Raw genomic sequence first — 273,014 nt, forward strand, 5'->3', positions numbered from 1 at the left:
ATTTGCGACGGATTTTGCGACGGAAAATATTGCGACGGATTTATTTTCCGTCGCAAATTTGCAACGGATTTATTTTCCGTCGCAAATTTGCGACGGATTTATTTTCCGTCGTAAATTTGCGACGAATTTTTATTTCGTGGCAAATTCCGTCGCAAATTAGCGACGAAAAATTCCCCGTCGCAAATTTCCGTGACAAAATCCATGTTTTTTTGTAGTGTTAACGGTTTCTTTTTAGTTAGGGATATTTTACTTGCAATTATCTATATTTCGATATTTAATTTATTTTTTTCTTCTTTCATATTCAAGAAAATTCACTTGTTGGGATTTTAGGTTAGATGATTTAATTAATTCAGGTTTAATTTGGATTAGAGGATTTAATTGTGTCTTGTTCGCATTAGTGCAAAGAACGGCGGGCCCTCCCCTGAATTTGTCCCTAAATTTGAGCTTGCAAAAAAGGAAACATAGAAGTCAAAAACCAAAGAACAAAAACAAAAAACGAAAGGGAAACATAGAAGTCAAAAACCAAAGCACAAAAACATGAAACAAAAAAGAAACATGGAAGTCAAAACCGGTTCAAGAAGTATTCTAGTTTCCTCAGAAACCTCAAGCCTTCACTCTCCCTCTCTGTCTCTCTCACGCATACGTACACACAACTGCTGATGAGATTGCCGCCATATCCCGCTGTTCTTTGAGGAGAAACCAATGGACTTGGATTCATTATTCTTTCCTTCGTTGACCATGGAGAATTCCGAGGACTTTTTGCTTATAAAACGACTGAAAAAACCACAATGGTATACGCAGGACTCTCTCCTGTTCTCTGCTCTTCTCGACCGTCTTCTCTTCTTCGGGCAGAGACATTTTTGAGACTCTTCCGCCACCGATAATGCAAACGCCCATGCTCATCGACCAAGGCCTTCCGGAGGGGGCGGTCCCCAGGAAGTGGATGACGGGTCTCTGCGGTTGCTGCGAAGATCCCTCCAACTGTAAGTGCTTTCAACCTAATTTGACGGACATCTCGCAAATTAACGGAATGTATACATGAGTAGAAAGCCTTTGATATTTGTTGTCTGCTTTAAAAGTTTTGATGAACCAACAAGTAATATATCATCGTTCTGATAAAGTTTTCTAGTGTTATTAATTTCTGTATTCGTTTCCGTAGGCATCGTCACTTGCTGCTGTCCTTGCATCACCTTCGGCTAGAACGCAGAAATCATAGACCGAGGAGCCACTTGTAAGTTTAAGTTCGAAACACACTCCATATATACCAGATCTTCTCCATATAATCATGATTAACTGTACCTACATAGTTAGTTTAAGCCTAATGAGAACGTATGTGTGCGCAAAATTTACTTTTGCAGCTTGTTTCATGGGCGGGCTCACCTACTACTTGCTCACTTACATGGGCGTCGGGTGCCTGTATACGTGCAGCTACCGGAAAAAATTGAGGGATGTACACTCGTTGCAAGAAGATCCGTGCCGATTGCCTCGTGCACTGGTGTTGCACCTACTGTGCTCTTTGCCAAGAACATAGGGAGCTCAAAAACCGCGGATTTGACCCTTCCATTGGTAAAAGTTCTTTCGAGATAGAATCGCGATCACCTGTTTTTCTTCTATTTACCATATTTGCTTTATCAAGCTAATGCTGATGAAGAACATGTACCATTTGTTATTGCTACACGTCTCAAAATGCCGAAGAACATACTCAATATGAATTGATGGCAATTTCCGTCTTCTTGATGGTGAAAAATTACTTGTTGGTATATCCGAAACAGTATCAGAACAAACTAAGGTTATGTTCAAATCTTTTTGTCTTAGTTCAGGTACTTGATCAATGAACTGACTTAAGTTTTTCCTTTTCGCGATTCATGATGGATGGGCTTATATCCGAAACAGTATCAGAACAATCACACAGATAATAAAAAAATTGACACACAAGTTTACCCAGGTTGACCCCCGAATAGGGCTACGTCCTGCAAAGGGATTCCACTATGATATTTAGGGTTTACAACCACAACCACTCGTTACAATGATCTCTCATACGAGTACAATATATATAGAACTTAAAATGGGCCCAAAGTCCAAGCTTATCCGAATCCCTTTAATCCCACAACAAACGGGGCAGCAAACCCGATGTTGTTTCGAGTGCGCTGCCCCCGAGCCCCCGCCCGCTCACCCGCGAGTGGGGCCGCCGTCCGCTCACCGGGGAGCGGAACCCCCGCCTGCTGTCCGATCAGCGGGACCCCCGTTTTGGGGGCGCTGCCCCCGAACCCCCGCATTCCGTGCGCAGGGGTCACATGTCGTCGGATTATACTTCGATTTCCCTAAGCTCACGTGAGCGTGCCCGATATGAGAAACAAGAGTCCCCGAAGTATTCGCCAACTCTAACAATGATGTGATAAAGGTTGGGCGGCCAATGCTGAGAAGATGAACCAAGGTGCCGCGACAATGGCTTCGATGATACCGGGTATGGGTCGTTAACGTTACTGTTAGAGATCCATCCGATCCTATCCACAGATTGTTCGCATGCATTTGGCGCAAATATGAACCTCGAGAGAGTTTACGATAGTCAGCTTAAAAGTTGAAAGAGTCGCCTAGTTTGTGTGCTTTTCCTTTTTCTGCCAAAATAATGATTGAATGTCTCTAGTGATCACCCTTTCTGTTCTGATTTGTTGGATTGGATGTTGGAATTGGATATGTTTTAATTTGAAGAGGGACATACGTATGAAAACAAGTTAAGCTTATGATATGTGTTCTTTTTTTCTCGTAATTCTTCTTATATTATAGATAGAACATGGATAAGTATACCCTTCTAAGCTACAAAACAAAGAATGTCGTAGACAAATTCGAGTCAACTCCCCTGGTTATAATTCTTCTCTGGCCTCACTATTCACTTTCTCTGTTTTAAAATCGGTCACTTTATTTTCTGTAAGTTGATGGTAACGCAGCGACACTTTTATGAAATTATAACTCTTTCAGTATTTCACCAGTTGTCAACTTTTTTTGTCTTTTACTGGTTTTTATTGGTTTTTCTTACTATTGCATTAAATTTACCAACTCATATATAAATTTATTAATCCTTATTTGAATGACTTGCAAATTTTTTTATTTAATTAAATTACCAACTAGTTTTTGGATTACCAACTTTTATTTCATTACTTACCAACGCTAATCTAGTTTTTTTAATTTATCAACTTTTGTTATCACTTATCATTATTTATCTCTCTTGCAAAATGCTTTAAATTTATCAACTTTTGTATAAATTCACTGATATTTATTTATGTGACTTACTAGTTTAGGTTATCACTAAGTAGTGGTTTACTGAGTGTCATTTTAGTTTTTCATCGATGTTTATTTATTTATTATTCAATTTACCAATTTTTTTTATTGAGTTACCAACTTTTATTTGCCCTGTTACTAACCTGTTAAACTTACCAACTTTCTTTTTTTATAATACACCATCCTTAACTGGCATGATTATCAACTTTATCCAATTAGATAATAATATGTTCCATTAAACTTACCTTCTTCTTTATAATATATGATCCTTAATTGGCATGATTATCAACTTTTATCTCAAACTATTTGCCAATGGAATTTAGCTGCTAGCGAGCCAAATCGGCCCCTAGACAGCCTTGTCTGGGTCTCGCAACCTAGGCAATAGTCGCATGGGACCTAGGCAACAGGCGAGGTTGGCGGTGGCTCGTCAATGGCTCGTCGGCCGCTCACCAGTAGCTGAAGTTTTCGCTAGCAGGTTGGGGTTTTCGAGGACATTTTTTGAATTATGAAAGTTGAGCAAGGGCGAAGTTGGAAGAAAAATAAAATCTATTTGCATTCTGAGAATGCAACTTTCCAAGTACCTCTAGACTTGTCTTGGGCTAAAGGCCTTTAAAGACCTTTGAAAATGCAATTGCATTTCCCCAAAGTTCTCCAAAAAACGAATCAAGTGCCATTTGCATTTGGCCAAAGGACTTTAGAGCCTTAAAGCCCATTCCAAATGCTGAACCAAACAGGGTCAATATCATGTCACTAGGACTCGCCCCTAATTGGTGAACTCAAGATCTCCCTAATTTAAAGACGAATAAATGATTCTTTCAGTTAGCGGCTTGTACAGATCTCTCGACAAGAACCAGACTTATAACCTCTATTTTCCTCTAACACGCTATTAGCAAGAGCATCATTGGGGCAGCCCAAGTATATCAAACAAGCCTACTTCTTGATTAGACCTGTCAAACGGGTGGGTCGGGATGAAAACGGCTTGACCCAAATTGACTAATTTAACCCATTATGACCCATTTTTATGCAATATAAATCTAGTGACCTATACCTGACCTAATGATATCCATAATCATACCCGACTCGACTTATATTGCTAAAACACTTATATATTTAACTAAATCTTGGAAAAATCATCTCAAAACTAAGGTGAGAGCATGAAGTGAGCGAGCGCAAGATCGAGGTAGGGCGAGAGAAAGTCATAAAAGTGGGTTGAATATAAGTAAGTTGTAAACCCATTTAACACCCATGTTTTTTTGGATTTTACCATTCTAAACCCATTTATTGAATATAGCTAACTCATAACTTATCCCATTAAATATGGGTTAATAAATAAATTTGTGATCCATTTTGACAAGTCTATTCTCAATTCAAAAATGACATTTGCTCTGCGAATTCATTAAAATCTTGTGCCATAAATGATGTGGCGAACCGTCATCGAGTTTTTAAGCAAGCTAATCATAAACCCTAACCCATCTCTCTCTCTCTCTCTCTCTCTCTCTCTCTCTCTCTCACCAAGTCATCAAAACGACGCAGCCCACGTGTCGTTTGGGCTCCCTCGAGCCCAACCATCCGATGTATACATTTCGCGACAAAAGAAAAACATTTGGAAAACAAAAGAAAGGAAAAAAAGAAAAAAGAAATACAAAAACGAGAATTCATCGTGCCGATTCTGATCGACACGCACGGCGTCAGATCCCGCGCTGAATTGAAGCGGAAGCAACGAGAGAGAGAGAGAGATCTTCTTCTTCGACGGAACGCCCGCAGAGCTTCGCAGTTCAGATCCCAGATTCGATCATGGAGGCCTCCCAGGGCGGCGGCGGCGCCGCCGGCGAGAGGGACAAATCGTCGCCGATCACCGTCGTCTCGAGCTTCTGGAAAGGTTCGATTCAACTGTCCCCTTTCTTCCCCCCTTCGCGTTGAGTGCATACATTCGCGAATCTCTCGGACATCGAGCCGCATTTTTTAGGTCCTGCGACGTGATACGTCCCGTGATTGATGCGCGCGAGGAGCTTGCTGTGGTGCTGTTGATTGTGGAATCTTATGTTCCAGTTGTTAGTGTCGCGAATTGAGTCAACTGTTCGTCGTGTTGTGTGTGTTGTAGATTAGCGTAGCTTGTCCTGTGCGTTGTTTCCTTGTTTTGGTGTCGAATTTGAGCTTACCATGCTCGAGTTAGCAATCGGCAGCACTCTACTTGTGTCGGAGAGAATCGGGTAAAGTGGGTAGCTCAGTTCTTCAATGGTGGAATAAATGCTTCTATAGTTGTCAGTGGTGTGATGTTAAACTGAGTGAGTTTGATTGAATTACCAAATTAGTGTGCCAGTTACTGGAACAAATCGTCATGTAGTCTTCTTTATTGGGTACTTTCCCGCTTCCGCCTAATAACTTATGTGAAAATGTTATCACTGATTCTTGATGACATTGTTTTAAAGTTTCCTTTTTACGAGCTAAGCATTATGTAGCAATGATCGCATTTTGTTTTGTGTTATTGCTGTTTTTGTCCGAATCGAGTTACGGGGAGTAATATTGACTTCCCCCTTCTTTTCCTGTTCGTAGAGTTTGATCTTGAGAAGGAGAAGAGCGTATTGGATGAGCAAGGGCTGAGGATTGCTGAGAATCAAGAGAACAGTCAGAAGAATCGACGCAAGCTTGCAGAGAGCACTAGAGGTATGTCACTTGAACTTGTAAAGGTGCAAGAGCGAATGTTCTTTAGTTCTTCTAATTTAATTAAATGTAAGAGAAGTACATTCTTCTACTCTAGCAGTTTTTGTAAGAGAAGTAGATTCTGCATTTTTGGGTAAATCGCTAGTCCTGATGATGATAAAAGAAAAACTTGCTCTTATATATCTGTTTTTTTCCTGCTCCAGACTTCAAGAAAGCTTCTCCAGAGGAAAAGCTAAATTTGTTCAACTCCTTGCTCAAGGGATATCAAGAAGAAGTTGATAATCTTACCAAAAGAGCCAAATTTGGAGAAAATGCTTTTCTTAACATATACCAAAAACTATATGAGGCTCCAGATCCTTATCCTGCTCTTGCTTCAGTTACCGTAAGTACCGGCTTCATTATTTTGTCATCCGGTGCCTGTTGGATTGGTGGCTACCTTCATATGCATCTGTCACTTTGATAATGAATGAGTGGTATCTTTTCTCATTTAGCTGAGGTATCTATATAGGCATAACTGTCTCATCTAGGATCAATCATCCATAGTTACATTCCGTTATGCTAAAACTGTCCTCTTTTAGAAATTGGGGAAAGCATTTTCAGTGTTCGATATATTTACAAACCGCCAGATATGTTTATACCATTGCTGGAGTGGCATTGAGATTTATTCTGTGTAGTTCTTTCTGTTTTTGCACATTTGTCTTCTGAGGAGTTTTGCCCTGTCTGCATGCAGGAACAAGACTTGAAATTTTCGGAATTAGAAGCCGAGAATCGGAAGATGAAAGTTGAGCTTGAGGAGTTCCGGACAGAAGCTGCTCATTTAAAGAATCAACAAGCGACAATTAGAAGACTTGAAGAGCGTAATCGCCAGTTAGAGCTGCAGGTTTTAAAATTGTTAATTATTTTTTATATGTTTTTGTGATATGTGCTGTAATGTGCCTACTTAACTACTTAGGATGTTGAGGTCTGCTCCCTTTTAAGCTTTAGTTACCTTTACGCTTGGGACTGTCTAAGGGTGGAACTTACTTTCTTACAATTTAGTTATTGACTCAGACAAGCAAGTCTTATTTGTTGTTACTGATTGGTGCTGTGTCCAGATGGAGGAAAAAGTGAAGGAAATTGTGGAAATTAACAAACGCAACTTGGCTGAGGAGAATCAAAAAACCCTTGAAGTCTTAAAGGAAAGGTATTATATCTTCTCCTCAACATGACAAATACATCATTTAAATTAATTACTGATTAGAAGAGTGTCAAAGAACTGGGGTTAAGTTCCTCTTTTAGCTTCGGCATGTTCTTATAGCAAACTATCGTTCTTCTCTCCCAAACGCACGCAGCATACCTCAGTTTCTGATTTTTCTGCAGGGAGCAATTACTGCAAGATCAACTGAGACAAGCCAGAGAAAGTGCTTCCAATATACAAAAGTTGCATGATCTTGCACAGAGTCAATTGTTTGAACTTCGTGCTCAATCAGGTATTATGCTTGGCTAGAGAAATTAGATTTGGCATTCCTTATCTGATGATGAGATTATTTTATGCATAGAGATAGTAACATAAGACTAAACGTCCAATTATCCTGTTTTTACTGTTAATATTCTTCCCATTTTGTCTGGTAACATATACAATTTTTACAGATGAAGATCGAGCAGCAAAGCAGTCAGAGGTCACTCTTTTGATGGATGAAGTTGAAAGGGCCCAAACACGGCTTCTTAGTCTTGAAAGGGAAAAGGTGCTCTTCCATGCCTGTGGCCCAATCAGTTTCCTTAGCTATGGGCAATTTCCTGGATAAATCTCTGTGTTCTCTTGGCTAGTAGGATTTAATAAATTGAGGTCTTTTTGCCTTGTTAAATTTTACATTGACTCTTATGTTTCTCCACAACAATGTTTATTTGCCCCTTGTTCTCTTGGATAATTTTCTATACGTTTTTACTAGTTAGTCTACTTTCATAATTATCTTTTTCTGTCTCATTAAGAAAATTTATGAATTCACAATAGGATGTTTGTGAACTTTATGCACTCTTTTGGAAAGGAGGCGGGGGGGGTGGGGGTGGGCGGGCGAAATGAAAGTGGGTGTTGGAAACGGGGGGAATTTCGAAACTTTCCGATAGGGGGAATTTGAAATTTTCCATCCCCTCCTTCTCACAAAAATTTTAGATTTTCCTCCACTTTCTACACACTTTCAACCCTTCCCCCCACCCCCCCTCTCTTCCTTCCCCAAGCAGAAAGTCATCCGACCAGGCAAGGAAGACTGAAACCTAGCTTTCAGCTATAGTTGTCTGACAGTTAAGGTCATACCTCTAGCTGTTTATTTTCTTGTCAATCATTTAATTGCAATACACATATACGTGTTTGTTAGAATAGGAGCAAAATGAGGGTTATGATTTTGAAGTTTCCATAATGCGTTTTACATGGCATGTGCTCTTGTACAGTGGAAATGTTGGTATAAGATTTTGCAAGGTGATGTATGGTTTCTGCATTATGCTATATTTCTGTCGCACAGGTGAAGTCTTCAGTTATCGTTGTAGTGTTTCCTGTGAGAATATGCAATATACAAACTTTACACAGAGGAATGGAAAAAATTGCATATTGATTCTCTTGTGTACAACTTTGATCATTGCAGGAACTTCTGCGATCTCAAGTTCAATCAGCACATGATGAACCTGGATCTAAGAATAGGTGAGCTACAGTGGATGGAATTGAGAGGAAAATACTTCATCTGTGTGTTACAACGAACTTCATGCTAAAATAACTTTCAAAGAGGATTTGTTGGATGTGTTATTAATTTTTGGAAATCCAACCTTTTATCAAGTAACTGCACTTGGGTACTTTTAAACATGAATCTGTGTGAAAAAGTTCATAGAATTGTAGATAAATAAATATCTCTTGGTGATTCCTGTGGATATGTAAGGTCTTGAAGAATAGTAAGTAATATTGAGTACATTTGGTAGTATCAGTGATTTTAAAAAATATCTAGCCCTTTGTGTTTTCTCTCCTGCTCTCTCTCTCTTGTGATCTCTAAAACATAACATGGTCAGGCAATTCTTTGCTAGTGTTTGCCTAGTGGAGGACTTTACAGTTGAACTTTGAGGCTGCTGGACAAGGATATGGAATAAACTTTAATTATGAATTTTCACCTTAAAGAGTCTGTTGTACAATATGGATTCTCTTAAATTCAACCTCGTCAGATAATCTGTTCTTTTCCGTCAATAGTCATAAGTTCATCAATCAGAATGATTTCCTTTTGTGTGGCATCTTTCGAGTTTCATTATGTAATGGATTGTGAAATAATTTGCAGTGACAGTTTGGACTCAACCAGTATCCTTGAGAATTCTTTGAGTGCCAAAGAGAAGATTATTTCTGAGCTGAATATGGAACTTCACAATATCGAGACCACTTTGTCTGCCGAGCGTGAACAGTACATGGATGAGATTAAGAAATTGAATGCAGCTCTAATTGAAAAGGTATATCAGTCTGCTATTTTTTCTCCCTCATATAGAAGTTTCTGCAGATAGATATCCTTTACGGACCTGCGTAAAGGTATTCTTGAAAGCCATCCTTCAGGTTTAGATTAATTTAACTGTCATATCACGTGCTGCAAGACCATTGTCGTGTTACATGAGGATCTGAGCATTTTTTACCCCCTTTCATTTTATACCCTTTAAGAGAGAGAGAGAGAGAGAGAGAGAGAGAGAGAGAGAGAGAGAGAGAGAGAGAGATTAGCATTCTTGATTCGATAATATCATATCCTAAGATATTTTCTTTTGAGAGGGCCTCCATTGTTGACTAATTGCTACTTAAAAACAAATATTTTGTGCTAACAATGGCAAGCATTTCTCCAAATGCTTTTACACATTTGCAGTACTGATTGCTCTACTATCTATTTGTCCTCTAAATGCAATTAGGATCAAGCTCTTGAGGAGATGAAGAAAGAACTTAAAGCCAGGCCAACGGCAAAGTTGGTTGATGATTTGCGCAAAAAAGTGAAGATTTTACAGGTATATATGCATGTACATGATCTGATGACTGTTCATGTCAAAAGATAGCCTCATCTAATTGTCAGAATGAGGAGGGGATTAATATTGAAAATTTTATTGAGTATTGGCAAGTTATTGCAACTCCTAGGAGCATTTGCTGTTATTCAAAGGTCATAGCAAAAACGCATGATTTAGTCTTAAAACAATCCCATGAGTTTTTTCATGTGGATATTCAGATCATGTAGGGAATAAGCATCTGAATAGTTCTCCCTCCTCCAAAAACTTAACTGGATCAGTCTAAACCCAATCCCAGGAATATTGCATTTAAAAGTAGAAGGGACAATCCTTGTCTCTTGCTTAGCCAAAAAGGAAGACAATATCCTTCTATCTTGGTTATCACATAAGTTTTTAAGAAGTGTGTAACTTTTGTTTCAGTGTTTCAATTTATTGGTGAGATTAATTGAGCAAATCCATTTTGAGGTCATGCATCTTTTATAAGACTTTGTGTCGTGCTCCATTTTAGTCATCATGTCTTCAACATAACTTCTTGTGTATGTGGCTCGAGAACAACCTACTGTGGATTCATACCTCCGTCAGCTATTTGTGGTTATTTGCTGAGCCTTTATCGATCTTGAGGATTTTGATTACTTTGCATTGCTGATGGTGTCTTGGTTTCATTCTCCTTATTGCAATTTAGGCAGTGGGTTATAATTCAATTGAGGCTGAGGATTGGGAAGTAGCTACTAGTGGGGAAGAGATGAGCAAAATGGAGTCTCTTCTTCTTGACAAGAACAAGAGGATGGAACATCAACTTACCCAGTTAAAGGTAGTTTTACTCGTGTCTAGTTTCCACTATTTCCGTGAACTTTTCGCACGGAAGGTGATAAAACTTATTTGTTAGGACATACTCTAACTTGTTATCTACAGGTACTTGTTATTTTTTTTTCTAAGTTATTTTTGGAAAAGTAGCTAATTTTTTGTTCTCCCTTCTAATATTGTGTGGAACATTAGATGGTTGTGGAAGCCCAGTCTTTCAAAAATTGTTTTGCCTAATGGCAAATAGCTTGCTCATGACACTTTGATTAGGTCAAACTTTCGGAGAGAACGTCTTCGCTAGAAGCTGCTGTAGGCAAGGTCACAGAACTTGCAGCAAAGGTTAATGAGCAACAGAAATTAATCCAGAAGTTGGAGGATGATATTTTGAAGGTTGCATCAACAAATTTGTGAAACTTGAAACTGCTATGTGCCTTTCAATTTCATTAATGGAGATTTTTCTCCATGCAGGGTTATAGTTCCAGAGATCGTAAGGGCTCTTTATTTGATGAATGGGATCTTTCAGAGGCAGGTGCAAGTCAGCAATCTGAGGTACCTCTCATATTTGCCATTTTAAGTATTTCAATGAAATTCCATATGCTGTCAATTCTCAGGGTATACCCCGCATTTGAAATCCGCGTTGTTATTAAAATGTTTGTCCACCTCTGCTGCATATCAAATTGTGACACTGCTATTATGCATTGCATACTGAATAAATGATGTACAAATTTCCAAGTTTGATCTGAGTAGTTAATGTCTGTTATTTAACACTCTCCCTGACCTCTCCTCGCTAACACATACACATGACTTGATCAATAGGCCAGCTGGGCCAACTCTGGTTATATTGAAATGTAGATGACTGAGCCTGGGTTAGCCTGATCATGCTGTCTAGTGTCTATTTCCTGTAAAGCACGACATTGAAGAAATCTATCTAATGGACAACCATGGAGCCTGAGGACAATCACACTTAGTCTTTTGCCACTTCTGCTGCATGTTGATTGTAGTATCTTTGTGCAGATTCAAGCCCTTATTGACAAACCTTAGGTGCAGATTTGAACTGCAGTTCAAACAAACCTGTTCCAACATCTTTATCTGCAGAAATGCAGAGTCAAGCCAAATATTCTCACTGATAGTACTCTTATCAGATCATGGGGATCTCTAGTTCGTGACATTTTCTTGAAATCCTTTTTTTTTTCTCCAGCAGGGTGCCGAACGCATTTCGCCAGATCAGGAGCAAAGCTCAATGCTAAAGGTGATCATCAATCAGAGAGACCGATTTAGAGCGCGATTGCGAGAGACAGAAGAGGTACTTTCCCCTACATAGTTTTAGCCCTGTTCTGCCAATTCTGTGATATAATTTCCATCTTTTCTAGACCATTTATATGGGGATTGAGACTTAGTGGATGTCAAATTGTATCAGGAAACAAGGCAGTTGAAGGAGAAGATAAGCATGCTAACAGTGGAACTGGAGAAAACAAAAGCTGATAATGTCAAACTCTACGGGAAGATCCGATATGTCCAAGATTACAATCTCGAGAAAGTGGTTTCTAGAGGATCAAAGAAGGTGGGAGCCTGCAGCTCTGTATAGTTACCTTCATCTTACAGTTAATTGTTCTTTTCTAACTGAGAATTTCTTTTTAAAAAAACCCACAGCACTCTGAAGATCTTGAAAGTGGTTTCAGCTCAGATGTTGAATCCAAGTATAAGAAGATATATGAGGATGACATCAACCCATTTGCAGCATTTTCAAAAAAGGTTTTTCTCGAGCTGTTCTTATTAGTATTACTTGCATTCATCGGGCCTTCAGTAGGGCTCAATGTGATCTGGTTACATAATATTTTCCTTTAGCAATTAATGGTTGATTTATGGTTCTTGTTAAGTTCTTTGCTCGTAATTCTATCCATCATCATCTTCCAGCAATCTTGGTCCTGTTTTTTGAGAAAAGCATGAAACTAAAGAAAATAAAGGAATGAGTAAAAAGTTGAACTGGAGATAGAGAAATTATTTTTCTTGTAATCTTGATTGGATTGAGAGGAAATAGAAGGGACGGGAATGAAAGGAAAAATTCAAATTTGAAAGGGAAACCGCAGTTTTGTCCTTCAAGTAATTGTATGAATGTCATTTCGAAGGTTAAAAGTAAAATGACTCACCTTTCCACTCTTCTCTCCGATTTGAAGAGATCATGTTTTGTGGGCCCTAGTTAAGATTTCCTTTCCTTCTCTCATAATTTTCTTTCTTCTTCCAGACAATGGAAAATTCTACTTTATCTTTTTCTGTAGATCACCTTTACTTTCTCCCAAACAAGGGATAAAGACCATCTTGTACTGAGCACTCACCAACAGATGAATGTACAATAGTGATTCTGCATTGTAACTCTTCCTAAATGATGAATGAAGTCCATGCAGATAATCCAATTTTGATGATCAATTTGGATGATAAATTGGAAAATATGAGAGAGAGAGAGAGAACTCAAACAGACGCTCGTTCCGCAACATAAAATGACCATGAATGTTCTAGACCTGGGGAGCCATCGAGCCAGCATCCTATCAGGAAATTCTTTTCTGCTTCAATGTGTGATTTAGCTACAATCAGTTGTCTTATAAATGATACTTGAAATGGAGACTATCTAATGCAACAAAGTTTTGGTATGAGCAGGAAAGGGATCAAAGATACAAAGAATTGGGTTTCAGGGATAAAATTACCCTTAGCAGTGGACGGTTCCTTCTGGGAAACAAGTATGGTTCCGCGACTCTGTTTTCAGCATCCCTGGCATGGCATTGCTCTTTTGTCATTCCCTTTTCTGATATTGGCGAGGCTGTACTAAAGAAAAATTCGGTGTTGCAGGTACGCCCGAACTTTTGCGTTCTTCTACACTATTGGGTTGCATGCTCTGGTCTTCATCTGCCTCTACCGGATGTCCGCTTTGAGCCATCTCAGGTAACTATCATCCTACTGCTCTGTTCCGATGGTTTAATTTCGTCTTCCTGACTCAAGATATCGCCCGTGCAGCAATGGCCCCGAAGAAACTCTAATTGGAGACAAGATTCAGAACCTTCCCCATGCACTGTAGTCCCCGTTTACGTTCACTGTCACTAGGTTTTTACCTATTTCCTGTGGGCTCAAGAATGAACAGAAAATTTTTCCATACCTGGTGTATATAACAGGAAACACCTTCGATTTTTCTTTTCCCTTTAAAGTTCCATTGTTCTGCTTCACTTGGGTCACCTGGAGATGTAATTATATTCGAGTGATTAACATGAGGCATAGCAGATGTGGATAATTGCAGAGGAAAATGAATCGGAGGGAAAAAAGAGAAACGACTCAAAAATGATATGAAGGTGGAATATCAAAGTTGGAAGAGATTTGCTTGTTTTTTTTTATATTTAATACGAATCCGATATTGATCCCTTTACATTTTTACCGAATAAGATAAGATCGGATAGGAAAAGAATAAGCTAAGATTTGTAGTTTTCTTTGTATAATTTGAAGAATGTTTGCATATCATATAGTTATAGACATATGATATGTGGATGGACATTTGGTATATATCGACATCGATATTACTAGATTAATCATGACAAAAGAAAAACATGTTCTTACATGAAATTACCAAGATCACCTCTGGTGGTGCGACCGCCTCGGGGCGGTTGCCAGCCAACAACGGCCTCCTTGCGGTGGTTGTGACCGTCACTTGAGATTGATTTGGACTTTAGAAGACATCGAGAAGAAGAGACGCCAGACGCCAAAGTGATGACTTTATGGAAAACACGAAAGTTCTTATATGTCCAATGCAATTGACACAAATCAATGGCAAGAACTTGAGGGATGATTTATTATTGTGGTATTGTTTATGTAAATTTCCCAACTTAAGACAAAAAAATTGGTAAGAGAAGGGTGCAAAACTTAAGTGTCATACCATTACTTTTCTAATAAAGTTTAATCCAGCAGTCTGATTTCCTATCAACAAATGGAGTAATTCTATAGTCTCATTTGCATCATAATTCTAAAATGAGCATGAGCAAGCAAATTACTTTGTAAAGTAACAACGAAGGCTTCGTTCGTTTTAAGAAAAATAACTTTCGGAAAATTGTTTTCCAGCATTCGTTTCATGAAAAATAAACTAACCATGAAAAACATTTTCCCTCAATGGACAAAACACCTTCAAAAGTGTGGAAAATGTTTTCCTCTTTTCAATTTTTAATTATTTTTTCTTTTTCTTTTTCTCTTTTATTTTATTTTATTTTTTACCTTCTTCTATGGCGAAGGCCATAGGCTACGGCGAAGGCCAGCAACCGGCCATAGGTGAGCTTGAGTGTTGCCTGAGGGCGACAAGGTTCGAACGTGCCAGATCAGCACCGCTTGAGTGTCACCTAAGGGCAGCAAGGCTCGGGCCTTGCCAAATCGAGCGTCGCCGATCTGGCAAGGCTCGAGCCTTGTCGCCCTCAAGCAACGCTTGAGCTCACCTGTGGCCAGTCACCGGCATTCGCCATGGCTGACGACCAGTCGGAGAAGAAGATAAAAAAAAATAAAAAGAAAAGAAAAAAGTTAATTAAAAATAATTAGAAATCGATTTTTAAAATATAAAAAAATTATTAAAAGTAGTGTATGGAGGATTTGATTTCTGTACCAAACGGTAGAAAATATTTTCCAAGTCTTTTTTAGATTTAAGCCAAACAATAATCGTGTCATTTTCCTGGAAAATGACTTTTTGAAAAATGTTTTCCAGAAACGATATATTTTCCACGAAACAACCGGAGTGGTAGTATTATTTTGAGATAATGACACAAACGATCCATGAACTTTGGCCCAATGTGAATGCGGTCTTTGAACTTTAAATTCATTTAATGTGATCCTCGAACTTTTGTTACATACTCAACTTAGTCCCCGAATTATACTAAAATGTTCAATAATATCCTTCATTAATTCAATTTCATGGAAAATCTAACGATCACATTAAATAATTTAAAAATTTAGAAACTACATTATATATTATGCTAAAATTTAAAGATCATATCGAGCAAATCAAAAATTCATTAACTAAGTCCATATTTGGCCACAATTTAAGGAGCATTTGTGTCGTCTTCCTTATAATTTTCCCTCCTCCTCCTCTTCGTTCACCACCGTCACATCCCATCTGAGATTAGGGTTTTTTACCCCCCTTGCAAATCCTCCCGCGACAGCCTCGGAAGTTCCCGATTCGCGATCGCAACTATGAGAGTCGCGGCCATCGCTTCGTCCGTCGCCGCCCTTCGCTTCCCGACCCGCCACCGCCTCTTCCTCCCCTCCTCGTACCACTCCCACCTCGCCGGTTCGCCGTCCCTCCGCCACGCGCGTCGCCGAACCGGCCGGAGAACGATGTCGGAGCAGTTCTCGTCGCCGTCTTCTTCTTCGGCACCGATTGCGTCATTGGCCAGGCCCGTCGACGGCGACGTCGAAGCCGAGAAGCCGCCGCAGCGGCATCCCTGGCTCATCGTCGGTCTCGGGAACCCCGGCAAGAAGTACGGCGGGACTCGCCACAACGTGCGCCCTCTATCTCCCCTCTTGTGTGCGTGTGTGCGCGAGAGAAGATCTCTGCCGATGTGATCCGCGTGATGTGTGAAAGAAAACGAACTTCGTTTCAGGTGGGTTTCGAGTTTGTAGACGCGGTAGCCGAAGCCGGAGGGATACCCATCAGCAGCGTCTCGTTCAAAGCCCTCTTTGGAAAAGGTCTCGCTTGCTTGCCATACTCTCTTCTCGTGGGGAAACTCTACTAGAATGATACGATGAAAGATCGCGGTTTCTCGCGCCTATTTGAGTACGTTGCGTCCGATTGTGACACCATTTTCCGAGTTTTGAGGTTCATATGGAAATGGGGGATGCAGGACCAAGTTGTGGTTATACCAATCTACGTGGGTGACTGTTTATATTTGTTTAAGCAATGGTAGGTTTAGACCCGTTGTGGATCGACTCGACTTAGGTCAGGGTTCATAATCAGTAGGTAGTCGGTACGATAATGGGGACTCTGTTCAATTGAGAGTAGCGAAAATGAATGAGTTTTGCTGCCACCCCGAGTCAAATAAATGGAGATTGCGCGTCATTTTAATTGGATATATGAAATGGAATTAAGGGTGGCCGGATTCTAATCCTGGAGGTCCAGTGGTATAAGCATTGTGTAAGGCTGCTTCTAGTTACGAGTCTCTGTTATTGTCTCTGTCAAACGATAGGTCGATTTGTAATTCTTTGGTTTCGATGCATACATGGAAAAAGCCTTCTTTCCCCGTAGATTTGCTTCATCAATCATACTCCTGATGGAATTGATCTGGTTTGTAGGTTTCATAGGGAATGTCCCAGTCATTCTTGCCAAACCACAAACATTTATGAATGCTAGTGGCGAGTCTGTAAGCTACCCCTTAAGGACTTGTATTTTGTTGATAGTGCCAGTGTCTTTGTTTATCTGTATGGTTTTGGCTGATACATGGACCAACTTTTGTAGGTAGGACCGATCGTTTCATATTATAATATCCCATTGAAGCAAGTACTGGTGGTAAAATCTTGTTACTGATTTGAACTTTGCAGTGCTTGAAATTTCTGATGCTACGATGTTTATCTTCAATGTTTACTTCTGCAGGTTTTTGACGACTTAGATTTGCCCTTTGCAAAATTGCGCTTGTTGCCAAAGGGCGGACATGGTGGACATAACGGGTACCTGAACCTAGTTCTGCAATCCTTTTTCCTTTCACTTCTCCCATAATTCGTTGGACAAACATATTTTCAATACTTTGAGGAAGGCATCATTGACATTCATGGCTGATTGAATTATTTCCTTCTGTACATATTGCTGATTTTCAATGGGGTTTCACAGGATGAGAAGCGTGATTAGTCATCTAAAAGGGAGCCGTGATTTTCCTCGATTAAGAATAGGTGAGTTTTTGAAGCACTATAAGACAAGTACATGCCTGTTTTGTGTTTTAACGACCATGTGTCCAATAGGTATTGGGAGGCCACCTGGTAAAATGGACCCAGTGAACTTTGTCATGCGACCATTCAATAAACAGGAGCGTGAGGAGGTATGTAGAAATATTTTTCTGTGATGCTACAGTGAAGGTTACTGTGACGTGTTCTGATTGTTGACTTCCAAATCTTCCCAGTTGGATTTTACATTTCAACAAGGTATAGCGGCTTTGCGGATCCTTCTGCTGGAAGGATTTGACAAGAGTGCAACATTTGTCAACAGCAACAAACCATTGGAACAACTTAGTTGAAAAGACATTGAATTTCTTTTTCCAGTCAGAAGATACTCTGCTGTAGCTACCGTCGGAGACTTTGCTCTCTAACGACTATTTAGTCGGGCAGCCAGAAGAGGTTTCTCGGGCAAAAGCTGGTTCAGATGAATCGATGCAACGGAGAACATCTTCGTTTCTTCGTTGCTTTACTGATTATACGTGTCTTGGTTCATAATTAAACCAAAACTTACTTTGATTTTCTTCTTTTCCAAATCAGAAGTGAAATCCAAAAAGTTCCTATAGGCTTTTGCAAGTTTTGCTCGGCTTCCAGATCTTTCCTTCCTTTTCGGTTGTTGTTTTGGGTCAACCCCAAAGGCCCGAATCCCCGGCAGGGGCATATATTACAAGGGCAAACTTAGACTGACTTAGACAGTTGTATGTGGGTGAATTGATTCTTCCATGCTTGATGAGTTCTTGTTTTCCCTTATGATTGGGAAAAAAGGTGAGACAGGGCGACCGGTGTTGGCGATCCCCTCTTGAGCGTTACTAGCAGTTGAAATGTTCGGTTCGACATACTGTACATTTTGAGCGAGCCTGTTGCGACCGCATCTCCGAATGCAAGTTGGAATAAAGTTGGAGGTTTGCTAATTGGGGTGCACGGGTTGAATATATGCCACAGATAAATTAGGACTTCCTGAAATCTAGAAGCGGGTGGGGGATTTTTACTCGTGAATTAAGGGGGCTTCAAATCATATGGGAGTAAGCCTTGCTCAACTCGGCCTAACATTTGGGTGGTGTTGAATGAGTTTTTTTGACATAATTCTTTTTCAAGGGTCGCGCATTTTTCACTCTATTTTTGACTCCTGACATCCCTATCCTTTTAAATTCATCATTTTATTCCTTGCAGGTCTTAGTCTTCACTTAAGATTATTACCTTTTTTCTTTTTCTTTTTTTGTTTGGTTTCAATTTTACTAAAAGACAAAACTATCAATGCCCTTCTCAAATAACTTTTTTTCACCTTGACCGTTTCTTACACACTCATTATATTTTATTGTTCCTTCGTGTTTATCTTGTTCTGAACTAATTCTCCATTGTCCACATAAATGAGAGTTTAACCAATAGTTGTAATTTGAGCAAGCATTAATCATATACTAGAGTAAAGAAATGTTAGTTTTATTTTCACATTGTTTACTTATTATGTTGTGCGTGAATTTTTTTACTTTGATTTTCAGTACAACTTTACGATAATTTACTCAATGATTGATTATTGTTTATAATGTATGCATATATACAATTTACTCATTTTTTATTATATTATTTTTTGTAGTGCAGCTACTATGAAAGGTAATATTTCACAGGACCCAATCACTTGTTATTATTATAGTAGTGAAGATAATTTACCTTTTCTTTAATTGGTTCTCTGATGCTTTTAGAATTGACAAAAGATATGTATTTGCAATGGTTTGAATTTGTTACCTTATAATGCAATTACAATTACCATAGTTTTCTTGTCAATTGCTAATTATTCATGTAATCAAGACAAAGATAATATTCCATGTAATAATGTTTTAAGGAGCATTTTCTTTGAATTTGCATAATCATAATGGATTATTATCATTTTTAATGTACTTAACTTTGTCATTTTTTTTTATTTTCTTTGAAAATTTCTTTTGAAAAATTATGTAGTTGATGGCATGAAAAATAATTTTAAAAAATTAGAAAATAGATTCACCTAAAATGAAAGTTGAGTAGTTAAATATACATACTATAATGTAATGACAAATATTAAAGTTATAATAAAACCAAATGCATTCATTAAAACTAGTAGACAACTGTTTTCACTCTTCTTTGTGGGGAAAATTGTCCAAAAAATTCTAAACGTATTATATGAAAGCTAATTTAGTCTTAAATTTTCCAATTTAACCAATTTTTTTTGTCGGGCAATTTAGCAAATTTAAATCTAAACATTTGTACAATTTTCCAATGTATTTCATTTGATCAATTTAGGCAAAAAATCATTAACGTGGCGGTTCAGTCAGCGCCAGCCATCTTACATAGCACGATCGGTGATAATGTGGACCATGGTGGGCGTCCTTTTGAGAAATTTTATAATTATTTTGGTTTCTTTTCTTTTTTAATTTATTTTTTCCCCTTCTTTATTGTTTGTCTTCCCAGAAAGGCCAGCGGTGATGTCGCTAACCACAACGCCCTTGCCCAGACTAGATCTAGCCACGGGGATTTTTCATCTTCTCAGCGAGACTAGGGAAGTAAGAAACCCCTTTGACATCTCTTCATTTGCAAAGAATACTCAATGTGGTTTCCCTGGATCAGTCAATGGACAAAAGCATGCGAAAATGGTGAGAGCGCTGCAGAAGAGGCTAGTCTCCAACACCATCACGTTGGCCAGCAAGTCCCAATTCCGCCGCTTGAACGAGTACCGGGTTAGTTTTCTAATTAATCACCCACACACAAAGAATGAGAAAGGATTTGAATCAATCAACCAAGGAGAGGACCCTTGGGACCCTACTTCCACAATGAAAACCCTTAATTCTTTATATCACTTAGAGGATTTCATTATCTTTAAAAAAGATAAAATATATCTCTGAAGATTAACATGAATATTTGTTAGAAAGGCAAATACAGTTATTATTTCTTTTTTTATCGATTTAAGCCAAATCTCCTACTAAAGTAAGACTCTGTTGACTAGTCGTCCTTGTCTTTTCAACACTCCCCCTCCAAGAAACATGAATATCTGTGGGAAATGTAAATATGGTTGTTATTTCATTCTTTATCGATTTGAGCCAAATCTACTATTAAACTTGGACTCTACTGACTACTCGTCCCTATCTTTCCAACACTCCCCCTACAAGAAATATGAATATCTATTGGAAAAGCAAATACAGTTGTTATTTCCTTCTTTATCGATTTGAGCCATTTGTCTAATTAAATTTGGACTTGGCTGACTAGTCGTCCCTATCTTTCCAACACTCCCCGTCCAAAAAACATGAATATATGTATGAAAGATAAATACGGTTGTTATTTCCTTCTTTATTGATTTAAGCCAAATCTCCTACTAAATTTGGAAATCAAATCAATAAAGAAGGAAATAACAATTGTATTTCCCTTTCCAATAGATATTCATGTTTCTCGAATGGAGAGTGTTGGAAAGATAGAGACGACTAGTCATAAGAAAACATGAATATTTGTTAGAAAGGCAAATATAATTGTTGTTTCCTCCTTGGTATAGTGGATAGAGTGATAGGTTGAGATAGTGATTCGGGCATTGTAGGCAATGTAGGGACGGTAGGGACAGATTCAGTGAGCGTAAAGGATTTAGTGATTGTGTCTCAAGAATTGTCTTCCTCTATATTTACTGGTTTCTCCCCCTGAAGAGAATTCTTGAAAAAAGGTTGCTGTTCAAAAAAGGTAATATCCATAGAGATAATATATTTTTTATGTTGGGGAATAAAACACTTGTAACCTTTTTTTGTGGAGGAGTAACCGAGAGATATGCATGGAATGGCTCGAGGTTCAAGCTTTGAACGAGAAGGATCAGTGATATGAATGAAACACTTGCAGCCGAAAACTTTCAGTGGTAAGGAGGAGACAATTTGGTGATCTGGGAAAGTTTTGCAAAGAATGTTGATTGGTGTCTCATACTTGTGAACTCGTGAGGGTAACCGGTTAATTAGGTAACAAGCTGTAAGGATAGAATCCCCCCAAAGATATGTAGGTACATTAGTTGTAAACATGAGGGAACGGGCTACCTCTAACAAGTGTCTGTTTTTGCGTTCAGCAACACTGTTTTGGGGTACGGACACAAGAACTTTGGTGAATGATGCCGTTGGATTCCAAGTATTTCCCAAGAGTGGAGTTGAAGTATTCTGTACCATTATCAGTACGAAAGATTTTGATATTAGTACCGAACTGAGTTTTAACCATGGTATGGAATATTTGAAAGATATGAGAAACTTCACTCTTGTCTTTTAATAGATATACCCAAGTAAGACGGGTATGATCATCTATAAAAGTAATGAACCACCTTTTTCCCGTATTAGTTGTAACACGTGAAGGTCCCCATAAGTCACTGTGTATCAAAGAAAATGGTGAGGATGGGATATGTTCATGAGATGAGTAGGAAGAGCGCTTATGTTTAGCTAATTGGCATATATCACATTGAAAAACATCACTTGAAAGGAATAATGATGGAAATAATTGTTTCATATATCCAAAGCTTGGATGTCCAAGTCTGAAATGTAATAACATGAGATGTTTTTCACGAGTCATTGGAAAAGATTCACAACTAACATTGAAAACATTTTTATTAATGAAGAAATCTGAAACAAAATAATAAAGTCCACCGTGTTCCTTAGCACTGCCAATCCTCTTCCTCGAACTCAAGTCCTGAAATTCACAAATAGATGGTGAGAACCGAACCATACAATTCAAATCCCTTGAGAGCTTACTAATGGAAAGGAGATTGCAAGTCAACTTAGGGACATGGAGAACATTTACTAAGCAAATTGTCGGGCTCAAATGGACAGTACCCGACCCTGCAATAGTGGCAAGGGAACCATCTGCAATTTTCACTTTAATGTTACCCGGACTTGGTTGATATGTAGAAAAAATATTTTCTCGATCCAGTCATATGATCGAGTAGCTCGAATCTATTATCCATGGATCACAACCGGTAGATCCCCCAGGAGAGCAGATTAAAAAGTACCTTTCCGAGCAAGCGAGAGAAGTGCTTGCAGCAAGAGGATTTTGTGGAGTTGTCGGGGGAGTGAGCAATTTATATAATTGCTCTATCTGCTGCTTATTGAGGGGAAGCTGGATCGGAATATCTTCATGCTTCGGTGACACATCCGTAGAAGCTGAGTATCCTCTAGTGTTATGAGGTCTATTATTTTTCCAATCTCCAGGCTTGCCATGGAGTTTCCAGCATTTGTCCCTAGTATGATTAGTTCTTTGGCAATAATCACACCAGAGATTTCCTTGGTGTTTGTTTGACCTCAGTTCTCCTCTTTGATCAGCCTTGTTGTGATCATTACGATGAGAAACAAGGGCTGATGATTCTGGGGCTGTTATATCAGATTTGTTGCTGCTTAACATCACTCGCTTCCTTGATTCTTCACGCTTGACTTCAGAAAAAATCTCCCCTATACATGGTAATGGTTTGATTCCAAGAAGACGACCTCGAACCTCATCAAGATCTCTATTTAGACCTGCCAAGAAATCGTATGCCCTCTCTTTTGCCATTCGGTCCCGATATTTCTTGGTACATGTAGCATGAGCCATAGAACAGTCATCATGAAGATCTAATTTCCCGGATCTTTACCGTGAGGTGTAGTATTCTGTCACATCGGCTTCTCCCTGCAGTAGATTCCTTGCTGCATTCCGAAGTTCAAATACTTGAGATGAATTATCAAGGTCGGAATATGCCAAATTTAGATAGTTCCGAGTTCGCCGAGGAGTAGTAGAGACAGCTACTTTGGATTTTTTCGTCATGGAATTGATTAGCCATGACATAACAATGTTGTTGTTGGCATCCCATGTCTCGAAAGCGGGATCCTTTGAGTCCGGTTTTGATAGAGTACCTAAGAGAGATCCGAGCTTACCCCCTTCCTTTAACGACCATTAGGACCGACCGAGACCAAGAGAGGAAGTTTTTTCCATTTAATTTGAGTGAGGTAATTTGAGGAGAGGAGAGGGATTGATCAAGGAAAGAAGGAGTAGGAGCAATTGTAGAGGAGGACGAGATGATCGTAGAACCATCCGAGTCGCTCCTCTGCTTGCCCCTGTCATGGCGATCTTTACCATGGTTTTTCTCAACTTTACGGTCGTAACAACCATGCTCGATACCATGTTGAGTTGGTTGAAGGAGAAAAGACTAGCTAAACTGTGTTACTGATTGAATCGCTACTTACAAATTTATAAGCTGTAGAAGCTTATCTCTAGGAACAGAAAAACAATAAGATCCCAAAATACAAGGAATAAAAAATAAATAAGATATTTATCCCTAATGATAAGAAGAATTTTAAAAACAAATCCTAACTAAAATAGGTAAAAAACTAAATCCTAAAAATCTGCTAAGGATCCGCAACAGATCCCCTAAGGTGATATGAAGAATTGGAGGTTTCCCATCGTGGACATAGGCTTCCAAGGGTCCCTTCCTTGGTCGACTGAACTAGGTTAATCATTTTCTCCTTCTTCTTGTGTGCGTGCGATTACGAAGAAGGCAAAAACCAAATCTCATACTAAATTTGGACTCTGCTGTTTACTTATCTTTTTATCTTTCCAACTAGGTTCCTCTCTCTCGTTCTCTCCGTCTCCCCTTTCGTGATCTACTAAGGCTACGTTTGGTAGTCCGAATTTGAATTCGGATAGGATAACAAAATATCCCATCCAGTGTTTGGCAACGTCTTTCAGACCGGATAAACCCGGATACATCCCGATAAAATGCCGGATAAAAAATCCGGGCTAGGGAGTGGGATAAATCCGGATTCAATAAAAAAATTAAAAAATAACTTAACACTTATTTTCCAACGACAAAGTAAAGCATCTGGTTTTGCTGACTACCGCACAAGGACCACCTCCACGACAATCGATCGTCGTTGCTGCCTCCGTCCGTCGCCGATCGTCATCGTCGGCTGGCCGATCTTGTTCCGACAACTAAGGTGAAAAGGAGAAGTCATCGCCCATCGTCTTCCACAATGCATGTCCGCCCATAAAAAGTGACAAAAATAATATCGCCTCTATTAGATAGATTGGTCGCCACAGATTACAACAAGGAATCGTCGTTGCCATTGATTATCTTGCCATAGGTGCAATAATGGTGACTTTTTGTCTCCACCAAGGAATAACTATAATTGCATTATATCTAGACCCCAACTTGCCAAACAATCTCGTACCAGTCTGCAATCCCATCCATTAAAGCCAAATCTAAGACATTTAGAGCAGGTAAATTACAGATTAATAATCAAGAATTTTCGAGATTTTTGGTGCCCCTCACTACCCCCAGATCGGCTCTGACGTTAAGTTGTGTTCGAGCTTCGCGTGCGGCGTCCACCACCCCATTGCCACCCTTCACCTCTGCATTGTCCACTGCTACCTCGTCTACGAGATCGGTCGCACCTAGCACCTCCCTTGGTCGCTCTGTAACACCATCGGTGACTCGATTGGCTGGCGTCCGAATCGCCTCCGACAAAGTGAAGTTGAGTGATGAGTACGGCCTGTAGGTGGAGATGGTGGTGGATTTGAGGAAGCCGGCGGCAAAGGAGACAAATTAGAGGGAGTTGAAGAGAATGGGTTTGACGAGCTAGTGATGAAGCTCAAGAGGTAAAATCTGGATATCATGGGAGATTGCATTAGACAAATGAGATTTTCAAAGATTTTCAAATATTTTTACTCCTATCTTGGATTGCACCAAACATATAATAGGATTTTTTTATAATCCGGAAGATATTCAGAGGATTTCTAATCCTACCTTATCCTGTCTTATCCCAATTGGGATCCGGACGACCAAACGTAGCCTAAGTGTGATATCGTTCGTCAAGGGATTCTTAGGCCCATATTGCATCTGCGGTGTATGATTATGAGCTACCGGCATACATGCCCAAAATACCTGATGTTTTGCATTTCGTTTACAAAGGAATGACCGAAGATGCTCGTGTGCGATTGATTTTGATTGTCCTTGTCATAAGATGGTGATTTTTACTCCTTCAGGAAATGTCACGGTTTTAACCTGTTGCTTTTAATGACTCTGAGTTCGATGAATTGCGGTTGTGTCTGAATTTGATTTTTTTTAAGTGCTAGACAAGCTTATGGATCTGCTCATTGTTGTTTGAAATTCTGTGTTTTCGAGGTTAGAGAGGCTTGATTAAAGTTTGTAAATTGTGATTTTAGGGATAAGTGCACCGGAAGTCTTGTCGCAAAAGTATAATTGAGTCACAAGACTTTCAAAAAGTACAATCGAGTCCAAACTTGTCAATTGGTGAAATCAAGTCTTTCCGTTAACTCTATCCAATTTGACTAACGAAAAATGCCGGCTTGACACATTTTATTACTTTCTTACAACACACGGCACTGACATGATGCCACATGATGCAGAATCTATTAGTGAAGCATTTCTGGACCGGTTGGATAGGCAGAAATCCAAACGGAAGGCGAAATGGTGATGCGACTAGAACCGGCGGACCCGGTTGACGACATCGAATTGGGCTCAAATTCGGTCGTTTTAAGCGAAACGGCATTCTGAACAAAACTCACGCCTTTGGCCGTGACTAACGATGGATTTTAGCGATTCGGGATCGTTTACATGGGTTTTTCTATTTTTTATTAATTTTTTATGGGTTTTAATTTTAAGGGCAGTCTTGTAATTTTGATGTTTTATGTTTTCTAATCCTAGTAGGGTTTGGTTTAGAGATATATAAGCTAGTTTTAGGGTTCTTTTTTAAGAACAGAACATTATCATCAATATTGAATTTCGAGATTTCTTTCTCTAAGCAAGGTTTTGCTTGAATTATTTGCTGAACGCTGCGTCAAGTGGTATCAGAGCCAATGGCGACTGGCGGTGGTCTTCGTGACGATGCTCAGGAGACTGGAGCCCCAACCCTTGGGGACGAAGTGCTGCAACGTTTGAAGCAGCGTTTAATGGAACGCTTGAATCAACGACTCGATCAAAGTCTTCGTCGTTTCGAAGAACGATTTGACAAGTTAACAGATCGGTTCGAAGGTCTCGGCGTTGATGTGAACCGGAATCGATGGAACGACAGAAGGCCGGGTGCAGATCTTGCTCGCGACGATCCTGTTGATATGCATGTTCATGTTCGCAGGTTGAATAACCCTCTATTTTCAGAGAGTTCGGAAGAAGAAGAAAACGATTATTTTGATGCAGAACGTGCTGATTATGGCGGCAGACATCGTCATGGAGGATTTCAAAGAGGATATGATCGGAGAGATGGAAGACGACGTTACGACGATCGTGAAGGTAACGACTTTAAATTGAAAGTCGATATTCCTTATTTTAATGGAAGTCTGGGCATAGAAGAATTTCTGGATTGGATTGCTGATATAGATAGATTTTTCGATTATATGGAGACCCCTGGTGAGAAAAGGGTGCAATTAGTAGCCTGTAGATTAAAGAGGGGTGCGTCTGCACGGTGGGAGAGATTGCAGAATAAGAGGGAGCAAGAAGGGAAAGATAGAGTTCGAACTTGGACTAGAATGAAGAAGCTATTGAAGCAGGAATTCCTTCCACCCGACTATGAACAGATTATGTTCCAGCAGTACCAACATTGCCAGCACGGCAATTGGACTGTGCATGAGTATACGGCCGAATTTATGAGATTGGCGGAGCGGAATAATTTATCAGAGACGGAGGGACAGCAGGTGGCCAGATATCTTGATGGTTTGAAACCCTTTATTCGAAATAAAATTGGAGTGCAGTTTCTGCGAAATTTAACTGAAGCCAAAAATATGGCGATGAAGGCAGAATTGATACAGCAAGACAGGGGAAGAAGAGGCTATGAAAATTATCGAGGTAGCAGTTCGAACAGTTCGGTAGAGAAGGGCAGTTTCAATAATAGCTTTAACGCAGAGCGAAATTAGGAAGATAAGGCGATAGAAAAGCGCCCTATGAACGAGCTAAGGGATAAGGGAACACAAGCATAGAAAACTGCGAACCCTAACCCTTATGCTAAACCAGCCGCGATAAAGTGTTATAGGTGTAATCAGCCTAGGCACCGATCTAATGAATGCCCTCAGAGAAAGACCGTAAACGTAGCAGCGAGAGAAGAGGAGGAGGATGGATATTGCTGTGCGCCGGATGGTGAGGACGATGATTTTGAAGATGAAGAAGAGGAGCAAGTAAACTGTGTGGTGCGCAGAATGATGTTGGCCCCAAAACAGGAAGATAATTCGCAGCGCCATCAGTTATTCCGAACCAGGTGCATTATTCTGGGAAAGAACTTTGCTGTGGTTATTGATAGTGGAAGCATGGAGAATATCATTGAAAAGGAGGCAGTGAAGAAGTTGGAAATACCCGTGGAGAAGCATCCTAATCCCTATACGTTAGGATGGATTAAATCTGGAGCGGAAAGCATTCAGGTGACTGAACGATGCAAAATTCCATTCTCCATTGGTAAGTTTCATGATGAGCTGTATTGTGATGTAGTAGACATGGATGTATGTCATGTGTTATTTTGGAGGCCGTGTCAATTTGATGTAGATGCTCAGCATTCGGGAATGAGCAATCAGTATAACCTCCTGAAGGATGAAGTGAAGTATACGTTGCTGCCACTGAAGAACAAAGGAAAAAAATCTGCTGAAAATAATTTCCTTACCCTTACGAGGAAATTTGAAGCTGAGGTTAAGAAGACCCGACAGATTCACGTGCTGGTCGTGAAACAAGCAATTGAGACTGAGGCTGAATTACAAGTGGAGGAGCAGCCGGAAGCAATCAGGCCTTTATTGAAGGAATTTAGCGAACGGATGCCTAAAGAGATTCCAGATGGGTTGCCGCCTATGCGCGATATTCAGCACCATATAGACTTAATTCCTGGTGCTAGTCTGCCTAATTTACCGCACTACAGGATAAGTCATAAAGAGAGCGAGATTCTAAAAGAGAATGTGGAGGAGTTGTTGCGAAAGGGGCACATTCATAATAGCATAAGCCCATGTGCTGTTCCGACCTTGTTGACTCCTAAGAAAGATGGGAGTTGGCGGATGTGTGTAGATAGCAGGGCCATTAATAAGATAACCGTGGGTTACAAGTTTCCAATTCCGAGATTGGATGACATGCTGGATAGGTTGCACGGTGCTAAATGATTTTCGAAGCTGGATTTGAAGAATGGATACCATCAGATTCGGATTCGGCCCGAAGATGAGTGGAAGACAGCTTTCAAAAAAAAGGAGGGGTTGTACGAATGGTTGGTGATGCCTTTCGGACTTTCCAATGCTCCAAGTACTTTCATGAGGCTTATGAATCAGGTTCTGAAATCTTTTATTGGCAAATTTGTTGTAGTTTATTTTAATGATATCTTGATTTATAGTAAGACTAAGGAGGATCATCTGATGCACTTAAGGGAGGTATTGGCAACTTTGCAGATTAATAAGCTGTATATTAATCTTAAGAAGTGTAGTTTTTTAACTAATAAGCTATTATTCCTGGGGTTTATTATTACTGCTGAAGGAATAGAGGTAGATGAGGCAAAGGTAAGAGCAATCAGAGAGTGGCCGACACCTAAAACAGTTTCTGACGTTAGGAGTTTTCATGGGTTGACTACTTTCTATCGGCGATTTATTAAGAATTTCAGTACTATCGCAGCCCCGATGACTGAATGTACAAAGAAAGGCAAATTTCTATGGGGAGAGGAAGCAGAGAATAGTTTTGCTATTCTGAAGGAAAAGTTATGTACTGCACATATTCTTACCTTACCTGATTTTTATAAACTTTTTGAAGTGGATTGTGATGCTAGTGGAGTTGGTATAGGAGCTGTTTTATCTCAAGAGCGCAGACCAATTTGCTATTTCAGTGAGAAGCTTAGCGAGGCGAGACAGAAATGGAGCACTTATGACAAAGAATTCTATTCTGTCGTAAGGGCTTTGAAGACCTGGGAGCATTATCTTATTGGGAAAGAATTCGTCCTTTATTCTGATCATGAAGCTTTGAAGTATCTAAATAGTCAGAAAAGGATTAGCAAAGATATGCACGCGCGATGGTGTCAATTTTTGCAAAAATTTCCTTTCAGATTACAGCACAAGTCAGGTGTGCATAATGTCGTAGCAGATACATTGAATAGGAGAGCTGGTTTGTTGATTACATTAAGCTAAGATATCTTGGGGTTTGAGTAGTTGAAAGATTGTTATGCAGATGATGATGACTTTGAGCAAATTTGGAAGTCAAGTACTGCTAGTCAACCTGTGCAAGAATTTTATGTGCAGAATGGCTATTTGATGCGTAGCAACCAGCTTTGCCTTCCTCGAACATCATTACGAGAGAAGGTAATTCGTGATTTACATGATGGAGGATTAGCTGCACATCTAGGTCGTGATAAAACTGTTGCTGCAGTCCGGGAGCGATTTTACTGGCCCCAGTTGCATAGAGATGTCAGCAGCTACGTACAAAAGTGTTATGTTTGCCAGATTGCTAAGGGGAAATCTAATAATACAGGTTTATATATGCCATTACCTGTTCCTGACGATATATGGGAAGATCTGTTCATGGATTTTGTGCTTGGTTTACCACGGACACAAAGAGGCGTGGATTCTGTTTGCGTTGTGGTTGACAGATTTTCCAAGATGACGCACTTCATTCCTTGTAGGAAAACTTCTGATGCAGTAAGTGTGGCCAAATTATTCTTTAAGAAAGTGGTTCGTTTGCATGGTGTGCCCAAGTCTATTACCTCAGATAGGGATAGTAAATTTCTAGGGCATTTTTGGCGGACTTTATGGAAACTGTTTGATTCATCTTTGAATTTCAGTAGCACTGCTCACCCGCAGACTGATGGGCAAACAGAGGTGGTTAATAGAACTCTGGGAAACTTGATTCGAAGCATTTGTGGAGATAAGCCGAAGCAATGGGATGTTGCTTTATCACAAGCAGGGTTTGCTTATAATAATGCAGTTCATAGTTCTATTGGCAGGTTGCCTTTTTCTGTTGTTTATATAAAGGCACCTCAGCATACTCTGGATTTGGTACAGTTGCCTAAGCAAGCGGATAAAAGTGTAACAGCGAATCATATGGCTAAACAGATTGTGGAGGTGCATCATGAGGTCAAACAGAAGCTGGAGGAGGCTAATCTGAAGTATAAAGCTGCAACAGATAAGCACAGGCAGAAGCAGGTGTTTGCAGTAGGTGATCATGTCATGGTTTTTCTTCGTAAAGAGCGATTACCAGTTGGATCTTATAGCAAATTGCAGCAAAAGAAGTATGGACCTTACACTGTCAGCAAGAAGATCAACGATAATGCTTATGTTATAGACCTTCCACATAGTATGTGCGTATCTAACACTTTCAATATTGCTGATTTATTACCGTTTCATGAGTCCACAGAGCCGTTATATCCAGATCCTGATTTTAACTCGAGGACGAGTTCTTTTCAAGTGGAGGAGAATGATGCAGAATCTATTAGTGAAGCGTTTCTGGACCGATTGGACAAGCAGAAGTCCAAACGGAAGGCGAAACAGTGATGCGATTAGAACCGGCGGACCCAGTTGATGACATCGAATTGGACTCAAATTCGGTCGTTTTAAGCGAAACGGCGTTCTGAACAAAACTCACGCCTTTGGCCGTGACTAACGATGGATTTTAGCGATTCGGAATCGTTTACATGGGTTTTTCTATTTTTTATTAATTTTTTATGGGTTTTAATTTTAAGGGCAGTCTTGTAATTTTGATGTTTTATGTTTTCTAATCCTAGTAGGGTTTGGTTTAGGGATATATAAGCTTGTTTTAGGGTTCTTTTTAAAGAACAGAACATTATCATCAATATTGAATTTCAAGATTTCTTTCTCTAAGCAAGGTTTTGCTTGAATTATTCGTTGAACGCTGCGTCACCACATCAGAAAAAAATTAATAATTAAAAAAATAAAAAACTAATAAAAAAGAACAACCGGCGAGTTCTTCATTTCTTCCTTTACTGTTCATTCTCTTCCTTCTTTCGTTGGCACTACTTTTCATCTTCTTCGTGCTCTATTTGGCTCATTAGCTAAGCCTTGGCAGCCGATCACCGCCTCTTCATCTTCTCTCCGTCGGGGTCTCTCCCCCCTCTTTGAGCTCGACGTGCGGCGGAGCTCGACCCCTAAATCTAAGTTTGAGCTCCCGCCACGAGCAGAGTCAACACCCAAATCTAAGGTTGACCTCGAAGCCCCAAGCAAAACTCAGCCCAAATGGCGTAGAGATAAGTGCACCGGAAGTCTTGTCGCAAAAGTATAATTGAGTTACGAGACTTTTAAAAAGTACAATCAAATTCAAACTTGCCCATTGGTGAAATTAAATCCTTCCGTTAATTCCGTCCAATTTGACTAACGAAAAATGCTGACTTGACATATTTTATTACTTTCTTATAACACCCGGCATTGACATGATGCCACATCAGAAAAAATTGATAATAGAAAAAATAAAAAACTAATAAAAAAGAACAACCGGCGAGTTCTTCACTTCTTCCTTTACAGTTCATTCTCTTCCTTCTTTCGTTGGCACATACTTTTCATCTTCTTTGTACTCTATTTGGCTCATCAGCTAAGCCTTGGCAATCGATCACCGCCTCTTCGTCTTCTCTCCGTCGGGGTCTCTCCCCCCTCTTTGAGCTCGACGTGCAGCGGAGCTTGACCCCTAAATCTAAGTTTGAGCTCCCGCCAAGCAGAGTCAACACCCAAATCTAAGGTTGACCTCAAAGCCCCAACCAAAGCTCAGCCCAAATGGCGTCGAGATCAAGCCGTGCGATTGAGGTTGCCCTTAGCGAGCTTGTAGTCACCGTGGCCAGATCCGGTTTCGAAGCTCGCGACCATGGCCGTTTTGAGCTAGGGGTGATTGGTTCTTACCTTGGAATAAAAAACCAGACTGGTCCCTAATTTGTGGAACCGGGAATCAGCCCACCCAACCTTGAAACTGGTCCGGTCTAGTTCCGGGTCGATCTTGGAACTAGTGATTTCTTCTTCTTTTTCTGGTTTCTTTTATTCCCTACAAGTGGGGTTTCCCAAGATTAAAAGAAAAAATAATTTACTAATTAGGGTTGCTTCAGAATAAAAAAAAATTAAAATATCTTAGCCAGTCCGTCGATCCAATTCCTTATGTGGAACCGGGAACCGAACCGGTCTCCCCAAGAACCATCCAGAACAGGATAGCTCGGTCCCAATCCAACATCCGGTCCAATTTCCGGATGTTGGATCGGGACCAATGCACACCCTCAGTTCAAGCTCGAAGTCAGATCTGGGCGACCTACAGTCACGGTGGACGCTAGTTCAATGCAAGTATTCTTGTGACCAAAATCAAATTTCGCACAAACATAATTATCAATCAATCAGATGTCAATTAAATTGCTTTGGTAATTTTCCCCCTTTATTATGAGAAATGCGCGATTTTATCCAATAAGGCAATACCATTTTTCTTAATTTACCTCTATTAAGAAAAATATCCGATTATAATTATAAAAAAAAAGGAAATACTATTTTTTTTATAGACTTATCGATTTTTTTTTGTTGGTGGGAGATTTATGGATTAATTGCTGAAGATATAAATAAGGGTTCTCTCTTTTTAAACTATTTTGCGTTAATTTCCAGGCATTTCTAGTTGCTCCCCAAGGCGTAACGGTCAAGGTTCGAAACTCTTCTTGCCTCCCCCCCTCTCTCTCTCTCTCTCTGCGACTGTGAGCTCCTCTAAAACCCTAACGAGCTTTCCCCCCCCGCGAAGAAGCTCGAGATCGTTTCCCGCTCTCTCCCTCCACCCTCGCCGGAGTTCGCCGCCCTCGAGCCCGCCGGCGATCATGTACGGCGGCGGTGAGTCCCTCGATCCCTTCGCCGCCGCCCGGAAACGGCGGCGCTCTGTTGGTTTTCTTGTGCGCTGCCGGCCTCGCGCGGCGCGCGCGCGCGTATCGGGACTAACGCGGTCTTTGCTCGCCGGAATTTGTTTCCTCCCTTGCAGATGAAGTGTCGGCGATAGTCATCGACCTGGGCTCGCACACCTGCAAGGCCGGTTACGCCGGCGAAGATGCTCCCAAGGCCGTTTTTCCCTCTGTGAGTTGCTCTTTTGTTAGGCGAATTGAATGTGCCGAGTTTAGGGGACGACAATGCAGCTGCTGCCGTGCCGGTGGTTCTTGGTTGCGTTGAAAAATTGTCCATATTTTAGCTCATTTATGCACCGATTGAGCTGTCAGCTGAACTGGGTTAGAGCCTGTGGAGTCTGCTTGTTTTGCCCCAGTGGGTTCTGCCCGAGTGCTTTATTCCATAATCTGTATTTTGTCTCTCTTGGGGGTTAAATACTGGGGGATGTCATTTATCTCCACTTGTATTAAGGCATTAAAGATTTGGGAGTTGTGAACATGGGTTGGTGTACCATTATGATTCATTTAACTTTTTTGTTGGTGAACGATGGTTGTGGTCAAGAGGATTTACAGAAATGTAATGCGTTTTCATTAGGTTGTGGGTTCAATTGATCAAATGGAAGTCGACGATGCTGCAAATACCGATACAAACTCTGGAGCAGCCATGGAGGCTAAGGGCAATGTCAAAACTCCTGATTCTGATAAAAATAAGGGAAAACGGAAATTGTATGTGGGATCTCAAGCTTTAGGATACCGCAGGGATCACATGGAGGTCAGCTACTGAGCATCTACTGTTATTCTGAATGTGGACGTGCGTGCCATCTAATTTCTTACCAAAGCAACAGCAATGTTGGTGATATGTGGTATCTTAATGCAGTTTCATTGTCCATTCCATTTTTGGTCAGGTCATATCGCCTTTCAAGGATGGAATTGTCGCGGATTGGGAAATTGTTGACAATATATGGGACCATGCTTTCAGGTAGTTTAAACTCGGCAGAGACACACTTTATTAGGGTTTATATGTGGCTTGCACCCTTGATCTAGACTTCGTGTTGAATAAACGAGTTAATCTTTTCCGGTAGTCTTAACCAGTTCCATTATCACAGTCATGACTTTGTTTCCGTAACTTTCATTTTTATCTTTCGGTCCTCTTTCGGCAAGAGCTGGAATTCCCCATCTGAGCCCTGATTACCTTTTAGGAAATGGTTAGTTTATGTGGGTATAGCATGTACACTATGAAAAACATAGTATGTCATGGGCATAACATGATCAGGAACCATGATATGTCAGGAGCATAACATGATCAGGGAGCTTAAGATCATGCCATGTATTGTCTACTGAGGTATTATTGAACTTGCGCTGTTTTCCTATGGGATTATATCCACTTTACGGGCTCTATATAAATGGATATCGGCTATCTGATCATGATCAGAAAATTCAGAGCTCAGCCAGGTGGGTATGATAGGGTCACGTTACAGGCATTCAGTAGTTTACCTCTAATGCCTTATCCTGCTATAAGTCCTCTGTTTCTTTTTCTTTTCAAGAAAGCTATTTCATTTTTCAGTCTAACACAGTTTTATTCTCTAGTATTTTAGATTTTTGACGTTTATTATGCCCGGTCCTTTTCTTTTGCAGGGAATGTCTTCTAATTGATCCGACAGAGCATCCAATGCTTCTTGCAGAACCATCTTCCAACCCTCAGCAACAACGAGAAAGGTAAGTCAATTGGTAGAGAATGTGAGGCTGATGCTACGTGCCAGACTGCCTTAACCAATATCTTGGTGCTCTTCATGACTTACCAAATGTATTGATGATTGAGTTCCATTTACATAATTGACAGGGCAGCTGAGCTTATGTTTGAAAAGTATAAAGTTCCTGCCTTGTTTTTGGCCAAGAATGCTGTATGCCCTTGCTCCTTCCTTTTCCTTTGCTGAACTTGTTATGAACATATTCTGTCCTTCAATTGTATGTCATGTCACATATGTGAGGTCCTCATTCAGTAAATGTTCATGCAGGTCCTCACTTCTTTTGCATCTGGGCGTGCCACTTCCTTAGTAGTTGATTGGTACAATGTTTGACCTTCAACTCTTGATCTTCTTCGGTTCTCTGTTGTTGCCTTATTCCTAATTGTTGGGTTCTCTTTTTTTTTTCTCCTCTAAATTGTGCAATTCGAACCTGTTGCCTATTGATTTGTGCTATTTTTGAAGTTTTTTGCATTACTCAATTTTACATGCAGAATTAGTGATATATCTATCTTGTCATTTTAGCCTGGATGGTCTGACTTACATCTTTTAGTGGCTTAGTCAGTTTTAGAGAACGTTTTCAGGGCTCTTTCTTTACAGAAAAATTTTCAAATTTTTATTTTCACTTGTATCATTTCTATCTAGTAATTTTAGCTTGGATGGTTTGACTTACATCTTTTAGTAGCTTAGTTGGTTTTAGAGAACATTTTCGGGGCTGTTTGTTTACAGAAATTTTTTGAAGTTTTACTTTCTCTTTCAGAGAAGGAAAATTATCATGGAAATGTGTTCCGGTGGGTTTTCGGTTTTCAACTGAACACAGAAGTGAATTTTTTCCTTGTTTTTTAACTAGAAGAGTGAAAACAGGTTTTAGTTGTTTTTACTTTTTCACCTCAAATCACAACGCAGCTTCTCTTCCATCCTTTTCTCTCATCTTCTTTTTTTCATCTTTTTCATCGACTATTCCACAGTTGTTTGTTTCAAGATAAAGCTTTAGTTGAAACTTTTACGGGAGCTTGAAGCTTCCATAAACCTGTAAAGCTTCAATCTATAAACCTGTAAGGCTTTCAAAAAATTTCAAGCTTCAAAAAGAAAAAAAAGAAAAGATGGTTAGGTTAGTTGAATCTGGAGTTGAAGCTGGAGCTTTCAAGATCCGAATGACGATGCCCAAGATCTTCTCTCTTCCCTTTTTGTCTGGTTCAATATTGAAGCTTTGCTTCAAAGAAGTTGTAGCTCTGTTGGAGCTTCAAGAATCTTCACCATGCTAAAATGGTGAAAGAAAATCCAAAGAAAAGTATTAAAAAATAGGAACTAGAAACCTGATTAGCAATAAATACTTCTATGAAATAAAAGAACGTTAAGAGTTTATTCATTATTATCTTTTATTTAATTGATCAAGAATATTTGCACATACTACAACTTTTTTTTTCGTGAAAATAACACCGCTAACTAAGTTTACACCAAACATGCTTTCAAGAAAGCAGAAAAATGAAAATGAAAACGAAAACTGAAAACTTTTTGGCATACCAAACAGGCCCTTCAGTTTTCATTTTCATTAAAAGTTTTTCTTTCTGCACAATTTGTACTTATTTTTTGTCTTTCATCTCAAAGTATGCTTTAAAATCAGTTAAGCGTTTTTCATAGAATTTGGATTCTAATTTCAGCTTGAAAACAAATACAAAAGCCATCTTGTTATTTTTTAGTTTTTACTAAACCCTTTTTCACCGCACAGAAGTACTGAAAGCGGGACAGGCTACTAAAACAATTTTTGACCAATTTTTTTGCTTATAGGAACTGTAACATTTTCAACCAAATGCACTCTACAAACAACTGCCATTTTGCTTTTTGTTCAAGTTCAATCCATTGAATTGCTAAATTGGTGGACTTGACTAAATATTAAACAAATAGAGTTGCTTGGTCTTAAAAATTGTTCTGGTCCTTTCTTTCCCATTTTATCATATGCTTCCAAGAAGTGTAAACATTCGTGGAGATCTTATTCAGTTTTCAACTCATCCAATGATGATAGGGAGCCTCACATAGGGATAGTGCGAGTGCGAAATATATCACCAATTGAAAGCTCACATGTCCTTAGATGGAAAAGCATGAGAAGGAAGTGTATATAATTGTACGTGATAACTTGCATTTTATAATTGTGACATAAAAAATTCATTATTGGAGAAATAGGGCTAATTTGACCTTTTGCTGGATTTTTAGATATTGTTAGTCCAACTTGTGTAGTTGAGAGTTTGAAGTAAAAAATGTCATGGACAAATGCACAATTCTCCAGTGCAACTAGCCTATAAAAGAAGTCACATGATATGCTCATATGTCGAGCCAAGCATGCGAAATGATGGGCCAGTCTATTGGGCGGTCGAGCTACTAGGAGTCTAGTCATAAGCCATGGTTTTGTGTGATGAAGAGATGCCTTTAGAGTAATCTGTAATTTTTTCTTCTATATATTGCATTGATGTACCTCTTCGTTACTAGATTAAATATTCCTTCTACTGCTTGCACTGATTCATGTCAATGTAAAACTGAAACTTTCAGTGGTGGAGGATCAACTACAGTAGCTCCAGTACATGATGGTTATGTTCTTCAAAAGGTGCTGTCCTTTTCTAGCCTTTTCAAATTGTCATTTGTCGAACGACTCAATATTGGATTTCTGTTCAACTCTTTCATGCCAAATTGCTAAAATTCCCTTTCTTCAGTTTTGGCTACTTCATTCCCTTCTTTGTGTAGCATAGAGGTATATGATTCTCGAGATTAGACCGGAGCATTTGCTCTTTCCCCTAATATTATCAACACAGACAAGTGTAAAATAAATGGTTGTTTCCCTGTGCAATAGTGTTTCTGTCGTGATAAGATGATATATGCTACCTTCGTGGAGGGTTTCGTCAATGTGCTGCACTACTCGAAGTTGTTTAGTTTATCTTTCTGAAAGCTTCCGCTGGGTTGTGTTTGGTACTTTTTGCTTATACAATATTCACGCAATGATAGGCTGTGGCGACTTCACCTATTGGAGGAGATTTTCTAACTGATTGCTTGCTGAAGAGCTTGGAAAGCAAAGGTGTCAAGGTAAATATTCTCTTCTGGAATTTCATGTTGTGCTTGCCCTCCACATTTGATTTCTTAGTTCCTAGTAGGTCAAGCATTTCATTTTGTGCTTTGCAGATAAAACCTAGATATTCGTTTAAAAGAAAGGAAGTACGTCCGGGAGAGTTTCAGGTTGTTTCTTGCTCATTGGCATTTTTCATCTACTTTGGGATTTAGTATTTTTGGTTGCATGTCTATTTCCTAATTTAGCCCTGTCTTGAAAAATGTTTTCTTAACTCCTTGGTGTTGGTTTAGTAGTTAAGGAGCGGACATTTGTGTGTAGAGGCACACAGCATAGTTCAATTCCTCGAACCACCCAAGTGCAAACGATCTCATGTTTGGTACATACCCAAGCTTCGGCTTGAGTCTTACCTGGTCCATGAGATTAATGAGATTTTTCATTAGCCTGGAATTCCAGATTTCCAAAAATATTAACAAAAAAATTTCTTCATGCGTTTACCTTTTCTTGCCCCCATAAGTATGTGTTTTGAGCCTTTGAGATCAATCCTCAAGGCTATGTATTTATCAAACTAAAGGCACAAGTGGAGTTGCTCATGTTATCATTTTCTTGTTTTGTTCATTCTGTAGCCATTTGATATTGATTTTCCAAGCACAACAGAAAGCTACAGACTATATTCCCAGGTCTGTCATATTCTATAAATAATTTCTAGTTCAGATGCCACATGCTCCATATGGCTGCTAATTTTTCTCCTATGACAGAGGGTAATTGCTAGTGATATCAAGGATTCTGTATGCCGTGCTCCAGATAGTCCCTATGATGGTACTCAATCTTTGGCTTTGGTTTTAGTAGTGGCACACCTTTTGTCTCTTTGTAATGGTTCTTTACCCTCAAAGTGAAGATTATCCTCTTTGTGTTCTCTTTACTCATCCAACTGATAATTCTCGGCGGTTCATATGTATATATACTGTTTGTATCCGATGCATGTGTACAGCAATTATTCCTCTGCGTGTTATTTAGTAAGCCCACTTTGATGACTGGCCATGCGCTGCTTTTTGTCCAAGCTGCGTTCTCTCAGCCCTATGAAGATTGTATTGATATAATCTGCAGCTTTAGGAATTCTCAAAAGCTAACTCAGATACATCTGCTAGTTATTTGATATGATTGATATAATAGTTTTTGTTGGCAGAAAGTGCGTATGGGAATATTGTTTTCATATGAAATCTCAAATCTTGACTGAGATACATCTGCTGGCAATTCGATATGTTTGATAAAATTGGTTTTCTTTTGGCAGAAAGTGCATATGCAAATATTCCAATGACCCCATATGAGCTACCTGATGGCCAGTGAGTCTCTTAAATTCTCTGCTCAACAAGTTATTGCTTATAAGGTCCTAATTTGGGCCATCTCTTAGAATTGGTTCTGTCTAGCGTATTTTAAATTCTCTCACCTTTTCAAGATCATTGTATGCTAAATAGAGCACTATAGCTCAGAAGTTCCTCGTAGCTGCGGCTTAATAGGAAAAGGCTTTATTGTGATGCTTTATTTGTGGTCATTTTTGGTGATGTTGTGGTGCTATAACTGTTCAGAATCACTCATTTCACTTCAGTCTTGCATTGTTCTTCTGCATAATGCAGGACAATTGAAATTGGGGCTGACAGATTTAAGATTCCTGATGTTCTGTTCAATCCATCCCTAGCTCAGGTAGGTAGCCACTAGCCAGTTGACTCGGATGCAAATTTTGCATGTTTCCTTTTTTTACCCTTCAAAATGCTTGCTTGAGTCTTGTTTGATAATTTATTATGACCGTAATATATACGATTCCTTAACAACGATTGACTGGGTTGCTGATGGTTCTACCTTATAAGAAAGGTGCACTATGCTTTACTTGGCAACAAGGAAAAAGTGTGGAAAGGAAAATAGGGAAAGAAAACATGTAGATTCTAGTGTTTGGGAGGCATAGGGAAAATTGAGGTAGAGATTTTTGTGGGCAAAAGAATTCTCCCAGGCCCACATTTCTAGGCCATTTTATTGGGTGGAGAAAACACTTGGAATTGGCCATTTAGTTTACCCAAACAAAAGAATTGTATTTCTCCTCATCTTCTGCACCTTTGCTTGTTATCCTTTCCGAACAAAATTATTCTCTTTGCCTCCATTTTCAATATAACGACTTTCTTCCCCTCTTAGAAAATTTTCTGTTCTACAATATTCCTGCTTTTGCCAATTGGAGAATTCTGTGTGGTTTTAGGTCTCTGTACTAATAATCTTTGTCAATTCATCTATGTCGTTAGTCATCTGCCCAGCTTTTTACCTTAGTGAGTTCTGTATGGAGGCAATTTCTTTGTTATGAGATTTTTTGGAACTTTTTATGAGAAATCTCATCTCTTGCCTCCTTTCATATATTTGCTGTCTGACTACCTCTTTAAACTATGGGTTTTCAGATTGTCATTACTTCCTGAAAGTAGACAACTCTTTGGGATTTAATTTCCCAAAGAGTATGTTCATTCAGCTTTGTTCTCTGTAGAAGATTGTAATAGTTAGCACAATTGTGAAGCCTCGGCTATTTGGATATGCTTTTGTATCATGGACCCCATGGTTGATTGAGTCTTTTAAGTTTCGTTTTAGGTAGAATTAGGCATTGTATACTCGTGAATGTCCATGCCATATTTACCTGATGATATCTTTGAAATTGTATTGTGCATCTGTATATCCGTGTCACTGATTGTTGAACCTTTATGGGTAGAAAATGGGTCGGTATTCTTCCGCATCAGTTTTTTCAGAAATGCTTTTTCTTTGGCATGCCTTTACGTATTTAGGATTTTAACTTTGTACGCGAAAAACAGACAATTCCCGGCATGGAGAGTTTCTCAGAGTTTGCTACTTCTGTTCGTGGATTATCCCAGATGGTGATTTCCTTTTCCTTCACCCTTTGTCTAGATTGCACTTTTTTAGTCTTCGAAACTTCTCTTGCTAAATCATCCTATTTTTGCAGGTTATTGAGAGTATTAACAAGTGTGACGTTGACATCCGAAGAGAACTTTTTAGTAGTATTCTGGTAAAATGTTAATCAACTCATGTTTACCGAAGCTCGAATCCTCTAATTTTAGTTTTGATATGCTAAGAATTCTTTATTGAGTCCCTCAACATGCTTAGGAGAGATGCCAGTCTATATAATGGAAGTATTCTTTGTGGTTGTATTTTGTAAAATGGGAGCAGTTTTGGCAGCTCTTTATTTTTAAAAATGTGTTGAAATAGGGACTCTGCCATGTGCATGCAAGGCGTGCAACAGTAATACTATGCAGAGCAATGTGATGGCCATTATATGTAGACCAATGTTCAACCGTTTATAAATTCTTGAAATGAGGTTGATTTTTTCATTTGTCTCTTTAAAGCTTGCGGGTGGCACTGCATCGATGCAGCAGTTGAAGGAACGTCTTGAGAAAGACTTGCTAGAGGTATATTTTGCTTAAGTAAATGCATACTAAAGTTCTTAATTTGTGTTGGGGGCACGGATCTCTATCATGTATTACTTATCTCTAGTATGAAATACAACTTTGGAGTTCTATGACTCCGTGTAGCTTTTATTTTTTCAGTGCATGTGTTTCTATTCTAATTCATTGTTTGTAGTAGTTGATAGATTTGTGAGCTCTCAATTCCCTAAGTTAATACTGGATTTGTCCTGTTGAATAAGATTATTGAGCTTTGTAATTCGATAGAGTTTCTCAATGTGCAGGAATCCCCTCAAGCTGCCAGAGTAAAAGTATTGGCCAGTGGGAATACAACTGAAAGAAGATTCAGGTAGTTTGGACTTTCCCTAAAATTCTTCTCTCAGACCTATTTCATATCACCCTTGCACAGTGCTACGATAGGAAGGATATAATATCTGAGCGAGAAAATAATATTTAAAAGGGATGGAACAATATAATCTTAGGAATCGAAAGCGCTCTAGAAAGAGTGGCTTTAGTTGTCACAGAAGCTAAAATGTCAACAATCTTCTTATAGGTCACATGCTGCAATTGAACTCCCATCGTCTCCTTGCAGTTGCCCAGTTCCCTAGACAATTATTTTATGGTGTTGTTGAATGATTTATGCCTATTGCTCTCTTAATGCCAAGTATGTGGTGTGCAGTGTTTGGATAGGAGGAAGTATATTGGCATCTCTTGGATCATTTCAGCAGATGTGGTTCTCAAAGACTGAGTAAGTTTTGGATTTAAGGTTTTAGTTTTCACCTATAGCAGTGAAGTTGCTATTTTTCGATTGATGTATTTTGGATAACAATCAGGGAAAATTTCCAGCTTTAGTGGCTCTTGTTTGAGTTTTCATGAAGCTAAAAACTCTTTGGCATTGCATATTTAGTTTGTTCTCTACAGAGCACTAAATTGTGTATTCAATTCCAGGTACGAGGAACACGGCGCTTCATATGTTCAGAGAAAATGCCCGTGATTTGACGCCACTCCTGGTGCTTCTACAATGTCTAGTGTCGATTATCAGTATGATCTCCTGAATTCCTCGTCGGAGTGGAACAAAGATGCTTGTCAGACTGAATCCAACTAGGGTTATGTTGGGGGTACTCAGATTGGAAGTCGCATTGTGGCCAATTTGATAGGTTTGGAATTAATCCGTCATAGCGTCTCGTCTATAGCTCGAAATGGCTAGGTTGTGGGGACTAATCTCATCTTTGCTCTTATGGCTCAATTGAGGGTACACTTGAGTATTGGAATCCCAAGTTGCAGTTGCTATGTACTTTGTAGGAAATTCAGCAGAGACTTCAACTAATTCACGCTCTCGGAGTCGTAAATGTCGTTCGTTACTTCAATGCTGCTACTCAAGAATGGACTAGCATGGCGTCATACTGATCCGTCTTCCAATTTCGATGGCATCCCGTTGTCTCAGCATGATCCAAAACGATGATGTAACGATCCGAGCCATCATATGCGGGCGCCGCAAGAACCAACCGCTTGATCGGCGATGGTTTAGGTGGTTGCAAGAATTTCGCAATCCCGGAAGTGCTGTTACGAAGGATCAGGATTCGAGTGAAGAAACTAAGACCAATTGACTCTTTGTCACGGCCATGAGAATCCGTCCAAACTCCGCAAAGATTTGAACCATCTTTCTTTATCGGTAAACGACATGAAGTGAAGAGGCTTCCACGCCTTACGCAACATCGCATGTTTAGAACGTGAGTGAGCGACATCTTAGCACGGCAAGCACGAGCGCCGCTTCCGTACTCGCTTTCTACGCGATTCATCGCCCCCTCTCACTTGAGTGGCTCCGCTCACGCGCAATCCACGTTCCCTTTCAATCGCCGCTGTCCGCCTAACCTCGCCCCCCACCTTGGCCCGCCGCGATTAGCCGTCTTCTTGGAAGTTATCTTATGTTGACGGGTGTATCACGTGCTAGTGCCGATGTGGTGTTATGAATCTCATTCAATTTCTGCTGTATATTATATGCTCTCCCCGTTGATATTTTATTAATCCGTTTCATCAATATATAAGTTTTTTGTATAAGGTGTCTTTGTTTCGGAAAAAAATATTATGATAAAAGAAAATACTTTTTTTTTATAAAAATCGTTTTCAAAAAAAAAAAGTTTGCCCCTTTTCAAATTAGGGAATTCATTTTCCCCATAAATAATTTTCAGCTGACTGGCCATTTTCAACAAGCCAAACCCATACAAAGTCCGGAAAATTAATCTGCAGAAATTTTTTTATTCAAACAAACAAACCACTTATTTTTGCTGAAATTAAATGATTTAAAAATTATTTTTCTTAAAAATGATCGTTTGTGTCGCTTAAAAAATAATAAACGGAAAATGTTTTTATTGTGCATAAAAATATTTATACATGAACTAGTATAGATAATTAACTCGAGACATCATTTCTAAAAACAATATTTTTCGCATTTTCATCAGCCTTCGCGCTTTCCACGCTTTTTATCATTTTATTTCATATCTAAAAGATCTGGGGCTTTGACCAACAAAAAAAGATCTGGGGCAAGTCGTGTCATCTTCTTGAGCCGAGTGGGGGTGGGGTCAGGAGCTCGGGACACGACCCAGACGAGGGTCCAATCACAGGCGCCCACGTGGGGGTCGAGCCCCCGAGGCGAGGCGAGGGAAGAGAAGCCGCACCGACTCGCGATCGTTCCGCGGCAGGAATCGACGTTGCAAAATCCTTCAAATATTATAGAGGAGAATCATCATCATCATCTGCTTCTCAGTTCCCCCCCGCGGCAAAGCCGTTCGGATTCTCGCCGGAATCTCCCGTCGGAACCCCAGAACCGAACCGAATCTCGCGCGGCTCCGTCCGTACGATGATGCCTCCTCGAGAGATCGTCCGGCCTTGATTTCCGCGATCGGTCGCTGAGGAGCCCGTCGCCTCGTTGGCTCCCGAAGATGCAGCGGTTCGTCGACGGCGTCCTCGCCGTGTCCAAAGAGTGAGTTGGCCCATTTGCGAGCTTGCCGACCTCCCTCTGTGGGTTTTCGTTTTCTTGATCGGAACGGTATGAAGTCTTGGGTGGGTGAGCGTATGTTCTCGTCGGAGAAGACCCTGCGCTTTTTGTTGGCGAATTGATCGCGGATTCGTATTCGTGGTCTGGGTTTTTAAAGAATCGTTTTCCCGTCGGATTCTTGGTTCTAGCTGAGTGTCTTGTTTAGCTGCATGTGTGTGGAGCGACGTTAGATATTGCCGTTTATATGTTGATGAGCTCGCTAATGAATTTGTTTCTTTGGAAGGGGGGGGTGGGGGGGTTGGTTCTGATGATTCTGATTGTCTGCTGAAGTTACCTTTGTGCCTTTCTTTTGAGCAATGCTACTGTCTGACGTGCATATTCCTTCTTCTTTTTGATTTGCCCGGGTGTTCGGAGTCCTCCTTTTGCGGCTGATGATTGATTTGGTTGAAAAATCTTGAATAATGCCATGTTCATTTAAAAGCTAGTTAGAGAAAGGGTTGATACTCCTTGTGATTAAAGTTTAAAAGAGAAAAAAAGAAACTGAAAAGAGAACGAATTAGATTTGGAAGAGTTGAGTATCCTTTGTTTGACTTTGGGCCTTTATTGTTTGTGACCTTGAGATGCTGCCATTTCGATTTTAGTGTCCATTAGCATCTTTTAGAATTGGCTAACTCCTCTTACTTTTAAGAACTCTGACATTAAGTTGATGACGAACTCTTTGGTATATGGAGCACTTGCTGAATCAATTGATGGGCACGTTTGTTGGTTGCACTGCAGGTCGGTTAAGACTATCACCTATGAATCCTTGAACAACATCGTGAGGCTCGTGAATGGAGTGTCAGCACTTCTGTTGACCTTTTTACCTGGAAAAGCTAACATCCTAGAAGGTATGAATGGATGGGAGCTCAGGCCAACTTTCAGTGGACCTCGATTGCCCCGGTGGATGGAACAGTGAGTTTTCTCCTTTGTGTACCATTAAATGATTCATTAATTCTGATAAAGCGAGAACTTTTTCCATAATAGATAGAAAATGGATGTAGAATTTACTTGTACACACGGCCTTGTGGAGCATTTTCCTCTATTATATCTTGAAAAGCAGTGGGAAGTTTGAACTATACTTCTGACAGTAGTACAGGGAAAGACAGCCAAATGAGTTGTATATAGAACTGAAGTGCTCTTATTATTTTCCCTTTTGAGAGTCTGAATCTTTGGCTGTTGGGCTTGCTCATTCATCCAGTTAATAATGACCGGGAACCTTTTGTGGTCACGAAGGTCGAAACAATACCGTTTACTTTTCCTTTTTCTCTGTGAAAAGAACACATGTGGTAATTGATATAGTTCTTGTAATAATTACATGAACGAACGAACAACTCTTGATACGCTTTCATCTTTGATGATTCACACATGAGATCCTTGTATTCTTTATTTGCAATTTTTAAAAATGCATATGGGTTTTTTTGACGGGTGTCCTCAAGGCACTTGTTAGACAAACAAATAGAAAGACTTCCAATTTTAGAAGACTAATTCTTCTGATGATGCATGTAATCAATACCTTGGAAATTGAAATTATCCTTGTATGTCATGCTTGAAAAATGCCCTAAAGGCACTCGTCGACAAAACTGTGTACATATGTATCTTGTTTGCTTTACTCCATCGCTGTCCTGTCTTTTTAGCTGTCATTCTACATGATTGTCATGATGCTTTAAATTAGTTCGCTGAAAATTTTACATGTTTCGTGAAAAGAGTGCAGGACAATGTTTTAATGGATTCAAGTTGTCAATAGAGATGTTGAAATAAACAAAACCATTCTTAATCGAACATCTATAACTGTATGCCATCTTTTCATGTTTGTGCTTCAGAGTTAGTTACTTGTACATTGGTTTGAGAAAGTGAGTTGACAAACTGGTTAGAATTAGGGTATTTGTCCTAGAAAAACTACTTTGTCATTGCAAATGTGATATTCATGTTTTTTGTCTGAAAGCCAAATGATTGAATCCTGTGAAAATTATTTTTATCACCCCCAATGGAGTACACTACATATATTTTGACAAACTTACTTTCTGTTGACAAACTGGTTACAATACATACACGTATACCTGCATGCTCGTTTATACTTAGTAAAGAAAAACGTCCTTCTCCAACTCCTGCGGCTTTGACATGCGGCGGGTTGGTTGCTTGCCAAGTGTCCTCGGTTTTCATCCACTTTTTCAACACATTTTGACCTTCATTTTCAACACATGTACCAACATAATCATGTAATTCTATGTGTATTGCATTTCGGTGATTTATGTTTGTTGTCTGCTACGGCCATCAAATATTTCGCACGTGTCTACAACTGATATCTGTTATGACCATAAATTATCAGAGTTTAAAAATAAAACATTGTAATAAGTGTAATTGTCACCGGATAGAGTAAAAAGACTTCAATTTAAAAAGATTTGTCTATGGTTGGATAAAAATGAATAATAATCGGTGTTTGGTCATATTGACAGACTGGTTAGAATTAGCTTAATTTGTCCCAGAGAAATTACTTTGCCATTGCAAGTGTAACATCTAAGATTCTGACCTGAAACTGCAAAAAAAAGAAAAAAACAAATGCAATGGGGTAGACCTCTGTATTACTATTTCTTTAACCCTAAGGAGATTACTATAGGGATTTGACTTCTTCACTTTGTATTGCAGTGGTGTGTCTTCTTTCAATCAGTTCGTCCACAATCTCTCGGTTGATCCGGACGCATTTTCAAGCTCAGACTACTCTTCTGGGGAAGAAGATATTAATGAATATTCATGTCCTTCGCCATTATCTCAAAGCTCCCGATTCTCCAGGGCAAGCTCCTTCTCCAGACACGAAAGACATGGAAAGGGTTGGATGAACAGCATATTTTCTCTGATTTTGTTCCCTGTCAAATTGTTGCTGGCAATACTAGCTCGTCTACTCTTCTTCCCCTTCTATAGGAAAGTGAGGGCATCCCCATCTGAAAGACAGAAGCCTTCAAGTTCTATTTCCTTAAAGAGGGTTCAAACTCTTAAAGATTATGTTTTTCAGCGTACTACTGATCGGAGACGTGGAGTAATTGAGGTAGAGCAACGGCTAGTAATTACCATATGTTGGCAGATGATCTTGGCTTAGGGACTCATCTTTTTTTCCCTTGCTTATTGGATTTATTGTTTTTATAGGATCTTCACCTAGCAATGGAGATCTTCATAGAAGCCATATTTGATATAGTTCACAAGGCTGCGCACTGCTTGCTTTCACCAGCTGAAGTTAGTAAAATGCTATATGGATGGATTTTCTCGCACAATACGGTCAATCATAACAATGATGTAGTTTCAGAATCCTCGGTGACCACTGCAACACTGGGAGAGAATGATCCTGCTCTGTCAGAAAGTAAAACTTCTTTTCATCATTCTCTTAATACAGACACTCGGACATGTCAGGATGTGATAACTGAGCTTGGGTAAGAGCTATGTACTCCATTGATCCCACATTGATTTTAGTTCTTAGAGACTCTTAACTTTTCTTACCTTTACCTTTAAACCTATTTCAGGTATCCATATGAAGCGATTAATGTCATCACCGCCGATGGCTATATTCTCCTTTTGGAGAGAATACCTCGGTATCTTTCAGTCTTGTTTTAAATTTTCTCTTAAGACTTATCCCTTTTCCATGTTGGCTTAGTGTCTAATTTTGTTGCAGACGAGATGCAAGAAAGGCCGTTTACTTGCAGCATGGCATTCTGGATTCATCAATGGGGTGAGTTTATATTCTTATACATTCTGTGCCGTCTCACTAGCTTCTTCCTTTTTCGAATAGTAAATGTAGTTGTTTGATGAGTTTGTTTGTCAAAATTCAGTGCTTCTCTTTTGTTTTTTTACCATTTCCCAATTTTTTAGAATTTTGGCAATTAGTGTATGGTGATATGCAAATTTATTACACTATGAGAGCGATAGAAAGATTAAGCTCTCTAGAGAAATATGCATGGCAATATCAGATGAAAATAAGTTAAACAAAAAAAAATATTCAAACAAGTATGAGTTGACATATCTTTTCTTTGAAATGGTAGTATTCGAGTTAACTATTCTAGAGGTATGCATTTAGTATTACCAGCAACAAGATAAACATAATATTTTATGAAGATGATTTCACCAAATAAATGGACTTATATGATTCAAGTTTTCTGCCTTATAAGTTTGCTGATGCTATATCTTAGTTGAGATGCATATGCATTAATTTCTTCTTCTTCTTCTTCTTCTTTTTTGTCCAGTTGGGTTTCAAATGGAGTGGTGGGTTCTCCAGCTTTTGCGGCATATGATCAAGGTCCGTTTTAACTGGAGAATGAGCAAGCGGCCATCAGTGCTGTTCCTGAAGCTGACTTTTTTTATCTTATTATTTTCTTCCAGGTTTTGATGTTTTCCTTGGGAATTTTCGAGGACTGGTATCTAGGGAACACGTGAACAAGAGCATCTCCTCTCGACAGTTAGTTGATTGTACATTTTATTCCACTTTTTGCATTTTGAGTACTGAATTTTGGGATTTTTAGCATGGAATTTACAATTCTACTTTCTTCAATTAATGCAGGTATTGGCAGTACTCCATTAATGAGCATGGGACTCACGATATTCCTGCAATGATAAACAAGATTCATGAGGTTAAAACATCGGAGTTGAAGCTTAGCCAACCTGATGGTGAGGAAGAATCAAATGAAGATCAGCCATATAAACTTTGTGCTATCTGTCATAGCTTGGGAGGAGCTGCTATGCTGATGTACCTTATTACCAGTCAAATTGAAGAGAAGCCCCGTAGGCTCTCAAGATTGATTTTACTGTCCCCTGGTGGCTTTCACGGCGACTCTAACTTAGCATTTACTCTAGTGGAGAATTTATTGCTCGTATTAGCTCCTATATTGGCCCCTTTGGTGCCTGCATTCTACATACCAACCAGATTCTTCCGATTGATGCTGAATAAGTTGGCGCGGGACTTCATTAACTACCCTGCTGTCGGAGGGCTTGTTCAAACACTAATGAGTTACGTCGTCGGTGGGGATAGCTCAAACTGGGTCGGGGTGTTGGGGTTACCACATTACAACATGAATGATATGCCCGGCTTGTCATTTCGTGTAGCTCTTCACCTGGCACAACTGAAGCGGAGCGGAAAGTTCAAGATGTATGATTACGGTAGTGCATCTGCCAACAAGGAGGCCTACGGATCTATGGAGCCATTGGATTTGGGCGAACACTATGGGCTTATCGATATACCCGTTGATCTGGTCGCGGGAAGGAAGGACAAGGTAATTCGGCCATCCATGGTCAGGAACCACTACAGAAAAATGAAGGAATCTCGCGTGGACGTGTCATACAGCGAATTTGAGTATGCTCACTTGGACTTTACTTTCTCACACCGTGAAGAGCTGTTGGCGTACGTCATGTCGCACTTGCTGCTCGTTGTGCCCGGGCAAAAGCATCAACTGAGCCAAAAGGCCATGAAGTTGAAGAGGAAAGGACAGGTCAGTTCTTAATGGTGGAGAAAACCCCGAGCCCTCAAAACCGGGATCGGGGACTTCACATGTTGTATCTTTAATGTGCCGGTTTTTTGTCGCACACAATTATAGTATAGCGATATGTCCCAGTTTGTACAGCTAGTGTAAGCTATAGAGGATATAGACAGTCCATGTCTTGACAAGCTTCCTATCAAATTTTTTTGTCGAGGGAGGTAGGATAAAGCTGTTATAGGTTGTATGCACACGCTGGAGTCGTTATTTATTGACGGTCTATTAGACTATACGGTTTGTTGTTTCTAAAATTTCTTCACAGTATGTCATTGAAAGCTTCATCTGAAGGCTCTATACCGTCTTAAATGTGGTGTTCTTATGAGGGAAAATGACAAATAGTCCCTGAACTTTGGCCCAATATGCATTTTGGTCCGTGAACTTTTAATTTGTTTAATGTAGTCCCTAAACTTTAATCTAATGTGCAATGTGGTCCATGAACTTTTAATTTGTTCAATGTCATCCCTGAACTTTTGGTACATGTTCAATTCAGTCCCTGAACTATATGAAAATGGTCAATGCAGTCCTTTCCATTAATTCAAGTTCAGGGACTACATTGAACATTTTCATATAGTTCGGGGACTAAATTGAACATGTACCAAAAGCTCAGGGATGACATTGAACAAATTAAAAGTTCAGGGACCACATTGAATATTAGCTTAAAGTTCAGGGACTACATTGAACAAATTAAAAGTTCAGGGATCAAATTGCTCATTGGGCCAAAGTTCAGGGACTGTTTGTGTCATTATCCCTTCTTATGAAAATCGAACGTGGTGTCCACAAGCACCCCGTGTCCGTGTGTAGCATGTGTTCTATATCGCTCAAGTTTTCTATTTCTAGGAACCCACTGCCTGTGTCAATTGGTTTGATTTGGTGATTGTTGATATTGTTTCCTTTTCTGTTCTTGTCCTATCCATGCATCTAAGTAAAATTGAGGTAGATTTCTGAAACTGATCACCAGGTGTGGTGGGTCAGTTTGTCGTCGGTTAATAACTCTGAAAAACAAGGTGAAGGGCACCTTTCTTTTCCTTTTAACATAAGGTTGTCAATAAGAAGGGCCATGGGTTATGTATATCTTTCAAAAATAGTCCTAAAAATGTGAATAAAAATGAATAAACCTTTGTTCTTAGGTTAAACATGTCAAGCAACATAATTATACCACCAAAGTGCAAGTCACTCGAGCCACTAGGTTCGTAACCTAGGGCAAGTAGTGGCAAATTTAGATTGAGGGTGGCGAGATAAAAAATTTGATAATCTTGGTTAGGGACCAAAATGAAAAATTCTGCATGAGATTGATGACATTATTACTGATAATTTGTATTTTCCAGGACTTGTTTTAAGGTGAAGAAGGATGAGTGTGTGGGTAAAAAGGTTCTAATTTGAAGAACCCCACTTCCAGTTTCATTTTGCAGAAACAATGCGCCTAGTTTGTTTTCTGTGCGAATGTAATTATTAATAAAATAGAATACATCTAGTAAAACAAAAGGATAATAAGTTACAATTTTCAAAGAGCAATCTGTGAGATTATAAGTGAATTATTAGAAATTATAATATAAAAGCTGCCTAACTTTCTCCTATAATTCGATAAAAAATAAATTGACTTCTTCCGATAGCACTGATTATCATTGTATCCTTCGCTGCTCGTAAAAGGACAATAGATAATAGATCGATCGAGGGTGTAAAGAAAGTGAACACTCAATTTCAAAATTGGCTCGAAAAAAAGGATGCATGGTGCATTAGTTATATGATTTCTCCATCCATGAATTCATCAGGCAGCTTAAATTTGTCTTATGAACTGGATCACAGAGCATGATTGACGCAATAGTCTTGTACTTAACTATCTTTCACGATATAATAAGTTCTTTTTTCTAGTGAACTTCAAAATTATTTCCGCTGTCGAACGCTATCACCTTATGTTGGAACAATTACGATCATATGCGATGGGACTGCGGGGAACAGTCCTGCCAAAGTTAGACCTTAAGGATCTCAAGCTATGTTAGTTATGGATTAAAACTTATGTACTCCATAGTGAATGTCTCTCATGCTGTTTCCTCTCCCTACTCAACGTCTAGAGGACATTACGGCTCGAGAACGACACTAACGTGTCATGGGGGTTGTTTGCTTGGTATGTGGCCACCAATTATCAGGCAAATCCTCGACCACTTGACGAGGCACCGAGCATACACGATGCAAAGACGTCCAAGGCTGGGGGATCACTTGAAGAATGATACTGCATAACGGAAACTCTATTCAAGTACAATATGGCGAGGAATCAGCGAGAGCTTGCATTTTATTATCTTGCTGTCGAGTAATCCTTTCGCTTTATCGAAGATCCCCGCTTCACGTACTACATGCAGATAGCTCTACAATCTCAGTCCAGGCCCGTTCCGCAAATAAATACCAGAAAGTGCAAGTTGATATACAATGAGAAAAGAGTGGTGTCGGTGCATTTACTATGCACGATAACTTTCGAGTCTCTTTAACTTTTAACTTGTGGCCAGGTCTACAAATGACGCCTATTGTAATGTCACCGGCTAATGCGTTGATAAGGAATGGGAATTGCTGTCACCAACCTTTTATATTTAAAAAGTAATATCTTCGCGTGTTTTTGAAGATGTGATGGTCGAAATGATGAGAGTTGTCAATGAGTTTTAGCATCTCCGATAATATCATAATATCTTCAACTTCATTTTTGATATGTCACACCCCAACTTCTACAAGTATATAGAAATAACACAACTGTTCTCTTACCCAAAGGGTGCAGCCTCAAACATAAACTAATCTAAACATGCTATCAAAATATATAAAAATCTATATATATATAATTAAACAGTAAATTGGTTACAAGATAAGAGTTCGAAAAATTACATATACATCTTATAACTCAGCGAAACCCAACTATTATCATCTTAGATATATGTACAATTATCTAAGCTCATATCCAAAATCTCACTATAAGAGTGTGACACCCCAGGCCTGCCCCTTTCAAGAGGAATCCTCTAGTTTTCAATAGTCATCAGATTTTTCGCAGGCGGAAGATGCTTCTTTCTAGGGTCAACATTTATAACATGAATATGACATAGAAAACATATAAATGCAAAGACACGCAAAAGATGGAATTTACCATTCATCTTATTTAATAACATGGGTGATACAAGGGGTGAGTTTGCACTCGAGGAGACTATCTAGAGGAGCTACTCCAACCCAAACTATCCACGTGGACCCACCAACCACATCAAAATCAAAAGCTATCATCCAAACACACGACTCTATCCCAAAAAGTAACAGTCGTGTCTTCCAAAAATGATTCTTTCCCACTCCTCGATACCGGCCTCACACGACCTCGCAACTAGCGTCATCATTCGCTCCATCCTGCCCCAAGTGTGGGAGAGGTCCCACCAACCGTCCTCCAGCACGAACATAGACGGCTACAAACCCCAAAAGTATGGGTCCCACCGGGGACCCAATATCTACTATCAGAATAGAGATATACTTCACGAAGACTATCCCTGCGAAATCAGGGTCCGTGAACTCAGATATATGGCTATCGAAATCGATGGCTGCTCCATAACTAATGGAGGTCGATGTGGGAAGTATCGGCATGGCTACAGATCTGTAAAAAGTTATCAACAATAAACAGTGAGCGAAAACTCAGCAAAGTAAACTCTATCACGCTATACTAAACAGATAATATCATGCATATCAACAAGATCAATCAGATAGACAACTAAACCAATCAACAAACCAGCCATAGCATGCATAGACTCCCCTTTCTCTCTCTGCTACTAATCACCAGGCATAAAAATCGTCAATCAATGAACAGATAATATCACGAGCACACATCGCATGCGTTATGTGTCATTAATCCTCTTTAATTTCAACTCCAAGACACATGTTTGGTGCGCTCGCCAGCCACGCAAGGAGGATCATCCCGTCTAGCAGTATCCGGTGCGCCCTCCGGTCTGCCTCAGTATATGCCGGTATTCTCATCGGCCCGCGCGGGCTTTGTAGTCCACTGACCACGGCATCCCGATCAAACTCTCGGGGCATCTAGGGCATGACACCTATTAGGCATCGTAGTCCACTGACCACAGCATCCCGTATTCCCTACGACTCCTCGGGGCATCATTGTATGTAGACCAACGGCATCAAACCATCTCTTAGTCACACATTCACACGCACAAATGATCATTTCATTTATCGCATGCATAGCTCATGATGAACTTACAACTCCCCAACGTGCTCATCGGATTCCAAACCAATTTATGGATATTGACTCCACGGATTCTTACCATTTCTAATACTCAACTTCCAAAATACCTAATACGGCTTTAGAAACTTACAATATTTTCGAAACACAAGACCCTCGGCCCATGACCGTGTCGGATGCCCAGTGATTCCACCATTCATGCGATCGGCTTCCCGGTCACGCCGATCTTCCTCGGCCAATGCCGCTGTCCACGCCGGGCACTCGCCCTACCTTGCCGACCAAGCCGGAGCATCCAGCCAATCATTCGGCTCCCCCATGACACCCAATTAAATTTCCATTCTTGCCTCGACATCCTAACAACTACCAATCTTGCCAACGTACTCGGGAAAAACACGCAATTCTACGAGTTCTTAACCATGGCTCAACCTTAGCCGAACGCCATCAACAACTCCCCTACCACGACCAGCATTCACATTCCCTAAACTGAGACCCCAACTCGACATGCACGCACTATATTGGTTAGTATAGGGTGAGAGAGTACACTTGCCTCGACGACGAGTGCGGTGACGCGGCGCGCGGTCATGGTCAGAGGCGGAGAGAGAGAGAGAGAGAGTACGGTGCTGCTTTTTCCAGGCTCGCGATGGCTACTACTGCCGACGCGAGGAGACAGGACGGCGGAGAGGACAAGGTGACTGGTCGGGGGCGGCGTCGTGCGGACGGACGGCCGCCGCGGGTGGGTCAAGCGGATGCTAGTCGGCTGGCGGTGTCAGAGAGGAGAGGAAGAGACGAGAGAGAGAGAGAGAGAGAGAGAGAGAGAGAGAGAGAGAGAGAGAGAGAGAGAGAGAGAGAGAGAGAGAGAGAGAGAGAGAGAGAGAGAGAGAGAGAGAGGGTGAGAGAAACCAACGGGAAAGGAGAGGAAATGAGGGGGAAAGGAAAGTGAAAAGGGGTTTTCCCCCTCTTGCATGAAAGGCCATTGGTCGAGTGGGTGGTGGAGCCACTCAGCCAAAGGCAGGCGCCACTTGGCGCTCCTCCTCCGCCAAGCGGCGGAGGGGAAGAAGAAAAGGGAAAAAGAAGAAAAAGAAAAGAAAGAAGGGGCGGTGGTGTTCCGGGTGAAATGGCGGAGGGGAAATGGAAGGAAAAAATGAACGGGAGGGTGGAGCGGCAAAAAGGTCGAGTTGCGTGGTGACATGGTGTCGAAAATAGTCGATGCGGTGGCGAATGATACCAAGAAACACTGCACATTCTCTCATAGACGACAATGGTGACGATTTCCAAATTTTCTGTCGTCGAACGCCCTAATCCTTTAGGATCCTTTCGTTCCTATGATCATATGAAAGTTCAGGATGTCACAAAGAGATTCTCACAAAGAGATTCCCGCTGAATGCAAAAGCTCTATTCCTACTTGTCATTAAGATGAATGGTATGAACAACCACAGCCTAATGAGTAATACGAATCTCTTTAAGCAGATCAAGCATCCACTTTGCATATGTATAAAATAGTAACAGAACTCATTTATCCCAAATCTAGCATTACTTTGAAAAATGAGTTATATCATTTCAACTAAACTTTATACATATCAGAAATATTTTTTCAATCAATGATATCAAAGCAAACATCAGTGGTCCAATTTATTAATCAATCTCATGCTTAATATCAAAATATGTTCGCGCTTAACGTGTCGTGACAAAGGCGACCAAAGTTCACCCATTGGCTAGGTCTTTACCTATATTGCTGGTGGCTCAGTCGACAAGTATATTTTGAGAATATTATTCATATTCACAAACCGCTCAATGGGTTCAGAACACAGTGATAATAAGCATCAAATACTAACCCATCTTCCAAAAACTCAGAAATCAAATCTAGAATCCTTCTTATAAATTAAATTACTTTTCACAAATCAAAACGTATATTATTCTGGCAATTCAATTCAACAAATAGAATTTATCTCATAAGGCAAGTATATTGATAAGTAGTTATAACCTTTTACAATACCTTTCACTAATTATTTATCGATCATTAATGAACAATCAACTCAAACTATTTCAAAGGATATTCATCGTCTCAATCCGAAAAAGGATACCAATTTTTATGCAACAAATATGCTTTAAACATTAATTTTTCCTTTTAACAAAGTCATACCTTGTACATAATATATCCAATCCTTATTACTTACTACTGGCGATATAAACTTGCCAAATCATGATAAGATTGAGGATTAAGGTCCAATGTGTAATAGTTGTATTTACCATAAAAATCATAATTAAGGAGAATGAATCTCCCCCAAGAAGCTAAGAAATATGGGGATTTCTACTGTGGATGTAGGCTTCCAAAACACGTACAACCTTAGTCATCTTCTCTTTTCTTTGCTTTTCCCGTCTTTGTATAAACTCTCCACATGGTATCAAAGCAAACAAGATCAACAGCAAGCTCCTGTGCTTCCTGCTCCTTCATTGGCTGTTGCACCTTATCTTTATAATCAGTCAAGTTCTCTCATTTTTTATCGTTTTGCACAATGAGCAGCACTTCTGTTACAACCGATTTAGGTCATTCTAGCTCGAATGAAATGAGCACTCGACTCACCTCTATCCTTTTTAATGGTCGTGATTACCACCCTTGGTCTCGGGCGGTTACAATCACTCTTAGTGGCATATCAAAGTTAGGGCATGTTAATGGCTTGATCAAAACCCTTCTTACCACTAATCCTAAATACACCATGTGGCAAGCTACTAACAATCTTGACATGTCGTGGATTTTTAACTCCATAGATTCTCACATCTATGAGATTTTTGCATATTCCAAGACTGCGAAGGCCCTATGAGACTCTCTTCGTGATATGTATGGACATCAACGATAATAACAAGATCACATATTTTTGAGTTGCTTGCTAGTATTTGACCTGAATATGAAAATGTTAAGAGACAGATTCTTAACATTTACTAATATCTATGCCATTATTCAATGAGAAGAAACTTGTCAAAGGGTGATGAATATTGAACCCAATCAAAGGGAGAACTAATAAAGATTTTGGCTAATGCAGCTAATGTTGGCGACCAAAATAGTGATGGCACTCGTTTTAATGGTGGCAAAGGGAAAGGCCGCAGCCGTAATACCAAGTTTCATTGTTCCCATTGCATCAAAGATCGGCATACATAGGATTGTTGTTGAAATCTGCACCCTCACTTACAATCCAATAAGGACAAGGTTATAGATAAGACTACAGATCATAAAGTTGTCAATCAGGTCACTACTACAAATCTTCAAACAGCTCTGGGACGAATAGCCTTGCAACTCCAACAACTAATGTCCTCCAGTGGTGTGTCTCAGCTGAGTCATGACTCAAGAAACATGGTTCAAACTTCTAATAATGTCTTTGCCCTATTTGTATCCTCTATGAACTATTTTATAATTGTTTCAGGAGCAAGTGATCACAGGTACGATAGTTCTCATTGGATAACTCATCTACGTGAGGTTCCTACTGATTCTTACTCTTCTATTACAGTTGTCAATGGTGAAAAGGTCCATGTTCAAAGGGTTGGGAAATTGGATTTATTTTCCAACTCTTCTGATGTGTTATTTATGCCCCCACTATCTGCTAACTTGTTATCTGTTAGCTAAATTACTAGGTATCTAAATTGCAATGTTACCTTTTCCCGTGATAAGGTTATCTTTCTGGACAGACCCACAAGCAGGAAAATTGGTGAAGGTCGCTTTCATAAGGGGCTATACACTCTTGATTTTTCGAGTACTGGTTTGGTTGCTAGTCAAGATAAAAGCTTAAAATCTCTACTATGGCATTGGCATATGGGGCACCCATCATATCGGGTGTTACGGTCCATTGATCCTACTTTTTCTCTAGATTCAAACTCTTGTGAAACTTGTCATTTTGCTAAACATCATAGATTTTCTTTTTCTGAAAGGATAAATAACGCATCTAAATTATTTGAGTTTATTCATTCTAATGTTTGGGGTAATGCACAAGTTGAATCTTGAGAAGGTTTTAAGTATTTTATTATGTTTATAGATGATAAATCTCGAACCACTTGGCTGTATTTGCTTATCTCTAAAACTGAAGTATTGACAGTCTTCAAGGAATTTACTCGAATGATCCATACGCTGTATAGTGGTCAAATTAAAATATTGCGTACTAACAATGAGAGTGAATACACCAATCACCCATTTGAGTTTTTTCTCAAAGGTCTAGGTATCGTACATCAGACTTCATGTGTTAAAACTCCCCAACAAAATGGGGTTGTGGAGAGGAAAAACCGTTACCTTCTTGAGGTAACATAATCTCTTCTATTTCATGGAATCTTACCTCGACATTTTTGGTCGGATGTTGTTCTAATAAGTTGCTATTTGATCAATCGTCTTCCTAGTAAGGTGTTGTAATACAAATCTCCAATGGAAGTGCTCCTTGGCCAGTCAATTAATCCCTCTCATCTCCATGTATTTGGTAGTGTGTGCTACGTTCACACTTGATCAAAGAGTAATTTAGATCCTCATGCACACAAACACATTTTTTTTGGAATATTCTAGTGTTAAAAAGGGTTATAAATGCTTTGATCCCTCCACCAAAAAATGTTTATTTCTTGGGATGTTATGTTTGATGAAACTCATATGTAGTTTTCTTTTAGGGAGAAAATAAAGATGGCAATAGTAACAAATATGATTATAGTGGATTTGATATGGAATTTGCTCTATTACCGATTGTTTCTTATGATTTGGTGATTCGTGAGAACCAGAGAGATGGGAGAGACACTACTATTCAAGACACAACTGCTTTAATTCCTAACCCTATCCAGGAAATAGCTCCAGTTCATCGATCAACCCAAGCATTTCAGCCCTCAACTCGTCTTTGGGACTTTGTCATGTAACAATCGTCTACAGCCTATCCCATACAGGCTTACATTTGTTATGATTACATCTTTCCAGAGTTTTGTACATTCTTATTAGCTATATATACAAACATTGAGCTTACAAACTTTCTTGAGGTGCAACAATCAAGTGTGTGGAGAAAGGCCATGGATGAGGAACTCTAAGCTCTTAACAAAAATTAGACTTGGAATATTATTCCATCACCTATTGAAAAATATTTTGTAGGTTGTCGATGGATTTACAAAATCAAGTACAAAAGTTATGGTTCAATTGAAAGGCCCAAAGTTAGATTGATGGCCAAGGGATTCACCCAACGTACGGAGTAGACTACAAAGATACGTTTGTTCGTGTAGTAAAGATGAATACCTTCAAAGTTCTCATGTCAGTTGCTGTCAATTATGGTTGGTCTCTGTTCCAAATGGACGTTAAAGATGCATTCCTTCTTGGAGAGTTTGGAGAAGAAGTGTACATGGACCTCTCTCCGGTCACCACTTAGAAAATCAAGGATTTGTTTGCAAACTCAAGAAGGCAATCTATAGTCTCAAGCAATCACCTCGAGCATGGTACTAAAAGTTGAGTACAACTCTTATGACATTTGGATTTAAAATGGGTAAGTTCTATTTGTTAAGAAAAAATTTAAAGGAATTGTGGTAATAATAATTTATGTTGATGACCTTGTTATTACCGATGATAATCAACAAGAAATTGAAACTCTAAAAAAAATATTTGCATAAGAATTTCGATATCAAGGATTTGGATCTGTTGCGATACTTCCTTGGAATTGAAGTTGCTAGTTCTAGTAAAAGCTTGTTTCTGTCATAGAGAAGATATGCCGTTAACTTTGTAAGTCAATTTATGCATTCTCCTACCGAAGGTCACATGGAGCTTCATCAACTATTTGCAGGCTCTTTCTAACGTGTTCACTGCCGGTGGTGTTCCCCCCATCGAGTGCCATTATGTCACGTCCCGGCCAAGACCGTGACCCGTGGGCTTATTTTGCGACGTCCCGTTCAATTTTATCTTATCGTTACGAACAAGCGGAAGCATAAACTCGGGACAATCACAATAAGATCAAACTAACAATGGGATTAAGACAAGCATCATAAGCAAACCTTATATTTACATGATAGCATATATTACAAGCCAAACATTTTTACATGCCCTTTCTTCTTCCGAGCCGATTCACATACGTGTATCTACTATAACATATACAGTCGGGTTACCCTATGACCGCTATTATGGTTCCCTCCAAAAAGGTTTTCCCCATAAAGCTTCTTCCCAAAAGCGCTCGGCTCCTCCAGAGTCGGATCCGCTGCCTATGCTCCGTTTGCAGCATTCCCGAGTGCCGGTCTGTTGGCACCACCAAAAGGACCATTGAACCCGCAGAGGGGTCCGAACATTCTGCCTTCCGTCCACATATACCAAGCTTCGTACCTATAAGGGACGGGGCGGTCAAGTCCCTCATCGACCATGACTTCATAAATCACTTTTCAATAGGCTCTACCCTCCTCCGCATCTATGACGTCCATGACGTCCATAACGTCCACAATAAGCTCCACAGGGGTATCGAAACGCACAAGCGAAGGTGCCATCCTACAAGCCTAAGGAAAAACACGAGGAGTGAGTCAAGGACTCAATAAGTAAATTCACTAATGTCAAGTTAGGAGGAAACAATCGTCATCGGATACGCGTCCAACCTTACCGCCCGGTGTCGATAGCAAATCAATAGCAGATCAATAGCAAAGATGCATCTCACCTTGCCTATGTGCTATTCATGGCACTCATATCAAACAAGAGAACATTAAGCATGGTACTTAGACAATACATGCAAGAACAAACACACGAGATTCATTTATTCTTAACCAAAATCCATCGGTTCTTCCGAAATCCATCGAGCAACGTCTCGAAATCCATCGTAGATGGCTTTAGTCCCTCGTGTGTCCATGTATCACAAACATCGAGCAAACCGATTTCTTATCTTTCTTTAGTAGTCCAAGCAAACAAGGTTGCCCGAAGGCGTGAGTGCACGTGATTTATGGACAATAAGCTTAAATCATCTAATATGTCGGTCGCGATCCAAGGCCCGTGACTTGGTCCGACAGCCAAGTATTGAACAAAACCATACTTCGCACAGATCCAATACGCCTCAATATCGGACCTTTGCCAAGCAAGTCTTGATCCAAACGCCATAACGTGCGTACAAGACATACGTTCCATCTTTCGCGATCGAGTCGTGCTTGATTCATGACTATGTCTTACAAAATAACAAAGCACACAAGCAACAACAAGCAAGTCCATGTCATGGCTCAGGTAAAGACACAAGTCAATAATGTATCGCAACATCTTATCCCGAGATTAGGGAATCTACTTACTCTACTAGACAAAAGCAAGATCTAGTGGGGACCAAGAAGGTGGAGTGAGGGAGAGATGGTGGTCGGCCAAGTGGGGTAGGTGTGTGTGTTTGTGTGTGTGTGTGTGTGTGTGAGAGAGAGAGAGAGAGAGAGAGAGAGAGAGAGAGAGGCGTGAGAGTTGGTAATGGTGCGAGGAAAAAGGGAGACTAAGGGCCTGTTTGGTTCGGCATTTGGGGAAAGCCTTTGGCCAAATGCAAAGACATTTAGCACAAAGGGCTTTGGGGAAATGCAGGACTGTTTGGCAAACATCCATTGAAAAGTGCTTTGGGGAAATGCAAGCTGTTTGGTAAACATATATTTGGAAAGTCCTTTGGTGTAACCAATTTATGTTTTTTTAAATTTAATTGTTTAAAATTGAAGTAAAAAAAATAATGACGGTAACTTTTATATTTTCGCGACGAGAATAACATAATAGAAATATATTCACAAATTTTAAAAAAAGGAGTCATTTCATTATAATACACATCACATGTCCCTAAGAATGAAATACATTATCCTTAAATATTACAAACATCTTTAACGACTTTGTAAACTCATGGCTATTTCATCACGTAAACGTACTATGTCAGAAGATACATTATCATTTAAATCTCTCATCCCCTCATTTACATCATCATGATCAACTGAATATCCATAATCGGGATCCAATTCTGCATTTTCAAAATCCGTATCGATCACGGCATTTCTTCGTATATAATTGTGCAAAGTCATTGTCGCTATGACAATTTGCACTTGCTTTTCATACGGATAACATGGCATATTTGTCAGAATCTTCCACTTATTTTTTAATACACCAAAGGCTCGCTCAATTACCGAGCGTAGAGAGGAATGGGCACGATTGAACACTTCTCGATACCCTGTTGGTGTAGGACATTGTCGAAACTCTGGCAAATGATATCTAACATCTTTATATGGCCCCAAATAACCCGTGAGATTTGGATATCCAGCATCTACTAAATAATATTTACCTACACAAATATAATGAAAATTTAATCAACATATGCCACATGGATACATATGGATGTACCTAAACAATTAATTAACGAACCTGGAGGAGGATGAGGAAATTGTGCATCATGTCTTCCAGTGGCTTCATAGAAGATACGGGTATCATGAGCTTGTCCCTCCCAACCGGCGCAAGCATAGATAAATTCCATATTAAAATTACATATGGCTAACACATTTTGAGTCGTCGTTCCTTTTCGACCAATAAAACGAATTTGATCGTATGTGGGTACCACCGCTGGGATATGCGTACCATCCATAGCTCCAATACAATCCTAAAAACAAAGAACGAAATATTACGTGATTTACATTTAGTTTTTCCTTTATATTATACAATAGTAACTTACCTTAAAATATGGATAAAATCGTCGATCTTTCTTGATCTTCTCTGGAACTTCCTTAAATTGCCGATCAGTTGGTTGGATCAAATCTTTTCCCATATCACATACTTTATCTAAAACTAAGCTAAAGTACCTACTTATGGTTTCGACAGAGTTCGCAAGCCTCGCAAAATCTAAATCCAACCCAAAAAAAAAAGTTATGCAAAGCGGCGCATCAACCCAAACAAATTCATGACTCTAACACGAATCTCGCAAACCCACAAACAAAACCGGGAGCTAAACAATCATCAACCACCGAAATGCCCACACAAGCGAGATCGGACAAAGACAACATTTCAACCCACACATCAGCACCAAACAAGGCTAGAAGCGGCTAAAAAAACCCTCAAAACACACACCAAAAGGGCGACCAAGAAACGGACTCAGCCTCATCACATTGACCCCCGACCATGCACACCCACTTCGCCAAACGAAGCAACGAACCGACCCACGACAAACCCGAAGGCAAACGACCCACCCCCACTTCACTACCACCAGTAAGCAAGCCAAATAAAGCGAGGAAACGACGCGCCGATCGGCTTCGCCGCGGTATTCCCGAGTAAAGGAACGATCTTTAGCTTCGATTTACCTGGAAAGAAGGCAGCGATTCGCGATTCCGAGCAACCTCACTGGCTCGCACGCAGCTGAGAAGCAAAAAGGAAGAACTGTTCCTGAGTCGCGGCAAGCCGAGCGAGGGAGGTCGACGAGCGAGGAGGCGACGCGAGGCCGGCGAGCAAGGCGACGCGAGGCCGGAGAGGAGACGACGCAAGGCCGGAGAGTGAGGCGAGGTCGGCGAGCGAGGCGTCGCGAGTCGAGTGAGGGTGAGCGGGGTGAGCAAGGTGAGGTGAGCGTGAAGACTGGGGCTTCTCTTTTTTAAATGGGCAAAAGTGGGTTTTTGGACAAATTTTGAGGGCAAAAAAGGCAACAAATATATTTTCATTAAATGGGGTACTAGCATTCCGAGAATGCTAAGCCTTGAGAAGGCCAGCATTTGGCCAATGAACTCCAAAAATGATTTGCCAAACACAAAATAATCCCCCCAAAGGGCTTTGGAGGCTCAAAGCTCCTTGGCAAAGCCCAACCAAACACCCCCTAAATGGGGACACTTCCATTTATTGGGTGGCCTACTAATGCCTTTTATGAAAAAAAAAAAAAAAAAGCCAAAGTCTAAGCTAATGACGAAGGGGTCTTGAAAGTTTTTGGCAATCATTAATCTTCTTCTTCAAGCCTTCAATTAAGGCCATTCATTTCCAAACTTGGCCTCCAAGTCTCTAATCTAGGGTCATTATACCCTACTGAGTTATTTAAGGTTATTCATTGCCTAACTTTGTCTCTAAGTTGTCAAGAAGGCCATTAAGTCTAAGATTCTTTTAATGACTTCAAGATATGTCTTTAATCCCTCTCTTTTCTTGAATTGGGCATGACCCTCTTTGTCTTGGTCTCTAAGACACAAATTATTGGTGTCTTCCTCAAGATACCTCAATTATTGGCTTTGTGTCCATTATTGGTGCATTTTATACAAAGTTCAATTATTGACAACTTACAAAGGAAGTTGTCAATTTATTTTCTAGCCCATGAAATCCCTTTGGGCGTGAATCATCCTTCTAGGCTCCACAATTATTGATTCTTGCAAGACAAGCTCCATTATTGGTCAATAGCTCTATTATTGGGAGTTGGTCTTCATTATTGGTTCTTGTAAGACAAGTTCCATATTATTGGCCAACTAGTCACGTCAACTTGTCTTTTTGTTCCAAGAAGCTCTCGGGCGTGAATCACATGTCCTATTTCAAGAACACTAATTTCAATGGCTTCTTTGGGCACCAAACTTCACCTAAAGCTTGACTTAATAAGCAACTAAGGCAATTAGAGGTTTCAAGTGTCTTAAACGATCGACCATCCCATTTGGAACCGAGGTTCGGTGTAAAAATATGTCCAAGTATGATTGGACACAACCGAGCTAAAGACCGGGTTGAACAGCGCAAGGCCAAGCCAGCTGGAATGTCCTGGCACATGGCCTGCTCGATCGGACCTAACTAGGCGCAGGGCCTGGCGCACGGCCTGGCCGCACGAGCGCAAGGCCGAGTGCACTGTCGAGCCGCACTGGTGCAGAGTCGAATGCACAGGCATGGTCTCGAGCTGCACGAACGGGTTGCCAAACGCACGACTGGACCACACGAGCGAGGAGCCGGGACATGGACCATACACAGGCATTGGCTCACGACCGGGAACAATGCATGGCCCGTGGCCAAGTCTGGTCGGCACTAAACTGGGTCTAGGCCAGAACTGACGTGCATAAGGCTTGGCACATGGGTCAGGTACAATGACTGACACACGGCCGGACGCAAGGTCGGCTTGTGGCCTGACCGATGGGCACACGACTAGTCCATGGCCAGGCACAAGGCCTGGCTTGCATGGCCGGCACAAAGCCTGGTTTGCGACCAAGCCATGATGCTCTTGTCCATGGCTTACCCAACTCAACGCAATGATCCATGACCGATTCGCGACTGATCCATGTTCGAGTATCAACGATCCATGATCGACCCTCGGTTGTCATGTCAAGACCCGAACCAAGACCGTGACACTCAGCCCCGTCCTTAGTCTAAATTCGTGATCATCCTTGCTCGGGTTATTGATGCGACGTCCCAGGAATGTCGCCGTCCCGTTCCTTTTTATCTTTTGATATCAACAAGCGGAAGTATTTGCACTTGACACCCAACAACAAACAACCGAAGTGGGATAGGAAACATATTTTACAAGCACACCTTTAATTTACATGATACGTGCATATTTTACGAACCCTTCCACATGGGCCTTATTCATTTACATTCGGATTGCATCCGATCTCCTACGTACTATTCACGCGATCAGGTAGTCCTAGCTCCTCTACCCCGGCTCCTTCCTCAAAAAATAAAAGTCAGTCTTCCTCGTGCTCGGTCAGCTACCTACGGCCCGCTCGTAGTCCCCTCGGGTGCGTCGTCATTTGCGGCCCCAGGCGGTTCGCCAAAGTTAGAAAGGGGTCCAAGCAAATCTCCATCAAACCAAATGAACCAAGCTACATAACGGTGGAGGACTAAGTTGTTGGCTTCCTCTTGCACCCAAACCGTGGAAGTACATTTGTGATACATGACTTTGGACTCTACATCAACTATGTCAATTACGGACACATGCATTTCTATCGGAAGTCCATGGCGAATTAAGGGTGACGTAGCCGTATCTACAAATCTGAAAATAATAAAGAGTAAGTCATAACTCAGTAAGTAAATTCACTAAATTTCGGTTAAGAGGAAGCCTCGCCATTGAACAAGAGATCAACCATTACCGTTTCACTTGTCGACGGTAGATTAATAGCAAAGATGCGTCTTACCATGCCTATGTGCTAATCATGTCATAAGCATCACCCAAGAGAATATCAAGCATGGTATTTAAACGTTGCATGCAATAATCAACACACGGGATTCATTTATTCTTAACCAAAATCCATCTGTTCTTCCGGAATTCACCGGGCATCCGAAATCCATTGAGCATCTGGAATCCATCAAGCATCCGGAATCCATCGGGCATCCGAACTCCATCGGGTAACGTCCCGAAATCCATCGGTAACGGCTTTAGTCCCTCGTGTGATTATGCAACAAGTATCAAACAATCTGGTTTCTTATCTTAATAATGTTAGTCCATGCATTCAATTCCCGAAGGCGTGCAGTGCTCGTGTACTTCATGACCTATAAAGCAAATGCCTAACATGCCGAGCGCGGTCTAGGGCTCGTAGCTCGGTCCACCATGCTTAACGCTGGCTTGGAGCCAAACTTGGCCCGGGTATATGTGCCTCAACATATACTCGCAACCTAGCCAACTCGGTCCGTCAGGCCAAAACATGGGTACAAGACCATACGATGCCCCTTTCCGTGGCCTGGTTGTGCCTTGACTCATGGCTATGATGCAAGAACAAACAGCACCCATACAAGCATGAATCACTATAAGTAAGGTCATCACTCAGGCCCAACTACGCAACACAGCATCCTAACCAAGGAATAGGGAATTCACTTATTAGTAATGTTAAGGAGTGATTCTAAAAGGGGTGTTCGGTGATGGTGAAGGGGCGGATTAGAGAGTGGCCGAGAAAGTGATAGGGAGAGAAAGGGCATGCAAGGTTGAAGGAAAGAAGAGAATGAAATGATGGCCCTTCTATTTATAGCCCAAGTCTTAATGATGATCTTGCCAAATAGACCAATTATTTGCATCAAGTTGGCGCCTAATGTCATGCCCAACTCGGAATCACGATCGATGCTTGTTGACCGATCACAACCCGTTCAAGCCCGTGACTGGCGAAAATAAATTAGTACGTCCCGTTCATTTAAATGAACAAACGGAAGCAATATTAAACGAGACATCACAAACATCGGGGGAAGAATAGCAGAAGTGCTAAAAGTTGTGTACGGAGCTCACTTTGGTGCCAAAAGTTCCATTTGGATCACTTAAGTGCCAAATCGGAGGAAAAATGATCACTTTGGTGCCAACGGCGAGAGATTCCGGCCAAATTAATACGTGGCATTTATATTAAAGAAAAATAAGTTGACGTGGCAAATATTTTAAATCGCAGTCCACGTGGAATGGCATAAACAACGTCGTTTTCCATCCTCCACAAGAAACGACGTCGCTTCATTTTCCTACGTGGACTGCGTTTAAAAAACGACGTCGCTGAAGAAGGGGGACTAAAATTAGGGCTCGGATCTTGAGTTCTCACGTCACTCCCTCGCTCGCCATAGCTCCCTCGATCGCCTTCCGTCGCTCGCCCACCGTCGCTCACCCGCCGTCGCTCTACTGTCGTCGTAGCTACGCCATTGTGTGCTGGCCTACCGTCGCTCACCCGCCGTCGGTCAACCATCGTCGTAGCTGCGCCATTGTTTGCTGGCCCACCGTCGCTCAGCCGCTTCACTCAGGTTTGTCATGTTCTCGCCGTGGGTCAATTGAGTGGAGAATTTAGGGTTCCGACAGGCAAATTGGGGCACGGAGGGCAAAATGAGGGCTCGGCTTGGACTGCTTTTATGGGGAGGGAAAAATGGTGGGGACCTCACTTTTGTTTAATCACTTTTGTGGGGAGGGCAAAATTGTGGGGACCGAATGTGACTGAATTGAAAAATAGGGCGTGGAGGGGAAAATGAGGGCTCAACGCAAAGGGAAACTGGTTGGAGTGCTGGGGACTGTGGTGGGGACCCGACTTTGTTTAGTTAGTTAGTGTTTCTGTGGGGACCGAATGGGGTCGAATTGAAAAATGGGTGTTGGGGACCTCACGTTGTTTAATCCATTGAATAAATCGGCTTCCTTTGTTTCTTTCGATAATTGTTTAATCAATTAAATGTAAAGTTGTTGATGATTCTGCTATGTGGTCCCAATGAATGACTTTTTATTTTTATTCTTTGGGTGCAACATCAAAATGGAGGGGAATCATGTAGGCGTCATTGTTTGCTATGGTGGAGAGTTTGTTATTAGCGCTGACGATTGGGAATATTGTGGTGGGAACCAAGGTACTATTTACGTCAATGTTGGGAAGCCATCATATATTGATTTTGTGAGGGATTTGGTGTATTTTTGTCGATGCAAAGTGCAAAAATTGCACTATTGTGTTCCTGGGAAGGAATTGAAGGATGGTTTGAGATTTTTTAGTGACGATAATGGTATTAATGATATCATTTACCATTATCTTCACGGCGATGAAGCTAAGGCCTATGTTGAATATTATAGTGATGATGAGGCTGATAAGGATGATGGAAATGATGATCATATTCAAGCGAGTAATCAGGTTGGGGATATTGTTCAAAAAAAAAATCAGGTTGGGGATGAGTCTACGTTAGATGGAGGGCAACATGAGAGTCAAGTGAGGGAGGAGAGGGAGACAGATTTTGATAGAAATGTGGGTGAAGTCTCAGTTGAAGATGTGGCTGATGAAGACTTAGTTGGATTAGAATGGGAAGTTGCTCAATATAGTGTGTCAGAAGATGAAGCTTTGCCAATTGTTAATTTCCTAAGTGATGAAGACGATGATGAACTCCAACAGTCAAGACAAAACCAAAGGGAATTTTTCAGAAAAAAACTCCCAGCTTTAGGAGAAAGGCTTGAGTTGGATGGAGTTCCAGCTGGAGGTAATGGAAGTGAAGATACAGAAAGTTGCGGCAATGAAACTGCTGGTTCGGAGAATGATAATGAAGAACCTGTTCGTCAAAGGAAAAGTAAGTACCCTTGCTATGATCCAAATGTCAATAAACCTGTTTTGTGTGTCGGCATGAAATTTGATGATGCAAAACAATTAAAAGAAGCTATTGTAGAGAGTTCTATTGTTGAACAGAGGAGCGTAGAATTCATTAAAAATAAGAAGGAATTTGTGAAAGCTAAGTGCTCACAACCCAATTGTCCTTGGAAGCTGTACGGCGCTGTGAGTAGGAAGGGGTCATTCCAGATTAGGTCCTTCCAGGAGGAACATACTTGTTCAATTCATTTTGATAACAAAAGGGTAACAGGTGTATGGTTGTGGAAATATTTTTTCAATACAATCAAAGCAATGCCCGAGATCAAATGCCCTCAGTTTTAAGCAGTTAGTGAAGGAGCAGGTAGGAGTTAATGTGTCGAGGAATTAGTACAAGAGAGCTAAGCAGAGGGTGATGCAAATTTTGATGGGTCGGTACAAGGAAGAATATGCTCAGGTATGGGATTATGCCCGCGAATGCGTGGTTCAAAACCCATCTAGTAGGGTATATGCTGAGGTTGTAGAGAGGCCACTGCCTGATTGTGGGCCTAGGTTTGATAGATTTTATGTTTGTTTTGATGCAGGCAAACGGGGCTTTTTGGCTGGTTGTAGAAGAGTTATAGGATTGGATGGATGTTTCCTTAAGGGTTTATGCAAGGGGGAGTTGTTGGCTGCTGTGGGGAGAGATGCCAACAATCAAATGTTTCCGATAGCTTGGGCAGTTGTCAAGATTGAGAACAAGGATACTTGGTCCTGGTTCCTCAAGAATTTAATGGTTGACCTTGACATAAACGATGGGGGAGGATGGGCATTCACGAGCGATCAACAGAAGGTAATACCATTGTCAATTAATTCCCTTTTAATATTAATTACTTGAGTATTTTCTGACTTGTATTTGTTGATTTGAATTTTTGTAGGGACTTGTTCCTGCATTGGCTGAGTTGATGCCATATGCTAAGCATAGAATGTGCGCGAGGCACATATATGTAAATTGGGCAAAGAACTACAAAGGAGATATCTTTGCGAAGCGGTTTTGGCGAGATAGCGAAGAGTACCAACATGGCGACTTGAGATTAGCCAAACGGGGTTGTTGCGGTGACAAAGGAAGGCTTTGATGCACTATTCCGGACGAAGCTAAGCACGGTGTCGGGCCTTCTTCGACGAAGAATTTAAATGTGATATAATTGACAACAACCTCAGTGAAGCTTTCAATGGCAGAATTTTAGAGGCCAGGTGCAAGCCAATCATCAGCATGCTTGATGATATTCGTGCTATGGTCATGACTAGACTGCACATGCAAAGAGATGAGGCTACCAAGTGGAGCAGAGAATGCGGTCCTAGAATTGTAAAGAAATTGGATGCGAACGTTGCTGCTAGTAGGTTCTGCCATCCGGTTTGGAATGGAGAAAATGGATATGAGATCATTCACAATAATGATAAGTATGTGGTCAACCTAGATAGAAGAAAGTGTTCATGCTGAGCCTGGGAACTAAGTGGAATTCCTTGTCCCCATGCTATTTGTGCCATTTTGATGAAGCAAGAAAGGCCAGAGGATTACCTACATGATTGGTACAAAAAAAGCTCATACCTTAATTCGTACCAATTCATGATGCAGCCTATCCGAAGTAGCAAATTTTGGGAGCCAATAAATCGTGAAGGCCCTCTACCTTTGCCACTAAAGAAGCAAATAGGAAGGCCAAAGAAAAAGCGAAGAATACAGGAGGGAGAGGCATCAAGTCAGAGGATGAGTAGGACCGGGGTGAAGATGAAATGCTCCTATTGCCACAAGGAAGGGCACAATAAGAAAGGTTGTCAATTGAAAAGGCAACGTGAACAAGAAGTTGTTGCAAGAGCTGATCGTGGGTCAGGAACAACACCTACTGAAGAGGTTGCTGTTGGGACTACTGAAGGGCCAACAAAAGGCCATATTCTAGGCCCAAGTGCGGGGACAAGTACGGGCGGGACAAGAATAAGAAAACCGAGTTCACTATTGAACAAACGAGGAAAAAATATCCAAGTAAGCTATACATTGTTGTGTTTGTCTTTTATGGGCTGAGTTTAATTTTGTTATGTGTTTCTCGGGTGAGAAGACGACCAACTGCACAAGTTGCACAAGGACAGGGAGCCCCACAGGTTGCTCCCCCACAAGTTGCACAAATTGCTTCCCCACAAGTTGCTCAAAGTGATGCACCACAGCGAACAAGAGGGGTTCTTGGAAAAAGAATAAGGCAATATGGTTATGGGATTTACACAGATGAACGTACTGGAATGACTATTTTCAATGTAAGATTTGTAGGACTCATGTATTTAATTTATGGTATTTCAATTCATTTGGTTAACAATATAATTATGTTCTTGTAGCCTGGAAGAAGTTCGGAGGTGCTTATCTCTCAAGGTGGGCCAACTCAAGAGTCAAGGGCGCAGCCAAAGAAGAGCACAAAGAAGAAGAAGAAGAAGAAGACAGCGAGTACAGCTTCAAAACAGCCACCAACAAATAAAGTTGCACCAGTTCCATCTCAACCAACAGAACCAATACTAGTTCCATCTCAACCGACTAATCATGGGACCAATGTTCCTACAGAGAGGTCCCCACACATGACACGTGCTACAAAAAAAAATGTTGATGCTAAGAAGAATGTGACAGAAATGCCAGTTAACGAACCTATGTGTCCAGTTCGAAAGAGTGCCCGAATTATGAATCAATTCAAAAGTGCAAAAGGAAAAGGAGCCGGGGTGGTTGTGCATATTGACTAATGGGAGGGTGCTGGACATGGTATCTTCACTGATGGGAATTGCTGCCATTGTTTTTATGTGTTCGCTTTGACATATTAGGTGGGAGGAGATCATTAACCGATTGGGGGACTGATGTTTTTTATGGACATGTTTATTTTTGTAAAGAACCAATCAATGTCAATGGCAACAATGTTTTTGTTATTTTCTTGTCTTGCACCTTGTTATGAGGCTGATGTTGTTTTTGGAAGTGGTTAGTTGATTATTGTTGCTTGGTTGAAGTTGTGGGTCTTTGGATGTACGTCTTTGGTTGAAGTTGTGGGTCTTTGCATCTTCTGCACTAGCAAATACAAGTACTGGTGTAAGAACAAGATGCATTAGCACAGCACTAGTGCAATTGTGGCTGTTGGTGCATCCTGTTGCACCAACACAGCTCTCGGTGCAACTCTGGGTGCTGGTGCATCTTCTTGCACCAACACTTGTATGAGCTGGTGCAAGAACAAGATGCACCAAGAACTCAAGCTGGTGCAACAACATGCACCACGACTCGCGCAAGCCAATGGAAACATAGTTGAAATTGACTTGTTCTTATTTTTAAACTCGTGCAACACGAGTGATCACTTTTTCATCGCGATTGACACTAAAATGATCACTTTCAGAAAAACTTGGCACTGAAACGATCACTATTTACAACTTATGGCACTGAAATAGTCACTCGTGAGTTGTTACCACCCCTTAATTTCTTCATGGTTTGCAGTAATGGTTGCAGCAAATCATTACATCTGATGCAAAAACCAAGCAAACCAATATATACAATACAGAACCAAGCAAAAAAAATTTGAAGTGCTCACAACCAATGAATTCCAACTCCAACCTTCCATTTCCACCATAGATTGGAACAAAACATTTTGTTCCATACAATTTGCAGCAAACCAGTAACACACTTTACTTACAAATAACCCAATACAAGTAAATATTCCACATCTTCGATTATGGTAGACATACAAACTTCTTCTCATTGCTCACTTCAAATTTGAATATACTACACAAGAGAACAACAACACAATCAATGCTCGATAAAAGTTTCTTTCAATTTTCAGCCTTGAAACTTCCCTCTTCAAATGGTCGACTAAAGATGTTAAACCCTTCATTTGAGCTTGCATTGAGTCGACATCATCTAACTCGTCCATTAATATAGGTGGAGGTTGATGTCGTCCTTCAAGTAGCTACAAGATCACTTCTGCGGCTCGACCGGAGAATTTGGCATCAACCCATTTGAAATATTTGCACTTTGAGCCTTCTCTATACCTGCCGCATCCATGGAATCTTCTCCTGGGATTTAACTGAGTCCAAGATGTTTTTCTCGGACTCGGTAACCCACAAAAATAGTAACACTCACCATCTAATTCGCTTTTTTTAATCGAATGTGAGCCGCTGCTGAAGCTTTCGCCCTCCATCTGCAAGCGCGAGCTGATAATTGGGGATTTAAGGTTCTGATTTTCGCGCGTTATGTATCCCAAATGTGAGCCGCTGCTGAGCTTCCGCCCTCCATCTTTCAATTTGGGGATTAGGGTTCTTATTTTGGGGAGAAGAAGCTAAATAAAACGGCACCGTGTAGGTATCGTGAATAAAACGGAGTCGTTTTATTGTTTGCACGCTGACTATACTCTCCGGCGAGCCACGTCGACTTCAAATACTAATAAAAAATTGCCACGTCAGATTTCCGACCAATCAGATCGAAGTTGGTACTTAAAAGATCGTTTTTCAAATTTTTTGGCACTTAAGTGATCCAAATGGAACTTTTGGCACCAAAGTGTTCTTTTAATGACTTCAAGATATGTCTTTAATCCCTCTCTTTTCTTGAATTGGGCATGACCCTCTTTGTCTTGGTCTCTAAGACACAAATTATTGGTGTCTTCCTCAAGATACCTCAATTATTGGCTTTGTGTCCATTATTGATGCCTTTTATACCAAGTTCAATTATTGATAACTTACAAAGGAAGTTGTCAATTTATTTTCTAGCCCATGAAATCCCTTTGGGCGTGAATCATCCCTCTAGGCTCCACAATTATTGGTTCTTGCAAGACAAGCTCCATTATTGGTCAATGGCACTATTATTGGGAGTTGGTCTTCATTATTGGTTCTTGTAAGACAAGTTCCATTATTGATGCCTTCCTTGCCAAGTTCTATTATTGGCCAACTAGTCAAGTCAACTTGTCTTTTTGTTCCAAGAAGCTCTTGGGCGTGAATCACATGTCCTATTTCAAGAACACTAATTTCAATGGCTTCTTTGGGCACCAAACTTCACCTAAAGCTTGACTTAATAAGCAACTAAGGCAATTAGAGGTTTCAAGTGTCATAAACGATCGACCATCCCATTTGGAACCGAGGTTTGGTGTAAAAATATGTCCAAGTATGATTGGACACAACCGAGCTAAAGACCGGGTTGAACAGCGCAAGGCCAAGCCAGCTGGAATGTCCTGGCACATGGCCTGCTCGATCGGACCTAACTAGGCGCAGGGCCTGGCGCACGGCCTGGCCGCACGAGCGCAAGGCCGAGTGCACTGTCGAGCCGCACTGGTGCAGGGTCGAATGCACAGGCATGGTCTCGAGCTGCACGAACGGGTTGCCAAACGCACGACTGGACCACACGAGCGAGGAGCCGGGACATGGACCATACACAGGCATTGGCTCACGACCGGGAACAATGCATGGCCCGTGGCCAAGTCTGGTCGGCACTAAACTGGGTCTAGTCCAGAACTGACGTGCATAAGGCTTGGCACATGGGTCAGGTACAATGACTGACACACGGCCGGACGCAAGGTCGGCTTGTGGCCTGACCGATGGGCACACGACTAGTCCATGGCCAGGCACAAGGCCTGGCTTGCATGGCCGGCACAAAGCCTGGTTTGCGACCAAGCCACGATGCTCTTGTCCATGGCTTACCCAACTCAACGCAATGATCCATGACCGATTCGCGACTGGTCCATGTTCGAGTATCAACGATCCATGGTCGACCCTCGGTTGTCATGTCAAGACCCGAACCAAGACCGTGACACTCAGCCCCGTCCTTGGTCTAAATTCGTGATCATCCTTGCTCGGGTTATTGATGTGACGTCCCAGGAATGTCGCCGTCCCGTTCCTCTTTATCTTTTGATATCAACAAGCAGAAGTATTTGCACTTGACACCCAACAACAAACAACCGAAGTGGGATAGGAAACATATTTTACAAGCACACCTTTAATTTACATGATACGTGCATATTTTACAAGCCCTTCCACATGGGCCTTATTCATTTACATTCGGATTGCATCCGATCTCCTACGTACTATTCATGCGATCAGGTAGTCCTAGCTCCTCTACCCCGGCTCCTTCCTCAAAAAATAAAAGTCAGTCTTCCTCGTGCTCGGTCAGCTACCTACGGCCCGCTCGTAGTCCCCTCGGGTGCGTCGTCATTTGCGGCCCCAGGTGGTTCGCCAAAGTTAGAAAGGGGTCCAAGCAAATCTCCGTCAAACCAAATGAACCAAGCTACATAACGGTGGAGGACTAAGTTGTTGGCTTCCTCTTGCACCCAAACCGTGGAAGTACATTTGTGATACATGACTTTGGACTCTACATCAACTATGTCAATTACGGACACATGCATTTCTATCGGAAGTCCATGGCGAATTAAGGGTGACGTAGCCGTATCTACAAATCTGAAAATAATAAAGAGTAAGTCATAACTCAGTAAGTAAATTCACTAAATTTCGGTTAAGAGGAAGCCTCGCCATTGAACAAGAGATCAACCATTACCGTTTCACTTGTCGACGGTAGATTAATAGCAAAGATGCGTCTTACCATGCCTATGTGCTAATCATGTCATAAGCATCACCCAAGAGAATATCAAGCATGGTATTTAAACGTTGCATGCAATAATCAACACACGGGATTCATTTATTCTTAACCAAAATCCATCTGTTCTTCCGGAATTCACCGGGCATCCGAAATCCATTGAGCATCTGGAATCCATCAAGCATCCGGAATCCATCGGGCATCCGAACTCCATCGGGTAACGTCCCGAAATCCATCGGTGACGGCTTTAGTCCCTCGTGTGATCATGCAACAAGTATCAAACAATCTGGTTTCTTATCTTGATAATGTTAGTCCATGCATTCAATTCCCGAAGGCGTGCAGTGCTCGTCTACTTCATGACCTATAAAGCAAATGCCTAACATGCCGAGCGCAGTCTAGGGCTCGTGGCTCGGTCCACCATGCTAAACGCTGGCTTGGAGCCGAACTTGGCCCGGGTCTATGTGCCTCAACATATACTTGCAACCTAGCCAACTCGGTCCGTCGGGCCAAAACATGGGTACAAGACCATACGATGCCCCTTTTCGTGGCCTGGTTGTGCCTTGACTCATGGCTATGATGCAAGAACAAACAACACCCATACAAGCATGAATCACTATAAGTAAGATCATCACTCAAGCCCAATTACGCAACACAGCATCCTAACCAAGGAATAGGGAATTCACTTATTAGTAATGTTAAGGAGTGATTCTAAAAGGGGTGTTCGGTGATGGTGAAAGGGCGGATTAGAGAGTGGCCGAGAGAGTGATAGGGAGAGAAAGGGCATGCAAGGTTGAAGGAAAGAAGAGAATGGAATGATGGCCCTTCTATTTATAGCCCAAGTCTTAATGACGATCTTGCCAAATAGACCAATTATTTGCATCAAGTTGGCGCCTAATGTCACGCCCGACTCGGAATCACGATCGATGCTTGTTGACCGATCACAACCTATTCAAGCTTGTGACTGACGAAAATAAATTAGTACGTCCCGCTCATTTAAATGCACAAACGGAAGCAATATTAAACGAGACATCACAAACATCATAAGTAAACATCGCACGTTATATTTACATGATTCATGCTTCTTTTAACAAGGCCATCTTTCGAGCCTTTGCAAACCACACATATATTTCACACGCCTATTCCAAGGCATTTCCGAACAAAGGCCGACTATGAACAACAAAATTCGGCTTGGGGTGATCCTACTCCCACTACTTCGTCTCCTCACGTTCCTATTTATTCGTACTACTCCTCCCCACGACCCGTCCACCTGGCCGTCTCACACCTCACTCGCAGCATGCCCCGAAGCTGGCTCGCCCATACCGTCGAAGGGGCTGTTGAACCCACGCAGGGGTCCAATCCAGTCTCCGCTGGACAGGCGGTACCACGCCATATATGTGTAGGGAACCAATTCCTCGATGCCCTCATCCACCATTACATAAGTTGTAATTCGACGGTAGGCACGGCCTTCACGGGCATCGATCATAGTGAGCAATCCAGCTTGCATCTCTATAGGGTTGCCAAAACGGGTTGGGAGAGACGCCACCCTACGGACCTGAAAAGAGAAAAACAATGGGGAATGAGTCGGGGGACTCAATAAGTTAACTCACTAATGTCAAGCGATGATGAATCGATCACTGTTAAAGTGAGTTGGCTTTTACAGCACCGATATCGATGGCAAATCAATAGCAAAATTCATGCCAAGAAATAGCAAAAGATCATCAAGCATGGCTACCTCTCAAGAACATCATAGTCAAGCCCCGTTTTCTATATCGAGATGGTGAACATCAAACACGAAACATAAGCAAACCATGAAAAGAACCAACTATGATCAACCAAGTGACTGAGATATGATCCAAGCAACCACGTCACAACGCATCTCCACTTCCTTTCCCGATATTAGGAAATTCACTTACATAACACGATAAAACTAGAACAATAAAGTGAGAGGCATGTGATGAATACGGGAGTCTTGGGCAAGTTTTGGGCGTGCTCCCTAGTGGCCAAACAAGAGGGGACAAAGTGGATGGTGATTGGTGAAGCTATAGGCGTGGAATAAGGAAGCAAGGAAACAAGTGGAAGAGTTGTTGGCCGGTTGGTTTGTGCGTGAGTGTATGCGTGTGCGTATGTGGCTCCATTCAATTGGGGTCTCTACTATATATAGTGGTCCTCCCAAGTCTTTCTGAAGAAGATACAAAGCCATAATGATACGGCCCCTAAAGTCAAGTGCCATGATGAAATTGATCTAGAGAAATCTTGAGCATTAATGACATTAATGAAGGAAGGCCAAAATAAGATGATAACATGATCTAGCAAATCTAAGCCATTAGTGGCTCTATTTCTCTCTTTCTTCTCCCTCCCTCCCTCCCTCCCTCCTTGGCCGACTCTCTCTCTCTTGTCCTTAGCTAATTATTGATGACCATGAGTCACCATGCTTCCATTATGAGGGTGGACAACTCAGCTGGTCCCAATTATGAAGGGGGACACCTAAGTTAAGTTTCAATAATTGTGGCTTTTAGTGGAAAATTGAACTTGGTCAAATTTTGTCTCTTAGTTCCCCCTATTTTTTGAAGCGTGAGGCCTTTTTCTAATCCTCTACAAGTGCAGGTTTTACTCACAAATAGTTCAGATCAATCGGCTTACACGATACCGGCTAATCGATGACTAACTTGTAACCCCGCATCATAATCATCCCACTAATTTTTCGAGGATTTTTCCTGACAAAATACACTTATTATACCCGTTCGATCCGAGGTTTGGTGTAGAAAACCCTCCAAATATGACCAAGTATAACCATGCAAAAGTCTAAGTCAAACTATGCAAGCTTGGGCCGGTCGGGATGCCCAGGCGCGTAGCCTGTGCAATCGGACTTGGCCAGGTGCAAAGCCGGGCACACTGTCGGGCCACACAGGCACACTGCCGGGCACATGCCGAGCGTGTGGCCGAGCGCACGGGCGCGGTACCAAGCTGTACGAGTGGCATGCCGAGCACGACGCCGATCCGCACATGCAAGGGGCCGGATCGTTGGCCCAACACATGCATTGGCTCGTGAATGGGCACAATGCATGGCTCATGGCTAAGTCTTTTGGGCACGGAATTAGGTTAGAGCCGAATCTGACAGGCACATTGCCTGGCACAAGGGTTAGGCACAATAGTCAAGCACAATGACTGGCACACGATCGAGCACGTAACCGGTTCATGGCCTAGCTGACAAGCACAATGGCCGGTCATGTCCGGGCACGAGGCTTGGCCGGCGCAGCTGGCACATAGCCTAGTCCGTGGCCAAGCCATTAGGCTCGTGGCCTGGCACATAGCTCATCCATGGTCTACCGACTTGACGCAACGATCCGTGGCCAATTCACGACCGGTCCACGTTCGAGTGTCAACGACTCATGGTCGACCCTGGGTTGTCATGTAGCCTCGTGGAATTCAATACTCCGGAATCAATTCATGGTCATCCGTGACCGATGCATGACCGTACGATATCACCCGCGACCGACACATGCCGACACAATACTAATCCATAGCTATCTCGGACCATCCCACTAACGGCCCTTATGGTCAAAGGGTCAATCCATAGTCGTATCACTCTAATCGTCTTGCGTGATCAGGGAGTCATTCCACTGTCAATCCCTAGGCCAATTCATAGATAATCTTTTGATCGAACCATGACCAACCCTCAGTACACTCGTCCCGACCATATTATCCGTTCCATTACCAACCCTCGGCTCGGACTACTTGCCCAATCTATCACTATTTTTCTTTGGCCACCAAGGTCCAAATTCGGGGATGTCACACCTAATAATGGAGGGGAAATCTTGCAAAATTCTAGGCTTAATCATTGTTGACTCAATTGTCTAACAAGTGTCCTACTTGTTCTCAAAGTCTCTTATCAAGATCATTATGCCCTAAGTTTAGAGTATGTGAATCATCTCATGCATTAATTGCTAAGAGAACACCTAAGCTCTTAATGACGGCCCTCCAATAATTTCTATTGACTTGGTCTCCTCTTTGTCTTATTTTTCAAGTTCCTTGGGCGTGTGACTTGTCTTGTCCCTCTAGAATTCTCAAGAACACCTTAATAATTGGCTAGAGACAACTTAGAAGATAAGATTTTCACAAATGATTAGCCCCCAATTATTGACCTAAGGTTGACTTGGTCTACTTGGCTTCTTGTTTCCCAAGTTTGGGCGTGTGATACTTGTTCTTGCCCTTCAAGAACTATGACATCCCCGATTTTGGGCCAAGAAGCCAAGGGCAAGTGATCGATGAATGAGCGAGTAATTCAAGCCGAGGGTCGGTAATGGAACGGACAATTTAGTCGAAATAAGTGTACTGAGAGTTGGTCATGATTCGATCGAAAGATTGTCCATGAATTGGCCTAGGGATCGACAGTGGAATGACTTCCTGATTTCGCAAGATGGTTAGAGTAATATGACTGTGGATTAACTCTTTCACCATCAGGGCTGTTAGTGAAATGGTCCGAGATAGCTGTGGATCAGTCCGGTGTCGGCATTTATCGATCGCGGATGATACTGCACGGTCATGTACCGGTCATGGATGATCATGAGTTAATTCCGGGGTACTAGATTCCACGAGGTCACATGACAACCGAGGGTCAACCACGAGTCGTTGATACTCGAACGTGGACCGTTCGCGAATCGGCCACGAATCATTGTGCCAAGTCAGGAAAGCCATGGACGAGCCATGTGCCAGGCCACGAGCCCAATGGCTTGGCCGCGGACTAGGCCATGTGCCAGCCGCGCCGGCCAGGCCGTGTGCCCAAACGTGACCGGCCATCGTGCCCGTTAGCTAGGCCACGGACCGGCTGCGTGCCCGGTCGTGTGCCGGTCATTATGCCTAAACCCTGTGCCAGGCGTTGTGCCCGTAAGATCCGGTTCCGATCTAGTCCCGTATCCAAGAAATATAGCCATGAGCCGTACATCGTACCATTCATGAGCCATTGCGCATGCTTAGCCGTGAACCCATCCCTCGCTCGTGTGACCAGGCGTGGTGCTCGGCACATCGCTCTTGTGGCTGGCATGGTGCCCGGCATGTTGCACGTGCAGCCGGCATGGTGCTCGGCACGTCGCCCATGCAACCCGGCATAGCGCCCGTGCAACCCGACCATGTACCCGGCCCTATGCCCATGTAGCCTAGTTGCGTGCCCGTGTGGCCCGGTAGTGCGCCAGGCCCCGCATCCAGTCAGAGCTGGCCACGCGCCCAGCCATCCAGTTATCTTGGGTTTATTTCATTTTGCTTGGACCTTGGTTTGGTTGTGTTGGGTGATATTTGAGGACATTCTCGCACTGAACCTCAGATTGAACGGGTATACCAAGCATGGAAAACCCTCGAAAAATAAGGCAAACAAGTATGATGCGGGGTTATGAGTACAGTGTCGATTAGCTGGTTTTGTGCAAACTGATTGGCCCAAGTAGTTGGGAATGAACCAGCATGCTTCAAAGGTCCCTCACGGTTCAGAATTGAAGAGGACAAGAAGACAAATTTGTTGACTTGGTCAAAGGCTCCATTAAAGCCATTTAAGGCCTCCATAATTGCACCCCCCTTAGGTGTCCCCTTCAATTATGACTGACCAGCTGAGTTGTGCATGGCATTAAAGGAGTTTGATGACTCAATGACCACCAATTATGGGCACAAACCAAGGGACAATCGGCCAAGTGAAGAGGAAAACCGAGAAAGGCAATCGACCAAAGGAAAAGGGAAGAAACCGAGAGAGAGAGAGAGAGAGAGAGAGAGAGAGACCAAGGGATAAGATCACATTGAAAACACTTAATTGCCATGCTTCATTTCTTTTAGCCTTAGTGCATTAATGCATTTATTGCTTGGCTTCTTCTCCAAGCTTAGCTTGTCTTTAAAAAGGAGTAAGAAGCTCACGTGAGAAGCCCCCCCAAAAACCAGCCATCATCTTCTCTTTTTCCTTCTTGCTTCCTTGTTCACGTCTAAAGAAGCACCAGCTAACCTTCTTCCTTCTTGCTTGTTCGGCCAACTAGAAAGTCACACCTAAGAATCGCCCCAGGCCCTCTTTTTCCAGAACTCAAGCCTTTTCCGTGCTCAAGACCAAGTCGCCAGCAACTTGCTTTCTTTAGTATCTTGTGTTCTAGTGTTTCGTTGAGTAAGTAAATTCCCTAATATCGAGAAAGGAAGTTACGATACGTTGTAACGTGATTTGCTGGGCCCGTTTCTTGATTTCTTGATCGATTATAGCTTGTTCTTATTTGACAAGTGATGCTCACGTGTGACAATCATATTTGATGTTCTTTTGTTGTTTCGTAGCACGATTTGCCATCGATGCCAGTACGGTAGGAGCCGACTTATGTGAACAGCGATTGTCTCGACCTCGCTTGATATTAGTGTTTTCACTTATTGAGTCTCCCCGACTCACTTCCCGTTGTTTTTCCTCTTTTCAGGTCCGTAGCATGGCGTCTCCCCCGACCCGGTTCGGAAACCCCATCGAGATGAGAGCGAAGCAGCTCATGATCATCGATGCCCTCGAAGGCCGAGCCTATTGTAGGATCACCATGTATGTGATGGTAGATGAGGGTCAAGAGGAGTTAGTCCCTCATACGTACGTGGCTTGGTATCGTTTGGCTAACGGAGATTGGGTTGGATGCCTACGCGGGTTCAACGATCCATTCACCGGCATGGACGGGCCGGCTCCGAGGCAAGCCGGGGGTGGGGCGTGAGATGGCCGGACGAACGAGGAGCGGGAGGAGCGAGGAGCGAGAAGCAAGAAACCGTAATGAAGATAGGAACCTAAGCCAAAGTTTTATTTGTTCGATAGTTGGCTTGCTTGCGGAATCGCCCTTAAAATGGGCCTGTAAAATATAAGCGTTGCTTGTAAGGGCCCGAAAAAGGGCTTGACAAAATAAGCACGTATCATGTAAATATAACGTGCGATGTTTGCTTATCTTACTCATGTTGTCTCATTTATTTCTATTTGCTTCCGAATGCGCATTGATTAAAATGAACGGGACGCACTAATACATTTCCGCGAGTCACGGTTCCCTTCGGGTCATGTTCGGTTATTAAGCATCGATCGTGATTCCAGGTCGGGACGTGACAGTGGGTATCGAACACTCAATAATTCACTAAGGACAACTAACTTATGACTCACCTTTTTTATTAAACACATCCTCCAAAACTTATTATGATACTAACAAAGGTGAGCTAAGTAAATGGGAATTTTATGTGCCTAAAAACGATCGACCATTCTATTCGGACCGAGGTTCGGTGTAGAAATATGTCCAAGCATGACCGGACATAATCGAGCCACAGTCCGGATTGAACGGCGCAAGACCAGACCAGCCGTACTGACCAGGCGCATGGCCTATTCGATCAGGCCTGATCGGGGGCAAGGCCTAGCACACAGTCGGGCCACAAGGGCGTAGCGCCAGGCACAAAGCCAGGTCGCACGAGCGCTGGGTCGAACGGACGGTACAATGCCAATTGCATGGGCATAATGCCGAGCCGAACAGTCGGGGTGCCGAGCGCATGACTGAGCCACACGAGTGAGGGGCCGGTACACCGACTAATACTTGCGTTAGCACACAGCCGAGCACAATGCATGGTCCGTGGCTAAGTCTGATTGGCACAAGACTAGGTCTGGGTAGGAACTGACGGGCACATGGCCTGGCACAAGCGCTAGGCACGGTGACTGGCACACGGTCGGGCATAGGGCCGGCTCGTGGCCTAACTGACGGGCTCATGGCTGGTCCATGGCCAGGTACATGGCCTGGCTTGTACAGCCGGCACAAAGCCTGATCCGCGACCAAGCCACAAGGCTCTTAGCCTGGCACATGGCCTGTCCATGGCCTACCCAACTCAACGCAATGATCCACGGCCGATTCGCGACTGGTCAACATTCGAGCATCAACAATCCATGGTCGACCCTCAGTTGTCATGTAGTCGCGTGGAATTGACCATAATAGGATCGGTCCATGGTTGCCCGCAATCGGTGCATGGCCAAGCGGAATCACCCGCGACCGGCTCATGTTCGCGCGGCATCAATCCATGACCGTTCGAGATCATCCCACTACCGACCCTTATGGTCGAGTGATCGATCCATGGTCGAATCGCTCTAATCAACTTGCGTGATTGGGGAGTTGTTTCACGGCTAATCACTTGGCTAGTTCATGGACAATCCTTCGATCGAACCATGACCGACTCTTTGATTACCCGTTTCGACCATACCTACTAATCCATAACCGACCCTCGGTTCGGTCTGCACACTAATTCCTTGGCCATTTTCCCTTGGTTGAGTCAAGGTCCAAATTGTGGATGTCACATGTTATGTAGTCGCGTGGAATCAAATACCATGGAATCGATCTATGGTCGCCCGCAACCGGTGCATGGTCAAGCGGAATCACCCGCGACCAACACATGCTCGCGCAGAATCGATCCATGGCCGTCAGGGATCGTTCCACTACAAACCCTTTTGGTTGAAAGTCAATCCATAGTCAAGTCACTCTAATCGACTTGCGTGATTAGGAAGTCATTTCATTGTCGATCCCTTAGCCGATCCATGGATGATCGTTCAATCGAACTATGATCAATCATTTAGATACTCGTTCCGACCATACCAACCGATCCATGACCGACCCTCGGATCGATCCGTTCGCCAATTCCATGGCCACTTTCATTTGATCGACTTGGTCCAAATTGGGGATGTCACACATTATCTACAAGCTCTATTGAAAATCCATAACACCGGTGATCCTCCAATAATCTCAACAACCTCCTCTTGCCGTCAGTCGCCGTTTGAGTCAAGAAACCAGTTTAGGTAATTTCCTAAGCTATACTTAATGTGAATATTTAATCATCTAAATTGGAATTATTTGATTCTAACTTGATTTGGCATAATTTATTTAGGCATTGCCAAATAGGCTCCCTTGTTTGAGTCGTTTAATATATGTATTTGATAATTGAGAATACGAACTTTGGGACTAAAGATTGGACCCTTAATTAGATTAATCTAATACAATCATCAATCATGTAAGTGTTAGACTTTATACGTCATTAGATTAGACATATACATCATTAAAATAAATTTAAAAAAATTACATTGCATTTAGTTTAGATTGCATTCGTGCATGTTTCTTTATTTTGAAATTGCATATCTCAGGTGCATTAGGAATCATATAGTGACTTAGGAAATTACATTATTTAGATTAGTATTTGTTCAAAAAACCTCCAAAGGTTTTAATATCGACAAAACTATCCCTTACATATTGTGGTTTGATAGATGCCAGCGTTGTATCTGATCAGGTGATTATTTGATGACTCAATATCATTGAAACTATCCTAAGTAATAAGTGAAAGAACTTGAAAGATTGGAAGTACCTTAAGGATCAACAAGTCAAAGAGAACGGGAAGTTTTTGAGATCTTGGAGAAACCAATAGGTGAAGAGATTGTGGGAGTCTAATTCACATACGTGCTTGGGAAAAATCGATGGAGTTTGATAAACACAACAATTGTCAATTAAATCATTGGACAGAACCAAGGAAAGTTGATAGAAGCTACGACTTATATTAAACCGAGAAGCTCACTTCTAATCAAGTGAGGAAGACTCAGACATTCTTTGACCATTGTTATGCACTCAAAGGAATTTGATAGCCAATCACAAGCCGGTAATTATGGGAAGATCCAATTGTATGGGCACCCAACTCTCACATGATTTTATTGCAATCTGCAACAGCTACATTGATTATCTCAAAGATCATTCAATGATCAACTTGAAGATCGGAGACTATAAAAAGGGATTAGTGCAAGCCAATGTAGACAGAGACAAGCCACGAAAATTACAAGAATATGCTCACACACTTTATGATCAATTGATTTGCTCATTAAGAGTTATACACCGATTGCTAATCTTTTAAGAAAATGTACAAGTGTTATAATAGTGCGTGTATTCTTGGTAGTGCGATCTACTGACTTTGGGTAGAACATCACAAGCTACATATGTAACATCTCAAGAGCTATTAGTGAATTCCAGCTTTGTTGGTGGCTGTTTAGTTTGGAAGAGTGGTCGTAGGCTTATTCCAAGCGAAACCACTATAAATTCACATGCATCTACTCTATCACATTTACTTGTTATTCAATTTGTCTGATAGAAACACCGCCCACATAGTTCTTGTATACATGAAGTCTGTTGTGGCACATATAAACTTGTTTCTATTCAATTCCGCAAAAAGCTGTCAAATTTTGCTAAATAACCTATTCACCCCCGATTATTTCACTAACCACAATAGGGTTTGATATAAATTATTTCATAGTTTAATTTTGGTCATCATGTAAATTTAGGTTGTTCCTTATTATAGCTCCTAAAAAATATCATAAAAATATGAGTTAATACCACGAAAAACCCCAAACTGGTACACTTACGACAAATTTATCCCGAACTAATTTTTTGACCACCAAAAACCCCAAATCAATACATCCTTGACAAATTTATCCCAAACTAATTTTTTGACTACCAAAAACCCCAAATTAGTACACTTGTGATAAATTTACCTTCCGTTAAATTGGATTAATACCATGAAAAATTAATAGAGGGGTAAAACCCCAAACTGGTATACCCGTCAACTATCACATGTCATCAAACTCAGCAATTTGACGGTAAAATTTAACGGAAAGTAACAGAAGGTAAATTGTCACAGGTATACTCGTTTGGGGTTTTTCGTGGTATTAATTCTAAAATATTGCATACATATCTCATATAGAATTAGTTTGTTCTATAATATGCACGTCACATCTTACAATTCATTTAGGGAGTCATTTAATTTATTATTGCATACATGCATGATCGCACACTCATGTTAGTGGTTTAGGCTTAAAATTGACTCAGACTGCTTGCAAAATATATTTTGAAATAAAGAGAAAAGATACCGAGAGAACATTAGATTTATCTAGCGTAATCAAGTCCTAATATAATGAAATCTCTGATTCGCATAAGTAAAATATTCTCCTATATTTTACTTGGGTTATTAACCGACCCACTATAAATTGGTGACGACTCCTACATAAACTGAATTGCATGTTTGAATGATTTAATTAAAACTCCAAAATTGCGATTAATATGGGCTAGGAGAGTCGGCACTAAGTATTTGCTTAGTAATCCATTAACTTTTCCTTGGTAATTCACCTTTAGGAAGGCCGCAATAGAGATGTACTTAATAATGGACAACCCAAAATACATCGTAAGAGTTGGCGAAAACAATATCACCGTTCTAAAATGGTGCAAGAGCAGAGTTTTGCATTACTAGATTTATGACTCACTGATCCCATTGATGTCTATGGTACCATCAGACTCTATTTCAATATTAGCCAACGAAATATGAAATATAATAGATACACCTTAACTGCGAAAAAAATGTAGAAATGACTATATGAAGGATGATTAATTAAGAATTGACTTCAGCAAAATGTGTCCAAACATGAAGAAGAGAACAACGATATTACTTTATCATCCGAATCGTGGTGAGGGAAGATATCGAATTAATCATGCATTCTCTAGGATGCAATTTGCGTGTAATCGTTATTAGGACACTTATACATGTAATACATTTTTTTTCAAATTTGAAGATGTACTCCTACTTCATCCGTGTTTAATTGAATGAGTACTTTGCTTACATGAATTTAAAGTAGAAGAAGCTAATGATTAATGAAACACATTAGCTACTACATATGCAATAAAACAACTTTCCTAAGCTACGGTCCCTATACAAGGAAAAATAAGATGAGTTTGCCAACTTTGGAAACTCTTGCTACACTTGCCAAGAAATACAAGAATTACTTGACTGGTTTTGATCTGATCCAAAGTAATTTCCAAAAATTGCTTGGCTGTAAACAGATATTTTTCCCAATATTACAAAGAGTCTCTTTTATGCTAAAATATTATTATATTTCCATCTTTTCTCACAATTTTTATCGAACTCCGTAATTATTCAACTTTGTTTTTTATGTTTTTTAGTCCTAGGTTACTCTTCAGTCTAAAAACAAGGGAAAAATGCCGTGTGTGCTCATCAATTATGATGATGCGAGATCCAGTGATCGGCCGCCGTCCGTTTAGGTTTGATGACGAGACAGATATCTTCTTGTGGGATGAAAGTGTGCTTATCATGTGTTATCTTGAGAAGATATAAATGAAATATTTACTTTCGACAAAAAAAGAAAACATAAACAACTTCCGTTGTGGCATGAAAAACCTCGGCACTAAAGATAGATACTTTGGTCCTTAAGCCAGACCTCGAATCCTCGGGATGTTAAACTATTCCCTCATGCCCGGGGAAGATAAAGACTTGGGTAGGAATTGAGGGTAGAATGTGTGGGTACCGGCACCTTAAAACTCGAGCCGGGCCTTGGATCCCCGGGACGTTAAACTATTCTCTCATGCCCGGGACAGATAAAGACTCGAGTAGGAATTTGGGGTAGAATGTACCTTAAAACTCGAGCCGGACCTCGGCTCTCCAGGAAGTTAAACTATTCCCTCGTGCTCGGTGAAAATAAAGACTCGAGTAGGAATTAGAGGTAGAATGTATGGGTACAGACACCTTAAAATGAATTCCTTTCTTGAGGATGCCTCTTAACCGAGGGCTACTACTACTTAAAACCCACGGCCACAACATCGTCACCCGCTTCTCCGTCGCGACAGCCTCGTCTGGTGGGGTTGCGCGAACTCCCGAGTTCAAAGTGTCGCGGTCTCGCTGGACACGACGAGCCCTTCAACGACATCTCCCTCGTAAACCCACGAAGCCCAGAAACACTCCCTCCCTCTCTCTCTCTCTCTCTCTCTCTCTCTCTCTCTCTATCTCTCGCTGGCTTCTTCTTCTTCAGCGATCTCGGCATGTAAGGCTCTAACATCGATTCCCTCTGCTTCCTGTCCTGTTTAGGTTTTCGAGTGGTGGTGGTCGTCGTCCTCCTCCTCCTCCTCCTCGTTCATTTCCTGGTCATTTGCTGCGCCTCCCCTGTTTTGTTTTGTTTTTTTTTTTGGTTGAATTTCCTTGGGTCGAGATTGCTTGTTGCTCTGTCTGGACGTCGTTTTCTAGCAGCAGATGGTTTCGGCGGCACCTTTTTTTCCTTTTGTGTTTTTTGACTTTTATCCATCGTTTCCCGCGCGCGAGATCAAATTCTCTCTCTCTCTCGCTCGCTATTGGGTTTGCTTTCGCCGAGAAGGGCTTGCAATTCGGGTTCTTTTTCATCGTTCTGTTTTGGGGTCGTCCGGATCATTTTCTGTGTAGGCATGCATCGACCGCATTTCGTGAATTATCGACCGTATAGCTTTGCTTTGCTGTATGGCTGATTCGGGTTTTTGATATGGCTTGTTAGGGATTTTGCTTGAGATCGCATACTTGGTTTGGTTTGGTTTTGTTTTTTCTGGGTTTTTAAGTTTCATTTTATGATTAAATGGCGGGTTCCCTCTATCTCGATTTTGCGACTCGCGCTTATCTGCATCTTAATGTATGCGAATTTGTCGACATTGGAAATTACCTGATACATATGTGAAAAGCTAAACTGGCATCTGGTACAGCCTAGTCGTGCATTCGCATTCGCCGTAATCCTCGATATTATTTTTCGGCTACTCAGTTGACCACAAATTAGTCATTTGTTTTGTTCCCCTTCTCAAAGCGTCAATTTCGGCGTCTTTTGGCACAACTCATAACAGTTTCTCAATTAAGCGCGATTGGGTTCTGATCTTTGTAGCGTAGTTAATCTTAGTAGTCGTACTAATTGAATAATGTGTGTTTGTGCAAGAGTGTTACGTGTTAATTTGTTCAGTGCCGCTGGTTGGATTAATTTTTATGGAAGTTGTTGGAATTTATTTCAGGATGTACTAAAGGAATGACAGTGGCTGAAGATGTCCATTTAAACAACGGTTCTAAAATGGTTTCTCAGGCAACTCCAGAAAGTCGTCTGACAGGTGGAGAAGCTGATAACAGTCCGCACAATCAAAGTAACGAGCTCCTCTGTCAGGAATTACCGGAAAGGCATGTGATATTGGAGTTTGATGGCACCAGATCTAAGCCTTATTTTAGTGATCATCGCGGGGGAGAAAATAGTGCATTTGGTGCGAGAGCTGCAGAAGATGATTTGAATTCTGATGTGGTAAGTGAATTCCCTGTGTTGCCTTCATTTGAAATGCGCATGCTTTTGACAATGGTTTTATATCTGGTGGCGTCTTACATATGCGGTGCATTACTACAGGAGGCGGGAAAAAAGCAGAAAGAAATGACCTTAGAGGATATGTACAGGAATGATGGTGCTTTAGACGATGACGACGAGGATGACAGTGATTGGGAACCCTTGAAAAAGCAAGTGGAAATGGTGAGGTGGTTTTGCACCAACTGTACGATGCTCAACGTCGAAGATGTCTTTAACTGCGATGTACGTATATTCTTAATTGTGACTTGATGCTCATGAGAGAGAGAGACCTGCAAACTCTAATAATTTTCTCGATTTTCTTCTATCCAGATATGTGGGGAACATAGAGATTCAGGTATCTTGAGACATGGCTTTTATGCATCTCCATTCACGCAAGATATGGGTGCTCCTAGCATTGAAGCAGAAGTACAGGAATTATGTGAAGGTGGTTACATATTCTAGTCTAAAGCAGTGTTTACCTTTTGGCTGAAAGTTTATTTATTCTCTTTGTGACACCAAATTTCATTTTCTTTCGTGGAAAGGTCAAATGCTGGTTGTTTTCTACCTTTTTGTAAATGAATATGTATTTCCGAGGATCTTAAAAAGGTGATGACGTTGTAGCCGTAAGTTCATGAAAATTTCATTTGCTTATGATGGATTATATTGGTGTATAGGGGTTCAGGGTGCGTGCATATGGGAGAATGAAGTAACTTGTGGGGAGCCTCTTTGGATGGCAGTACTGAAATTCTAGGGACTAATTCAATGGATATTGTCATATTAACTTCATAAAAGTAGGGTGCAAAGTGCAATTTCTCCTATTATTAGATGCACATTGTTTCTAGATTAAAATGGGAGATGCTTTTAAAACTTCCTATTGAAGATTTACCCTGCATGGTGTTAACATCGCCTTGTCTTGTTGCACTGGTACGTTATGTGATGATAGACCTTACCTTCTTGGAGTCCTGTTTTGGCGTAATTATTTTCTCTTTGCATACGTAGATCATGCCAGAAGTTCTGCCCCAAGCAGTTCAACTGTTGTGGGTTTTGATGAGAGGATGTTGCTACACTCAGAGGTATGGTGCTATACCATTTATTGAGCTATTTCTTTTACAGATATCGATACAGCTGTGGGAGATTGCATACTGATGTCTCCTCTTGAAGATTGTTTAATGCTTTTGTAAGTGTCTGAGTGTGTATAAGCAGTGAAGTTTTTGGGATAGTGGGTCCTCAAAGCCAACTGCTCTGTGCGTGTAATCTTTTATGTTCTTTCTTGGAAGAGATGGAGGAAGTGATATCTTTTTGGGTGCACTGGGTGGTGGGGGTGTTAAGCAAGTCTACTAATCTTATTTTAATGTGGCGACAAGATCTTGAAACACTAGGGGTAGTTCCTTGTTATTAAATATATCTGCAACTACATTTGGCTTGCGTTTCTCATTGTTATGTCAGCTGCACTGACTTCATTCTGATAAAGACATAATCGTGATTTCTGATGCTATAAGTTTTCTAAGGTTTCACCTCTTTTTCTTCTATCTCTTGATGATCATCGGTTCTTTTTTTTTTCCATTGCTATGCTAGAGTAGGTTGAGATGAAGTCACATCCTCACCCTGAAAGGGCAGACCGTCTTCGAGCCATTGCTGCTAGCCTTGCTACTGCTGGTACTTCTTTTCTGTTTTGGGTGAATAACTAAATAAGTTGGTTCCTTTAACTACTTTGAGGTTGTTTATTTATGTAATCCTCGATAATTGTCTTCTCTACTTGTGCCTTTCTCTCTGTTTTCTTGCTGTGGTTTCATTGGCACATGCACACAAGACCTTGCACGCAGGTTTATCATTTTCTGCGGATAGCTGAGCATTTTGTGATTTTAAATTCTCAGGCATATTTCCTGGAAGATGCCGTTCGCTTCCCGTGAGAGAAATTACAAAAGAAGAGCTGCAGATGGTACGCAAGACTATTCTGGAGTTGTGTAGTGACATTCTTCTTTTCACATTCATGTTTCGTGCAGGCACATAGGCAGCAGAGATAGTACAAAATTAGTAATATGCATTATGATATTCCTGAAATCATTTATCTTTCTGTAGGTTTTTCTTTTCTTGTGATAGAGTAACAAAGATCCTGTTGGTTTTATGTAATTTTAACATTCTTTTGATTGGTGCTACAATCGTGTTTTTGATATTTCAAACGTTCAGGTCCATTCTTCAGAACATATTGATGCTGTTGAACTGACAAGCCATATGTTTTCTAGGTATCTCTCTCTCTCTCTCTCTCTCTCTCTCTCTCTCTCTCTCTCTCTCTCTCTCTCTCTCTCTCTCTCTCTCTTAATGCCTTAAAAAAAAATTGTTTGCGGAAGGCATTTAATTAGGGAGACTTGTTTTATTATTCATTTCACACAACAAAGGTGCTATATAAAAAGAGATTTTTAATTGTATTAGAATATATTTATTCATTTGGCAGGTGAAATATTCATGTGGCAGGAGAACAAATCAAAAGTTCTGTAGGATAGCTTTTTTTGGTTCTCGACTAATTGTTTTAGAAGTTTTTATCCCCTATGCACTGTTTGAAATTTTGGAAGTAGACATGTTTCTGTAGTTTTAACTTTGAAGAGAGGAATTCTTATCGTTCTGATGGAGTTTGAATTAGCCAGAGAACAAGTGGGAAAGAGTCGTCACCCCCTGCCTCTATTATTCTTGATGTTGAACATCTTTTGACCTAGTCTGGTGGAGCTCGTAATACTTGGTTGTTTATGATGGGCAGCTACTTTACTCCTGACACATATGCGAATGAACATTCAGCGCGTGCTGCTAGGATTGCAGCTGGTTTGTGTGCTGATCTCGCCTCAACAATTATTTCTGGACGTTCGAAGAATGGTTTTGCTCTGGTATGTTTGATAATCTATTTGTCAGCCACTGTCCAATCTATTTCTATGAGAATTTTACTCATTGTCTCCTTACAAAATACTTGTCATTAATGAGCCATTTAGGTTCGTCCTCCTGGTCATCATGCTGGTATCAAACATGCCATGGGGTTCTGCCTCCACAATAATGCAGCGGTTGCTGCACTAGCAGCACAAGCTGCCGGGGCAAAGAAAGTGCTTATAGTTGACTGGGTAATGCATCATATGTCTTCGTACTTGATTTGCTGCCGTCGATGCGAGGACGTGCTATAGTTTGGTGCTTGAGGGGCATACATGAGAAGCTTCTTTCAAATGTTTCAGGATGTTCACCATGGAAATGGCACACAAGAGATTTTTGACGGAAATAAATCGGTGAGCTTTGCATGAGTCAATACTATTTTCTCACGTTGATTATCACCTTCTTGATGTGTTTTTCCAGTTATTTTGCTAGAGGAAGTGATATGGGGTTGGCTGTCACTTCTGTAATCTGCATGGAGTTTAAGTCGCTTTCTGTTCTGAACATATTATGTTTTCTAACTTCAACATGAGTTGATGGAAGTCAGCCGGAATTTTCATTAAAAATATGTAGCCAAATTTAGTGTGGACTGTCATTTATTGCTGGATATCTTCTGGGGATGCTCTGAGTGATGATACAGTCAACATATTTCTTCTGTTACGGTGTTGAAATTGATTAGGTGCTGATGGTTTTGGCCCATTGATAGGTCTTATACATATCCCTACATCGACATGAAGGAGGAAACTTTTATCCCGGTACAGGTGCTGCCCATGAGGTAACTGATTTCTTTACGTCTATCAATTTTTTTGGTTACTTTCTTAACGCATTGTTTTTTATTTATGAATCGATTTTGCTTCTGGACGGCATTATAAACAAGGTGATGCTGTAAAAATGCTAATAGTTCAAGTACTATGCTTTCTTTTTTTCTGACAAATGGTCATGATAGTGAATTTTGTTTTATTAGGTTGGTACCATGGGTGCTGAAGGATACTGTGTGAATATTCCATGGAGCCGTCGAGGAGTTGGTGATAATGATTATGTTTTTGCATTTCATCATATAGTGCTTCCTATAGGTAACTGTCAGCTTATGGTGAACTTTTTGCCCTTTGACACATGAATAGCACAGTTATGTACCTTTTCTGCTAGTATTGGATAAAACAGTCAGTGTCGAGCTTTTTTACGGTCGTGACTGTTTTGCTGAAGTAGGGCTCTTGAATTTATTCTTTACCTTTGGTTATAGTGCATATTCAAATCATGTAAGAACATACTATACTTTTGAATTAAATTATTAGTTTTTCGCGTAATCAATCGAGAGAATTAACTTTTTTGCAGATTAGGTGATCAAATGATTAGAGAAACAACTTAACCAGCAATCCTCTCATAAGATAAAGTGAGAGGCATGTCAAAAATAAATGTAATGCAATTCTTATTCTTTTAAAAGAAAGATGATTTTAAAATCCAATTACCTGGAATGGACAAGAGGCGTGCAACTTTTTTCCCCAATGAGGAGAAGTGTGTGAGACAATTGAATATGTAAAAAGCCACTCCAGCGAAGCAAATTTCAGTTTTCATAATGTACAAACAGAACGTAGAGTAGTGATAACCTAAGAGACTCGAAACGTAACTACTTACTGTTGTATAGTTAGTAAATGATAGGGAAGACATCCGAGTAACTCTTTGGCTGTTTTGTACCAAAAAATTTTTCAAATTTTTAGCAAAATACCATTACTTGGTCAACTTACCCTAGTGTGAGAAAGCTAGGCCATGATATCGCCTCATTAAAATCAAAAGGAACTTATTAAAGATACATATGAATAGAACATTTTACTCTAATAGATTGCTAATGTAGTAAGCTTTTTGATATGTAGCGAAACACTTGGGTCCTTTTGTTTTTGGTGGACACGAAAAAATTTCCAATGGAAGGTGGCAGCAGATATTACTTAAAAATACTGGTGGAATGCTGACTCTCATTTTTATGATAGTTGAGAGGTGGCAGCAATTATTATGTAAATTCAGGTTGAATGCTGATTCTCGTTCTTAAAATAGTTGAGAGGTCCTCTAGTGAAATCAGCTAGTACTTCCTTTGCTCTCTAGAGACGTTCACATGCAGTATAGCTTTCCCAATCAAGTAGCCAGACACAACCAAACCAAAATATTTGTTGACAACATTCTTTCTTGCATGTCTGCCTCTGAATGGAGTGGAAAATGTGTATTGTTTATCAGTTATGTATAAGCAAATTACAATTGTTTTATTTAAATGGTTGATATAATTTATTGCACTTAATTGCTTATTTTGGATACATATCGGTATATTTTCTATTTAGGTGTGGTGATACGTATTCATGACTAAGACGATCACATTGATTTTATTCCAATGTAATGAGCTAGGGTTCCTTGTAGTAGATGGGTAAATAATAGAATGGGGTGAATCTGGATAATGAATCATGAAATTATGAAGATGCATGAATGGTTGCAAAAGCATTATGTATGAAGCGTTCCATAGGTAATGTCGCTCTCCTTTTGTTTATTTGTTTGATGAATGAAATTGGACATCTTTGCCAAGCAAGATAGTGTTTCTTTTAGAGAGAGAGAGAGAGAGAACAGCTCCGTTCGTGAAGCCTATGAAAATGAGGGATGGCTTATGAGAAATACCTGTGTCTCTAATTCTCTTATCATTTCCACACTTTTCCATTAGGTGTCTATGGAGATTTGTTAGTTTTCATGAAGGAAAAGGATCAGCGTCCAGGAACATTTTTCTACTATTTTGTGTATTGTCTCGGGAGAGAAGATGAGAGGTAGCCAGTTTAAATCTTTGAGATACGCTTGCACTTAGTGTGGAGAGTGGCTGAAGGTTTTGCCCCCAAGGAATCTTGACGCACTTAATGCACTGTGGTAGACTTAAGATTTTGCGTGCAGTAATATTGCGAATCAGTCTTCAGTAAAATTTCCGTTTGTTGGTGTACATGCGTTTGTTAAGATTAATTTCACCCTTAATTACCAATCGAGTGACTGAAGGTTTTTAATTTACTGTATATGGAGTAGATGAGATTTTATCACATTTGAACATACAGCTGTACTGCATATCCTAAATAAGATTATGGGTCATTAATTATACACATTTTAAAATCATTTATCTTGAGAACTCTCTGACGCATATAATAATCTGTTAGATTTGAGGGTAGGTAAGTATGCCATGGTAGTGACCGTGCACTTGTAAATTCTGAAAAGTGACCGGTTTGAGCAACTATTATAATGAAGAGTATTCTTAGTTTAATGCAATGGATGAATAAGCCATTTGAAGGGAATGAACGGATCACACGAATCCTTTTGCAGGCTGTATCCTGTCTTGTCCACTGATTGTTTGGTTGCTGGTTCTTGTGAAGCTTAATTCTGTGGTTTAACTTCTCAGCACAGCACTAAGTTTGAGCTCTTGTGAGTTTAGCAGTCAAATATTTGGCTTGAATTGTGATCATGTTCTCCACTTGCAGCTTCTGCATTTGCTCCTGATTTCACCATCATATCAGCTGGATTTGATGCTGCGAGGGGTGATCCCCTAGGGTGCTGTGATGTAAGTATTAATTCTGGTTAGATTTTTAGTTAATACTCTAAAATAGGTAAAGAAGTTACATGACTGCTCATACTAGCAGTATGGAAATATTTTTATTAGCTGACGCACCTTCAAAATGTTATAACTTCCATGAGAATATTTTTGCCTTCATTCTGTTCTCTATTATTTTGATGATCCAGATTTTTTCAATTCTACGGATGATCGCATTTTAGATGTCGTCTTGTGGAGGGTTTTGATCCTTTGGCTTTTTCTCCCACTCTTATTGGGTGAAAGGATCAAATTTCTTATTGTTTCGTGATTCATGTGACATGAATCAATGTTGTAGGTTACTCCAGCTGGCTATGCACAGATGACACACATGTTGAGTGCTCTTTCTGGTGGGAAGTTGCTTGTCATTCTAGAGGGAGGGTACGTGTTCTATTTTGTTCTTTAAATATGATCTTCTCCCTTTTGTATGGTTGATGTTCTGGTCTGGTAATCTCAGTTATACTCAATAATGATTTGCAGTTACAACCTTCGTTCGATCTCCTCTTCTGCTGTGGCGGTTATTAAGGTGAATGTGTTTTCCATCAGCCCAATGTGTACTTGCGTGTCAGTTTGTGATGTGGCTTGCATTTATGAAGTTGTGCTTGGGTTTTACATTCATATAATGTTAATTAGTCGATATTTTAAGCATAATCAGCTCATGGTTGCGTTACTCTAATATGTGATCTCCCCTCTAGCGGCAGGGAGTTATGATTACTGTAGCATATGCTGTTGTGTCTTTTGGTGTGAATCTATATTAATCTGAGTTGTCTCTGTTGGAAAAAAAGGTGTTACTGGGTGAATATCCTATATCTGAATTTGCGGACGTGGTGCCCTCGAAAGCTGGCTTGCGTACTGTTTTGGAAGTCCTGAAGATTCAAATGAGCTACTGGCCTAGTCTTGAATCCATTTTTTGGGAATTGCAGTCACAATGGGGAATGTTTCTTGTTGAAAACAGAAGTAATGAGCATCTCGCTTGCTCTCTCTCTCTCTCTCTCTCTCTCTCTCTCTCTCTCTCTCTCTCTCTCTCTCTCTCTCTCTCTCTCTCTCTCTCTCTCTCACACACACACACACACACCTGCACGCGCACGCGCGCGCACAGCTCATGCTTGCTTTGAGTTATATTTCACAATTTGATAGCTTCTTGGTGAGATGCTTATAATTCCTATAAAATCATTTAGATAATAGAGTGGGGAATTTCGGTCCTCAATTGATAGGTAACGGATTAAATCAATTTTGAATTTCTATGTTCCCCAGAAGTAAGTGAGATCATACTTTGGACTTGTGGCAGTCTGACAATCTGGACATGTAGGAAGAATCCCAATAGGAGTTATCAAACCTTCATTTTGTATATAATTTTACCATTTTGGAAGTAAAGGCTTTTGGACAACAAACTGTGCTGTTGTCAAGTTAAATGATTCTTTCTCAGTGGAGATCATGCTCAAAGCCCTGAACTGCTTTGGACATTATTAACTGCAGGAAAACAGATCAGAAAGAGACGACGGGTGTTGGCGCCAATATGGTGGAAATGGGGTCGGAAAAGTGTGTTGTATCATCTCCTAAACGGTCATCTTCATGTGAAAACGAAGCGGTGAATGTCTAGCCTCTGGTCTGTGTACTCTTCCTTTGTGCAACTTTTGTATACCATCAGCTGGCAGTCCTCTTTTATCCGTGGAAGAGACTCTCGTGGTGATTTTGACAACCATCACATTGTAAATCTAGGTTAACCTTTGTTAGAGTAGAGCTCCTTCTGATCAAGCATTTAAGAGAGAGGAATGGTCAACGGCCTTCGTTTTATGTTCAAATGCTCAAATGTTGATGATTTCAACTTTTTGGGGAGCTTGCTTTTTGCATGAAGCTCAGATTGGATCGAGAATCATACCGATTTTGTTGGGGCAGTCAGATGCATATGATTATGTGTGATAAGTAGATCAGGTCAGAAACAGTGGTCTTGACTCTTGAACTTTGTGGGCACTCTCTTCCCTGCTTCAGAGGGTAACTCCTCGAGGTCGGGGAAAATGTCAACGGATCTGCTTCTTTGAGTTCATTATTCTCTTTTCGGCCCTTGGGATTAGAAACTTTCCTGGTTTTTTTTTTTCTTCTGGTCTGGTACTGTCCTATTCGATTTTTATTTTACAAGCCACTGTGTGCGCGCTATGTGCTGTCTGCAGATTTTGAATTCGTGCTCCTTCACTCACACGTCCCCACCCCAGCTCTCCTTGAAAAGGTTAGGAATCGAACTCCTCACCTTTTCTTTCCCAAGTGGGAAGGATGGGCGCTAGGGCAACCCCCAATGGTTAGAAACTTTCCTGGTTGAGAAGATGTATCTTGTTGCCAAGTGCGATTGGTCTTTTCATTAACTACTTGTGGATGCAATTGTGTTGTAGGCTTCTCCTGCTCTCTCAAAATCTCATTTGCTAAGTAGTGTATTATAGGTAAAGGCTTATATTTGAATTAAGTAGATCTAATTGTGGACCTGGTTCAGCCTTTTTAGTGGCCGGGTAGATCTAATAATTTGGATAAACGAAAAGAGGACTTCCATCGCCAAGTTGAGACTTAGATAGGTTTTAGGTCTGGCTCGGGCATAATTCGATCATGCATTGGGCCTGGTTGGCCTCAATGGCCCGATGGGCCTCGTGGGCCTGAATGGGAGATTGTTGTTGATATTGGCGTGATGGCCATGTTGGGCCTGGTAACCTAAACTGGTCTGATTGATGACACTGGGCCTATTGGACCTAACAGGAATGGTGGGCCTGATTGGCCATGTTGGCCTCGATGAGCTTGAATAGCCATGTTGGGCCTAATTGGGCCACGTTGGGCATAATATGAGGTTTGGTTGACCTAAGTGGGCCGTGAGCCTACATGGCCTGATGGGCATTCTTTGACACAAATAAGTGGTGGGCCACGTTGGGCCTGGGACGGCCCAACTGGTTCTCTCAAGCCAATAATTGGGCCTTTTCTCCAGACCTAGCGGTTGCCCCAGGACCAACAATGTTAAAAAATTGCGAAATCCAGGGCGCACCTAGTTTTTTTAACTCGTTATAAAGTGTCAGGTTTTCACTTCAGTCTTTTAAGTAAAGGTTTTGCACCTCATGCTCATTGTGGTGACCACATGTCCCCAAGTTCCTCCGTAATCTGCAGTTTATGGTTATCAGAACACCAGAAAAAAGTGCCTCAACTTCATCCCTAGATGACGAGTAAACGTGCCCATAGTTCTGGCCTGATCCCAAGAAAATATCTTTCGATAAAAAGAACATACCAAAATGAAACAAAAAATCCCTGAATTTTGACCAATGTATAATGTGTCTATTAACTTTTAATTTATTTAATATGATCTTTAAACTATTTGTACATGTTTAATTTAATCCTTACACTACATAAAAATATTCAATATTATCCTTGAACTTAAATTAATAAAACGATAATATTAAACATTTTCATATATTTAAAAGATTAAATTGAACATGTTCCAAAATTTCAAAAACCACATTGAACAAATTAAAAATTCAAAAACCACATTGCATATTGAGATAAAATTCAAAAATTACACAGCACATTGAGCTAAAGTTCGAAAACCATTTGTCATTATCCCAAAAAATATCTCCCAACAACCGGAGTAGAAAGCATTTGCTTCTCTTAGCCCTAGTGAAGAAACAATCACATAATCTTGACCACCTTAATTACAAGTTCATATTCAAAACATGTCCATTAACTTCTCTTTTCGAGTGTCCTTGTGTTTATGGCTACACAGCACGTTAATGATCTACACCAACTCTACATGCACATGCAAGGGGCTTACATCTGCTATGTGGAGACTTTTCGCTAATACACCATCTTCGATGATTTCTCAGAGAACCAATCTTAAGAGCAAAAGGCACACAATGCTGAGACAGTAGTTTGGCCCAAAAAGAGAAGCTAATGAGACATTAGAATCGAAAGAGAAATTCCAAATTCATCCAATATGGACGCCATTCCAGAGTCGTATTGATATGACCAACCATCTTGAAGGATTTCCATCCGACAAGTTCTTAATTTTCCTTCGTCCTTTAGGTTCTGTCAAAAGGACGTTAAAAGATACCAAGAAAGCTTTCATGAAGCGATGATAGAGCAAAGCCATTCGGCACCTCCGCTATGCTACAGCGGAAAAGAGTCAAAAACAATCTGAGTCAGTTTCCAAAGCATATCGAAAAGAAAAAGTAACATAGTTTCAATTAGTCTCACCTCAATACAGACTTATTAAGCCATCCCAAATTCATTGAAAGAACAGGTATGAGATAACAGTGGAATTGTCCGTTCCTGGCATTGTCAAAACCTTCCTACAACACCGATTAACTTTGACCTGTACAAACAGGTGAGCAGGCAGATCTATCACTTAACCTAAGATACGAGAAGATGTGCGGTCTGTGGATTCATAAGTAGAAGTTCCTGCATATCCTTGGGGAGCACATTGAAGATCGCCAGCAAATCTCCCTTCAGTTTCTCACAAGTTGCTTCGGTGTCTGCACTTCCGTCCTGGACATATGACCAAGGAAAACAATTGTTACACTCAGTTCGCACCATCCTCAATTTTAAAGAAAACAGATTCCTCAACTTTACTGTCAGAAGAACCATCAGCATAAAAGTCCTACATTTGGCTTGTTTTTACTTGGGAAACAACCGAAGAAATCGCTATTCATTGATTAAGCTTATGACTAAAATAAAAGCATAATATGCATCTCAACGTTCTGGCTGTCATTAGAACTATATAGAGTGGCTTTTTTAGGTTGTGGCTGTTTTACTTGACAATTTATAGCTTTAAGGTATGACTATCGCTTTTACACAATTTTAGTAGTGTTGCGAACAACTTTAGAAATGGCTAAGTTGTACTTTCTGGCTTCCCACAAAAAAGGAAAAAGAAACAACACAAGACCTTAAATGCGATTGTCCCAATATATATTATTGTTGAAGTATTGTCCCACATTGCTTAAGAACAGATCCTAAATGCTCTTTATATTCATTTGGTCTCTCTCTACCCATCAACTTAAGCTTTTGGGTTGGATTTTCTAACATGATATCAGAGCCAGTGCTATCCCTCTTGAGAACGTGCGTGGTAAAAAATTCCACATGAATGTGTGTAGTCAAATATTCCTATTGTCCCATGGGTCATAAATGCTCTTTATACTCACGTATCTCTCTACCCCTATCAGCTTAAACTTTTGGATTAGACTTTCTAACAATTATCCTATACTTTTAATCACAACAACACAAAAGTAGATTTCCTATTATCTGATTTTGAACGTTAAACCGATGGTGGACCCATGGAGCTACTGCCCTCTCCAGCCACTAGATTCCTGTCAATTATCCTGTGAAAACTTTATGCGTACTTTCCCCTAAAAAATAGTAAGATTATTTTTCATCTCGCCTCCTCAACTTACCTCCGCGCCTCCCTAGACCTAAACCCACGTTAATTTGTAACTTCAACAGTTGCCTATTTATAAGTATCTCATGAGGATTGCAGATGAAAAAAAGAACTGTTCCCACCAATTTGAGTTCAATGTCCACTTTCTAATCCATCTGTAAACCTAAACCGACCAGCCACATGGGGCTTCCTAATCAATTTTATTTTTCCCACACACTTTGGCTTATTAATTGAAGAGATGAAGTTATGTTCTTTTTTCCACAAGAACATTAATCAATTTCCCAAATCAAATGTGGAGATTCTACAAGCTTCACTCTATCAAAAATCAGGACCGGGGAAGGGATCAACTTCAACTCCGTGTTTAGGGAGTCCTAAGTTCATCAGAATCCTGGTTGATGTTTTAGAAGCTTAAGTCAAATATCATTTAATTGCAAAGTTCGCCATCTTCTTAATTATTAATCCCCATAATTATTAATCCCCACATATGTATTAAATATTACGAATTTGTTTATTGAAAAGCTCAAGTATATTAATCCCCAGCAAGTTGCTAGGTTTAATTTATCTTCATTACTTATCCCCTTTTCCCACCATTATTTATGCTGCACTCTACTTAAATTACTTCCAACCCATATATACAGAATATATGGCTGGGCTTATTATGAAGTTGTAGCTAGGATGACGGGTTTCTAACCGATACAATTCCAACTGTTCTAGATGGCGTGCTATTTCATGAAGCTGTCTACTTTTCACTTGCTACATATCTACTTTCTAGAGTTGCTATGAATGGGGATTTGAATTAAAATTGGATTCAGAATATATCATGAAGATGAAATATCTAAAAGGTAGCTACGGAGTAGGGGTGAGCGGTTCCAGGTTCCTTACAGGATTCCTTACAGGTTCTACTTGGAACCTAGAACCTACCCTCGAGTACAGATTCCTCATTTTTTGGAACCTGGAACCTACCCGTCGGAACTTGGAACTTGGAACCTTGAACCTACCCTATCACAGGTTCCGAGGTAGGTTCAAGGATCTAACAAGTTCTTTTGAATTTTATTTCATTATGAAAATGAACGCAACAATACTGAACAAGCTTGTCATTCACCAAAAAAAATACCAAAGACTAGTTTTCCTAGCATTACGGTTCAAATAAATACAACTAAAATGAGAAGTCATTGTCTGAATCGATATTAGGGATGAACGGTTCTATATTCCGCATAGATTCCACCTAGAACCTATTCATGATAATAGATTCCTCATTTTTTAGAACTTGGAACATACCATATCACTGGTTCGAGGATCGGTTCCAAGGTCTACCCAGGTTCCACCTGTATCATTAATTGAACAATTGCAGTGAATCATCACCTTTAATGACCACCACTTACTGCTATGATCTACTGACCACAACTTATATTTAGACACACGAAGAATAGTAAACATTAACAAGTCATAAAACGAAAATTCAGACTAGTAGTTCTAGATTATACACTCATCATCTAACACTATGAAACACCGCGTGATCACGCAAAGACATAGATCAAGAAAAAACACAAAAAACTCGTTTAGGTTTCAGGTTCCAGGTTCCACCTACCTAAAACCTTAAACCTACCCGTCAAAACAGGTTATCCAATTTTTGGAACTTGAAACCTACCCTACATACCTTGGAACCTGGATCCTACAGGTTCCCACCGGTCAGGTTCTCCGGTTTCAGGTTCTACTCTGGAACCATGCTCACCCATATGTACTTCACCCAAAATATGGTCCATCAAGAGGAAAGTCACTTTTGACTTTGTAAAATACAGAGAAGAGGACCAAACATTTCCTGCTAATGTTTCATGATATCGATACGTAATAATCTACTTACACGTTGAATTCATTCATCATTCATTCTGTAAATATCTAATTTGACACATCCGTTTGTTTATAAGAATAGGCTATTTTAAGTATTTATCTATCGAGTTTAGTAAACCAAGAGCTTAAAAAAACCTTTTAATAATTTTTTAACAACTTCAAGAAAAGCAACCAAAGGCTATTTTTATTTAAAGGGAAAGCATCATGCTAAGAACTCAGTTGTATAGACTCAAAGCAAGTTCTCGGTAACCTAGCAAACATCACTTTTCATGTCCATATAATTAATTTCCAAGAGCCATTGGATGTCAAAATAAATCTACGCAGATAATCTACAATATGCTGACACCATTCCATCTCTTGAAGATTTCCCCTAGAAATTCTGAGACAATTGCCTGACCCTAAATGCTCGTCGTATTGGACCAAAACTAACCACGATTCATTATCTTTGATGGCTTGGTACTGCCAACACATCATATATATGTCTATGATGGCTAAAAAAGCAGTTTGTGAGTTACATTATAAGTTACTTGGGCCTCCAGCTTGTGGCCAACGAGGTGCATATGGAGGTACACCTGATGGAACTAATGCCTCTCTCATGATATTTCAAAGAAGCTCTGCGGTTAACTTTCACAAAATGCCTTTCAAAACTTCTACCATTTTCTTTCTTTGTCGGCACCAAAAGGTATATATATAGACACACTGAAGATCAAGGTATGTGATTAAATCCAATAGCAGCCCTATCCCTAGCTGCGGTATACAAGCATTGCTAGTGATCCACATTCACATGAGCCTATACCTAAGATCCTTTTAAACCTAAAGAAGTGCAATAAAAGAAAAGAGAGAAAATAAAACCACGCCTCTAAAAGCAGGAGATACCATTGGTTATGTGGATGATATGGGAGCATTTTCTCTATTCAATGACTCATTCTTGAAACTCCAAAATATAGCATGAGAAATTTAACAGGAACCTCCGCTTTTTAACACGAGCAAAGGGAAGAAAGAAATTGTTAATCATTGCATTATTAAAAGCACATATGGGCAAGAGAACTCGACCTGAATTTCACCACGAAGATGCCTTTCGATAGCATTAAAAGAATCGACAATTTCAATTTCAGTCATTTTAGAGATGAAATGTTGTATGTCAGTCTTCATTCTTGCCTGCCTCCACAGTCTCTGCTGTTCTTGCTCGGCCACAGCACGCCTTCGCTGAAACCACGGCAAAAAGTTGGGTCCTCTCAAAAAGCGCCTGTATCAAAAGCAATTTGAGCATGTTTCTATTTTTCTTTTTCCATTTTCGGTTAAGTGAAATTTGAGCATATATTTCCGCGCATTTAAAATACAGACCACTTAACCATGCTCTCGGAAAGAAATGCAAATTGACTTACCTGTACAGGTCGAGCCAATTAGATTTCATCCTCTTTGTTAAGAACTTCCCTGGTCCTCGAGTTGATAAAATTCCTAAAAACTCATCAGTGCTGAATGGGGGAAGAGGAGGAGGATCAACAAAAGGAGAAGTTCCTTCCGATGGTGTGGTAGCTTTGAAGTATGGGCCAAAAGGAGCTAAAAAATTAGTAGTGAGCTCCAAGAAATGCCTGCGCAATATCTCGTTGTTAACAACGGACATTGACTCCTCAACCCGGGGAGACATGCCCGCATCAATTAATCTATTCAAAATAGAAGTGTCGGGCTTGGTTATTGCGGAGTAAGTGCTCCAAACAGCTTCCTTGTGCTCTGTCATCAGACAAAGAGGACCATCTCTTCTCAATTTTACAGCATTTAACAAACTAGAAGGAGAAAACTTCTTCAGAGAGAGTTGCTGTAGACCAAATCCATCAGGTCTCCCAGGAATTCTGCCAGTAGACCTACTTGCTATGGGAAGGCGATTTGAATTAGGAGCTGGACTTCCCACCGACACAATATGTGGAATGTTCTGTAGAGCTTTCAGGAAAAACAGATTTGTCACACCCAATACCATCGGAGGGAAAGTGTCTCCTTCCTGAAGACTGTTCAAATGGGCAAACTCTGGGTCGTGGATGGTAAAATAAGGCCTGAAATCAACACTACAGAGGAGTGGCGCAACTAGACTAACAAGACAAGCAACAGCCTCACAACATTGAGGAGGAGTTGGTGCTATTATAAGAATGGGTTCCCCAATCAGTAGCAACTCCCACAGTACCCAAAGCTGCAGGAGGATTCCCCTAAATACTCCGAAAATATCTGAATCGTGAAAAAGACCCTGTGGCACAGACTGGTTCGTTGGCAGAAGAGGAGCCATCGAAGATGCAGACTCTTCAAATGCTGCCCCGCTTTCTGAAGGTAAACAATGAGCAGGTGGTAAGTTTACTTTTAGTGCAGCATTTCCTATAGGGAGCTCCATGAGTCTTCCTGGTGCTGGAGAAGGCCAAAGAGAAACAAAAGCAGCAATATGCTCAAGAGCTTTTGTTCCAATGTCGAAATACAGAGGACCCATAATTTGCAACAGAGGTCTAAATACACTAGAGAAGGGGTTCTGTGACAAAATCACAACAGATTTCTGTTCTCCACCTCTCTTTAGCCTCTCATCATGTCTCTGTCTATTAAAAACATAACCATACATGTAGGTATCATTCGAGCTGTTACGGTTCAGCACCTTGGGTAGTCCTTCCTTCCCGGACCGCACGGATGACTCCCTATCATCAGCTTCAGTTATCTCAGACGAAGATACATTACTCGATTTACGTCTCTTTTGCCTCCTGAACCGGAAGAAGAACATGCAGTCGTGAATGCTAGACCGGTTCTGGTGCTGAGATACGGAATCTGGGAACGACTTATACGCGATTTCAAGCTCCTCATCTTGCGAAAGACAACCGGGTGGGTAACACTCCTCGATGAGCTGGCCTTGCTCAAGATCGAACCTGATAATGCAGAAGGCGACTACCCATTGCCGCAGCGACTCCGGATCGAGCTTCGGACTGAGTTCGGACTTCACAGAAAACGAAGGCGACCGACTCATTTCCAGGTTACCTCAATGCTACTCACACGCAATAGCAGGCGAATCACCATCCTCCTCACCCGCCATTCCCACTACCAAGAGGAACCCACAGCTGCACAATAAAGATTCATGAGAAGGGCTCAAAAACCAAACACTACCACAGATTCCAGATTCTTGGGTCAGCCACACTATGACGAACGCTGCGAAGCACGCCCATAGAAGGAACGGGCGGTTCAACTAACCACCACGCTCGACGAAAAACAAGTACCCTGCTCTGTAAAACGACATTGGATCCGAAAACCTAGAAACAAGCAAACCAGAACGAACCGCACGAACACGCGATCCCAATCCGGCGGAACGACACGAACCGAGCAAGCGGGCGGCGACCCAGTTCGACGCGGATCGCGGCAACGACGGCCGGAATGAGCCGGAAAGCGGGAAACGGGTGTCGCCGGGGAAGAAGAAGAAGAAGCCGAAGCCGCCGCCGCCGCCACCCCGTCGCCGGAAACGGGACCGAATCGAGGCGGCGTTGAGGTGGTCGGAATCGGGATTCAGTGCGAGGTGAGATTCGACGGCGAGAGAGGATCGATGTTCGATGGGATGCGTCCGGTTTTCCGATTTTGGGGGACAAGAGAACAAACGGAAAGAAGGGAGGATTTGAACTTTGCTTCTTCACCCTCTCTCTCTCTCTATCTCTCTCTCTCTCTCTTCTTCCGTGCCTGCGCGGTAAGCAATAGGTATAAAACCGGTCGAATTATTCTTTCTTTCCTCACTTTTAATTTATTCATGGGTGTATATATTTCTTGAAAAAAAAATTATTTGAAATATACTTTTATCAGCGAAAATTACTTTTATCTTTCACGAAAATGTTTAGACAAATTATTGTCGATAATAAAAATATTTTTATATGACTAATCATTTTAAGCAATATGAACGATTATTTTTAGGAAAGTGTTATCCCAAATCATTCATTTTTCGAAAAATAGATGAGTCTTGAATTTTAGGATGGATGGATCGAAAGTCCCAAAAACTCGTCACAAGAGTGCAAATAGTCAGAAAATTTTTCAATTGGTAAAATTAAATCTTAAAACTTGTCAAATTGATACTTCCAAATTCGATTGGTAGCTCCATTTTTCTAGTGATTAATTCTAACAGAATTATTTGATATTCCTTTGTGCTAATGGCACTGACGTGGCTTCAAATCGGAAAAAAAATCCTAAAAACTTTTAACCAAAAGCAAAGCATGGAAAGAAAAAAGAAAAAACAACCCCAATCATGGGTTCATCAGGGGCCTTGAGAAGGTGAGGCCCCTCAGCTATTGCCATGAGCAAATGAGGGCTTGTTGGCCCTTGCCACATGAGCATCGGTCAGGCCACCTGACATTGTTGCCAAGGCGAGCCGATCCTCACCTGATGGTGGCGCCTCACCACCATTGTGGACGAGGGCCAACAAGCCTTGGCTTAGATCTAGGCAAGGGCCTGCACGCCCTTCATTATGGCCGACGACCCTCACCAGCCGATACTAGCAATGATGGGGCCGCCCCATCCGAACCCTTAACGGTTCCCAACAGTTTTGCTTTGGTTTCTATATTCCACTCTTTTTTCTTACATTCTGTAACAAGGTGTGTATATACACAAGGAAAAGAACCCAATGGATGAAGGGGACAACGGCCAATGGCCGCTGCTTGGTCGGCAGCTAAACCTGTTTTGTTTTTTTTTGGTCAGCAGCTAATTCGAGCCCACTAAAATATACCTATAAAACATTACCTGCCGTAAGACATCCTCAACATTACAAAATTATAATGACAGTGAACTTTATAAGAATTAGTATAGTGGGCCTGCAATGAAACCACATGGCCATGGTAAGGTTCAAGAAAAAGACAGCAAATATCGAGTCCCATTTAACACAACAATCCCGCGTGCAATTAAAGTCAGGAACGGCCGAAAGAGAACCAAAAAACTTCGCCTCTAATAACTATTCCATATAACATATTTGCAACAGGAAAACACAAATTGGAAAGGAGAATGCTGCTTCGAGGGAAGGAGAGAAACTGTATACCCGAGGTTGCTGGCAATCTTACCCTTCGGGTCCACATGACTCACCCATTAATATTCATCAGGAGCAACATACCAGCAGATATAATGGGGCTCGCCCATAGTTACACGTGCATATAAACACGTGTAAGTGATATAATCGACTAGAGGGATTCATCATTCAATCCCTCTTGTCGATTACTTACATGAGAGAGAGAGAGAGAGAGAGAGAGAGAGAACTACATACAGCAAAGAGGAAGTAACACGTGCATATAAACACACAGGAGAGGCCCGTGGAAGTACCACAGCCACCAAAAATGGTAGGGCATTACCTAAGTTTGAGATTTGCATTGCATCTATAATCTTCAGGCAGAAGCAATAACCCGGTACCTATGCTCTCACCCTGAGCTGGCTTGTTGCACGTCATTCAAAAAAACGAGCTTCGCGAAAGTGGATTGATAAGTTGTGACCCAGCGGAATGCTGCCTAAAAGAATTGCTGAAGCCAGCGACAGTCTTTTGTATCTTTCTCCAACTCATCCCTCAATTTGCCTACTTGTAGCAGAGCCTGCTTCAAGTCCATTGTCTCTACTGGAAGATCAGAGAATTCCTTCAAGAAGCGATGAGCTCGAGCAGCACCTTTAGACATGTCATCAAGATCAGAGTCTCTCTTTCGTTTCAGTCCCTCCTGTCAATCACAGAAAGCTTGAGGATTAACAATTTTGAACATTACGCTATTACTTCCTCACCAGTTACTCAAGCCCCATAAACACTCGCAGAAGAATCCTTTTAAGACAGTGTTAACTGCTAAGGAACTACAGATACTTGCTATCCAGAAATTAATGAAAACAATGAAAAAGATAATTACATCGATTTCTATAAGCAGATCTTAAGAGTAATGTATGACATATCTCATAACTAGTAGTCTACTGATTCACATGTCCCAGTTCTCTCTTCACAGCTACTTATATAATATATATTTTGCACCCTGAGGCTTTAAAGAACCTACACTTCATACCTTTCGGAGTCCTAGAAACTTTAGAACATGAAGGTTTGTAAGGTATAGATTTGTTTTTTGAAACCTCAGGGAGCTAAGTGAATTTTGAAAATAAAGGGTGCAAATATAAGTTTTAAAACTAGTATACAATTTACAAAGTGTAACAGGAGTGGAAAGTCTGAGGATAATTTTTGTAATTGAAATATTAATAGGAGACAGTATTAACCTTTACGTGAAAATGGATGAATCTAGACGTTCTTTCCAGATAAAGACTACTACATCTGCAATAAAAGACATAATTCTCTTCTCACAACTCCTGCAAGACTAGAAAGGGAATACCTTTTCTCCAGGGTCATTTAAAATGACTGCAGCAGGTGAGAAATCCTCTAATTCCGCGGCCTTTTCTCTTGCGAGTGCGACAACACTTTCAGGAAAATTTGCAAACTCAGCAACATGAATACCAAAACTTTGATCACAGGCCCCTGGCTCAACCTGGAATAAGTCATCAAATGAGGCATACTTGTGGAGATAATTCAGTTTAAAAAGTAAACAGAAGACTTTAAATCAACCATCCAAAGTGAAAAATGCCACAAGCTCAGGAAATTGATAAAATGGACATGCCAACATATTAACAGATATACATAATTCTTTATTGGGCGACTAGTACAAAACACTGCTCTGTAGGAATAACAACTAATTCATACAGCAAACAGAAAATTCACTAAAACGTGTCAACAGAAGGACACAGACAACATGATGAGCGTGACTGAACGTCTGAAAACCATATTAACAGCGGCAATACATAGTTGGGCTATTATCTGGAGCAACTCAATTTGTGAAAAAAAGAAATCTATCTACAATGCCCTACCTTGTAAAGCATGGTCAGCTTGCGATTTAACGAGTCAATGTGTGCACTGACATGATAATTTGCCACCCCAACAACTTGCTTCATATTAGTTTCATGAACATTGTTTTCATCGGCTAAGGCAGTCAGTTCATGGAAGTGAGTTGCAAACAAAGCCGGAGCTTTGATAACCTCAACAAGGTACTCACATATGGCCCACGCTAAACCTGAACAGGATGGAAGGAGATATAATAAGGATAACATATCATTCAGAGAGCAACATAGGAGCAGATACAGAAGTCACATGTACGTCTGGATCACTATGCACAAATAGAAGTATCACTCTAGACTCCTATCCACCAGACCTCCAGGGCGAAAAACTTACAATAGGAAGCTACCTGACACCTAGAGCATGTGTCCACCCACAATATGTAAGAGATATGGAGATTATAATATGTGATAGATATGCGGATTGTCAGTAGCTACCGTCCTATGTTATTCAGATCATCCATCAGATGTAGGCACGTAAAATCATTTAGATTCATTTCAATGCAATAATATGCTTCTTCCATCATGAATTTACTGCTACCAGAATGCAGACGAGTGCTATGGATGTATCCAACATCTGTTCTTTCAGTTGTGGACCTCCTGTTACACATTTCAATTCCACGATCTACTAATGAATTTGTTCTACCCTAATTTCATTAAATAATTCATGCAATTGTGATTAAATCAAACAACTAAATGTTCACTCATTATAACCTACATTCTAATAAGCATTTTTTTGGCATATCATATGCCTACGTGATAGCCTGCAGTAAAGTAATTTGTTGGTGGAATTAAACTTCTATGTGAAATTAGGAAAGTTTCCATAAAAATGACAAACTTTAACAAGAAAATATAATGTTTGCTCATTGTTTACTGCAAAGAAATAGAAGGAATCGATTCCACAACATTGAGCTGTGACGAGTTTGACAGGACATCTTGTATAATGAACTGAAATTGAACACAATTACCACCCCCATTTCCTCTTTCTGGGGGCACTGAATTTATCTTACGGTGACCCTAATGAAGAATCAAAAGCTTTTTTATGCCACAGCCACTCTTTAGGGCAGTTACGAATTTTTTGTTCTAACCAATGCTCAATGCAGGCTAGATTTATTGGTTCCAGAGAGATTCACTCTCTGACCAAAAGCAAAAAGACTTACAATCTTGTAGACTTGCTGAATAGATTCTCTCTCTTGTTTTATCACTATGTTTAAGGGGCACAACGGTTGCTGTGCAATCAGAGCAAAAGGCTCATATACAGTCAAGGATTCATATCTCATCATCCAAAATGAAAAGAGAAGAATCTCATACTTGATATGTGATATCTTAAAGATCCTAAGTCCTAACTGCAGTAATCTAGATCTTTACAGTTCACAATTACTGAATACACGAGTATGAACATAATTTGAGCGCACGCGCCCGCACGCACGCAGAGACACAGGCACAGGAGGGAGGGAGGGAGGAAGGGATTTATAGACAAGAACCAACCAAATCCGTCGTAAGTTGAAGTCCCACGACCCAACTCGTCAATGATTATCAGCGATCTATCGGTAGCTCCTTTCAGGATTGATGCTGTTTCAAGCATCTCTTGCATAAAGGTGGAAACTCCACGCAGCTAGAGAGATGGAGAAGATACAAAATTAAGAGTTGCAAGACAAAGTCAACCAAGGTAATTTATTTGAAAAAGATCAAAAGTTTTCAATCAAGAATAATAACAGAAAGATCATTGAAGCTGCAAAAACTACATAGTCAAGGAGCAAAGACAGACTACAGTCAGAAAGGCTTGGATACTTGAAATACAAACTAGACAGATTGTTTTTTGCAAGTTTAGGAGACTAGTTACACCTTGAGGCCGAAGTTAGTCACGGTTGACTAACTTCTCTATGTCTTACTTAACAAAGATAGAACCATTAACTCTAGCAAAAGCAACTTCAACACCGTGACTCACAATTTCATTCCCGATCACTCATCTAACTCAAGCAAACCATCCTTAAATTCTAACTCTTTCATTGATTCTACATAAGTGTACATGAAAAAAGAACAATAAGTAGACATATACGTAATTTATATCATGTATGAGCGAGAAAATGAGAGCCCTCTTTCTGTGAAGGATTTCATTATAGTTCAGGCAGGAAGACGAATTGATTTGATATTGCCAACATCAGTATGCAATTAATAATACAAAGAATATGAGCGCTGAAGATAATATGTCATGAATGAGACATTTTCCCCAATCTCAACTTTGAGTTGCAAGACATGACTATTATCCATTTGGCAAAACATTTTACTAAAAAATCTATGTATCCAGCATTAATTGGTACACGTACAAACTTAGAGAAAATATTCCTAAACTCACTTGGCAGTCACCAGCACCCACACGAGCAAAAATGCAGTCGCGAACAGATATGCTAGCCTTGTCACAGGGAACAAAACAACCAACTTGAGCCATCAGAATGTTCACACCAACCTGCAATTATACGAAATATATGACTGAAGAACCAATGGAAAATAATTAGCAAAACGCAATTCCTACGGTCATGCGACTGAGAAACCTAAAGGTGATTATTAGGCTTTTCAAGCATTATAGAATAAAATGTCCAAAGGGACTAACTAAAACAGCATTTTTCACTGATCGTTAATGTTTAAAATGAAAACAAAGGAAATAAAAGTAAGAGCAAAATTAAATCTCATGGAGACCAATATCCCGAATAACAAACAAAAGTAAACTGCTAAAAACAGGTGCATATACACCACCTGTCTAATAAATGTGGATTTTCCTCCCATGTTAGGTCCAGTGATAATCTGGAACCAACTCTTTTCTCTGACCTGAGTACAGAGTAGCCAAAAACTCAATAAGCCACTTCAGTTTCAAGATGACTAGAGAAAGCCAATTTTTCCATGTAATAAAAATACTCACTAGCTTACAATCATTGGGTATAAAGTTAACCCAGTCTTGAGCCTCCACACAGGGATGTCTACTTCCTATTAGGACGATATCTCCAGTATCCTATAGGAGCAAATCATATAAAACTTCAGCTGAGGATGATACCTGGAATCGAACCATAATATGAGTTTGGAAGCAAGAAATAAAAGCAGCAAATGATAAGTAATATTACAGATGGAGTGATATCTGGTCTTGTGTATGGAGTTGGGCAGCTAGAAGCCAGATCAGCAAAGCTAAGGAGAACGTCCATTTCAGAAAGCAATGCAGCCACAGATTCAAATACCTGCAGAATGATCCTTTAGTCCATACATGAACCAGAAAGATGAATCTCATAATAGTGGTTTTTCACATACCTCCGAGAAGGATGCAGTTGTGTTAACTACTTTGTCGACGATAAATTTCTGACGACTTTTGTACTCTTCAAGAATCTTCTGGAAGCGGTCTCCTAACTTTTTAAGCTTCGTGTTAGTAAACTTCACTCCATCCTTTCGCGTTTCTAGGACAATAAACTGGGCGGACAGCTTTTTCCTTATCTTTGGCTCCTCCTTCTTGGTAATTCTAAATACATGCCCAAACTGTGTGCCTTTATCTAACTTTAACGCTTTGTCAATTGGAAGATCGAGATCATTGGCAGTTTGTTTATGCAAATTTTGAATCTGTTGTTCAAGTGACGCTAGCTCATCCTTTAGCTCAGCTAATCCAGCATCATAACTAGGAGAGATCATGTATTCCCCATTTTCAAGTTGGTCAAGATCAACAGCAGTTTCGACGAGACTGATGAATTTGTTCAAGTGGTCATCATTAGTCAAAATTTGAAGTACTTCCACATACTTTTCCTTGATCAGTGAAGAAAATTGACCATCATAGTTCTGCAGGGTACTTTTGATATAGGGAACTCTTGCACTGGACTGCAATGTAAATTTTATTCAAATTAAATAAAGATCCCTATCGATTTATTGTCAAAAAATCAGGCACAAGAACTTGGAAATGGAAAGCATATGTACAGTCTGTAACGAGGATGATGATGCACCAAACAACACTATTACGAAGAATATTCGGACTACGTGACAATATACAGATGTCAAACTACCCAGTACAATACGGCTAAAGTCATCAGATTGTAACACATCATCTAGCAAAGTCAGTAGAAGATTATAGCAGAGTCGATTACAAGACAGGCATCTACAGATAATTTAAGTGGTTGCGAATGAGGAGGAATTACATTGCAAACGCAATTCACGGGAACAAAATGAGGCCCACTGAAAGAGTTAACTCGACAAATGTATCATATTCGTACCTGATAAAGCTTCACAATATGCTGCAAACCTGCTCGTCTCTTGTTAAGATTGTGAACCAATCTCTCAATATCCGAGATCCTCTTAAGATGCTGCCTCAGATCTTGTCGAAGTCCTGTATCATCCACAAATGCTTGCACCAAATCTAGTCTGGTGTTTATCTCGCCTACATCCAATAAAGGCTGTTTTAGCCACCCATGCAACAATCGTCTACCCATCCCAGCAGTGCATGTCCTATTCATGAGACCAAACAAACTAAAATTTTTGTTTGCGTCGGTTTTGCTTTCCAATACATTCAGAGCCCTCATAGCAGCAGAATCTAGCCTCATATAGCAGTCGAGGCTATACTTTCCGATACTGTAACTTCCATAGTTACTCCCATCTGCAAGTAATTCTGAATAGGACAATAATGCCCCTAAAGAACCAGGAGCATATTCAAAGTTGGCAATAAGATCTCGGACTGGTTGGACAGGACCTTTGACAAGCCTGCCGAGATCTTCCACTAAATCCCTTGTCTTAAACTCTGTTTTCTTTCTTTCAGTTAACATCACCCCACATCTAGCCAAAGCATCACGCAAAGCCTTATTTTCATTGCTTTTCTTACCCTCCACAGGCAGTAAGCATTCTTTGCAACCAAGGGCAACTAAAGCCGACTCCAAATTTGTGAAGTGGCTATCATCAATAAATTCTGCCAATCCAAGAATCCTGTTGGTCAAATCAACATAACCTAGTCCAACGGTATACCCAGCATCACGAAAGATCGGAACTATTGCCACCACAACTGGGGACTCTTGCATGTCACAGTTGGCAAACAAAACATCTTCAAAACTGCCAATATTTCCAGGACTTCCGGTCTTCACCAATCTCCAATTTGAGCCACTTCCTTCATAGACCTCCAAAGTATGGTCTGTTCTCTCCAGAAGTAGATCACGAGCAATCGTTTCAAACATGCTTTTACTGACGCTTACACTGGAAAGGCCATTGGGTCCATTACCCAATTGCCGCAAGGCTGTAGTAGTATGGTAATATGTCTTTGCAATGAAGATAGCATTATCACCATGAGCAGTATAGTAATCCTGCAAAATTATTTTCACCATGAAATGATAACCAAGACTTAAATCAGTAAGAACAATTTGTATGCTACAAGATGAAATCGGGTCTTTTTACTCGAACAAAACTCTCCAAAACTGGTGTACAGCATATTGAAAGAGCCTAGGTATTTAGAGAACAAGTTGGAAACATACACAGATTCTGTACTACTAATTCAGCAGCAAAGGATCAAGATAAGTCCATCTTCGTAAAGCTAGATTTCACCAGAACATCATAATCCTAGCTATGACTGCTTATCTAGTTGCATCAACAACAATCAACCGTTACCAAGAAAAGAGTTCAACAGTTATTACCATGGTCTCTCTTTTTTCTCGAAAACCAAAGTCATCACTTATTGCCTAGAGCCAATTAAAAGGATCTGGAACAACTTATCAAGGAAATGCGAATGGATGCAGATATAAAGTCTTTCAAAGAATACAAGCTTCTCCTTCAGTGAAGTTATATGCAACTTAGTTGTAAACTATTCACCGCATCGATTAACAAGGCAATTTTTTTCAAGTAAAGTGGTCATATGGCGTGATATCCCGCCTTATTAATATCCACAAAGAGGTAACCGGTTTCACACCAACACAAAACAAAGCTGCAGTCAATATCACCCTCTTGATAAACAACTAAGATATGGGACTAACCCGTCGATCAAAGAACCGGACAGCCCTTGTGTCCTGCAACAAAGTAAAAAAGAACGATTACGCGACAAAAGACAAAACTTTTCTCCGCTTCGAATTGCTTAAAACAGAGAACGAAACCAGGGATTCACTATTTTTGTAGCACTAAGCTTCCCCCACCCCTCAGCCTAAAGTGCTAGAAACTTCCCAAAAGTCCTAAAAAAATGCAGCTTTCACTGCAATGCTTCCCCTCATTTTCTCTCAATTTCCTCTCTCAATGCAATGCCTCCCCTTCCCTGGAAAAAGATGGGGAAAAGAACACTTACACTGGGCAGGGCTCTGAAGAAGGCGAGAAACCCTTGCGCTTGCTTGCCATCTATCAAAACAGACACAATCGAACGCCACACGGTCACACTTCCCCATCCTCGATCACCCGGACAAGAAAACCCGCGAAATCGAATCGCGGGAACTACGGCGAAAGCTAGGGTTCGCGATTTCCTTACCTAGTTTGAACTCGGGAAGCTTGTTCTGCTCCTCGAACGCCTCCTCCATTCTCGCGCGCTCCTCGGAGAAGAGAGAGAGAGAGAGATTCCTCTGCTGCTCGTCAGTCGCTTGGCGAAGAGATAGAGATAGAGAGAGAGAGAGAGAGAGAGAGAGAGAGAGAGAGTATATATCTGGGCGTCGATGGCGGGAAAAGGAGTGGCGGGCAATTTTGGCGGTGGCGCGTGCGCGACACGCGCTCTCCGTCGGCCTTTCTTTGCTCCTCGTCTCCGCCGCCTGGCCCGGTCGCCGGGAGATGGGCCGGGCCTTCGGGCCCAATGGGCCGGTCATCAAATGGGCTTGCGGTCTGTCGGGCCGTTGCGTAAGCATTGGTCTAGTGGGCCTTTTTTTGTGGAGATTGGCCCGTATGTCTATGTGTGAAAATTTTTATTCCAAATTTGGCTACGAAAAACAGAGGTAATAATACTAATGATGATGATAATAATCAGGAAACATTAAATGGTTGCTTTCGATTCTTACTTTCGGGCACCAAGTCTAGGTGGGGTCACTCGATGGAGTGATTCGATTCACTCGTAGTGGCGGATTTATGACTTCTGAAGCACTCGGCACTCAAGTTCGATTTAGACTCTCGAGATGGTGACGCGCCATGCCGACACTAAATAAGTGTTTGATGTGCATGTGAAATTACTTTTATGATTAGAATAGCGTTTTGAAAGAGAACGTAAATGAATTACTTATCGATTTCCCTCGGAAGTGGTGATGGCCAAGAAAACCTACGAATAGAAAATTACAAACAAAAATTAGATAACTCGATATGCGAGTGCTTGTATTTTTTGAAATGTTTCGAGCATTCGGCGTTTGATGGAAGTCAAACTTCACAAAGAAAATTGATAATGCAAGATAAGAGGTTCACCAAGAAATTTTCAATGCTTCAAATTACAGAATTATCGAAAGGGAATTAACTTCGAATTTTAACAAGAATTTAAAGACGAATTAGGATTTTGGCACTCGTCGGTCGATATGCAAATGCTATCACATATGCATCTCGGACAACCGGTTAAGGGGTTTGGATTTATGGGTTTATGATCAGTATGAACTCTCCGATGCTTGAGTCAAGCGAAAGTGGCATATGTAGAAGGCAACGAGACTTAGGAGTTAGAGAACGGAACTGGCTTATGCGTACCTCGGAATGGAGGGCTCTTATTTGTAGATAGACTTTACCTCTTAAATGTGGTCACCTCTCATTGGTGAAGCGACGGGTCACCTTCTTAACCCGAACATGCCGACTATCATCGGGTTTGGTCGGGTCGATCGGGTAGTTAGACTGTCAACACGGGCCATGGGGGGCTTCGTATTAGGGCCGTATTCGAACTGTTGACTCCTCCAATTAATTACCACGCGTTGGTTTGCTATTGGTCAGGCCAAACCCATTTTTTGTCATAACCACATAGTCTAATGCTATAATCTGGATATCAGTACAACATATGTATATGAGCATGCATGGGTTTGATAGTTGAACTACTACGAAGTCAAAGTCGAGGTAAGATGAATTCCATAAACATGAAATTCGATCAAAAAAAGAAAAAAACACACAAGCATCGCTTATTGCATCGCTACCTATCTTTTTTTATTTCAGTGGTAGAATTAGATTCATAGAATTTACGGGGTAAACTCCATCGGCAATGAACGTTCAACGAAATTAATGGATTTTCATTTTCACAATTGATGCGCTTCGACCAAAACCCAATTAATTCCTCAAAATGACATGCCGGGCGCGACCCAATTTTTTGCGCTCCGCATCCACGTCATTGCAGCGCAGCTATGACATCGTACTGGAATTCTGCTGCACGTTTTCCAGCCGAATCGGGCCAATGCATCTTTGTTTCGAGGAAGTGAACGTCACTTCATTATGGCCAGAAATGAAGTAAACATCCCCTCGATCGATATCGAAAGATTTTACAATCATCATCTCCACAGACAACTAATTAGCAGATGCACATATTGACACAGTACCTTTGTCGACAGATGTTGGTCTGGTGTGCAAAATGTTCTTGTAAGTAGCCCACGTACGTACGACCTTGTCCGAAGAAAAAGCGGGTCAGGAATCCTCATGATATACTCGCCCGTGGAAAGGGTAGAGGAGCAATTTCCTATTACACAAGATGGATTCTACGCGAACATCTTCCGGCCTTTCTTCTTTTCATACTCGGCTTAAAATCCAGGTGAATATCAGAAGATATGCTAGATGCACTAACCAAGGGGCCGGCAATTCACGCTGCTAGTTCATGGTGTTGCTCCCGCCATTCAGTCGTGCCGCATTCTTTTCGAGTTAATAGAACTCGTGTCAAGCAAAATCAGCTTCCTTTTCTTAGTAATTTTCTTCATATTGGTATCGATATTGTGCTCACATTGATCAGATTTGATAAATCAGACGTATCAATGACTTCTGTTCAATGTATTTGACTAGCTTTTACAGTTGACAATGCTGTAGCTTCAATTCGATTCCTTATAGAGTCCAGCATTTATGATCTAAATATGAATGATCAGCTGTTATGTGTTTTAGTTTCAAAAGTAAGGAAAGAATTCTAGAATTTTGCGAATGGGTCAGCTTTTAATCTGTTTATGAATCCATGCACAAACAAGAGACGATTTGGTAAACCGAAGTATCTGCACGGGTTTGGTAGATCATCAGGATCGATGACACGGTCAGCATGAAAGTTGTATGCATGGGGGTGCGTCCTTTGTTCACTCGACCTAGATCATTGTGGCAATGTACATAGCACGGTAGCACGAACAATTTCTCAAGTCTCTAAACTTTCGAATCATTCGCACCGCATGCCATAGCCAAAAACAATATCTCGCCAGACCCAAAACTCTTTCGCGATTGATCAATGAAAATCGTTTGAGATGCAGTATAACAGGAAATGCAACAGTGCACAGTGCAGGTACTTCTCCTTTTAGGCATGACTCAGCCCGGAGTTGGATGATATAGTTGTTACACTTCGAGTCTTTGACTTCGACCAATAGAAGCATTTCGGTTCATGCTTAAAACATCATAGTAGAAGACGTGCCATGTAGTGGTCCACATACTATTACTTGATGTTGATGAAAGACCAGGAATCTTGCCGCAATTTCTTTACTTTTTCAAGAGAAAAAAAAAGAAAAGAAAACGTCAATCTTGACTTAAGGGGTTTCTTCTCACATTTACTTTTAGCTGTACCCATCTTAGAACTTGTCCTCTTCTTGGCACCAGGCTACACCCACAAGAGAACAAAGGAAAGGACAAGGTAAGGTCATGAATTGTTGCATTCTTGAGGCTATCATAAATGATCAAATGGTTCTTGGCAGGCAACTGTACTCGTTTGATGTTTTGTTCTTCAGCAAAGTTTAGTGCGAGACCATTATGTGCCCTATCCGTTTGGGCTCTCCTGTCTATCCTCTTGCAGGAAAGAGACTTGCAATTATGCTGCGGTCGCTAGTAACTGTTCCAATGACCTTGACTCGCGCAGCTGCACCAGGGATGCATGTGCGCTTGGATCATCAACGTCAACCCTAGGATCTAATTGGGCGCGCTTGTGAGGTCCACGGAATAGCAGGATTCACATGAACGGAGTTCACACAGCTGCGTGGTTTACAATGAAGAAATTTGAAGAAACATTGATCGCAACTGTCTTGGGCATGAGACACCTCGTTACTAGCCTCATTTTGAAAATGGTCTAACCACACCAAGCATGTATAGGTTGAGCGAGGAATATCTCCTAGCTCGTCTGTCTCAAATGCGAAAAAGCAGCAGCCGTCTTTTTCTTTAGAGACCTAACACACAAGCAAGCGAGGAGCAATCTGGACGGATATGATTGATAACTATTGCATTTTCTGATACTTTGCTCCTTTTGACACTTTAGTTGTGCCTTTTTGAAGTTTCATCCATAGAAATCGACACTGCCATATGCTGAGTTTGTGCTATTATAGTGGCTAGGCAGTAAACTTGCATAAAGTGAGATGAGATAGTGTATTGGGGCAAAATATATCGAGTGTGGAAATCATTAAACTCTCATTTACCTCCTTAAAAGCCAACTTTTGCGCTATTGGCGTGAGCCGACGCATACTACTATGTCTAGCATGAGTAGGTATCGAAATACAGATACTTGACCATGCTTTAATCAATAAAATTTGAGATTTGAGACGATCTGATAACTTATTTTTTTCAGTCCAATTGCTTCTAGAAGGCGAGCGAGATTCTAAATTTTTTACCCGAAACACGATAAAATCGGAATACAGACATGGAGGCAAGGAAGCAACTTCCACCAACCCTTAGTCCATCAGTGTCTTCCACCGTCGAGAGGGATCCATCAGTGTCTTCCACACAGCCTTAATCCCTCTCAACAAATCCCAAACTCAGTTTCAGGTTCTGGATAAGATAATGTTGGTTTGATTTGAAGGTCTTTAGAACCCAACAAAGGCAAATTTGTTTCGCTAATCGATTGGTTTGTGAGTTATCCTCGTGGAAGCATCCACTTTTTGCAAAAATCATGTGGGTTTGAATCATCAAATCAAGGGGTCCCTTCTCAAATCATAGTCAACAGAGGTGAAATGGTGATATAATGGAAAAACTTTTGGAGCAATCTAATCAAATTGAAAACATGGGCTTATAATGCGATGAAACCACCCACCTATGTTTTTCTCTTTTCCTTTTTTCTTTTCTCCCACTGGGATAAGGAGACACACCATCTCTCTCTCCCTCAACACAGCCACGTTGGGGCTTTTTCAGATTCCATCAGAACCACTACTTCAATAATAGCAAACAACACATAGAAAGAATCATCCCTGCAAATGAACTGAACAAGGGTTACTTGGAAGCATCCAGAGTGCGAAATCTAAGCAAACTCGGGTCGTGTCATGCAGAGTGGGAAAATGTACATCGTGTTCTGTGCACAGCCATGGGGGCATCCAGAGTGAAGCAAACTCGGCAAACTCGGGTCATATCATGCAGAGTGGAAAATGTACATCATGTTCTATGCAGAGCCATGGGGGCATCCAGAGTGCGCAACCTAAGCAAACTCGGGTCATGTCATGCAGAGTGGAAAATGTACATCATGTTCTGTATTGAAAATGAAAAACGAGAAATAAAGATGAAAAGTTCCAGCTGCTGCTCAGCTTTAGGGCCATCTCACATACACTTAGCTCAGACCACTCGTCCCCTATACGGATGATGACAACCCACATGAATGCTTGGCTGAGATCACGATCCACAAGATATTTTCGTTGACAGCATCAGGAGATAAACGAACAATTTGAACTTTTTTTTTTTACCCCAACTGTCAAAATTCTATCTAGAAGTGTACTAGCTAGTTTTCTTTAATTATCTTGTTTAAGGCTTTAAAGAAAAAATCCACAGAGACCTAATCCTGTGACAGATAGGTACATGTCACCGAGAAAGAGCATGTTGCTGATATGAAGGAGAATGTGACGCAAATCAATCCCGGATGAGCCTTTTACAAGGTGTGATGACCGGGGACATCAGTTGAAGGGTATGATGAGGGAAACGTTCTGATGAGCTCAACCACCATTTTTTTTTTCTTTTGGGGGGAGGTACAGGGCAGCACCACATGGAAATGAAAGCACTTAATGGCAGGACATCTTTTAGGGTTCATATGCATTCACCATCATCAGTCCAATGGGGTACATTCAACCCATCTTTTTCATAGTTATCGTCTTCCCTTTGATAGCAACCTGAGAACCACCCCAGTTTTCCCCCATTTCATGTGGTCCTGGGTTATTATGCCAGCCTAAAAAGGTCTGTCTCAGCTAGAGAGAGAGAGAGAGAGTGTGTGTGTGTTTGTGTGAGGAGCTTCTTTTTGCTTAGTGGCAAGGACGGCACGTATAAATGGCAAGAAAGGAACACCTAAGAAAGGGATGGTCGTAGCCTGCAAAAGAGGGGCTTTGCTTCAATTGTGGGCAGGACTATTGCCATTTTCGAAGATGAGATGAGATGGGCAAATAGTTGTTAGGGCAACGTATTGATTGGCTAGGGTTTTCTAATGCCTCACCATAAGTACAAAGACCAGCAAGAATCCCTCTGGCGTTGGAAACTTACACAAGAATACTGATTTTTCCTTAGGGTACACCCTGGAGAGTACAAAACACACGATGTGAAAAGAGAGCAAAAAACATCAAACACCCATGATTAAGAACCTTGTACCTACATGAGATGCCATTAATTAAGTGCTCAAAAGTCTCAAATACCCTCTTCAGACCAAGTACAGTCTAGAGAGAGAGAGAGAGAGAGAGTAAAAGATAAGCACGCATGGAGATAAACCAACAGCATGCTCCATGAGAATTGATAGATGTGAGAGAGAGGAGAGAGGAGAGAGAAGAGAGAGGAAAGTTTCTCTTTTTAGTGAAAGCGACTTGCGTAGACTATAGTCAAAGAAGAAATGCGTCCCTCGGCAGGTTCAGCCCTTCAAATAATTGTCCTCGTCTTCGGCTAGATTTCGCCACGTGGAGGCTAGAATTGTGGACAGAAATTCGAGCGCACAAAAATTTATTCCGACACCAGTGTGAAAAGGCTTCACCAATTGCTCTGATAAGCCAATGGCCAAGGATTTCATTAACGAATATCTCCTCGTTAAGCATCTCAATAAATAAAATTTGTCATTTCTAAAACATTATCTTTCTCGTGCGCGTGACTAGTGCGTTTATTATGATAACTTTCTTATCAAGTAGCAGATGCCCGACAACACTCGATAATATCTATCGCAATATTCTATAGGGTCATGTTGCTCGAGGCATATATTATGAAATACGAATATCTCCTCGTTAAACATCTCAATAAACAAAGTTTGTCATTTCTAAAACATTATCTTTCTTGTTCTTATAGTGACTAGTGCGTGTATTATGATAATTTCCTTATCAAGTAACAGGTGCCCAAGAACACTCTCAATAACAACATATGTCACAATATTATATAGGGTCATGTTGCGTGAAGCACGTATTATAAGGATACTCTAATAAAAAGGATTATGTTAAAACACACTCTAGGGCACGTGTTTAGCTATTAGCTAAAGGCATTCTCTATCTTTTGGTGAAATAATTTGACTCGTATCATGTGTAGTCAATGTCATGATCGCTGAGCCGTGCCTTGTAAAAATTATGCTTATGAAGTGTTCTGAGATCACTCTTGAAAGTACTTTATAACAAATTGTGCAATATCGACAACGCATATCTTGATTTAAGTTAGTGATTGAAATTTGCAAACTCTCCTTATTTGATTGCTTAGCAAGTGTTACACTCTTTACTAAAATAGTTTCAGATAACATATGGTGTTTGTCTGAAAATGCACACGTACTTTAGGGGAAAAAACAATATATTCTACTTACAAAAATAGTTAAATTTTTTTTTATGAATAATTTACTAGACACAAAGCGTCGAGAATCAATAAGAGTAGCTCAAAGGTCCGAGCAATAGAGATGCAGAAGTCTTCAAAGCCATGGGAACTCCAAACGATGACCTGACTTTTTAAAATCGCGGAATTGTGTTATTCTACAACTCCGTTCGTATGAATGTCACTTAAATGAATTCATAAGAAAATTCGCCACGCATCATTTTATAAGGGAAAGTCTATTAAACCTCTTCATCGCTTGTTAAATTAGGATCGGATACAAAACCGGATCACTTAACGGTATCTACTCAAAGTTGTATTGCAAGAAATTAATCTTTGTATAAGGTCCTAGTCTTATTTTTTTTGGTCGGGATGTACAAGGTCCTAGTTTTTTTGTTTTTTTGGTCGGTATGTTTAAGGTCCTAGTTGAACTAAGCACTTGCGGCAAGGAAAGCAACCCTAGTGCACAAGAAGGAGAATGTCAAGTACAAATTGGGAGCACAAGGGCCATGATCATCTCTCCCTCTCATTCTTTCTCTGTCCATTGTGGATTCCATGCAACTCTCTTGTTGATTGAAGGGCCTTGAAAGCAGGGGGAACTGAGGGAGTTCAATGTCAATCTATCCCACCAGCAGCTATAACGCGTGAAGTGGCACAATACCAAGACTTTCCCATCCACTCACTTCCCCCACAATATGACTGCCTGTGTTTTCCCAGCTTTCCTTTTCATGCTCCAAAGCTCAAGTGCCAACTTTTGCTCCAGCGAAAAGATGACGCCTTGTCGCCAAGTATATTCTTAGAGTCTGAGTTCTTCATCTACTCACACTCCCCCATTTAAAAGTGTGCCCCTCTCTCCCTCTCTCTCTCTCTCTCTCTCTCTCTCTGTCATGGACACAATGGATATTGCCTCTCTTCTCCATCATCCGCTGTCTTTCTCAAGCTTTTAGTCCTTTTGCCTTCGAAGCTAAAATAGGCAAAAACACACCCTCAATCCAAGAAAATGTAGCTTGGAGCTCTATATCTACTAAGAAAATTCTTACTAGAGCTCTAGCTAAAAGCAAGCAAAGGCGGAAAAAAGAGAGAAAGAAGGAGCGGTAGTTTTTGGGTGTCTCTCTCAATTCATTGTTGCTTCGTGCAGATATTTGGATTGGTGAAAAGGATGGAGCTGTTCCTATAGATAGTACTTTCCTTTTTTTATGTCACTTTCCAACTGTAACCGAGAGCCAGCTGCCAAGTCTAGGGTTGTGTTTCGTGCAATCTCAGCTTGAGGCCCAAAAATGTTTCCCTCAAACAGCAATGGCATTGACCCCATCTCTATTTGGGATGGCCTAACAATTCACCACAAGCCCCTTTCAAGTGATGCCATCCCAAACTCCAAACAAGAAGACCATCTGGTTCCTCTCTTCAACATTCCCTCTCCTTTCCTTCACTACTATCAAGATGACAGCTCCTTTCTTGATGACCTTGACCTCTTACTTCCACGGTCACAACAGCCAGTAAGTAGTGATGATGCGGCAGTGGTAGCTAATAATACACTCACGAGCATGGTGGATCTGAACAGCAGCGTCAATGCAAATGAAGCATCAGCAGGAGGAGGCAATTCGAAGAAAAAACATTCCACTCCCGACCTGGGTCCTAGAAAGAGAACCTCAAAAAAGGATCGGCACAGCAAGATTTATACTGCTCGGGGTCCGAGGGATCGAAGAATGAGATTGTCCCTTGAGGTCGCCCGCGATTTTTTTGATCTCCAAGACATGCTGGGATTCGATAAAGCGAGTAAAACTGTCGAGTGGCTGCTGTTACACTCCAAGTCTGCGATCAAGGAGCTTTCGGGAGGCGTTGCAAAGATGAACAACAGTTGCACTGCCGGTAGCTCATCTTCTACATCAGAGTGCGACGTGGCGTCTGGAATTGATGAGGCAGCCGGTAATGGGGATCACTCGGCCAGTGTCACTCAAGAAAAGCCACCGATTAAGGAGAAAAAGACCAGGCAATCCCGCAGGAATTCGTTTTACCTGCTTGCAAGAGAATCAAGGAAAAAGGCGAGGGCAAGGGCGAGGGAGAGGACCGAGAAGCTGTGGATGCGAAGACTCGATGGACCGAAACCATGTGGTGAAGCAATGAAGACCAACTTGAACAAGAGAAGTAGTCTGTCTGAAACTTGTGAAGAATCTGGTAACCAAGGTAGCAACAACGTGAAAGCTGCCTCCGACTTTCTAGCTCAATCTGAAGAGCCACAGGAGGAGAAGAACCTAGGAACAACAGGACAGATTGTTGATGATTCTTTGGCAATCATGGGCAGGTGGAGCCCAACTTTCAGTTTCAACAATCTTGCAAGCACTGGAATCTCCCAAGAGGTAAGTTTTGAAAAATATTTATTTCATTCACAAAATACCAACTGAATACCGAATTATGTATAGCTCTAGCTTTTATGGTGTTGTAATAAGTGCACTTACATGTGATTCCAAACTATTTGATCTTACTGCCAATTGATCTTCTTTGCAGCTTGAGTTCAGAGAGCTTCATCTCTTTGTCAAAACGTGGGAGGCCTACAACAGTCCGTATCAGTGCTAACGGAATTATGGGTATATTCTCGAACATTTGATGGCAGCTGAATAAATACATGGTGGTAGAAATTGGTGAGGCTTTTTCCTTTGTGTTTGGCATGTATTATAGGCATGTGTGTCACAATTGTACAACTTATGTGTGGACTAGTGTGTTCCTTCAGTAAATTGTCTGCAATAATATGTGCTTCTATTATGTACTTCTCCTATGTCTGACCGGAAATGAAGAACTTAGAAGAATACAATTTGACCCAGAAAGGATAGATAAGGAAGGCTAATTCTCCAATCAAGAAATATTTTCCGCGATTTATCTAAAGCTTCACTCGTTGAAAACCCTTATTTTATCATTGTCTACTCCGTAGAATTTTGAAATAAAGTAATCTGGTGTATCCATTGCATGGAAGAACATAGCTTTTTAGAAGTGATTGACTAGACAAAGGGCACTTAAGTTGTCCACTATCCAATGAACTTGTGTTTCACCAGAGTCCACAGACGGAGAGAAATATCATGATTGTTTGAATACCATCACAGTTGCAGATGCAGATTGCCTAAACTTTTCAAGGAAAATCAAAGCACATACAATTGCAAACCACATGAAAGAGATGCAATATAAGAACATAAAATGGAGATGAAATTATGTACCTCGGTAAGTGCCTTAGATGCCTCTCCATGAAATTCATCCGATGGTCAATATAATTTGAGACCATTTAAAGATTATTATGCAACTCATAGAAATCTATTCATCTTCTTATTCTCAAAATGATGTCGCTGTGACAATCAAAAGAAAGTTTCAGTCTAGAAAAGCATATTGTAGTGAAAGGAATTCACATCATTTAATCTGTACATGTGATCTTACGATGAAACCAAGGAGAATAAAACAGAAACTAAGAAAATTAGAGTGATAAGGTGGCTGAGCCTGAGTTCCTTTGTTATCAGTTATTGCAAATTTCTGATAGTAAGACCTTCCAAAAACATGATTTCATTACATCCAGAAAAGTATGAGCTGTGTTACTTCATGTGATGGTTTGTTAACACAAGAAACACATGATTAATATACTCAGCTGCTGATGATCAAATGCATACGTATTTCAGAAAATGCAAAGCGAAGATGATATAGTGATTGCTTAAAGCGTTGTAATGGTTGACCAGAAAAGAATGGTTCCGTTCCTTGTTATCGATTCTGTTTTGAAAGAGAAGAGCTCCTACTGATCCTCAGCACCTTTATGCACCTCAGCAGTTAAGTGGTTAGGGATGGATCCTAGTAGCTAGTTTAATTGGCTAGAGTACGTAAAAAATGACATGATTTATAAGCTTGTTTTATGTTAAAAAAGTCTTTGAACTAAAGAGTGCACGATCAACTTGCTTTAGCCTCGATACTGATTGTTTGGCAAGGAATCAAGGAGTTACATTCAATCGTGCCACAATTAGATAAAATAAATATGACATCTTTTGGCTTTCTTTTCCAAATAGTAAATGTTGCAGACTCACTATCCAGAATTTTAACTAAGTTTGTTTCTCTTATAAGCTACTTGCCTTTAAATGTAGATGGGATAATGACACAAATGGTCCTTAAACTTTGGCCTAATGAGCAATGTGATTCCTGAACTTTCAATTTGTTCGATGCGATCCCTGAACTTTTGCCCAATGTGTAATGTGGTCGTTGGATTTTTGGTACATGTTCAACTTAATCATTGAACTATATGAAAATGTTCAATATTGTCCTTCCAGTAATTCAAGTTCAGGGACAACATTGAATATTTTCATATAGTTCAATGACTAAATTGAACATATAATAAAAGTCTAGAGACTACATTGAATAAATTAAAAGTTCTTGAATCACATTGCATATTGGGTAACAGTTCAGGGACCAAATTGCATATTGGGCCATAGTCCAGGGATCATTGTGTCATTTCCCCGATGTAGATATATGTGTGAACCATCGAGATACCAGCACATGATACCCCTACATAATATAAACCAAATATTTCCAACAAAGAAAAGATGTTCGTCACATTTTTAGAGATGAAAACTCTAATTAACAGGATTCCATGAGCATTTCAGACACTATTTGTTCTAAAGAGCACACGAGGGCACCAATTTAACTTGCAATTCGTAGCTACTGTTTTGAGGACAGTAATATCAAAACAAAGTAAAATAAGCGGGAGTTCAAAATGACAAAATTAGCATTGGTCATCTATTGGCAAACATCAGACAGTGAGCTTTTCACTAAAACATTTCCGTGAATAAAATTTTGGACGTGTTTTAGCATATACTTAAGCTGCATTCATCATAATTCTGAACACCTAATTAAGGGGAGCTTTGAGTAGAATCGGGGCTTTGTGACATAATAGCCAACCAATCAACACAGACAACCAGCCGAGAATATTCATCAACTTCATTCATAAGTGTGATCAGCAACTATATATACCTATTGCTTCATTCTGGAGACGTTTTTCCTGTCGTTGCGTTTATACCCTGACAAAATTGAGAAGCAATATGTTTAAATGCAAGGCATGGCAGAATAAACGAAACTTATGTCATAAAACGACCTACAAGATATATTAATATATAGGACTATACAATGCATTCTCTAATAAATTAATCATCTTAGCCATGACCTTATGAATCGTGTAGAACTAAGAAACATGATAAATATCAATTGCATAAAATTTGGATTGCTTTTCATCTATATTATGTTACTAATTTCAGGATATTGATTTTGTACAACCAACTCAATTTCTTAAATAAGGAGAATCAATGTACATAAGGTTTCTATTTTAATGGCATCATCCAAGAATCTGGGCGGATCGATCTCATGATGGTCAAATATATGGCATCTCCTGTAAGATGTCAATATTGTCTATACCACCAAGGAACAAAGCCACTTTGTCCATTCTTCATCCTTTTTAAGGATTCAAAGCAATTTCAATGTCTTCCTCAGGAATGGAAACAGTACGATCTTTTAAGATTCTAGAGTTGCTGATCTTAGGATAGGTGGAACATGTGGGGAGAGGGACTAGCTTTATACTGTGCTTGCTCACTGAAGCATCAGTGGACGACATTTAGCTCAAGCCATAAGAATACATAAAGATTTTGTCCTCCAACAATTATGATGAAAAACGAATTTCTGTAAGCTGAGGTCCACCATCTTTATGTTGTGCTCTGCATTTTGACATGTTTTGATGCTCTCATGATAACGTTGTTTGATGCTTTTTCAGCCACGCCCCTTGATTTTGCCTTTGAGCCTTATTTCTTATCTTATTTGCTTTTACTTATAAATGATATTCAACGGAAAAACATGAGCCGCATCTTCACCGTGTGCTTATAGGGCTTGTCATCACTTGCTTAAGTCCTTTGATACTATTTAAGGGCTTGCAAATAGCATAGTTGGTCTTTGGTACAATAGCTAAAGGTGTTAAAGACATAACAAATTAGAGGTTTATGGGTAGTATAGTAAAGGCTGACTCTGCTGTTTCAAGAAACTCTGTTGCATGATCCTTTCTCGGACTGGTCTTCTCCATAAAATCTGGATCCGTTGAAAATCATGTTCCATTAACGTTTCTAAGGAGATGCTTAGGGAGACTCGTTAATTTGACTCCTACTTCTTGTCCATATCTGTTGTTCTAATGCGACACTCACACCAAGTCACTCCAGATAATTCACGTTTACATGGGAGCACTCTTTTTCCAACATTTTACCCCTAGGGTCACTGGTACATGAGACATGAGCAATACTTTGCTTACCTCAACAAGAAAGTACTTTATACATGAACGATGTGACGCATTAACATAAAATATGTGAATACAGCCAATGTATTTACTAGTAATATCAGATTCGCATGTTATATGGTATCGACGATTAAAATAGTTACCCCCATTTCCAGACCGTATTTGATTGTGAATATGTCATACAAAGAATGAAAGGACAAAAGGAGCTGTAGGACTTGGGCAATGTGAGCATGGAGTTGATCAAGGTAATTTTAAGACAGCCAACACACAAGTGAAGCAAGGAAGATCAGAAAATCATATCAGTATTTCACTTCATATGGTCATGACCAAAAAAGTCTTGGCAGCTAACTAATTGGCAATAGGGTAGGATAATTCTCTTGGATATATGATCAGTAGAACTTTATGCGTCCAAAGGTGAACAATATCTGTAGTAAGAGGACGTGTACAGCGGGCAAGAATTTGCTATTAGCAGCAATTTATGGTTTCGAAGCCCATCAGCTCATCAGTACTATAGTTTTGCATCAAATTTATGAACAACCTCCCTTTACTCAATATGAATATTAGTCTAACAAGGAAATTGCTTGCTTCGACTTTTGTTACCTAAATCCCAAACCTAAGCACGTAGTTGAGCCAATTATTAAATGGGACTCACAAAATTTACCTTAGCGCTTCCCAATCTATTTTCATGAAAAACATCATTTTCACAAGCATCGGAGCATAGTACATTTTAGTACTAAATTCCATCCTCAACATAGATTTAGAAATTATTTGGTATAGCTTTGCTGCAATAGCTTTACATGTGAAAAGAAGTGTTGCGACTTTTATAAGATATTTCGCAAGTATCTCACGGCAGCTTTTAAGAAGCTGCCTCATTAAAGTCACGGTGCTTCACAGCATAGCTACAACACACTATAGTTCAGTTACAGCTATTCCAGACGGGCTCTCAATAAGGAAATAAAAGAGAATTTGGAACGTCGTTCATAGTAAATTACAACATAGCACAACTCGAGATTAGTTACAATTATACGAAATGAGACTTCATCGAGGAAATGAAAGAGAAATTGGCATGTGGGCCCTCATAGGATAGCACATCGCATGATTAAGTACCGAAGAAATTCTAAAAATAGAATTATGGTAAAGATATAAAAAACTATGACATGAAAAATGTAGACGGATAGTCAACAGAATTCAGGAGAGAAAAATTCGAATTGACGTCAAATACTTAAACAACATTGAAGACCATATGGAAAAAAAAAATGGAGTTCTGTCGACAGCTCCAGGAGAAAAGACAGAAAATGCAGAATAAAGTTTTTCGAACAGCAAATATCTAGGATGAACATCTAAATCTATCTTACTCTTCCATGCTGATCTTAGAAATTAAAGATCCGCATAGCAGCCGGAAGAAAAGAAAGCAGAACATCATGTGCATATCTAAATAGCAGGCTCTAGATGGTCATATTATGAAGCGAACCATGTTTGAGATCCACCGACTCTCCAGCACGATGTACTTGACGTTAGGTTTAGATTTTCCTTTTTCATCAAACCAGACAGATATTCGCCATGGCTCACTATTATTGGCATGAAGATCTAGAAATAGTTTACTAAAATAAAAAAAATCCTCAACCGATCTCAAGCATGTCCAGCCACCGAATTTTCCATTAGATCTCCTCAAGTTTATCGAGTTTATTCAGAAGAAAGAACCAAAGATCAGGCACACCAGAACCTCAGAAGAGAGAGAGAGAGAGAGAGAGAGAGAGAGAGAGAGAGAGAGATCTTCTCCAGCTCCTAAAGCGCAGATCTCACCAAAACCACTAAACGGTGCCCTAAAATGGTAGAAAGATCTTCTCCAGCTCCTCAAAGACAACTTTTTTTTCTAAGAAAACATTTTCAGACAAAATTAGCTACAAGCTGTGGGGTGGGCGTGAACACCCCCCCCAAAAGAACCAAAAGAAAATTGAGAAGACAGCAAAAATACTTTTTGGAACCCTAGAAATGGGGGATGCTGCTACCAACCAATTGGGCAAAAAAACAAAAGGGAAGAAGATGCCATAGCAGTCCTCCTCATGAGATGTGAGAATATTTCACCGTTGATGCCGACAAGAAAAGAGACAAGACCCACAAAGAATATAGTATAATACCCACCACCAAAGACAAAGGAAGCTGAAGCTGCCAACAAACCGTCCAAAGGGGGAGAATCATGATCACTTTCGAAAACCCTAAGGAAAGCCCTCGGAGAAGGAAGGTCGGAAGCAGAATAACAATTCAATTCCAGGGGAAAAAAGAACAGGAAAAGAAGGCGTTTCTTGCGCTTAGTACAGGCTCTGGAAAAGATGCGCGTCTCAGAACTGATCTCGACCGTCAAGAAGTAGATTTGGATGGAGAGAGAGAGAGCAGTGATCTTCCGAACAGTTCAAATTGTTCGCCAGAAACCCTAAGAGAGAGAAACAGCACGAGGAGAGAGAAAAACAGGGGGATGGAATCCATGTGAGACTCCAGAAAGGCTCCAAGAATGTGAGGATGTCGGACCAACTGGAAGGTGAACCGTGCAAGGCAGGAGAGCCAAAGGGAAGTGACCCATGAGAATAATCAAAGGGCACTCAATATAGTGGGGGTGAGCCTATGATCCCTCATAAATATCCCTCATATATATTGTCCACTCCGCGGATTTTCACCCTTAGATCGAAAAGCAGTACTACAATCATCACGTCAGATACATTGAACGGCTAAAATTAAAACCGACATGGAATCGACATCACTCTTACTTTTGTAAGCTTGGTGTCACTTTTTTTTTGGAGGAACTTTTGTCCTGTTCACACCTGCACCAGAACCCTTATCTGCCCTAAGTTCTAAGGGAATCTGGTGGACTGAGAAGAAAGGAAAAGGATCCCTTCAGATTAATTGGGGGCACTTCATTTTTCAATTTTCTCTTTTCACGAGTAAAATGGACAATGTAGTCATTCTTCATGAATCATCAACAGCTACGACAATTAGATTTCCTAATTTAGCACGACACAAAAGAAACCCTCGCGACCTTAATTAAATTTAAGAATGTTTTGAATCAATGTCGGGGGGCCATGAGGGTTGTTATTAGGATTAGTATAGAAGTAATATGACAAATTGTTTAATAAATGTTCATATTCAAGTTGTCAATCAGAGCTAGCCTCACCTCGCGAGTAATACTCTCTAATCTACTTATCCAGCACATGGTCTGTAAATCAAGAAGGGTATGCCGTATGGGCTTTCCTAAGGAAAAAAATTTCTTCTTTTCTAATGCCCTTAATAGACTAAAAGCCAAAAAGGACACATTACTAAAGAAAGAATCTTTGCATGATTAGTGTTATTTTGAGAAATACTTAAATTTGAATGTAGAATGTATGAGAGATGCATGGGACATTATAAGAAGCTGTGTAGACCATTTTAAGTTACCATTTTACCCATTATTAACTTAATATATTACAATCATCAATCTTATAAGGGCATGCGCTTTATTGAAATTTTGTGCAAAATTCGTTCCTCATATGGTTGCTCGGAAAGTATTTCGAAGGCAGTTGTTAACAAAATATAGAGATCACATTTATGACATGACAGTCCTTTCCTTCGGCGCTAATTTCGATTATAGTTGCTTAGTGTTGCAGTCCCATTACCTTACTCGGTATGGTAACTTGCACTTCTTCGAACGAGTACTCTACCATAGAATTTGCTCCGTCTATACCAGCGGCATTAAAGAACAAAAACAAACGAGACAGAGATGACAAGTTGAGAGTGGAATGATTGACTGTAAATCAAGCGAGGAGGATGTGCAGAAATGAGACGGCGGAAGAAATCCGAAAAGAAAAGAAAAGACTAACCATTAAAAATCTAATTATTGAGTTGACTAAAAAGTTCCTGATTACCATAACATTCTTCAAAAGATTTATACGTGTTTCTCAACAAAGCCGTTGGCTCATGAAATTCAATTGCCGTCATTAGTTCGTTTAATTGGCATATGGAGAAAAGATTTACAGGCTCAATTAATTGCACACGGCGACAAATCCTATGTCCAAATCTAGATTTTTCAAAATAATTCATAAATTCAATTCTTAACTTATATTTGATAAACTAATATGGATTAATTATATCTCGTAAATGGGTCAGAAATGAATTTAGAATGATAAAACCCAAAATAGTATGTGTTAAATGGATTCACAGCTTATTTAGACTCAAATTATCTCTACGACTTTCTCTTCACTTTCTTGCTCTCACTCAATCTCACACTCCCTTGCTCACTCCACGCTCTCATGTTAGTTTATATATGATTTTTCCTAAATTTGGTTAAATATAGAAGTATTTTAGCAATGTGAATTAGGTTGTGTATGGGTCATTAAATTTGTATTACATGAAAATGGGTCAATTTGGATCGAACCATTTTCGACCCGATCCAAATCCACCTATTTGACTGGTTTTACCAAACCTAATATAGAAATCATAGATAAGAGGTCCAGGGTCAAAGGGACATGTGATTCAAATTCCCGTGATCTTATCAAACAAATTTGCATCCAGTGAGATCCATACGTTACAGGAGCTTCCTCTGGGTTATGAGTTTTATTGGGCTCTCAAGGAACTTCATGGAAGAAATTTTGCGAATAGCTGTGATTAAATTGGCTTGGAGCGGTTCATTGGATTATATTTGGCATGCTCGAAGTGATGCACTTAGGGAAGGCATCTTCACACGTTGGCAAGATTGTTAAGTTGGTGCTCTCAAGAGAATTTTATTCTTCCACGTGCAATTCGTAAATTTTCAATAAGTATTTAACCATGACTTTAATTTTTCAATCTTGTTGGTTAATTTCCCAACACTTTTTATGAAATCGCCAACTTCTTTTAATATCTTACGAACAAGTCGAATTTTGTTCTAATACTTACCAATTCTTATTTGCAGAATTTACCAACGTTTTGATTTCACAAACTTTTATATGAAAAATACCAACATAAATTAGAGTGATTATCAACTATTGTCATATTAAAAACCAACTAGTTTTAGCTTATCAACTATCATTTGAGTTAGCTACAAATGTTTAGTTATTCGTTTTTTTTAATTTATTGACTTTCAATTGAGTTGTAAATTTTTATTTGCCTTGTCAAGCAGCCCTACATCATTTACTAACGTTTTTTGAGTTTATTAATCTAAATTAGCATGACTCGCCAACTTTTCGGCCAATAAATTACCAACTATTATTGGGTTACCAACTCGACATTTTTTTATTTTTTTCTAATTTTGCTAATATTTCTTATCATTTACAAGTTTTTATTTGCATTTTTCTTAGTCATGTCTTAGAGTTACCAACTTTTTCTCTTTTTAAGTTACCAACTCTTTTGACCAAAAAAAAACTTACCCACTCGTTGTAGATTATCAAATCTCAATCGTTCTGTTTACCAAGTTTAGTTTTCTTTTAATTACCATTCTTAATTACTCCTTAATTTACCAACTCTTATACGAAAGTACCAACTTTAATTTAATTGATTTATTAATTATTTCATGGTTAAGTTATCAACTAGTTATTGGGTCACCCAATTTTATTTTAGCTAGTTATGAATGTTTGTTTAGTTCCTTTTCATTTATCTACTTTTCCATTCGTTGCTTAGTTGGGAATAAAGTTGGTAAATCACCAAATAAATGCTTGTAATTTCAGATGATAGTTGATAATTTAAGGTGTCAATGATAAAATTGAATACAAGTTTGGAATAATAAAAGAAGGTTTTCTTTTATAAAAAACAAGAGAAGTTGGCAATAAAAAAATCAAATAAATGTGGGCAAGTAACTCAAGTACGAGTTACTAATGCAAAATTAGCCAGCAATTCAATCGTAAAAATAGTCGGTAAATAGGGAAAATATAAATGATGACTCAACAGTAAGTTTGCTGAATTTAAATAAAATAAATAAATCTCGGTAAGTAACTCAAACGAGAGTTGGTATACCAAAGATTTAGTTGGTAACTTTATTGTAGAAAAGTTGGCAAGTCACCCAAAAAAAAAAATTGGCAATTTCATACTATGGTCAATCAACTGAAGGCGATGCTAAGAAAAGTATATGAAATAAAATTGGTAAAAGACAACAGAAAATTTATTTGATAGAAATAAGAGAAGTTGGCATTAAAAAATAAGGAGTCAAACAAACATTGGTAACTAACTCGAATAAGAGTTTGTATTTAAAAAAAAACAGATAAACATCAATAAATAACTCAAATAGGAGTTGGGAAGGAAAAACTAGTTTCCAACTTCATCGAATGAAAATTAGCAATTGCTCTAATTGGGGTTCGTAATTTCTAAAAAAAAGTTGGTGAATTTAAAACTGGCAAACAAGGTAAATAAAGATAGTATCTCAATAGAAACATTGGTGAATTAAAGAAAAAGCAAATAAACGTTGGTTATAAGCAACTCAAATGAGAGTTAAAAATCCAAAACTAGTTGATAACTTAATTGGAGAAAAATGACAAATCACTAAAATAAAAAGGCCGATGATCTCATATAATAGTTGGCAATTTTAAGGTGCTCAAACGAAAAGTAAATTAAGTTTGTAAATAATAAGATAACTTTAATTTTTATCATATGAAAGAGAGATTAGTAATTTTTCAAAAAAATCAAAATAAACGTTAGTGACAGGCTCAAATAGTAGTTGGCGACACAAAAGTTGTTCGTAACTTAATCAGATGAAAATTGGTACTCTCTCTAATTAAGGTTTGGTCATTTCTAAAAAGGGTTTGGTAAATTTTAACGGGTTGGCAACCACGGTAAATAAAAAAGCCGGCGACGTTATTGAAAAGTCGGTAAATTTAGAAAATAAAAAATCAAATAAACAAGGGTAAGCAACTCCGAGACTTGGTCGATCAGAATTAGCTGGTAACTCGATGGAAGAAAAGCAAAAAATAAAGATTGGTAAGTTTATATGACGAGTTACCTGAGAATGTGTTATGAGATGAGAGAAGAAGCAAAGAGAAGCGGGCTAGGAAAATGGACAGATAAGGCCCAATGAATTAGGCCTATATTCAGAATAGGTCTCCAGAAGCCCCACTCCATCAGCCTTTAAAATAGCGGTGGTGGGGGGGCCCCTTCCTGAATGAAAACGCGAGCGGGCCCCACCGCTGGCAAGCTGGACTTGGCCGATTTTCAGCCGTCCGTGGAACTTAGCCTAGGCTGTGTGTAGTAGTAGATCTGGTAGTCATAGATGAAAGGGCCTATAAGGCCGTGCAAGTAGTAGTGACCAGAAGACCTACTCAAGGCAAAGGGGGGTTCCATCACAATGACTGTACATGTTAGACATAGTATCGGGTAGGGGCCCGACAGCAACGATAAACATTAGACCCCAAATCTTTTTGAACAATGACCCCCAAAAAAAAAAAAAGCTCCTTATCCAGCCCCGTGTATGGTAAAAAAAAAATTAAAAATCAAATTCTACCGATATCATTTTTGTTTTCCCCGAACATGGTACAAATCTTGTCATCAACCGGCTCTAGGAACTTATCGAAAGTATTAATCAAGAAGATTTTGATTTTTCAAAGTATTGATTGCACATGATTTTAATTTTTACTTTAGAACATTTTTAGCGTTCAAGAAGTTTGCAATAACTTCATGAACGCTAAAAATGTTCTAAAGTAACCGACTTCTTGAATGCTAAAAATGTTCTAAAGTACTTGATTAACAAAAGAAAAATGAAAAAAAATGCCCCTACGTCACTTGTTGTGTCTTATTAAATATATCTTTGATAATGTTACACTTTTAATTTGAAGACAGACACTTGTTCTTTCAAAGCGTTCTTCTCTAAATTTTCAATGTCTGGGAAAAAAAATGTTATTGCTCCTTTTATTTGACGTAATCAGTACCCGAGGGTTACTTTTCAAGATCCCTTAATCAAAGTTTTTATTTTTATTGAAATTCATTAGGGCATTTTTTATTTTTAGGTCAAATTTTCACCTTCAATCTCTTTTCCAGAACTATGGGGCAATGACAGCCCCTCTTGAGTTTTTCTGATTTTATTGCATTATTTATTATTATTATTATTATTATTATTATCATTGTTATTTGACCATCCACCATGGACAAACAACAATGCACAACAATCTCTCCTTCTATATAAACTAAACAAGAGAGAGCTCAAACATTAAGACCTAGTCTATGAGGCTCTTCAAGCTATATAAACTTATTTGACCACAACAAACCCCTAATATTAAGAATTCAAGTTTCATATATTCACCAGTGTGTTTTGATATGACTGATACCGTGCAATGGTATGTTATGGTTAACAGCAACATATACAAACCCCGGGAAGATGCAAATATACAATACTTAAAGCATGAGTAACTAGCCTAACACATGAGAAGTTTAAAGTATGATCAATCAAAAAATCATAATCAAATTAAACTTGCTTTTACTCGCCGGTACCCTCTAGTTTCAATCTTGGAACGAATGGGAAGAGTAGAGAAGTATAACAAAATGGAAAATAGAGCATACGTCCCTCAGGTAAAGGAAATTGCAGATAAGCGAACTTATTTACTCTTGATTTAAGGATTATAACTACTCGCTCTCAAATTAATTGTCTGTAAAGCTATTTGTATAAAATCTTCTTTACACCGTGAGTACGCTATAATTACTCCAACAACATGTTCAATATTTGGGAAAGACAAAGTGATATGACGAGTAAAACAGAAAAGGCTTTAGAACGGCATTTCTTGTGCTTACCCCAGAATTGTGCAGCTCCATCTGGTGCCAGAGCTTCACACGTAGACAGGGACTGAAAATAAGATGATAGAGGAAAACCCATAAGTATATTGACAAAAACAAAATGAGATTAGACGCCAGTACCAAGAACTCAGATGAAACTCAGTTTTGCCATTACTAATTCATTACCGAAAACTTAATATACCCTGCAACGCTCGTAAAACAAAGTTTCATGACAAATCTGATTGATGAGATGTTATTGTGAAATTCATACGGAAATTGTAATAAGAGTGGTTGACTTCACTATCCATTTTGTCTACCATCCCCTTCAAGCTTTTAGAGATCTTTTAAGGTGCACAGGTGCGTATCGTCTCTTAGCTTTGGGTGGGATTTTTTTCTGACGCCAGTATTAGAATGGACGTAGTCGAATCTCAACCTTCAAATATATGAACCCTCTCGATTTGGTGTTTGAGACGACTAAAAATATGGTGTACTAAATCTAGATAAGATTTTCACTAATTGCAGTAAACCTCATGTGAGACTAACTTCTTGATTTAAGATATAATTGTACACGCATCCGTTGTGTAGCATTTGCAGAATTTGATCCTTCACCTCCATATTTTATCTCAATGTATATCCGCGTCTCCTCATAATATTCAGTAATAACGTCAAAACCTTTAACAAGTGACACGAAGCTTAAAAGAGATGAAAATATCTCCATGCTAGTCAGTGCACCAAGTAATAAGTCCCCTTTAACAACGACCAAAAGCCCATTTCCACTCTTTGAGCACGAGTATATTTGTGGGTGGGAGAGAGAGAGAGAGAGAGAGAGAGAGAGAGCACCTCTAGGCTTTCTAAACCTTCTTCTTTGTTGAATGCAGGGAATGGCTTCCATGGCGAAACTGTGCCAAGAACCACTCTCAAGAAAGTGGAGGAGCTCCATGCACCACCTTCAGGGCCAAGATTAGAGAGAATCAGAGCTAGCTAATTATGGAAGTAGACCAGACCGCGACCCATCTAGCGAAAAAAGCGAGGAAACACGAAGCATTACTCAAGGCGTGGATTTTTTCCTTGCGTGCGCGACCCGCCACTATAGTCGTGCAGAGACGAAGATTGTGTCCAAATGAGTTAAACAGTAACACCGACATGCACAGGATCCCTAGGGGCAGCCTTTTCCTTCATATGGTTGTTACCCCGGAAAGCGCAAAGCCCAGGCTTTCATGACCTATTTTGCAGAGTCAGGTTTTCATAGACAGGGCCGTACACAATGCCCCCCTGCAGTACTCACTCACCCGGGAGAGCCGCTCAGGTCTTGACTTGACTCTTTGTTGCCAATTCTTTTTCTTTTTCTTTTTTTTCTATTACATCTAATCAGCAAAATCTTGAGATGGAAAAGAAGTATCATAAAAAAGGAGAACAGGAGAGAACGACGGTTGCTGGAATTGACGTGGTGTTTTGGATGAACTTGAGATACGATGTCGACAAATCAGGCCAAGAGGAGCCGTCGCTCTCTTTCCTCTGATTTTGGCTTTTAATTCCGTGTTTGCTTGGTTGTCTTCAGCGCAGATAGAGATCCGGCGGAAAGGCTGTGCGTCTTCACCTTCAACGGACGATGGGTCATGTCAGCCTTGCCGATGCCGCCGATGCCATCGACGGAAGTGGATCGTGCCATCCTTGCCGCACATGCGTGAGGCCCCGACCCTTGACCCTCGACCCTCATGCCATACTCGTGCAACCGTTGCCGACGCTGCCATCGACTCTGACGGACGAAGTTTGTCGTTTCACTCTCCGCCTTTGCTTTCTTGTTTCTATTTATCTTTTTTGTTAAACGATATTTTCAGACTTTCAAAAGCTTTATAACCGGTATCGATACCAATCCAATAAAGTTATCACCACCACTGATCAATGGTCTTTTGAAGTGGCCAGTATCTATTAGAAGCGTGAGAGCAATTGTCCTGAGCATTGCCCTATCCCAGAAACTAGGAGCACTGAAACCGCTAGTTCAAAAAAAAAGAGAGTAAAGAAACAGTAGAGTAGGAAGCAAGAAAAAGTGTAAAAAACTATACTGTACTTGTATTCCAAATTAAGGTGATGATACAAAAGTTGCCCTCCTTAACATCTAAGCTTTCTGACCAAAAAAAAAAAACATCTAAGCTTTTAATTTTGACATAGGACTTACTAGGGAAAACATAGTTAAAGGGGGTATACAAACCATTTAGTTCCTAAGTTTTAGTGGTTGTACAATTTAATGCTTCAATTTTTACTTTATGCAATCAAGTCCTCCAATTTTTTGAATTTATCTAATTTGGTCTTCTAGATTGTATTTTGAACAACAAATTCTCTAACCATCTTTGATTAATACAATTTGAATTTTTTTTCTTATTATTACCATTTTGGTTTTTTTGCTCATTTGGTGGCAAATGAGTAGTAGGTGTCACTTTTTGTCACATGAGCAATGTCACGTCGCTATTTGATTTGACAATGAGTTAAATACATATTTATTGTTTTAAGTTTCAGCTTTGTACAATTTGGTCATTTAATTTTTGTTTTTCTTCAATCAAAGTTTTCTAACTTGTTGGATTTATGCAATTTCATATTTTAAGTTATATTTTATGCAGTCAAACCCTCTTTAACTTTTTTCAACTTAGAATTATGTACACGAGTGTAAGTGGAGCTACAGCATTTACGCACCTCGCAATCACGTGTCCTGGAAGCCTTCCGATGTACGAGAAAAGGACTGCCTCAGACTGTCGGGGGAAGTAGGGAGGAGCAGCTATTTTTGACTAACTGCATCCTCCTCCAAGAACACTTCCAGAAACAAATCTCCAAGCCCTCCTAGCAAAAATCCCCAGCAATTACTGCGGGAGACATATCTCGCTATATTTGGTAGATCTCCATGTGGGTTAGCCGTAAATCTGTCATTCGCATCCTAGCATGGTACACGAATACAGGAACATGATTAATAAAGAGTAGATAGCCGTCGTACAGGAACCTAAAGAAGACAAAAGGCAAGGAATTGTTCCTCGGTAAGAACTCAGAGCTCACCAAGAAGAGAATGGTGCACGTCAGGCTGCATGAGATCACGGGATACTAAGTAATCATATAAAACGCACAGGCTGACTATCAATAAAAACCCCCCAGGATATTATCTCCGCATTAGTTAAATTGATGTTTCTTCGGAAAGCATGGGGTTCCATATTCCAAATAACAGCATGCGCAAAGAACAATGGTAAAGCCTCCTTTATCGCACAGGCCATAGCAGCAGATTACAATAGTTCATTTGCTAGACCAACAAGACATCATCTAAGCTTGAAAACAGACAGACTAACAGCGGCATAATGAGTTACCCAAAATTTTCGACTAAAACAGGGGTATGATTGATTTCAAACAAGTCAAAAATTAAGAATGGTCAAAGGGATCACAGGGCTCAATGAGGAAACATGGTCATGATACTCGGAATAGAATGGAAGTGGGGTGGTCGCAAGGGCACTCGCATGCGTGTGTTTTTTCTTAAGTATCTTAGCTTCATGATCACCCCCTCAACTGACTAAGGATTGAATATCTTAGCCCGTAAACATGGGAGTTAGGACTGCTGCTCAGGTAGTCGTACAAATATTCAGATAGTCCAACTATTAAGAATGTTCACCAAGCCAAGCATTAACTAAAAAGGCAACTACACAAATAGGGTTGGCAAAGAAAATTTTTCTCGCTGGGAACCCGGAAACATGGTTATCTTCAGAAAATTGCAAGGCAATTCTTACGGAATGTCTTTTTTTCCCGCTAGAACAATTCTTACGGAATGTATAATATCAAGGAAGAAAGCTCTTGCTCAAAACTGGAGAAGATAGGATTCTAGAAGAACTCAGGATGCTTCTTAATTTAGTTATACATCCATCTAACTTTGAAAGAGAAGAATTGTTTGCTCAGAAAGTACATATGATGCATTGCAATTGCATCAGAAACGGAAGGTAACAAAAGGAAAAAGGTAAAAAAAAATTCGGTAACCAATTAAAAGCCTATATCAAAGGAATCAAGAAAACTCTGTTCCTATATCATTGACATCATCAGGCCATGTCAGTGTCATTCAATCCAAAAATTCAATCGTGACTCGACAGGCAACTTCATACTTCAAGACAATGATGCAAGCCACTTCAACTATGAGAAGAAAAATATCAATGCTTAATCAAAATTAAATTTGTACACTGATGCATAAAAAAAACAGTCCCTTATTACTCTACATTACAGGACAGTACCTTTACTTCACCTCACCTAAGCTGAGAGCGGCCAGCCCCTGGCAACAAGATACAGTCCGCTGACCAACCTCATGTAGTCTGCTTCAAGAATTGGGAGCAACGAAACTCAGGACTCAAAGCAAAAGGTGCCAGAAATGACCACATAGAGCAAGTTTCTATTCTGGAATCTAATACATCGTGCAAATTTGAAAGTATGGGGAGAAGATCTCGTGTCGCACAAGCTGCAAGCAAATTCTGCCCGTCTGATTGAAATCATTGAATCCTCTGATTTCAGCAGGTTGTCCTCGCAGTTAATGCCATCTCCATTTATGAAAGGCTGATGTTGAAATTTCTGCGGTGAATGGAAATATGGCCAAATGATCCACATGTTGCTGTCATTAATCTTGACATCTAACTTTCTGGCAAGTTACTCATGAGTGTACCTTATTCTGTCCTTGAACGTGCGTTACTCAAATAGCATGTAGCCAGCAGGAGCTACTGAAACATCGGTTCGCAACAGCTAAGTGAGTCAAGATGCCTGACTGTGCACCTTATTTTCGAGCACATTGTGCAAGGCATCTGATGGAGCCCCATCAAAGTTAGATGGCAAGAGCTGGAGAAAGATGATGCTGCAAAAATAGATAATCTGCACTGTCAAATTCCGAATACAAAGTCAATTGTTGAAATTGGCCTAAATGAAAGGCGACAATTAGCTAACTATATATGAGAAGAACACATCTATAAGATTGCAATTATACTAAAATGTGGTACAACTATGCTCAATGTTAATGCATAAACGAGACTACGCTATATAATCAATTGCCCTTGGGCCCCTCCAATTCCTTTTCAAGACTGAAATCCTGGAAGTTTGATCAAGAGGCTCTTCAATATATATATATATATATATATATATATATATATATATATATATACACACACACACACACTTCAAAAGGCTTGCAAAAGGCTTGCAGCATCTGCAGCAGAAGGTCCCTCTTTGAGCACGTGTCGATTGGAAATTCCAATTGCTTTTGTTCGAAGCAATTTCCAAACAAAGAGACAGAAATTAGGATGGGAATTTGTGGCCTAGTGGCAATTGGGTTGGAAGTGCAAGCATGAATTTCAACATCCTGAGGCTCATCAAGTTTACCAGGCGTAGGGATAAACTCTGTTCTAATTGTTTCTCTGAACCAGAATATTGATTCCTTAATAGGACGAAGAGTGGACCACTTCCAATCTATGAAGTACAGAAGAATCCATCAATATAAAAACTTAGACCTCCTTACAACTTTTGTTCTTTTGAGCCATCGTTACAAAAACAAAAACAAAAAAAAATAAAGCAAAATTTCACGGGGAGTTGCTTATGATCAGATTTAAAAGGATTCAGAAACAGCTAGTCAAACAATAAAAACTCGAGAAGAAAGATACACGCGGACAGAAAGCGAGCTAAAGTGTTCTGCTGATTCGCTAGTTGTCCTCACAAATACTAGAAGAAAACAGAGAACCGTAAATTCAAGAATCCGTATCGACGTAGCCGACGTAATCCACCGCTCTGCAGAATACTGGAAATCACACAGAGATTGGCAGCTTCATTGATAATCTACACCAAATTCCCAAGTCATAAAATCGGCGAAAACGCAAACCACGAAAGGAAATTGAATATAAAAACGCGAGCGCTGATGAGAGAAAGAGATTCAACATCTAAACAAAATTTTCAAGCAGTTAAAGTAGTTGAAGACCAAACTAGAAGATCAATGACTCGAGGCGCGAAGCAGCTCTCTAGATTTAAACAGCTAGAATTTCGTTCCGATTTGGAAATCGCGAACAGCCGGACGCAGACCTTTCCAGCAGAAATGCAGGCAAAGTAGCGACTCTCCGTTAAGTTTCTAGCAAGCAGTTAGACATGATTTCCATCTGTTCCTAGAAGACAATCCCCCTGAACTGATCAGTCGCTACTGAGATTCAAAAGGAGATCAAGCGAAAGCCGCATACATTCACAGATTAACAGATTGCACCAGAAAAAGCAGATGAATCAAAAGACATGGAGGAGGCAAAAGACAAGCGGTCACCGAGATGAACGGAACCGCAATGCGACGCGGCCTAAAATCCTTGATCCAAGCTACGAAGCCATCGGTCCAGATCAAACGGAAACTGTACGGGACTCATCCGCGGGAGAGCGCCGGAGAGCAAGATAAGATCGACACGCCGGCTCGAAAACAAGCGATCGTCCATTCATCGACAACAAAAAGCTGCCGTTGTTCAACACAGAGCCGTTCGTAATCCAGGGAGACGCGCGCGGAGAAACGCGCACCTTCGAGCCGCGCATCCGAGCTCCTCCGACGGGGCCGCGCCGAAAACGAACTCGGAAAGGCCGTCCGACATCCGAAGGTCGACGGCGGCGACGGCGCGTCCGGAGAGGGACGACGGGCGCGCCGCCGGCGCCCGAGAGACGGAGGAGAGCGTTCGAGAAGGCCGGAGGCGTTTCGAACGGGAGCAGACGTTGAGGGAAAGCGAGATAAGAAGGAACAGCACGCGCGAGGAGAGAGAGAGAGAGAGAGAGAGCGCGCGGGAGAGTGTCCAGGGGCAATGCACTGCACTGGCATAAGGATGCACGCTCACGATCGATTGACCTTTATAATTACCGAATCGTACGGATCAACTGTAAAAATGGATAAAATGATTGCACTCATTTCCATAATATCTTACCTGAAATTTCCTAAAAAAAAATCGCCTTTTTTTTCTCCTTTAATTCCATTTGTTTCGCGAAAAAATAATTATTTAAAAAATATTCTCATAAAAATAACTATTTGTTTCGCTTTCAAAAATCAATGAAACTGTTTAGACATAGAAGGTGTGTTCGTTTCGCGAAAAAAGAGTAATTTGAAAAATAGTTTCCAAAAAATAATTGTTTGTATTGTTTACAAAAATAAATAAATGAAAAAAAAATTTGCATTGCCCACAAAAATAATTAGATATGGATTGTTATCGATGATAAAAATATTTTCCGTTGATTAATTTTTCTAAACGATATAATCAATTAATTTTTGAAAAATAGTTTTCAAATTACTCATTTTTCGCGAAAGGAACACACCTAAATTGTTGTCGACAATAGAAAAAAATTTCATTGATTAATTATTTTAAGCAATATAGGAAATTATTTTTAGAAATTTTTGTTTTCAAATCCTCCATTTTCTACGAAATAAACGGAGCCTTAGCTTAACATGTTTACTCCATTCTCCTTCAAAATTATTTCCGATGACCAATTTAAGTGATGCTAACACATAAAGACATTAAGTCTCGAATTTTTGTTTTTAAATTAGGAAAAAACATTAAAATGACTCCGTCAAAAAGGTCATTGGCAAAGATTCCGAAACCATTGGAAAGAGTTCGGGAGAATTGATGTGTGTGATTTGAAAAATATTTTCCGATGACCAAATAAGGTGTGTTTGTTTTGTGGAAAATGAATGATTTGAAAATTATTTTCTTAAAATTGATCGCATGTGTCGCTTACAAAAAATGAATAAACAAAAATTATTTTCATCGTTCACAAAAAAATTTAGCAATAAATGGTTGTCAATAATGAAAATATTTTTCATGGGCTAATTATTTCAAATCATTTATTTTCCGCAAAGAGTGCAAGAAAATGTAAAAGTGGGGAAGATTTTTAAATGCTCATAAATATGAGGGAAAATTCCTAATAAGGACCTGAAGTACCCTCATTTTCTCAAATAAGGGCCGAAAGTAGACTTTGTGTCAAATAAATGTCTGAAGTGCCATCATTTTCTCAAGTAAGGGTCTAAAGTAGATTTTGTTTCAAATAAGGGTATGAAGTGGCTATGTTTGTTTCCAAGAATGACCTATCTTTCAATATGGTAAGGGCATTTTCGTCTTTTAACTTTTTTTTTGTCTTTTTTCTTTCTTTTTCTTTTTTCTTTCGAGATGGTAAGCACGGGAAGGGTTGGACGAGGGCCGCCCTCGCCAACAACAGGCGAGGTGACCCTCGCCAACCATGGGTGAAGTCGCCCTCGAAAGCCACAAGTGAGGGCTGGCCTCGCCTGGGCGAGGGTCGCCTTGCCGAGGTGAGACCGGCCTACCTCGATCTGGGCAAGATTCACCTCACCTGTTGCCAACAAGGGTTCCCCGCCCTTCCCGGGCTTCGCCGATAACAAAGAGAAAAACAGAAAAAGGAAAAAAATTAAAATTAAAATTAAAATTGTCTTTGGATGAAAATGCCCTTGCCAGGCCGGAATAAATTCGCTGGCCGGTGACCGACGAGGTCATGCCCTTATTTGAAACTCTCATGACCACTTCAGTCCCTTATTTGAGATTGACATACTACTTCAGGCCCTTATTTGATATAAAGTCCACTTCAGGCTCTTATTTGAGAAAATGATGGCACTTCAAGTTCTTATTTGAAATTTTCCTTAAATATGATAGTATTTTATATTATCATCGTTTGCATTTTCCCTTCCCTTTCTTTTCCTTTTCTATCCTTTCCCTACTAATTTAACGGATAAACATATTTCAGAAAAAAGCTTCATTGGTGCAAATAGATATTCGATATAATGTATTCAGCACAAACGTGCAACCAATTATAAAAATAAATAGTCATTGAAGAGACGAAATTATCTTCATTTTCAATTAAAAATAGTGAGTGAAGGACTCTAGTTGTTAGGTCTTAATGAACATTTTATAAAAAAGAAAAAGAAAAAGATTAATACCACAAAAAAACTCCAAACTGATATAGTTGTAACAAATTTATCCAAATTAATTTTTTAACCATAAAAAATTCTAAATTAGTATGTCTGTGACAACTTTACCCCAAACTAATTTTTTGATCACCAAAAACCAAAAACTGATATATTTATGATAAATTTTACCCTCCGTTAGTTTTTATTAAATTAGACTAATAACACGAAAAACCAGAGACTGGTACTCTCGTGATAAACGGAGAATAAAACCCCAAACTGGTATATCCATCAACAGCCACAGGTCATCTAACTCAGTAATTTGATGTTAAAATTTATCGAAAATTAACGGAAAGTAAATTTATCATAGGTGTATTAGTTTTGGGTTTTTCGTTGTAAGAAAATTAGTTTTGAGCAAATTCATCACAAGTGTATCAATTTAGGATTTTTCATAATATGAACCCTATAAGAAAACAATGTAAACTTAGCATAATTCTACAATCTACCGTTAACACTTGTCATAAAATGTGAAATTTTACTATTCATATATATATATATATATATGAAATTTTACTATTCATATATATATATTTCAACCTAACTGCCGTCAGTGAAATTTCTATAACATCAAGTTTTAGCCTCTTATCCAGTCAAATTATGTAAACTTTGCTTGCATAGAGTCCTTTTAAAAGTGTATAAATTTTAATCACCCCGGGATTTCATGTACTTTAATAATCGTTGGCGCAAAATTAACAAAGGATTTATCAATCAGGTTGCGCTATTTCCACCTTGTATATGACTGAATTCACCCAATTTTCACCAAAAAGACAAAATTGTCCTCAATTATTCAATTGCAATAAAAATGGTGGTCCCAAATTACTTTTCTTATTTTTTAGTTTTTCTATATCTATGTAAGATCTATTTATCATGATTAAGAATTTTACGTGTTTAAAATTTTTAAAATATCCCATGTATATTAAGGGCACTTTTTTTTTTCTATCGTTAGATATTACTTCCATAAAATGTCGTTTCATTGAAAAGAGGGATTTTCAAGAGATAGTTTCTCGATAGACCACAGAGAGAGAGAGAGAGAGAGAGAGAGAGAGAGAGAGAGTTTCTCGCAAATTTGTGATCTCAAATTAATTTACTTTATTTATTTTTTTGGTTTTTCTATATCCATGATCTACTTACATAATTAAGAATTTCACATGTTTAGTTTTTGTTTCTTGTAGATTTTCCATGTATATAAAAAATACTGTGTTTTTTTTTCTATTCTTAGATATTACTTCCAAAAAAATTCATTTCATTAAAAAGAGAAATTTTCAAGAAAACCAGTTCTTTTCTACATCATCGAGCAAATTATGGATAATTATCAAGTAGAGTATAGAACAAATTTGAAATAGACAACTTTTTAACACATTGACTTGTTTATATATTTTTCACTTTTGTTGCGTATATCTCCATCAAACCCCTTCGTATCGATTTTCTTTTACGTATGTGTACAAATAATGGGATGATCACATGAAGCAAAAAAAAAAGAAACCCTTTGAAGATTTTCCATAATAAAATCACAGTAAATACTCCTATGTGAAACTTTTGATGATAAAATTTAATTAAATCAAAACATTGCATAAGATAAGAAATTTTTTGAAAATGCCAGTGAAATATTATTATTTAGATTGACAAAAATTAATATTATCCACGAACTCTTTATGAAAAAATAACAAGATGCCTCATTGTACATAATGTTTTTAGTGTTTTCCTAAATACTATTCTTATGTGCAACATGCTCTGTGTAAAAGCATGTCGTCAATATAGTAAGGAAAAAAGATAACTTTGTTAATATGGTAAATAAAGAGACTTGATATATGTTTTAGACTCACGAAATTAAAAAATAAAAATTTCACCAAAAAATTAAGCTTTTGAGATAAAATAAAACAAATGATCAATAAGTTGTTATAAGATCAATAACGAGCAATAGACTTTTTTCGACCAAAAGAAGAACAATAGACTTTTCAATTGTTTACTGTACGAAAGAATGTCTTTTCTCTTTACTATTGGCGATATGATTTTATACGAAGCATGTAAAGTGTTATAGAAATATCTAAGAATGCACTTTTTTCTAATACACTAAAAACAATGGGTCACGCTTTTTCCATTCATTCTTTTGCCAAAACACTTCTCACCATAATAATCTGACTATATTGCCCTTTGTGAGTGTTGCTTTTTAGCATCCCTCTTCTGCCAATATTTTAAGAAGTGTTGTTACAACTTTTTATGATCTTGTCCTTTTTCTTTTCACTTTTCTTGTCTTCTTCCTTCTCTATGTTCTCTCATGTAATCATTTGCAGAATAGAAAGGTAGAGAAATAAAGACTTTCACACTTGTATAGGCGGAGGAAATTGAATTGGTCCTCAAGACCCCACCTTCTCAAGCCGCATGAGTGAAGGCTCTGTGCTACATGTTTTACGGCAGCAAGAAGATGGTATTTGTGGAGAGTGGCGCATATTGGCGGAGCATGAGGAGGTTGTGCATTTTGCATTTGATGAGCCCAAAAAAGTGGAGTAGTTCGCGCCGATGAGAAAGAAAGAGGAATTGGGAAGGGTAATGGGGAGGCTGAGCGCAGCAGTCATGAGGCATACTCTTCACAAACTGAAACACTTCATCGAAAAACCAGTCTATGCACAAGGAAACAATGCAATTCCCAAAAGCAGCATAATCTTTTTGGCATTTCATTCCCTCCCAAAAGCTGATAATCAATTTTCTCGCTTTCTCCCCAACTGTCGAAATTATCCACTGACCAATTTACTAAATTTCCTCGCAATACATTGAGGTTGAATGAGTCAGATCGATAGCCACAAAGACAGAGGTGGTCAAGGTGGAGGGCTTCGTTGACGTCTTGGTGGCGGCTTGGTGTGGCCCTGCATAGGATATGCAAGCACAATGACGTAACCTTCATGATTTTCCATTTCTGTGTCTCTTGAGATTGAATAGTGTTCGACCAAAAGAATGAGAGAGAATAGAGATTGAAGAAGATTAAGGAAAGTGGACGTGGGAATTACAAAAAGAGAAATAGGAAATCAATAAAAAAGAAAGACAAAAAGATGCTAAAAAGTGAGACTTATAAAAGGCAATATTGTCAGAATACTGTGTTTAGCCGTAGAGGGAGTGGAAAAAACGTATCCCAGAACAAAATATGTGAAATTCTTAATTATGATAACTTGATCCTATATAGAAAAAAAATAGAAAAAAGAAAGGATTGATGCCAATCACTTTAAATTGCAATTGAAAGATTGAAAGCAATAGTCTTTTTAGTGTAAATAGGTTGGATTTAGCCATTTAGGGTGGAAACGGCGCTTGCTCCACCGACCTTCCCGCAATATCCAAGAATTTCAGGGGCTTCCTTGCAATCTTCCCTTCTCTTTATAATGCTTCCCGGAACCATTCGCGTTCAGTCGCAGATCTCTTCCTCTCCAAGAGGAGAAAACGTCACGGAGCGCGAGCTGAACAGGGAACGACCCCGGCAGCCCGAACGAAAGTTAACGAATCATCCAGGATCAAACCCTCTGTTCTTTCGTAATCGATTCGACGAGCACGCTTCGCAGTTTCGCTCTGTGATTGCCTGCCGAAGAGATGAGCATCGAGCCATTCAACAGGTAAAATAATGGGCAAATCCATTGGAAAGCGACGGCGTTTGTCGGGTTTCGAATTCGAAATACTGGACCCCGCGATTCAGTGGGGAAGTTTTTCGGTTCATCGAATTGGGTCTCCTTTGATTGTTGATGGGTTTTGGTTTCTGGGTTGTTTCGCTCCTCACGGTGCTGTGGATGATTTAGGCTGGTGAAGCTCGTGGCTAGAGCGTTCTACGATGATTTTACCACAAAGGGGGAGAATCAGCCGAAGACGGGACGCAGCGACAACCGCGGCATCGTGGTCGTGGTGCTCGACGCCCTCACGAGGTGGGTTTGGCTTATTCATGTTTTGTTTCTTCGGTTCTAGCGAATGGTGAAGAAAGAACGTTGCGTTCGCTCTGGGGAAGTGAATGAATTGGGGAGGGTAGGGTGGGGTGTTTTGATCGATTACAGGAGAATTTGAGGTCAACTGAAGTCAAGTTAAGTCTGAGAGAGAGCAGGATTGAGTTGATTTTGGACATAATGACGGCGGAGCTCAGATTGAGTGCTATACTGTTTTGGCAATCTCAGCGCGCGTTACTTTATTGTTGTCTGGTCAATAATGTCTGTCAATAGTCTTCTTTCGCAAGGATTGAAAGTGTAGAGTGAAGTAGTGGTAAGGCTTTTAATGACCTGCTGTAGCATGGTGTTTATCTGTAAAATCAGTAAGTCGGATTCCGTAAACTGTCCGTCAGACTCTGGTAAAGCACAGATATCTTGTTGCGTGCGAAAGGGCTTACGGAAATTAAATGGTGTTTCTGATTCTGATTTGGTTGGATCTTGTCTCCGTCTTTGCCGAGTGGTGTAAAGTATGGTAGGGTCGGTCGGTGTTTTTCTTTTGCAAGCGTTGGTAATTATTATTCCTGTTTTTGTTATAGACGACAATGGGTTAGAGAGGAGGATTTGGCAAAGGCTTTAAGTTTGCATTCCAAGCAACTAAGACGGACACTTCGATTCTTGGAAGAAGAAAAACTAGTTACGCGAGATCATAGAAGAGAGGTATGAATTTTATTCAACTTTCCTTTTCTCAAGCCTCTAATCTTGGTATATGGTAATAGTCTTGTGAATCATTGTTGGTCCAATATGTTTTAGATATGCTTTACTTATCATTGAAGTTTGTAATCCATTGTGAAGGAAGCATTGAGGATAAGTAGTATTTACATGGATGATCCGTTCAATTGGCTTCGGGTGCATGATTGTTATCCTGTAGTCTATGACTTTTATACCTTATTTCGATAGTAGTTTTTGCAGCAGTTGATTTTCTCTCCGCTATCTTTCAGTTCAACAGGATGTGGCTGTTGCTACTGAACTGATAGAGTGAGGCCAGATAGCATTACTTTATCTGAAGTCATTTGCCTCTTATTACTGTCTTTCCTAGTTAGATAATATGCAAAACTGTAAAGAAAAAGAAAAAGAAAAAGAAAAAAAAGGAGATATCTAAAAGGATTATTTTCTTTCAATTTTGGTTCGCGTTGTTCTTTATAATATGCTTTTGTCTGGAAATAATTTTTTTTGTAGTTTGTTATTAAGTCTTCAAGATAACAGCTGACTGAATTACCGCACTAATATGTCTCCAAATGCTAATTTAATCATAGTTTCTCCTCCACATGAAATGTTTTACTATCTTTTTGATGAACAATGTAGTTTTGTCATATTTTCCTGTATATAGCATCTTTACTTTCCCCAACTATGCAGTCACTTGTCACTTAGTGGGATAGGGATTGGTGGTAGTTGTTGTTGTATGGTCGCTTTGCCAGTTGCTGTCATCTGTGGCATCTCGTATGAAAAACTACCAAATGCTAATCTGTGACAGTTTCTGAATCTAAAATCACTCTGCACTTATGAATAGTATATTCTTCATCTCACTTCAATTTTCAATTGGCTGTTTTTAACACATCTCTTGTATGCCTATTAGATGGATGGAGGTGTCTATTTTGTGTTCTGAAAAATCTATTGCATCCATTGGCAATTTTTTTTTTTTTTGCAGGGGAAGTTGCTTCTGGATTGAACAATCCGTGTTTGACTTATCCTGTGACGGGCATAGTCATAATTTTCTGAAGTTTTGCCTTTTGGAACTCTTTCTTATTTTATGCTATACCGTGCTATTGACAGCTATTTTCTAACACTAATCGAGCCAGTCTAGCTACCTCTGTATTGGTTACTGGAGCTTCGACAATTTTTTTTGGGTTTTCCTTTATGTAAAGGCTTCCTACGATACATAAGGCTACTCATCTCAGTACAGCGTTCATGCTGACATTTAACATTTGAAGTTTGATTCTTGAGTATTCTGGTTCTACTGCGTGTAATATCATTTTTTTTTATTAATATAGTTGTATGCGTGATCTACAAGTGATCTTATAGAACAAAAATCATTATCTTCAGGATTTATTATTGATTCTCATTGTTTCACAGACAGCTAAGGGTGCAAAGATATTTAGCGCTGCAATAGCCGCCACTGGCGATGGTATGGGTAAGGAGGGAGAGGAGAAGATTAAGCTTCACACACACTCATACTGCTGTCTAGATTATTCACAGGTTTGCTCATCAAACTTGATTCCAGTAACCTGAGTGCCAAAACAGGATGGGAGAAAAGAACAGATGTTTATTTACCCTGCTCGAAGGCTTTATTTATTTCCCTTAAGAGAGTTCTATATTCAATCGTCCTTTGCAATTGCCTAATGAAAAAAATGGTTTGCAGATTCATGACGTCGTCAGATACAGATTGCATCGATTGAAGAAGAAGTTAAAGGATGAGCTGGAGAACAAGAACACAGTTCAGGAGTATATATGCCCTAATTGTAGCCGAAGGTTCTCACTGCTGGATTTTTAATTTTTGAAGTTATAGGGGAGTTATCGTGAACATTCTGGATGGTAGCATTTTCGGAAGTCTCAACTTGCCATATTATCTGTCCAGATACACAGCATTGGATGCATTGCGTTTGGTATCTATGGAGGATGAATACTTCCATTGTGAAAGTTGCAATGGGGAGCTTGTGGCAGAGAGTGACAAGCTAGCTGCCCAAGAAGCTGGGGATGGGGATGATAATGCAAGAAGGCGTAGGCGTGAAAAATTAAAGGACACACTTCAGAAAATGGAGGTTGTTATCTTGATATTCTTGTTTAGAGTACTAGTGCCAGTGCTCTATTACTTTGAATGAATTGATTACCTGCAAGTTCTGAGGCACTTTTTATGACAAATAGTTTCCATTGAAAATTAGTGTCTGACTTTTTCATGTCTCGGCTGTAGAGATTAACTGGTTTGCAGTGCCTTCTATGAAGAATTACGGTTCGACTGCATTACTAGTTCTTTTTTCTATTTGTAAAATTTAGAGAAACACAGATCCTACTAAATTGAATTATCTTTGTCATGTGCTTGATGCACCTTCAGTTGTTGAACTTGGTGTATTAACTGTGATTATAGGGCTAATTCTGAATCTGGTATGCCCTTCCAATTGATTCGCATTTCGATATACTTCTAAGAACACTGTTTTTGTATATTTTTAAAACAGCTCTGAGAAATGGCATGTCTACACTGAGAGGGGGATAAGGACTAACATAAGCTAAATCAAAGTCGTAAGAGGTTAGGAGTTGAAGATATTTGCGTTATTATGAGTTTGGTATCTAATTATTCAATGCGAGTCCAATTAGTTTTATGCTTATCTAACCGGATCCTGTTTAGTCGGACACCTTGTTAGTGGAGTTGTAGTCAACAAAATATGTCTTTTAGAGGTGAAATATATGCCAAGATGGACCTATACACATTAACCATGAAATTATATTGGATGATAATTAATTGGAGTGAAGCTCTTCCTTATTGTGGCAAGTTTTCTCACACTTATCTGTAGCAGTGGCATGCGCCTTGAAACTTCTTATAGTGTTTTGTTTACATGATCTTGGTTAAATTTTGATGATTCAAGTTTGATTATTTCTATGGTCGAAGAGTGATGGTTAATGCTGATTGTTTCTTGTTTTTTGTACTTAAGTATAAATCCTCTAGAACCCTTCCTCATATTGAAGTCACTGAGGTGACTCCAGGTACAGTTGAAGCCACTGATGGATCAACTCAGCAGAGTCAAAGATCTGCAAGTTCCAGAATTTGGAAGTCTTCAAGCATGGGAAGCTCGTGTACATGCTGTTGGTCGTGCAGGAAATGGTGATGCTGGTGCTAATGATGGCTCTAAATCCTCCCAAGGATATGGTGGAACGCCAATGCCATTTCTTGGTGACACAAAGGTTGTTTACTTCTCGGTGCTTTTTCCTTTTTCGATATTGAAAATGGGCTCTTAGAGCATGTAGTTGTCCATTTTTTTTTAACTGCAGCTCTGAGCTATCTTCATCGTGTGTCTTTGGCCCGAAATTGTTACACCAGTCTGTCTATAACAGATAATTAATATTCGGTGCTTAGCCTCTTATTAATTCTTGTTAAATGCTATAAACTAACTAAATGAGAGATTTTTATGTAGAACCTCTTTTACCAACCTACTTGGGTAATTCAGAACTTGGCCTGCTTAAAAGTTTGACGGAGGATAGATCTATGCCATGCATGTATGAGTTAACTCATCACTTGAGCACCATTTTGCCTTTTCTTCGGCTATATCTCATTTGGAATCTAAGTTTTGGTCAATGTTTTGGGCGTAAGCTTCTGATTATGCCTTTGTGGGTCATCAAGTCGTTTTTCACTATTTATAAGCAATCTAGTTCTTACTTACTTGTGGAATTATTCTTATAATTTTGCCAGGCCAATCATTATTGCGTATTTTTTATCTAACTGGATCTGCATGCAACTGTATTCTGGTGATAATGTGGAAGATTAACCATATGCGTTTTTGTTTTTTTATACTTTACCAGCTCAATGCAATTATTCATATTATGACTTATGGACTGAACTTGGCAGGTTGAAGTTTCCTTTGCTGGTCTTGAGGGGAAGGAAGAGGATGTCAAATCTGAAGCAGCTGCCAGTACACCTCTGAAAGTTTTACCACCGTGGATGATTAAGCAAGGAATGAACCTTACCAAAGAACAGCGTGGAGAGGCTGGGGAGGAATCAAAGATGGAGAGTACTTCGACGTCCTCTCAGTTGTCAGATGACAAGAAATCGACTGTCCAGAGCGATGATAAGAAGAGCTTACAGGTTTGTGCGGTTTTAAATCACCCATTACATTTTACAGTATTATAGTTGTTGTCATTGTCTCAAGACTGTGTTGAACCTAACTATCTCTATCCAGGATGAGTATATAAAAGCATACTATGCTGCTCTCCTCAAGAAACAGCAGGAACTGGAAGAATCTGCAAAGAAGCAACAGCAGCTATCTGATTCAAATATCGCCAATGGTCATTCTGATACGCCTTCCTCCCGTCAAGTGGGCATGAAGGCTAAACGTGATCCTGAGGATGATGTTTGGGAAGAGGCTCAATATGCAGGTGAGTGGTTGGCCTATCATTCTTTCAATTTCTGTGCCTTCATAGGCTACTGCTGGGTTTAAGCATCTAAAGTAAGGGAAAAAGATAGCTGCTCAATTTGAGCCACATAAAAAGACTAATTTAGGTTAAACTGATATCAAATCGAGTTGATACCTTCCGAAAGCTAAGAAATTGTTCCTGTGCAAATCGTGCTGTATTTCCAACTCATAAATATGATTGGTAGATCTGCATGCTTTATGAATTCTAGCATCAGCATGGATATTAATCTATGTGATGATATTTCCCTTGTGATCGCTTCTCAGTGAAAGTGGTGCAGTTAAAGTCCTTTCTAGGGTTTTTGGTGGTGAACTTTGATTAAGGTCCCACCTTTATAACTGACTCAGGTTTCATTTGTTTCAACTATGGATGTGCTTCTGTTTCGTGTCAACACAGGAAATACAAGTGAGGGTTATAAGGTCGGCGACTTGAATGTTCAAGCAGATGAGTCGGGTGAGGACGACGACGATGTGGACTGGGAGGAAGGTTGAGAAGGCCATCCCTCCTTTTCTTGGCTAGTAAACTCAAGGTGGTGCGATCCCATGAAGTGTTGTACTCTTGTACCCACATTAGTTTTCTGAAGATCTGACAAGATTCGTTTGGTGGAGAGATGTTATACAGTCATTGCATTCATTATGCTGCTCAGGAGTCTTGAAATCTAGCTCGACTCGCGGCATGGACAATATATATTACATCCCCTCATTTTACCAAACAACAGGAGAAATGTATGATCTCGATTTTGATTCCCTTTTCTGATGTATCGAACTTCTCGATATACCCGGATTATGGAAGTGTCGACCATTTAAGACTAACCACAGAAAGAATGGAGTCCCAGTCCCGGTTCTTCCTGTTCAAATTAAGGCATGTTCGATCTGGCTTTTCATGTTTTGGTGCCAAATGCAAAGATGGGTGTGTGCTTGTGTAGTGGGCGGTTGACTTTTCTTTCCGAAGTTGGTCACGCAATGATTCCACACAATTTCTCTCGATGTGGCCAACCACTCCATTTGACATTTCATGTTAGAAGAAGCTCTTTCCATCGGTGGTGGTGGTGGTGGGGGTTGTCCCAATGCAAATCGCGCACTTTGCCGACCGAGTCAACTCGGTCTCCCACGTGCAGTTCATTGCCGACTCGCCATTAACAACTATTTCTACCCCATCAAGGACCTTCTCGATGCTTGATAATCTGCCTTTCGCATCCGCACGATACGGCCATCGAGGGAGAGATGAGTACCCGATTTCAACCGTGTTAGCTTAAACCGGGGGAAAAAAGTGTGTGCGAAAGAGGAAGAGTCTGAACGAAGCAAGTGATACCTCCCATGCAAAATAACGTGCCCCAACACATTCATAGGCGAACACCAAACACCCCTACATCTATTATAAAAATTGTGGTCAAGACCGCGTTGTGAAACCCTTTTATTTTTATAAGCCGATGCTCTTGTACTTCGGGACTCTCTCGTCGACTCCGATCTGGAATCCCGATTGGCAAAGTTGTACTGTGGTTTGAAACTTTCGAATCGCGTCGAGAGAGTACACGCTTCGGATCCGGAATCCCGATTGGCAAAGTTGTACTGTGGTTTGAAACTTTTGAATCGCGTCGAGAGAGTACACACTTCGTCTTCTACGGAGCTCGTGTGTAGGGTTGCTTCCTAGAGCGAAATAAGCTTTCGTGAAATTAAGGAGTTTTCTTGTGCATGCACATAGATACATACCTAAGATCAAAGACTTGGCTTTGATTCTCTGTTTTTCCAACTCGAGACGGCAAAAGTCTCGTATTAGGATCCTGTCTCCTTCCTTCAAAATCACTCTTCCCCTTGCTTCTAATGAGTTCACATCACCAAGCCTGTGCGCACGAAAACGCTCCGCATATGACAACTTCGCATCATGCCCTAATTTTTCAAAAGTTCACGAGAGATTTCTAAGTTTTGCCTTCCTAATTACATCCATGTCCCTCCTCAATTTTCGTTTCTTATTCTTCTTTTTCAAAATCAAATGTGGGGAAGAAAACTGACCAAATTGCCGAATTTTAGGTACTTTTGTTTCCAAAGTACAGCATTTTTATATGATAGGTCTCCATAGCTAGCTTTGGTACAGCAATGTCACCTACTTGACACTCAAACTATATCTGTATTCTTCCCTTATAATAAATCACATCATATATAAATAAAAATTATTATGTTCTCGGTCTTCCCAATATATAAATCAAGGTTTGACATTCTACCACCGATTAAATGCGCTCCACTGCAATTCCTTGAACGTAAAGCAAGATTCGTTGGAAGGATTGTCGACATTTCCTTGCTCCCTCTCCGCATCATTTGGACCTCATTACTCTCTCTCTCTCTCTCTTCTGAACAATTTTTAACACAAAGGGTGAGTTAAAACCTCAGAGTCTCATGGAAGCAAGCACACTCCCATGTCAACCCATCTCCACCATCTCGTAAGCTAGAGTCTAGCTCATTCAAGCTGTCAATTTTGAGCTTCCACATATAGCTCTCTCTCCCTCTCTCTCTCTCTCTCTATACACACAAGCTTCTTCTTCTTCTTGTTATTCTTCTTCTTCTTCTTCTTCATCTCTCTCTGGCTTCACCATTCCATATCTCTCCCCCAGCCCCATGCATGCTCTCTCCTGCCACCTCCCTTTCTCCCTCCCCCACCATGAAGCTCCCAAGACCCCCACACATACATAAAGCCATTCTTTGCCTCTCCCTCCTCTTCCTCTTCTTCTTCTTCTTCCATGGTTGGTGCAATTTTTTCTCCCGCTGTAGCGATAGCGCCCGACCCGACAACCAATTGAGCTGGAGCAACAGGAGAGCGCTGGCCAGCAAGTACGATTTCACGCCATACCTCCGCCACCGCCCCCATCAACGGCATCACCGCCATCGTCGTCATCAGAGAGGGCATGCGTCCGCGGTGCCCGGGCCGCCCGACCCGCTTTTCGGGTCGGACAAGCGCCTCGTCCCGTCTGGTCCAAACCCATTGCACCATTGAGAGAGGTTCTTCCATATGTACTATTCAAATGTTGTTGTAATCAATTCTAGTCATCTCTGTTCATTCTTGGCCAAAGAAATTCTATGAAAGAAAAGCATATGTGCAGCAAACCCTTATTTTTTTAGCTCTTTTTTTTTTTAATGTTTCTTTGCAAAAAAATTTCCCCTTCACGATGACTAGAAGGTGAGTATGGAGATGACCCTCGATTTTGATCCCTGGTGTTGTCAAAATATTAGAAATATCTGCTTCAATATCATAATAGCTATCATCATTTCTTGATGGCCATCATCTAGCACGTCTTGATTTTCTTTTACCTACTTATCAGCTTCGGTTCCTGCAACTCCTCACTGATTCATATGCGCACTACATGCATCTCCAAGATCATTCTGAGAATACTTTATTCAAATAATAACTCTATGCCAAAGAAGATGACAGATGTCTTGCATTAAAAAACAAAACGATGTACGTGGTTGAGAGGGCACGGCATTTCAAGAGATGCGGAAATATAGAAACGAAGCTGAATGGTGGTAATCTCACAGAAGCTCCTTCCCCATGTTGCCAAGCCTACAAAAAAAGGGTTGACTTTGCTTTTGTTGTGGCCAATCGGAGTGCTGTATTGCCGAGGAACTTCTGAAGGAAAACCACCCATTTGATAATATATTTTTTATACTTTTTGCTTCACCTTTCAGCTAGCATTGGATCCTACGATCCTCCCGAGGCGTTTTCAAAACCAAACCATGGAGAAAATATTGTGTACCCCTAGTGACATGGCGTTTGTTGTACTGATAATCCCCAGCTTTACATCATTTCAACATCAAATTTGGTGTTAGTGCTCTGATAATGTCAAACTATTGCTTTTCTTAAGCAGATTTTCATGTCGATTGTGAATCGAAGTGATGTCTTATTGGGGGTCTCTTTGGGGCAACGCTTGATCAGTCTTTCAAAGGGGAAGTTCATCTTCATGGTTGAAACTCAGATATCTGCACTGTTATGGTTCTTGACTTTCACTGCCTCATTATTGGTGCAACTGTGGGTTAGATTACCAGTTTGACTCACAAAACGTTAGTGGCGACACCACTTTGGACACCACTTTGGATCATTCCCTCCTTTAGATAGAATGATTGCCGGAAGATTCCATGAAGAAAATATAGAGATGGAAGAGATTCTAAAATTTTATTTGGCTCGATGTAACTTTTCCTGTTCAAGAAAGTATTCCATGTCGTTTAAGAATACTGCAAAATGCTACATCTTGTGTTTTTGGTACTATCTTGCATCAAGCTGCATTTTTCGATTTGGGTGAGATAGTTTTTCGAAAAAAATAGCTGTGAAATGCTAAAATAATAATAGACCCGATTATCGAGCGGGCATCTCGACGGTTTTCCTTCTTTTAAGCCGGATTGACCCAAAGGGCAAAATGAGCGGGTCAGGGCAAGCCATTCTCTTCTTAGACCGGTCTGTGTCCGAGTTTGTCCAAATCCGATGAACCTTATATACAAAACTTAAAGGGAAAATTTCATTTTACCCCCCTCAACTTTCGGGTTTGGTGCATGATGAACCTCGAGTTTTAAAAAAAAAAATCATTTTACTCCCTTAAACTTGCTTTTTTATACTCATTAAAAAAGGACATTTGATGCAATATCAAAGAAAAAAGTCGCACTTTACCCCTTGAAAAGCATACACATGCAAAATCTGTCACTGACCACGCTTGGGTAAGGATCTTTTTGGATCTAGTCAGGCCCCGATCCGCTCCTCGGCCGATCTACTATGCAGGTGATGCAATTCATCGAACGCTTCGAACAAGCGGTAGCTACCCATTTTGACAGGTATAGCCTAAGCACCCAGAAAGCACACTCGTTGTTATAACCCCCAGGCATTCAAAATACCAATGATGCACCATCAAAGCAGAGCTCAAACTGTATGTACAGAAGTCGAAATGTGAGACGTTTCAGCCAGTGAAGATCCCAACTGACAGTAGAGTCTAATCATTATTCACTGAATTAGCTGATCTCTTACCCAGATTAGCTTTACTGCAAGCAATTTCAGAGCAGAACATCCAGTTAATCACGAAGAAAGAGGACTGTTTTTGCATCTGCAAATCTTGAAGCATAGATCCAAAAACAAGTAGAAGTGGAAACAATACAGGCTTCACCGTTCTTCTGCGGGCGTGGGCCGGTAGTTCGACCTAGTTGGGCAGGCTTCTTACTTGGGCTTGTGGCCCAATACTAAACTTTTCGGGTCTGCTAATCTTTTAGGTTTTAGGTGGCGTCAAAATGTGTCATAAACCAATTTCTTAATTCATAAATAATAGGTTGAAAGAGAAAATGAAAAACATTTGTATCAGGAGCAGATAATGATTCGTGACGTAGTTTACCCCCCGAAGAGAGAATTCCCAGATAGAGAAGTTAATGAAAAGGCCACTTTCATTCATCACGCAGAAGTCATTATCCACGAGAGGAAGCAATGCGAATCTTGGCCCTTTTTGGCCTTTCGAACGTTCACGCAAAGGCCGCTTTCATGCATTGGTAATGAGTGAGCGAGAGAGCGAGCGTGCGATGGATGCGAGAATCAGTCCGACATAATTGCATACATCATCGTCCGTGATCATCTCATTTTAATAATAATGATAATAATTGGTTCATTGAGGTCCGAATGCTCTCCGGATCAAGAGCTGACTTCTCATGCATGTTGTAAAAATTTGAATGGCTTCGAATCAAGAGAGCAATCAAGTCGGACTTTGAGGCGTGATATCACTTTCCTTAAGGATTTATTTGCCCCACAATTGTTGCTAATGGTCACCGGCAAAAATCCTCCAGGGATACAACAAAAGTCTCAAAATGAGAATACTAGATAGCAATTCTAGTATTTCTCCAGGATCTCTCTAGGAAACAATTGAAAATGATGGCTGTAGTTTTTTCGAAAGAAGACTTGAATTTTCCTTCTTGCCAAAAACTGACATATATAGAAATCGGTCTTCATAGGCAACTCTTCACGAAAGGTTGCAAAGCTAACAAAGATATTCCTTCGGAAGAAGTTGCAAACTGAACAAATGCAACCCTTCGGAAAAGGTTGAAAACTGAACAAGTATAATCTCCAAAAGTTGTCTTGAAAAGACACATGTAAAATTCGGAATAAAATAAAATAAAAATATATATAAATAAAATTCCGAATTTTCATACTTTCGAAAATTATTTAATAAACAAAAAACAACCTTTCAACTAATAAAGATTAAGGAGATAACCTTACGAAATAAAATAAAAAATAAAGGGATTAGAGCTAATTAAACCGCGGCCGCGCAAGCGTGCAAAGTGCTAAGTGCGCCTAATAATCGCGCAATTATTCGCGCACCCGCACGCGAGTATTGTGTGGACTAGCACACACCCCATTGTCTTCACTCTAAGGAGTAAGAAGACACTCACAGTTATAAAATGGCCCACTTACCCAAAACTTTCCTATGTGGGATAAAGGAAAAAAGCATTGTTTTGTTTGTTTTACAAACAAACATCCAACAATACATTCCAAAGAAAACTTTTAAATAATCTTTGGCAAAGGGCAGGAAGCACGACTTGTATAAATCGACCTCCCTCGAAACCGAAAGGTTCTATAGGCGCCGTGAATAAACCCGTCAAAATACCCATAAATAATAGGCCGAGTTGTTATATGGGTTAGTTATATTCGGTAAATGGATCATAAATGGATTAAAACATAATATGAATGTTAAATGGATCATAAATGGGTTTACAACTTACTTAAATCTAACCGACCTTTCTTCATTTTCTCTCGTCTTCTCTCAATTTCGCGCTCACTCACTCCAACTCTCACCTCAGTTTGGATATGAGTTTTCCTAAATTATGTTAAATATAAAAATGTTTTAGCAATTTGAATGACGCGTGATGATTAATTTGAATGGACAGAAAAACAGTATCCAGGCTTAAAACGTGTTCAACCGATGTCAGAGAAGCTTCTCGTTCCAAAACAACCCTCGGTGCTCAAACTCAATCTGCAATCCTAATTCCACTCACCACGCGTGCGAACAACCAGGTTCATTATATTAATGTGATGATTTAAGTGCGATCGTATAGGTAAATCACCAACCACAAACCCAATGACGAAATTTTTTTGTTTTTATTTTAATTTTTTCCAACATTGAACTCGGAGCGGGAATGGAAAGGCAAAAAGAGTTCAATTTAACATCATTGCACCACTTTTGATGGCTTCGGGCTTAGTCCCTATGCCATTCATGCACAGCCGACTCCAATGACCCACTTATGGGCAGAAACTCCCATCATTATGCAAGTCAACTAATGCATGATTATTACAATTTCATTTTAAACGAGGAAACTCGCGTCGAGTCGATAAATCTCGATCTCGTGAAATATCTCACTAATTATGTGGACTGGTGTCATATTTCTCGAGGCCATAAGAGGAAAACTTATCCAAAAAATCATAAATCTATTGTACGGTGGCCAATTTAGTCATAAACAATTTAATGTAGTCTTTCCGGTCAATTTTGACCGGAAATCAATGACGTGGATGCCGGATGTCCTACTTGACATAGACGATTTTTGGAGTTTTTTTTTTTTGCTTTTCTTTTTTCATCTTTCTTTTCCTTTTTCTGGTCCTCGCCAACCACAGGCGAAAAGGAAAAAACAAGGGAAAAAGACAAGAAAAGAAAAGAAAGATTAAAAGGATAAATAAATTAGAAAAATTTTAAAAAAATTGTTCACGTAGAATGGACGGCATTCACATTAACGATTTCTGGCCAAAATTAATGGAAATGACTACATTGTCATATCATCGTGATGTATAGGATTAAAATGGCACAATTGAAAGGTTTAAGACTGAATTAGCTACCATATAATAGGTTTAGGATTTTTCAGACAATTATCCCGATCATACTATGTATGGAAAATCGAACACGTGTCATGCATCCTCATGTGGGCGCGTTTCTTAAACCGGTAGTCCTTTGTCTCGAGACAATAAATCGAGAAGGATCTAAGGTGTTATGTAATCACATTCAGAGTCCTCTCTTGTCTTGTGCAGCTATACATATACATTCAATCCACAATCGTGTGAGACAAGAACATATACTATAATCATATTACTTTACAAGAGAACTGATTATCAAGGTATATTTTAATTAGAGATTACTGACAATGGTAACCAAACAAGCCCCATTGATCATTTGATTAGGCCACGCATCATTAGAGAATTGGAAGGTGGCCTACCACTTGCGATTAGGGTTTAGAGAGATTGCAACGTATAGAGGGGTGATTGTCTTGGTACGACCCCACCAATTTCTTGATGACCGGTTTGCTCACCTCCAAATTTCTCTAAAAGTCAAATTTAACTTTGCTAAATCGGGCACGAAATGTATAATTATGGGTCGTAATGATACCGATTTCTCTTGATTAGGGTAGTTTAATTGTATAATCATGGATTGGTATTGCTCATATTGATTTGGAGTGCAACCCCTTATGAAGAAACAATCGGCCAACCACGCATGGAAAAAAGACTATGGAGTGTGAGACCCTCCACCATTGGAAAACCCACAGCAGTCTGGTTTGAACTTTGTCAAACCCTAATTGATTAGAAATGTGACTTCAAAGTTGAGTACTGCTGATTACCTTCATTAGAATAATTATGTACTTGGAAAATTTTTGGGAAAACTAGCTGGCTCCCACAGCTTCCTAAGAGAGAGGAGATTTGGTTTTTTCTTTTCTTTTCTTTTTACTTCGGGGGTATTGGCATTTAGACCCGGCAATTTGGAGACTTGCGAAAAAACATTCAAGTCCCCCGAATCGAGTAAGTCCGGACCTTTGACTTGTGTGGGTTGCTTCGGCTCGATACAGTTTGCACGCAATTTGTGTGAACTGAATAGGCGACCTCTAGTTCCTAAATCTGAAAATCCTCGGACACCGCCAACCAATTGCGTTAATCTTGGACCTCTTAAGGAAGTTTTTGTTTTCTTATCGCCCTTGACCAATAATTTAACGGTTATCCTGCGAAAATTGAATATAGTAATTATTCTACGCGTATAAAGATTATTATGCAAAGTAATTTGACAAATTTCAAAAGCGCACTTAAATAAATCGATCATAAGTTTCTCAACATTAATTTGTAAATCGATCTTTGTAAAATAGTTTTGACAGATCCATTGATAGTCAAATTGATAACGCGGAGGCCAAAAAAGGGCAGGCGACGCTACTGACCAATGCGAAGGGAAAATCTTATCCTAATCATCCTTTAACCATGTCATATTGACAATCAAATGATGTTTAAACTAATGCCAAAATTAACAAATGGGCCACTCCACCTCCTAATATAAGATGTAGTAGCCCCATCATATTGAACCTAATCATGAAATTACTAATTAAGTTATTAATCATGAATAGAACTTGGCATGAGACCAGGTCATCAGTCAAGTTAATCATATGTATTATTACCTAATCATAAATTATTTTAACCTTGTGAGAACAAGAAAAATTAGCTTCTTATCTATAAACAAGACTAAAGAGCAATTAGCTTCTTTTCTTTTCTTTCTTGTTTTACTTCGCTAGACCAAGTACCATACCATTTTATATTCTATGCACTATAATTTAAAGAGAATTTACTTAGAAAAAAATAACATTGTTAAGTTGCGCTAATTCCCTAAAAAAACCCCAACTTTGGGTCCAATCTCAATTCCCTCTCGAACTTCTTTTTTTATCTAAAAATATTCCCCAATTTTCACACTAATCCTAAATCTGTCCATCCGTTCAAAATGTGCCACCGGTTTCTTTAAGATCACCAACATTGGAAGATTGCTTTTTTTTTTTTCATATGAATGTGATGTTGTTGATGAAGACGCGGGTTCTGATAATGAACTTCTAACTGGCCTTAATGTTGATAATTTTGAAAAAACTTGTGGCAAATTTTGAATGCACAGGCGGATTGGGACTAGAGTGAAAGCTAAGGGTTTCGTTTAGACAAAAAATAAAGTTCCAGATAGAATTGGGATTTGACTTGAAATTTGAATCAAGTTAATTTGAATGCGCAGGCGGATTGGGACTAGAGTGAAAGCTAAGGGTTTCTTTTAGACCAAAAAAATAAATTTCTGGATAGAATTGGGATTTGACTTGAAATTTGAATCAAGTTAATCATAGTAAGTTGCCTTAGCCGCTTTTATTCGGGATGCAAAAAGGACGTACCGAGGGCTTTCGGGTAAGACAAGACCATCTTGACGAGCCTCAAGAATCGTTATTTTTTCGGGTAATAATAAAGTCATATGATGCGATCATCGTGATAAATCATAGAGTTTTCTGATCCTCAACAGAATGAGAACCACGTCGGCACATAACCGCAGCCTATTTTTCCTACTTCATACATTTTTATTACCTCGATTTGAAAGAAATTTTCTCTAGTTATTGATGATTCCAAGGGGCAAAGACTTGGTCGTGGAGTAGTGGACCCATTTGAAACGAGCAGCACACAAATTGTGGAGCTTGGGAAGTTGGGCAAATTTTGGTCCTCAAACATTAAAAGATGCAAGAAACGATCGGAACGCACCCACGCATGCCCACTACCTGGAAGGAAAGGCAAATGCTTCGAGGTTGACTTGTGATGTCGACCTCATCCATCCTCTCCGTTGACTCGACCACCACTCCCCTCCAAGTTCGTGCCTAAATATCGCCAACCTCAGTGCTGGGTCAAATTATACAATGCCCCCCCAGGTTTTTAGGGTTATTCGAAAATTGTCTCCCGGCATTTCGATTTCTGCAATTTGCTCCCCTCGAGCTTTAGAAATCGGTCGCAACGTGTCTCCCGGCGTTGACTCCGACCACGTGAAAGCAGTGATTGATTATGGATGGCAAATTCGTCATATATGTATATACGTATAAAAAAATAGAAGAATGATTCATGAAGAGATCGCACATGAAGTCGTGTGACTAAAATCCCAAGGAGAATTGACCGGAGTCAACACCAAATGCACATGGATATATAGTTTCGATCTATATATTTGTACAATCGATGTTGTGTCTTTTTTTTTTTTCTCACATACAGAGGATGTGTGATCGTTTTGCCTTTTGTATCTAATCATGTGGAGTCACATCGTTATATATGTGAGAAAAATTTGGCCGGAGGTCAATACTTGGGGGGCACATTGCCACCAACTTCAAAAAGCCGGGGGTCAAATTGCAAAAATAAATAATTCAGGGGGCAATTTGCCACAATCTTAAAAAAATTGTGTAATCCATATCTTTTTTTTTTTTTCTCTTACGTGCAGATGATATGTGACCATTTTGCCTTCTATAACTGATCGTGTGCAGTCACGTGATCATATATGCGAGAAAAAATTTGGCTGGAGCCAATACCATGGGGCAAATTGCCACCTGCTTCAAAAGGCCGGGGTAAAATTGCAAGAATACGAAAAGTCAAGGGGCAAGTTGCCACGATCTCAAAAGTCTCGGGCACAAAATGCAATTCTCCCCTCAGTAGTGCGATAGCGCGTGGAATTCCACTATTTATCTGGTGCTTCACTGCCGTGTGCTCTTGAACTTCGCCTATCCAATCAGACTCTGACACGTGGAGTCTAACTTGGCAATATTAAAGTGGGCTACCACGCCGACTCCCACCTTATATTTTAACGTTTAATCCTTAGTGTGATCGAAGTGGCACTGAAATTTTCCATTGGCTTCTGACTTAAGTGACCATTCTGAAAGCACTGATCAAGGTATAGAAAGACAGTTAGAACATTTATTGAGACAAACCTTGAAGGGAAAATGCACACGTTGCAGGTAAATTACTGAACCAAAAAATAAGAATGAAAGACTCCCACTTCCCAAATTTTTACTTTTCTGAACCTTAGTAAGTGCTGTAAGCAGGGAAGATCGGTTTCCGGGCGAGACCAGCATTTCGGTCCCGCCCAGAAATCAAGAACCGGACCGACCGATCCGGTCCGGTAATCGGGTGGGCCAATGAAACCGGTGTCATATTTAGTTTGTTTATTTATTTAGTTATTGTTGATATATAAGATGAAATTTAATTGATGCGTTTCTACAATCAATGAGATATGAGTAGCATAGTAGGTTTCACAGAGAATTTTTCGATTTGTGGTAGAATTTGATTGGAATGAGCGACTATTATTGTATTTTGATTCGTTCGTGTCATCTTGCTCACGTGCATAGCATAGTTGCTCCAGTCTTAAAGGACTTTCCTTTGTGAAATGATATATAGATTACAGTTTTTTCTACAGATTTTTAAGAAATAAAAAAAATAAAATAAAAATCTATCCGGTTCGAGTGGAACTAGATCGAAATTCACCGGTTCTAATTTTATGGAACTGGGAACCACCTAGACTTGGCCAGTCCAGTTCAGTCCGGGCGGTTTCTTTTGCTCACCCCTAGCTCCAAGAGAATTATTATATTTTTATTTATTTATTATTTTCGATTGGGAACGTTTTTAGTCGTGATGATTAATCGAAGAGTCGTAATTAATGCAAGGAATGGCCTAATTGTTAGCCTACGGACTGACGAGGTAAAAGAGCCAATTCTACCCTAAGTTCGTTCCGCTTATACGGCCCCCTACCAGTCAAATTTCACGGGCCGTTCCAAATTCGACTTGCATGTGAGGTGCAGCGTTCTAGCATTCCGCATCGCTTGTCTACTAAACCTTTATATTGAACTCTCTAAGCTTCAAAATAATTAATTATTAACTCGTCCCTTCATCTAACAACCTAAATTTTCATAACAGCCGACAGTAGTCCTACATAATCTCACAGCAAAGCTCTATTTATTTGACAAAAAATGATCGATTTGAAAAATATTTTTTTAAAAATGATCGCTTTTCAAACCGTTCTTATGAAGGAATTTTAATGCAAAAGTACACTTGAAGTAGGCAGTTGGGACCAAGATTTTAGAACTCTTCATCAGGTTCGGAGTCAACACGCACTGAGAAAAACCGCAGCTTATGGTCGTGTCGTTTTTCCATAGCGTTGTTCGGTATGCGTTCGGGCATTAACTAATTGCCCCAAGCACTAGGGATTTTGGAAAATCAAATTCATCTCATTTTTTTTTCCAGCCTTGTAATTATTCTATTTTTCTGCAATTAAATTATCCACGAAATCTCTACAAATTAGTCGAGAAAATCCCACGAGAAGACGTAGTCAAACGAAAGCCACCGGCTATCACCGGTCACCTGCACCCCTCTCTTTTACCTCACCTGTATATAACACTCCTTCGTTCGAAACCTGTACTAAGCTTTTCCAAGGCACACACACAAAGTCACGTCCACACCATTTCCTAGCTTCGATCGTCGTATCCTCCGGTCCCGGAAATGGTTCAAGCCCAGGAGGCGGTGCCGCCGCCGGAGACGGACTCCGGCGCCTCCCATCACAGGCGGCCCGCCCTCGGCCTCGCCGTCTCCGTCCCGGCCCTCGTGTCGTCGTGGGCGAAGAAGGCCGGCGAAGTCTCGAAGAAGCTCGTGCCCCACAAGCGCGACCGGTGCAAGTTCACGCCGAGATCATCATCGCCGGCGGCGGCGGCGGTGCCGAGCTCGCCGCTGATGCGCCCGAAGAAGCTCCTCTCGAGCATAAGCAACAAGGCGATCGCGTTCGTGCACAGGACCAGGAAGGGCTCGGCCCACGGGGAGGACTCCGAGGCGGACTCCGAGGAGTTCGGCTTCGGGGACGGCGGGGTGTGGCAGCGGAGCATCCTGATGGGGGACAAGTGCCAGCCGCTGGACTTCTCCGGGGTGATCTACTACGACGAGAGCGGGAAGAAGGTCGACCAGCTGCCCCTCCGGTCGCCCCGCGCCAGCCCCTTGCCCGGGTACCTCGCCCGCGCCCGCCCGGAGGAGGGCCGGGTCAGCAAATTCGACTTCGGCGGGCTAGGGAAGTAACCCAGAAGAAAACTCTACAGCAGCACCATATCAGCATGTGATCCCCTGTCAAGGGCTGTGTTCCAGTGTAACTTCTTCTTCTTCGTTTTTGTGTTTGGAGCGTGGTCGTCTGTGTTTTGCCCCTGTGATTAGACGAGAGGTTCTGAGGAATTTGTCTGTACAAAAACGTTTCAGACAGGAATTGGTTTTCGTTCCATGATGTTTTTTGGGGCCGTCCCTTCACCAAATGTTGTAAGTTTTAATCTCTGTCGTGAACTAGAATTCACCTATCATTTCAACGGGTTAAACCGTCTGATCTTTACTGCATCGTCGAAAGCTCGAGAGGGTTCAGAAAGGAACTTTGCTTCTGATTGGCAGAGGAAAAGACGACAGAAGTTGCTCGGCCTTTTGTTTGTTTTTTATTCGCCCAGATGCGAGAGAGAGACAGATGAAGGTCTGACGAGACTGATTCCAGGCGCCGCCAAGATTGAAATAGTCGTGTATCGTCAGGATTGTAGGCTTTTTAGCGTGCATCACTTGGTTCTATACCCACAATAATACACTATTCAGTAGTCGTTCACCTGCGACGGTTCGTGTCGTGTTAAGGCTGGATATCTCGAGACGGTCCTTCTGTTCACGAAATATAAAGAAAAGTTATAAACTTATTGTATTGATAGCAATTCAATCATGAATTTTTCAATTGGACTAATTTAGTTCTAAATCCTTTTCACGTTTTGCCAATTGAGTTCATCCGGTAAATTTATATCGGAAATTGATCAAATTGAAATGTTTATGATCAATTTGGTTCAATTGAAAGGTTTAGAACTAAATTGATCTAGTTGCAATAGGTTTATGACTTTTTCGGTATTTTTTTTGTTAACGAATTACAAAGAAGATTCGTGTCGTGTTAAGGTCGAATAACTAGAGATACCCTTATAGAAACGATTCCTATATGTTGACTCAAATTGATACGTTTTTCATTGTAAGTTTTATTAATTACGACATTTGATGCTGACACGAGTAGAGATACGAATTGCAAACACGATCATGATACAAAGAACACAAATTGCCAACTATTTTGTTAGATGTCCCAACAAAGTTGAGGCATCTCGGGTTTACATTCAAATTTAATCCTGCCATTAATGACGGCAATTTTTCAAAGGCGTCTGTAATTTCTAACGAGATGGTAATTTTTGAAATGCCATAGTAGATTATAGTAGGAAAGCAATAATTTTTCGATAACATATGATGATTCCCAAATGCATTTGCAACTTTTAACAATTGATGATAGCTTTATAATGTTGGTTACCTCCTAACAAGTGATGATAATGTTTTATATGCATGAGTGATTTCGTGTTTCGTAAAACAAATCAACAATTTTAAAAAAAAAAATCGGTGACGTGGCCGCCCCCACCAAACAAACGGTTCAGATTGCACGAGAGAAGATCAACGATGATGATTCATGTGAACGGTTCGAGTGACTTTTGACCTGTTATATTTTCAAAGGTCCACATCTTCCTTCCGCGATCCAACGGATGCCGCACCATGGACGATCTCGGCCGAAGAACAATAAAGGCTTATGGACCATTATTCGATAGATTTGACTTATTATACAAATTAATTATATTCAATAAATGAATCGTAAATAAATTTAAAATTATAAAAGCCCAAAATAACGCGAATATTAAATAAATTCATAATTTATTTAGACCCAACTCACACTCACATGTACGTCTTTCTCTCGCTGTCACTCAATTTCGCAATTGAGTTTTGATATGAATTTTTTAAAATTAAATTAAATATGGAAGTAATTTAGCAATATGTGTCGGATCGGATATAAATTTGGTGTATGGATTGGTGTATGGATTGGATATGATACATGTCACTAGATTTGTATTGTATAAAAATAAATAAAAAAACGAGCTAAATGGATTAATTTGGACGGGTGCATTTTCGACTTGACCTACCAATTTGACCGCTGCCGATTCTACATTCAATTAGTAAAAATGGCAAGTCTTAAGCAAGCAATTGATCTGCAGAACGAGAGAACACGTGGATATATCATCAGAGACTTCAAAATTTGCACGCCAAAATTAAGAACGACCCAGTTTTGCATTCTTCTACCCTCGCCTCGTCAAAAACGACAACGACCCAGAAACATTCTCGGCGATTTCTTTTCTTCCTGCCGAGCCACGCGTGCGTTTCACGTAATCGCCATGGAAATCGTTCGTTCAAGCTCGAACAGCGAGTAAACAGCGGTCGCAAAACGCTTCAACGTTCCGCGACTCCCACAAGAAGACCAGCTTTTCAGCTTCTAGAGCGGTAAAACTAAGAGGGCTCGTGGGCACTCGCCGACACTATGTCTGACCACAGGAAACCTCAGGATTCAAGTCAAAGTTCAAGAAAGAGGCCTGTTCTTTAATGTTGATCCTTGGCCCCTACATGGCCCCTGCTCGTCGGTTGACTTCGACTTTTTTGGAGTTGACTCGACGAAGCCCGTTGGAGCAGAGTCAACAAAAGGTGGTCGGAGTCCCACTCCGGGACACAGGAGAAGGAGTAGGCATCAGACGGAACAAAAAAGACTACTCTGTTCACATTCTCAATTGTCAAACACACTTGCTGTTTTTTTCTTACAAGAACAAGGACAGGTCGATGTGATGTCCTTTGTCTGCATGTCCTCCGCGTTTCTCCATTTTCCACAGGCGCAAACACAGCCGCGGGCAGAAAGAAACTCTTGAACAGCAGCGAAAGAGAAAGCAGCCCCAGGAACCGTGTGTGCGCGCGCACGACGAGATTAAGATGACGAGAAGCAAAAGCAAATGACTATAGGAACACCCCCCCAAATGGCTCACCTTTCGACCTTTACTTTGCAAAAGCCTCCCCGGCATAGTCCTTGACATGACCAGTCCTGGCATTGGCTCCCCGACCCACGCCCGACAGGTCGGACCCCGTGAAGTACTTGTACAGCCACGACACGCCGGCCAGCGCGATGACCCCGAACCCGCACGCGGACAGCACGGCGGCGACCGCCACGAACAGGACGGCGGCGATCGGGACCCACACGGGGCTCGAGACGATGACCAGCGGCGCCAGGAGGATCAGGCCCACGACGGCGGCGGTGATGGTGAGGCCGATCAGGAGGAGCAACACGGCGTCGGCGACGACGAGGGCGAGGAACCCGAGGAGGTGGGCCGAGCCGCCCGGCGCGTGCTCGTGCAGCTTGTGGAAGACGGAAGCGCCGTGAGCGGCGGAGGGCCTGGGAGGTACTACCTGGAGGTCGGCCATTGTTGAGGATCGGGAGAGCTTGGCTTCAAAGAAGGAGATGAGAGCAGGGGAGCGGAGAGAAGAGGCAGGGGAAACAGAGTGCTTTTTTTTTTTTTTTTTTTTTCTAAGTGTTAGGCGACTGTGGCGGACGCGGGCTGACACGTGTGAAGAAGGTGCTCCGCGGCGGAGGCATGCGAGTTGACACGTGTGGGAACCGTGGAGCACGTAGGGGGGCGATGCTGATGCCCGCCTGTAACGTGGGAACTTTACCTTTTTTTGACCACAAATTTAATTGAGGGGATTATAGAAGATTGTTTGTTATTCATGCATGATGAATTATTATTAATCTGCAATTAAATTTGCCTAAAGTACTAGTTGGAGGGTAAGTGATGATTAGCCATAAAAAGAGAGGTACTTATTAATCGTACAATTAATTTTGATGACTTCGAGAATTTTCCTGTAATTAGATAATTAATTTATCTAAGTATTTTGTCGAGCTTGTCATTATTTCGTGTAGACCAAAGATTTAGAAGTTTGGACAAATTACTCGAGCGCAACTTGGACATCATGAGAAAGAGGGAGAATTCCAAATAAAGGCTCGGTTGCCCTCATTTTCTCAAAAAAAGGGGTTGAAGTGACTTTTGTTTCGAATAAAGACATGAGATGGTTATGTGAGTTTTAAAGGAGAGCCTGATTTTCTGGCTAGTTAATGGCATTTTCGTCATTTACCCTTTTTTTTCTTTTTTCTTTTTTATGGTTTTTTCTTTCTTCTTCGTCAATAATCGATCTTAATTGATGGGTGGTCACTGGCGATGCTCGAAGAGGGTTGAGCGAGGATTGCCCTCACAAGCTGTAGGCAAGGGAATGTCTCACCTGGGCGAGGCCGCTCTCGAAAGCCATAGGTGAGGGTTGCCTTGTCTAGATCTGGCGAGGGTCTGAAAAGAAGAAAATAGAAATGAGAAAAAGAAAAAATAATTTAAAATTAAAATTATCTTTGGATGAAAATGCCTTGACTGGTTGGAATATTTAGCCGGTCAACGATCGGCGAGGTCAGGCCCTTATTTGAAACTGTTATAATCACTTCAGACTCTTATTTGAGATTGACGGTCACTTCAGCCCTTATTTGACAAAAGATCAACTTCAAGCTCTTATTTGAGAAAATAATGACATTTCATGTCCTTATTTGAAATTTTCCCTCAGAAAGAAGAGCTATATTGCATGGTGTACAAAAAGTAGAATAAAACCGTCAATGCAACAACATCGCCCTTGTAGAGTTTTTCGTGCCTTATTTTGCGACAAAGAGAAAACATTCCAATCCCTACCCTATGCAAAAAGATTCGCATTGCACGGACTTTTAAGAGTCGATCGCGATTAAACTTGTTGGATAAGTAAATTAGAGATAAATCGAGCAGCTCAATCCACATCTCAATTCACGCAAAAAAAAGAAAATCCACATCTCAATGCTAATTATCCATCGTTCCGTCTTTTGCGAGAACATAATCTCATATCAGATACGATAAATCAAGTATCTAATTCGGACAATTGCGAAGAGGATCGAAGGCGTTTAGAGAGAGAGAGAGAGAGAGTACCATATTGGAATTATGGAGCGAGAGCAACCAAGAAGGGCAATGCACAGCAGATGGGACAACGGGACGCTTCTGTCGAGAACCTCAATTCCCTCCGAAACCCGCGGCAGCAATCGGATCGCCGGGAGCAAGATGGAAAATATTCGCGCAACATGAAACGACGTCGTGAAGAAGCGCGGTTTGGATTATAAACAAGCGCATGGCCCGTGGGCCGTGGCTCAGTTCAAAGCGGCCCATTTCGGATCCCGTTTTGGACGGAGCGATACTAGAAGGCCCAATAGGGCCCAAACCATGTATATGGAACGCTTGGGTAGTGTTTTTTTTTTTCTCTTTTTTTAATAAATGGAATTAAGTGTTTATTTGGACTTAAAAATAAAAGCAACAAGTGCTTTTTTCCCATCAAAATTTAAAGGATTATTCAAATTTCAAAAAATTATGTATAATTCATATGTGCATTTACAAAAATATGTGAGCTATAAAATTTAGCTTAAGTAAAAAAATAAAAAGTAAAAGTAATTCCACACAGATGGTTATTATTAAACTATAATCAGCTCATATTGCAACATAATGGCTAGAAATTTTCATTGTCATGATCAGTTCAATGCGCTGTCAATCGAAATACAACCAAGAGCAAAATCTTGGTATGAGTAGCAGTATGAAGATGAAGATGATGAAGGCAGAAACATGGCAAGGCGAGCTAGCTTCGATCTGGTTCATCTGCCCGTGTTGCGCATCCGGTGATCGAGCTGGCCTGATCTTGCTGACCACTTGCTTGTTTGTCTCGTTTTTTTCTAATTCATTCGCGCTCTGATGACTTGAACCGGTCGCCTCCGATGCGGTCACATCCTGATGCTTTTGCACCTGTTCTTTTGCCGTAACCTTTACTGCATTGTCCCTCGATTCTGTAGTAAGCATCCGACTCGACCTCCTGTCATGTGTTTTGTGGCTACATGGTTCCATTTCGACAGGTGCTAATGTATCTTCGAACGCCGGTTCTAGATTCCTAACGCTAACAGAGTCATTGAAAGATACTCTCCTCAGGCAGGAGCGAATCTCCGGGCTCGGGGACTCTGCGAGATCCTTCTTGCTCTTCTTCCTAGAAGCGTCAATACTGTAATTCCAATAACTACTGGTCCTCGATTTCGAAAGTCCCTCGGTGACCATCGACATCGAAAATCCGCGGATTAATCCCGTCTTTCCCCAAAAACTCTTGCCAGGAGACATCTCTGGTGATGGATCCACCACTATAATGTCCCTCTTACTCTTGTTCCACCTCTTTATCTTAGTGATCAGGCTAGATCTCTCGCTTTTGCTTATGCTGCTTTGGCTACCTGCAGTGCTTTCAAGGGTTGAGCTTGTATCATCGATTTCGCGGCTCTCCGTGGAGGTCGGAGAAGAATCGGCGCTGTCAGATGTGGCGCGACTGGTGGATTTGGGAGTACGGGGCGGGGTTCGGTAATCTTGGATTTCGAATCTCAAGCAACTGTTGAGCCACTTTTGGTACACCAGCTCTTCCACCCTGCTGAATCTCTGCTTCTGTAGCGTCTCTATCTGCTTCAAGAGCCCTTTGTTCACATGTTTCAGGGCATTCACCTCCTCTTTGACCCCGGCAATCACTTCGCTCTGCGAGACGACACAGCAGAAACCCGAAATTACACCGAGAATGATGTCGGACACAAAAGATAAAAATCGACGAATGTCCGGCTTAAAATCCCAACAGAGTTCATAAAACACAAGTCATGGTTGACACACATCATGTATTATCATCAATCAGAAACATGTTGCTTGGATGTTTCCTTAAAACTAACAGACCTGAGAAAATACACGTATGTTTTGCTGTCTTTCGGATAGAAGGAGCCGGTTCGAAGACAGCATAGAAATGACAAGCTTTCCCATACCTCTGTCATGGTGGAGAGGGAAGTGGTTTTCGCCTGAGCAGAGTTCAACTTGAGCGCTAGCTCCCTCTTTTCGAGCTCGAGCTCCTTGTTCCTCCGATTCATCCCCAAGACCTCCAGCTTCACATTGTCCATAGTCTTCGTCTTCCTCTCGAACACGGGCTCTCGAGATACCTTTTCTTTACTGTGATAGCCGTAGACTTGCTCTTCAATCATGTTTAGTTGCGCCTTCATTTGGATTTCGCCGGCGTTCGTCTTTTCCTGCCACTGCTTCACCATCTTCTCCGCTGTCTCTAGCTGCTTCTCCGCCAGAAAGCTCTCTCTAATCTCCTTTTCAAGGTCGTTTTTCTCGGCCTCGAGCGTGCTAACGGCAGCCTTCAGCATGTCGACCTCGGATGATCTGACCCTTAATTGCCTCTTCAAATGTGTGACGAAGGAATGTTGTTCTCTCAGCCCATAGAGCTCCAACAGCTTATTCTCAACTGCTATTTCTCTTCTTCTCAGGTCGTTAAGCAGATGCTTCATCTGTTCGGCTTCTTCGACACCATTCGGATTCTTGTCCTGCCGGGCAATCGCCCGTTGCCTGCTCGCATCTGCAGTCTCGATTTCCTCCTTTTCCTCAGCATGGCCACTTTGCCGGTTCGCATCTTCGTCTCCTGAAACCATGCAAGCAGTAGCACCATCATTTAGAATCAAATGAAACCATCTTTGCCAAATTCCGGATTAACTCGGGAAGGAAATCTTTAACAGAAAAAAGGGAATGACCTGATGATTCGAGATGTGGTTTTCGTTTCCTCCTCGAAGCCTTGACGACGCCATTACTAGAAACTGCAAGAGCTGCAACAGTAGCGAGAATCAGCAAGCTTGCTCTGATTATCATGTAATGGTTCCACTGGTACAGCCCAACAGCTTTTCGCCTCCAGCAGGGCCTTGGAAACCTCTGAATTCAGCTCCAATCCGTAGTTTCACCATCAAAATGACACTACCGTTCTTTGATTCGATCTGCTGTGTAGCTGATGCAGACAAATCTCATCACCCACCAGCGGTCAAAATGCTTTTTGGAACAACTTGTTGTCGAAGGACCAGGGCACGGAAAAGAAACACATAACATCCACACAAGCTCGAGATATACTTCGTTCTCATGCTTTTTGTCCCTCCCTTGCTTCAATCCTAGAAGATCTTTTGCTGCTGAGCCCCACTAGATTTTTGTGCAGATGATGGGAAATCAACTGCCAAGAATGGTAGTTACAAGTCTTGCACGTCGAATCGACGGGCCATAGCGGGCGACGCGCCGATGACTAAGGTCGATCCTCAAGTCGTGAACAAGGTGGCCAGGGCCCGAGAGGCGGTTTGAGTTACACCATAAGTTCCGGTGTCACACTTCTCGTGCCAGAATATATGTTATAATAAGGCTTTCGGAGTGTATTTGGTATAAGATCGGTCAATACTATCGATTTATTAAGGCTCTCTTTGTTTCACGGCAAATGAATGATCGGGAAAGCATTTTCCGAACAATGCTTGTATTGCTTGACATGATTAGTTGATAAAAAATGTTTTCATTATCGATAACAATCTATATTTATACACTTTTGTGAACGATGAAAATATCGATAATCATTTTAAGGAAAATATTTTTCATATTATTCATTTTAAGCAAAACAAATGGAACATAAATAATCTAATAAATTCTTACTGAGCGCTACGAATTGTACAGTAATTTTAAGCTGATTTTATAAGTTAATTTATATTAAATCTGTCAAAATGGGATATAAACCAATTTTTTAATCCATATTTGATGAACTGAGTTGTTATATGGATTAATTATATTTATTAAATAGATCAAAGATGAGTTTGGAATGGTAAGGCTTAAAATAATATGAGTGTTAAATTGGTCACAACTTACTTAGACTCAATCCATCTCTATAACTCTTTCTCTCTCTCACCCTATTTCGTGCTCACATATTAATTTGTGTATAAGTTTTTATATAGAAGTGTTTTAGCAATATGGGTTGGGTCGAATATGCGTTGGGTATTGTTGGGTATGGGTCGGATCGGGTATGCATTGTGTATTGTTGGGTCGGGCATGAATCATTAGATTTGTGTTGAATATAACCAGGAAACCAGTTATAATGTGGATATGAGCAGCGTATTCCGTGGAAATCGGCAAATCTTACAAGAGGTTTCCTTTTATGAGAATGTTACGACTTGGTTGCATTGAAGCCAAGGGACTTTACTAGAGTCAAAGTTGCCAATACTTAGTTCGAGTCCGGCCACTATATCATGTACGTACCCTGCTCCTTGGTGGAATAATCGGTACCTATTAATGAGTCAAAACGGGTTAAATGGATCAATTTAGATCGAACTAATTTCGACCCGACCCATACCCGATCCGTTCAACTGGTCTAATCTCGGTATATCTAAATTTTTTTTTTGGTCACATATATCTAAAATTACTGTAGCGTTTTTATGCACGGAAAGGTTCGTTATTTATAGTAAACAATATTCCTCAATTTGAATAATCTATATGGTATATGATTATGTTTGACCCGCAAAAGATCATAGGTCAATTCACGTCTCTGAACTCTTCAAAACCCTATTTTCTATCTCCCTCCTTGGTCCCCAATTCTCCCTCTCCCTCTCTCGCCCGCACCGATCGTCCGTACGCCGGCCAGAGGGTGATTCCGGCGATGGACCCGCGGCGGATCTCCCACGCCGCCGCCATCAAGCCCAAGGTCCGGCAGGTCGGCTTCGTGCCCCGCAACGCCCCGCCGGAGCCGCCCGCCCGGTCCCAGTCCTACCCGGCGGAGCCCAGCTCCTCGCCCCCGCTCTCCAACTCCCCCGCCGGCAACTCCCTCTCCCCGGTCATGATCCCGCCGCCCCGGCACCTCTCCGACAACCTCCCCGCCTTCCGCACGCCGGCCGTTCCCGTGCCGGAGCCGGCGCGCCGGCGCGCGGGCCACTCGCCGGTCGTCGGGAGCTACGACCCGGCGGAGTCCCTCCTCGGCACCTCGTCGCCGGCCCCGTCGCCGCCGTCGAGCGGGAGGCTGATCGGCGACGGGGAGTTCTCGGAGGAGTCGTGGCTGCGGCGGAGCAACTCGGCCAAGTTCGCGTCGAGCTTCCCCGGCGGGGGCTTCGATTTGACCGCCGTGAATGCGGTCTCCGCCGCTGATCTCGCGTCCAATGCGAATGCGAAGAAGGCTGTTGCATCCGATGTGAATGCGAAGAAGACGACCGGTGAGTTTTGGTTTCCTGTCTTCCAGTTGATGCGTTATCTTGTCTTTAATATTTGTGTCCTTGAATCAATAGCTTGTTGAGGATGGTTCTGTGCGAGAAGATTGCTTTTTGCCGACAACATTTGCAAATTCGTGCATGTCAGCGTTTGAATGAGCTTTATAAGCAGTAAGGACAAGTCCAGTTTGTCTGTCGCGTGCTTCTATCTTTGGCTCGTTTACCAATTCTTTGGTCCCTGATGGGTCATCGGCGATGCGGCAGCGTGATGCCATAACGTATGCTAGTTTCTGCAGATTCCAATTCCATTTGATCTGTTGGGTGCCGAGTTGGTATGGTGTCATGGGAAGTGATGTGGGAGGCAGGTTGGTCTGGAGGTCATGTTTTAGAACTATGCAGTTAGCTGGGGGAATTGGGAAAATAATTATATACAAATGATATCGACTTGTTGTGATGTAAAAAGACCTTCCAAGGTGTCTCTGCCCATTTATATATCGCTAATCTTCATCTCTGATGCACCTCTGTTTATTCATGGCTTTTTGCAGAGAAGAGTGAGGGGAGTGCTCTGGAAGTGAAAAATGAAGCAATCCCTAGTTCAAAGTCGCTGAAGGCGAAAACTACAAAATCTGAAAGGCGTGCCTTGCAGGAGTCTCAGCGAGCTGCAAAAGCTGCTGCAAAAGGTTATTTCTATGACCTTTACTTTGTGGACCATTAGAATTGCAGATGTCAAACTCCTCTTTATTTTGGACCACTTGGAATCAAGTTTTCACATTGGTTAGCTTTGCGTGATTAATGCATAATGCACCCATAACATGCATGGGAATACTGCTCAGATCTGATTTTGAGCTGGAGCATAATCTATTAGGAGGCATCTTTCAGGTTAAGGCTGCTTTTATCTTTTTTAACAATTTTGAAGACACTTGGTATGCTTCTCCTCAATGGAAAAAGGCCTTTTGAGTTGTAAGGAGAAATAGAAAGAGTATAACATCTACTCAAGTTCGAAGCTCCAAGCATCAGTCTTGCTTCCTGGCTACAATTTATCGTTGGTGATAACTTATAAGCAGCCTATTCATTTCAAACGAAATTCTTTGTTGCAGGTGAGGGAAATAAGCCCACTGCTGCTGCATCTGGCGGAGTCGCTTCTGTTAGGGCATCAAAGCAGCCCACACAAAAGAAAGATGCTGCTTCAGCTGCACTCTCTGTAGCAGCTTCTGAGAAGAAAGGAAGTGACCGTGCACCGGAGAAGGACAGGAAGAAAGATGCCCCTGCTCCACGCATGCAATTTGATGACAAGAGTCGGGTGGAAAAGGCTAAAAGGAGAGCTGTTGTCAATCAAACCGAAGCTAGAAATAGAGTTGAATTGTTTAGACATTTGCCTCAATATGAACAGGGAACACAGCTTCCTGATCTCGAGTCAAAGTTTTTTCAACTCGAGCCTATGCATCCTGCTGTTTACAAGGTACTACTTCTAAGAACACAGTGCTTTTTGTATTTCCTGAACTTCTTGGAGGTGGATCTTGGTATATCGTCGAGATCTCAGCAAAACCCTTAATATTGTTAGACGAGATGTGCAGCATGTAATGAAAATCAGTTCTGCTATGCAACTCCTAAGCACCAATATTGGGGACCTATGTGTCTTAAGAGGTGATTATGTCCTCTTGTTTAAAATGGATGTCACCACTTGGTTCTATTTTGATGTGACCTCTATGCAACAAAGTTGTACTGAGTAGTTATCTACAGAAACAAGTGAATGCCCAATGTCCTGCTAAGTCTTGTTCATGTAATTTACAGGTTGGGTTACAGTATTTAGCAGGAGATATTTCAGGGGGCAATGCTCGTTGTATTTCAATGCTGCAAGCTTTTCAAGAGGCCATCAAAGACTATGTAACGCCACCTGAAAAAAGTCTCAACAGAGATTTGACAGCAAAAATTAGCAGCTATGTTTCGTTTTTTACTGAGTGCAGACCACTTTCAATCAGCATGGGAAATGCAATTAGATTCATAAAGAATCGAATTGCCAAGTTACCATTATCTATTTCTGAATCAGAAGCGAAGGCTTCCCTTTGCTCCGATATAGATCGCTTTATAAATGAGAAGATTATAGTGGCTGACCAGGTAATAGTCAGACACGCCACGACTAAGATCAGAGATGGGGATGTTCTTCTTACATATGGTGCATCATGTGTTGTTGAGATGATTTTGTTGTACGCCCATGAAATTGGGAAACAGTTCCGTGTAGTGGTAATTGATTCGCGCCCCAAACTCGAGGGCCAATCATTACTACGTAGGCTGATAGCCAAAGGGCTGAGTTGTACATATACACATATAAATGCAGTTTCTTATATAATGCATGAAGTGACTGGAGTTTTCTTGGGGGCTTCCTCTGTATTGTCTAATGGTACTGTATATTCGAGGGTTGGAACTGCAAGTGTGGCAATGGTTGCTAATGCTTTCCGTGTTCCCGTTATAATATGCTGCGAAGCATATAAATTTCACGAAAGAGTGCAGCTGGATTCAATTTGCTTCAATGAATTGGGTACGTTTTGGCCTCTTTTATGATTGTTTTACCCTCCTATAATTTCCTCATAATATCACCTTGTGAATACTCTTGAGTTGCTTTCAGGTGATCCGGATGCTGTTTTAGAGGTTCCTGGAAGAATGGACGTGAATTATTTGGGTAACTTGCGGAATAAGGAAAATCTTCAATCGCTGAATCTCATGTAAGCTTTCAGTGTTTTTGGAATGAGGAAGTCTAATGACGTCATCCGTTATAGGTTGATTTGATTTTTGGCTTTTTGATGTGATGCTCAAATAGGTATGATGCTACTCCTTCAGAATATGTGTCCATGATTGTCACAGATTATGGCATGGTAAGTTGTATGTAGTCCTTGAACTGTTCAAATTCAAATCGTAGTAGAATCTTTCAATGATGCTATCCAAATCATAATCCCCAGCTCATAGTTACGGTGCTATGGAAAGTTTCTCTGTTTACATTATCTTTATGGTCGCAGATTCCTCCAACAAGCGTGCCTGTGATTGTCCGAGAATATCGGAGGGAGCAGTTATGGATATAGACTTGTCATTGGAGCAGTAATTCCACAATTTTGGCGCCCGATAGGCTGGCTAATGGGGAGATCTCTTGCTTCCGTTTGGACACTCAAGCCGTGCACCAACAGAAATAAGCGTGGCATGTTTTGCTGACTCTAGTTTTTCGTTGTAGCTCTTAGTTTCTAAATGATGTTCCCTTTCTAGCTCATCTTTTCTTTGTTTGGTAAAAGCTGAGCTGCACATATTTTACTTGTGCTTATATATTGGAAGTAACGATAATGTCTTGTAATTAATTAGTCCATTCTTTGTAAATACTGATGATTTTGTTAAGCTTGTCAAAGATCCATCGGTTGGTCGATTTTTGATATCATTATTTATTTATGGTAAGGTGAGTGGAACTTGCAGGGAATACATTGTCGAATTCTGTTTCGGTTACTTGGTTATGAACTCGATGAGTAAATCTTGGTGGTCTTAAAGAGATGGTGTCGTTTACTCTTTAGCTCTCCCATTTGGCAAATGAACTTGAGACGGGGCGGCGAGCGTTTCACAGGATACGCGCTTTGAACAATAAACACAGGATGCGCGCTTTGAATAATAAGCGATTCGGGTAAAAGCAGAGCTTGTACCATCAGGAGCACGAGAAATATTCAGTATTCCTTGGGGGTTAGCATTCACATAACATCAACACTTTACATCAATCGGTAGTTCTCCTTCGTATGAGTACACCATTTTCTCCTTTGATACAACAGAGACCTAAGTTAAAGGGGGAAAAAAAGTTAGATTAAGGGTTTTCCCTGCTTAAGGATGCGAAAGTATCATGTCACTTTCAGGAACGCGTTTTCGGGCATTATCTTAAGTATTCTCTCTCCTACATTGTTGCGTTACTTGTGATCATTTGGGTTTCTTGTCGATACTGGGGCCGCTGTTTTCTGCGGCGGCGGCGGCCATCTCCATCAACCTCTCATAATCTATTTCGGTCGACTTGTACTTCAACTTGATCCCACACTGAGACCATGACCTTATACACAGTAGAGCCTGGGTACTATCGTGCGGCATCGTATACCTCTGCCTATCTATCTCGTCGCCCTTACCGCAGAATATATCTTCAGCCGAAACCGAGGTCGCCTGGACGGCCAAGAAATCGCGGGCCATGAGACAGAGACGGGGATACCGTGTACTATTGACCTTCCACCATTCCAAGACATCGGTTGATAATGGCGCGGGAGGTTCCGATAGATACTGAGTGAGCTCATCGGTCGTGGCGTTCATGCTCGCCCTCCGTTTCTTTCGAGCGATTTCCTCCGCAAAAGAAACGCTTCCTCCGTCTTCAACTTCGTGAGGACCATATGTGCTAGCCAGAGACGCGAAATGGCTAGCTGAGTAATTTCTCATGAAGTAGGCTCTTGCTTCTTCTAGATAATTATCCAAGTTGAGACTCTCGGGAATTAGTTCGCTCTTGATTCGGGGATCCAGAATCGCCGTCATGTAAGTGAAGATGTTGCAGACTTGGCCGCTGTAACTCCTCGACTTCTTCGCCATCTCCTCTGCCATGCTCTTTAGCCAGTCTGGGTTGTGCCGCGACTCTCGGCAGGAGGTGATCATCTCAGATATGTGCTCCATGAAGAAGAGAACCAGCCCGACAGTGGGGACTTTGTTCGTGCATATGTTGTTCGTGGTCTTGTAGAAAGGCTCGAGATAAGCATGGACGACGCTCACAGCATTCTTCTCCGCGGAGCTCAGCAGCACTTTACCACCTAGAGTTTCGTCGTACTTTCTGATTACAGCATCCATAGCCTTACTAGCCTGTGTTTTGCAAGCACCGGCAAAAAGAAGACAATGTGAATACAGGACTTTTGCAGGAGAAAAATAGGATGAAAAGAAATTTGGACCGTAATGTGACCTCACTGCACAATTTTGCCAAATTCCTAAACTAATATAAGCCAGAGAGAAACGTGATGAGCTCTATCTGATTGTTCCATTTTGTTAACCAGAGAGAAATATACCTTCTCTAATGATGCTGAGTGATGGTAATTGTTCAAAAAGACGAAAATATAATGCGATTTTTACTCTAGCAATGAAAGGGGTCCATCTTATGGGCAAAATTTTCTTTTTTCAGCTGTACTTCTATCCAATGCTTCCATCTTCAACTATGGTTTAGTGTTTAGATGCCTAGACAGACAAGGATAGACATTGCCATGTGCCTAAAAGCAATCATAGGCAAGACCAAGGCCTGATATTGTTGCAATCCATACTCATTGGATTATACGTTAACAGCCCCTTTCACATTTTTCTCACACTGCACAGGAAATCACGGAATAGTACCTTGCGGACCATATCAAGCATCTGGTAACTGCCACTCCAGCGTGGTGATGCATCGAGTGGCAATTTCCAACTTCCTTCTTGATAAGCAGCAGTCAGTTGAATGAAATCGTCTGAGATGTCCGGAGAAGCGTTCAGCTCGAGAACAAACTCCCGGACCTTGAATAGTATCGGCTTGGTCGTTTTCAATCCGTCATCAATGATCGAGTTCAAAGTACGAGCAGCACAGGGAATATAACAGAAGGGCCCCATTTTCCTACCATCCAAGTCTTCTGTCAGTGTATGACAAGCATGCAAGGCATTTGGACTGTTATCGTGGGTGCAGGAGAGGGCTCTTCCTTCGATCTCGTACTTTTGGAGAACCTTCGCCAGGGAGTGGTAGATCTCAGTGCTCCCACAAGGATGAGGTACGTGACAAATATCAAGAAGCATCCTCTGGAAGGACCAAGTCTCATCAATCCACTGGCTAGTGACACTCATATAGAGGATTTTTTGATAAGAAGTCCAGAAGTCGAGGGTGATTGAAATCTTAGAAGAAACCTGCTCCAAAGCCCCCTTAACATCTTCCTGCATGCTCCTAAAAACTTCGCGAAGTACCACTTTGTACTTGTCTCCAGGCCAGAGATGTATGGAGGGGTTTAAGAATTTGTAGGAATTTACAAGCCACTTCTCTTCCAAGGTTGAGGGAGGTAGAGAAGTTAGAATGAGCCACTTGATGATCAACCAGTTTAAGTGATCATAATCCACCTGCATGGATGTTTTCCCTTGGGGCAAAGGTTTTTTAGCAATAGTGACTACTGGCTGAGAGGCTGAATTAATGAGACCATCCCCTGCCTTGTCATAACCCGGATGGCGATTACTAAGATGCCTCCCCAAATTTCCTTCACCAATAAAAGGATAGATGGTTGAGATAGTTTGACTAATACGCCACTATATTATGGCCTCTACTATTGCTGTGCTTGTCACATAAAAAGAAGCGACTAAAATCAATGTCTACACCACACAGATAACTGGAGAATAGCTTGATCATGTTCCCTCAATAAAATGGACCACATGTTAGCAAGAAACTGTCTTGATGATGCTAAAGAGGAATAAGGAAATGATGGCTTTAAACATCACACATTAGAGCCCTAAACTACGTGATTTTGCTGCATCACTATCAGCCAATTATAGAGAAGAATTTGAAATACAGGAACTACCAGTGGCTGTCGCAATGGAGTAGTTCTGCCTGCAGAATTTGCAACTTCTACTTTTCCCATCAGCAGCAGTCTCAAAGTACTTGAGATAGACCGATGTCATTGTCTTCTTTCTCGGTTTCGCTGAAGAAATAGCATTTCCCTTTTCTGAAGAACCCAGCCCAATATCTATTGGATCAATCGTCGGCAGAAGTGCTATGTCCATCACGGATTTCGGTTCCATATCTATTCCAGGAAACAAGAATAAGAAAATCATAAACCTAGTCAAAAACAAAAGTGATGCCTTTCCGGAACAGAAAAATTCATCGTCCAAAATTATTTGAGTTCAAAGAATCACAGGTAGGAGGATAGGACCAAAATGATTTAAATTGCTTCAGCAGAAACAAGAAGGAGGAAAGGGACTTAGGTAAAGAAGATGGATCTTCGATGTAGAAGTGCCGTGAACTGCATAAAGTAATAGACAAAGACCTTCCGCAAAAATTTTTCTGCGTGGCCATTGACATGTCATTGAGCCAAAAACACCCTCATCAGGTCCCTCATAATGCAAGCAAAATTCGAGTCCATTGCTCCGACTTAGAATGCGGTCGACAAGTCCACCGATAGTGATTCAGTCTTTGGGGACATAAGTGGTGAAATTTTGATACCAACGAAAATGAATATCACGACACGGACATTGCGCCGAGCTATCGAGCACTGTGAAAACTTCAAGGGGAAGTCATGCTCCCACATAAAAGCACAGGGAAACCACGATCCGTACTCACGCAAAGCGGTATCTAAAATGCACAAGATCAAATTGTAATTTGTCCGCTCCGAAACTTTTCGGGTCTACACGCAAACCCAAAAAGGCACCCGAGATTTTAAAGTCTGGGTTTCGAAAGATTGAGTCAGAGACGGCACGCATCAAAGTCAAACTAGACCACCACCATAAGCGCACGAAAGAACAACCACCGCCGGAACACTGCCCAGAGATCTTTACCTTTGTAAGTCTTGTACGCATTATTGACATTCCAGTCCATTGGATTCGCCGTCGTCTTCCCACCAAGAGCTCCTGTCTACAAGAGTTGCAGCGCAATTTCAGAATCAACACATAAAGAGAAAAAGAAAAACCGAAGCGGTCAATTGGGCAACACGTTTCTTGAACCAGCATCGCTCTTGAAACTCACTCCGCAAAACAAGCTCTAAACTTTACAGCAAGAACATTTCCGGTCGTGCAGAAGACCCAAGGACGAGGGTGCAGCAGGAGCCCCTTACCGAGAAATTCACGCGAAACCGAACCGTAGGGGAGGAGCGCCGGCGACAGCCCAGCTCATAGCCCGGCGCAACGAATGCCAAAAACAAGAACAGTCAAGAGCGAAATCGGAAGGGTGAAAATTAGGGCTTCGATTCGCGATCCCGCCGGAGCGCAGTCACCTCGACTGACGCAACCGAGAGCGCTCCCCCGTCCATGGCGACTGACTCTCACTCACTCACTCACTCACTCACTAACTCCAGGAGCGGGGCGATGTTCACGCGAGCAAGGAAGCGGAAGAGATAGGTTCAGGAGAGACCCCAATCCGCCAAGCTTCAGGAGAGATAGGGGTTCGAGGGATCGGGGGGGCTTTCGATTTTCCGGGAAAATTTGCAGAGCGGAGGGAAAACAGGAGGGAGGGAAAGGAAGGAAGGAAGGAAGGACGGGGGAGATTGAAGCTGAGAACGACCGAGCCGAATCGAAGCCGCGAAGAGAGAGAGGGATCAGCTCGAGGGAGCCGCGGCGATCTTGGCGGGCGGCGGCGGGGGTGGTTCTCGCGGCGGTGCGCTCGACGTCGATGGCGGCGGCGGCGGCGGCTTCGGTCGAGTTGAGTTGAGTTGAGGTTGAAGTTGAGTTGGAGTGCCGCTGCGACGCCGAGTGAAGCCGTGAACTACGAGGGAGGAAGGAGGAGAAGACGAGGAGGAAAACCAATAATAAGATGTGAGAGAGAGGAATTGATCGGCGGCTGAGTTGACTCGGAGCGCGGGGGGGATAAGGGTTTGTGGGACTGGGAGCTGAGCTGAGTCGAGTCGAGTCGAGTGTGGCTTTGCTTCGTTTTCAGTTTTGCTGGTGAGCCCCTTCCACCCAAGGCCCAGCTCGTGCGCTTGGCTCTGAGCTTCAGCTCCACTCAGCTCTTTTCAACTCCGATTTTAACAAATTCAAATAAAACGGTCGAGGCCATTTTTTGGATTTTTTTTTTATTTCCATTTTTTGTTTTTGCCTATAGGAAAATCATTTTTGCTCAATTTGTCTCTTCGCGCCTTTTTTCTTTTTTTTTTTTCTCCTTTTTCTGTTTCTTTACTTTTAAGAGGCTGGAGATACCCGGATTCCAATCGCCGGATGTATGAAATTTTGATCGAGAGTCCTGCGGAGTACATTTTGCACGGATTACCGAGCAAAGAAAGCTACCGAAAGATGTTCAGGATTCAATACTCATTTCATCGATTTCAATTGCTTATATCATTTGCTTGTTCCTAACAATGGCAATTTTTCTTGTTCTCGTATTCGTTGTAAGATTTATGTGGCAATAAAATGTCGCGATACATCAATTTAGGGTAACGATGGCATAAGTATCCGAACTTTTATCCGTCTTACAATCGGCTATCTAAATTTTTGTCTCATTTAATTAAGTACCTCGACTTTTCAAATTTGCTCAATGCGAGGCCTCCATCGAAATAAAAAATAAAAATTCCATGTACTATGATTTTGCCCGACATGATTGGCTTACTCAGCAAAATTCGAGCATAATTAGGGCCCGTTTGACAACTTGTCAAATAGTGAAAAAAAAAATTTTGGTAAAGATTGTCAAATAGTGAAAATTTATGTTCTTTTGTTCCAATAATCAGTTTTGGAACATAAATCCGTTTGGTAAACTTTTTGTTTCCGGGCACAAATTTGTAAAATATTGTTCTCAGAACCAGTTTTCGAACAGAATCAATAAGCAAAAAAAAGTAACTTCTAAATTCTGGGAACAAGAATTAGAATTGGAAAAGAAATTATTTTTTTTCTTCTTCTTCTTTCCCGTTCTTCTTCTTCTTCATTCTTCGGCCACCGGCGACACAGGCGAGGGCCGGCGTGGCCCTTGCCTGTCTTTTCCAACCCTTGCCCAAGCCGGCAAGGGTCGCCCTCGAGGCTTGCGGCCTGGGCGAGGGTGGCGGCGAAAATCCAGCTCTTGCCATATCCGGCGAGGGCGGCCCTCGCCCGGGCCGCGAGCCTCGAGGGTGGCCCGGGCGGCGAGCCTCGAGGGTGGCCCTCGCCGGCTCGGGCGAGGGTTGGAAAAGGCCGATGAGCGTCCAGCCCTCGCTAGCCCTGGCCTGTGGCCGGTCGCCGGCCATGGCCGAGAAGGAGGAGAAGAAAAAAAGAAAAAAGAAAGAAAGAAAGAAATATTAAAATAATTAAAAATATTATTTATAAAAAGAAATTTTATGCCGTTACCAAACACATTTCTGTTCTTTTTCTATTATAGGAATGGAAATTTTGAACCGTTACCAAACGCCTTCAAATGCTCAGAACAGTTCTCGGGCACAGAATTAAAAAGAATCATTTCTGAGCAGAATCAATTTTCGGGCACAAAATCGGTGCCATGCACACCCTTAGTGATGCGGGTCACTTACCTAAACGAAAGTGAGAAAGAAAGTGCCGACTTGGATGATTTTAGCCATGCAACAGGTCTATACTGATGGGGTATCATCTTGAGTAGTCAAATCGGATGCCAATGTAGATAGTCAATGACTATTTATTGCGTTAATATCCATGTTAGTATTTTGCATCTGCGATTTTAACAGAGTTTTCATGTTGACCCACATTTGAAAGCCGATTTACTTGATCGAGCAAACAAAAATTTTAAGTACTCGGTTGTAATAGGTACGGAAATTCATGTTCTTGCGATGTCATTACTACTCAATTTTACAAAGAACTGCATTACACTAAATTTCGCATACTTAGTAAATGATACATTAAACTCATGGATCAAAAGGAGGAAAGCTGTAACACAAGCAAATCCCGAACACAATGTATTCATACTTCACACGACCGGGGAATCGAGCGTGTATCGTGCGCGTAAATCCGTCTTTCTTGAATCATTAAGCCAACAGGCAAGAGTTTACAAGAGTTGTTCTTCTTTCTTGGCCAAGAGTTTGAGAAGACTCTCATTTGGTCATGACATCCTTCCCGTTATTCTTGCCTTTGAGAGAGAACAGGATTGAACTCTCTATCCGATAGCAGAATCTAACAAAACTCAACTTTCTCCAAGGCATCGTCGAACGGCAATGCTTTCACTGACGTGTATATTCGTTGTTTAGCACATTCCGACGTATGTGCATGCAGGTTAATGTAAGCGTTCGCTGCTTGCCATGCGATTACACCATTTTACCGGTGCACACTTCAGGAGTCGGTCGCGAAACAGAGAGGTCAGTTGCTTAGCAAATGTCAGAGTACCGACCCTCAAGCTATGAACCATGAAGATGAACTGTGAGACAGATTAGAAGAGTCTAAATGGCTATGTACAGAGAAAGAAGGAAAGTGAGATGAGCTCATCGATCGAAAAGCTTGTTCTTGTTGAACTCAAAACAGCAGGGTTTAGTGTCAAATTTTCATCTATTTTCAGTCTTCTATAATCTGAGGGTATTGTGTCATCTGTGAGAGTGAGTTGAGAGGAGGATCATACCATGGACCAGAACTATATCCCAGTCCATCCCAACTCTCCAATGAATAAGGAAAAAAAACGAAAGAAAAAAAGAGAGAGAGATCTGTGTGTAAATGGGTTCAACCAGCTTTGATGGGGTCATCTTGAAGAACCGCCTCGTCTTCTCCTGGGTTTCCTCGATCTCCAGATGATGGCCGAGGGATTCGGGCATATCCGGTAAGGGATTTTAGGCGGATGTATATCGGGTAGGCTGCAATATGTCCATTTGAGCAAATGCATTGGTTAGAAGCTCATCTGAGAAGAAGTCCTAAAGAGCAGGATTCTTTTTCTGCTCATTGTAAGTCAAGAACTTTTAAGGGACGAAATCTTACTCCAGCGGGGCCATATCGACCTGGGAAAAGTCCAAGTTGATCGACGAAGCGTCCGTTGTAATCGCACGAGTCTTGGTGCTACTGAATGGGGAAGGAGGTGGTTGCCTGATTGCTAGAACTCTGCAATTGAAGCTGCTTGCGATGGTGTCGTTGGTCATGGCCAACCTGCAACACATGCCCAAAACAAGAATGTCTGGTTTCAAGTTTTTTGAGCAGTTGAAACACCCTAAAGAAAAATCAATGCATTCGCCTTTTGCAGGTACTGGGATTCTGCATGATGCTTCACCAAACCCAGTTTCCATAATTAGCAGGCCACCTAATTGCAATAAAAGAGCTTTGTAATTACAGCGACTCTTCATCGCCTTTTCGATGCATAACACGGCGACATTTCACCCTTTTTTTTTTCTCCTCGAGTAATTGCCGAGACCAACTGTATGACTCATGATCGATCGAATTAGGAAGTCATCACGGCTCCGATCTCGATGCGGTTTTCTTTATCCCGCGAACAAGAATCGAATTGATCGGCTCTTCTCCGGTTCTCGGACGAGCCGATCGATAGTAATATGATGGACAAACAGTGCTAATATACATAACATAACACGTGAGTTCAGATGGAAATTCGCCAAAACCCCACTTGACAAAACCTTTATGGTGGTGGAACCCAATACACAATGCCTTGGCCTGGCTTTGATTGCCACCATGAACATAACACGTGAGTCCTGATCAGTTTCGATCAGGCCGTCTTCCATGATCCAAGTCCCTTAGCCTCAGTCAAAACCATTCTAGAGCAATATTATTTTGTTTCGCAAAAAATAAATGATTTGACAAATATTTTCCTAAAATTGATAACTTGTATCACTTGAAATAATTATGTAATAAAAAATATTTTTGTTATCAGAAACGATTTGTGTCTAGAGGACGATGAAAATATATTTTTTTCATTTGTTCATTTATGTAAGCGATAACAACGATTAAAGTTAAGAAAATATCTTTCAAATTTTTGATTTTTTTAAGAGACAAACGGAGCAGTAGGATCTGGCGATTTCCATAGTTTTGTGGGGATGATGCATTAAAACAGTCATTTTCATTCTATAAGCCGAGTAATTGATATCTGACAATCAATAAAAACCTGTCGATAAAGTACGAATGTATAAAATCAACGGGTCGTGTCGTCTTGTAATCCGAGCTTTTTTCGTTGTACCTTGTCTTATCTCGTTTTCGCGGTCCGACATTGGCCCACTCATTCGTGGAAGGCTTTTTACGTGCCCCTCTTTTATTAAGCGAAAGAAAATCATTTATTGCTTTTCTATCGAAATTAAAAAAATTCAACTTTTGCAATTATGATAAAATCTTACCATGAGTGCAAAGAACCTCGAAAGAATGGAACCTAAAATGATAGAAGCTTTAGGGGGGGAAAATAGAACGAAATGAATGTACGAATGCGCACACAAACACATGGTCAACAAAGTGTTTGCGCCCTGCTATCATTGCTCTATCATCCAGTTCGAGTCAAGTCAAGCATGCAGCCACGGAAAAACCCAGAGGAAAAGACGAAGAGTAGGTGGTCGAATTTGATAATTCAACTGGACGTTCGTCGCCGGTAGGTTGACGTTTCTTGGACCCTCTCCCTCTCTTTCTCTCTCAATTCGCCGCACAAGAATGGAGCTTCGTGATTTGCAGGGTAATCAAATCGAATGTAGCTAGAAAACCCATCAAGCGCAGGCTCAGATTTCTGCAGACGACGAGCTCTGTTTCGGGGACAGAGCAAGAACGAGGGAGGGGCTTACTTGTAGAGGAAGCTCTGATCGTGGAGCCCGACGACGAGGGCCGAAGCGCCCATCTCCCTCACCATGGACGCGATCTTGGCGCCCTCCTGATCGCCCTCCGCCACCACGATCTCTATGTTGGTCTGCAAACAACAAAGGCACAAAAGAATCACCCCCCATTTCTCTGCAAACGTCGGCGGGGGGGAAGGACCGAAGTCAACGAGGGGAGCTTACGTTGGGGAAGCTGCTGCAGATGTCCCTGAAGGAGAGGGCCAGCTGGTACCCCCGGAGGCGGAGGAGCCGCAGCTTCTTCCTGCTCCTGGACTTGGCGGGGGCAGCGGCGGCGGCGGCGGCGGAGTAGACGTGGAGGAGGGTGATCACATCGCCGCAGCGGAGCAGGTTGCGGAGGGCCCACTCGAGCGCCGTCCTGGCCGCCTCCGCCTCCTCCACCACCACCACTATCTTCCTCACATCCATCCTCCCCCCTCTCCCTCTGTGGAATTACACCTTCTGGAGAGGTGGGTCTGTCACAAACTCCACACCTTGGGACCTCTCTCTCTCTCTTTAGGACAAGAAGAGGGTGTGTGTGTGTGTGTAGGTGGTGGGGCAGGAGGAGGATGGGATTGGGCAGGTTTGAGGCGGAGGGGGTTGGTTTATATGAGGAATTGAGGAAGGACAGGCATTAAATTAATGGTTTTGGGGGGCTATGAAGGAGGAGGAAGAGGGTGACCATATGTATGGCAGGAACATTATTGCGCACTTGAGAGAGAGGGCATATGACTCATTAATCTCTCTTGATTTGATGTGGGATTATGTGCTAAATCAAGCCCTTACTTTATGGTGTGTGGAATGTTCATGCATTCTCTTTTTATGGTATATATGGTTTTTGTTGAGCTTTTATTTTAACCTGAATTTTTTTGGTTTTATCTCGAGTGTTGTGCGTTTTGTTCTGGGCCATTCAACCGAGCTCATGCCGGCGGCGTTTGAAAGTCCGAAGAGTTGAATTAGGAACGGCGTGTGGAATTTGACGGACCGGGGGTGTGCACGCGAGATAATTTGAGGGAGATTTTGGCTTTGATGCAATGTTGAAAGAATCCGATCCCAAAAGTTTAAACCAAGAGATGGAGAGAAACTATACGTGTGTAAAGGATTTGTTTGTTTCGGAGAAAATTTCATGATGAAAAGGAAAATGTTCTCTTGGAATTCACTTTATAGAAAAATATCATCCCATTTTTCAGATTAGGTGATTCATTTCCCCCAACTTTAGGCACTGATATTTTCTTTGACAGTAAATAATTTTCAACTGCAACAAACCAAACACGTAAAAGTCTGGCAAACTAATTTCTGAAAATCTCTTTTACTCAAACAAACGCATCAATAAATATCATATAAACTCCACAAACGAACGGTGTGGGGTACATTATAGGTAATGCCATCCGAGCCATTATGAATGTTATGCGCGATCCCAATCATAATTGTTAGAGGTACAAACTCGAAAAGAAAAATCCATGGCACTTAATAAGAAATTTATAAAAAAAAAATTGGCATTGGCCCCGACAATCCATGTACCCTTGGAAATTGCCCAGATCGAAACAAAAAGTACCACCCATTTTTTTTCTCTTCCGTTACCCAGCAGACACAGGCGGTAAATAGTAGTTCCTAGGTTTATGTCCTTTAACAACATTTCATTAGGATATTGTGCATCCTATCACACCAATTAAGCAATTAAATTAAATAAGAATATATATATTTAATATTCTGTCGAAACGTGTAATCAAACTTTTTGTTCTCGTTTTATTTAAATATTCTATCACTCATGAACGATACCCTAATAAATATACTGATTATTTTTTCAAATAAATATCTTGGTTCGAATACAGGGATCCTCGATTGGCTCGATTCACGCCAGTACGTAAGTCAACCGTCATCGTCCTTTTGATGCTGCCAAACGTCGAGAGCACTACCGAGTCTTTCCGATTAAATTACAAATCATAAAATAAATAAACAGATTAATTAATTGATAAATTAATAAAATCTCTAGTTATTTATACATGCTACCGACCCCCATATACAAATCTCATTTGTAAAGAGACAATGAAACAACAGAAGCAACGACATGCCCCCCAAAGCTTTTTGGCTTACTCTCGTCGCATCCTCACAATGCTTTCGAAGAGTGAAATTTTACCCAAGTGATGCTTATACGTTTCGCACTATTATACTTCTCGAGTAGGCATTGAGTCAATAAGAAAGACCATCGAGTGTTAGCGCGTCCGTTCATTTAGTTCGGCCTTAGAACTTCGAGTCAATACCATTGGAAATCTCAGACCAATGCTGTCATGACACATTTACTCAAAAACAAGATTCTATCTCTCGAAAAATCTCCAACTAGTAACCGCGCCCGTCACACCAAATCCGAAACTATAAATGACGGATAGATTTGAGGTAAATGTGTTATGAAATACCGGTTTGAAATGTTCCGTGGGATGGAAATAGGGTTTGAAATAAATGCTTTGTGGAGCACTGATTGAGATATTTTACGAGACGAAAATTAATTTAAGATAGATGCGTGATGGTATTAATTTGTAATTTTTAACGGAGTTAACCCTTACATTTTTCCAGAAGCACCTTTTTTTTGTACACCAAAAGCAGCTCTCTACTTTTTTACCTCAAAATTTGAAAAATTACTGACCTATTCAAATCAATCATGGGAGCGTGAGTTAGAAATCAAATGTCCAAAAAAAAAAATGTAAAATATCGGAGCGGTTCGTATTCAAAATCAGCTCTTAAGAAAGTGAGGTTAGTGCGAGGACCACGTCATAAGCTGACAACGCATGGGTCCCATGCGCACGACAAGGCGATACGTGTACATGCATATAAAAAACGGCCTAATTCCTTAAAAAATCCAAAATTTTAGGTTAAGTCTTAAATTTACCTCGAATTTTTTTTGTCTCAGAAAAAATCCAAAACTTTAGGTCTAGTCCCAAAATTTGCCCCCAAATTTTTTTTTATCTTAGAAAAAACTCCAAACTTTAAGTACAGTTCCAAATATGCCCCAAATTTTGTTTTGTATAAAAAAAATCACCAAAATTCAATTTATTTTCAAAAATATACCCCGTGATCCAGTCTCAACTAGACAAGACACTTCCACGTCGATAACAAATCAACATTAACAAAGTAATGGGGTTTTTTTTTTGGCAAAGAAAAGTTCGGAGCAAATTTAGACTGAACCTAAAAATTATGTTTCTTTTTAAATAAAATAAAGTTTTTTTGGGTGGATTTGTTATCGTCCCTAACTTTCATATCCTAGAATGGTTTATTTTTATTGGGTTTGATTTGTTATCGAAGTGGAAATGCAACGTTGGCCTGTATCCATCGCCCCATTACTTTGCTGATGTGGATTTGTTATCGACGTGGAAGTGCCACGTCAAGTTGGAACTGGATCATGTGGGTATATTTTTGAAAATAAATTGAAATTTGCTGATTTTTCTTACATAAAACAAAGTTCGGGACAGATTTGGAACAAAATTTAAAGTTTTGGGTTTATTTTAAGAAAAAAAAAAGTTTGGGACAGATTTGAAACTTGACCTAAAGTTTGGGATTTTTTAGGGAATTCACTCTTTAATTGTAACGGTCGTAACTCGTTGGTACTTGTAGTTAATTATTACCTTTAAAAATGGTAATTTCACGATAGAATTCTCGAGAGCAAAATGTTACTACTTAATAATTAATCACTAGTGCGGTAAAATATCTCAAATTGTCGTAAGTGAAGATGCCAATACTTAGTAATTGTCCTCGATGATTCAATTGAGTCAAGTCAAGTCAAGTTACCTATCATCGCTCTATCATCCAGTTCGAGTCAAGTCAAGCAAGCATCCACTACCGAGTCTTTCCGATTAAATTTACAAATCATAAAATAAATAAATAGATTAATTAATTGATAAATTAATAAAATCTCTAGTTATTTATACACATGCTACCGACCCCCATATACAAATCTCATTTCTAAAGAGACAACGAAAGAACAGAAGCAACGACATGCCCCCCCGAAGCTTTTTGGCTTACTCTCGTCGCATCCTCACGATGCTTTCGAAGAGTGAAATTTTACCCAAGTGATGCTTATACGTTTCGCACTATTTTACTTCTCGAGTAGGCAATGAGTCAATAAGAAAGACCATTGAGTGTTAATGCCCATTTCGTTTAGTTCGGCCATATAATTTCGGGTCAATACCGTTGGAAAATCCCAGACCGATGCTCTCACGACACATTTACTAGAAAATAAGATTCCGTCTCGCGAAAAATCTCCAACCAGTACCCTCGACTCCAAATCCGCTCGCCCCCCACCAATGTGGGTAGATTTGAGGTAAATGTGTTATGAAGAATCCGTTCGAAATGTTTTGTGGTATGGAAATTGGGTTTGAAATAAATGTTTTGTGGAGCACCGATTTGGGATTTTTTATGAGATGCAAATTAGTTTAAGATAAATGCGTGATGATACTAGTTTGTAATTTTTAGCGGGATTAATCCTTACATCTTTTCAGAAGCACCTCTTTTTCTTTTTTTTTACACCAGAAGCAGCTCTCTACTTTTTTACCTCGAAATTCGAAAAACTACTAATCTATTCTAAAGAATCATGGGGAGCGGCTCGTAATCAAAATCAACTCTTAAGAAAGTGAGGTTAGTGCGAGGGACCACGTCACAAGCTGACAACGCGTGGGTCCCATGCGCACGACAAGGCGATACGTGTGCGTCCATATTAAAAAAACTGCCATCGTAATCGAAAACGGGGTGTCGTGTCGGCTTCGTTTTCCTCGAAAACTCAAATTTTTTGGGGGGGTGTTTCTTAGTTCTTTTTTTTTGTTTTGTTTTTTTTGGTCAGAGGGGGTGTTTCTTAGTTCGAAAACGATAGCGTTCCCTGTTTCCTCGTATTTGTCGTTTTAACTTTTACGTTGTAGTGCGGTTCTTTCTGAGCTTTTCGCGCGACCTCCCCACAAAAAAAAAAAAAAAGAAAAAAAGAGGAAAAAAAAAGCGAAGCGCAGAATATAATCAATTTATTATCAGACAAACAGAAGCTCGAGAAGGGGAATCTTCGCGGTCCACGTCATCGTCGGGCCCCACCGGGTCGCTCGATCCGACGGCCCAGCTGAAACAAAAGCCTTTTCAAGTGATCCAAGCACCTCCCAAAAACTACGCTCCGTTTTTGGTTGCCCACCACAAGTGTGGTGTTTCGTTTTTCATGGTAGTAGTTTAATAGAGACGTTTCTTGTGGGGGACAAAGCCTTTTTCTCTTGTGCTTTTTTCTCTTTTAAATTTCACCAAAAAAAGCTGAACTTTTCCTATGAAAACATCAATGTCCCAATCTTATACCCTTGAACTTGCGCCGTTCATGAGTGAGCAGAAGGAATCGCCGGGATTGATCGGTTCCAGTCGGTTCTTAGAGGCACCGATCCGATTTCCGATTCTAGATGTGAAACTGTTTATCTAGACCACCTTGACCGGACCGATTTTTTTTTTAATTTCTTTATCTGTATAAAAGTCTTAATCTATCTTCCATTTCATAAAGGAAAGCTCTTCAAGGTTGAAGCGATTATGTTTATTTATGCACGTGAGTAAGATGACAAGAACAAATCAAAACACAACAATAGTTGATCATTCTAACCAAATCTTGTGACAAATTGCTTTCAATGTTACACGTAATTAATTGATTGTAGAAACACATTTATTATCAAAAACATCTTTAATTTCGTCTTGAACATTAATGACGAATAAAAAAAAACTGAATATGCCACCAGTTCCATTGGCCATCCGAGAACCAATCACCCCTAGCACCATTGACCCAAAAGCATCATTTGTTATGGCCATTAAAAATCGACATGGCAGCATGTATGAACAACATCACGTAAGATTTTAGAAGGACATCATGGGCGAAACTGTAATCGAAGGTATTTTTGGGTCAATGGTGCAACTTTAAGGGTATTAAAGTGCTTTTTGGTGAAATTAACATTTCTTTTTTTCCTTCTTTCTCCCTCTATTTGTCCTCCTAGCTGGCCCTGAAATAAGATGAGTTTGAGCATAAAAAGGTCGACACACCCACCAACTCCTTTTGCACATGTAATGTGGGTCTCCATATGTAATTGTGTGATCGATTAATCACCAGAAAGAGAGAGAAGTAGAGGGATTGGCGTGTTTTAGTGATCAAAACAATGTAGTTGAACTGGAAAATCTTTCTGGTGAGGAATTGTACATAGCACGTACCAGCTAAGACTAACATTGGTTGGGGAAAATGTGTAAAAAGATAAAGAGACACCGACACATTGACTCTCGCTTCCAATGTGCAGCTTGTGAAGTCGTCGTGCATTCACGAAACAACAGCACCAATCGAACCTAAGATATCACAGTGTCCTAGCGGACTTATTGCACTTGTCTAGTTGCCTTTTCTCGTGTGTTGACATTGAAAGCTGTCATTAGTGTCTTTCGACTAGGTCCTGCACTAGGCCCCTAGCGACCGATGTTTCAAACATGAAACGACCAGTAACACACATGAAGTTGCTGTCATACACGACTCACTCCATTCACAATTCTCCTTCCATCAAGACCTGAGTACCTTACAAGCTAAATTTTCTCCCTCGCCCATCTCAGGATAAGTTTGGGTTTTCCAGCCTGACATTGCATTCTGGAAATCCTGAGCATTGTCTCGCTAAAATATGATATAATGCCCGATAAACTCCGGATTTGCTGGTAATTTGTACTAGCCTTAAGCTGTACTAGTCTTAAGGACCATCGGCAATCATGCAACGAGAAAGGGGCTAACCCAATTTGCATGTGACAACATTCTTTGCAATCCCCATCTTTAAGACTTCGCTCTATCCCACAAAGCTAAGGGAAAAGAACAATCACCTGTACAGAGTATCTGGTATTTGTAAGCATCCCGTCGAGTTTCCTATGTGACACGACTCCAAGTAGGATGCGCCCGGCCTCTCCCTGGATTACCATTTTCTCTTCCGTCGGAAAAGATCTTTGGATTGTCGCCAAGCCTCAATGTTCGGCTACCGTGACTCCTTTGGCGCACTCGGAAATAACCAAACGTCTCAAGACCGAATCAAAAAAAAAAAAAAAAACACAAAACAATCAATGGTTAATCATTAGAAGGATCGTGAAGTGATTCCCCCATATCCAACTTCCTTGGTTCAGATATTTTCAGCTTCCTTGGCCCAGGTGGATCGGTCGAAAGTGAGTCAAAGAAGTCATCCTTGCTTCCATTTCGAAAGAAAGAATGAAAGAGAACGTCTTAGCTCTTTAAGCTCACTAAGACTCACCTTCTTATCCAATTTCACTGCAGCATATGATGGATTTTCTTTGTGAAGATGGGCCGCCCATGATGGGCTAACCCAGCCCATGAAAGAAAGTAACTGCACTTGGCAGTTATTGTCTAAAAAAAACAAAAAGTGAGAACACATGTAAGAAGGAGTATGTGGGTTGCATTTTTATTATTAGAAAACTCATTCTCACAAAAAGGACAAAGAAGAAGGAACTTTGTTCAACAATCTAAGGATTGTTCTCTCTCTCGAGGCTGCGATAAGTGCATTTAATCTGTGGCAAAGAGGTATGTTCGTTTACGTGATATACTTCGAACGATCAGTGATTCAAGTATAGAATAGGCACGTTTTTCCGCAATTTTTGTATTATGTTTAGGAATCTGTTTCCTTCATTGGTATCAGAGCAAAGTGTTCTTGTTTCCTGATCGTTTAATATGCTTATTACACGGATTGATGGCCGGAATTCGTGAAACGGCGCCGACGAACGCTCGGGTACGAAAACCGACACCGACCGTACTGTTCGGGATCGTTTTTCGAAATTCCGTGCGATAAATTTTATTTTTGAAGGCATAGGGTCGTAGTGCTCGTCGATACGAGCAAAATGACGGGTGGCACTCCGCCGGGGGGAGCCGCACGCGCCCACACGCGCCGCCGCAAGTGGCGGTCTCGCCGGCACGTGCGTGGCGGTTCCTCCCGCGCGCGTGCACCGCACGCGCCATGAGGGCGTGTGCGGCGCGGCTGACGTCACGCTGACGTCAGCCCTGCGGTTGCCCAACCGGGTTTTCTCAGACCCGACCCGACCCGGATCCGACTTGACCCGATAGTCCACCCGACCCGTAGACTTGACCTGTTGACCATTGACCGGCGTTGACCACCGTTGACCGGCGTTGACTGGAAAAAAAAAAAAAAGGGGCAGAAGGGGTAGAATGTGTTTCTTGAAATGTTGTACCTTGGATTATGAGTAATCCTTTCATTTTTTCTGCATTTGTTGCAGGAATAATGGTACGAAGATATCGAACCCCTATTATCCCTAGAACGGCGGCTCAAAAGAAGAAGATTGAGAAACTAAGAATCAAGCTGGCTCTTTACCGGTGGGATGCTGATGATGACATGATGACACACATAATCAAGGTCAACCAAATGATACAAGATATCATTTGGAACGGTTTCGTAATACCAGGGTATGTGATGGTCGGAGCCCTCAAATGCACCATTCCTGATGAGTTAGGAAGAATGATTGATAGGGTTTGGGACACCTTAGAAGGTCCGAGCTATAAGATGATTGTGGAGCAATTCATGATAGAGTACATACAGGTCGGGGCAAGAAGGACGTCAACCCTTGCATTGAATCGGTCTCGGCGCAATACGTTGCCCGAATCTAGGGGTTTTCCGGGTGCCTCCATTTGGATGCCAAAGAAAATAGAATTTTCTGAGGATTTTCATGAGTCATTTTCGGTTTATAGTAAGAAGATCACCACCTGATTGTGTTTATCTATTTTTCATAAGCTCTTATGGATATGTTCAATATAGGTTGGTGTTAAATATTTTGGGTGGATGGTTCTTTTTATGTTGGTGTTTATGTTTATTTCCTATGATGGATTTGTTCCTCATGTAAATAGTTCTATATTGAATAGATGTTGACGGATATTTTCTGTTATGAATAGTTTATGGTGCTATTATTTTATAATATCTGTCTTATTAATATTATCTGGTTGAGTGGGAGTTCTAAAAGTTTTAGTAACTTTAAAGAACGTAATTTTACCTTAATGATTACATTAACGGTAATTTCACATTAGGTTTTTGATGATGATTGGGAACATAGTGAACTTTCGAATCTAAAGTCTATGTGAAATTATTCATTAATATAATCAGTTTGTGTAAAATTGATGCATAAATGAGTGGCATTAATAATTCGTGCGTATATGTCTGAAATGTTCAGATACCATGGCTTCAGCATCAAAGAATATAGTTGCGAACCGAACAAAGGAGAGAAGCTTAACGTGATAATTATGAAATTTGGCATATGAAAATTCAATATGTCTTGGAAGAGCAAGAGGCTCTTGAAGCTCTTAACCTGGTTATGGTAGAGCCTCGAAGACGGAAACACCGCACAACATAAGAGAGATAAGGATGCATTTGCTGTATGGAAAAGGAAGAACTCCCTTGCTCGCATCACGTTGCTGAGTAGCATGGAAAATGATGTCATGCGAGAGTTTAGGCGTTTTGAAAATGCTAAGGAGATGTTGGAAGCATTGGCAGCAAGGTTTGGTCATACATCTGTAACCAAGCTTAGACTGCTCACTATAAGATTTGACTCATATAAGAGGCCACATGGTCAGTCCATGAAACAACATTTAAGGAAAATGTCAAACATGATTAATGAACTGAAGGATGCTGGCCATGTTCTGACTGATGAGCAGCAAGTGCAAGCAGTGATTCGTTCTTTGCCTCAAAGTTGGGAGCATATGAAGTTGCACCTAACTCACAATGAGAACATCAAAACCTTTGAAGATGCAGTGCGCCACTTAGAGCTAGCCCACTTGTGAACACTGCCTAGCCAGGAAAACAACAAGGAAACTATTTGGAAAAGGAACAAGAGCTGAATTTCCTTTGCAGTTAATCCATTCTGACATTTGTGGTCCAATGAATGTGAGGGCTAGACATGGGGCTGTTTATTTTATCACATTTATTGATGATTATACTCGATTCGGATATGTCTATTTGATTTCTCATAAATCTGAGGCTTTTAGTTGCTTCAAGATATTTATGAACTTGGTGAAAAATCAATTAGATAAGAAAATAAAAGCATTGAGATCCGATCGAGGTCGAGAATATCTATCTGATGAGTTCAGAAATTTGTGTGATGAAAAGGGAATAGAAAGACAGTTGTCTATTCCCTATACTCCTCAACAAAATGGTGTTGCGGAAAGGAGAAACAGAACCCTACTAGAAATGGTTAGGTCCATGATGGCGCAGGCTAACTTACCAATCACCTTTTAGGGTGACGCTTTATTAACTGCTGCCTACATACTTAACCGTGTGCCTTCTAAATCAGTTATTTCCATTCCGTATGAGTTATGGACAAGTAGAAAACCCATTTTGAGTTTTCTGAAACCTTGGGGTTGTGCCGCTTATACACATGAATCTTCTCATAAGTATGGAAAATTAGGTCCTAGAGGTAAGAAGAGTATCTTCATAAGGTATTCGGAAACCTCAAAAGGATATGTATTTATAGGTGAGCAAGAAAGTGGGAGTATAACTGAATTTGAATCACGAGATGTCACATTCTTAGAGAATAAGTTTCCTAAGAAGGGCGAAATAGGTGAGAACTACTCACTATTTGAAACCTTGGATCCTGATAGTGAAATCGATAAAGTTCGTCCAAGTGGAAGCAATGTGAGAAGTGAGGAATTGAATTCGACTCAATCTCAATTGCAACCTTTTGATGAGACGATTCCGTCATTATCTAATCCAAGTGGGAGCATAATGGAGAATGATATACCACGTGTACAATCTCCCATACGGCGAACAAGTCGCAAAAGTATTCCCCGACGACGTTTTGACATTGAAGGGGAAACTTTCATGATCGCTCCACAAAATGAAGACGAGCCAAGGAATGTAAATGATGCTCTAAATTGCCCTAACAAAGAAAAATGGATGATTGCAATGAAAGAAGAAATGGAGTCAATGAAGTCAAACCATGTTTGGGAACTGGTTGATCTTCCAGAATGACGCAAAGCTATTGGGAATAAATGGGTTCTCAAAATAAAACGCAAATCCGATGGCTCAATAGAAAGATATAAGGCTCGCCTAGTGGCGAAAGGGTATAATCAATAGGAAGGAATTGATTATGAAGAAACATTCTCTCCTGTAGTGAGATTTACCTCAATTCGCCTTATTCTGGCAATAGTGACAAGCATGGATCTTGAATTACATCAAATGGATGTAAATACTGCTTTTCTAAATGGAGAATTAGAAGAAGAAATTTACATGGAGCAACTAGTTGGCTTCGTTGTGAAAGGCCAAGAACAAAAAGTATGTCAACTTCTAAGATCGATATATGGCCTTAAGCAGTCTTCGAGACAATGGTATATACGTTTTCATAATGCCATAGTGGCGTTTGATTTTACAATGATTGATGAAGATCATTGCGTGTATATCAAAAGATCCAAAGATCAATTTGTGATTTTATCATTATATGTTGATGATATACTGATTGCCGGAAGCAATATGGAGTTGGTTAATACTATTAAGAGTTGGTTATCGTCCAATTTTGAGATGAAAGATATGGGTGAGGCTGCATATATTCTTGGAGTTAAGATTTCAAGAGATCGTTCCAAGAGATTATTGTCTCTTTCGCAAGAGACTTATATAAATAAAGTTCTTGAACGATTTTGTATGCAAGACTGTAAACCCATGGATACTCCTATTGCAAAAGGTGAAGGATTGAGCCATAGGTTGTGTCCTAAGACTCCACAAGAGAAGGAACAAATGAAACGTGTTCCTTATGCTAGTGCTATTGGAAGTTTAATGTACGCTATGATGTGTACAAGACCTGACATATGTTTTGCAGTTGGGATGGTAAGTAGGTACCAATCCAATCCAGGTCAAGCACATTGGAAAGCCGTAAAAAGAATCATGAGGTATCTAAAGGGTACTGCTAATTATTCACTGAGTTATCAAGGCAAGGATCTGCGACTTGAAGGCTACTCAGATGCTGATTGGGGAGGAGATTTAGATGAAAGGAAATCTACCTCTGGTTTTGTTTACTTACTGAATAATGGCGCCATATCTTGGAGCAGTAAGAAACAAACATGTATAGCATTGTCCACGATGGAAGCTGAGTTCGTGGCGTTGTCAGGAGCAGTACAAGAAGGTGTTTGGCTTAAGAGATTTTTGGATCATTTAGGTGTTGCTAAGAATGCTGAAAACTCATTGTTAGTCAATAGTGATAGTCAAGCAGCGATAGCATACACCAAGGATCCGAAATATCATGGCAAGACCAAACATATAGATACCAAGTATAACTTTGTCAAGGATATGGTTGCACGAAAAGATGTGAACTTGCAGTACATATCTACGTATAGAATGATAGCAGATCCTATGACGAAGTCAATTCCAAGAGATGTTTTCTATGGTCATGTAAAATCTCTGGGACTACGTAGAAAGTGATGTACTGAATATTGTATTTTTCCCTGAGTGTTCACATTTAATGAAGTAGCTCTCTCATTATTAATGCCTATGAATTTATTTAATATTTATGCATCTTAATGCTTAATGCATTATATCGAGAAAGTATGTCTGACAGATGAGATTAGCCCACTTACACGGGTAATCGCCTCTATTTACTGTGCGATAAATAGAGATGAGACAATTTTTAGGCTTATTATCTAGGTGATAATCGAGAGCTCAAGCTTAAAATAAAAATGTTGCCTTAGCTAAGTGCCAAGATGAGGACATAACATTTACTATGTCCGAAAGTAAAATAACCCACATATTTTACTTTATCTGTCTTTGATGCCAGATGTGAGTTCTAATGGATTCTTTAGAGGAGTAGATACGTGAACTCAAGTTTAGACATTAGGTATGTCTGAACTATCATCTGTATGGTATTGAATGTATAGACATACGCTCCACGGGAAAGGAGTTAATACCGTAATACGTATTTCATACTACGTATGCATAAGACGACCGATAAGAGTGGCAAAAGTTTTTTGATCTCAACTTTATGCCGTGTGAGACTCTTGAGAATATGAGTTCCTCATTTAGTGCCCTCACGACTCTAACTTATTCTCAAAGTTTCTATTCAGTATTCGCTATCTTAGGATGTTGCCAATGGTCATTAATGATTCGATCTAATGGGGCATTTCTAGAAAAGCGAGCTGGACTGAAATAGAGAGATTGAAGAAAAGAGGAAGATCAATTTATTATGATGTCACATTCTATGTTTGTATTCACAGGTCGACCAATTATGATTTTAAGTAAATCATAGTTGTGAATACAATATACGAGATACTAAAAGAGATCAAAGGGGATATAAATGTGACTGATTGATCTAGGGGACTACATACTATATCTACTCGGAAAACGTTGTACCCAATTTTGAGCTGCTATGTATTCCTAACAGATGCATCGCAACGAGCTCTCGAAGTATGCTGGTCGCACGGATTATTTGCTAGTATGAATATTGAAAAGAAGAGAGAGTTAATGTTTAGCCCACCATGTGCGAGTGGGAGATGATGGATTTTCTTTGTGAATATGGGCCGCCCATGATGGGCTAACCCAGCCCATGAAAGAAAGTAACTGCACTTGGCAGTTATTGTCTAAAAAAATAAAAAGTGAGAACACATGTAAGAAGGAGTGTGTGGGTTGCATTTTTATTATTAGAAAACTCATTCTCACAAAAAGGACAAAGAAGAAGGAACTTTGTTCAACAATCTAAGGATTGTTCTCTCTCTCGAGGCTGCGATAAGTGCATTTAATCTGTGGCAAAGAGGTATGTTCGTTTATGTGATATACTTCGAACGATCAGTGATTCAAGTATAGAATGGGCACGTTTTTCCGCAATTTTTGTATTATGTTTAGGAATCTGTTTCCTTCAATCTACATGCTCATCATCCTCAGCAGAAAGATCATAACCATCTGCTATTGTCTTTAGGTGAGCTTCATTCTGCTTGCCAAGCTTATCCCACACTTCTTCCTTGTTAAATTTTATGTTCATTGCCACAAAAATCCAGGAGTTCCATACGTTGTATTCCCAGGTGAAGCTCTATCTTATTTGTTTTTACATCTTGCACATGCACACATCTAACATAGGAACCTCATGCTAGGATTCCTTCTCTCTTTTCTTAGGTTATGTTGGCAGCAGTATGGCGCTGGCTGAACTCGGACAACATGGGGCTCCTCCAGTCAGACTCTCCTCAGGAAAAGAGCTTCTCTGGTTCAGGATCATCGAGATTAGTGTTTTTAATAGGATTAAACTTATATAAGAGTACAAGTGTTCCGTGTTGATAGAATGCAGAAGGAGGAGGTCATTCTGTCGGCGCATTCAATGTTTATAACTTGGAAGGAGTTGAAGCAGTTGTTGCTACGGAAGAGGAAAAACAGAGTCCTGCTATATTACAGGTTGGACAATTGTACCTGAAACTTGATTTTTCTTCACCTTTCAAGTTTGGCTAATTATCAAATACCTGAAAGGCTCATCGTCTGGAAGGATCATAATGCTGAAGTTTCTTAGCCTGCTGCACCTTCTGTAGTAATTTTATCTGCCAAAGCTAACAGAAGTAACTCGAACATCTTCTCTGCTTGTTAAATTTCACTCTAGAAGCTTAAAGTTCAAAGAAGCGATTTTGACTAATTTTGGCATTGCTCCTTCACAAAAAGATTACTTTTCCCTTTTCTGTATTTAATCATTCTCACTATTCCTTTTTCAGATTGCAAATCTGTATTTAGCACGTAGGGCATGGACTTAAATAGACTGAAATGCGCATGGCCATAACTAGAGTATGATTGTTTCATGCCCATTTTCCTTGCCGATCCGTCCTGCTGCCTTTAAGCAAGGAGGGATTCCCCTAGTTGCCTGTTGCATCTCTGCCGCAGAACATGCTAATGTAAGCTCTTTTCATAACTGATTGAATAGGAGAAGAACACAAGTACTGCACTTATTGGCAGCTAGAAATTTTGCTACATGTTTTGTTCAGACAAAATTTCTTGGTTTATGCTCACTGATAAGATCTAAGTTCTCTGCACAAATGACATAAAATCGACAGGACCTTACTGCATTGTTGGTCTATAGAGACACTTATCCAGTCAAATGCAGCCCAACAATTCGTGGAAGCCTAATCTGGCATTCTTCTCTGCAAAGCCATTTGTTTTGATATATGGATCTTGTGGATATCATATGCCGTTTTACCTGAGCCTATACCAAAAGTATCTGTTTTGAAATAACAAATGAAGGAATATGAGAATGGTTGATGAACATTATATTGGTGCACTGTCGTTTGGCTTGTACCAGTGGTTTTTCTGGTTTAAGTTTTGGGGTATAATACACGAGTTTGCATTTATATGTCCAGTTGAGTCAGCTCAATGACCGCTCTACTTCAGTTAATGCAGACAGAGAAGATAAGTTTAAACAGGGTTATGCGCATGCTATTACGGCAGGTTCCGGTCACAGTTCGTTTTGATCATGGAACTCCCGAGGAAGATCTCGCGGAGGCCATTAATTTGGTGTATAACTCTCGACCCCGAGTCATTTGCTATATTGGCTGGCATAGGGGATGATGCAGTTTGGTGTCGCGAGCTGCGGCCTATTCGCTTAAAGGAAGGATAGGTCGATTAGTTCTCTGTTCACGTTGTCCGTCATTTGAATTTTTCCAGGGATTCCATTCAGTAATGGTAGATGGTCCGGCCGGTATATTCTGCTCTGGCCCTTGTTAAAATACTTAATCATGCAACCATGATGCATTGAAGTGCATCTTTATGCACATTATGAAGAAATACGAGTACGTAAATTCAGAAGAAAAAATAGTGAAAAATTTAGGTACGTAGAAATTCCTAAAATCCAACCAATATTGTGATGACCTAGTCTTTGGAGGCAAAATCTGTTTAAAGAACCTAGCAGCAGGCATAATTTGATGAGCTAAGGCAGTGAATCAATTTTTGGTCTGGCTATTGGGGTGTGGATCATACTTCTCAACGATTGGACAGCATGGGGTTCCCGCTTTCCGCTGAGCGGGAGGGGTCCGGGGGCCCATCCCGGCGCGGTTGTAAGGGGCAGCACCCTTAAAAGCTAGAAGGTTTTTTATATATTGAATTTGTGATTTATTAGTAGTTTGGTCTTGGGCCCATATATATATATATTCTTTCTCTTGTAATTGAGAAATGAAATAGAGATGTGCGATGTGCTAATTATAGTGGAATTCTCATATGGATATAATCCTAGTTCAAAAGTGAACCGAGATAAAACCTTGTGTCTCAAACTTCTCTTCATCGTTTTTACTCTTTCTTTTCTTTGTGTTTGTGTGGCGAATCCTAACATTGACATGATATTTGACATTGCCCACACCATTGATACCGCGGTCGTTAGGGGTGTCAATAAAACCCGGGCCGGTCCGGCCCGACCCGCGCCGACCCGGTCCGGCCCTAAAATTTGGGGTATTTTGGGGTCGGGCCTTAATCTTCTTCGAATATGGCCCTAAAATTTGGGGTTTCATTAGGGTTGGGTAGGGTCAGGCCGACCCATTAACACTCTGGGCTGGCCCATCTCCCTCTCTCAGACTCTTAGTCCGACTGAGTCAGTCGCCAATCGCCATCGCCATCGCCGTCGGACGCTCTCTCGCCTCGCCTCGCCTCGTCTGCTCTCGTCTCTACCCCCATCGATCATCTCTCTGCATCTTCGCTCGTCGCCGTCGCCGTTGCTCGAGGTCGGTCTCTCTCTCTCTCTCTCTCTCTCTCTCTCTCTCTCTCTCTCTCTCTCTCTAGCTCTGCAACGCCTCTGTTAGGGTTTGCCTCTGTTGTTGTCCTTTTTTGCTCCGCTTGCCCTAGCGTCCTCGATCTGCTCCCTTTTGCTCCGCGATCGCTTGCGCTCGCGAGCTCCCGCCCTTCCGTTCGCGCTCCGGCGAAGATTGCGGGGTCTCCTCGAGGACTCGGAGCGGTGGCCGGAGAGCGGTGGCGGGCGAAGCGAGAGTGAAATCTCCCACTGATGGGGAGAACGACGAGCTCAAGTTCCCCAACCAATGCTGCGCGAGGCATCGGGATGAGAATGTATGTTTTTCTGGGTCGTGGGTCTTGAGTGTGATGGTGTTCTTGTTTCCTCTTTTGCTTGGGTGAGATCTTATACTTGCGAGTCCTCGGTTCGAGAATGTATTTTTAGAAGCTGCAACTTGTTCTCGTCTTGAATTGGTTTCTTTTTTTTGGGTGGTTCTTTGGAATGAGAGGTCTTGACTGAGTCGGTTTTAGGTATTGTTTCATCAGTGTCTCCACATTTGATAAGTTTCTTGAACAATATTTGAACTTTCTGCTATTTTTTGGATTGTTACCTTCGTAGGAAACAATTGTGGCTAATTATGTGGATTGGCATTAGATGGGCATTGCCGACTAGTTTTGAGAATTAAAAAGATTTAGGTAGGTAACATATGAGGCTTGCTGACGAGTTTGCTCTTGGTGGCAGAAACTCGCAGCCAGTGATGATTGTTAATGCTAGGGATTGAGTGTAAGTGAGAAGGAGGGAGAGAGGGATTTCAACTAACTTTTAGTGGATCTGCATAATTTTAAGATTTTGACTAATGGTTTGGAGACTTATTTTGTGTTGAAGTTATTCAACTTTGGATCATGGATTCATGGGTAACTCTATATGCCATTATTTTCTTTGAGAGATTTGCATCATTTGATTGTAGAAGATACAGAGAATTTTAGCAGGGTGTTGAACTTTAGATTGACAGCTAAGAATATATTTTGATAATTAATTTAGGTTGCTAAGAATCATTGTTATGTCATCAAATACCAATTGAAGGCTAATATGTCACTAGCATTTGCAAATTGGTTCCATACATCCAGTTTAATCTAATATCTTGTGAGTTATGATTGCAAGAAAACAATATGGCATTTTGCTTTAATCTGGATGGATAGACATCAAGAATTGATTATGAATGATTTGCTTATGTCTAACCTGCCAGGCAGAGCCTTTTGGCTTAAGCAAAGGATTTGGAATTTCAAAAATTCAGTGCACATCTAAATTGTTCAAGTGATATCTGCAGGACTTTAATCACGATTACTGAGAATATTGCTTCATGGTTAAATAGTTTAGGTCTTTTGTGAATTTTCAATCTGTTCACAGCACTTGAAGAAGCATGGACATTGTTTTTTGTCTTTTTGCTGTGTCTAATAATTGTTAGGTCTATTTATTCATGAATGCGAGTTATAGTCCCTCTTACAACCTAAATGCCACAATTGTAGGTACTTCAAAGGACCCGAGCTGCTTGTTGATTTGCAGGACCATATCTAAACATCTATTGCTGGGTCTTTCATTTGTGTAGAATGGCAGGTTTTGTACACGACCCAAGTAACTCAAGAGGCCGCGAGGTGAAATGATTGTCGGGTTTTGGGGGCCTGGAAGCTGATTTAGTTGAATCCTGGAGCGAAAGGTGAAGGTCTTTTGAGATCGGCTTGTGGGTTTTGAACTTCTTTCTGCACAGAACTCCGTTCCTGTGTAATCCGCTTCTCGAAGACCATGGCCATTCGTACGCGTTAGAGGCAAAAGTTGAGCTATTTTCCAATAGTTGCAGGCTTTCAGAATAATTAGCGTAATCGGCTGCAATCTCTCGATTTTCTGCGTGTTATTAGAATAAATGGTTTTGATATTAAGTGCCTGACAACGTTAGTGCTGGGGTTCCCTCATTCCATTTGCCTGCACTTGAAGGGTAGTCTCGCAGGTATGAAGCATGAACCGTGTCAACTCAAACTTTAAGCTTTTGCCGAAATTGGCACAGCACTCAGGTTAAATTTTGTTTTGTTTTGCTTTTTCAAACTTGGGTTGGCTGGTTGGTTGATTTTGGCTTCACTGCTTGTGCTGCACAGTCTGAAGAAACTGGTGATACTCACTAGAATGAATTTAAAGTTAAAATTGTAGGTGAGAAAGGGCATCAGTTCCGATGGGCAGCTGTGCTCCGAATTTGTGCACTGTATGATGCCAGCAGGAAAGTCTTGTTGAATAAATTTATCAGGAAAGATGAAGTATTGGGAACTGGAAAATCGCTGGTATTTGATTCTCACTTGGTCGATATTGGGGAGCATGTAGTAAAAGAAAAGGTACCAATGGGTTTGAATGATCGTGAACCATGTCACGCCCGAAAAAAAAAAAACTATGTAGAAATTTTTCTTCATGAGAATTGTCTTCTGCCTTTTGATGTTACTATCTGCGCGAAAGCGAAAAAAAAAAAAATCAGCCCGAAAAAAAACCCGAAATCCGACCCGACCCGGCCCGGCCCTTGGGGGTGTACGGTGAACAGGATCTTGGGTGGGTCTGGGCGGGTCAAGCATGACCCTGTAGGTTTCGGGTCGGGTCGGGTATCAAGAAAGCCCAACCCGACCCGACCCATTGACACCCCTAGCGGTAGTTGATAGCGTGACTGTTTTCTCTAAAACAGGTATGAATTGTATTTCAGATGTTAACACTCGCTTTTACTCGAAGGCCAGTAGGATGAGAAGAATTTGTAGAAACCGTAGAGATACGAAGAAGAGAACCCATAAATGGGTGAAAGAGTGCGTGAGAAATTTAATTTGAGCCATAATTAGTTTTTGATTCATTTCATATTGAGTGCAACGGGGCCACGTGAGCAATTCCAAGTCACATCTGCAATAGTTAGCGAATCTCACATGATATGGAAATTCCATCAACGAGGCTCCCATTGAACCATAATTCTTAAAAGCTGTGTGGAATTTGATTTAACAACGAAAAGTTCGGGTACTCAATTGCACAATGAGCAAATATACAGCTATCATCGTTTTTATTTTATCAACATAGTCAACAACTTTAGGTGCGTACGACTCCGAAACTAGTACACTAATGATAAATTTACAAAAAACTAATTTAAAACCCTAAACTGGTATACATGTGACAATTTTACCCTCCGATAGTTTCCGTTTAATTTTACTGTCAAATTTTTGAATTGGATGACACGTGGCAGTTGATTAATGTACCGGTTTGGGGTTTTACTCTCTGTTTGTTACAAGTGTACATGTTTGTGATTTTTTGTAGTATTAATCTAATTTAACGGAGATAAATTTGTCACAAATATACTAATTTATGATTTTTGGTGGTCAAAAAATTAATTTGGGGTAAATTTATCACAAGTGTACAAGTTTTGGGTTTTTGGTGATAAAAAAATTAGTTTGTGGTAAATTTGTTGCAAGTGCACAAATTAAGGATTTTTTTTGTGGTATTGACCCTTTAGTTTATTCTTTTAAAACAAAATTTTAATCATCGAAGGTCTCATAATTTTCAAATTTAAGATAATTCTTATAGAAAAAAATATTAAATCAGTAAAATTTTTCGATCGGAACACAAAAGAAGAAAAAACAACAAGATTAATTTATCCACTTTGTTTTTTTTAATTATATTATTATTAATGAGGGCTAGGGTTATTTTGAACAGTAGAGAAGCAGGATGCGCAAACCGAAAGGGATAAGCCATGTCTGAAGGAAACATCTTTGTGAGTCAAGCCGCCGACAGCGCCGAGATAGAAGCTGTCGCCAACAAATGATTCAAGAGGCGAGCTCGAAACGTTGCCACAAGGCGTCAGCCATTGAAACGTCAACGGCACATTATTTACTTGTTTCTCTTATAGAACGCCGTGACTCGATGTTTTAAATTCATAAAAGTGGGAAATTTTTTTAAAAGTCCCATTCATGTGTTTTTTAGACAAATTTGATCAAATTTTAATTGGGCATAAGTTTTCCATCCGATGTTCTATTGACTCGATTTTCGCACCCTCAATAGGAAAAATGACTTATCTTGAATATATCGAGATGTAATTTTAAGTATAGTGTCACAAACTTTCCGTAGGTACAAAAATTGAGTCAATGAAAATAAGGACATAAAAGTTATCATTTTAGAAATTTTCCATCCGATGTATTTTCGAATTCATCAAATTGGGAGGTTTTTTAAAATATCATATTCATGTGTTTTTTAAACAAATTTGACGAAATTTTCTTTTAACGAAAATTCTCTTAAATTTTTTAAATATCATGTCTCGATTATTTTTAATTTTTCATTTGGTGAAATTCTGAGCGAATCGTAAATGTACAGTTACCTGAAGTTCTTAATAGAGCAAGACCATCTCGTACAAAAGGAAAACGACAGCCTAATACGCAGGTGAATTCATGAAGACTGTATGAATTGAAGTTGTGCGGAATTGGAGTTTCTATTCACGTTCCATCAAACTCTTGCATAGTTGTTCTCTGATGTGGGATCGGCAATCGATGAACTGAAGAAAAATCTTGAGATAAATAGGTAAATTTCGCTAAACTGCAGATAAAGTTTCAGTACGATATTTAGATATAATGAATATGTTATTTATGTAGACATTCCTTTTTGGCGTCACTGGAATCAACCTATCAAGAGGTAAAGGAGTTAGACCATAATATTTTATTATGGAGTGATTCTCTGTGAGGATTTTATCTGATGTGTCCATAATATGCAGTGCGAACACAAATTAACCGAGGAGAAGGCGACTAACTTTTTGAGGAGCTTGTCAAGTGCAAAGCTTCTCATGACCAGGCTTTAATGGTACCATGCTTCTACGCATATGTTCATTGTGATGTGCAATTTGAGAATAGTTGAAAAATTAAATATTTACTAGTAGATTGTTCTTGGCTTGTCCGATTACTTTCGCCTCATACCATTCGTCTACTTGAATAGATGCTTTCTCCAAATTGAAGGAGGAAAGCGAACATGACCATTCAAGTAAGATTAATATTCGCTCCTATTCTCTTCGGTCTCTTAGGGCTGAATCAAACTCACCCAATATATTATCGCTAAGTCTATTACTTGCTGATAACAGTAAAGAGTGCGGAGTCTCTGACATTATCATTTGCCGGCAAGATTTATAAACTGGAAGAGTACATGAATAAGAGGACCAAGTAATTTATTCGTTCGAAATGATTACATTTTTGGACTTGCTTTGTGCATGTTGACAATGATTGATACTTCCTTTTCAAAATGTTTCAGCCAAGTTGGTGGTGGAGGCTAGCAAACTTGTGCCATGGCTTCGGGCTCAGCCTTCCACCATGCCATAGTGTCTATCGTCATATATGCAATGTCACCAATAGACAATTCAAGAGGCGAGCTCAAAACGTCGCCAAGGGACGTCAGCCATTGAAACATCAACGACACACTATTTACTTGTTTCACCTGCGGAATGCTGTGACTCGATGTTTTAAATTCATAAAAATGGGAAATTTTTTTAAAAGTCACATTCATGGGTTTTTTAGACAAATTTGATCAAATTTTAATTGTGCATAAGTTTTCCATCCGATGTTCTATTGACTCGATTTTTGTACCTACAGGTACGAAAAGCCCGTGTGTGCAAAAATTGAGTCAATGGGAAAAAAGACTTATCTTGAATATGTCGAGATGTTATTTTAAGTATAGTGTCACGGACTTTCCGTAGGTACAAAAATCGAGTCAATGAAAATAAGGACGTAAAAGTTATCATTTTAGAATTTATCCATCCAATTACTTTCGCCTCATACCATTCGTCTACTTGAATAGATGCTTTCTCCAAATTGAAGGAGGAAAGCGAACATGACCATTCAAAGATTAATGTTCGCTCCTATTCTCTTCGGTCTCTTAGGGCTGAATCAAACTCACCCAATATATTATCGCTAAGTCTATTACTTGCTGATAACTGCAAAGAGTGCGGAGTCTCTGGTATTAGCATTTGCTGACAAGATTGGTAAACTGGAAGAGTACATGAATAAGAGGGCCAAGTAATTTATTCGTTCAAAATGATTTCATTTCTGGACTTGCTTTGTGCATGTTTCCAATGATTGATACTTCCTTTTCAAAATGTTTCAGCCAAGTTGGTGGTGGAGGCTAGCAAACTTGTGCCATGGCTTCGGGCTCAGCCTTCCACCATGCCATAGTGTCTATCGTCATATATGCAACGTCGCCAAGGGACGTCAGCCATTGAAACTTCAACGACACACTATTTACTTGTTTCACCTGCGGAATGCTGTGACTCGATGTTTTAAATTCATAAAAATGGGAAAATTTTTTAAAAGTCACATTCATGGGTTTTTTAGACAAATTTGATCAAATTTTAATTGTGCATAAGTTTTCCATCCGATGTTCTATTGACTCGATTTTTGTACCTACGGGTACGAAAAGCCCGTGTGTGCAAAAATTGAGTCAATGGGAAAAAAGACTTATCTTGAATATGTCGAGATGTTATTTTAAGTATAGTGTCACGAACTTTCCGTAGGTACAAAAATTGAGTCAATGAAAATAAGGACGTAAAAGTTATCATTTTAGAATTTATCCATCCAATTACTTTCGCCTCATACCATTCGTCTACTTGAATAGATGCTTTCTCCAAATTGAAGGAGGAAAGCGAACATGACCATTCAAAGATTAATGTTCGCTCCTATTCTCTTCGGTCTCTTAGGGCTGAATCAAACTCACCCAATATATTATCGCTAAGTCTATTACTTGCTGATAACTGCAAAGAGTGCGGAGTCTCTGGTATTAGCATTTGCTGACAAGATTGGTAAACTGGAAGAGTACATGAATAAGAGGGCCAAGTAATTTATTCGTTCAAAATGATTTCATTTCTGGACTTGCTTTGTGCATGTTTCCAATGATTGATACTTCCTTTTCAAAATGTTTCAGCCAAGTTGGTGGTGGAGGCTAGCAAACTTGTGCCATGGCTTCGGGCTCAGCCTTCCACCATGCCATAGTGTCTATCGTCATATATGCAATGTCGCCAAGGGACGTCAGCCATTGAAACATCAACGACACACTATTTACTTGTTTCACCTGCGGAATGCTGTGACTCGATGTTTTAATTCATAAAAGTGGGAAAATTTTTTAAAAGTCACATTCATGGGTTTTTTAGACAAGTTTGATCAAATTTTAATTGTGCATAAGTTTTCCATTCGATGTTCTATTGGCTCGATTTTTGTACCTATAGGTACGAAAAGCCCGTGTGTGCAAAAATTGAGTCAATGGGAAAAAGGACTTATCTTGAATATATCGAGATGTTATTTTAAGTATAGTGTCACGGACTTTCCGTAGATACAAAAATTGAGTCAATGAAAATAAAGACATAAAAGTTATCATTTTAGAATTTTTCCATCCAATTACTTTCGCCTCGTACCATTCGTCTACTTCAATAGATGCTTTCTCCAAATTGAAGGAGGAAAGCGAACATGACCATTCAAGTAAGATTAATATTCGCTCCTATTCTCTTCGGTCTCTTAGGGCTGAATCAAACTCACCCAATATATTATCGCTAAGTCTATTACTAGCTGATAACGGCAAAGAGTGCGGAGTCTCTGGCATTATCATTTGCCAGCAAGATTGATAACAGGAAGACTACATGAATAAGAGGGCCAAGGAATTTATTCATTCGAAATGATTACATTTCTGGACTTGCTTTGTGCATGTTGACAATGATTGATACTTCCTTTTCAAAATGTTTCAGCCAAGTTGGTGGTGGAGGCTAGCAAACTTGTGCCGTGGCTTCGGGCTCAGCCTTCCACCGTGCCATAGTGTCATATATGCAACGTCACCAATAGACAATTCAAGAGGTGAGCTCAAAACGTCGCTAAGGGACGTCAACCATTGAAACATCAACGACACACTATTTACTTGTTTCACTTGCGGAATGCTGTGACTCGATGTTTTAAATTCATAAAAGTGGGAAAATTTTTTAAAAATCACATTCATGGGTTTTTTAGACAAGTTTGATCAAATTTTAATTGTGCATAAGTTTTCCATCCGATGTTCTATTGACTCGATTTTTGTACCTACGAATACGAAAAGCCCGTGTGTGCAAAAATTGAGTCAATGTGCAAAAGGACTTATCTTGAATATATCGAGATGTTATTTTAAGTATAGTGTCACGGACTTCCCGTAGGTACAAAAATTGAGTCAATGAAAATAAGGACGTAAAAGTTATCATTTTAGAATTTTTCCATCCGATGTATTTTTGAATTCATCAAATTGGGAAATTTTTTAAAATGCTGAATTTTGGCTTCTTTCGTTTCTTGAAAAATGTGAAATTTTTGGGAAACGTTTTCCCTATAATCATTTTCGAGGAAACTGATAATATTTTTCGGTGTTCGGTTAAGACCTAACAATAAACTTAAAAATATTTTCCGTCATTTAGTATGGAAAATCCTAATTACACTCCTTTTAATAATTTTTTTAAAAAATAAAATTTTTAATTACTTGAATTTTGAATTTTTTAATATTTCTTTTTTTTCTTTTTTTTTTTCCTTTTCTTTCTTCCTCTGCTAGTCGCCAGCCACAGGCAAGGCAAGGCTCGGCCTTGCTCGAGTTCACTGGCCTTGGGCGAGCGAGGCCGAGCCTCGCTTGTGGCCGATTGCGAGCCGGCGACCGGCCGAGGAAGAAGAAAACAAAAAAGGAAAACAAGAAAATAAAAGAAAAAATAATTAAAAATTAGTTTTTTTAAATTAAAGAATAAAAGAAAAAATAAAAGTAAAAGTAAAATATGTTTGGCGAAAGAAAGTGAGGTGAAAGAAGATATGGAAAATGTGTTTCGCTTTTTCCGCTTTTGAAGTTGTTTTCAACGTTGGTGGAAAATATTTTCCTTGATTAATTTATTTTTCGTGAACTGAACGTCGAAAAATCTGAAAAAAGTTTTATTGAAACTTGTTTAACGTGAACAAACGGAGCCTTTATGAAGAATTATTTGTAATGAGTTTGAAAATTGTTGGTAGTCTTTGTTAATTAACGCATCTCATATCTATATAAGGAAGATTTCACAATCTTAATCAAAGAATTTCGTTCGAAATTTTTTTTGAATAGAATAATTATATATAACATGAGGATATTAGAGATTAAACTTTAGAGAATTGTAAATAAAATTTCTACAACATCGTAACTTTATTTTATTCTTTTAAATAAGAATTTCAATCATCGAATTTATTATAATATTCGAATTTTAGAGGACTTTCGTAAGAAAAATGGTAAGTAAACTTTGTTGATCTGGACACAAAAGAAGAAACAAGAAGATTGATTTATCCACCTTAGAGGAATGTTTTTTTGTTTTTTTTAAGGGTTAATACCATAATATCAACCTTACCCAAAAAAAATACCATAATATCAAGAAAAATCCCAAACTGGTATATCTATGATAAATTTATCCCCAACTAATTTTTTGACCATTAAAAACCCCAAACTGGTAAACCCGTGACAAATTTACTCTCCGTTAATTTCCGTTAAATCTTACCATAAAATTGCTAAGTTAGATGACACGTGACAGTTGAAAGGTATACCAATTTAGGATTTTACCCCTCCGTTTCTCACATGTTTACTAATTTGCTATTTTTCAATGGTATTAATCAAATTTAACGGAAGGTAAATTTGTCATAAGTGTACCCGGTTTGGGGTTTTTGGTGGTAAAAAAATCAATTTAAGGTAAATTTAAATTTGTTGCAAATACACCGGTCTAGGATTTTTAGTGGTCAAAAAATTAATTTGGGGTAAATTTATTATAAGTGTATCAATTTTGGATTTTTCGGGGAATTATCCCTTTTTTTTTAATCAACTTTATTATTAATGAGTGCTCAATTAGTGTTATTTCGAACACATACACATGTGAGAGTGAGCAAGGAGTCGGCAAGCTGAGGGAAAAGCCGAACCGAACGAATTCTTCCCAAAGCCATGTCCAGTTGTCCACCGGAAATGTCGCCGAGATTCAAGCTGCTGGCGACGCCGCCGAGAATCAAGCTGGCGACGTCGCCGATATTCGAGCTGCCGAAGATGCCGAGAATCAAGCCGGCAACATCGCCGCCGCAAGACTCCCCCCGCATGCTCATCAATAGCCTGGTATGGACGTCGTCGAGATTCAAGTCTTCGCTGAGTGAATCGTGAAATGTACAGTGAGATGCAGTCCACCGGAGAGGAAGATCCCGGCGACGAAGGCAACGGGCTATTGAAGAGGTGAGTCTCGATTGAAGTAATCTGTAATTTTTTGGTTCTTCGATTCGTGAAATCCGAGTGAATCGTCGTAAATGTACAGTGAGATGCAGTCCACGATGCCGGCGACGTCGCCAACAAGTTTTATTGAAGAGGAAGCGGTGAGTCTCGATTGAAGTAAATATGTAATTTTTTTTATTTTTCATTTCGTGAAATCTGGGTGAATCGTAAATGTACAGTGAGATACCGTCCACCGGAAAGGAGGAAAGCTTGACTTAGGCACTATACGCAGGTGAACTGTTGGGAGACTATCAATTGAAGTTGTGTGAAATGCGAGTTTCCATTCATGTATTGAAGAATTGTTTTGTAGCTTGTTCTCGGAATCGAGAGTGAACTGCGGAATTGCAGAATCAGCTTGAGCGAAATAGGTAAATTTCTGCAGTTTAGCTCGAGCGAAATAGGTAAATTTCGCTAAACTGCATGTTTCATTACAATGTTTTGGGATTACTCCGAAAGATGCTATGCAGTGCGAAAACAGATTCAGGGATGAGAGTGCAAAGTTGGACGAACTTCTTCTCAAGTACAAAGCTTCTTATGTGCAGGCTTTAGATGGTAACGTTATTTGGTTGTAGAACACCATGTTTCTACGCACGCACGCACTGCAAACATGTACAATATGCAATTTGTGAGAATGGTTGAAAAACTGAATGTTTCCCCGGTAAATTAGCTTGTTACATATGATGATCTTGGCTTGTGTGATTTACTTTCCCCTCATACCATTTGTCTACTTCCATAAATCCTTTCTCTAAGGAGAAGCAATATAAAGAGTCAAGTAAGATTAAGATTAATAATTACTCCTATTCTTTTCGATCTCTGAGCGTTGAATCAAACTCAGCTGATATATAATCCATAGTCTATTACTTACTGATAACAGGACAGGCTGAGGAGTCTCTCATATTATCAATTGCTGGTAAGATTGATCAAATAAAATAGGCCTTGGAAAAGAGGGACCAGGTAATCTATTCGAAATACATATTACATTTTTGGAGTTACTCTGTGCATGTTCACAGTGATTGACACTTTCTCTTCGAAATGCAGGATGATGATGTTTTAGCCAAGTTGGTGGTACAGTCTGCCAAACTTCTGCCAAGGCTTCGGGCTCAGGCTCCCCATGCAGGACGATTCGAAAGTAACGAATTAACTACTTGTTTGCTTGCTCTTTAAAGCAACAAGTCATATGGGCACCACTTTAATATGATCTTTGGAATTTTCCCTTTATTTTGCGGATATTGCTACAGCTATGGCTACTGGGAAGCTCTAGATATTATGATTTTATTCTGCTACAGTGTCGTTTCTGATAACTTATATGTGGCATCGAGGAGTTGTGCGTAACTAGTGTCAACTTACATCTTTATCTATTTAGTTAGACGATTAATAGCACTTTTTTGAAATGAAGAATGGATTTGCTGAAAGAGCACAAAACGAACCGCGCCAAATTCCAGGTGACTACAGCGTAAACACTGGCGCTGAGCTTTCTTGGCTTCGTATGTAAAGAATTTTTCCTCCTGCCGTCATTCCGAGTCGTCTTCTTTTTCTTTTGCTACGATTTAGATCATTGATTCCATGTGACGAGACAATGCTTGGACACTGCGAGAAAGTATAAATTTGTATCCCGTGGAAAAGGATGTTCATGCGGTGCTTTAAGATGAAATATTCGTCGAGATGTCTATGGATGTCTCTAACTGCATCCTGGATGCCGTGTCACATTAGTAAGTGATGGATTTTTCGACCCAAGAAAAGAAAGTCCTGGATTTATGTTGCTGGAAATATAAGGTGGTTAACGATCTGCTTGAGGGAATTCATCTGGTTACTGCAGCAGAGGCAATTTGTTTGGGCGTCAAGGCTGGTATTCATCCTTGGATTATCCATGACATTATTTCTAATGCCGCTGGAAATTCATCTGTGATTTCACTTCAGGCAATCATAAGTGATGTTGTTACCAGGCAGTCAAATCACACCTGTTCGCTGTCATTTTTCCGTTGTAATTCATGGCACGTTGCCCAGAAGATCACATCGGGGAGTCATTTTAAGCATCTCTTGAACTATCTTTAAAGGGTTGGGATCCTCTCAATTACTTGACTCAATCTAGGCATCCCGGATCATGCCATTGTACCTTGGAAAACAAATGTGTAAAAGACAATGACTCTTGCTTCCAATGTGCAACTTGTGAAGTTGTGCTTTCATGAAACAATAGCTCAAATCGAACCTAAGATGTCACTGTGTCCTAGTGGACTTTTATTGTACTTGTCTAGTTGTCTTTTCTTGAGCGTTAACTTTGAAAGCTATCATTAGTGTCTTTCGACTAGGTTTAGCACTAAGCGCCGAGCAACCGATGTTTCAAACATGAAACGACTGGTGAAACACTCACGAAGTTCCTGTCATACACGACTCACTCATTCACAATTCTCCTTCTGAGTACCTCCCAAGCTAAATTTTCTCACTCAACCATCTCAGGATAAATTTGGGATTTCCAGCCTGAAATTGCACTCTAGGAATCCTAAGCGCCGTCTCACTAAAATTTGATATAATGCCAAATAAACTTCCGATTTGCTGGTAAGATGTACTAGTCTTAAGGACCAATGACAATCATGCAACGAGATTCAGAGTCTGGCAGAAGGGGGGGATAAAAGGCTAACAAAATTTGCATATAACAATCCCTAGCTTAAGACTTCGCTCTATACCCCACAGCTAAGGGAAAAGAACAATCACCTGTGCAGAGCTCTAAATGTATGTGTCCAGTATTTGCAAGCATCCCTCAAGTTTCCTATGTGACATGACTCCAAGTAGGATCCGCCCGGCCTCTCCCTGCATTACCATTTTCTCTTCCGTTGGAAAAGACCTTTGAATTGCCACCAAGCCTCGATGTTCGGCTACAATGACTCCTTTGGCATACCTGGAAATACCCAAATGTCTGAGGACCAAGTCAAGAAAATGTTAGAAAATAACAAAAAACAAACATTGGATAATCACTAGAAATTAAATGAAGTGATACCTCCATATCCAACTTCCTTTGTTCAGATATTTTCGGCTTCCTTGGCGCAGGTGTACCGGTCGCAAGTGAGTAAAAAAAGTCATTCTTCACATAACCAGGCTACCATCCAAACAGGAAAAGACATCTCCATTTCAAAAGAAAGAATGAAAGAGAACCTGTAACTCTTTAAGCTCACTATGATTCACCTTCTTATCCAATTTCATTGCAGCATCTACATGCTCAGCATCCTCAGCAGGAAGATCACAACCATCTGCTTTCGTCTTTAGGTGAGCTTCGTTCTGCTTGCCAAGTTCACCCCACACTTCGTCCTTGTTAAATTTCTTGTTCATTGCCACGAAATCAAAATCCTTGGCATATTTGGCAGCCAAATGTGGAATCTGGAAATGAAAAGAGAACCCATAAAGATGTGCGATCAGACCCTAAGGAACGTTAAAAGACAGAGAGTGAAGGCAACGTGAGTATTCGCTGATCCGGCATGGATCCAAACTAACAAATGGTAATCCATGTAAAAGCACAATTCAAGATACAATCTTTTTCAGACTCGTATAAACAATTCATACATACATATCTCTTTTGCTGAATCTCTATGACATGGATCCTATTGTAAGATGATCCATACAGCCCCAATTAGTGAGAAACGGACCAAATGTTATTGTTGTTGCAGATGCATCCATCCATTTCGAGGGAGATTTTGAACAAAAAAGCTCGTATATAACAAAACCTCAAAAAGCAATATTATTGAACACTCAAAGAAGTAAAAAATTCTTTTACGTCCTCCAAATGTTTATATCAAAAACTACCCGTAGCTATTCCTTTTCTTTTCACAGTATCTTGATAGTGATGTACAAAATCACTAGAGAACTCAGATTTTAAATGGAATACCCCTGATAGCAACTTGCAGCAATATTTGCATGCCAAATGATTTACTCATCCAACTGATGACGAAATTTAATTATAATTTGACCTCTACTCTTCTAAATTACCAATTTTCACTTCTAGTTAGTGTTTTCTCCATTTTCTTTTATTTTCCAGCTTGTTTGCGATTGCAATCAATATTGTCAACCAGTTGGTCTATGTTTTTTACCTTGTATATTGTCTGTTCATAAAAATGATTACGATTACTAATTCGAATTTCTATTTTTTTAAACTCTTATGCAACAAAGTTTATATGTTTCAATTTAATTATTTTGTGAATTTCATGTGTATCGTCCAATTTCTTTTGGCTCGCAAGCTAATCATTTCTACACATTATTTGTGGTACTCTTCTTACTCATATATGGTACATTTGTTGGATATTCATCTTTAAGATTTTCATCATTTTGCTTTCCACATCTTTGAAACTAAACCTCTTTTTTGGGCTTTTAGTTTTAGGAAGTGCTGTCCACATTTTAGAGGTCATGTGTGTTACCCCTTTTTAGCTTTCTATATTGTTTGTTGCTTTCTACGTGCATCTTACTAATTGCTGCTAAGTTTCAAGACATTCATTAGAATCAGAAGAGGAAGTCATATCGCATCTTCTCCTTTTCCTTGAGCAATTCCTTTATTATGGTGATAACAATCAGTAGCAGCTCCAATCAACTACACAGCAGTGAAGAGCAAAAGCAGCATTGAACTCAAACTACTCATGTCATGGGGCTATACAAACAATTATGAAAAAAAAATGTGATACCTTCTTTCCTCTTCCCACTGAGATGCTCTTACTAGTTTGATGATGCTGCCTGCCAGCCCTATCTATCTGGAGCTACCCAGGAAATATAGAAGGCACAGAATCAAATATAATATGCAAACAGGTTTGAGGTGGAAAGGGAAAGTACGTGACAAATCTCAAACAAAAAGATATCTAGTATTAGTATTACCTTCTTTCCTCCTTTCCCTGAATTGCTTGTGATTTGGTTGGTTCTTGACTCGGCCTTAGTCATCTGGAACACGTGATAACATGGAATGAAAAGAATGAGCTGCACTTTTCTCTATCTCCAAATTAAGTGATAGTTGGCAGAAATGACAAGAACATTGAGAGGTATCTGTATACCCTGTTTTCCCTTTCCCATGGTTTGGTCTTAGAGATTGGAAGAGTCCAAGAATCAGCTCTGTTGATCTGATAGAAAGTTGATGGTGTAATAACAAGAAACATACAAGTATAAGGACACGCAAAGACGGCAAACAAAACCACTGGGCTTCTGTGGTTGGGGTGAAGACACCTTCAGGACCTACAACACGATGTTCTAAACGGTCATGAGAAAAAATTGGAAAAAGCCATTATACCCTCTTTATTCTTTCTGCCACCTTGCTCACAGCAACTCTCGGATTCTGTACATTAGATTGTCTCATCTGAACGTTAAACAAATAGATCTCAAGGCAAACCCATGAGTCTGATATAAAGAAAGAGAAGCTAAATTCAGAAAAGCTCATAGATAAAAGCTTTACCTTCTCTCCTTTTCCCTCTCCAAAAGCTTTATGATTGTTAGTGTACTGAGGAGCACCTTTATGCTGTAAGAGAGAGAGAAAGGCCTCTAGTTAATAGTAGTTATAGACACTCACATGCATTAGAAAACACATATAAGCATGTGACAATTTGCTCTGTGAATGTGTGATACCATCTTTCCTCTTTCTGCTGACTTGCTAGCAAAACTGTTATGATTCTGCAGATTGCCCTTATACGCCTGAAATAATGGATAAAGCCAAAGATTTTAAACTGTGAAGAGAACGAGAAGGCAATTTCAAGGCAAACAATATGGACTGGCAAGTTCACAGAAAGAAATATCTTTACTGTGCTTCCCTTTGCCGGACCATTAGCTTTATGACTGTTATTAGAGTCTAAAGTGGCGCTATTATGCTGATAAAAGGAAGCAGAGGAAGGAGCAGAGGCTCTATGAAAATCCAATTCTGAAAAAGAGATTTAGATATAACAAAGGCTGGATAGAGAAAAGAATGATAAGAATTAACAAACAGACATACGTTAGCTTTGCCCTCTCTATTATAGACACAATAAGGGTAATGTTTGAAAAGAATACCAGAAAGTTGCTTATTGAGAAAGTATGAGAGACACAACTCCAGAGATGCAGAGTAAAGGCATCTCTTTAAAAAGTTAGATACATCTACAACAGCTAAGCGAGAAACTGCAAAGCACATAATCTTCACCGGCTCATTTACATAAAATCTTTGGCTTCAATAAGCCAAAATGAGGTGGGAAGAGGGCGTAAGGACAGCTAAGGGAATGCAATCAAAACAGGGTAAAAGACGTCCATGAACATGATCTATAAAATGTGGGGGCTTCTTTTGGTTTCTATTTCCTTTTCAACCAGATTACAAATGTAACAGCCACTAAAGATGCAATATATTGTCAACTAAATCACTTTTTTGTTAGTGCAACCTATTCCAAAAAACCACTAGCGAGCATGTAAAACAAATAACTTTTGGAGGAAAAGATGTGTCAAGAAAAGTGAAGGCAGATAAAATTCAGAGTTTCAAAAGGTCCTCCGGCTGATCTAGAGAGCACAAGTCGTGCAATGAAGCATAATAAAACTAGATTCAGAACCCATCTTACTAGCCATGGACAAGTTTCCTCACTCACATAGATGCATCGTATTAGACCGAAATGACCACATGAAAGCTCCAATATATAGATGTTACAAATCTGAAATATATCACAACAGCAATTGACAAGAACGAGTAAAAATCGTAAGTTCATAAGGAGATAAAGCGCCTTTTTCTCCAGGAATGCAATATCACTTGACGGAGCAACTAGAAATTCAGGTGCTTCTTTTTTAATAAAGGAAAGAGGCAGTGAAGCAAGAGACCGAAAGAGTCTTTCAAAACTGAGGACAAAATGCGAAAATATAGTTTACTGGACAATAGTCAAAGCAAAACAAAAAAAATTTCTTTTTAGAAATAATACTGCTAGTATACTGGAAAAAATAGCCAAAAAGTTAAAAGTTGCCCCAATTAAATACTTGTCATGGACAAGACGTTATAAAGGATGAAAAGGAAAAATTAGTTCATTCAATTGAAACATTAAGACTCGCGATTGCTTGTAAAGGAATGGTGGACTGGAGTTTCCGGAAGATGAGCATAAACTAGACAGGTATTTAACAAGATAAAAGCCAAGTATTTAATCTCTATAGCTGAGAACAAGAGAGTAAATACAACTTTTGTTCTAGTCTAGTGTTTCAAAACATACTGGAGGGTGAAAAACACAATAATTACCTCCCGAACGATGCACCCAATTTTTGATATATTAACAAGAGATAACTGAAATTCCACATAACATAATTATATAATCATAATCCTCTGGCCTCAACTAAGCCACAAGCGAATAAAATCCAGATATAGCTTGTATCAAATAATGTGCTGAGGTTCATACATCATGTAAAACAGATACATGGATGTCATTCCGTAGCTCTCATATCTACCTCTATGCATAAGCTACTCTCTGCCACTGAATACCAGCACTTGCACCATAAAACGGGGGCAACAGCTCGGTGCATTCAAGGATTACTACTTTGATGTTTCAAAGTTTCTAGAAAAGTAAACTAGCTTCAGTGGTGCTATCTTATCTATTTTGCGAGAACAAACTTAGGTAGAATCAAGCCTTTGCCTATCGGGAGTTTACAGGAAGAGCAGCCCACAGAGTCCCACCTTTCTTTTGCTTGGTTCCCATTTTTTCTTTCAGGTGTGTTGAGGATGGGGGTTTAAAGGTGGATGATTATCACTTAGACCAGTAGTAGGTATAATCAATATGCATCCTTAGGTAATATCTAGTATTCGTCTTAAGCTAGTTTAAAACTATACAATATGCAAATTACTATTTTGAGAATCACAATATCACATATATGAACTGAGTCAATAGAGGAGGAAAAACCTTTTTGGTATGCGGTTTTGGAAGAGGCAAAATGGGTGCCTGAGCACCTGTTGGTTCCCTTGGCAGCGATCCAGAAGTCAAAGATTTAACGACCTCTTTATCTTCATGAGCACTTCTAGAAAAATGAGATGAAGAAAGTGGATGGGCGGCGGGCCCCGGTTTCAAAAATTTGACTAGGGGTCATCAGTGATGGCTTCAAATTCTCCATATGATTTGGACTGCCTGATTTATTCATACGCAACGTAGCTAGAGGCAAACTTTCTGGAGCCAACCCAGACCCTCAGACTAAGTTTGCTCCATGGATAACTTGAGGTATGGGGTTAACATTCAGACCAGCAGTACTAGAACACTTTGCCGCCGAAGACATTGACGTTATACTAGAATTCAACAAATCCTTTGCCACACTAGGCAATGTGTCTGAAATCAATAAAGCAGGATCCGATGGCAGATCCGAGGGAATCAAAATTGGTGTAGATGTCAAAGAATCCATGATAACAGGGGGCTTCAAAGAAGCAGATAATCCATAAGTTGCTGCAACACTCATTGTCAACGGATTTGTTACCGGATGTTGCATTGGTTGCTTAATATGATATGCAGCCAGACCGGGCGAAACTGCTGTTGAGGATAAGGGACTTCCCCTGTACTCCTACCAAATTCTTGCCCATGAAATAGCATGGGCTGACCAGCAGCAAGTGTATTTGTAGAAAGCAATGAACTGAATGATGTTAAGTTCTGCATGGGCTGATATGAAGAAAGACTCTGGTGGTCAGCCAACTTTGGAAGTCCTAAACTGGTGCTATTGGGTCTGCTGATTGTGGTGGCCTTTGGAGTGATTGCAGATGCAGATGAAGAGTGGAGGAAATAAGCCTGTATGAGAAGCTAATGCAACATGAATCGTTGGCTTGTTTCCATCTCAAGCACCAGATCAGAACATAAAGTTGAAACCTGTATGATGGCTGGATCATCTGGCAGGTCTGATGTAACCTCTTCTGGTTGAGACTCCGAAGATAAAATCTGCAATTCCCGCAACAGATGCACAAGCACGTTTGTTCCTCTCCTTTAGTCAGCCATGTGAATTTTAATACAAATATTGACATAAGTACATCAAAGAAATAGTTAGATCACCAAAACAAAGCTTCAGCATCTAGTAGTTACCAATGCTAGCATGATTCAGAATTACGAACTGCAATACTCCTGCGTTTATGAGCAACTATACTACAGGATAGTCAACAATACAATAAACGCTTTGCTTATATGCAATTCATGGATGGCAACTGTCCAAATATAAAGCCAACCTTTATGTCACTCCCCCTGAAATTTATGTACGGGAAAACTCTGTCATCAGGAAGGACCTGAGGACCATCCTTTCTGCGCCCTTCTGTTCCAAAAGATCTCACTGCAGTAAATGAATGGAGGATTCAGATGGTGGAATGACATTGGAAGTCTCTACCTGTCTACAATAACAAATATGCAGTCAAATGTTTCAAAAGCAACTCAAACCCGAAGCAACATGCAACAATAAGAACTAGAAACTTGCTGAAAGAAACAAAACGCACCAAGACCAATAAACAGATAAAATCATTGGATCTCATCAGTTGATGTGCTTCACCTAGATATCCTAACTCCAACTTCCGTTTTCCAAGTCCCGGGAAGAAAGTATGGTTGAAATTATATTCTTAAGGTAAGTGGTAACATACAGGGAAATCACTGAAGTGACTAAGCTATGATTTTGAATTACATGAAGCATATATGAGGCTTATCAGCGGGACAAAACTAACATATACACCTTCTTAGTTGCAGTGTGCTAGACTCCAGAAAGTAGAAGCCATTAAGCCCCCAATACCGAAAAATCAGCTCATAAGCTCTACTGCATCCAAGTTCTAAGTAAAGCATTTATTTATTTTTATTTTTTTGCAGCTAGAGATGTGAATACCAGATCACATCCCTGAAATGAATGTGCCATGAATTTCAGGCCAAGCTTCACAAAAGCAGTTCATGCTATAAGCACAGACGTTAATATTTTATATTACACTTTCTCTTGTTCTCTAAATATTTCTCCCATGAACTGCAACTTGCTCCTTGATGTTATAATCGCGTGATCATCGAAATTTAGCCACCAGCAAATTCGATATCATTGAACAATTACAATCATCCACCATAGGAAAATATTTGATCTCTCACGAGCACAGTCATCCTCTTGCTTCTACCAACACAGGTATAAACCCTTGGCTAAGCCAAAACTATCTTCGCACACTAACCATTCGTCTACACGGCAACGACACACGCATGCAAAATGTGCACGTTGTCATGAAAATACAAGACTGTCTATTTTAAACCAAATAATGTAAATTGTCTCCCTACATGTTCTTATTTTCGGTTCGTTTTTATACGAAATTTATTTCCTTAGTACGAAGGATTATTTGTAATGAGTTTGAAGGTTGTTGGTAGTCTTTAATGATGAACCCATCTCAAAAGTTCACTATCTTAACCAAAGAATTTCACTCGGAAAAGAATTCGAATAGAATAATTATACATATAACATGAAATTATTGGAGATTAAATTTTAGAAAATTGTAAATAAACATGGTAACTTTATTTTCTTCTTTTAAAACAGAATTCCAATCATCGAATCAATTACAATATATTCGAATGGGGTTAATTCAAAAAAAAAACACCAACTTTAGGTCTAGGGATAATTCTGACCCGAACTTTTTTTTGTCTCATAAAAAAGCACCAACTTTAGGTCAAGGGGCAGTTTTGGCCCGAACTTTTTTTTGTCCCGTAAAAAAGCACCAATTTTAGGTCAAGGGACAATTCTGACTCCAAATTTTTTTTGTCTTATAAAAAAGTACTAACTTTGACTTAAATCCCAAATCTGGCCCCCATTGACTTGGAACTATTGTTTATCTAACTTGACTATTCCACATTAGCAATAAATCCATGTGGCTTGCTAACTGGATTTAAAGCAATATTTATTGTCTTATTCTCTAAGCCACAATTTGAAGAATAACGGTAAAACTGTTCATCTCCTTCACTTCACTGACAAGTCAAAAATATCTCCAGATTGAATCTCTCCGGCCAAACGTAATCTGAAACCAACCACTGCCTATCGACAGATGCCATGGACGAAATTCGCCAAGCTCATCACCATAACCTTCTTTCTCAAACAATGGTGAAAGTCAACAGGGGGCCAGATTTAGGATTATGATGAAAGTTGGTGATTTTTAATGAGACAAAAAAAATTGGGGCCGAAATTGTCACTCAATCTAAAATTTGTGCTTTTTTACAGGACAAAAAAAAGTTCATGCCAGAATTGTTTATTGACCTAAAATTGGTGCTTTTTTATGGAATAAAAAAAAGTTCGGGTCAGAATTGTCTTTCGATTTAAAGTTGGTGCTTGTTTTTTGGAATTAGGCCTATTCGAATGATGGAGAATTCCGGTAAATAAAAAAGCAGTAAATCAGTAAATTTTTTGGATCCGGACTATTTTTTAATTATTTTTATTACGCTAGGTTATTTTTTGAAGAGTAGGGTGAGAAGACAGTCGGGGGAGGTGATGTCCCAGCAAAACGCCGACCCTCGACCTGTCTACAGGCGATTGAGAAGACGAGCTCCAAACGCCGCCGACGTCGCCCCTGCCGACGTCGCCATGAGCGATGCTACCGACGTTGGCGACGTCGCCCCTACCGGCGGCGCCGGCCCGAGTCTAGCTGCCGGCGGCGCCGGCGAGAGGGGAACGAAGAGGAAGCAGTGAGTCTCGATTGATTGAAGTTATTTGCATTGTTTACATTTCACTTTGTGAATGTGGATCGTATATGTACAGTGGGGAGATACAGTCCACAGGAGTGGAAGTCGGCCAGATGCCACCGCGCCAGATCCTGTTTGACGGGCGCGGGTGAGTCTCGATTATTTTTAATTTTTCATTTGGTGAAATTCTGAGCGAATCGTAAATCGTAAATGTACAGTTACCTGAAGTTCTTGGTAGAGCAACACCATCTCGTGCAAAAGGAAAACGACAGCCTATTATGCAGGTAAATTCATGAAGACTGTATGAATTGAAGTTGTGCGAAATGCGAGTTTCTATTCACGTTTTATCAAACTCTTGCACAGTGGGATCGACAATCGATGAACTGAAGAAAACTCTTGAGACAAATAGGTAAATTTCGCTAGACTGCAGACAAAGTTTCAGTATAATATTTATATCAATATTTAGATATAATGAATATGTTATTTATGTAGACATTCCTTTTCGGCGTCACTGGAATCAACCTATCAAGAGGTAAAGGAGTAAAACCATCATATTTTATTACGGAGTGATTCTCAGTGAGGATTTTATCTGATGTGTCCATAATATGCAGTGCGAACAGAAATTAGTCGAGGAGGAGGCGAACGCGGACCAACTTTTTGAGGAACTTGTCAAGCGCAAAGCTTCTCATGACCAGGCTTTCAATGGTACCATGCTTCTACGCATATGTTCATTGTGATGTGCAATTTGAGAATAGTTGAAAAATTGAATATTTACCGGTAGATTGTTCTTGGCTTGTCCGATTACTTTCGCCTCCTACCATTCGTCTACATGCTTTCTCCAAATTGACAGAGGAAAGGAAACGACTGGTTGAGCAGTATGACCATTCAAGTAAGATTAATAATCACTCCTATTCTCTTTGGTCTCTCACGGTTGAATCAAACTCACTCGATATATTATCGCTAAGTCTATTACTTGCTGATAACAGAAACTCTGTCAAAATATAGTTCAAAATATAGTTTGCTAGCCTCCACCACCAACTTGGCTGAAACATTTTCATCCTGCATTTCGAAAAGTAAGTATCAATCATTGTCGGCATGCACAAAGCAAGTCCAAAAAATATAATCATTTCGAACGAATAAATTACCTGGTCCCTCGTATTCAAGGACTGTCCCAGTTGATCAATCTTGCCGGCAAATGATAATGCCAGAGACTCGTCACTCTTTCCTGTTATCAGCAAGTAATAGAATAATATATCGGGTGAGTTTGATTCATCCCTGAGAGACCGAAGAGAATAGGAGTGATTATTAATCTTACTTGAATGGTCATATTGCTCAACCAGTCGGTCCCTTTCCTCTGTCAATTTGGAGAAAGTATCTATGCAAGTAGACGAATGGTATGAGGCGAAAGTAATCGGACAAGCCAAAAACAATCTACTGGTAAATATTCAATTTTTCAACTATTCTCAAATTGCACATCACAGTGAACATATGCGTAGAAGCATGGTACCATTGAAAGCCTGGTCATGAGAAGCTTTGCACTTGACAAGTTCCTCAAAAAGTTGGTCCGCATTCGCCTTCTCCTCGGCTAATTTCTGTTCGCACTGCATATTATGGACACATCAGATAAAATCCTCACTGAGAATCACTCCGTAATAAAATATGATGGTTTTACTCCTTTACCTCTCAATTACTTGACACAATCTATGCATCCCGGATCATGCCATAGTACCTCGAAAAACAAATGAGCGGTTGAGATGCAATTCTAGTGATGTGCGTGATTTCAAGAGACCCTAATCGTTTTTTCGATAAAGACAATTCTTTGAAATGCTTTGCGAGGCCAGAAAGTATGGTACCTCAAAGGCTCTAAGTTGTTATGATCCTAAAATGTACGAGTATTCCTCCTGTGCGGGATTTTCGAAAGCCATGTTCCTGGGCGATTAAGGGGTAACGGAACGGAAGAATACCTCCCTGATTTTATTCAGAAGCGGGTAAGACAGTGGGGATCTGTGTTAAGCTGGATGTATAGTCTCTTATCTGGGCTCTAAATCTATGTCTTCGTCATCGATCGTTTTAATTTATTCTCTTCTGCTTATGCTATTAGTCTGGTATATATCGTTGCATGTTCCGTGGGTTATATCTTTTTCCCCTCTAGCAAATTTCGTCTTATAGACATCTAAATTATTTTGATCACATGAAGGAAGGGTCGTAGTAAAGAGCGTCTTTTATTCCTATTTGATTGTGAGCCACAGGTCATCCAACAATTGGTTTTTTGATGACTGGACGATAATTTGCTGCAAATCGAGACGGTCAGGCAGTCATTCGAATTGGTTTTATTGGTCCTGGTGCAATGGGATTGGGCATGGCAACTCGCTTACTTAAGTCGAGTTACCGCATTACCGGATTGGATGTAATTTCTCTCCTCTAGCTTTCTCCACCGGTGGTTTGCTAGCTCAGAGCAGACATTAGGCTGTTGAATATGTTACCGTCATCTTATATTAGCTCTCGATGCATCTGTTTCTATCCACATGCACTGATTTTATCTTTTCAAATTGCGTCTCCGAAATATCCTTATCGTGAGAATGAGAACTGTAAGGTTATGGGGCCATCATCGAGTATCCTCGATGATAGTATACAACAGAAATGCGGTGCTGTAATTTTAGGAGTTATTAGGGAAAAGTAAATATTTTGTCCACAAAGGCGTGATTTCTTCAATATAAATATAATAATCTGTGTCTATCATAGGGATTTTTAGAAGATAAACGTGGATCTATCAATCGCATGTGTATTAATGCTCTCGAGGACTATGTTTCCATATGCATAAGTTGATGTATGTTGTTGTGCATAGATAAACATTCCAGGCCATCATTTTGTTTTGGCCCATGAATAATCTGGGGATCTGGTATGCTATTTTCGGACGTTAACTAGGAGTACCTTTATCTATTGCGGGGCAGGTCTATGAACCAACTCTTGTTCGGTTGGCAAATGCAGGTGGCTTGGTTGGCAACTCTCTAGCAGAAGCATCTAAGGTCGGGAAATTTCCTTTGTCGTGATGTTTATGGGTTTCCTCTGTACACGGCCAAGAGAACTTTGTGGTGGCGTTCGCTTTAATTCGGCTAGGGTCCGCTGGTACTTCCCCATATCACCAAGGGGGCTTATGCACTCCTCTCGCTGTCTAATGAGCGTTAGAGTGAGCCAGCGAAGCCTTCAATTTAGTGGCTCCCCTCTTTCCCTCATTTAATTCTTTCATGTGGAGGCGTGACAACATTGGGTCCCGATGTATTTTCAACCTGTAGATGTTGACCTACTCGTGATCACGGTCACGAATGAAGCTCCAGAAGAAAGTGTCCTTATGTAGATGTAGGTGCAATTCCAGGTAACTTATTCGTAACAATACCTGTTTGATTTTTCGTGTCTGGATTGACGTTTTGTTTGGCTTAACCTCAGGGCTTCCATCTGGTGCATCCATAATTCTGTCATGGACTGTTTCTCCTGGATTCATGACTCAGCTGGAACGATGATCGCAAAGTATGTCCTTTGTCATTCGGCGAATTAAATTTGAAAGATGAACGACATTTAAAGAGCAACTCTTTCAGTATCTTATGTCTTATTTAATAATACATTTCATTGTCAAACTGATGGTACATAGAGTGAGAGAAGTTGTGCGGACACTCGTAGCTTAACAAAGTTTACTTTGGTTTATGAAAATGGAATGCTAAAAGTTTTATTGGATAAATTAATGGATTTGTTTGCCCTCATTCTCTTTCTAAAATTTTTTGCTACACATGTTGTATTGCAGGTGATGGCAAAGACCTGAAATTGGTGGATGCCGCTGTTTACGGTGGTGTCAAAAGAGCTGCTAAGGGAACACTTACGGTATGCTTTTCACAACCTTTTACCTTCATAATGAACAGAGATTCCGCAATTTGCTGACTGATGCGTACGTGCTAAAAAGCTGATGGCTTCCGGTAGTGATGCTGCTCTTAAAAACGCTGGTTCAGCTCTCTCTGGTATTTGGTATTTTGTTCCAATTACCAGATGGGGAGGTTCATATCTCTGACTTGGAAAGGTTTCTAGACGAGTAATACGTGCTGCTTTTCTGATATTGGCATTAAGCGAAAAGCTTTATATTATCAAAGGAGGTTGTGGGGCTGGAAGGTACTATTAGCTTCTCTTTATTTTCTCTCATCAAGGGTCTTGGGAATGGTAAAACAGTTTTTTGTCCCACTAAATGCATAAGCAATGGGTTTTTGACTTTTGTGTCGGAAATAATTGGGCTTTCTTTTATTTGAGAGCGATATTTTGCTTTTTTGGTTTGTTGAGTGCCTAGTGTCGTGAAGATGGTTAACCAATAGCTTGCGGGGGTTCATATTGCATTGTCGGCTGAAGCAATGGGTTTTGGAGCTAGCTTAAATATTAACCCAAGAACGTTGTTCGACGCAATAACAAACGGCAGGGGAAGCTCGTGTGATGTCATCTGAGAGGAGCTTTTATACAAAGGATCCCTTGCTTGCCACCAAACCAGTTCTAATCAGCGGCCACTATTGCCTATCCAAATAGATGTCGCGTATAGAAAAAAGAAAACCTCGTCATTCGCCTCGGGGATTCACTTTTGCCATTTGTTCATCCATTCCTAAACCTATACATTCAGTAAAAAGGGTTCAAGTGTTCAGTTAGGATATAGATATTTTCTGCACAGTTCGCTAATAGCTCAAATTTTGGGTTGGACTTTTTACTACAGTATTAGAGCTCAAGATCTTAGGAACCTGCGCACTGCCCTTTTCACCCATTTTTGCCCTTCTTTACATCTCTTGGGTTTATAAAAGCTCATGCTTTTACGATGGATTTTCTAACATGTTCTTAACTTTCGACGAGGGAATATTAACCTTGGGCTTGGAGTCACGGAAGTGTTTCTGAGAATGTGTAACTGAATACCTCTCTTGGATTAGCGCCCAATTTCATGTCAGTTTAAAAGATGTTCGACCATGTGTTCTTATCACTTGCAGGATGTTTAAAAATCGCCTTCCACACATGCTGGATAATGATTACGCACCATAGTCGGCACTCGATATATTTGTGCAGGATCCGGTACGGGAAAAGTGTCTTGCTCTTTGCATTCTTTTGAAGAATTGTGAAATGCTATACAGACACTTGTAATTTCTCCAGGGCATTGTTTCCCGTGAATGTTCATCACGAAAAGTTCCTCCTCACATTGCAACCGTTGCACACCAACTCTTCCTGGCAGGTTCGAAACTCAATCATCAGTCCTCGCGTGATGTGGTTCCCTCGCCTTATTCCTCCGTATGGATTTTCTACACGGCAAGGCATAAAGAACTACAGCAAGATTTTCTTACTGGTCGATGCTTTGTGAAAGATTAGGGTTTGCATACTGGTAGCAAGAAAATGATAAACCAAGATGAATGACATTAAAATCAGGGTAACGTGACCGAACCACTGTCTTGTGTTAGCATTGATTTTCTATAGATTACAGACGAAGTACTAGTCCTGATAATTGCTGATATTTTCGTCGCGTAATAACTCATAGCTTTCCTGTTCTTCCATACTTTTCATTTCATATCCACAAGCTGAGTTTATTACTGACATGGAATTATGAAGTCTCTAACATGATTCAATCTTGTTTGCCGACTTCGGCGGCCTGCATGATCTCCCAGTTTGTTCAGATTGGTGGTCATGTAGCTATTATCTGATGGAAGGTTTGAACACTAGGAAAAGGATAAAAAACCAGTAACTTATAAGAAAAATCTGGTGCGAAAATGTAATGCACGGGGCACAAAACTCAGCAGTCTGTTCTAGTCTATTCTCAAGGAAGCGGAAAGTTTACATGATGGTATAAATTTGATTGAGTTGTTGTAATTGTGTTCTCGAGCAGGTTCTGCTGCTGGACGGGGCCGGCAAGATGATGCTGGTGTAGTAAAGGTACAAAGACTGTAATCCAAGCTCTATGCTAACTCGCTTTCAGCTGGTTGCATTGTCTTGACATGCGGTACATTGCATAAATATATTGTCAGTTGTCACTACCCATTTTGATTCTTTCTGGACACAGAAAATGGATGAGAGGACAGTGCTTATGTGACTATGAATGTTGAATGGTTGTTTTGTTAGGTGAGGCGGAGGATCTTTGGTCCTAATCATGATTTTTTTTGAAACCTCCATGTCAATTGGGTTGTCTTGAGCTTGTTGGGTTTTTGCTTGAAGGAGCATATATCGCCTTTTTCTTTTAAATAAGAAAATTTTAAGTTTCAAATGATTATGCAAAAAATTATAAAAAATTACATATGTAAAAACATATCGTTACTTGTATGTTTTGAAAGGTCCTAGTTGTTTCGAATTAAATGAAAGTCCAATTTTCAGAGCCGCGGGAAAAGGAAAAAGAAAATTGTAAACAGTAAAGGTCTGACCAACACCAAAGTTTAGAACAATCCAACCAATCCGAACATTATTCAGGCTAAATCTGATTGTTTGTTTTCCTAATTTGTGGGATGAGGCTGGGTTTGTTTTTGTAAATCTGATCGTTGGATGTCATAATCTCTGGTAGGTGTTGGAACATCCAATGGAAAAGCTTAAACCATAGTTGGAGGGAGATAGCATGAATACTTTAACACCCCTTTCACGTGCAAACGGAACTGTGAACGGCGTGTGGAATTCGAATTGATGTCAGGGAGCCTCACGCGCGAAGTCGATCTAGGCGAAACTTGTCTCTGATGCCATGTTGGAATATCCAACCTAAAAGCTTAAGCCAATAGATAGAAAGAGACAACAAGCATATAAGACCCATATACACCCCATAGACAAGATACTTTATCAGTAGCATTAGAACTGCTAGGCTGGACATTACTTCCCTAGCTGTGACTGAACTGGTAAAACTTGTTTGACCGCAATTTCAGGGACTTTTTGGCCCAGACTATGATACGTCTGAATGCAAAGCTATAATTGGTGACCATGTAGTTGTATAGATAATTAAATTCAGTCCACGGTTGTTTCACTGCTTACATTCTCTTGAGTTTGAACATTGCGCTCTGTGATGTTCTTTGCATGATTCTGTCTTGTGTCTATCGTAGCAAACAACATTTTCATAAATTATAACATCAAACAAATGATTAGATATCCTTACCAAAAAAAAAACAAATGGTTAGACAATGTACAGTTTTGATTAAACTTCTGTCATGTGCAAAGTGCAAAGTACTTTGCCGTCGGATGTTACGCTTTTCTCACCAATGGATGGACTAGCGAGAAATTCCTTGCTTTTATTGGTTTCAACTCTGCTTTCTGGACATGAGATTACTGATATCTTTGGTTGTGCTGCTTGCTCTCTATAAATGCTAAAGTGCTGGTAATGATTTCAAGCTACAATATGTATCGCTGTAGTTATTGCTGCAGCGCGTGATTCTCCCCCATCTGGTGGTGTCTTGGGGGGTCAATATAACGGGCTATTGTTGCACCTTTATGTGCGAGAAAATTCTGAAGTTTGACCGGCTTGGTAGTTAAACTGAAAGCAGCGCTTTTCAATCAACCAAAAGGAGGCTTTAGCCTATGTTGGCGGCAGCTCACAGACTACTCAATACTATGCAAAGCTGAAAATTGTTTGTTGAGCAAAGTTTGATGATGATGCCCTCAAATCGGTCGGCAAATATTTCTTGCCATGGCTCAGAACACAGACTAAGTTAATGAGGTATCCCAGTGGCTCTGGCAATTGGTTAAGCCCATATTAATAATTTAACCCAGATACCATGTATACACCGGAATATTTGGGTCGAACTTGGAGCAGTACGAATTGTGTGAGGCATTGGCTTGTAACATATACTTAGGAGGATGGCTGCTTTTGCTTCTATGTCTCTGTCTATGTGCATATGCTTATGCAATTTCTTTAGAGACCCTGCTCACGTTTGCTGTGCGGGCGTTTTTGTTCTGGGCTATATTTGACACCAAAGCTCTCTATATGATAGCAGGTGGTGCATATCTTATCTTTGAGCTCAGGGTGGAGTCACCTCGTCAGATCTTGCTACAAAGGCCCTGGAGGCAAAGTGTGCGAAAATAGTTGGACAACCTCTAGCCGGCATTCCTCTATGGCAATAGGTCCTGAAAGTAGACATCCAGGAGTTCCATACACTGTATTCCCAGGTGAAACTCTATCTTTTTTGTTTTTACATCTTGCGCATCCACACAGCTGACGTAGGAACCTCACACTAGGATTACTTGTCTCTTTGCTTAGGTAATGTTGGCAGCAGTACAGCGCTGGCTGAACTCGTAAAATCGTGGGCTCCTGCAATCAGACTTTCCCCAAGAAAAGAGCTTCTGCGGTTCAGGATCATCGAGATTGGTGTTTTTAATGGGATTAAACCTGTATGATAGTACAAGGGTTTCGCGTTATTAATAGAATGCGGAAGGAGGTTCTTCTGTCTGTGCATTTAATGTTTATAACTCGGAAGGAGTTGAAGCAGTCGTTGCTGCGGCACAGCAAGAACAGAGTCCTGCTATATTACAGGTTGGACAAATGTACCTGAAACTTGATTTTTCTTCACCTTTCAATTTGGCTAATTATCGGATACCCGAAAGGCTCGTCGTCTGGAAGGATCATGATGCTGAAGTTTCTTAGCCTGTTGCACCTTCTGTAGTAATTTTATCGGCCAAAGCTGGCAAAAGTAATGCAAACATCCTCTCTGCTTATTGAATTTCACTCCAGAAGCTTAAAGTTCAAAGAAGCGATTTTGACTAATTTTGGCATTGCTCCTTCACAAAAAGATTACTTTTCCTCTTTCTGTCTTTTAACATCCCCCCTGTTCGTTTTTCAGATTGCAAATTTTTATTTAGCGCGTAGGGCATGGACATAGATAGACTGAAATGCACATGGCGATAAGTAGAGTATGATTGTTTGATGCCCATTTTCCTTGCAGGTCCATCGTGCTGCCTTTAAACAAGGAGAGATTCCCCTAGTTGCCTGTTGCATCTCGGCTGCAGAACAGGCTAATGTAAGCGCTTTTCATATCATATTGAACAGGGGAAGAACATCAGTCCTGCACTTATCTGGAGCTAGAAATTTTGCTACGTGTTTTGTTCAGACAATATTATTTGGTTTATGCTCTCTGATAAGATGTAAGTTCTGTGCACAAATGACGCAAAATGGACGGGACCTTCTGCATTGTTGGTTTGTAGGGATACTTATCCAGTCAAATGCAGCCCAACAATTCACGGAAGCTTAATCTGGCATTCTTCTCTGGAAAGCCATTTGTTTTGACATGTGGATCTTGTGGATATCATTTGCCGTTTAACCTGAGCTTATACCAAAAGCATCTGTTTCGAAATAACACGCGGAATATGGAGAATGGTTAATGAACGTTATATTGGTGCACTGTCGTTTGGCTCGTATCACTGGTTTTTCTGGTTTAAGTTTTGGGGTATAAGACACGAGTTTGCATTTATAAGTCCTGTTTTGGTTAATGCAGACAGAGAAGATAAGTTAAACAAGGTTGTGCACATGCTTTTATGGCAGGTTCCGGTCACAGTTCATTTTGATCGTGGAACTTCCAAGGAAGATCTCTCAGGAGCCATTAATTTGGTATATAACTCTCAACATTTGCTGTATTGGCTGGCATAGGAGGTGATGCAGTTTGGTGTCGCGAGCTGCAGCCTATTCTCTTGAAGGAAAGATAGGTCGATTAATTCTCTGTTCACGCCGTCTGTCATTTGAATTTTTCCCGGGATTTCATTCAATAATGGCAGATGGTTCATATCTTCTTTGACCCACTCAAAAGGCCTGCTCGTTGAGGCTGAATAAGGGAGATTGTCAGGGACAGAGGATGACCTGACTGCCGAATATATGAGGCAAGGCTAACTGATGTTAATGAGGTCAATAAATTTATCAGTGTATGTAGGCCTTGTATTGGTGGTTAAAATATAATCTTTTCTAAACTGGCCTCTTTAATTATCAGGCGGAAGAATTTGTTGATCGCACTGGTGCAGATGCTTTGGCGGTTGCGAATTGGAAATGTTAATGGAAAGTATCCTCCCGGTGGTCCAAATTTGAGGCTTGATTTCCTGAGGGTCTGGAATATTCTGCTCTGGCCCTTATTAAAAACCTCGATCACGCGACCGTGACGGTTTGATGGTTGAGACACTTCTAATGTTTACGTATTTGTGCAGAAAAACTTCAAGCACAAATGCATGTTCATGCACATTATGAAGAAATATTAGCACGTAAGTTCTGAAGAAAAACTAGTGAAATATGTAGGTGCATAGAAATTCCTAGTAAACCAGGTGGGTGGAATGAGAGTTTGCGAGTATGGTAGTCACAAGGTTCTAATTGTGCGTGTTTAATTGCCAGTACCCAAATGTCGCGTACCCATATCCTCTTTCCACATGCTCCACATCAGGATCGATGTACACATGAAGACTAGTGCAAACCCAATAACTGTTGGCAAAAAAAAAATAAAATTGTAGAAACCCTAGAGGCGTGAAGAAGAGAACCCACAAATGGGCGAAAGAGGGAGTGAGAAATTTAATTTGGCCGTCTCTCTAGAAGGTTAAGCTATTAGAGAGGGCAAGAATCGCGTACTAAAAGCTCGACAGATATAAAGTTTCCTCGTATGTTCCTGTGTTTGTCAACTTGCGTATCATCTTCCGCAGGGGAACTTCATTATTGGTCGAGAACAAATGATGAATAGGCTGATCCCGGTTTGAGTTTGTTTTGCTTAACTAGTAACTCCCGGAGAAGCTTTTCACATGTTTGCCTAGAGAGTTCATTCAAGCATGCACTGGTTTTCAATCCCGAGGGGACTTTTTAGCCCCTCAAAGATCTCCGTTAGAATTGCATCATTGCAAAGCCTAGATTAGCTCCAAAATGACCGTCTCTTTTTCTGTAAAATTTGAGGTGTTCTCAGAGTCTCATGCCTGTATCCATCATGAAAAGTACCGATTAGCATCAGTTACCCTCTTCTAAATTTGTTACACCAACTACCGAGTAGCATCAACCGATACGGATTTTGTCCTCGCTTCATCTTATCCGTCAGTGTTTCCCTTCCCTAGAACCATCAATTTCTGACGTCCAAGAAAGAGAGTGTCCTTGGTGCTTCGGTGAGCTTCTGGCTTGTCCGAGGAACTCGTCAGGGTAATTAGTTCGCACTCAATGCAACTCCTTCGCAGGCAAAAGATTCTGAATGAATGATTGTGACGAGGCGCGAGAAAACCAAACCAGCTCGAATGATTTGGTTCCGACAAGGAAAAGGTTCGATGTGAACACGGAGCCGCGACAGGCGTACATGGCATGCTTGAGCTAACCCAAAAGAGATCTCGTCACCGTCATGTCGTCCGCGAGGGAAGCCACGGAGGCTGTTGTTGCAGAAAAGATGCACCTCTTTGGTTCAGTCGGAAAAGCATGATGACAAAAGGTGTGATGTTATTCTTCGCCAGTTTATGAAGGAGTTGAATAAATGGTATCAATATATGGAGAAATCAAGTATCGCCAGAATAATGGGACGTCTTCATTATTTTTTTGATTATGTTCTGCGTCCGTATGGCATCTGTCAGGCAGGTTCGAAAAGAATATCGAAGTTTTGTTACTAACCCTGAATTGCGACATTATCTCAGATTCAATCATTGATAAATTCCGAAAACTCTTTTTCTGGACCATAACTGATACAAGCCAAAGTTCAGGTCGTTTCCATGTTCTCGTCGTCCTCCTTAGACAAGAGGTCGTGCGACCTCGGTTGAAGGTAGGAGAGGGATTCGCGGCAGATAGAGCGATCAATGGTAGCGTGCCAAACTCAGCGGGCAAGGCGGCAGCAGCAGCACGCGCATGGTGTGAATCGATAGGCGATGCGGTGGGTGATGATGCGAGCATTGATGTGGGTTGATGTAGCAGTGAGACCCATATTGAGCCATAGTTCTTAAAGCTGTGTGTTATTTGATTCCCCAATCAATAGTTCAGATACTCGATTGCACAATGAGCAAATCTCATACGCTATGGAAATCCTCTTAGCCTTAATTTGTTAAAAAAAGGAGAAGGCTTTAGCGTAGTATCAGACATTGATGATCACAACAAATCATAAGCAATTCTTAACTTAATCTTTGTTAATTTTGCAATCTAACAATCTAATTTTGCATGGATTACGCACTTTTATCTCTCACAATACGTCATCGAGAGCACGAATAACCTCAAGAGGACGGATCAATGTCGGCAATAAACGCATATATTTATTTCCACATCCTAAATGGCTATAACACGCCCCAGCATACTTACATGACAAATATAACTTCAAGGGCACGGTTTGACAAAGATCCCTAATGGAACTGATGAAAGTTGTTATTCATTGAAAATGCAGAAAGTGCACGTTGTCTTGAAAATACAAGACTTTGTATTTGAATCGAAATAATGTAAATTGTCTCCCTGCATGTTCTTATTTTCGGTTCGTTTTCATACGAAATTTATTTCCTTAGTACGAAGGATTATTTGCAATGAGTTCGAAGGTTGTTGGTAGTCCTTATTGATTAACCCATCTCAAATCTACATAATGAAGAGCTCACTATCATAGTCAACGAATTTTACTCAGAAAAGAATTCGAATAGAATAATTATAAATAAAACATGAAATTATTGGAGAATAAAATTTTTGAGAGTTGTAAATAAACACGGTAACTTTGTTTTCTTCTTTTAAAAAAGAATTTCAATCATCGAATCAATTACAATATTCGAATTATAGAGAATTCTGTTAAATAAGAAAGCAGAAACAAAAAAATTAAAATATACATTTTATTGTATTTTTTAATTAATTTGATCACGCTAGGATTATTTTTTGAAGAGTGGAGTGTGAAAACAGTCGGCAAACCCTTGTCTCAGCAAAACACCGAAGTCGCCCCTACCGACTGCCATGAGTGTAGTTCTCGATGCCCTGATCGACGTCGATGTCGCCCTTACCGACGTCACAACTACCGCCGGCGCCACCGCCGAGAGGGCAATGACGAGGCAGCGGTGAGTTTCAATCTAATTTGTATTTTTGATATTTCATTTCGTGAAATGTGAGGGGATCGTGTATATACGGTCAAAATTTCTTCTTTTATTTTTAGAGAGTTGTAAATAAACACGGTAACTTTATTTTCTTCTTTTAAAACAGAATTTCAATCATCGAATCAATTACAATATTCGAATTATAGAGAATTTTGTTAAATGCAAAAAAAAGCAGAAACAACAAAATTAATACATCCATTTTATTTATTTTTTAATTAATTTTTTCACGCTAGGGTTATTTTTTGAACAGTGGAGGGTGAAAACAGTCGGCAAACCCTACGGGAAAGCCATTGTCTGAGCAAAACGCCGGCGTCGCCCCTACCGACCGCCATGAGTGAAGTTCCCGATGCCCCTACCGACGTCGACGTCGCCCTTGCCCTTACCGACGTCGAAGCTGCCGGCGCCGCGGCGGCGGCGGCCGAGAGGGCAATCAAGAGGCAGCGGTGAGTTTCCATCTGATTTGCAATTTTTTTGATATTTCATTCCGTGAAATGTGAGTGGATCGTGTATATACAGTCAGATGCAGTCGACAGGAGGGGAAGCCGGCGAGACTCAACCTCGCGTGATACTGTCGGAGGGGCTTGAGTGAGTTCTCGGTTCAAGTAATTTGTCTTTTTAATTTTTCGTTCCGTGAAATCTGAAAAAATCGTAAATGTACAGTTACCTGAAGCACCTGAATACGCTAAAGGATATCGTACGAACAGAAAACCACACCCTAATACGCAGGTGAACTCTTTGAAGACTATCAATTGAAGTTGTGTGAAATGCGAGAGTTTTCATTCATGATGGAACTCTGGATTTGCAGATCGTTGTCTGATGCGAGATTGGCAATCGACGAAATGCAGGAGAAGCTTAAGCTAAATAGGTACATTTCGCTAAACTGCAGATAAACTATTTCAGTAGGATGTTTAAGATATAATGAATATATATTAATTTATGTAGACATTGCTTTTTGGCGGCACTGGAGAGGAGCTATGAAAAGGTAAAGGAGGAGCAACACCATAATATTTTATTAAGGAGTGATCCTCGCTGAGGATTTTTTTTATCTGATGTGTCCATAATATGCAGTGCGAACAGAAATTAACCGAGGAGAAGGCGAACTTGGACCAACTTTTTGAGGAGCTTGTCAAGTGCAAAGCTTCTCACGACCAGGCTTTCAATGGTACCATGCTTCTACGCATATGTTCACTGTGATGTGCAATTTGAGAATAGCTGAAAATTTGAATATTTGCCAGTAGATTGTTCTTGGCTTGTCCGATTACTTTCGCCTCATACCATTCGTCTACTTGCACAGATGCTCTCTCCAAATTGAAGGCGGAAAGCGAACGACTCGTTGAGCAGTATGACCATTCAAGTAAGATTAATAATCACTCCTATTCTCTTCGGTCTCTTAGGGCTCAATCGAACTCACCCGATATATTATCGCTACGTCTATTACTTGCTGATAACAGGACAGAGTGCGGAGTCTCTGGCATTATCATTTGCCGGCCAGATTGATAAACTAGAAGAGTCCTTGAATAAGAGGGACCAGGTAATTTATTCGTTCGAAATGATTATATTTTTGGACTTGCTTTGTGCATGTTGACAATGGTGGATACTTCCTTTTCGAAATGCAGGATGACAATGTTTCAGCCAAGATGGTGGTGGAGGCTAGCAAACTTGTGCCATGGCTTCGGGCTCAGCCTTCCACCATGTCATAGTGTCTATAGTCATATATGCTAGTGATTTGTAAGAGTCGAACTAGATTTAGACTGCTGAGCAATTTGTGTCAACTGTGTCACTGTTGGAATTGAAAAGTGGGCATCTTTAGAGTTTTCACGTGTTACTTAGTTGGGGGTTTTTTTGCGAGACCACATTAACGTTGGTCTATCATGAACCAATATTTCCTCGTGAATGCAAAGCACCGTTTCAGGACCCTGGCAGCTGTTGCCTGCTTTTGACAAAATTTGATCTGTCTGTTCTATGCAGAAAATGCTGAGGTCTCCTTTGTAGAAGATGCATATTTGTTTTTTGGGGTACATTGGAGCATTTAAGCGGAAAGCTTGTGGCGGTCTGACATTTTCTTTTTGGCTATTGTGGAGTTCGTACATGTAGAGCCTCGCTGAATATCTGTGCGTTGGTTAATGAATAAAAGTTCCTCCTCCCTGTGCTCTTCCTGTTGCTGTTGAGATCTCTTGCTCAGGAAAGTCTGATGCCATTGCTAGGGCGAGGCATATGCTCTCTGGTTTAGCCATTCCTCCTCCCGGCGTTATGTTAACTATTTGGGTTATAAACATGTAAGGACGGTTTATTGGATTTTGTTGTGCATGCAGCAATGTCTAACAAAGTATACATATTTGACGGAGAAATTGGGGCAGGAAGTTCTGCTCACCTTGACTGCCGAAAAGCCCTGCATATTTGGATGGAATGTTTGCATCTTTTTATGGTTAGAGTATAAGTTGCACCCTGTGGTAAATGATGTTCATGCCGTGCTTTAAGATGAGATATTGGTCGAGATGTCTATAGATGTTTCCAACTGTATCCTGGATGGGCTTCGTCAAGGAGGGTATGGTTTTTAGAGTCCTTTCTTTGGCTAACAAATGTGCCAAACTAAGTGTTGGGTTTACGTTGCAGCAAATATAAGTTGGGTAACGATCTGCTTGAGGGAATTCATCCGGTTACTGCAGCGGAGGCACTTTGTTTGGGCGTCACGGCTGGTATTTCATGGGCTGGTCGCCGGCCATGGCTGCTAAAATAAATTTTTTTTGTTCATGGCCGGTAAAATATTTTTTTATTAAATATATTTTAATCTCGCCAAATACGGCGAGGGTGGCCTCGCGCCGGACATTAGAAGCTACATTAAAAATCAAGAAAAAGAAGAAAAAAAAATTGATTCTCATTTTTGTTCCCAGAATCGAGAAGCTACTTTTTTTTTATTCTTGATTCTGCTCCAAAACTGATTTTGTGCACAAATTTGCAAGAATTTGTGCCCAGAAAAAAAAATTTAACAAACGGATTTCTATTCCAAAACTGATTCTGGGAGCAAATGAACAGAAATTTTCACAATTTGGCTAGTTGCCAAACGGGCCCTAAGTAAACTTTTTTGATCTGGACACAAAAGAAGAAACAACAAGATCGATTTATCCACCTTAGAGGAATGATTTTTGTTTTTTTTAAGGGTTAATACCATAATATCACGAAAAACCCCAAACTGGTACACATGTGTTAAATTAATTTTTTGATCACAAAAAACTCCAAACTGATAAATCCGTGACGAATTTATCCTCCGTTAATTTCCGTTAAATCTTATCATAAAATTGCTAAGTTAGATGACACGTGGCATTTGACGGGTGTACCAGTTTAGGATTTTACTTCTCCGTTTCTCACATCTTTGCTAATTTGCGGTTTTTCAATGGTATCAATCCAATTTAACGAAAGATAAATTTGTCATAAGTTTATCGGCTTGAGGTTTTTTGTGGTAAAAAATTGAGTTTAGGGTAAATTTAAATTTGTGGCAAATATATCGATTTAGGGTTTTTGATGGTCAAAAAATAAATTTATGGTAAATTTATCGTAAGCGTGCCAATCAATCTAGTGTTTTTCGAGAAAATTCCTTTTGGTTTTTTAATCAACTCTATTATTAATGAGTGCTCAATCAGGGTTATTTCGAACGCATACACAAGTGAGAGTGAGCAAGGAGTCGGCAAGCAGAGGGAAAAGCCGAACTGAACGAATTCTTCCCAAAGCCATGTCCACCGGAAATGTCGCCGAGATTCAATCTGCCGGCGACGCCGCCGAGAATCAATCTGCCGAAGATGCCGAGAATCAAGCCGGCAACATCGCCGCCGCGAGACTCACGGCATGCTCATCGTATGGACGTCGCCGAGATTCAAGCCTTCGGTCAGTGTAATTTGTATTTTCTTTTTCTTTTTCAATTCCTCAAAACTGAGTGAATCGTAAATGTACAGTGAGATGCAGTCCACCAGAAAGGGAGATCCGTATTTTAATTTTTCAATTCTTGAAATCTGAGTGAATCGTAAATGTACAGGGAGATGCAATCCACCGGAAAGGAAGATCCTGGCGACGTCTCCAACTGTGTATTGAAAGGGTGAGTCTCGATTGATGTAATCTGTAATTTTTTTATTTTTGCAATTCGTGAAATCTGAGTGAATCGTGAAATGTACAGCGAGGTGCAGTCCACCGGAGAGGAAGATCCCGGCGACGAAGGCAACAGGCTATTGAAGAGGTGAGTCTCGATTGCAGTAAATCTGTATTTTTTTTTTTTTTTAATTTTTCATTTCGTGAAATCTGAGTGAATCGTGAAATGTACAGTGAGATACCGTCCACCGGAAAGGAAGAAGAGCTTGACTTAGGCATTATACACAGGTGAACTTTTGGGAGACTATCAATTGAAGTTTTGTGAAATGCGAGTTTCCAATTCATGTATTGAACAATTGTTTTTTTTTGTAGCTTGTTCTCGGAGTCGAGATTGTTTATCGGTGAACTGCAGAAACAGCTTGAGCGAGATAGGTAAATTTCTGCGGTTTAGCTTGAGTGAAATAGGTAAATTTCGCCAGACTGCAGGTTTCATTACAATGTTTTGATATGATGAATTTGTTATTTATGTAGGGATTGCTTTCTGGGATTACTCCGAAAGAGCAATGAAGAGGTAAAGGGTAAAACCATAATATTTATGAAGGAGTGATCTTCTCTGAGGATTTTATCTGATGTGATGATGCTATGCAGTGCGAAAACAGATTCAGGGATGAGAGTGCAAAGTTGGACGAACTTCTTCTCAAGTATAAAGCTTCTCATGTGCGGGCTTTAGATGGTAACGTTATTTGGTTGTAGAACATTACTACCACCATGTTTCTACGCACGCACTACAAACACGTACAATATGAAATTTGTGAGAATGGTTGAAAAACTGAATGTTGAATGTTTCCCCGATAAATTAGCTTGTTACATATGATGATCTTGGCCTGTCTGATTACTTCCCCCTCATACCATTTGTCTACTTCCATAGATCCTTTCTCTAAGGAGAATGAACGTCTCAAGGAGCAATATGAAGAGTCAAGTAAGATTAAGATTAATAATTACTGAGCGTTGAATCAAACTCAGCTGCTATATAATCCATCTCATATTAAGTCTATTACTTACTGATAACAGGACAGGCTGAGGAGTCTCTCGTATTATCAATTGCTGGTAAGATTGATCAAATAAAAGAGGCCTTGGAAAGGAGGGACCAGGTAATCTATTCGAAATGCATATTACATTTTTGGAGTTACTTTGTGCATGTTCACAGTAATTGATACTTCTCTTCAAAATGCAGGATGAGAATGTTTTAGCCAAGATGGTGGTAGAGTCTGCCAACCTCTGCCCAGGCTTCGAGCTCAGGCTCCCCATGCAGGATGATTCGAAAGTAACGAATTAACTACTTGGTTTTTTTTTTTTTTTTGATAACCCATTAACTACTTGTTTGCTTGCTCTTTAAATCAATAAGTCATATGGGCACCACTTTAATATGATCTTTGGAATTTTCCCTTTATTTTGCGGATATTGCTACAGATATGGCTACTGGGAAGCTCTAGATATTATGATTTTATTCTGCTACAGTGTCGTTTCTGATAACTTATATGTGGCATCGAGGAGTTGTGCGTAACTAGTGTCAACTTTACATCTTTATCTTTTGTTTTTTTTTTTTGGTCAGAACATCTTTATCTATTTAGTTCGACGCTTAATAGCACTTTTTTGAGATTAAGAATGGATTTGCTGAAAGAGCACAAAACGAACCGCGCCAAATTCCAGGCGACTACAGCGTAAACACTGGCGCTGAGCTTTCTCGGCTTCATATGTAAAGAATTCTTCCTCCTGCCGTCATTCCGAGTCGTCTTCTTTATCTTTTGCTACGATTTAGATCATCGATTCCATGTGACGAGACAATGCTCGGACACTGCGAGAATTCTCGAGCGCGGCGTCCCAAGACGTGGTTTCTCTTGTGGGCTTGTCCGACTTGAGCTTGGAGATGGCCGCTTCGCTCATTCGCGCTGGGTATAAAGTCCAAGCGCTTCACTTTTGGTAACTTTTGTTGATTGGTCGAAAGAAGAAGGTCCGATTTGTTTATAAAAAGATAAAGACGGTTACTTTGCCTCTGGGCAAATCGGTCGTCCACTTTAGGAGTTTCTCGAGTTTTTGCATTGCTTCCATTCGATTCCGGTTTCAAAATATCCAGTCCTCCATAGAGTGCAGCGATTTGTAGCGTTCTCGTAAGCTAGTGATTCGTATGATTCAAACTAGATTAGCCTCACCGTATATCCGTCTGTTGGTTTAACACATGAAAGAGCTGCTTTTGATTCTTCTCCCTTCTCCCTCTCTTCGTCAGGAAAGTCGGGTGCCATTGCCAGGGCGAGGCATGTTCTCTCCGGCTCAACCATCCTTCCTCCTGACTTGATGATGTTTGACTATTTGGATGTGAACATACAACAGCTGTTCATTGGGTTTTGCTTGTGAATGCAGCAATGTCCGACAAACTATGCATATTTGGGGGAGAAATCGGGGCAGGAAGTGTGCTCACCTTGACTAGAGAAAAGCTCTGCATATTCGGACGAACATTTTTTTTTTTATGGTTAAACTATAAATTTGTATCCCGCAGTAAAGGATGTTCATGCTGTGCTATAAGATGAAATATTCGTCGAGATGTCCATAAATGTCTCTAACTGTATCCTGGATGCCGTGTCACACTAAGTGATGGATTTTTCGACCCAAAAAAAAAGAAGTGTTGGATTTATGTTGCTGGAAATATAAGGTGGTTAACGATCTGCTTGAGGGAATTCATCTCGTTACTGCAGCGGAGGCAATTTGTATGGGCGTCAAGGCTGGTATTCATCCTTGGATTATCCATGACATTATTTCTAATGCCGCTGGAAATTCATCTGTGATTTCACTTCAGGCAATCATAAGCGATGTTGTTACCAGGCAGTCAAATCACACTTCTCGAGTCTTATCTGTTCGCTCTGTCATTTTTCCGTTGTAATTCATGGCACGTTGCCCTGAAGATCACATCGGGGAGTCATTTTAACCATCTTTTGAACTATATAAGGGTTGGAATCCTCTCAATTACTTGACTCAATCTAGGCATTCCGGATCATGCCATCCTACCTTTGAAAACAAATGTGTAAACGGATAAGACACCGACACACTGACTCTTGCTTCCAATGTGCAACTTGTGAAGTTGTCGTGCTTTCATGAAACAATAGCACAAATAGAGCCTAGGATATCAGTGTCCTAGTGGAATTTTATTTTACTTGTCTAGTTGTCTTTTCTCGAGCGTTAACATTGAAAGCTATCATTAGTGTCTTTCGACTAGGTTTAGCACTAAGCGCCGAGCAACCGATGTTTCAAACATGAAAAGACTGGTGAAACACACACGAAGTTCCTGTCACACACGACTCACTCATTCGCAATTCTCCTTCAACCAAGACCTGAGTACCTCCCAAGCTAAATTTTCTCACTCAACCATCTCAGGATATGTTTGGGATTTCCAGCCTGAAATTGTATTCTAGGAATCCTAAGCCTCGTCTCGCTAAAATTTGATATAATGCCCAATAAACTTCCGATTTGCTGGTAAGTTGTACTAGTCTTAAGGGCCATTGACAATCATGCAACGAGATTCAGAGTCTGGCAGAAGGGGGGGATAAAAGGCTTAACCAAATTTGCACGTAACAATCCCTATCTTAAGACTTCGCTCTATACCCCAAAGCTAAGGGAAAAAGAACAATCACCTGTACTGAGCTCTAAATGTATGTGTCCAGTATTTGTAAGCATCCCTCAAGTTTCCTATGTGACATGACTCCAAGTAGGATGCGCCCGGCCTCTCCCTGCATGACCATTTTCTCTTCCGTTGGAAATGACCTTTGAATTGCCACCAAGCCTCGATGTTCGGCTACCATGACTCCTTTGGCACACCTGGAAATACCCAAATGTCTGAGGACCAAGTCAAGAAAATGTTAGAAAATAACAAAAAACAAACATTGGATAATCACTAGAAATTATATGAAGTGATACCTCCATATTCAACTTCCTTTGTTCAGATATTTTCGGCTTCCTTTGCCTAGGTGTACCGGTCGCAAGTGAGTCAAAAAAGTCATCCTTCACATAACCAGGCTATCATCCAAACAGGAAAAGACATCTCCATTTCAAAAGAAAGAATGAAAGAGAACCTGTAACTCTTTAAGCTCACTATGATTCACCTTCTTATCCAATTTCATTGCAGCATCTACATGCTCAGCATCCTCGGCAGGAAGATCACAACCATCTGCTTTCGTCTTTAGGTGAGCTTCGTTCTGCTTGCCAAGTTCACCCCACACTTCGTCCTTGTTAAATTTCTTGTTCATTGCCACGAAATCAAAATCCTCGGCATATTTGGCAGCCAAATGTGGAATCTGGAAATGAAAAGAGAACCCATAAAGAAGTGCGATCAGACCCTAAGGAACGTTAAAAGACAGAGAGTGAAGGCAACGTGACTATTCGCTGATCCCGCATGGATCCAAACTAACAAATGGTAATCCATGTAAAAGCGCAAGCCTATAGGCTCAAATTCAAGATACAATCTTTTTCAGACTCGTATAAACAATTCATACATACATGTCTCTTTTGCTGAATCTCTATGACATGGATCCTATAGTAAGATGATCCATACAGCCCCAATTAGTGAGAAACGGACCAAATGTTATTGTTGTTGCAGATGCATCCATTCATTTCGAGGGAGATTTTGAACGAAAAAGCTTGTATATAACAAAACCTCAAAAAGCGATATTATTGAACGCTCAAACAAGTAAAAAATTATTTTACGTTTTCCAAATGTTTATATCAAAAACTACCCATAGCTATTCCTTTTCTTTTCACAGTATCTTGATAGTGATGTACAAAATCACTAGAGAACTTAGATAATAAATGGAATACCCCTAATATCAACTTGCAGCAATATTTGCATGCCAAATGATTTACTCATCCAACTGATGACGAAATTTAATTATAATTTGACCTCCACTCTTCTAAATTACCAATTTTCACTTCTAGTTAGTGTTTTCTCCATTTTCTTTTATTTTCCAGCTTGTTTGGAATTGCAATCAATATTGTCAACCAGTTGCTCTATGTTTTTTACCTCGTATATTGTCAGTTCATAAAACTGATTACGATTACTAATTCCAATTTCTATTTTTTTTTAACTCTTATGCAACAAAGTTTATATGTTTCAATTTAATTATTTTGTGAATTTCATGTGTATCGTCCAATTTCTTTTGGCTCGCAAGCTAATCATTTCTACACATTATTTGTGGTACTCTTCTTACTCATATATGGTACATTTGTTGGATATTCATCTTTAAGATTTTCATCATTTTGCTTTCCACATCTTTGAAACTAAATCTCTGTTTTGGGCTCTCAGTTTTAGGAAGTGCTGTCTATATTTTAGAGGTGATGTGTCTTACCCCTTTTTGGCTTTCTATATTGTTTGTTGCTTTCTACATGCATCTTACTAATTGCTGCTAAGTTTCAAGACATTCATTAGAATCAGAAGAGAGAGTCATATCGCATCTTCTCCTTTTCCTTGAGCAATTCCTTTATTATGGTGATAACAATCAGTAGCAGCTCCAATCAACTACACAGCGGTGAAGAGCAAAAGCAGCATTGAACTTAAACTACTCATGTCATGGGGCTATACAAACAATTATGAAAAAAAAATGTGATACCTTCTTTCCTCTTCCCACTGAGATGCTCTTACTAGTTTGATGATGCTGCCTGCCAGCCCTATCTATCTGGAGCTACCCAGGAAATACAGAAAGGCACAGAATCAAATATAATATGCAAACAGGTTTGAGGTGAAAAGGGAAAGTATGGGACAAATCTCAAACAAAAAGATATCGAGTATTAGTATTACCTTCTTTCCTCCTTTCCCCGAATTGCTTGTGATTTGGTGGGTTCTTGACTCAGCCTTAGTCATCTGGAACACGTGATAACATGGAATGAAAAATATGAGCTGCTCTTTTCTCTATCTCCAAATTAAGTGATAGTTGGCAGAAATGACAAGAACATTGAGAGGTATCTGTATACCCTGTTTTCCCTTTCCCATGGTTTGGTCTTTGTGATTGGAAGAGTCCAAGAATCAGCTCTGTTGATCTGATAGAAAGTTGATGGTGCAACAAGGAGACACATACAAGTATAAGGACATGCAAAGACGGCAAACAAAACCACTGGGCTTCTGTGGTTGGGGTGAAGACACCTTCCGGACCTACAACACGATGTTCTAAACGGTCATGAGAAAAAATTGGAAAAAGCCATTATACCCTCTTTATTCTTTCTGCCACCTTGCTCACAGCAACTCTCGGATTCTGTACATTAGATGTTCTCATCTGAAAGTTAAAACAATAGATATCAAGGCAGACCCATGAGTCTGATATAAAGAAAGAGAAGCTAAATTCAGAAAAGCTCATAGATAAAAGCTTTACCTTCTCTCCTTTTCCCTCTCCATAAGCTTTATGATTGTTAGTGTACTGAGGAGCACCTTTATGCTGTAAGAGAGAGAGAAAGGCCTCTAGTTAATAGTAGTTATAGACACTCACGTGTATTAGAAAACACATATAAGCATGTGACAATTTGCTCTGTGAATGTGTGATACCATCTTTCCTCTTTCTGCCGACTTGCTGGCAAAACTGTTGTGATTCTGCAGATTGCCTTTATACGCCTGAAATAATGGATAAAGCCAAAGATTTTAAACTGTGAAGACAATGAGAAGGCAAACAATATGGACTGGCAAGTTCACAGAAAGAAATATCTTTACTGTGCTTCCCTTTGCCGGACCATTAGCTTTATGACTGTTATTAGAGTCTAAAGTGGCACTATTATGCTGACAAAAGGAAGCAGAGGAAGAGAGCAGAGGCTCTATGAAAATCCAATTCTGAAAAAGAGATTTAGATATAACAAAGGCTGGATAAAGAAAAGAATGATATGAATTAACAAACAGACATACGTTAGCTTTGCCCTCTCTATTATAGACACAATAAGGGTAATGTTCGAAAAGAATACCAGAAAATGTCTTATTGAGAAAGTATGAGAGACACAACTCTAACTCCAGAGATGCAGAGTAAAGGCATCTCTTTAAAAAGTTAGATACATCTACAACAGCTAAGCGAGAAACTGCAAAGCACATAATCTTCACCAGCTCATTTACATAAAATCTTTGGCTTCAATAAGCCAAAATGAGGTGGGAAGAGGGCATAAGGACAGCTAAGGGAATGCAATCAAAACAGGGTAAAAGACGTCCATGAACATGATCTATAAAATGTGGGGGCTTCTTTTGGTTTCTATTTCCTTTTCAACCGGATTACAAATGTAACAGCCACTAAAGATGCAATATACTGTCAACTAAATCACTTTTTTGTTAGTGCAACCTATTCCAAAAAACCACTAGCGAGCATGTAAAACAAATAACTTTTGGAGGAAAAGATGTGTCAAGAAAAGTGAAGGCAGATAAAATTCAGAGTTTCAAAAGGTCCTCCGGCTGATCTAGAGAGCACAAGTCATGCAATGAAGCATAATAAAACTAGATTCAGAACCCATCTTACTAGCCATGGACAAGTTTCCTCACTAACATAGATGCATCGTATTAGACCGAAATGACCACATGAAAGCTCCAATATATAGATGTTACAAATCTGAAATATATCACAACGGCAATTGACAAGAACGAGTAAAAATCGTAAGTTCATAAGGAGATGTAGCGCCTTTTTCTCCAGGAATGCAATATCACTTGGCGGAGCAACTAGAAATTCAGGTGCTTCTTTTTTAATAAAGGAAAGAGGCAGTGAAGCAAGAGACTGAAAGAGTCTTTTAAAACTGAGGACAAAATGCGAAAATATAGTTTACTGGACAATAGTCAAAGCAAAACAAAAAAAATTTATTTTTAGAAATTAAAACTGCTAGTATACTGAAAAAAATAGCCAAAAAGTTAAAAGTTGCCCCAATTAAATGCTTGTCATGGACAAGACGTTATAAAGGATGAAAAGGAAAAATTAGTTCATTCAATTGAAACATTAAGACTCGCGATTGCTTGTAAAGGAATGGTGGACTGGAGTTTCTGGAAGATGAGCATAAACTAGACAGGTATTTAACAAGATAAAAGCCAAGTATTTAATCTCTATAGCTGAGAACAAGAGAGTAAATACAACTTTTGTTCTAGTCTAGTGTTTCAAAACAACATATTGGAGGGTGAAAAACATAATAATTACCTCCCGAACGATGCACCAAATTTTTGATATATTAACAAGAGATAACTGAAATTCCACATAACATAATTATATAATCATAATCCTCTGGCCACAACTAAGCCACAAGAGAATAAAATCCAGATATAGCTTGTATCAAATAATGTGCTGAGGTTCATACATCATGTAAAACAGATACATGGATGTCATTCCGTAGCTCTCATATCCACCTCTATGCATAAGCTACTCTCTGCCATTGAATACCAGCACTTGCACCATAAAACGTGGGCAACCGCTCGGTGCATTCAAGGATTACTACTTTGATGTTTCAAAGTTTCTAGAAAAGTAAACTAGCTTCAGTGGTGCTATCTTTATCTATTTTACAAGAACAAACTTAGGTAGAATCAAGCCTTTGCCTATCGGGAGTTTACAGTAAAGAGCAGCCCGCAGAGTCCCACCTTTCTTTTGCTTGGTTCCCGTTTTTTCTTTCATGTGTGTTGAGGATGGGGGTTTAAAGGTGGATGATGAATCACTTAGACCTGTAGTAGGTATAATCAATATGCATCCTTAGGCAATATCTAGTATTCGTCTTAAGCCAGTTTAAAACTATACAATATGCAAATTACTATTTTGAGAATCACAATATCACAGATATGAACTGAGTCAATAGAGATGGAAAAACCTTTTTGGCATGTGGTTTTGGAAGAGGCAAAATGGGTGCCTGAGCACCTGTTGGTTCCCTTGGCAGCGATCCAGAAGTCAAAGATTTAACGACCTCTTTATCTTCATGAGCACTTCTAGAAAAATGAGATGAAGAAAGTGGATGGGCACCGGTTTGTAAAATTTGACTAGGGGTCATCAGTGATGGCTTCAAATTCTCCATATGATTCGGACTGCCTGATTCATTCATACGCAACGTAGCTAGAGGCAAACTTTCCGGAGCCAACCCAGACCCTCGGACAAAGTTTTCTCCATGGATAACTTGAGGTATGGGGTCAACATTCAGACCAGCAGTACTAGAACACTTTGCCGCCGAAGACATTGACGTTATACCAGAACTTAACAAATCCTTTGCCACACTAGGCATTGTATCCGAAATCAATAAAGCAGGATCCGATGGCAGATCTGAGGGAATCAAAATTGGTGTAGATGTCAAAGAATCCATGATAACAGGGGGCTTCAAAGAAGCAGATAATCCATAGGTTGCTGCAACACTCATTGTCAGCAGATTTGTTACAGGATGTTGCATTGGTTGCTTAATATGATATGCAGCCAGACCAGGTGGCTGTCCAGCCAATAACTGCTGTTGAGGATAAGGGACTTCCCCTGTACTCCTATCAAATTCTTGCCCATGAAATAGCATGGGCTGACCAGCAGCAAGTGTATTTATAGAAAGCAATGAACTGAATGATGTTAAGTTCTGTATGGGCTGATATGGAGAAAGACTCTGGTGGTCAGCCAACTTTGGAAGTCCTAAACTGGTGCTATTGGGTCTGCTGATTGTGGTGGCCTGTGGAGTGATTGCAGATGCAGATGAAGAGTGGAGGAAATAAGCCTGTATGAGAAGCTAATGCAACATGAATCGATGGCTTGTTTCCATCTCAAGCACCAGATCAGAACACAAAGTTGATAAAACCTGTATGATGGCTGGATCATCTGGCAGGTCTGATGTAATCTTTTCAGGTTGAGACTCTGAAGATAAAACCTGCAATTCCTGCAACATATGCACAAGCAGGTTTGTTCCTCTCCTTTAGTCAGTCATGTGAATTTTAATACAAATATTGACATAAGTACATCAAAGAAATAGATCACCAAAACGAAGCTTCAGCATCTAGTAGTTACTAATGCTAGCATGAGTCAGAATTACGAACTGCAATACTCCTGTGTTTATGAACAACTATACTACAGGATAGTCAACGATACAACATATGCTTTCTTATATGCAGTTCATGGATGGCATCAGTCCAAATATAATGCCAACCTTTATGTCACTCCCTCTGAAATTTATGTACGGGAAAACTCTGCCATCAGGAGGGACCTGAGGACCATCCTTTCTTCGCCCTTCTGTTCCAAAAGATCTCACTGCAGTAAATGAAGGGAAGATTCAGATGGTAGAATGACATTGGAAGAGCTATTTTATGTCTCTAACTGTCTACAATAACAAATATGCAGTCAAATGTTTCAGAGGCAGCTCAAACCTGAAGTAACATGCAACAATAAGAACTAGAAATTTGCTGAAAGAAACAAAACGCACCAAGACCAATAAACAGATAAAATCATTGGATCTCATCAGTTAGGATGTGCTTCACCTAGATATCCTAACTCCAACTTACGTTTTTCAAGTCCTGGGAATAAAGTATAGTTGAAATTATATTCTTAAGGTAAGTGGTAACATACAGGGAAATCACTGAAGTGACTAAGCTATGATTTTGAATTACATGAAGCATGCATGAGGCTTATCAGCGGGACAAAACTAACATATACACCTTCTTAGTTGCAGTGTGCTAGACTCCAGAAAGTAGAAGCCATTAAGCCCCCAGTACCGAGGAGTCACCACATAAGCTCTATTGCCTCCAAGTTCAAAGTAAAGCATGTATTTTTTTTATTTTTTTTGCAGCTAGTGATGTGAATACCATATCACATCCCTGCAATGAATGTGCCATGAATTTCAGGCCAAGCTTCACAAAAGCAGTTCATGCTATAAGCACAGACATTAATATTTCGTGTTACACTTTCTCTTGTTCTCTAAATATTTCTCCCATGAACTGCAACTTGCTCCTTGATGTTATAATCGCGTGATCATCGAAATTTAGTCACGAGTAAATTCGATATCATTGAAAAATTACAATCATCCACCATAGGAAAATATTTGATCTCTCACGAGCACAGTCATCCTCTTGCTTCTACCCAAGACAGGTATAAACCCTTGGCTAAGCAAAAAACTATCTTCGCACACTGACCATTCGTCTACACGGCAACGATACAGGCATGTGAGCACGCACCATCCGTCGCATAAGTCTCGCCGTTAATCTTTTTCTCTTCTTGAAACGAATTGAAACTTCAACATTCGCTCATTACAAGTAACACACCCACGAAACGTCGTCCATCCGTAATCAACGCCTCGAAAAGTTCCATCGACAACCACAACGCGGCAACTCTGATCTCTTAGGCGAGAGTCTTCGTTTCATCATCTTCCGACGGATTTGCACAACCAAATAAGTTGAGACGGACCACAACCGATGCCGATCACCATGCACGTCCTAGAGTCGACCGATCACCAACAACAACAGCAACAACAAAACGGCTCGGAAAAGCGGAACCTCGGACTCTACGAGGAGACGAAAAACGAAAAGCCAAAGAAGGTACGAAAGGTGTCGAACGAACCGTCGGCGAGGCCGATGACCACGTCCTGCGGGTCGATGCGGCAGAGCACGCCCGCGTATCGCATGTCGGACCTTGACAGCAGGCTCAAGAAGCAACCTATGTAGGAATTCGCCGCCGCCGCCGACGCCATTGTCGCCCTCCTCCGTTATGGTTCGACTCGCTCGCCTGCAAGAAAACAGTGGGGAGCAGAAGGAGGAGAGGAGACGAGAGTGAGGAGCGACGACGGGAGGGAGAAGACGGAGAGAGAGAGAGAGAGCGTGTGGCTTCTTTCGAAATCAGTTTTCTTGCCGCTAAAGGAAAATGCGGATCCCCCCTTTTTTTTTAACAAGAAAAAACTATTAAAAAACGCCGCTTCTAAACATTTTATTTATTTCGCGAAAAATAAATAATTTTAAAAATATCTTCCTAAAATGAGTGCTTGTATAACTTAAAATAATCAATTAATGAAAAAAATTTGTTGTCGATCGCAACTTATGTTCGAATGTTTTCATGGACGATGAAGATTTTTTTTCCATGCATTCATCTTTTTAAGCAATATATGGCAATTATTTTTAGGAAAATTTTCCTCCGAATCATCCATTTTTCGCAAAAAAAGCCTTATTTATAATTCTTTTTTTCTTTTTTTGGGCTTGGTAGGCCTTTTGGCTCCCATTGGTCTAGGGCGTGGACAACTCAAATTATTATCGAATTCATGTCGACTCATCGCATCGGCAATTTGTTGCATTTTCGATATAAGGTTTTGACGTGAGGTTCACACGATTTAACGATTGTAGTATATCGAGCTTAATAGATCTGACACATTTAATAGCGACTCCATCACAAAGAATCAACCCTGCTCTCTTTTCTTTTTTCTTTTTTTCTGAATCGATGACAATTTCGAATAAAATCGAGAATTCGCCTAGGGATGGAAGTAAAATGAGTTTTCGACGATTTATTTCCTTAGGACTTCATCATGATGATACCTTCTTCTTCTTTTTATTGTGTCACATAAAATTTCAAACCCGACTCATTAAAGTTTTGAGTTAATACCACGAAAAACCTTAAATTGATATACTTGTGACAAATTTACATCAAACTATTTTTTTTACCACAAAAAACCTCACACTAGTACATTTTTGACAATTTTATCCCGAACTAATTGTTTGACCACCAAAAACCCCAAACTGGTACACCCGTGACAATTTTACCCAAACTAATTTTTTGACCACTAAAAATCTCAAACTGGTACATTTGTGAGAAATTTACCCTCCGTTAGTGTCCATTAAATTGGATTAATATCACGAAAATCACAAATTGATAAACTTATGGCAAACATAGGGGCAAAACCCCGAACTGGTACACCTGTCAACTATTACGTATCATCAAACTTAGCAATTTGACAGTAAAATTTAACGGAAACTAATGGAGGGTAAATTTGTCACCAGTGTACAAGTTTAGAGTTCTTGGTGGTTAAAAAATTAGTCCAGGGTAAAATTGTCACAAGTGTACCAGTTTGGGATTTTTAGTTGTCAAAAAAATAATTCTGAGTAAAATTATCACTGGTGTACCAGTTTAAGGTTTTTCGTGATATTAACCCTAAAGTTTTTGAGTACTCATCAAATTTCAACAAACTTGATTTTGATATGCTATTTTCTTAGCAACCACGTTACCTCGTGACATGTTGTTTATAAGGGATGCAAAAAGTGGGGTGGTCGTGATCAAGCAACAAGATGACCATATTTCATGTAGATTCACTCGCAACATAGATTCACATCAAGACATAATTGAATTAGATATGCCCAAATTCGTTGCCATATGGGGATATTTTCCCAAATAAAAGATATCATACCAAAAATCCCATGAGGTAATCTTTTCCCACTCGATTTTTAATTCACACGAGTAAGTATAATCGTGATTTTCAGTAAAAGAACACTAGGAGTGCCATAACTTTAATACGACGCTCATTGTAGTACTACGACTTTTCGCTTTTGATTTTGCCGGTAGGAGAACAATGTGGAGAGAGAGATTAAGTTGCTTGACTCTGTGCGGCCTCTATTTTTACTCTCGACACACGTGGAATTTCTTTTTATTTTCTATAAAAAAAATGCCACGTAAAATTTAACATTTAAGTAAAAAGGTAATGTAATATTTAGCATTTAATTAAAAAAGTCACGCATTTGCTGGATTTTGTTATTGGGCTTTGCAAGCATAATAGTCTAGTCACTGTGAGAATAACAGCTCGTTTTGAGCCACAAATTCTTGAAAAAGTGGACACCACAACGATTTATAATTATTTGTTATTTGATTTTTTGTGGTCCAGAACAGACTGCTACTCTCACAATACATTAAAAACCATCTCGTAATCATTTCCCTTTGTCGTTAGAGGCGTTTGAGCGATCGTTTTTTGTCTGAGGTGGCACTAAAGTAATTCGGCGAAAAAGTTTTAACAGTAAAGTGAGCGCCGTATGAGAGTTATGGCATTCCTAATGTCATTTTCCTGAAATTTATCGGCGTGGTCCGGCTTTATCGGCCGAAATTATAAATCAAATATCAAACCAAATAAACCGATAAAAAAAAATCCAACCCAAAACTAAAATGAATAAAATCGATAAACCGGTTTGATTTGGCTCGGTTTATCGGTTTTAAAATCCGGCTCGCCATTTTCTTTTTCCTTTTTTTTTTCCCCCGTTTTCTTAATTTCTTTTTTTTTTAACATAATTTTCTCAATTTTCTCGAGAAAGAGGTTTTTGCGTGCTCGTCGTCGTTAGGGTTTAAGCCCCCCTGACCGAAGACGACCCTCTGCAAGACCACCGCGCGCGATCCTCCCACACCCTTCCCCGAGCTCGCATCAATGGCGACTTCCCTCTCCAAGCTCTCGTCCCGCCTCCACCGATGCCTCCTCTCGAGCCACAGAGCTCCCGCCGCCGCCGCCGCCGCCGCCGCGTCCCTGTGCACGACGGCCTCGGGACCGGACGACGGGGGCCTCGCGCCGGAGTCCGACGCGGCGGCCCCTCCTCCTCCGGCGGCGGCGTCGGAGGTGGCGTCATCGGCGCAGGAGCCGGACCAGCCGCGCACGGTCTACGACCGGCCCCTCAGGGACGGCCTCGACGTCGGGATTTACAAGGTGAGGTTCCGGTGGGCTGGCTCGGTGGTGCCTCTCGTACTCCGTAGCGTGCGTTCTGAGCTCGCGCTTCGTTTTTGTTTTCTTCGCGATGCCGGCGCGTGTATCGGCGAAATTGGCCTTTTGTGCCAGAAATGTTATGGAAATGCAACTTTTGCTGTTGTAGGTAATGGACGTTTATGTGCGTAGTAGACAATGTGTTTCTGTGGATTGGCTTCCTCTGTATTTGCCTCATGATATAGCAATCAGTGGCTAGCTGCTAGTTTCTCCGCTAAGCGCGAAAGTGTCATTTTTTTTTTCTCTTCTGGGGTTGTCAATGCTGATCTCTCCTTTTGATTTGCCTAATTGCGCTTTGTTTAGTGCGATAGCTGTGACTTTGAGGGTTTTTTGATTGGAGATTCTGCTTGCGAGGTTTGCTAGGCTATAATAATGGGGCAGGTTGGGCAAATTCCTGTTGTGAAGAGGCTGAAGAGTGGGAGGATGGTTACCCTGTTCTCAGTCGGAACAGGCGGCATCCGCAACAACAGGAGGCCCCTGCAAAATGAGGACCCCAGAGAGTATGCGGATCGATCTTCGGTCCAGTGGCATCGTGTTTCGGTCTATCCCGAGGCATTGGGGGAAATGGTCAGGAAGCATGTTAGTCCTGGGTGAGAGTCTTATCTTCCCTATATGACGTGTATCTCTGTGCAAATTGTAACTCGTTTAGTGAACTTTGGCATGTTAGTCATTATGTCCTAGGTTGCACTTGCAGTTAGCGGTAGCACATGTGGGTTGAATAGCATATGTAATGATAGGTTTGACTAATGGTCTTTGGATTTGCTTGAAGGCTTTAGTGGTTGTAAGTAGCTGACTTGTTTATTGAGGTCTCGTCGTACTAATGATAAAAGTAATATTGGTAAGTTGACCTGATAAAGCTGTGGGTTTGATGGTGAATTAATCTTATTATTGCTCATTTTGTTTGGGCTGAAGTTGAATGTAGTTACGGGATAAACTTTTGAGATGAAATTGATGACGCTGATCAGAGAACCCTTAACATGACACGTAATAGAAGGTTATACTATTCTTATGAAGAATGTGTTCCAAACACTACGTCGCTCTAAGTGCAGTAGTTGCAGACGGTAAGCTAAATAATGTATGTTCCTTTCCAAAATGTTTGAGTCAAGATTGGTTTGTGGTTTAACTTGTTTGGTGGTCCTTGTACCATGCCGTCCATGATGTTCAATCGATGCTTGATGGCTGAAAATGAAAGGTCAAGGAAGGAGCATATCCTTGGCCGAAAAATAGGAAGGAGTGTATCAATATCATTGGCCGAAACAATGGAAGGAGCATATCTGTGCTTAGGATTTGATTTGAGCTGGGATGTTGACAATATAAGATGTTTATTTGCTTAGTAAGCTGGGTTTGAGATGGAGGGGGAAAAGAGAAGTGGCGCTCTTGTAACTTATCCAGAATTAGTTTCTTGGGAGCTGTAGCTGGGCAACCTCTGCTAAAGGACCAACCCATACTTTGTAGTTTTTATTATTGTTAAATGCTGCTCTTACTGTAATTTAGTTATTCTTTCGATTGCTTTATACTTTCACAAGAATACTGACGTGCCACGCGCTTTCTTATATTTTGGTGACCGTAGCATGATCTTGTACTTGGAGGGCAATTTGGAGTCCAAAGTCTTCACTGATCCTATAACTGGTCTTATTCGACGTATAAGGGAGATTGCAATCCGTCGAAACGGTATGTGCAGTTCTGTACTTTTCTCTTTTTTAATGGTTGTATGGTTTCGGTTTACTGACATGACAGGGATATGAGGTCTTTCATTTATTAAGAAGTTTATATAATCTCTGTAATCCTTAAAGCTAATTATTCTGTCCTTGGGAAGGCCAATTTTTTTTTTTTTTGGCCATCTTTTATATGCGTTTCCTTGGAAATGAAGGTGGTGACCGACATCCATTTCACATTCCAAATTTATGAATAATCTAAGGAATTGCTAGATGGTTAAGCAAATGACTGTTTAGTACCCATCGTGCAAAAATGCCGAAGATAGTTTCTTGTTGCGTATGTAAATGTGTTGCCTAGTTTGTAGGATATGTAAACATCTCACCTAACTGCTGCAGAGTTCGTTTTGGAAATGAGGTGTCCTTGTTTTTCTGTTGCATCTTAGCATTTCTTTCAGGTGTCAAGGATGGAGGTCTTCTAAAAAAATAAGGCTTCTATTGTAGCTGTTTGGCCCATAGGTTCTAAAGTTAAGGAAGAAATGATTTCTCAAGGGAAATTGTTAGTTAGAGGACATAATCTAAGGTGCAGAAGATTTTCTTTTGTTGTGATCTTAATTCATTTGTGCGTATCATGCAGGTCGCATTGTGTTTGTCGGGAAAGGTGGCGATTCCCAGCAGACATCACAGGGGGAGATGAGAGGTGTTGGCTATTACTGAAGGAGGACGGGAGAAAAGAGAGAAAGGGAGGGGGGTTTGAATAGATGCTTGTTTTCACTCTCGTGCATTTCTTTCGAGCCTCATCTGCATCAAGACTTACAGGGCCATGCAAAAGCTGATATTCTCACTTCTTACCATTGCTCGGGTCATGGCTTACCCATGTATATTCTTTTGTCCTGGGCGCCGCTGACATTAAGGGAAACTCATTGTTATGAATCGGAGCTGATTATTGATCAATCTCTGAAATCGTCTCAGGATGACTGCAGAGATAATCTCCTAATGTCTGCCTCTTTGTTAATTTGTTTGATTTTGACTTTCCTCTGTGTTGTTCAGCATTTCTACATTTGCTGCTTCAGAGCACTCCCAAAATCTTGACACACTGTTTAAGTGTGACCTTTATTAACCAGATTATGTACAGATTGCCAGCCCATTTGGAGGCGCTCCGAGCTGAGGGTCAACACTTGATGAGCTGCAGGCAACTTAGGGCACGAATGATAACCATTATGTTCCAGAAACATTCCCAGATTCCAGGACGAGTTTTTGAGGAAAGAAACCCGTTTGATAACAACTAAAAATATTTATTTTTGGAACATAAACCCGTTTGATAACATCATAAAATTTCTATTTTCTGGAACATAAACTCGTTTGATAACAACACAAATTTCTATTTCCCGAAACAGAAATTCATTTTTTTTGAAATGGTCTCTAAAATGAAAATAAATCAAAACACCTAAATCCTAATAAAGCTTTAAAGGCTTATTTATTCAAAGGATTGTGTTGTTTTTTAAGGTTTTAGGGTTTTTTATACGTAAAGACCCATTTTGGGGGTTAAACCCCTTTTAGGGGTCAAAACCCATTTTAAATCCCTAAATTAAGGAGTCTTAAAAATATCATTTGGGTACCTCAAAAAATTTAAATTTAATTCAAAGTGGGTGGCCACAAGTATTTTAAGCTATTTTATAAAGTTTTAAAATTTTTGATTTTTTTTGAAAAAATTCACCAAATTTCCTATTTTTTTCCGAAATCTGACTTTTTTTTTATTTTCTGGAAATTTTTATGAATTTTTCTAGAATTTTTCAATTTTCATGGATTTTCTGAATTTATTTGAGTTTTTTAGGAATTTTCTGGATTTTCTAATTTTTTTTTATGAATTTTCCGATTTTTTTTTATTTTTTTCTGATTTTTCTATTTTTTTAATGATTTTTTAAATTTTTTTATAATTTTTTTTTATTTTCCCGCTAGGAATGAATCGGACCGAACCAGTTCGGACTAGTTTGACCAGGTCTGACTGGGCCAAATTTAAGAAGAGATGTATTTTGAAGAGAGAAGACACGTTCTTTTAGAAATGGTTTTTATTTCTCGTTCAGAAACAGAAAACCTACTTTTTTTTGTTTTGATTTTTTGTCCAGAACTAGTTCTGGAACAAAAAGTTGTTCCAGAAATAGAAATATGGAATTGTGTTACCAAACGGATTTCTGTTCCAAACCTGTTTTCAGGAATAGAAAATTAGTTCTGAACAGAAACAGAATGGTTATCATTCGCGCTTTTAGTCACTCGTACACACCAATCAAGAGGGGTGTTCGAACCATGAACCCAATTCCCATTCGAGTCGGGAGAAGTACGCCAGCGCCATGTTGTTGCCTATCTTAAAGAAGCTTAACTAGGTGAACCTAAAATCTTTTGGAGAACTCTAGAGCACTGTAGCGGTGAAGCTTTGGGAGTTTCAACGCGTTCTTGAACACTTGATTCTCTATGCATTAGACATGGGGTTGAGGTACAAGCTTCGCTACCTCCACAAGCAACTACGCTTTCCATGAGGAACAAAGAAAGAGAGACTTATAACATCAAGTGATTGCAAAAGCTATGTCCTTGCTTATTCAATCGACACTCTCCGTCGTCTTCTCCTTACTGTGATTCTGTGAATTTGTATCGATATCCGTTTGATGAAACCACAAGAACGTGGCACATCGTGGTTGTTGAAGTTATAACATACAAAGTTAGAAGGCAAAAGCATTCTAAAACAAAAAATTTCCAATAAGCACTAAGGTTAGCGAGCTCCGAGCCTAGGTATGTTGATCGCCTAGTAGTTGACACCCTGATGATGGATTTTGTGCACATCCAACCCACAAACCCCGGAAGAGTTTCCTTCATAGTTCATAGTATAGGCATCATCAATTAATGGAGCCAACTGATTACAAAATAGATAATTACACAAATGATCGATGAACTTTAACTTAACATACAGTGTTGTACCTGAACTTTTAATTTATTCAATGTGGTCCTTGAACTTTAATCCAATGTGTATTGTCATATGTTAACTTTTAATTTGTTTAATGTGATCCCTGAACTTTTGATAAATGTTCAATCTAGTCCCTAGACTATACGTAAATATCCAATATCATCCTTCCAGTAATTCAACTTCATGGACAATATTTAATATTTTTATATAGTTTATGAACTAAATTGAACATGTACAAAAAGTTTATGAACCACGTTGAACAAATTAAAAGTTTAGAAATGAAATTGCACATTAGACTAAAATTCAGTGACCACGTTAAATAAATTAAAAATCTATATATGACATTGCATATTTGGCCAAAATCAAGGACCATCTATGCTATTTTAGGTAACAAACGGCTTAATAGTGAATTCATTATGATCTCAAAGCAGGGTTGGTTAAAAGTTCTCCAACTCTATCTCTCTCTCTCTCTTTGCAGGACCCTACAGTTGCTGTGTGGGGGCTTGGCGTAGAGCTAGGTCTGTGAGTTCAGTCTGGCGACTGCTGTGAGAGTGAAGAAAGCAACCAAAGCGGCCAAAGCGTTGCTTGGGCTCGAGAATAATGAAGAGAGAACAAAGATCTGTTGTTACTTTAGCTTTAGTTACCATTTTGTGTCACATTATACACAGCTCACCGGTATAATGCAGTGTCTAGAATCGGCGCTAGACCATGAAAATAATCTCCCAGAGCTGCTTTAGTTAAGTTGCCTAACCAGGCACATGAAGCCTTCTCTTTGAATTTCATCAACCAAGCATATGAGTTCGACGTTCTAATGTAATTTTCTCGAACACAACCAGGATCTCAACGGCAAGTAGAAAGAGGAATGACGAACGTGGACTGGTTTCACCAACTATGCAAGTCGATAGAATCGGACACGGCACAGGATCCTCGAAAGCTAGAACCATGCCGTCCCGCGAACTTCTTTCTTTCTTAATGTGCATGTGATAGCACCGATTGATTTAAATGAATATACGCAATAATTTCCTGTTCCGATCACATCTATGCAGGACACAAAAGGTTGCATCATGAATGTGCATTCATTGTCATCGTGCACCTTCAATGTAGTAGGCTAGAAGTTGAAATCCACAATAAAGAGGGGAAAGCTAATCCCTGAGCCGAGAAGAGATGAATAGAACTGCTCAGTGCTCACTCAGAAAGGGACCGAGAAACGAAAACCAGAACTGTATCCCCGCTTGGTCTGAACCAATCTTGGTCACTGTTTTGTTAGGCGTCGCGCAGCAAAGGAGCATGATAGGTCTGACCCTCGAGCGCAAAAGAGCTTGTCAAACAACAAAAGCTAAGCAGCTAGTTTCTTGATGACAAGCCTTCAAGGGCAGAGAGAGAGAGAGAGAGAGAGAGAGAGAGAGAGAGAGAGAGAGAGGGAAAGAGAGACACTGAGCGGTGGCATTATACCAAAGAAGATAGTGGAAAACGACCTCCCATATGTTCCTTTTAGCACTGCGCAACAGAGTACTGCCCACTGTTTAGATTTAGATTACAGCTCTCCCTCTCTCTCTCTCTCTCTCTCAAAAGATGATAGGGTGGTCCAAAGTTTTAGGCACCCAAAAAGCTTGTAAATGCTCTTCTCTCTCTCTCTCTCTCCCCTCCCCTTCCCTTTGTTAACTTGTGTACTTGCGATACTGACGATGTTTTCTCGTGGTGGTTTGAGAAAAGGGAGCACGACTGGATGTAAACCCAAGTAATCCCTGTTTACAGGCTAATCAAGCAGTTCGAGTGCTTTATTCTCAAACATGCTCATCGGGAAGACAGTGTACCTGTGGTTTGATTAGCGAATTTCATCTCGAGGGACAATGACACAAAGGGTTTTTGAACTATTAGTAAATGTTAAATCAGGTCCTTCCGTTCGCTCCAACAACAATCCATCCATTATTTGATAATTTGGATTATTATATATCGAGTTGGATTTTAAAAAATGATGAGTCAATATGTCCACATTTTTACTTATCTACTATAGAAAAGGAAAAATAAAGAACTAAGATGTTAAAATGTCCATCATTATTTAAACGATGTGAATTATTATATCCTAATTTGAGATAAATATCTTACGTTTTTTTTTTGCTAGAATATGAATATCTTACGTTATGATCCACATGTAACTTTTTTTTTTGTCTATTGTTTAAACTTAATCAGATTGAAAGCCACATCAGCAAATTATATTAAATTGAATTAATGGAATGATGACATTGAGCACTTTTATATAGTTTAGGGGACTAGATTTGACATTTATCATATAATTCAAGGATTATATTGAACAAATAAAAAGTCTGGAGATGACACTGCATACTGAACTAAAGTTCGGGGACCATCTGTGTCATTTTCCCTTACCTCGACTAATACACGTGTTATCGGTATCAATTCTCAAGCCCCTTCGGCTCTAGTTCCCTTGATTCTAAGAGATCGAGAGGTTTATTTTTGTCACTGCGTTCATTTAACTTTTAATTTTTTTTAATTTCATTGATTATTATTTTAGAAATCATTTGTGTGATTATCTTGATAATCAACCGACCGGACGATGAGTGATATTAAAAAGAGTTCAAGATCCAGACACGTGCATCTCCTTCGTTGATGATTGCTTGTAATATTGTCAACGGCAGGGGAAGAAAATGCCAGCGCCACGTCATGTGCATGCAATTGTGAGCCAAGGAAAGGTCACTGGCAAAGTGCATGGAGCCTCTGTCAGTTCCCCCAGCGTTAGGGTGAAAGTGAACAGCCCATTAGCTTCCTCTATAGGCTCTTAGTACAGTTGCAGAACACAATGAAGTCACCAAGAGCCAGAGCCACATGCACCATGCCCAGATTTAAATGCTCATCCAACCATTTTTTCTAACACTTCATCAAAACAAATAAAAGAAAAAAAAAATCAATGGGTTCGTTTCTAATTAAGAACCGATTCAAAAGATCATCACGAGCATCGTGCGTTTCTCTCATGACGTGTAAATTTCTTACCATGCACGCGATGCGTACCCTGATTTTTTAAAAGGACAAAAAAGATAGTGCTCCGTTTAGCTTATGAGTACGTGCCTTAGATCCTTCGTTTGGTCACTAGATCAAGGGAATGTGGTGACAACCACCATGAATGACTTGCTGCAAGAAAAAGGAGAGTGGAACTTGGGCCCCTAGCTACCGAAGGAGAAGGCATCAATAAATCCAGTCTTGTGTCTCGGCACGCA

At 40.3% G+C, this 273,014-nt stretch overlaps 20 protein-coding genes, 4 long non-coding RNA genes and 1 pseudogene across 57 annotated transcripts; 15 read left to right on the forward strand and 10 right to left on the reverse strand.

The window, feature by feature from the left end:
- Positions 1–895: 895 nt before the first annotated feature.
- Positions 896–2,478, forward strand: LOC115665717 (cell number regulator 2-like; annotated as a pseudogene).
- A 2,447-nt stretch (positions 2,479–4,925) lies between these two features.
- On the forward strand, positions 4,926–14,099 carry LOC115676574 (protein CASP). Of its 2 annotated transcripts, none has more exons than XM_056319340.1 (19): positions 4,926–5,155; positions 5,830–5,940; positions 6,141–6,319; positions 6,668–6,817; positions 7,032–7,120; positions 7,297–7,406; positions 7,567–7,661; positions 8,553–8,608; positions 9,228–9,393; positions 9,835–9,927; positions 10,604–10,732; positions 10,993–11,112; positions 11,191–11,271; positions 11,924–12,025; positions 12,140–12,283; positions 12,373–12,474; positions 13,375–13,454; positions 13,564–13,656; positions 13,729–14,099. In XM_056319340.1, exons 1-19 carry the CDS (start codon positions 5,071–5,073, stop codon positions 13,787–13,789), a joined length of 2,046 nt encoding a protein of 681 aa, XP_056175315.1. In that variant the 5' UTR covers positions 4,926–5,070; the 3' UTR covers positions 13,790–14,099. The 2 variants fall into 2 exon arrangements, with proteins under 2 accessions (XP_056175315.1, XP_056175314.1); XM_056319339.1 differs by having other exon boundaries at positions 4,927–5,155; positions 11,921–12,025.
- A 1,725-nt stretch (positions 14,100–15,824) lies between these two features.
- Positions 15,825–18,391, forward strand: LOC115676648 (peptidyl-tRNA hydrolase, mitochondrial). The gene is made up of 8 exons (XM_030599590.2): positions 15,825–16,239; positions 16,341–16,425; positions 17,029–17,096; positions 17,192–17,242; positions 17,327–17,400; positions 17,561–17,619; positions 17,689–17,765; positions 17,847–18,391. Exons 1-8 carry the CDS (start codon positions 15,931–15,933, stop codon positions 17,958–17,960), a joined length of 837 nt encoding a protein of 278 aa, XP_030455450.1. The 5' UTR covers positions 15,825–15,930; the 3' UTR covers positions 17,961–18,391.
- Positions 18,392–33,234: 14,843 nt separating this feature from the next.
- On the forward strand, positions 33,235–43,031 carry LOC115676647 (actin-related protein 4-like). Of its 2 annotated transcripts, XM_030599587.2 has the most exons (20): positions 33,235–33,420; positions 33,566–33,657; positions 34,060–34,236; positions 34,370–34,443; positions 35,100–35,180; positions 35,305–35,365; positions 35,480–35,529; positions 37,751–37,805; positions 38,201–38,278; positions 38,375–38,428; positions 38,885–38,938; positions 39,017–39,077; positions 39,550–39,601; positions 39,893–39,959; positions 41,099–41,161; positions 41,248–41,310; positions 41,648–41,710; positions 41,989–42,053; positions 42,384–42,452; positions 42,653–43,031. In XM_030599587.2, the coding sequence occupies exons 1-20, from the start codon at positions 33,408–33,410 to the stop codon at positions 42,696–42,698; spliced, it is 1,338 nt and encodes a 445-aa protein (XP_030455447.2). In that variant the 5' UTR covers positions 33,235–33,407; the 3' UTR covers positions 42,699–43,031. The 2 variants fall into 2 exon arrangements, with proteins under 2 accessions (XP_030455447.2, XP_056175367.1); XM_056319392.1 differs by lacking the exons at positions 33,235–33,420; positions 33,566–33,657 and adding an exon at positions 33,696–33,806.
- A 1,416-nt stretch (positions 43,032–44,447) lies between these two features.
- LOC115676704 (uncharacterized) lies at positions 44,448–50,478 on the forward strand. 3 transcript variants are annotated; one of them, XM_056319389.1, is made up of 9 exons: positions 44,448–44,684; positions 45,477–45,650; positions 47,382–47,778; positions 47,877–48,157; positions 48,248–48,316; positions 48,397–48,453; positions 48,965–49,017; positions 49,101–49,176; positions 49,279–50,478. In XM_056319389.1, exons 1-9 carry the CDS (start codon positions 44,644–44,646, stop codon positions 50,213–50,215), a joined length of 2,085 nt encoding a protein of 694 aa, XP_056175364.1. In that variant the 5' UTR covers positions 44,448–44,643; the 3' UTR covers positions 50,216–50,478. The 3 variants fall into 3 exon arrangements, with proteins under 3 accessions (XP_056175364.1, XP_056175365.1, XP_056175366.1); XM_056319391.1 differs by lacking the exon at positions 44,448–44,684 and adding an exon at positions 44,732–44,750; XM_056319390.1 differs by lacking the exon at positions 48,248–48,316.
- Positions 50,479–88,507: 38,029 nt separating this feature from the next.
- LOC115676733 (histone deacetylase 15) lies at positions 88,508–98,463 on the forward strand. 4 transcript variants are annotated; one of them, XM_056319222.1, is made up of 19 exons: positions 88,508–88,685; positions 88,836–88,892; positions 89,772–90,049; positions 90,149–90,328; positions 90,416–90,530; positions 91,085–91,158; positions 91,666–91,741; positions 91,960–92,024; positions 92,273–92,328; positions 92,838–92,961; positions 93,064–93,189; positions 93,298–93,348; positions 93,699–93,767; positions 93,957–94,065; positions 96,481–96,560; positions 96,886–96,968; positions 97,068–97,113; positions 97,373–97,551; positions 98,064–98,463. In XM_056319222.1, exons 1-19 carry the CDS (start codon positions 88,523–88,525, stop codon positions 98,185–98,187), a joined length of 2,055 nt encoding a protein of 684 aa, XP_056175197.1. In that variant the 5' UTR covers positions 88,508–88,522; the 3' UTR covers positions 98,188–98,463. The 4 variants fall into 4 exon arrangements, with proteins under 4 accessions (XP_056175197.1, XP_056175195.1, XP_056175196.1 ...); XM_056319220.1 differs by having other exon boundaries at positions 97,373–97,544; XM_056319221.1 differs by having other exon boundaries at positions 88,836–88,880; positions 97,373–97,544.
- A 2,047-nt stretch (positions 98,464–100,510) lies between these two features.
- On the reverse strand, positions 100,511–107,524 carry LOC115676732 (uncharacterized). 3 transcript variants are annotated; one of them, XM_030599712.2, is made up of 4 exons: positions 105,216–107,523; positions 104,884–105,076; positions 100,806–101,096; positions 100,511–100,713 (listed from the first exon to the last, which is right to left on the reverse strand). In XM_030599712.2, the coding sequence occupies exons 1-3, from the start codon at positions 106,820–106,822 to the stop codon at positions 100,962–100,964; spliced, it is 1,935 nt and encodes a 644-aa protein (XP_030455572.1). In that variant the 5' UTR covers positions 106,823–107,523; the 3' UTR covers positions 100,511–100,713; positions 100,806–100,961. The 3 variants fall into 3 exon arrangements, with proteins under 3 accessions (XP_030455572.1, XP_030455571.1, XP_056175116.1); XM_030599711.2 differs by having other exon boundaries at positions 100,511–100,718; XM_056319141.1 differs by lacking the exon at positions 100,511–100,713 and adding an exon at positions 103,261–103,307 and having other exon boundaries at positions 100,957–101,096; positions 105,216–107,524.
- LOC130140244 (uncharacterized) lies at positions 104,520–104,877 on the reverse strand. The gene is made up of 2 exons (XR_008818267.1): positions 104,707–104,877; positions 104,520–104,577 (listed from the first exon to the last, which is right to left on the reverse strand). It is a non-coding gene; the product is annotated as an uncharacterized LOC130140244 (long non-coding RNA).
- A 1,308-nt stretch (positions 107,525–108,832) lies between the features above and the next one.
- Positions 108,833–117,298, reverse strand: LOC115676731 (DNA mismatch repair protein MSH2). The gene is made up of 13 exons (XM_030599709.2): positions 117,179–117,298; positions 117,002–117,051; positions 116,700–116,732; positions 114,963–116,036; positions 114,019–114,573; positions 113,838–113,948; positions 113,639–113,728; positions 113,476–113,547; positions 113,078–113,188; positions 112,210–112,336; positions 110,698–110,900; positions 110,169–110,321; positions 108,833–109,520 (listed from the first exon to the last, which is right to left on the reverse strand). The coding sequence occupies exons 1-13, from the start codon at positions 117,225–117,227 to the stop codon at positions 109,320–109,322; spliced, it is 2,829 nt and encodes a 942-aa protein (XP_030455569.1). The 5' UTR covers positions 117,228–117,298; the 3' UTR covers positions 108,833–109,319.
- An 8,164-nt stretch (positions 117,299–125,462) lies between these two features.
- LOC115676734 (transcription factor TCP12) lies at positions 125,463–127,312 on the forward strand. Its single transcript, XM_030599716.2, has 2 exons — positions 125,463–126,911; positions 127,060–127,312. Exons 1-2 carry the CDS (start codon positions 125,832–125,834, stop codon positions 127,126–127,128), a joined length of 1,149 nt encoding a protein of 382 aa, XP_030455576.1. The 5' UTR covers positions 125,463–125,831; the 3' UTR covers positions 127,129–127,312.
- Positions 127,060–146,353, reverse strand: LOC115676697 (uncharacterized). 7 transcript variants are annotated; one of them, XR_008818274.1, is made up of 8 exons: positions 145,839–146,353; positions 144,213–144,398; positions 143,791–144,121; positions 142,229–142,529; positions 140,381–141,525; positions 139,559–139,610; positions 129,547–129,593; positions 127,060–127,886 (listed from the first exon to the last, which is right to left on the reverse strand). It is a non-coding gene; the product is annotated as an uncharacterized LOC115676697 (long non-coding RNA). The 7 variants fall into 7 exon arrangements; XR_008818276.1 differs by lacking the exon at positions 127,060–127,886 and adding an exon at positions 142,583–142,657 and having other exon boundaries at positions 129,088–129,593; positions 142,229–142,466; positions 143,807–144,121; XR_008818272.1 differs by lacking the exon at positions 127,060–127,886 and adding an exon at positions 142,583–142,657 and having other exon boundaries at positions 129,089–129,593; positions 142,229–142,466.
- Positions 146,354–151,902: 5,549 nt separating this feature from the next.
- LOC115676696 (transcription initiation factor IIE subunit alpha) lies at positions 151,903–158,468 on the forward strand. Its single transcript, XM_030599656.2, has 10 exons — positions 151,903–152,113; positions 152,294–152,416; positions 153,007–153,127; positions 154,541–154,663; positions 154,827–154,936; positions 155,043–155,226; positions 156,164–156,361; positions 157,023–157,259; positions 157,354–157,549; positions 157,982–158,468. The coding sequence occupies exons 1-10, from the start codon at positions 152,091–152,093 to the stop codon at positions 158,074–158,076; spliced, it is 1,410 nt and encodes a 469-aa protein (XP_030455516.1). The 5' UTR covers positions 151,903–152,090; the 3' UTR covers positions 158,077–158,468.
- Positions 158,469–170,790: 12,322 nt separating this feature from the next.
- LOC115676548 (uncharacterized) lies at positions 170,791–172,126 on the forward strand. The gene has a single exon (XM_030599498.2). It carries the CDS (start codon positions 170,882–170,884, stop codon positions 171,443–171,445), a length of 564 nt encoding a protein of 187 aa, XP_030455358.1. The 5' UTR covers positions 170,791–170,881; the 3' UTR covers positions 171,446–172,126.
- A 2,160-nt stretch (positions 172,127–174,286) lies between these two features.
- On the reverse strand, positions 174,287–174,775 carry LOC115676762 (oleosin-like). Its single transcript, XM_030599746.2, has one exon. The coding sequence runs from the start codon at positions 174,707–174,709 to the stop codon at positions 174,287–174,289; it is 423 nt and encodes a 140-aa protein (XP_030455606.1). The 5' UTR covers positions 174,710–174,775.
- A 2,033-nt stretch (positions 174,776–176,808) lies between these two features.
- Positions 176,809–179,213, reverse strand: LOC115676652 (protein CHUP1, chloroplastic-like). The gene is made up of 3 exons (XM_030599595.2): positions 178,935–179,213; positions 178,173–178,825; positions 176,809–177,897 (listed from the first exon to the last, which is right to left on the reverse strand). The coding sequence occupies exons 1-3, from the start codon at positions 179,047–179,049 to the stop codon at positions 176,884–176,886; spliced, it is 1,782 nt and encodes a 593-aa protein (XP_030455455.1). The 5' UTR covers positions 179,050–179,213; the 3' UTR covers positions 176,809–176,883.
- Positions 179,214–180,723: 1,510 nt separating this feature from the next.
- On the forward strand, positions 180,724–184,815 carry LOC115676650 (uncharacterized). Its single transcript, XM_056318973.1, has 7 exons — positions 180,724–181,403; positions 181,943–182,077; positions 182,495–182,856; positions 183,189–183,933; positions 184,021–184,117; positions 184,213–184,267; positions 184,409–184,815. The coding sequence occupies exons 1-7, from the start codon at positions 180,857–180,859 to the stop codon at positions 184,469–184,471; spliced, it is 2,004 nt and encodes a 667-aa protein (XP_056174948.1). The 5' UTR covers positions 180,724–180,856; the 3' UTR covers positions 184,472–184,815.
- Positions 184,816–185,089: 274 nt separating this feature from the next.
- LOC115676649 (putative AC transposase) lies at positions 185,090–189,325 on the reverse strand. Of its 3 annotated transcripts, XM_056318972.1 has the most exons (6): positions 189,212–189,325; positions 188,937–189,008; positions 187,964–188,185; positions 186,768–187,645; positions 185,318–186,248; positions 185,090–185,198 (listed from the first exon to the last, which is right to left on the reverse strand). In XM_056318972.1, the coding sequence occupies exons 2-5, from the start codon at positions 188,974–188,976 to the stop codon at positions 185,337–185,339; spliced, it is 2,052 nt and encodes a 683-aa protein (XP_056174947.1). In that variant the 5' UTR covers positions 188,977–189,008; positions 189,212–189,325; the 3' UTR covers positions 185,090–185,198; positions 185,318–185,336. The 3 variants fall into 3 exon arrangements, with proteins under 3 accessions (XP_056174947.1, XP_030455451.1, XP_030455452.1); XM_030599591.2 differs by having other exon boundaries at positions 185,090–186,248; XM_030599592.2 differs by having other exon boundaries at positions 185,090–186,248; positions 188,937–189,012; positions 189,212–189,291.
- Positions 189,326–192,025: 2,700 nt separating this feature from the next.
- LOC115676653 (uncharacterized) lies at positions 192,026–195,449 on the reverse strand. The gene is made up of 4 exons (XM_030599596.2): positions 194,984–195,449; positions 194,771–194,892; positions 192,984–193,148; positions 192,026–192,862 (listed from the first exon to the last, which is right to left on the reverse strand). Exons 1-4 carry the CDS (start codon positions 195,224–195,226, stop codon positions 192,751–192,753), a joined length of 642 nt encoding a protein of 213 aa, XP_030455456.1. The 5' UTR covers positions 195,227–195,449; the 3' UTR covers positions 192,026–192,750.
- A 26,042-nt stretch (positions 195,450–221,491) lies between these two features.
- LOC115662610 (uncharacterized) lies at positions 221,492–253,346 on the forward strand. Its single transcript, XM_056319310.1, has 10 exons — positions 221,492–221,669; positions 221,808–221,886; positions 250,708–250,761; positions 250,846–250,905; positions 251,005–251,044; positions 251,122–251,206; positions 251,402–251,452; positions 251,545–251,624; positions 251,708–251,804; positions 251,842–253,346. The coding sequence occupies exons 1-10, from the start codon at positions 221,492–221,494 to the stop codon at positions 251,844–251,846; spliced, it is 729 nt and encodes a 242-aa protein (XP_056175285.1). The 3' UTR covers positions 251,847–253,346.
- LOC115676737 (uncharacterized) lies at positions 222,546–223,139 on the forward strand. The gene is made up of 2 exons (XR_004005186.2): positions 222,546–222,739; positions 222,824–223,139. It is a non-coding gene; the product is annotated as an uncharacterized LOC115676737 (long non-coding RNA).
- Positions 224,488–230,238, reverse strand: LOC130140249 (protein decapping 5-like). Of its 3 annotated transcripts, none has more exons than XM_056319198.1 (10): positions 229,636–230,238; positions 227,372–227,437; positions 227,202–227,264; positions 227,040–227,105; positions 226,807–226,872; positions 226,634–226,696; positions 226,447–226,512; positions 224,963–225,154; positions 224,778–224,876; positions 224,488–224,696 (listed from the first exon to the last, which is right to left on the reverse strand). In XM_056319198.1, exons 2-10 carry the CDS (start codon positions 227,372–227,374, stop codon positions 224,550–224,552), a joined length of 765 nt encoding a protein of 254 aa, XP_056175173.1. In that variant the 5' UTR covers positions 227,375–227,437; positions 229,636–230,238; the 3' UTR covers positions 224,488–224,549. The 3 variants fall into 3 exon arrangements, with proteins under 3 accessions (XP_056175173.1, XP_056175174.1, XP_056175172.1); XM_056319199.1 differs by having other exon boundaries at positions 224,488–224,678; positions 226,447–226,518; XM_056319197.1 differs by having other exon boundaries at positions 226,447–226,518.
- Positions 234,278–243,124, forward strand: LOC115662613 (uncharacterized). Of its 15 annotated transcripts, none has more exons than XR_004003291.2 (13): positions 234,280–235,370; positions 235,632–235,789; positions 236,334–236,408; positions 236,636–236,755; positions 236,827–236,907; positions 237,179–237,255; positions 237,335–237,537; positions 238,386–238,624; positions 239,270–239,316; positions 241,347–241,518; positions 241,610–241,882; positions 242,292–242,366; positions 242,888–243,124. It is a non-coding gene; the product is annotated as an uncharacterized LOC115662613 (long non-coding RNA). The 15 variants fall into 15 exon arrangements; XR_004003290.2 differs by having other exon boundaries at positions 236,676–236,755; XR_004003294.2 differs by having other exon boundaries at positions 236,371–236,408; positions 236,676–236,755.
- On the forward strand, positions 246,678–249,091 carry LOC130134368 (uncharacterized). The gene is made up of 9 exons (XM_030584730.2): positions 246,678–246,839; positions 246,913–246,981; positions 247,057–247,122; positions 247,202–247,261; positions 247,339–247,378; positions 247,465–247,558; positions 247,691–247,750; positions 247,848–247,927; positions 248,013–249,091. The coding sequence occupies exons 1-9, from the start codon at positions 246,727–246,729 to the stop codon at positions 248,094–248,096; spliced, it is 666 nt and encodes a 221-aa protein (XP_030440590.1). The 5' UTR covers positions 246,678–246,726; the 3' UTR covers positions 248,097–249,091.
- A 624-nt stretch (positions 253,347–253,970) lies between the features above and the next one.
- Positions 253,971–262,211, reverse strand: LOC115676735 (protein decapping 5-like). The gene is made up of 12 exons (XM_056319196.1): positions 262,020–262,211; positions 260,617–260,717; positions 260,272–260,349; positions 259,318–260,190; positions 257,051–257,116; positions 256,881–256,943; positions 256,719–256,784; positions 256,486–256,551; positions 256,313–256,375; positions 254,625–254,816; positions 254,440–254,538; positions 253,971–254,358 (listed from the first exon to the last, which is right to left on the reverse strand). Exons 1-12 carry the CDS (start codon positions 262,147–262,149, stop codon positions 254,212–254,214), a joined length of 1,944 nt encoding a protein of 647 aa, XP_056175171.1. The 5' UTR covers positions 262,150–262,211; the 3' UTR covers positions 253,971–254,211.
- Positions 262,212–264,732: 2,521 nt separating this feature from the next.
- On the forward strand, positions 264,733–267,867 carry LOC115676779 (single-stranded DNA-binding protein, mitochondrial). Its single transcript, XM_056318978.1, has 4 exons — positions 264,733–265,122; positions 265,540–265,766; positions 266,747–266,847; positions 267,466–267,867. The coding sequence occupies exons 1-4, from the start codon at positions 264,850–264,852 to the stop codon at positions 267,543–267,545; spliced, it is 681 nt and encodes a 226-aa protein (XP_056174953.1). The 5' UTR covers positions 264,733–264,849; the 3' UTR covers positions 267,546–267,867.
- Positions 267,868–273,014: the final 5,147 nt, after the last annotated feature.

Source organism: Syzygium oleosum, unplaced genomic scaffold, assembly GCF_021117445.2.
Source record: "Syzygium oleosum isolate NSW1041296 unplaced genomic scaffold, Sole_v2.1 Sole_v2.17, whole genome shotgun sequence".
Classification (NCBI taxonomy): Eukaryota; Viridiplantae; Streptophyta; class Magnoliopsida; order Myrtales; family Myrtaceae; genus Syzygium; species Syzygium oleosum.

Coding starts and splice junctions, on each gene's coding strand:
- LOC115676731 (XM_030599709.2), bottom strand. CDS start 117,227: ATGGAGGAGGCGTTCGAGGAGCAGAACAAGCTTCCCGAGTTCAAACTA. Junction 112,337..113,077: donor TGGGTGCTGGTGACTGCCAA/GTGAGTTTAGGA, acceptor CCATCTCTCTAG/CTGCGTGGAGTTTCCACCTT. Junction 110,901..112,209: donor TTCAACTTACGACGGATTTG/GTTGGTTCTTGT, acceptor CATCCTGTTCAG/GTTTAGCGTGGGCCATATGT.
- LOC115676649 (XM_056318972.1), bottom strand. CDS start 188,976: ATGGACTGGAATGTCAATAATGCGTACAAGACTTACAAAG. Junction 188,186..188,936: donor TGCGTACAAGACTTACAAAG/GTAAAGATCTCT, acceptor TTCCTGGAATAG/ATATGGAACCGAAATCCGTG. Junction 186,249..186,767: donor TGCTTGATATGGTCCGCAAG/GTACTATTCCGT, acceptor TGCAAAACACAG/GCTAGTAAGGCTATGGATGC.
- LOC115676734 (XM_030599716.2), top strand. CDS start 125,832: ATGTTTCCCTCAAACAGCAATGGCATTGACCCCATCTCTATTTGGGAT. Junction 126,912..127,059: donor GCACTGGAATCTCCCAAGAG/GTAAGTTTTGAA, acceptor TCTTCTTTGCAG/CTTGAGTTCAGAGAGCTTCA.
- LOC115676735 (XM_056319196.1), bottom strand. CDS start 262,149: ATGGCGTCGGCGGCGGCGGCGAATTCCTACATAGGTTGCTTCTTGAGC. Junction 254,539..254,624: donor CAATGAAATTGGATAAGAAG/GTGAATCATAGT, acceptor TTTGGATGATAG/CCTGGTTATGTGAAGGATGA. Junction 254,359..254,439: donor AAAGGAAGTTGAATATGGAG/GTATCACTTCAT, acceptor CTTGGTCCTCAG/ACATTTGGGTATTTCCAGGT.
- LOC115676652 (XM_030599595.2), bottom strand. CDS start 179,049: ATGATAATCAGAGCAAGCTTGCTGATTCTCGCTACTGTTGCAGCTCTT. Junction 178,826..178,934: donor ACCACATCTCGAATCATCAG/GTCATTCCCTTT, acceptor GCATGGTTTCAG/GAGACGAAGATGCGAACCGG. Junction 177,898..178,172: donor CCCTCTCCACCATGACAGAG/GTATGGGAAAGC, acceptor GTCGTCTCGCAG/AGCGAAGTGATTGCCGGGGT.
- LOC115676704 (XM_056319389.1), top strand. CDS start 44,644: ATGCAGCGGTTCGTCGACGGCGTCCTCGCCGTGTCCAAAGA. Junction 48,317..48,396: donor CTTTTGGAGAGAATACCTCG/GTATCTTTCAGT, acceptor ATTTTGTTGCAG/ACGAGATGCAAGAAAGGCCG. Junction 49,018..49,100: donor TTTTGCGGCATATGATCAAG/GTCCGTTTTAAC, acceptor ATTTTCTTCCAG/GTTTTGATGTTTTCCTTGGG.
- LOC115676647 (XM_030599587.2), top strand. Junction 35,366..35,479: donor TGTTTTTGGCCAAGAATGCT/GTATGCCCTTGC, acceptor ATGTTCATGCAG/GTCCTCACTTCTTTTGCATC. Junction 41,162..41,247: donor TTCGTGGATTATCCCAGATG/GTGATTTCCTTT, acceptor CTATTTTTGCAG/GTTATTGAGAGTATTAACAA.
- LOC130134368 (XM_030584730.2), top strand. CDS start 246,727: ATGAGTGAAGTTCCCGATGCCCCTACCGACGTCGACGTCGCCCTTGCC. Junction 247,751..247,847: donor TGAGCAGTATGACCATTCAA/GTAAGATTAATA, acceptor TGCTGATAACAG/GACAGAGTGCGGAGTCTCTG. Junction 247,928..248,012: donor CCTTGAATAAGAGGGACCAG/GTAATTTATTCG, acceptor TTCGAAATGCAG/GATGACAATGTTTCAGCCAA.
- LOC115662610 (XM_056319310.1), top strand. CDS start 221,492: ATGTCGCCGAGATTCAAGCTGCTGGCGACGCCGCCGAGAATCAAGCTG. Junction 221,670..221,807: donor GAGATTCAAGTCTTCGCTGA/GTGAATCGTGAA, acceptor GTGAAATCCGAG/TGAATCGTCGTAAATGTACA. Junction 250,762..250,845: donor GACTTAGGCATTATACACAG/GTGAACTTTTGG, acceptor TTTTTTTTGTAG/CTTGTTCTCGGAGTCGAGAT.
- LOC115676779 (XM_056318978.1), top strand. CDS start 264,850: ATGGCGACTTCCCTCTCCAAGCTCTCGTCCCGCCTCCACCGATGCCTC. Junction 265,123..265,539: donor TCGACGTCGGGATTTACAAG/GTGAGGTTCCGG, acceptor GAGGTTTGCTAG/GCTATAATAATGGGGCAGGT. Junction 266,848..267,465: donor GATTGCAATCCGTCGAAACG/GTATGTGCAGTT, acceptor CGTATCATGCAG/GTCGCATTGTGTTTGTCGGG.
- LOC115676696 (XM_030599656.2), top strand. CDS start 152,091: ATGAGCATCGAGCCATTCAACAG. Junction 154,937..155,042: donor TGCCCTAATTGTAGCCGAAG/GTTCTCACTGCT, acceptor TTATCTGTCCAG/ATACACAGCATTGGATGCAT. Junction 155,227..156,163: donor ACACACTTCAGAAAATGGAG/GTTGTTATCTTG, acceptor AGGTGACTCCAG/GTACAGTTGAAGCCACTGAT.
- LOC115676653 (XM_030599596.2), bottom strand. CDS start 195,226: ATGGATGTGAGGAAGATAGTGGTGGTGGTGGAGGAGGCGGAGGCGGCC. Junction 194,893..194,983: donor TCTGCAGCAGCTTCCCCAAC/GTAAGCTCCCCT, acceptor TGTTGTTTGCAG/ACCAACATAGAGATCGTGGT. Junction 192,863..192,983: donor GTCGATATGGCCCCGCTGGA/GTAAGATTTCGT, acceptor GACATATTGCAG/CCTACCCGATATACATCCGC.
- LOC115676732 (XM_030599712.2), bottom strand. CDS start 106,822: ATGAGTCGGTCGCCTTCGTTTTCTGTGAAGTCCGAACTCAGTCCGAAG. Junction 105,077..105,215: donor AATTGGCTCGACCTGTACAG/GTAAGTCAATTT, acceptor CTTTTGATACAG/GCGCTTTTTGAGAGGACCCA. Junction 101,097..104,883: donor ATCTTCGTGGTGAAATTCAG/GTCGAGTTCTCT, acceptor TCATATGTCCAG/GACGGAAGTGCAGACACCGA.
- LOC115676733 (XM_056319222.1), top strand. CDS start 88,523: ATGCCTCTTAACCGAGGGCTACTACTACTTAAAACCCACGGCCACAAC. Junction 93,349..93,698: donor TTTTTGACGGAAATAAATCG/GTGAGCTTTGCA, acceptor GCCCATTGATAG/GTCTTATACATATCCCTACA. Junction 97,552..98,063: donor GTTGAAAACAGAAGTAATGA/GCATCTCGCTTG, acceptor TATTAACTGCAG/GAAAACAGATCAGAAAGAGA.
- LOC115676648 (XM_030599590.2), top strand. CDS start 15,931: ATGAGAGTCGCGGCCATCGCTTCGTCCGTCGCCGCCCTTCGCTTCCCG. Junction 16,240..16,340: donor ACGGCGGGACTCGCCACAAC/GTGCGCCCTCTA, acceptor ACTTCGTTTCAG/GTGGGTTTCGAGTTTGTAGA. Junction 17,401..17,560: donor GGACATGGTGGACATAACGG/GTACCTGAACCT, acceptor GGGGTTTCACAG/GATGAGAAGCGTGATTAGTC.
- LOC130140249 (XM_056319197.1), bottom strand. Junction 226,519..226,633: donor CAGGGAAAGGAGGAAAGAAG/GTAATACTAATA, acceptor TTTCCTGGGTAG/CTCCAGATAGATAGGGCTGG. Junction 224,697..224,777: donor AAAGGAAGTTGGATATGGAG/GTATCACTTCAT, acceptor CTTGGTCCTCAG/ACATTTGGGTATTTCCAGGT.
- LOC115676762 (XM_030599746.2), bottom strand. CDS start 174,709: ATGGCCGACCTCCAGGTAGTACCTCCCAGGCCCTCCGCCGCTCACGGC.
- LOC115676548 (XM_030599498.2), top strand. CDS start 170,882: ATGGTTCAAGCCCAGGAGGCGGTGCCGCCGCCGGAGACGGACTCCGGC.
- LOC115676574 (XM_056319339.1), top strand. CDS start 5,071: ATGGAGGCCTCCCAGGGCGGCGGCGGCGCCGCCGGCGAGAGGGACAAA. Junction 5,941..6,140: donor GCTTGCAGAGAGCACTAGAG/GTATGTCACTTG, acceptor TTCCTGCTCCAG/ACTTCAAGAAAGCTTCTCCA. Junction 6,818..7,031: donor ATCGCCAGTTAGAGCTGCAG/GTTTTAAAATTG, acceptor TGCTGTGTCCAG/ATGGAGGAAAAAGTGAAGGA.
- LOC115676650 (XM_056318973.1), top strand. CDS start 180,857: ATGGACCCGCGGCGGATCTCCCACGCCGCCGCCATCAAGCCCAAGGTC. Junction 182,857..183,188: donor TGCATCCTGCTGTTTACAAG/GTACTACTTCTA, acceptor TGTAATTTACAG/GTTGGGTTACAGTATTTAGC. Junction 184,118..184,212: donor CTTCAATCGCTGAATCTCAT/GTAAGCTTTCAG, acceptor ATGCTCAAATAG/GTATGATGCTACTCCTTCAG.